Here is a 288,358-nt window from a genome sequence, read left to right on the forward strand (position 1 = left end):
ATTAAGACTTCCATGCAGAGTGAAGACAGGCAAATGGCATATTTTAATCTCATCTAATTTGTTTTGTTAAATTGTTAAATAGTGGAGGAGGAGGATGATTTGGGTGGTTGAGCGGAGGGAAGCATAGTCCCTGATTGCCTTTTAGTAAAAGTCTCCATACGACGCTGGTTTTTAGTATAGATGAGAATCATGACTTTATTTTTTACAAAGCTGTTTCTGTTTTGTCTTAAAGTATCAGCTAATGTTAAATTATTGTTTTGTAAAAGAAAAGGAAAGCAGCTCATGTTGGTCACTTATCACAGTTCTCCTCTGGTTCCCCTCACACCTGAAATTCATTTCTCACTGGTGTCTGTTACTTATTGAGTTAACGATGCTAAAGCTGTGACTGCCATATCCATACTGCTTCAAATTTGTAGTGTCTTCAGAGTCAGAACTACAGATAGCTTATAGCTGACATTTACACAGCTCACTCTGCTCCTCGTGCTCTGTTCTTTTTTTTTTCTTTTTTTGGCAAAAGAAACAACTTTAAATGTTATTTTACTGCATATTTACTTTTTTATTCTGTGGAAATTAATAATGCCTAATTTCACAACACATTCAGTTTTTGCCAACTTGCAAGTCGCTGTCTTGCAGAGAAGCTACAGCAGACTACGACACATGGGACATCTCTCACCGAGTTGGACTATGGTGGAAAAATGTTGGTCTGAGTCTCCCTTTCTCTCAGATTGGCACAAATGTAAAAATCCTGTTTAAGATCAAGTTTTCAAGGCAACTGATGTCAGCAGGACTATGCTAATAAAGAAAGAAGTAAATAAATGATACCACTCTGACTTTTACTAAACTTAACAGAGTTGTGAAGCAAGGTCAAGGAGTAGCCATTAAACTTTTTGTTAACCTGTTTTCATGCTTTCTGGCTTCCTCAAGTACAGTAGCATCAAAATATAAATTATATTTTCTTGCAGAACCAAAGAAAAATGTATATTTATAATGTATATAAAAAGGTTTGCATAATAAGCTGAAAATGTGTAGCAGTGGCATAAACCTTTACAGTCAAAGCTGGAGTGGACTGCAATGTCTGAGTCAGTGAGCGTGGAGCACAGATTGGATGTAAAAGATGGTTGTAGTTTCACAAGTGAAAGTGCTTTGAAACAACCTTCTTTCATTAAGCCACTAGGGTGCATCTCCCCATGCTTATACAAAAGCAAAGCAGTTCAACAAATTTATCATCCTCTGCATCTTACAGTTTTTAAATTACAAAACATAGCCTATGGTGCTGTAGACTAGAAGGAAAAGGAATGACAGCTGTGGTAAAACCTACATGTAGGTCATATATATATATATATATATATATATATATATATATATATATATATATATATATATATATATACATACATACATGAACAAACATAAAAATATATAACATACTATGCCCACTGCCCACCATGATTTAAAATCAAAACCAAATAGTTGCATACATTTTTGAGCCACTATGTAAACAAATGCTTACTGTGATAATAATGCATGTCTATTTGGGGAAAACAAAATACAAGCTTCCTATAGCCGTGTAGAAACTGATGCAGCACTGTTCTTGCTGTGCAACAGTTAGAAAAATGAGTGAGAATACTTCCTTGGAAATATAATTATACATTTATGAATTGAAAACAGCCCTCCGGCACAGTACTGGCGAACTTTAAGCTCTGTTGGAACTGTAGCTCTTGGGGAGAAGAAGGAGGGGGGCAACCCCTGCCTTCGGAGATACAAAACACCTGAGGACTCGCTTCAGAACCAGCTGCAAGTCGTCTCTCTTTCCATTGGCTTAAAACAAAGACAATAACGTGATAACTGAGTTTTGGTTCTACGCAATTTTTAACCAGCAAAGTTTATTTATATATAACAACAGTACAAAGTGAATCCTTGGCTTGCAAAATAGGTGTGCTTCATATTTACATTAGGTACACAATAATATATTATCATAACAAAATCAAAGCAAATAAAAAACAAGAGAACAACCTTTTTAAATATTTTAAGTTTCTTACAATTTTTCACAACACTTTTATAAAACAAGAACAGACAGCCATTATTATTATTATAATCATCATCATCGCCAGTAATTACTATTTTACAGAACTCCAGTGTCTACAAAGGGTTTGTTTACAATGTGTTTATAATGGAAGGATACTCATTTAATACGTGGTGAGCAATACACTGATCTGGATTTTTCAGTTCCTGTCTGATGCCAAAAAGCAAACACAAGAAATGCTAATTTAATTCTTTGTTTTGTATAAGGAATGGCATACGCCAGTCGAAGCCACGACACCATCTCTTCACCAGGAGCCAAAAAGAGCACAAAGCATCTTCAATTAGTAATCAACTTCATCTGAAAAGAGGTTGTGTTCATGAGCATCTCTCCATATCACACAACTGGCAGTCAAATGGGATTCTGCACTGCAGAAAGAGTAAACAAACTTCTTTTCTTCTCAGTTCAAACTGAATTAAAAAGGTTTCTAGAAATGAGCATACAGCATGGAAACAAGCTATTATTTAGTAACAAAAAAAAAAACTCTTTCACAAAAAAAAGGTGCATTCAGCTGTGATTTAAGACATCTGCAAATGGAAGAATTGCCATTAGGCTGACGATGGTGCAGATCGATATGGAATACCAGGCATGACTAAAACATAAATTGTAATGCATGCAAAAAAAATCACACACAAAGACAAAATAAAAAAAACAATCAAAGCCATTCTTCACCAACTTGTGTGCCTGATTTTGTTCATCACTATTCTGTATAGGGCGAGCTCATCTAAGAGTTGGAAGGACTGTAATAAACATACATTTTATTCCTTGGAGAAGGAAAAGGCATTTAGGTCCTGTTAAAATGATAAAAAGCATTACTTACATAAAAGCAATGTGAGGTATGAGGAGGATACAATTCTATTCGCTGAAATTGGGAAGACACCTTAATCAAAAGGAAGAAGATTTCTGCTTTGAGTCTGTACTGTGTGTGTAATTGTGTACCTGTAGATGTTGAGCAGAGGATTAAGTAGCAAGAAGGTACAGAAGTGTATTGCGTTCACAACACACAGAAAAAACTAAATAACTTATGGCAAAACTTTAACATTATCAATAGTTACTAGATCTGGGCATTACAATTTAAACGTTATGGATCTCCCAAGTTCAAGAATATGATCTTATGATCATGAACAGATTTCATTACTAAAAGATCAGTTCTCGTACTTTGTGAAATAAGTTATTGCAAACAACATACAAAGTTTTCGAATCAATGTCATGTTCACTGCAAAGAAAAAGAAACCAAAAAACTTAAGTTTAAGAATCAAACTCGGCTAAGGCAGTTATGTTATAAGTTATCTAATATCTTCTCTTTTGTGTTGGCAAAGCTCTTCTGTAAGAAGCTGCTTTTTCAGATGAATAAACAGATGAAATGGTCTTTCGTAGTTCTGCCCCCACTGGTCGGGTACAGTCATAGCACTCAGTCGTCACCTCAGCCTGCATTTCTCCTTGCCTGTTAGTTTGATGTTTTTTTTTTTTTCTTTACATCTCCTGATCACACTGTGAACACAACTGACTCAGATCAAAGAGAAGCTTCAAAGCTGGAGTAGGAAACTAGAGCTAAAGGGGTTTTCACTCTTTCTACCTCTCCATTGCTCCTCATTTCTCAAGACTTCTCTTCAAACAGCTCAGGATGCCGAGTACTGCACGAGGCAACGTCTACCTAAGCAAGGCCACAGCCTCTTCACCTTTCCTTTTACTGCATCTCACTAAGACAGTTCTCAGCCGAGTGCCAGGGCCAGGTAGCAGTACCAAAAAAAAAGAAGAAAGAAAAAAAGAGAAGAGAGAGAAAACAAACCTAACGGGCTCTGAAGCACTGAAAGGACGGTGCCCTAGATGAGAAGTAATAGGTATGGGAACACTAAGCAGGTGGGTATCTAAGGCCACGGAGAAAAGAAGCACCTTTCACCCACCTTTATCATGCTCTCAACACACACAATTGCAGTACACTGTACAACTCTTTACTACTACCTTTTTTTCAAGTACTTGATGTAAACAACAAGCAAATATATATTTTGGAAGAAATGAAATAACCTATCCAGAGGATGAAATCTACAGTTTGTTGTCATCCAGCTAAAGTCTGGAGAGTTACATAAGCTTCTAAGCTTGTTAATGTTTGGTTCAAGTCAGGAGATGCATCACATGACACAAAACACACTTTAACTCTGTTTTTCTTCTTATTCTCAGTTCTCTCGCCCCCCGCTTATGTTTCGTACCTTTAGTGAGTTTGAAAACTCACCATTCCAGTTTTTAAGTCTTCTGTTTTAACTGAATATACACTCAAATATGCGAGTGTTGCTTCCTCTGTAAAGCATAAACCGATTGTGATACATTTGTGAACTACTTGAAATACCGGGATCTTTTGGCACTTTGTCAAACTAGGCCCACGCAGACTTCTTATTATCTGTGCGAAGACATGTGGTGGTTAGGTAAGATCTTCCATCAGCTAACATTTCAACTGGCCAACTAGAGTGTGACTCACTGGCACTTGAGAAAAATAAAAGACGGACCCTCAAACACTTTGATGTGTGACACCATGCATGCAAATTACACAAAAGGTTGATCGAGGTCCTGAAAAGATGAAAAAAAGTGGACATAAAATGTGAGCACAGAAACCAGCTGCTTTTACCTGCTCTTTTCAAACTGCCACTGTACCTCTGGATACTGCAGCCTACGCCACAGGCTTTACAGCATTAACAGACACTATAACGATGCACACTCTTCTTTAGAAGGAAAGCAATTTAGGCCAAAAGAAGCAGTTGGATGGAACAGGGTCGGGATGAACAAAATTGAGTTCTTCACACAACAAGCTACAGGAAATATCTATGAAGCTCAATTCAAATGAGCCAATTTTTGTAGTAAAACTTAAAACAGACAGACAAAGATACAAAATGAAAAAACAAAAATTTGTACATTCACATACAATGATTGGCAAGTATCAACTGGTACATACACAGATGAGCTAACTGCTGTAAAGAGCCTTTGATACCAGAGTGATCCTTATCTGAGGTCACCTCCTAATTACACTACAGATTTCATCATCTTCAGTTTAGGTGCAAGCATGCTGGCTTAACTTGTGATGACCACCACATGTAGAGTTCTGTTAACTTTTATGTGATGGCCACATATTTTATGATTTCCTATACATATCTGATTAAATAAAGACCAGAGGCTTTGTCCATGTTGCGTGAAGCTTCAGTCCAAAGAGAGGAGTGAGAGAAGACACGAGTCATGGCCCATTTTATTATCACGCTAATCTAAAGTGGTGTTACGCGCTTTGCATCTTTACATAGCAACACTTTTGGGATCCGAGGTGGATATTTTGGAACCGCAACTGATAATATTCAAATGTACAAAGTACAAAAATAAAATCTGAGAACTCTGAATGCAATCTCAGCTGTCCAACATGAGATCTGCTCTTCTATTTCTCGCCTTTTTTCTCTCCGCCTCACACTTAGCCGCGAGTTGCTAGAGAATAAATCTGTTTCTCCATTTCTTGTAGGAGTCTTCCTCAGTATGACACAAACACACACTCATGCACACCCACACTTTTATGCACACACACACTCACGGAACATACAATTCCCTGTCAAACAGAGAAGATGTCCTTTGTGGAAAATTAAAGGAAAAAAATAAATACAAGCCATGTGGTTCCCTTCTCTGGTATAGTCTCTCATGCCAAAAGCTCCAGTTGCAGGGAGGCCTCCGTTTCAGTCTTCGGGCCCTGCGTTGGCACCGTCATGGAAGGAGGTGGGAGAATTACAAACTCAAGCAGTTGTATGTTTGTCCAGCTGTAGATACAGAGGTCCCAGGTCTGGTTCATGGTTTCAGCTCCCATCATGAGAGGTAAGTAATGCAAGACCTTTTTTGGTAGGTCACGTAAAGACTGTGGTCCTCTCTCTCTCTCACTTTCTCTCAGTAGTAGTCACTCTCAGCTTTCAAAGGACATGGCAGAGATGAGCTGCTCCACTTTGTAGGCCAACCTCTGCTTCCTTGCCTGTTCATCCTGATCCAGGGCTGCTGTGATCTGTGCATGACAAACCCCGCCCAAAAAACATCATCAATAAAAATATACTGTGAAACACTTGCTTGTTAGGATTTGTTCACAAATTCAGATCTAGTTACATTTAAAAGAAAATAATACCAATGCGCTTTTTAAATTTCTTTTCCTTTTCTTTTCCCAGATTTCTATATGGACATCAGATAAAAGAAAAAATAATAATTCCATCACTCCCTTTGACTTTGACAGCTTCGAGAAATATTTGTGCACAAGTCTTTCGCGTTTTATCTTCTGAGCCCCATCTTTTAAATTTGGCATTTGTCAAGTTGGGTTCAAAAGACATTCAGACAGGCTCTCCTTTTCATTCTCTCATCTAGTGTCAGCCTTGTCATAATAAATCTGTGTAAGAGTGATGCCAAAATACATAGCGAGAGCCCTTCATATGCATTACCTTTGATATGAATCCCTGTATCCAGATGCTGCAGCCATTTGAATACATGCTTTCTGGTGGCACTGTGCATCTATTTGCTACTCTTGGCTACACTTGAATGCTGTGCTTTACTTAATTATTAATATTTTAAACAAAATAATTCATCGACCCATCTTATGCAATATGCATTTTAAAAAGTTCTGAGGTAAGGGATGAATAAAAAATGAAAAAAGCAACAAAAAAAAGTGTCATCTTCAATGTACCATTTATCCCTGTCGAGTGACATTTCAGCTCACTCATTTATCGTCTTTGGTTTTATATGCAGGCTCAATGAGTTATTTTGTTCTAAAATACACCAAAATATCTGGTATTTTAGACACTGTGTTATTTAAAAATATTTTCTCAATGTCCAAAGAATGTAATTATCATAGCAAGAGCTTCTTTTTGATTGGCTTATTAACCCTTTCTGTAAATTTGACTTGGAAATCATATCAAGAACTGCTTTTTTTCCTTTTTTTTAGCATACCATGGCAAACCTTTATTTGCTGCCTGTCCAGATGCATAACACAGAGTCTGACTTGCCCACCTACCATCATCCACTCATCTGCGTAAGTGCTCTTAAAGGCTGGCAGCTACGTAACAGAACGTTTCCTCCTCCACTTTGGGCCCGACAGCAATCTATAATTAATCTGCAGCTCTGTACGCAGGTGTAGCTCCCACTGCAAACTCCCAAATCCATTTAAGCAAGCTGAAGCTCTGGTCTGGTTAGCCTGACACACAACCTTTGTGAAGGGCTGAGTAAGAATGAACAACTGTTAATGGTGCTAGATGAGGTTTTTACGCACTGCACTCTGCTAGATACTGCAGGAGCAATGGTGCACGTATGTGTGCGAAGTGAGTGCGTTTGCGTCCCTGTGCATGTGTGAATCAGACAATGGCAACTGCAGCAAAAGCGAGCATATGAGATTTATGGCGAGCAAAGGGGAAGCTGACTGGATAATGGGTAAAAAGAGAAGGAATGCACAGGGAGGAGGTAGAGAATAAGAGAAAAAGAGAGAGGTACTATGGTCCAACATAAAGGTCAAGTTAAAGCTTCCCAGAGGATGTGCTGACATTAGAAGCCGAATGTCTCTATAAATGCTCTCTCTTTCTTTCTCATCGTCTTCCCTCCTTTTTTATGCTTCCTGCGATCTGAGAGGATGTGTGTGTATTGCCCATGATTCTGCTCATGAGAACCCTATATGACAGATTGTCTACTCTAACTCGGCACCAGCAAAAGGACAGAGCAACATGCTGAGAGCTTGTAGACATTCACTTTCTTCTCTACAGATCAAGCGTGCTGCCTTGTTAAGCCCAGGTCTCGCTAGACCTCTGGGCTTTGGGGAAGTCTACTGAAGACTCTTAGCTGACCTCGCCAACCTTTTCCAGTTATGAATAGTCTGGAAGCACCAAGGGCAAAATATAAGAACATTAAAGTGCGGGGCAAATTTGTGGCACGCCTCTCGTTCAAATTACGCTCACAATCTGCCAATAATTAGCAGCTGATTGAGTAAGGCGGCAGCTCATTACGCAATCAGTGCCTGGGACTGCCCTCAAGGTAAATTCTGTAAATGAACGAGCTCAGAATGTAGTTCATAGGAAGGATTTATCACAGAGTAACAAAAGTTTAACAAGACTGAGATTCAACCTCACCTGAGAAACACGCCAGTATAATAGATCATATTGTATAAAACTTATTTTCAGGAATTTACGCAACACATGCAGTTTGACATATTACAAAAGAGAGTGAAAATTAGAGACAGTAGAGCAGGTTGAGGAATATGTTGTTAATATGGGCAGTGTTTAACTAGGACAGAGGTACTTTAATTAGCAAATACCCACATTCCTCATCCCTCTTTCTAAAATGCCAAAATAGTCATAACTAGCTGGAATTGATAAGTACGTTATTCATTATTTGTGCTTTTTTATTGTCTGCAATCAAACACACATCCCTTTACATTCCTTCTGTTATTCTCACACAAATCCCTGTATACTACAGATAGAGGTGCTATTCACTGCTGAAACACTGGCTGCTCTTCAGTTGTTATGCAAAATAAGTGTAATCAAAACAACAAAAACAAACACCTAAAACAAGAAAAAAAAAGGAGCACAATGCCAGACACACAATGCATCTGAATGACAGGTTTGAGACCACTAATATCGCTTACCTCTTCACTGTATTTGCTGACGTAATAATAGATTTCGTTGAGAGCACTGAGCATGTTGAACTCTGTGGAGTGGAGTCTGGCTTGTTCTGCCAAATAGGCATTCATGTCCTGGTCACTAATGGCTGGCAGCCGGTTGATGTCGGCATAGTACCTGGGGATACAGACGAGGGGAAACGTCACAGACTCGCTGAGTCAATGCGATAGTTCAACTGAGGCTTAAATTCTTTTATACAGTATTTCAAATTTGGATCCATTATATCACTTTCACTAACAATGAATGCCTGCTAACAGTCACTGACAAAGCTTTTACTGAATCTGGCTGAAAAATGAATACATGAAAAAAGAGCATTATGAATCAGTTTCCCCAAAGATCCAACTCTCATTGTATGAGGATACAAAAAAAATAAAAAATAAAAAAAGATGTGGGGGGTGTTAGCATGGTGTATTAAGTGAATGTAACGGCCCCTACCTCTCTACCCAGCTCTTGTAATTGGGGATATCTTTAGCATAGAGCAGCTTATTTGATGGAGAGTCTTTGCCCAGGCGGTGCTCTGAGGTGGAGCAAGAATCCATGAAGGTTTGCGCTACTACAGACAGACAGGCGTCCGTGATGCTGCTCTTATGGATGTCAAAGACAAACTGCGGGTTCTTGATCACATTTACCCAGAAACGCAAAGGAAGGCTGGCAGACAGAAATAAAAATAAGGGAAATACAGAAAGGCGTTAATAGATAGTCACATGCAATCTTACTTTTACTGTCTTTAGTAGAAAACCCCTTACCAATTGCTTTTCCATGTGTGACGTACGTCTGTGTCGTGAATGCCGTGTTTGTCTGCCTGCTCATCCAGGAAGTCAAACATGTATTTGATGGCCAGGGGAAGGGTGCTCCCTCGGTGGACTGTACTGAACAACGTCTCAAACAAGTCATCAACAAATTTTTGTAGTGTACCCTAGTAGAAGAACGAGAGTAAAGAGATTAACAATGCATGAGCAACAAGAAACAACGATTATAACAGAAGAAAAATCCACTGTGAACGCAGCATTATCATAAAAAGTGACAAACTTTTCCGTGGCCACAGAAATGTATGAGAGAATACTGACGTACCTTGGTTGCTAGCAGTCGGGTCAGATAAATCTCAGAGACCATCTTGCTGCCACGATCTCCTTCCTTCTGATCTCCATGCTCGTGGTTTTTCACCAGATGCCAAACCTTTACACCACTTTCTAGATCGGGGGTAATCATGGGAGCACGTGATCGGAGGCTGTCTGGACTCCCGGTGTAGCGGAATGAAGAGTCTGTCCAGGACAGGAAAGAAAAAAGGAGAGGAGGAAAAAAAAAAGCGATAGAGAATTATTAGCAAGCCTAAATGACTGTGATTAAAAAAAGCTTCCCTTAGGTGTAGCATCATCATGTAAATTTAGCATGCACTCACACCTACTGTACATAGAACACCCACAAACAAACCCACACAAGAACACACATACACAGCCCCTTTCTCATTTCCATCTCTGCTTTGTAACTCATTACACAGCCGAATCCTCTGCGCTCCTCCTCCTCTAAGCCATGCTATAAAGGAAATTGCAATAATGGATAATTTCTAAGAACAACAAAGTAATGAAAGGGAGGAGGAGTTGTGGTGTCTAGCATTGCACGGATTAGTAATAGCCATCTTGAGACTTGAATCTTAAATGACACAGAAAATGGATGAAAACAAGACTTTGACCTCTGTCCTTCACATGCAAAACCAAATTATTATTGTGCAGGACTAAAAATACTAAATATGTATTACTCTGCTTATTGACTCTACTTTTTCTTCTCTCTGTATGCCATTATTTATCTGATGAGTATTTGCTTTTCATCTTATTCATTCTCTGTCTCTTATATAATCCCCGTCTCACCGACTGAGACACTGTTGTGCCGAGTTCCACTTAAAGCACTCATAATTGGTTCTTCCTCGCCACATTGTGCCAATGCCAAATGTCCCTGTCATCCTCTAATCAATACATCAAAAGATTCCTGCAGCAACTTGTTAAGCACTGTAGCCACCATCCTTCATCCATACATCCCTACCTTTGTGTACCTCTCCTTTTCATTCTCTCAGAATGATACTGCTTTCACTTTCTTTAATTAGTTGTCATCATGGCAGGTGGCTCTCTAGAGATTCAGGATCTGAGCATCCCAATGAGGATTTCTCTCACATATCTTCAAATGCTGAGCTGAACAACTAAGCTTTTGCTGCCAATAAAACCACATACCTTTCAAATAAGACCAAACTGCAGCTCTGGAACGGGCACTAGGGACACTAAGGGATGATGTATGCACTTGTGTGCAGGGTGGATTGAGGACCCAAATCCCATCCTAATCCAGTCACTGTTTTTTTTTTCTTTTGCTATTCTACTTTTTTGTGGGCAGGGCTATTCTTTTGTCTGCACCGCAGTCTTTTCCTAACTCCCCGAAACACTAAGCAGTGACCTGCAACCCTTTCCTGCTTGGCTGCAATTCGCAGCTCCCGGACAGAGCCAGTCAGTAGGGGAGTGTGTTCAAGCTGATTTTAAAGCTAATAGGGTGTTCTGGGGGTGTAAATTGAGTCAAGATGCTAAGCACCGAACGTGAAATTGGTATGAATCGATCAGCAGGTGTCGAGGTGCAGCTGTGCCCGCTGTGCCAACCCATGATTGATGAGAGCCAGGAGCATGCCAGCAGAGGCTTTGCTCTTTATGCCGTGCACAACCAGCTCCAATGCCTGAATAGAATATATGGGTATAAAACTCCAAAGAGAACAAATTAAGCTTGACAAGAAACAACCTACATAATGCAGAGAAAGTGACTTTCCTTTTGTAGTTGTACTCTTTTTTTTTTTTACATTAGTTTGGTCATCCGTCATCTTGCCATCTCTCCCAACAACCTTTACGGTGTTTTGTTCAAAAGAAAGTGATGACTCAGTACGCTGCAATCTTCTAAAGGTCATCATTGAAAATATCGTTACACTTTATTTGTCACAGCACATAAACTGAAGATGATGGCCCATTTTGGAGTGTCCATAGGTGTCCACTGTTAACATTTGTAAATAAGCATAATTGGTTGGAAAGATAAGGACGCTGTTAGCTCTTTTTCTGAGTTAGATAGTTTAAAGGCAGCGTTCACCTAGTGCCGATCCTGATAATTGGCTATGCTCACTTATCTTTTTCTGTTTGTGTGAAGTATCATTCACAGAGAATAATTAGCAATCACAAGTTGTGTGCTGCTGCTGTGTGTTTGGCATAGGACCAAATGTTGGCACCCGGCAGCACAAACAACAAGCACATCTAAAGCATGTGAGCGCCTGCGTGCATAGGCACTGCATGTACTGTGTGCATGCCCACGTGGGCACAAGTATGTGTGCAAATAGCAGCCCAAAATGTCCCGCAGAGAACGGATCTTCATTATAAAAAATATTATAGCCTCAAAACTAAACAATGGCTTTCTCTGTCATTCTCTCTCAGTGTTCTTTCCATACCATCCAACAGAGGTTGGGCCTGAACTGTGAGGCAAACTGCAGCATTCACACAGTTGGAAGGGGGGGGGGGGGGGGGGGGGAGAAAGCAGCTAGAACCTCTCTAAAGAGAAAAAAAAGAGTAGACCATTGCTTTGGGGAGAGAAGATTTCCCTTTGTTCTTATCTGAAACAACTAATGTAAAAGTACTTTGATGTATCTATCAAAAGCAGCAATAGCACTACATCAACATGGATTTAACTGATGGCTAACCCTCACAATCCACCTGTAATTACCTAATATATATGCTACATCAATCAATACAATCAATGCCAGCCAAAACAAAGGCATATAAAGAGCAATCATGTCTAGTGACTCACCGTATCTGCTGATGGAGGTGCGCGATATGCTGGCTGAGGAAGGGATGTTGTATGATGAGGTCTGCTTTGGCACTAAAGCCACCACACAGCGGTCCGACACCTGTGTGATGAGACAGATTTCACAAAAATCAATCTTTTAAATAGAAAAGAAGCATTCCATGTTCATACATGTGTTAAATATCTCTCTATTCCTAAAATAAAGTCCCACTATTCCTTGTTTAAAACCCATTCTCCAGAGAGTTTTGTGGGCCACCATCACATACCGCGTGTGTGTAATTTATTTATGTATCACATGTTCTCACAAATGTTTCATACCAAAGAGAAGACTACAAATGGGAATGTAGGGGACTGAGTGAACAGTCCCATGAGCAAAACACATCTCAAACCCGTACATCCTTCCCTGTCATATCTGCACTCCCTGCTGTTCTCTACCACAGCCCTGTGGCTTTTTTCGGCAGAGCAGAGTGCTGTGACTGCATGATGGCTGTACTCAACATGACTGTCATTGTCATCACCCTTCACAAACCTTAGAAACATGATGTAAGCTTTGGAACTGGGATAAGATGCTGAGAGAAAGAGAGAGGAAAATGGAAAAAGAGAGTGTCAGATGGAGAGAGACAGAGACTAGAATGCTGAATGTCTCATCTTGTGTACACTTGACACCACTGGAGAAAAAAAAATGGGGTATGCAGGTATAATAATAGCAATAGAGGAGCAGCGAGTCAGAGTCAAAGAGAAAGACGAAGAAAAAAGGCTGTGTAAAAGATGTTGTGTCATGAATAAGACACAGACACTGGGGTTTATCCCCACCACCCCACCCCTGTGGTGTGGTAGCCTGAGAAAACCTGACATAACTTACATTTGAAAGGACATCCTCAAAACTCTTTTTAGAGATCTTTCATCAATCTAGTATTATAATTAATGGGTCAAAAAATGACAGTTTAGTTACAGTTATGTGCTACTAGTGCAGCTACAGCAAAGGAATTTAGTCTGGAAAATGCAAAACACAGCAAACAAAACCGGTGGTTCTTTTCTGAAAACCAAAACAACAAACAGCTTGTTGGCTGGCATTTACAGCTCACCCTAAGGAGGGATTTCTGCTTCAAACCCAGTGAAGAAAAACTGATGAGCCTCTAGTGGAGAAATAAACAAAAGGAAAATGCCAGGCTCCAAAAGGAATACCTCAAAGAATCTATAGAAAAACAGGAAATTAGGCTTTTCATTTTCTTTAGCGAGAATGGACCCTTTTGGGCTCTCGTTGGGAAATGAACCACTGGTTACTGGGATGGGCATTTATGGTGCTTTTCCCCGTTCTGGAAAGCCACCTTCTCTCGTTCATGTCTTCACCCGTTATTTCCACTTTCATAAACTAATCTCAGCTCTGCTTTTAGCTGGAGTTGCCATCTGGTCTCTACTGAACAGACACTCGAAAATGGGGATAAAGTCTGGAAGAATCCTCTTAAAGAAGCAGCTCAGGCACCAAGGCCTATTGAAGGGAAATGAAAAATCTGCTTCCTAACCCCCACTCACGACTAGCATCTTCAACTGTCTCTCTCCCTTTTCACCTCTTGTGCATTTTGCTTTCCTAAGCTTAATTTCTATGGCCTCTCCGTTTTATAGCCACCTCTTGGCTGACAATCCACGGACCAACTCTAATATACTGACAGCGTGGACTTCCGTAAAGTTTGCACCGCTATTCCTGTGATACATTTTCTCCTGGGAGCATGAAATAGCTTCTCTGCACCCCCTCCTTCCACTCCCTCCATTTCTCTCTCTTTCTCTCTGCTTTTTATGGCTGACATAGAGGCTAGAGCAGAGATGGGTCCTTGTGATAGTAGTAAATGATTGAAGGCGTGCAGATTCGCCCTTCAGGGATAATCCAGTGTGGGGCTGATAGTGGGCAGGTGTGATAAGGGCTGTGGGCCCTGCCTGTGATAAGACCTTCCATTAGACAGTACAGAGTGGACCAGACAGCAGAGAGTGGTCATCCTAGATGTTTTTTTTCCCCTCCCCCCCCCCCCCTTCAGCCCTCCCCACACAAACCCACTGTTCTGGTCCAAGCCTGTTACCCCTTGGTATCCCATCTCGTCTGGACTGATGCCCTCAGATCATGATGCTTATCACACCTACGGACTCTGCCCACTAGCTTGGAAACACATCATCTGTGCATGTTTGTTGTCAGAACTGAAAAAATATGAAAGGGGCTATTATACGCAAACATTTCTTTCTTGGATGGCAACAGGAAAAAAACTAATGCAAATTTCCATTACTTTATAATGGGATATTAGTTCTTACAAATATTTCGGCTATAAATAGACAATAGTTTTCCTCCTAACCAACTTTTATATTCCAACTTGACAGTCACAGCATTAGATTAATGAACAGACAGAAAAATGAGCAGTATCTGTTGTGTCTGGGGTTGTTGAAAATAGCCTAAATGCCCCAAGTCTGCAATCTGGGTAACCGGACTCTACTGGTGTGGTTATCAGTCTCTCCTCTTCCTACTCCTTCACCACAGAGGAGGAGGACACACAGAGGTCACCACTCAGGCTACAAAAACTTTTAAACAGCCCTTATTTTAGCATTTTGCATTTTTAGGAAGAAGTATGAAAAATACGTCCACTATATTCAAGGGAAAAAAACAGTCTATGCATTTGCCCCACAATTGGATGTGGAATAATATCATCTACTAAATAACCTTGTTGTCAAACATAATCAAAGTAATTGAGTGCACCGTGCACTGGGAACAACATGCTTGGCCTGTCTGCAATTTGAATCATGGGGAAAAACAACTCTGGCTACAGCTCACGATAATGCCCACTTTAGGAATTGTCAGTGCTGCCTTCAAGTGATCTCAGTAATTCTGTAACTCTGTAATTCTGTTTACTAACTATCCAGTAGCTCCCCCACCCCCATCTTTGTCTTAAAATGACAAAAAGGGAGGGTGGAGGAGGAGGAGAATGGAGAATGAGAAGAAAGTGCCAGAAGAGCTTGTCTCTGACAACGAGGAAGATTAAGTAGCAAAGCAAAACTGAAATCAACAATCAGTCAACCCCCCCCCCCCCCCAAAAAAAAAAACAAAAACAAAAACAAAAAACAAATTCAAACCCAAAAAAACAAAAACACATTATCCAAATTATTATTATCCAAAGGATAATATTTCATCTTCAGTTTGGATGAGTACAACCAAGTGAAATGAGAATATATACTGTTGTATATACAGTGTTACAGTGTGCTTCTATACTTTTTAAACCATGCAAGAAAGAGTAAATAAAATAAAATAAAATAAAATAAAATAAAATAAAATAAAATACAGAAATATTGGAAAGGTTGGAAGAAGGGGTTTGAGTTCCCTCCCTATGAATCCAAAGGTGATGAACAAGGAGTCTGAACTCCTTTTCAGTGTGTACATTTATGTTTTTAATTTTAGAGTGGTTGGGAAATGAGGGGGAGAGCAGGGAGGGTGCAATTCCACATTCTGGTTGTGTAAACCATTATTTCCCATGTGGCAGAGTAAATAGCCAATGGGGTTTCTTGGGTTGCTGTGAGCCCTATGAATTTTAATGCCTCTGTCTAGTCCCTGTGTCTCTACTATGAGAGAATTAGCAAATACTTGAGCTGATGTTCAGACTCACTTTGCATATTTCAGACCCCCTTTCACTATTTCCTGCTTACCTCTTCCCATTTTTTCTTCAAACATTTCCCGTCAGTCTGGGGCCTAATGAGCTGAGCTTCCTTCTTTTCATATGTAGCCAGATGTGTTGTCACAGCTGCCAATGCAGTGCCATGGTGTGTGACACAAACACACACAAACTCATACATAGGGGACTATTGCCAGCTCATCAAAACAGCAATGAAGTTTCAAAGTCGTTCCATCCTACTTTGATCCCTTCCACCACTGACTGCCTAATGTTGCAATGCCCCGTCTCCTCCTCTCCTTCCACGCTGTGTTGCCCTGCACTCTACATGGCGTACACTACTGGGCCTTCCATTCTAGGCACGTTCTTACATCCATAATCAATAGCAGTCAGAACTGCTATTGAGCGAGTAAATAAGTTAAATGGCCACACACATGTTGCTGTGTGTCCTGTTGCATCCCTTGGCTAACGATGGCAACCAAACTGTGACAGAAAGAACTTGGAAAAACAACAACAACCACAACACAGGCACATTTTTGGTGTGGAAGCAAACATACTGAACTGCTTTATCAAGGATGAAAGCACTGCAGTGACCAAGAGGTAGGCAGAGCTTGAGAGGAAGGCAGAACAAAAGTGAGTGGGGAAAAAAATCAAGGGAAGAGGAGATCTTATTGCTTGTTAGCGAACTAGAAAAAATAGAAAAGGGAAATGGCTAAGGGCAAAATGTACACAAAGCAAATATGTAAGTAAATAAATACATAAATAAAACGTGGCAAAGGGGAGATAAAGGTGAGAACAAAATGGAGGGTGACAAGCAAGGAAAGACAAAGGGGAAAGAAGCTGCATGGTGCCAAGTCCTGTGTGAAGGACACTGTGATGTGTCCCATCTTCTAATGACTCCTACATCTGTTAAATTATTCTGCTTGTTCTTCTGGGGCAAGAGTTCAGATTGACCCCCTACTGCGAGGGCTTGAGCTTCACCACCTCGTAGCCATTTTCTGCTTCTAGATGCACATGTGTCTCCTTTCCCCATGGTCCCAATTTTCAAATCCAGCCAAAGCTGCATCCCAGCTCTTAAGCAGGTAACCCAGAATCAAACTCCATGCAGCCTTTAAACAGACTGTCCCCCTTGACTGGCTAATGAGAGCTGACTTAGGATGCAAGATTCATGACCTGCGGAGATAGTTCTGAATTGCCTGTTTATTTCTTTATTCCTTTTGTTCTTGTTTTATTATCTTATCTGTGGCTTCCACTAACCCCGTCTTGTTCCCCCCCCCCTCTTTGTTTACGATGTCAAAAGCCTTAAATTTCCCAGAAAAAAAAAAAGCAGAACTCTCCTTATCAGAAAGCCACGTCTTTAGCGGCCTCCGTTTCTCTTTGTTAAACAGAGGGCAACAGGTTCGCCCATGGGCTCTCAAATTGTGGGGTGTGAAAGGAGGTTCCAGAACTGAAGAGACAGAAGCAGGCAGTCACAGCGGGACTAATTGTTGCCAGCATAGAAGTCAGAGAACGACAGAGAGAGGGGAAAGAAAGAGAGGGAAAATGAAAGAAGGAGAGCTGCTTTTCCTCCCCACTGGAGCAGCTTCATCTCTCCAGGGAGGGGGGAGAAGTGTCAACTGAGATGCTGAGAGTTCATCTCTCCTGCCACCTGTACAGTAATTGTCCTCTATTCGGAGTCACTTGGATTACACCAGGCATGGGCATGCAAATGAGGGGTGGAAAATTGGCTGCCTAAAAGTCAAGAGCAGGAAACATCAAAGTTTGCCAAAGTGTGCGGCACAATTTGAATGGTAAAATCCACATCAGGAACTAAAATGAGACGGGGGTGTTTTAAGATGTAAAAAGCAAAGTTTGAGAGTGATTAGGAGGAATGTTGCTCTAAAGCATTTGTGTGTGTTTACCTGGTAGTGCATGAGAGTGTTGAGTCTCTTCCAGTCATTTTCAATCTTAGTTGTGATGTCTTCATCTTGCAACACCACACGAGCCATTCGTCCCTGGCGCCATTCTGAAAGCGCAAAAACACAAATACTGAATTATGAACAACCGCATAGTGCAAATTATACATCATAGTGAGCCATAATTTAAAACCATATGTGGAGGATGCTGTGAAGTTACATAATATTGGTTTATGCAGTGTTTCCAGAGATGGCTCCCGTGCAGGGCAACTGTGAATTCCTATGACGCTAAACCAAACTCTCACCTTCCAGTTGGTGAAATGTAACCTGCTTAGAATAAAAGCACTCTACAACCACACACACACTCACACACAAAAGAGCAGATATAAGTAGCCTGTATTCTTGTACGGCTCTGGCATGTGCGCTCCTCTCACAGACTTGGATTGACACGCATCTTAATTAAACATTACACACGAACAATTGCAAGATGTATATTCAGTCAGGCTGCACACTTTAATTGGTACTTGTGTCACTTACGCAGCAGTTGGCCCATCGGGGTCAGAAAAAAAAAAGAAGAAGAGGAGAGCAGACAAGACAGGATGAAAAAAAATGAGCAATGAGAAAATCACCTCCTTTCAAAGGAAAAAAATAGGAGGTAGGGGTAACAGGTAGAGATTATAAGCACTGTGGGAGGGCAGCAGCTCTGACAGGTCATTGTGGGGTAATGAAATGATAAGTATGCTAAAAGTGGAAAGCGGATAGCCACTGTGGGCCTCATACTGGTAGCGATCATCAAATTGCTTCTCATTCACTAAGTTCTATGACTTTGTGCATCCGCCAGATGACCATATGATATTCCTGTTTGACATAACACACTCCTCACACCCTCTAACCTACACTCAAATCTCCAGATAAAGCTGAAGAACAAAAGACGCTCTTATAGAGATGCAATTATTTTTGAGAAGGAGGCAATAGATGCACTGAGAGCGATACTGTGGAGTGATGGATGGTATGCAGCAAGCTGTGTTTTTTTCTCCTCTTCATGCATATGAAGAGAAAACGAGAGACAGAGAGAAGGCAAGGGATGGAAATGGCAGTGCCGCTGGTTTGCCATTCTGCCAGCTCTTACTTGTGTTGGCCACTCACACACCCACATCATAAACGCAAACACGCACACACAAAGACGAGCCCACTTCTCTATCTCGATCTACTTTGTCTTATTGGCGCTACCAAACAGTAAAAGCTGCCAGACGGAGGGATGCGCCGCATACTGTCAGTCAGTTTGATAGAAAGCCTGGCAGCAGTACACTGAAGCTGGTTACCTGGCTGGGCTGCTAGAACACAGCTTTTATCACACTAATGCACCAATAATCTGTACACATGGCTAGGTTTTCTCTGACTGATACATTAATCTGTGGGTGTGAAGGACTTTACACCTGCCAGCTGCATCTGTGAGTGTTGTGTGTGTTTGTGTATTTATTTGTGCTCGGGTGTGTGTGTTTGCGCCCTACCGAGGTCCATGTCGACAGCACGTGGCCGCTGAGAATAGGGCATGTTCTTGTAAACAGCATCCAGTATCTTCTCCTTCACTTGGGTGATGGTGTCACAGTTCAGCACCTTTACTGGAATCTCTGGACTGTTTTCATTGTCTGGGTTCACACAGTTTAGGATCTGGAGTGCAAATAAGGGAAAAGAGAAGAGTGGGTGAGGGGACGAAATATCAAAGAAAGGGAAAACGTGAGAGCAGAGCAAAAAGCTTGAGGTGTCCTGTTACTGGCTGGACTTTGGTCCAGCTTGAAGCTTTGCCCTCATTAGAGTCTCCTCGGAGCATGGCAGGAGCTTTGAAAAACCATTTCCGCTCTTGCTGGCATCCAGAAATCTAATTTCACACCTTCGGCGGGACACCAATTTCCAGCTCTGCCGGGGTGTTAGCACGTAATGAGCCAAATTCCCAGTCAGAGCAATCAGAGCATTGTCATGTCACATGCTGACTCTGTGAGTGCTTTTTTTCTCTGTGCATTTGTCTGTGTATATAGAGGGCTATGTTTGGTGTGTTCCAGTCTCCACAGCCACCCACTCTGATGTTGGGCCAACACTGGAGGTAGTGGGATAATTAGTTAATTTTCTTCCTGCACTAGAATGAAGAACTCCAACATAGCAAACATGGCTATGACATCTTAAAATCTGATTTATTGTTTGGTATATTGGAGTCTGTGTGTCTGTGCATCTTGTGAGCAGCATTTTAGCCACAATGTTACTTAGACGTTTCTTAGTGAAGCACAACCTGTACTTCAGTATGCCTTTGAGCCAGTGTGCACAGTTCCTGTGAGGCTGGTGAAGTGTGACTTACCAGGGTTTTGTACTCGATCTGTTGGCGGATGAGCTTGTCTTCACTTAGGGAGTAACGGGCCTCTCCAGTGATAGCGTCGATGGGCCCCTTTTCCATCTGCTGCTTGATGGCGCAATACAGCATGAACAGAGGCTCCCCAGCACACTCCTGCACACACACAAACAAATCCACAGATTCGCACATGAGAACAGCATGTAACATCAGATTTTTCAAGATATCAAAATAAACAAAACAAACTATCACTGTATTGGACTAACCTTGAGAAACTTGTGAAGGAGGAAAGCGAACCAGTTTGTCAGCATCTTCTCTGCAACCGATTCTGTCCTGAAAATGCATTAAAAAAGTCTAAATGTTACTTTTTAAAATCTTATTTCAAAACATTTAGTATGAAAGAGTTTAATATTTCAGGAGGTTATAAGGTTATAAACTACAGGGAGGGTATCTTGACATCACTGACCACAGACAGACATCATGGATGTCAGTCTGTGGTCACAGTGAGTGAACAGAGCAGATCAGAGAGCGGGCATTTGTGCATGTACGTGTATGGCCTGTGTGTATGTGTGCGTGATTGAGTATGCATGAGTGTGAGCCAATGTGTGCGAGCTTGATTATTCACGTGTGGTTCAACACAGTGGGACATCAGCAGCTGTGACAAGCCTCAGCTGTTGAGAGAGACGAGTGCTGTCACTGCCAGGTAACGCCTGATCACAGCCAAAACGTTCTCCTCTCCTCTCATTTCCTCTCTTCTTCCTCCTCCGTACCTCCTCTCCCTTCCCAGTCAATCACACAGGGGGTACAGCGCACTGCCGGGCTTGATTGGGCATGAAAAAACACAAGTGTGCAATGACCCCTCGACTATTTCTATCACAGAGAACATGAGAGGACAGTGTATGACTCCTTTATAATTTCGACTCATATCTTTCTCTGAATGCCAGACAAACATCCTCCCACTGCCTCATTAGCACCATTATGGGACACTAGAGAAGCAGAAGCTGCACTTAAATAAAAAACAGAATCCAGCCAGGTGGGAATGGTTAACGAGCATGAAGCATAGATGAAAGGGTTAGTTCTGGGTGGACAAGCACCTGAGATGAATAACAACAAGTAGCTTCCACCTCATCTAGTAAAAGCGCTTCTACCTTACTCTGTTGTTATTTGACGACTGCACAAGGCTTCCTGCAAAGAGATTTAAAAATGCTACCTGGAACACACCAATACCAAGCTGTTTTGGAACACAAACTGTTTTTTTAACAGCTAGCTTTGGCCTGTATTATCGTCAGTGTCATTCCTCCTGCTAGCTCTAACATAGCTACTATCAACACTAATCACAAGTTAACATGCCATGGTAAAGCGCCCCATAGGACTGCACTGCTGTTTGAAGCCTGCGATTGTCACCTGGCCGTGAATGATCACTGCCAGTCAGTCTGTCCATGAGCATTGCCAATTTAAATGACAGTGCAGTGGAAAAAATGACCCTCTTAATGTAGCAGGAAATTACTGTGATTACTCTGGTGGATATGATGGAAGGTCTTTATAGCATACTGTGCTGAACTGGGGATTAGCTGGAATCGGAGCAGCCAGGTATTAAAGACAAGTTAGAAGGCTTCCGTCTCCTCAATAGTGCTAGGCATGATTATACCTATTCAGGCTCTGAATGGACCTGAAGGGAGATTATGACTATTGTGGAGATAATTGCGTTAAGTCGTGTTTGAAGGCTATGAGCAAGAGTCTGGGACCAACGCAGAAGTCCCAGCAGGATTGTGTGAACCAGCGAGGTTACAAGAGCCAACAATTTAGTCAGTGAGACGAGATAAAGCGTCAGTCATTCTTTCTCTCTCATTAAATTGAGATTGAATGAGGTATTGGTCTATTTTTTACTTGCAAATACAAAACTTTCCTTCAGCTCCAGGACAGAGGAGCAGAGGTTATATTTTGTTTTGAATGATGTGCGGTCGAATTGTGATGTTGTCTTCCACGCCTGGAGGCTATTCCCCTGCCAACGAGAGTGCTGGCCAGTCTATTGGCAGCTTGTTGAGAGGATGGAGACTTGTGTGACAGCTTATTTGAAGTGCGATGTGCCAGCGGGGGGAGCGTGTACATTAGTTCACCCAGTTTCAGGTACAGGATGAGGGAGTAAACAATGCTGAGGAGCTGAAAGATTGCACGCTTCTGTGCATGTATGTCTGTGTGTGTGACAATGCATTCTCTTTGGGGGAAAACATACAAGCTCTATTGTTCTGTCCTCTTTGTCATTCCATATACGTACAGTACTGTGCAAAAGTCTCGCACCACTTATTTTATTTATGGAAAATAGGTCCACCGATTTACTGAAATATGTAGATATAAATGGAAATAAAATATATAAGGCAAAAATAGACATTGTACAACTCTACCAAGCTTGAAAGTGTTATGACCACTTTTATTCTTCAGCACAGCCTGAATTTTTACGCAACCTTTCTCATAATTTCTTTAAGTAGTTCTCTAGGCTTTTTGAGGACATTCCAAAGGACATGCATTGGACATAAACACATTCCTTTGAAAATGGAGAACTTTGAAAGACCTGCAGAAAGCCTGAGGAACTGTTGCTTAAGACCGTTTAAAACTATAAGAAAAATCTGGCTCTTTGGAAGCAAAATACCAAGAAATAAGGGGTGGCTCAAGACTTTTGCACAGCACTATATCTACACAACAGAGAGAATACATACATAGAGAAACACACAAAGTATTTCTCCAAGGTTTCAAAAAAGTAATTTGAAAACATAATAAGGATCCATAAGAGCCTGAGGCTGTGTTTTCATGCTGAATAAACTTGAAGGTATTGTGGAGTTTTTTGGACAATACTCCAAATCCCTGAGTAATTGCCCTCCTTCCTCTACAAGAATTCACCCCTCTTTATACCCCCCACCTCATGCTTACCATGTGCCCCTCCCTGCCTGTATGAGACTTGAGTGTGTTAGAAGTTAATGGAACCTATTAAGTATTTTAATAAGCTCAGCAAGTCTCGAAGAAGGAAGTCAAATAAAGCCTTTGTGAGGGGGCTGTGCTGACTCCCCTTTAATATCTCTTCACTTGGATGTCGGGCGGGGGGGAGCCCTTTGTTCTCCTCCTTCTCCTTCTCTTCTTGTCCTCCTTCTCATCTGCCTCCACTTCCTTCTTTCTATTAATTGAGTTTCATTAATGAACATCAGGATTTCATTATCCCACATAGTGCTTAAGACAGGCCCCATCTCTGGTCTCCTAATGGCAGCTAGGGTGGACTGGGGGGGCTATTTTAGCAGCCAGTTGAATGTCTTTCAGTGAAACTAATGCCAAACACAATACTCACTCTCTTAATAATGCTGTACTCCATTGCTCTGCATGGGCGGAAATCTCATTACAAAAACGCGTAGGAGAAAAATAATACAAGATTGAAAAGTCTCAAGGTGATAGAAGCAATGTTCAGTGATTCCATTAAAAGAGCATTATAAAGAAGAGAAAGTGAAACTGGGTAAATCAAGAGGCTTTGAGAAAACTTATAGATGGAGACAATGGAGAAGAGACTTTAATGCATAAAAAAGCATGTTTTGATAGGGGTCATTTAATCTGTAAAAGTCTGAGAAACTGGAGGGGCAGAAAGATGGCCAGAGGACAAGGTACATATAGAGAATGGGAGAACTGGAACGATAGGACACAGAGAGAACGTGAACACAAGAGCACTAATGGTGGTAAATACAATCCAAACAATATGGGGTGCTTCATCAACTCCACTTAGCGCACTGAAGAGTGTTAAAATCAAACACAAAGCTTAGATATCACTTTCAAAAAGCTTTTAGGAGAATGAAAGTGACTGTGAGCCAAAATCATTCCTTATCAAGGCAAAGACAACAGAAGGTATTTGAAATCTTTAAATACCAAACAGACAGGAGTTTCTCTGAAAAACAACCCTCAAAAGAGCACGAGTGCACCCTTCAAATATGATTCCAGGAACTTAACTGACTGGGGATGATATATGCTGCATAAATGCAAGATAATGTACAATGTGCTATAATTTGTTTTCACTAGTCTGATATGATTGATGGTAAAATGGGGCCTGGCACTCTGCTGAGCTTAAGAGTAAAAACTGCGTATATGTCGCATTGCAACTGGTGTATAAGATTTCCAAATTCCCCCCTGGCTTTCAGAGACATTCAACCTACCATCAAACTTTCTCAGTGACAAGAGCTGTGTTGTATTCCTTTCAGCTACAATGAGGTTAACTACTTCCTCAAATACTGCAGATGGCAATGGTTTACTTTTTATGCTTACTCTGCCAAGAGGCATGTCACACGGATTCATTTTAAGTCGGTGACATAATTCTTTAACCCGTTCCGTGTCAAAGATCAGAAATATTTTTTTTAAATTGCTAGCTGCATATTTATTAAAGTTATATACATATTAGTCCATATATCCTCACGTCTACAGTTAGTAAATGCACCATCAGATCTGTGCAGACACCTTACACGTTTTAAGGAAGAGGGCTGTTTCTTTAACATGCTGTTCCATTTAACCCACCTTTAAACCTGCACACTTAGCAAGAAAGCTGCATACCTTGAAACTGCACAAGGATATTAATTAATTGACATTATCATTCCCAATGTAGTGTAGATAGTGCATCAGCAACTAAATACTCAAATATAGAAAACATGCTATCTGGAGATAATCTCCCCGTGTGAGAGACAGAATATTTGAGAGGACTAGAGAAATTAGCTGTAATGGAGGCAGAGGTGGTGAGAAGTAAGAGGCGGTGCGGTGTCAATGCTAATCAGAGCCTGCTTTTACAATCAGCATCTTGAACGTGCTGCAAACTTAACTTGGAAATTTATCTGTGGAAAGACTTGCAAACCTCGGTATAATCTGCTCAATTAATAGGCTTATTAGTTGTTTAATTAGAATTCCACACCCGACACCCCTCCTCCCCTTTTTTCTGTGCAAAAGCTAGTAACAGCATGGTGCTCCAGCTTCCCACACAAACTTACTGCACAGATAACAGCTCAGTTCGATGACAAAGCTGTGCATATATATGTACCTGCTGTGTTTTGTAGTATAACGCTATATACACTACAGTATATAGCGTTCATACTCTGAACACATCTCACTGTAAAGCTTTAAATGTTCCCTGTAGAATTTTCACAGACGTCTTTTATTAAAATACCTGTACATGCGCACATAAACACACATACACTTTTGATGTCAGAGATGTGCATATACGAGCAACTGCAATCTTTAATAAACAACAATTTGAGGTCATTGCATATTAAACTCTGGTTACCATTAAATTGTGGGATCGTGATGAGCCGCTTAAACCCATCACAGATGAAACCAGTTCTCAGTATTTGTAGCTCTTGTCTTTATTGTTTTCTCCTGTAGAGCCTGCTAGTTTGAAAACTTGGTTTGAATTGAACTGAATGAATAAAGTGATTTGGTTGCCTTGGATGTCCTTGATGTATGTTGCTGAACTATTGTAGTTGTGTGAATTTTGCATAAGTGTAAGCTCACTAATTATGCATTAGAAATTCATATCACCGGAATCCAATATAGTCAGCACAGATTTATATCTGTGTGTTCTAACAAGGATGATATCTACAGAAATACGCACTGTACCCCAAAAGATACATGGTACAAAAGCACAAGCATCTGTCCAAATACAGCTATTTTATTAAAGCAACAAAACAAAGGGCATCTTAGCTGGAATAATAGCAGGTGTTTCACTACCTTGTTATATGTAATAAAAAACAAACTGAGGAGACGTGACAGAAAAAACAGCTGAACGGGAAAATGGCAACAAAGCACAGCCCAGCAGCCTCACTCTACGGCCTGCACAAACACAATTACTGCTTAGAGAAATGTTCAATTTGACTATCATCACAGATGTGCGAGCGTGTTTGAACGTGTGTGTGAGTCAGCTGGCTGGCTTCACGTCGGCTTTTCTCCAAATAGGCAACGAGGAAGACAACAACAGCAAAGAGCCATGTCAAATCACTAATCCCTTAAATTTTTCATAAAAATGGGGACTGAAATGTAAAAACTATAGGACATTTAGCCCTCCAGGCTACAAAGGCGGGACCCGAGGATTATGTACCACTGTGTTCCTAATAAGAACATAATGAAACGGATAATGAAAACTTAGAGGTGACATGGAGCCCTATTGTCATGTAAAATAACAGCTTAATCCAGGTCCATTTGATGCTGTGATGCTTTAGTCAATTCCTCTGTCAATATGCAGGGTTTTTTCTATCTGGCAGTAATTTAAGCTCGACTATTAACGTGACTTAAAAACAAAATAAAAAATAGAAACATTTCTTAAATGTATCTGAAATAAGGAGCATTAACAGCAGAAAAGAATGTTTGGAAACAAAGCAGCTGCCTGGTCTCACGGTCTCATCTTATTAAGTAAAGTAAACATAGTCAAAATCATGCACAGAGCAGCCAGGCTTTACGAAGGACTGTGACGGACTTTGCATATATTTTTTAAGCTACTTTGTTTGCCAAAAGCAGCTGCGGAAACCTGAGCAGGAACTTAGTAGGTGTTTAAAGTTTTAACACGTCATTCTAACTTCCCAGAGAAACAATGTACATTTGATACACAGGGAAAAAAGTTCAGCTGAACCACTTAAATGTTTTATAAAGAGCCTGAGCTCGGAGGATAAGTTAGAGTGACACTGGTATTTAGAGAGAGCGGTGGGAAAGAGGGAAGCTAGAGGGAATGTGGAATTATGCAGAGAACTCAGATGTTGCTCCTCGTGCAAATATTGCATGTTGTTTATCTCATTGTGCTGCAGATGTACAAGTTCCATAACACTAATTACAAGTGTGATTCTGTGAAGTGTCTACATGGAAACATGGGGAAATAGGAATGCACAAGAAACATGAGAAAAAGGTTATAGAACATATGATTCTAAATCAAAACCTATCCATCTGTCTAAAAACGTTATATGATGCTGCACCTCTTCTTTTGCTAATGACCGTTCTGTTTTTGTTATCTACATAGCTATCAAAGAACAGCATCGCATATGAGGGGATAAACAGTAATGCTGTGTGTTTTTATCCTTTCTGGCTCAATATTATAAAGCTATGCCAAACAAACAGCATTCTCATTACAATTGTGCACAATAGAGAGGCCTTTGTTTATCTTATTTAGTGTTCATTCATTTCTTCGTTTAACTATTTGAAGCTTTATAATAAGATGGAACAAACAAGTAAGGTTTAAGTTCAGTTGGGCACGATTCAAGTCTTTATATCATGAAGGAACATTATTGCCGTGTTACCTGCGCAGCAGCAGTTTGGGATGGTTCTTGCTCTCCAGGTTGCGGTCAATCAGGTCTGACAGCAGGTGTTTAAGGACATCGGTGGCATACTCCAGTCGTCCTTGAAGGGCAGTCATGATAAGTGAGGCCACATTGCCGCGGTCCCTCATGGAGAAAGAGCGCTGCATTTCCAGTGTTCGGATGAAGGTGAGCAGGAACACTTTGTTGTTGATGAGCTGGCCAAACAGCTTCAGGGCCTTCTCCACGTTCTGCTGGCCATTACCTGACACCTGCACCGAAAAAAAGAGGCAACAACAGTGCATGAGTTAAGGCTAATGAGTATCAAGCAGGAATTTGTTTAGTAACACCTTTAATGATACATTGCTGAAATATTGGTTGAAAAGGTTTGTTGCTCTTTAACTTTCTTTGTGACCTTGCCTCACAAAAAATAAAGATTTTTTACAAAGGCACCAAAATCTTTACTCATGTTTCACCTCAGGCAGAAAGAAGCTCTGGCTCATGATGAGTAACTGAGAAGATCTTAATCAATTATTGACCGGGTCCCAGTAAAAAAAAAAGCATTGTACACCGAGTTAGCTGTCACTTCACTTTCAAATTAAATGTTAAACAAGCTTTCAGGGTAAAACAATCTAAGTAATATTCGCTTTGTACTTGTTTGAGCACCCATGACTGTTTTTCTGAAGTTTGCATAAAAATATGGGTCCTCTGGCAGGCAATGCCAAATTTATGTGACTCACCAAATGCCACTGCTCTAAGATGTGACATTACATTTCCTTTGATCTCTTGCAAACACGGCTAGCCTTACCTGAGCAACTATCCACTTAACTAACTACACCTGGCTAGTTAGCCTGACTCACACTGCTGACTTTAATCTCTACTATGATTAATCTTCTTATACCTGATAGTTTCATCCTCTGGACACCAGTCTCAACAACATAAAATAAAGTCATTTCCTAGCACTACTCTGGCCCCTCGAAGAGGAGGAAAAAGTGTTAACCAGCCAGTTTTTCCCCCCCTTGGAAGAACCCAAAGTTCTGCTTGAGGATTGGGAATTACTCACTTCATTACCCCTCATACTGCAGCCACTGGTGGATGAAATAGCCATGTGCTGAGACCCTGTTTTCCATGAGGGAGCTTGCATGTGAGGTGTATATATATATATATATATATGTGTGTATGTGTATGCTGCCCAGCCTGACTGACTGTGTGTGTGCGTGTGAGATCAGAGTGTAGAAAGGATAGATGGCACACTGGTATCCTTTCCCCCCTTCAGCAATTTCCCACTTACGGTTAGCCTATGGGAGAAGTGGTCAGGGCAGACATGCCGTTTGGCTCTCTCTCTTTTGTCCACTTTGTATATTTATGTATTTATTTCAGCTCAAACTGAAGTTCCCTCGTCCTTCCTCTCTTTTATAAAAATGTATCTCTCTCTTGCACTCTGGTCATAGTTACCTCCAGTTCTCTGAGGACAGGATGATCCTCTATGCCGGGGAAGAGGACCCTCATGGCATAGGTTCTGTAATCCAGATAGGGGATACCAGCTCTGTCGAGATCGCTGGTGAGCTCATTGATGTCTGTCTGTAACTCGGCAAAGGCTAGAAGAGAAGGAAGGCAGAGAAACGAGACAAGTTGAAGGGAGCGCTTGGGAAAGGCATCCTGAAAATAAAACTGTTATTTAATCCCCAAGGACCATATATGTGAATCCTTCTTATCTTCATGGGGCTTACTGCTGCTATGATGAAGATGACAGAACGCTCAAGATAGTCTTCATGTCAGAGGAACTCAATATTTTACATCTCTCTTCTAAAAAAATAGATCTCTCTCCCTCCCTCTTTTACATTCACTTTTCACACACATATACACACAAACCTCCTTTTCTTACTCATTTTTATCTACCACCCAGTAAATTGGCTGAAGCAAAGGCCCCAAAGAGTGTGGCATCTCAGTGTGAAGCTGCAGGTGAGCACTAGTTAATTGGCTCCATCCTGACTGACTCTGGTTCAAGCCCACGGCTCTGTTGCCTTGCTTTGCCGCCCTTGGGGAGGCTCCCTGCCTGCAGCCTATCACAGGAGCAGCAGTCGTCTCCTAAAACCCTCCTCAAAACCCCACCATCTCTAACCAGTCTTAGCCCTCACCTCCTGGTACCAAAGTCCCCTGTGACACATTGGTTTACACACCAACACATGGACTCACAGTGTATATATACACTCATAAGGAGGAACTCTGGTAGCTATCTAAATCCACCCTGCGGGGAAGTACTCGCCAGGCCAATGCTAATGGTTAAAACATTAATCTTCTTCTGTCCTAAGGCTACCTGTGTATGATTCCCTCTGTTTGCCTACTCTATGTGCCCGTCTGTCTGTATCTGTCATTGGACCATTGTGTTCTATTACTACATAATAACATTGGGGCAGCTGATCAGGGGTAGCTGGAGGGGATAAGTAATAAGGTCCCCTCTGGCTGATGAAATCGCCTCAACACTGTCAGACCTAAACCTCACTTTTGCCACAGACTAGCTAAAATAACCCCAATGATAACAGTAGGAGTAATCAACGGTGTTTATTTCAATGTAGCGATGTGGAAATGATGTGACGCTCACATCTAAAATAAAACTAGAGCAATCAGTGCTCACTTTTGTTTTAACATATCATGGTTACAAAAATATATACAGACATACAAAGCGTGAACACAAACACCTGCTATGAAGACATGACTGTAGAATTACAGCAGAATTTAAAATACAGTTTGAACGTTTGTGCGTCTCATATCTAATGTGTGTTCGGTTCCTGTATGTTTAGAGTTCATGTTAGCTGTATGAAAAATCGCTTCCAGCATGCAAACTACTCCATGATGAAAAAGGTCACATAGAGGACTAAATAAGTTAATCTTTTGTGATAAAAAACAAGGATGATCCAGATTTGACGTAATGTTGATAATTACTTAAAACATGCAGACAGCTCTGATTGATTTGAGTAACACATACACATATTTATGCTTTTTATTTGTTTTGAGTGATAAAGAAGCCTATTGGTTAAGCAAAGCACTTAACAAACATTTAAGTCTGTATCTACTATTCTACACTAACACTAACCTTCTTTGCACTCTAGGGCAACTCGTGACTCCAGGTTGTCCATTTGCATCTGCAAGCGCTTAAGGGTCAGATCATTTTCACGCGATTTTCGTTTGTAGGCGATCAGGACGAGGATGACGATGATAAGGAGAAGACCGCCACCTGCAGCGATGCTAACAATGGCCGGTAGGGTCAGCAGGCTGTCAGACATGATGTGCACGGCACCTGGAGATACGTGAAGACCACCTACTTGAACCTGTCAAGAAAGGCAAGAGTCACAATGAGACTGTTAAAACTAAAAGAGCGATTGAAAACATGCAGTTGAGCTGTATGTTACATGATTGTTGTTTTACAGAAATGACTAAGCCAACCAAATATTGAAAATTAGACCAAAACCTTTTCAAATATTGTCTGCTGAAACTGCCTGCAAATACATGACCATTATCACGTTGAGAGGGAAATAGTACGAACATTGCATTCAATAAGCAAGTGGGTAAATAAGAATAATTGCGGTGGATTGTGGCAGAACCTTCTGACATGTAGAGCACAACCATGCTGCTCTCGCTTCGACCCCTTTTCTTCAGCTGAATTAACAATGATGAGAACACAAATAATAGAGCTTAGAGGTTGACTATTATAAAGAAGAAATTGCAAATACAGGGATAGATGGAAAGTAAGTTGGAAAGAAAGTTAGGTCCATAACAAAACACCAGAACAGACCAGTACTGACCATGACTTTGTATTGCCCAGTGAGGTTGGGAGGCTCGCACAGCAGCTGGCTCTCAGACACAGTGACAGAACAGGGAGTCTCTCCTATTAGTACTGTGTAGTTAAGCTTCACCCCTCCTGATGCTGGAGGAACCAGGTTTCTGCCCTGTGGGCATAGAGCAATGAACAGAGGGGTGTAAAATTTAAAGATAAACTCAGACACACACACACATAAACAAAAATCAAACATTATTTTTAATGCACCACACTGATATGTCACCTGAATACAGTACAAATTAAATCCCTAGGTTTGGGCACAGCTGCCACTCAATAGGATTCCATACCAAGATCAGACAGGCTGATATATTTTACAGTGGGAGCAGCTGGTAATCAGGAAAAAGGATTGAAATATATATTTTGACAAATTCCTTGCTCTCCATCTATCAGGTAAAAAATACCAGTAAAAACCCCCAAAACATACAACTAACTATAATTACTATACAAACACAATAATGACTGAGTGAAAAAGGAATTAAAATCTTTCCCAAGGATATTATTTCATCATATCTTTTATTTTTAATTGAGTTGAAAAATGTATTTTCCAACAGTGACCTGGCCAAGAATGGAGCAGAGATTGTACCAATTACAAATGCAGGCAAACAGGGAGATGCAACAAAAGGGTGAACACAATCTCCAGAGGGGTTCACTACAAGGGAAGTTCAACAAAGCTTCAAAGCATCTATGAAAGCGAATGCCATACAGATTTTGATTTTTTACACATGGAAGCATCCAGATAATAGGACTTGTATATAAAAATGAACTAGAGAAAAACGTATGAGTATATGGAAATGACCACTTAGCAGCAGAATACGAATGATAAATATTATGATAGGTCTATATTGGGGCTTTAATCCGCGAATCAAGTGAATCCATCCTGCATTTCCTTTACCTTGAGAATGATGGGTGAGCCTGGTTTTTGCTCAAGGATGCCTGTGGTGCTGAGCGGTTCAAAGTAGGGGTTGGGGTAGTAGAGTAGGTTAGTGTTGTTGTAGACCAGCAGCGCTTGGACGTTGTTGAAGATGAATCCAAACTCGTCCGCATGCTTCACGGTGTCCAAACCTGGATGGTATTCTGCCATCAAAGAAGGAGCAAAGCAGCTCATGCTGGTGGTGTTCAATACTTTACACACCTGGAGAGAGTGAACGAAGAGAAGAGAAAAAATGTTATGAAGAAACTTTCTGTGATGCTACTGGGATGTGTTGCACTGAAACAATCAACGCATCACGAAATGATAGCCTGTGGCCCTTTAAATGAAAGAAGAGTTGCAATTCAGTCATCCAGAATAAACTTGAACAGCTCAGAAAAGCTATGATTTCTCTTTTTCTTCTGGTCCTATAATCTGCTCCATCCTCTGTGTTCTGTAACCTAAAGTGCGATCCTAACTGAAACACATTGGTTTCAACATGAACCCTGCGGCGTGCTCACCAGCCTTATAATTGACCTATAAAGGCCAAATACTTTTCAGAAAAATAGGATTTATTTTCTGTCATTAAATCCATCTTTATTGTAGAGGAAGCCTCTATAAAATTGAAAATAAATTGCTCCAACAGCCTCACTAAAAAACACTGCAGGCCAACAACCACAAAAGGATGGAGGCATTTCTCCTCTGTCTCCTCTGGAAGAGGTTGAGCTATGGGTCTTTTATTACTTCTCTCAAGTTTGCCCAGATGAGAGGCCTGCTTTCCATCCATCCTCCCCGTCTCAGCTCTAGAGGGAAGGGGAGAGAGGATTGATTGCTGCACAGCACTCTGCTCCGAGAGGTTTTTATCTCCTTTCACTCCCTCCCAGCTCTCTCTCTGGGGAAGAAACTTAATTAGAGGTAAATATCATCAAAGGTGGTGAACGCTAGCGAGTACCACGCCTCCTACCTGTTGTCTCGTGCTCCAGAGAAAGCCAGAAAGATCGATGCAAACTCATTCTGTGTAGGGTACACCAATTGGATTTTGCCAGCATGGTGCAAGCTAAGTTGCAGGAGTGTGATCGCAGAGGTGGAAGAAGGGACTGGCATCTTTATTTAGTTTGCCCTCGGAAATAGACTGAAGATTGTGTTCACTATGTAGCCTTGAATCTCATTCTTAAAATAAATTCAGATACAACTTGGACACACCGTCCCTAAAAATGCAACTACGGATTCAAATAATTGATTATCTCTTTTTATCATTTAGCCTATCTAAAGTCAGAAAATGATACAAGTGACTGTCAGTAGTTGAGCGCATTGAAAAGGGACATTTTCTGGGGTCTGATGAATAGTTTAAACCAAATATCTTTGGTTTGCAGCAATAACGATACAATAATAGAAAGTGAAAGCGGCAAAAACTCTCACATTTTAAAAAGTTAATGTTTGCTGCTTTTAATTGAAAAGGGACTTGATATTTGGTGATGCATTTTAAATCAGTTATGCGAATGTATAATTGACTGACTAGCTGCCTGGAAATCTGCATTTGCTGCAAAACCTGGGTGATGATGCAATAGTCTTAGCAACATATCTGGAATATAGCTCTGTGTGCATGTGTGTGTGTGTGAAACTGTTCTTAAGTTTTGTCAATTTTCTTTTAATTTCTATATTTTACAAAGCACAGTAGCAGTGCATTAGCTTTGCAGAAAGATAAGCTCATGAAAATAGATAGCACATGACATACTTTCACATCTTTAGGTTCTGTGAAATCCCATTAACAACTAAAAAGTTACAGCATAAAAAAAGAAATCAGAATAAATTTTTTTTTCAGATGTTTTATCATGCAGAAATGTCACTTCAAAGTGAGCTTGAATTAACTATTAAAATCTGCACAGCATAGTTCCACATCCACAAATACAAGCCAGCAGGAAGAAAACTGTGTGAATGGTACCACTCAGAGACTCAAAAGATTCTGAGTGATTACAGAGCAAATATAGTGCTATATGAATAGATCAAGTTAATTAATTTTATCCACTCATATTTGTACTGCTGAGCCATCGAGCTTTCATTGTGGTCATCCTGGCTGTTTAACGTGTAAGCCCATATGATCACAGAGTGAAATAGGTCAAATTAACCAATGAAAACAGTATGTTCTGTTTTTAAATCAGGGTTAAAGGTTGATTGGACAGAAGACTTCCAGTTTAGTTGATATAGACTGCTTTCTTAATGTTAGCATAATGACACATTACACAGTATAGACAGGTCCATATGGGCCAACACGATCCTTGTGACTCCTGGGATGGAACAGTAAGGCATTTGCAAGTCAACTAAAGCTCTGACTACCATCTGCTCTGCCGTGGATGGATACTGTGGGCTTTTTTTGCACTGTCCTCACTTTCCTATTATGCTCTCTCGCTCTCTTTCTTAAATCTTTTCTTTCACCAAATCCTGCCAGGAAACTGCTCCTATAATGTCAGATATTTTTCAGTGAGCGTAACATCCAAATCCAAAGTGATGGGTGAGTACTGTAGCGATGGGTAAATGGGGCAATGCGAGATTATTTTAAAAAATGATACTTTGGTTCCCCTCTGCGTAGGGCAACATGACACCTTTGCAGTATTTCTTCCTTTTAGCAGATCTGGATATTAGATATGTCCCAAATTCTGAATTACAAGCTTGTTTTCCTACACTCCATCTACGTCTCATCAATGATTGCTTCAGTCATAACAGTAAAGCAGTAAAACTTTACAATTAATTGTCAAATACAAATGGTACATCTCTTCCTGTAGGCCATGTGGCAAAAGAAGCTACAAGATTTACAGCATTGATAAAGTGAATTGAGGTCAACAGAAAGAGAAAATAATTGGAATCTCGGTCTCATTTGTCTTCTTTCTCTACTGTTGGATAGAGCCAGGGTGTTTTAAGGCAGTAACACTCCAACCCCTCTGGCTGAATATATTACCATGATCTACTGTGTGGATACAGCCCACTCAATCATTCAAAGGTCTCTGGCCAGGGTAGTGGTAAGAGAGAGAGTCAGAGCCAGCGAAGATACGACTGGCTGACTGTAGAGATGGAAAAAATACGATGGCTTCACAGAGTCAAAGGTCATCTGAAGGCTAACGTTTGATAGCTAGTCACTGGTTATTCTGCTGTTCCTATACTTGGTTACTCCTACACTATGTCTATTTTCCTGCCTGCCTGCTGTTCCAACCAACTGCTAATACTGGCATTAAGTCTAACTTCAGCTCTAATCAATCTATCCAAGATCTGTGTGGCTGTTAGCTAGTGGAGCCAGAAACCAATTTATCCCATAAGCACTGTTTCATATGGTGAAAGGTTTTCGTTTTGTTTGAAGCTAGTTACAGAAGTACACAGAAGAAATGCCACCATGGAAGCAGTGCTAGCCTTTGAGACTTTGGACATTTATAATGCCATAAATATCGATCAATAATCAGCTCATGATGCTAATACTGTTAAAATCACGTATAGCATTATAGGATACATAATTTCTATAGCTTAATATGCAAAATAATTCTAAAAATGTGAATCTAATTATGCAGTGATCTGCAGCCTCCTCTCGCAATCAGGCAGAGCAATCAGTACACTCATGCTGAACACCTTTTATGTTCAGTAGTAACCGTAAATGTACCTGACATGCCAAAGCCCGACACTCAGTCCAGGCATCTAAAGTATGGGACAGGGAAATATGCTAGAGCTGGGAAATAACCCTTTTAGCTTTAATCAAGATCATGATAAATGTTTCAATTGCGAATCCAGTGACAGATACAGAGCATTTCACAAAGAAAATTGTCTTTTTTCCTCTTTCCTGGTTTCTTTGTGAATCTATGCAGGTGACACAAGGGAGGGAGAGAAGAGAAGCAATTTAGTGGAAGACAGGTGATCATTTGAAGGCTGGCTGACAGACAGCAGCTCTTATTGCTATAGGCTTCTGTGCTGTTTGCCTTCCTCCCGTGACAAAAAGGGAAAGGGGTAGAAGGGCCTGGGAGGGTGGGATGAAGGATGGGTAATTGTAACCTTAGCATTTAATAGAAATTCATTCTCTGTGGCTGTGGGGGCAGTCAAGACGGTGACGTCTTTTGCGAGGCACTAGGTGGGGAGTTGGATGAGACGAGGCAGGGTGGAGATGAACAACTCGCTTTCAAAGATTTGGAAACTGACATATCAGACACTACGGCACCCACACACAAGTCAAATTCCATTTCACCAGATTTTCTCTGTCTCACTCATCAAGTGTTTTTCTCTCCTCCAAATATAAAAACAGTGTCTTATGTGTCTTTTACTTCACATAAGGTCTGCATGTCAGTATCTCGCACGAGGATCCTGGAGCTCAGAAACCTCGGAACAGAATGATGGTTTTCATTCCAGAAATGTTCATTAAACAAGAGAGACACTTAAGGCCAATTTTAGACAGCTAATTTAGAGACAGTAAGTTGGAAATGCAATGAGAGTAAAACTATAGGGAATTGTGTATGTGAAGGATAGCTTTGAGGATGGTTTTGTGCATCCCTGCATCAATGTGAAATTCTATTTTATGATGTTTTTAAACATTGTATATATTGAAAATTTAAGGTGTGAGACTGAAATATTTCCAAACTAGTGTGTTTTTTCCATATATCAGAAAATGTATAGTGTGTATTTGTCAAGTCTTCTGATGTTGTCTTGCAAAGCAGAACTCACGCCACATATTCTGGCAATTATCCACAGTTAGATGTTAGTTTTTGAGAATCTTAGGCCATGTTGCATTAGCACAGAGTGAGTACAGATTGTGTTTTCACTGGCGGCATCAGGAAATGTCTTGAGATCAAGAAATCTTGTGCGGTGAAGCAAGCAAATGCTAACCACTGAGCTACCATGCTGCCACGGGATGATGCCAATCTAGAGGCAGGATACATGATGCCCACTCACTCACTGTGAATTCTCAAAAATTGACTGCTCTATTTTTACACCAGAATTAGCCATTACATGGACCTAATTACCCCAAATGATTTCAGCTTCAGTTCTTACTTACATCCCTGCTCGGTAATGTGCAGCGTGGGTCAGGGCCATAGTGCATGTGTGAAAATTGATTTTACAAAAGACGCACAGAAACTAAACAGATACACAATAATGGGCTCACCACTCTCTGTTCCTCAAACTCCCCTTTATCGTATTCATCTGCCCTCTCCACCTTATAGCAGACCACAGAGAGGAAATCCCATCCTCTTAATTAAACAAGGACCCCCAGGACAGGGGCTCAAATGCAATTTGTAACGATTTCCTTCAGACAAGTCTTTGATTATACAAGCGGTCTTTATGCTGACCAAAGACTTCTGACTGCAGTTAATCTTCCATTGAAAGTCATTATGAGCCTTCTTGCCTCCAACCATGCACACCTCTAACATTTTCCCCACTGAACCTTTTATAGTCTTGGTCAACTTCTACTGTCCTCCAGCTGCCTCTTTATCTTTTCTCAAACAAGTGAAAATGGTATTCGGGAGTCAGGAGAGCAGTGTAAATAAAACACCAAGTAGGTGGGAGGTGAGATGGTCAAAAAAAATTTAAGTAAACTCTATATTAAATAGTGCATGTGGATCACTCTCACCAACAGCTGCAATATTTATATGCTCTGGGGTCAAGAAGACTGGGATCAAGCATAAATCAGAGAGCGTAGAGGGCTAGAGGGCCTGTTAAGGACCATTTTACCTGAAGTAAATGTCACTTAGCTGCTTATATAGCATGGCAAGCTGGAAGTAGTACAGTAGAAGATTTCTACTACACATACAGGAGAGACTTTGTGGTTGAAAACAGATTAATAGTGAGTGATTCTTACATTGACAGACTCTCGGCCAGCATATTTCACTCTGATCCGGGGCTCTTGAACCACATCCAGATTAGTTCCCGTCACCATCAGGGGTGTGTGACCGCTGAATAAATGGAAGAAGTTAGACAAAATTTATTACAGGAGTTTTTATAATCATGTTTGTCAGATCCGAATTTCATTTTGTGCAGACTAAGAAAGAGAATATCTGAGAAAAAGACCCGCAGCAGTCCAAAGCCTATTGTAAACTTTCTAACTCTGATCTGTTTCTTCAAAGTGTTCCCCATCACTTGGGGAACAAAAAGCTTCATATCAAAAGCCATTTAAAGGTTAATTTGGGACAAAACAGCCCATGGAAGATGGTGATTAGAGATGCATTTTTTATGTTTTTACTATTCACAATCAAGTAGCGCAAAAAAATAAATAAAAAACAGACAGCTCAAATATATTAATATGCATAAACAGAGGAGGTGGAAAATTGCTGAATTCCCAGCCCTCCTGTAGCTGGTTGGATTTGTTAAAAATGGTTTTTCTGTTGCACTTGTCAATGTGGTTTGCTGAATAAAGGTTTAGGGTAAAGATCACTGTACCAGTAGTGAGTTACTGTGGACAGACTGTGTGCTGTCCGTGGCGTCCATAGATTATACACTCAGCAACTATGCAAAATAACTGCTCCGTGCTCGCTTTTCTTTCTGTCTTTCTACACAATTTGAGCTCCAATTTTTGAGACATTGAAAATCAGTTCACACTGTGTAATTTAAAATGGAATTAGATGGAAATTTAATTTATTTTCTCTTCCGAAACACAAAGAAAGCAAAACAGATATGTGGTTCCTATCAGTTTCTCCCTTCGTTATTCCTCCTATTCCCTTTGTGTTGTCACGATTTTGCTGCAGTGTGCCATACTCTCCATCTCTAAGCTCACGCCATCTGTTGTGGACTCACACCTCTGATAGCACATTGTTCTGTTATGCCATTGTTTCATCTTCATCCCTCTCCTCCTTTTAATTAGTAGTCTTCTATGTCTGTGTATCTATCTGCCAAAGACGTTCAACACATGGATCGACACTGCATTCAGTAGGAGAATCTCAGTCTCAAAAGTGCCCATCCTCTCCAATCAGTGAGCTTCACTTCTTCTATCAATTCCAGACTAATTGGAAAAGAACCGAACAGTAATTGAAAATGCAATATTGACTCGTCTGTTTATTGTTGCTGGCTTGGAGCTGAGGACACGAATAAAACTCTCATACATACAATCTGAGGAATGTGCATACCTTGCAATGCTCCAGTCTGGTTCAATGCGCTGTACAGTAGGGTCCTCTGTGTACTCAAAGGTGAGGCTCTCTCTGATTTGGGCACGATCCACGCTGACGCTGATCTGAACTGGGCCGACTCCAGACAGAGAAGGGGCAGAGTAGCACACTATCTCTGTCTTTGTCCTTCTACACAAAAAAATAAGAACACCTATATAAATCTGTAGCAAAACGAATGAATATGAGAAGACACAAACTTGATTTATATGAGCAAAAAAAACATACTATTTTTTTCTGTGAGACCTGTTCTGTAATTATCCCACTCAAAACATGACGAACAGGTGCACTCAGTGCACATTAACATGCAGTCAGTACTTTCAGCTCTCATACATCCTTCTAAAACATGCTTTCTCCTCCCTGTACAAGACTTTGTGATCTACACACAAACCCTCAGAATTTGTCCAAATTCATTAGTAGAGTGCTTGTAGTAGAACAGGCCCACATCTACCTCTTTCTCCCATGACAGGAATACAGTGAAGAAGCTGTAATTAGCCCCATATCTCATTAAAGTTTACTTGACTCCTCAACCTTACAACATTACAGTCAGAACACTGTGGCAGGGCTTAAAATAGGTGCCTCCAGGAGTGGAAATCAGAAAGAGGGCATGTATGAGTAACTAAAAGACGGCAGGAGGGATGGGTGTAGAGAAATGGAAGCAACTTGCGAGACTGAGAATTAAAAAATTTGAGGGATGGGAGAGAACAGATAAACTAATTAGGAATGGGAGAATGAAGAGAATGAGAAGGATGGGGCTAGATAAAAAAAGGAAGATATTATTACAAGGTTTGATGCAGTAGGTCATCAAAACCTTATTAGAATTTACACAAGTTTTAACAAAGGTATAAAGAGGTTCCCCTTGGGGGGTATTCGCAGTATAATATCAAAGGAAAAAAAACCCCAAAACAAAAGAATAAAGACATAGAAATGCTGCTTATTTAATGTGAATAAATCACTATCTTGACAACACAAGCTGTTGTTTTATTTATTTATTTACTCTTAAAAATTGCTAATAGCATGCCATATAGCCAACATTTTCTGACAGTTATGCTGGAGGGCAAAAACTTAGCTAAACTAATTCAAATCATTTTTATACTATGAGAAACTGCTATTTGTGCTATGTATGGAAATTCATGGCATTTATGGTGACTGGATTAGTTTAACTCCACAATATCAACATAAACGTTTCGTGTTTCCACCATGATGTGCATTTCCTCATTCTGCAGACTCTGTAGCAGCACATATGCAGGACAATTATGTTGGAGATTAAGATCTCACCCAAAGAACTCGCATGTCTGGTTTCCAAACTTAACGTTGACACTGCTGCCGGCACCGAGGTTTTCTCCCATTATAGTTACTTTAGTGCCCCCAGACTCTGGACCTCTTCTAGGAGACAGGCCTGTGACAGTTGGAGTCTAAAAAAACAAAACAAAAAACCACAGATGCAGAAAGAGAGACATTAAGACAGACTGTCAGAGTCATTTAAAATGAGGGAAAGGAACAGGAAGAAATGACACGAGACCAGCAGACAGATTAAAAGATATATGCATTTTACAGTAAGCAGGGAAGCATCTCTGTTGTAACACTCAGTGTTATCACTAATTTCCAGCAAATTACAGTTATTCGTATTGTCAGAGTGATGGCAGTGAACTGCAGTACAATAAAGCCTTAGTGTCCTCTTATAGATTCCACTACTGGGTGCCCTGCATTGCTGGGTTGCATCTGAGTGGAGCTTTTTTAAAGACAATCTGAAAATAACGAATGCTTTCAGCGGCGTGCAGCCAGGATGCTGTCACACAGACAGATGGAGTAATATTCAAGTAGACAGCACACATACACAGGAACACACGTACACACATAAAAGCATCTGTGTGCACACACCTGTATCTGAACAAACATAAAACAACCATTTTAAAAGCGACTAAATGCACACTGTCATTTACAATGTCCCTTTGTCTACAAGGTCACGTAGGGAATATGTCTTGTCTGAAGAATGCTCCTGTGATGATGCAGTCTTTTTTAGGTGCACTGCAATAGAAGGGAATTGTAAGCGTTGCCAATTCTAAGCTCTGTGAAGTAATCTCAGAGGAATTCCACTGCTTCCCAGAGTAGCAGCCGTATCACTGGTGAGAAAAAGTGGCCAAGCCTGTGTTACAGAGCCAAGAGCATCATGCTGACAAAACTCAAAACTGACAGCGACGTGTGACATCCAGCATGCAGGATAGTGCAGGTACTCTGAAAACAACAGCAGTAATTACTGACTGCTGTTAATAGTTAAAAGAGTGCTAATTGTGAAGGTGTGAGAGAGTGATAATGAGAAAGCAGATTAACTGTTAGGTGCAGGTCAGGTAGACAGCAGATATCTGAGAAAAGGAAATGTGTGCGAGTGTGTGAGGATGGCAAGTACACACAGACTGTACATAAAAGCTGGAAATAGCCATATACTAAGTATATGGCTATTTATATAATTATATAATATATAATTATATATATATATAGTTATATAATATATTTAGTTAGTTGTACATAGATTCTTTTTAGCCATATACTGGCTAGATCACAAGTGTTATTTCAGAATACAATACAAATGGAGTTTAATTACACTCATACCACAAAGGAGTAGAGTTGTGAGGAACGAGCCCGGAGTTCTGGTTTGCACTCTCCGACACAGAGCTGTACTGGACCCGGCATACTGTCCGCATGGGCCATATCCATCTCACATACGATCCTGCAAAAGACAGTTAAAATGGGTTTCCAATTAAAATGACTTCAGGAACAGAAGTATACTCCCATACTTGAAGCGGGAATTCAATTTTTAAAAAAAAAAGTAACATTAAACTTAAACATGGTCTTCATGATTTAATGCTTAAGCAACGTTGTAGAAAAGAATATTCAAAGCACTTCGCTGCTTGATATTGATATATCTTCTGCTCTAATTACAATATTTTTTGTAGTTTCATTCATTTCATTACATGACACAGTCAGACATCGATGACAATCTTTAAATGAGACCATGTCTGCTCCTCTTTTGGCACTCCAGCATGCTGCACCTGAATGTAGTAAATTTCCCACTAACAGCTAGCCCTCCCCAACAGTGGTGGTGCTGTGCCAGTACAGCAAGACTAATGTTAATCATGCAGCAAGATCAATACCGTTCCATCATATCATGTGATCAGGTATCTCCCAGCACTGCAGGTGACTAGATCGAATGACATAATAAAATGAGAGCGTCTATTGATCGCTGGTGCCAGGGAGTAATAAAGTACAAGAAGCAATCACAGTGTGGAAAGAGAGATGGAATATGTGGGGGAGCAGATGGCAGGGGCAGGTAGGAGCGGAGCTGATGAAGCAGAGCAGATGTATTGTTTCTCCAGCACTGATCATCTGAATTACAACAAATGACTTTGAGAGCTTTGTTGGATGAGCTATGTGGACGAGTGTAGCTAAAGGAGGATTTACTTGCTGACAAACCTAATAATATCCTCTTACTGCACCTCACAAAAACAGAGACTCGCTTGCTTCCTACCTGAAAGCAAAACTGTACTGGCCATTTGCAAAGTTACAGATTTATGATAATAAGTTGGGTTTTTTGTGGGGTTTTTTTTTTTTTTTAATTTATCATTCATTTTCTCTGTGGATCTTCGCAATTAAGTCTGCTAAAAAAAACAAACAAACTTGCAGGTTACTTTTAAAATTCATTCATACAAATAAGGTTTCAGTTTGGAATCTACAACAAAAAATGCTGCAGAATAGTCTCAGTCCTTAAAAAAGTACTTTTTGACAGCTGGAAAAAAGGAACAAACAAAAGTTCAGACTTTTTCTTCAAAGCAGGAGTAGCTTTCACACACACCTCTGAAGTAGTAACATAAAAGACACATAAATATGTATGTTTTTTTGTACAGTCCAGTCCATCATAGGGTGGCTGATGACTGAATTAAGACTCAAAACAAACACCAACAGTCAGCTAAGGACATGCGCATAATGAACCTAGAGGCAAAATACAATCCAAAGGTGCTGAATAAAAGTCCAGCTCAGTATATCATCTGGACGACTTCATCTCCTTCAAAGTTGGACTTAAAAGGTTATAGGTTAGTTTTTTAATTTTGCACAGTCAATTTTTTTTTCTTTACCCGCCATATAAATGAATTCCCCAGCTTGTCCCCAATCGCATTAAAGTGCTGTCAGATCAGTGTGCTGCACACAAAGTGTCTCCTACAGCCAAGTGGATTTTAATTACAGCTATACAGCTACTCAATGCAGGGCAAGGAACCACAGAAATACTCTATGCCATGTGAGCTGTTATAGCTTTACTACTTTATTACCGCATCACAGTAAACAGTAGTAGCAAGTGTGCACATGTGACTGCGAGATATGTCTTTGTAACACCATGCAGAAGTTAAACTATGCGACTTATAGCAATGGCATCACGCTTCGCTGTTCTCTTTCTGAGGGCACAAGTAGGTCAAAGAAAAAATTAGGGTTAAAGGCTCCTCTGAGAACCATGCCAGTGATAGGCTGCATGGGTGTTGGTGTGTGGGTTCATTCACATGTGGGTTCATGCCTGTCATCTTTTTTAGTGAATTGCTAAACATTTCATTCTTAACACCATTTTCTTACAGATTTAAAGTCAGTAGAGAGAGAATTTCACTTTAACTGAAAGAAAAGCCAATTATTTCTGAGTACTTGTCTCTCCTAAAGAAAACTATAAATATTATAATAAAATTTCTAGAGAGCTGTGGTGGCTGAAGGGTCCAATAATAAAGGTTACAATAGCAATGTTGTACTATTTTAATAGACTATTCCTCATATCCTATTGATTTTCCGTGGTACAATTATCTAACCTGTAATTGCTCCATAATGTGTATTTTTGTTCCTTCTGCATAAAATGCTTAAAAATCATAATAGAATAGTTTTTTTTATAATGAATCATTGCCTTTCCCTCAACAATGAAGCTCAATTCCCAAAGGCAACTCAACCTAACCCTAGTCTAAATATGTACATATATATTTTTAGGGTAAACTAACACACTATCTATACATACATCTATCTTGGGAGGGCTAACACAACCTGAGATTAAACAACCATGAGGCGCTGGGTCTTTAAGTCTACACACGTTTGTGTGTCTAGCCAAGGGGGTGGTGGGCAAGTTGGGAAGCATGGGCCACGTTTCATTAGTTCAGGGTGAACGGGACAGACTTTACCATGATGTACACACAGCATGGGACAATTAAGGAGGTAAACACAAGTAAACACACACAGCTGTTATGGGATTGTTGCTGACTAGATGAGCTACACAGAGAGAACTGGGCTACTGTGCTGCAGGGAGGGAAAACAGCAATGTCAAGACCAGACTGTTTGGACCTGCTCCAGTCTTCATTAAAGCGGGAGATTGTGCAACACACATATATAGTTTAGAGCTTACTAGCTGTTACAGCACATAAATAATGTATCAAAACCTAAGGCTAGATGCATGCTATTATGAGAGTTAATAACGGATTGAATGCATCCCTATGTTCAATATTAATTAAATAAAAGAACATGAAATAAATTATAATTTTTTTTTTTTAAAGTTACTGAATAATTACTTAAAACCTCGGTCACTCTGTCATTTTGTTTTTTCCTACTTTTATACACTTGTAGGAACAGCAAATATAGTCCATTTAGAATATTTTGCTACTGTTAGCAAGTGAGAGGGCATATGGCCACACCGTGTGCAGCAATTCCTATAAATAACTGTTATTACATACAATGTACATATACACTTTCTGCAAATGAGATCTGCTTATAAACTGGGAGGGTTGGTTGGAAGAAACGTCATGTTTTCACTTAACTTGAAGGAATAATTGTGTTTGTAATTAAATGTTGTGTAGTTATCCATCAATAATAAGTATTAGCAATAGTTTTGAAATGATCATTCCTGTTTGGATCACTTACTGTTCAGCAATGATGTAGCCATCCTCTACAGGGGTACACCTCACTCCTGCCACCTCTACATTGCCGACCATATCTGAGAAAGCCAGACCAAGGTTTGTGCCATGGATGGTCACCCGGGTGCCTCCCTCTGGGGGTCCAGCCACTGGTGTTACCTATAATGTTGGAGAGAAACTAGACATCAAATGATGTTTTTGTCTTCAGGGATGCGGCGGGTTTATAGAAACACATAAATGCGTACAGGTTTCTGTATGTGCTCAAGGGTAAATATGCTCTTTTGGTCCAGGTGGCTGTAAAAGCAATTAAGTGTACTCCCCAGTCCTACATCCACAAAATGTCAGAACATGCCATGAGTCACTGTGCCAAGAGCAACTTCTAATCACAACAGCACCTAATGACACTTGTTTTGCAGCTCTTCTTGTTAAAATGTGGCATTATACCCATCCACACACCATGCATACATAATCACCAGTGAATACAAAGGTTTTTTTTCTTTTGCAATTTCGTTCTCCTGCAACAGCAAATCTTTAAAAAAAAAAAAGGAACTTTGGGATAAAGACGAAGCTGTTTTTAACACTCAGCAAAGCCACCTGCTCAGAATCTACCCTGCTTAACATGGATGTTAAATCTAACAAGGGGGGATACTAATGATTAGCGAAGACCACCTACTCATAAAATGCAATATGGCTGCCCAGCATGACCTTGGCACAGGGTGGCACAGTGCCTTCTGTGCTGCAGAGTCCTGTTGAGGCACCAACCTGGCCATCACACAGCCATTTAAACACAAGAGGACAAGATAAGGAGGAGGAGTAAAAACAAAAACGAGAACACAGAATGAAATGGAAAAAAGGTTAGAAAAAAAAAGACCAAAAGAGTAGGCAATACTGTGCAGTCACCAAAGGAATACAGAAAAACCAAGAGAGGAGGGCAGCAGGGAGGATAGACTGTCACTTTGCTGTGTGGGGCTGCTATGCAAACAATCAATACGCTATTACTGACCATGCAAGCAGAAGGGAAAAAACAAGAGTCAGTTGTACCCGCTCACTGAACTGCAAACCCCCACGTGATGGCAACCCTTTAAGACTTGCTGTACACCCTCTATCCCCACCCCCAACACCCACTAGGGCATTGCGGCTTCCGTGTGGGATGCTGGCATTGTAATCTAGATTCAGTGGACATTAATTGCTCTGGATGTAAAGTAAGTGTGTCACTGCAACGCCTGAGGGGCCTGAATACATGAATCTTTTAGCACTGCTTGGGCATGCAGGGTATAGAAGGGGGGAACATAATGGCTAAATATATCCATGTCAGGCGATGGCAGCAGCTATTCGAGTAGACTTAGTGATGGTTACATAAGCAACGTGAGGGCCTGTGAGAAAACAAGGGAGGGGAAAAAAAGAAAGGAAAAGCACGAAGAGGAAGGGAATGGAAGAAAGAAGAGTGAAAATGGGGTGAGCAGCGGGGGGAAGTGGACGCAGTTTCGGTCCCATCAGACAAGACGGGTGACAGGTGAGGCAGGGACGGTGACAGGACAGCAGTGCTGTATCACAGACGGGCATGCTAAAAGCTTGGGAGTCCTCCTCCTTCTACTTAGAGACTGAAATGGACACTTCCCATGGTGGACCAAGGACATGATGATAGTCCAGTTCACGCAGAAAACCCATTTTCCTGAGTTCCCCACTGACAGACAGAGCCTTGATTCATCTGGATCATGGAAAAAAACTATCACTTCAAAGATGCACCAGGCTGTGAGGCATAAGAGAACTTCTGCTCTTTGTCTTTGTGTCTGCATTTCTAACACATACAAAGGAACCAGATCTATAAAGAATTTTTTTTTGTTTACAAGACTGATTTGATTGCCAATCACATTAGTTCTAATGGTCCGGGGATGGGCGTCCAGGTACACACCGGCTCACTCCTTGGCGGCCGCTTATCGGGGCCTGGAGCCTGGGGCTCGCTCGGGCCACTTCGGAGGTGGGGTGCCCCCGGCCTCTCGGCCTGGGGCTCGGTCACTCAGGCGCAGCTGGCTGCCGGCGGAGCTCACGGGCGCGTCACTGCAACTCCCCCTGGCTTCTGCTCCGCGGCTGCTGAGTGAGCCCTCATCTGGGACTCTCCTCAGCTCTTTCCGGGACAGTGGCGCAGCTGCCCCTCTGTTGGTCTTCCTTGGTCTCTTGTGTTCTGGGGGCCTCTGGATGTCTGGAGTTTTGATCTCCTCCATACCTGCTTCAAGCCCTGGAGGACGGGGCTGTGGCCCCCCCACACCCTCTAGCAGATTATTACATGAAGGAACCTTTTAAAAAAACAAAAAACAAGCGCGTCCATGCTCACAGGTGTACACACGGGTGATCACACCCACAAACTACACCCTTTTTGGCTCCTACCTCAAAGCACACTGTGTTCTGTTGATCTTATGTGCTGCACAATAATGTTTAACATTTAGTATTTACTGTCATATTCCCATATATCATTGTGATGTTGTTTATTCTATTACTCTTGTTCTCTTCTGCTTGCTTTCTTTTTTCTTTCCCAGCAGGTGATCCAGGTGATTGATATATGCATTTTTTTTTTCTCTGCCCGTTCTGTTGGTTTTTGTCTTTTGCCCTTCTCCCCCGTCCCTCTTCTCAGCTGTTTCTCTTTCCCTCTTTCTTTCTCCCCTTCTTTCCCCCAGTCAAGTCTGTCCCATATTCAGTAAGTGAAAATAAAATCAACAATAAAAGGTGAATCAAATGGACCATTACGGCAAGGCTGGGATGGTCAGTTTGGTAAAGTAAATCTGTTGGGCATCTTTCTTTGCCTTTAGACAACAATTCTGATGCAAAAGAGCCAAACGGGACAGGCAAAAAAAAAAAAAAAAAAAAAAAAAAAGTTCTAATGGTCTTTATAGACAAATAAAAGTAGTCATATATACTATCATCTGGTAGCATAGGTTTGTGTTTATATTTCACTGCAAAATTATCTTGTTTGCATCACTCTCTTTGTTTTCTTCCCATCCATCATCTTATCTCCCCAGGCCATGTGACACATCTTCCTCTTCCTCTAGTTTGCTTGTTTTGCTTTACCAAACTGTATTTCAGAAGGGAAAAGGAAGCGTTGCTGGTCATGCACACACACGCCCTTCTGCCCCAGCTCCCTTTTCCCACCCAGTGCTGCCATGCCATGCTCCCTATGTAATCCTTTTAGCAGCAGTGCTGCTGCCCGCCTGGCATTGTCACACTGTCAATAGAGGGTAATTCCCAGCAAACAGGCAGTCAGCTTGCAAGCCACTCTCCCTGCTCCTACTCATGCAGTCGCTCTGGCATAATGTATCTCTCTCTGGCCAAAAGGCCATGAAAAGAATAAATGAAAAAACACTAGAATCATTAGAGATAAAAATGCATGGCTTAAGTAAAAAAAAAAAAAAAAAAAAGACATTCTGATGTACAAGAAATCAATTTCCAGAAAAAAAAAAAATGCTGGCTAGTTTTGAGAAGACACCTTGTTATTCTGAGAAATAACAAAAACTATGGCGACAGAGAGAAATGGGCTTCAATGTGAATAACCTGGGGCTGTCTGTCAGCGTGGTGCTGACATATTCAGCTGAAGTAATGGCGGGGAAAGATGTGCTGATGCAGCCAATGCTAAACTCAATACATAGAGCAGAGTGCAATACACCAACCGAGCTGCCTTCGGGCTATGCAAGCCAAGCATGTCACTGTAACTACGGCAGCTGACCGAGCCCGGTGGAATTCAGCAATAATAATATTCCTCATTTACTATTAAAATCTATAATACGAAAAAAATCTACTGTATGTTCATTATTATCTACTTTCAATAAAGCTTAGATATACAGGGAGTGCAGAATTATTAGGCAAATGAGTATTTTGTCCACGTCATCCTCCTCATGCATGTTGTCCTACTCCAAGCTGTATAGGCTCGAAAGCCTACTACCAATTAAGCATATTAGGTGATGTGCATCTCTGTAATGAGAAGGGGTGTGGTCTAATGACATCAACACCCTATATCAGGTGTGCATAATTATTAGGCAACTTCCTTTCCTTTATTTGTTTTTTGTTAAGTTGCCTAATAATTATGCACAGTAATAGTCACCTGCACACACAGATATCCCCCTAAAATAGCTAAAACTAAAAACAAACTAAAAACTACTTCCAAAAACATTCAGCTTTGATATTAATGAGTTTTTTGGGTTCGTTGAGAACATGGTTGTTGTTCAATAATAAAATTATTCCTCAAAAATACAACTTGCCTAATAATTCTGCACTCCCTGTATAGGATACGATCTTTTTATGCCCTTAAAAACACCACAGTGGGAGATTTCTGTTTTTCCCAAAGCTCTATGTTTGGCTTTTGAAATTAAACAACCTTTGATATCATTTAGAAGCTTGCAGATAATCTCTTTGTCTTGCCACTCAGACTAATTCTTAGCTCAGACTAATTCTAGCATGTCACATTTAATTGTGAGAAGCATTTAATGGGCTTCATAAAACCCCACTGATCGCTTGTTCCAGAACAAACTGCATCCTAAATACTTTATAGAGTCTTGAATGTCTTGTAATAGGCTAAGACATATTGGTCACAATGAAAATGAGCTGAAAACAAGTAAAAAACAAAAGAAGACTATGTAAAAAAAAACAAAAAACAAGACCTGTGATTTGAATGGGGAATTGTAACCTATCATCTGGTTTGCATGTGAATCTGTGGGGTGCTGAGCAATATTTTATTCTTCAGCTGGCAGATTTAATAAAGGTCAGCATCCATACAGTACAGAAGCACTCTCGGGGTTACAGCAGTAAGCAGAGTTCAGTTGTAGTCTGATAACAGCTGACAGGCCTGCTATCCCCGTGGAGTTCAAAATATCAACAAAAAGCATGCATTCACTTGCATGTTTGAGGAAGAAAGAGAAAAAAGGAATCCCATATTTTTTCTTTCCTAAGGCTATAGCTAGATGTTTATATTTACTGTCACTAGAGGCAGGGGAGCTTCTTTGCTATACAGTTAACTCATACAGAAACCACGGCCGAAGCGTATTGAGGAAACGCCTTTCATATGCCCATCTAACTCCCAGCTTCATTTGATGTTGTTCCCTCTGCTGTTAGCAGGGGCTTACATCTCTTCAATATTAATGGCCCGTGGTGGGAGGCACCGTGGCACTTAATAGAAACATTAATTATTCAAAAGGCCTATCTTGTGGAAGGCACATCTACTAATGTGTTAGTATGTATACAAATCAGCTCTTGATGGGGGCTTTGGTGCATACAATCAAAACCAAATTTATTAATAAATTCAGCCCAACAGGGGGATGTCGGCTTCTTAAAGAAACTGTAATCACTGAGAGACGGGAGGGGGGTGGGGGCGGGGGGGTGCTAGGACGACGCACGAATGATGAGCGCCGGCTTCACTACCAATGATGAGTAGAAAATAGGTGTGTCTGTCTGAAGTACATGCTCACGCAGAGTTGATTTTGCCACCTACAGCCATAAACAGATCTGATTTTAGATTGGCCTCAGGAGCCCCCACGCCCAAACTTCCCCCCTACTCCCCGGCTCCTTTGTTCTTCCCACCTTTGATGACTTTACATCTCCCCCTCAGTCTTTTGTTGTCTTGCTTGAATCGTTTCACCTCACCCAAACCATTCATACTTTCACAAGTGTAGTTTTTTATTTTTCTTCCACTTAAATGGAACCGTGTAGCTCTGCTTCTGTAATATATTGTCAATCACTGGTTTTTGATAGAAGTGCTAATTGAAGAATAATATAAAAATAATAATTATGCCAGTCATTTCCCCTGTGAGCTTTTTCCTTTGGCTTGCCATGTCATTTCAAAACCGGTTTGTTACATTCTGTAGTTTTCAGATTTGCTTTTGACATCATTGCTTAAACATTGGACAACTGATGGATGCAGTATAGATATAGTAATGCAAGGTTCTCAATGTTTAAGCTTACTTTTGGTTACATGTTTTATTTATTGCTTCTTTTGTGCTCTTCACTATTGCAAGTCCCATTGCATGATGTGTCAAAGTCTCAAACTCATCATAATGGATGTAATTTGGCAAAAAGAGTCAGAAACAGTTAAACACAGAGACACAAGAACAAAAAACATGGAGGTATAAGACAGCAGGGAAAAGAAAAAAGAAGATCGGTCGGACTTCATCAGCTTGCCTATTTTTCGTGATTATTTGCGTGTAGTATAGCAAATCAATTACCCAAGTTGTTAGCTTCAGTTTTTAATTGGCTAGAGTTACATGTGGGTATGTAGTGGAGGAAAAAGAAGCTAAATGAATAAATGTGGAGGCAGATAGGTCTGGTAGGTTAACCACAATGCACTGGTGTGTTACCAAGCTAATTAAATAGTCGGCCCCTCCTGGCCTGACTCCTCTGTGACAGCAGACCGACAGTGGGGGCTTTGAGTAAGCAAAGGTCTGCTTGTGGAAAACAAATAAGCACTTCCAGGTCATGATCCCGATCTTGCTGATGTGGAGGACATCCAGCTATTGGGTTCTAGTCATGTCTGTGAAAATTCAGCATGACAGAAAAAACAAGAAGGAGCACCGCTCATTCACTTGGTTATGGATGCAAAGATAATTTAAAAAAAACTACGATTACTTGCTTGTGAAATTCCCTTTTTAACAGTTATTGGTGCCAAAGAAACTTTCAAAGGGCTGGAATAACCTTGTGTGAGGACAAAAGACATTAAAATCTATGAGCAGGGAGCTGTGCCTATGCACAAAGAGAAAGCAGATGTCAAAGAGACAGCCCTTTAAAACTACAAATCTCAAGCTCTATTTCTGTGGGTGCATGTATTTGTGTGTCCTTGCCCTTGGATAAGTCCTGAAGATGAAAAGAACTCTCATAAGAATAAGCACCTGCGAGTATAACACATATAGCCGCACAGGTACATAAACAGCCATACATATAATTTTTGTTTTTAAGCAAATAAAGATAGATAAACACAGAAAAAGAAAAGGCAAGATAAAAGGACAGACAGAAAGGCAACAAACATTTAAGGATGTGCAGGCATTTGATGGGCCAAGCACAGTAGGGAGCCTATTGAAGGTTTATTCTCATTCTTTCTGAGTCCACACAAAACCAAAGTAGAGTAGAACAGCTGCTTCTCATGCAACACCTTGTTCTATCTTGTACAAGATAAAAATTTTAATTTATCAGAGGTCCTATCCATCTCTTTAAAGAATCCCGCTATTACCGCTTCAACTTAAATGTTAAAAAACAGCATGCCAGAGTCAAGTGTATTCTTATTCTGCTGCAATTTAGTGATCATGATGTGCTTTGGAGAATACCGAACAGGTTTTTCACTTTGTAACTGCCTTGCCACTGGCACAGATGACAATGTCTTATTAAGCCGTTTTAAGCTGTCTGAGCTGTTAACTTTGAATTTTAAGTATACTTCTACAGTCTCAGCTGAGCGCCTCATGACCCTCTGTGAAAGAACTGTGACAAGATGCAAGACACACCTTGCAACGGAAGCTGATAATTACATATCGATTGACCGCTGGATCTGTGTGGGCAGGTAGGAAGGACAGACGAGGGATTATAGGTACTGACCTCAGTGATGCGTGGGTTGGTACACTTCACATTCTTGCTGGACAGGTTCAGCCAGCGGGTTGTGTAAGGGTTGATGGGGGGGCAGTGGTGCCTCAGTGTACACCTTCCCTCACCACTGCACCAGCCACACTGGAATTTCCTCTCTGCCTTTAGACACATGCCGCAGCTGTCCCGCTGGGCTGCACACTTGTACAAGTGCACTGTGGGATGACATGGGCAATACAGTGAACATACCAATAAGTATTGCTGTTATTGTTAAAAGGAAAACTGGTAGATAGTCTGCTATGAGTAAAATATTTTTCAAATTTCTTAAATACTCTACAAATGATTTGACATGAATACATACAAATGCTTTTGTGACCTCTCACAAAAAAATGGAATATTTGCACCAACAAAAATATCCCAAAAATGACAGCGTCCATCCTATTTTCTAGCAGATATTGACATCAGCATCTTTTGTTCTTACCTTTAATATTTTCTGGGTTGTCAATAATAAAGTTGCCGTTCCACACCACTGAGAAATCCACAGGAAGCTCACTGATTTTCATTCCTTCATACAGATACTAGAGGCCACAGAGTGATGAAGAGGGAGAAAGAGATAGAGATTGGGATAGAAGCAGAAAAGAGAGGAGGATTTCAATGGGAAGTCTGGGAATTTGAATCCCCGTGAACCCAAGTGGAGACAGTACTGTGTCCTTCCAATATTACCCCATACTTACATCATCTCAGTATCTGAGGAGCAGACAAAGTGAAAAGCCACAAGATATGGGACAGCTGGGCAGGAGCTTGAGCTTCCCTCTGGCCTTTATTGATGCTGTGCTTAACTGCCTCCCATGCGCTTAACTCTAGCCTGACTTTCATTGCCCAAGTGTGTTTTTGTGTTTGTGTTTGTGTGTGTGCAGGAGAGAGCGAAAGACTGGAAAGTAAAACATGCATGCCTGTGGTACCTCTGGGAATATACTACAGAAGTCAGCAGTATATTGACTTCTGAAGGCAGACTCGTGCTACAGTCTTCTTCTGTATAATTATCTATGATGATGGCTACTATTTCTCCACTAACTAAATAACATACACACACACACAAGCATACACATGGTATGGGATTCAGGCCATTATCTGTTTTTGTATACAGTATTTAAAATGTGTGCGTAATTATATAATGGAGAATTACAGACAAATCAAATTACACATCATCAATTTCACTCATATTGTCTCAATGTGAAAAGGCACCGCACAACCTACCGAACTGTTCTGGCACTGTACACTGGAGCTGTTGAAGCGGAGGGCAGTGACTCGGTGGCTGACCCCCTGGATGTGCAGGACGCACTCATAGCCCCGCTGGCCAGACTGGGGCTGTGGCAGATTCTTGGCCTTCAGGGTTATAGGCTTCACCTCGCCTGCTGGGATCAGAATTTCCTCAGAGCGCACTAGCTGGGGACAGTCCTGGAAGGATAAAGCAGAGAGGGTCCACGAAAAAGAAAAACGTTCCACTTTCATGTTTAGCAAGACAAGGAGAACAAAAGAACTTTGCAATAATGGTGAAAAAGGAGGATGATTATAAGTAGGAAACACAATATGTGGAATTAATGTGGAAATTAATTCTAAGTTAGAATTTATAACTGATTTCTGTGACCTTGGAAAGCTATGAGCTGCGTTGAAATACACATTCTCAAGAGAGGAATTATGAAACTGCTCAATTCATCAAAACTGAGAATGGTATCAGTAGTCAGTGGTTTAAAGTATTCAGTAATAATGGAGGTCGTTGCTATTTGAAATACTCTGAGAAAACTGCCTTTATGGCTTTACACAATGAAGCTTCACTCTTAATGGCCTTTAGCTTTGTGAATCTTTACATCTCAAGTCAATTAAAGTATAGATACAATATCATAAGGCGATATTCAAATATACCTTTAGATTGTAGGGTTGCTAAAATAAAATAGCTGTTCCTGATGTCATAGAGAAAGGCTGGTCTTAATTCATAATTGTGAGTACTGCATCTAATCTTACCACTGAAGCTCTGTGTGCCATGCACAGCAAATACATATGAACTGAGGCAATGCAAGCGGGCTACTCATATATGTACAGAAGAGGGATTATTAACAAGTTTTTTTAATACAAGTGAATGGGTTTAAATGAATAAAGGCAAACACTTAAAATCCCAGTAGTGTAAATGTGCATAGCTAGTGACATAGTGATCATTATTGATGTGGTCAAAATGATCTTGTGTCATTGTTAAGACATGTTAAGCTCAGTAACTCCAAGGATAATAGACTGTTAATTGCTATTGCAGAGAACAAGAGCTCTGAATGAGTAGCACCACTTCAGAAATAGAAAAGCTTAGATGGCTGTCTTTCTGAAGACATGCCCCGAGGCTGACACAGAGCTGAAACGCAGTGCAGGAGGCAGGTAGAAAGAAACCAAGTGCAAATATGCAAAAGGAAGGGTGAAAGAGAGAGAGGAAAAGATGGATTAGGTTATAAGTCCGTGTGTCTGTGCATGTGTGTTCCACCAACCTCAGAAGCGTTGACCCGTCCCTCCTGGAAGGAACAGCTGGAGGGGTCATGGGTGCACAAGTTGCGGTATTTGCACCAGTGGCACCGGAAGGCACTGTTCACACATGACAGACACCTGCAGGAACACACAAACACACACATGCGCACACACTGAGTGAAAGGGGGGAAAAAAAAAGAACAGTGCAGTCAAGGAGGGACAACGAGTTTGCCAAAGTAGGGGGAAGTGCCACATAGGAAATGAGTTCATGTCCCAAGTGGGCACCTGCTGTTGTTGTGCCCTTGTGGTTGGCACAGTACCTAATAGCTGCTAGGCCAAATTCTCCCTGCATACATTTTCCTCTACCATATATTAATACGTGTGACATGTGTGAATAGGACACCACAATCACAATAAGAAAGAGAGAGATGGAGAGGTGGAGTGTTATACTAGTAAGATAGCAGTAATGAGGATAAACGTGCACTTTCCAACACTGTATATAGAAACTATATAGATGAACAGAAGGTGAGATGAGTCAAAACAAGAATGGCCAAAGAAAACCAGTTGATGGGAAAATACTAGGTACAAGACATGCTATTCTGCATGTTACTAAAGCAAACCAAGGCAAGCACAGCACTCACTTTTAATAGACTGTGATGAGATTTTACTGTGCTATGTATTTTTGAGCAGTTGTTCAAAAGGGGTGGGCTGGGGGGGTTGTCACAACTGGTTCTCTCTTTCGTTGTCTCCTTTTTGCACATATGCTCATTGTGAAATATTATCACTGAGGCAAAAATCATCAGAGTGATCTCTGTCAAGAAGCCTAATTTGAATGAATCGGGCTGATTCACTATCAGGAATATACAGGGAACGATATGTGCAATAAGAGGGAAGTAACAGGAGGTGGCATTACTGAAAGGATGGTGTATGCCCTTTTCAAATGTATGCATATTTCTTCGCGTGTGTGGCTGTGTGCACTCTGTTTGTCATCAGTGATTAACTGAGCTGATGTGAGAGTTGGTAATTGCATTCTGTGCTACTCAGGCAAGGTTCTCAAATAGCAATATGAAGAGAAAGGAGACAAAACACGAAGAGAGAGATGCAGAGTAACACTGCCTGCTTTTATCTAGCAAAGGAGACAATGGCTAAAACATTTTGTTTTAATGTCAAGGGGAGAGTCAAAGGATAATTTGACATGGTAGGATTCCTGAACCCCTGTGATACCCTTTCTCAACTACTCTCAATTCAGTGATACTCCCACGTCAATGAGGCCTTTGAATCTCACACAAACAGAATCTGCCACACTGGAATGAAGCAAGCAATTGCAAAGGTACCGCAGACACTAAGATCTCCAATCCAGGGATTCAATTCAACATCACTCAATCAGGGACAGACATGGCATGAAAATGGGCATGAAATCCCCACAGAAGGCCTGTTAGGCAGAAAGCAGAGTGTTTTGTAGTTGAGCATGTTTGAAAAGAATGCTTCATTAACAACACAACACAGATTCTTCCTGTGTGGACCGCGGGGAACAGCAAGCGATCAGATTACATTAATTTTTACAGGGGATATTTTTAGGGGACTGGGGCAGGCTAACGTTAAAGACAAATAGTGATTAAAGTCCCACAGCACTGATTCGGTGGTTTCGGGCAGCAGCTCTGGGCATTGTTCTTGTCAAAAAAAGAAAATGAATGGACTCAGAGAGCGATACTCACAGTTGGTGGACACTGCAGTTGTAAAATTTGACCTCTGTGCTGATAAGCATCTGACCGGTCTCCTTAGAATTCAACCTCAGTTCAACGCCTGACCAATCTGAAAGAGAGGAGACACGACATCAACCTTTATTTAATCTTTTACTGTTACAGAGCAGTGAATATGTTCGCACTGTTTGCGTAGTTGTGAACAGCAGACTGATTTTAGTTTTAGGCTTATTAATATTTTTGAAACGAAGGTTGTTAGCACACATACACACATCACTTAGAAAGGTATTTCTTGTGTAGTATTGCATATATTTAAATATGTAACATGAAGGAATACTGCTTGCATTGAGCCTGTGAAAATTAAATACCTGAATTTCAATCTCATACAGAACCATTTAATCAGATCCAAATTTATTTACCTTCACTTTGCTGAACAGAGCTCTGACTGTGTTTTGTGAAAAAAAAAAGCCACATTATCTCTCTCTATCAGAACACCAGCTCCATAAATATGTGCAAGTGTCTGTTTGTATGTGTCGAGCAGCCTGAATTTCAGATGACATTCAGTGAGTAGGAGGGCTGACTGACCCTTAGTGCTCTGTTCTCTCCACAGCACCTGTTGGGAATCAGGATTTGTTTCACACAAGTCTCTATAGCAGGCACATAACAGACTTCTACTAGTACATATTTGTCTCACAGGATCTGATAAAGTCATATAGAGGTCATATCTGCACAAAACTTCATCTAAGACCATTTTATTTAGTGGACAAGGGTGCCAGCTATTTTCTTTAACGAGTTCAGTGTCTTCACAGTTTATCCTGACCTCTTCTCCTGCCCCTTCACATAATTGTATTTTAATTTGGCCTCTCTCCTGTATTTTCCATCAGTCTCCACCTTCCAAGTCTTGATCTCCCCTCCCCCTCTTCCTTTCTCCTTTCTTTCCTCTGTTCTCCTCAGATCAAGTCACCACGGCACAATCAGTGTTGATGTGCAACAGACAGAAGACTTGCTAGGGGGACAGGTGACGGAGGTCAGGAGGAGGTGGCCTCAGGGGAAAGCATGTGAAGTAAAAACAAAGGTATAAACAGCTGGATGGATAGCTTGATGGATGGAGGAAGGTCTTACAGGGGGGATTGGCTGACATTTACCTGGGGGAGAACATTCATATTAGTGCCTGATGCACTTGTCCCCATGGGAGTTCTGGGCAAACAGGTCTGTCATTTACTCACAGGAAAGAGGATTACCAACCCCCCAAAACACACATTGACTTCCATACACTGCATATTATATATTATTCAGGCAGTTTAGTTTTGTTATCCTGCAGCCATCTTTCCTTGCAAACAAGAGGCATTTATTGTCAAACAACAGATGTTAATATTCACAATGATATACACATTTGCAAATAAATGAATGCCTGAGCCAGAGTGATATATTTGTGCCCTGTATTTACAATAGAAGTTCATGAGATTTCCAACAATCATATAAGAGAGGTTATTGGCATACCTTTACACAAGATCTAAAAGCAGTCTTCCTTGTTTATTCCAAAGAAGGTGTCATGTGACATGCTTGTTTTGTGGAGTTCAATAAAATTAGCCAATTTCAAACTTTCAAATTCATCAGGTACCAGTGGAGGTAAAGAGCAAACACACTGTCTATGCCTTGGCTATGCAAAGACTGGAATCCATCAAATCAACTTACTCCCTCTAATTGATCCCTGACTGAAGAGTAGACCATAGGGAATGGTCTACGGTTAGACCATGGACTAGTGTTAGTCCATCCCCTATTAGGCAAATCTAAGGCCAGACATTAAGTGCAACGTAGCTGGACCACAGGCCAGGGGATCTAATTTGGATCCTCAAGCAGATTTAAAGTAGCCGGGGTCATGTGTTAGCACAGTTCACAGCAAAACAACCTGAATCCTGTGGGTGCTTGTTATTTAGACAGCCCCTGAATAAACTGGGAGTGCTGGATCACTAAATATGTTTCAGAGTTTGTACACGTGCAGCTGAACAGTTAGCCCAGAGATTTGTAAATGAGAGGGAGGGACATATCAGAATCCAGCAAAGGCTGTGTTTTGATGAGCGTATTGTTGACTGCACAGGAAAATAAGCATTTTCACAACTAAGCCATTCATCAGCTGGCATTGCATACATGGTAATATATGTGTGTCTGTTTTCTGTATCTACCTTGGTCAGTGGGGATGAGGGGGACATCTTTAGCAGCAGGAGATTTGCAGAGTATCTGGTTGCCATTGACCTGGCCCTCTACTTCTGTCAAGTTGCCAAACGAGCAGGTGATGCCGGCAGAAAGGTCTGGTACGTCGCTCACCTTCACTAGCAGCTGCAGATGGTGTGAGACATGACAATGTTCTTAGTAATGAAGTTTGTTGTACACATTTTTTTGAGAATGGATCAAAATGGACACTAACACTAATGAAAACAGATAAAAAAATTGGTAAAAATTTCCTAAAACTTCCCCATACCTGGAGCTGATTTAGAAGACTAATGCGTGATACATCAGATAGGGGAAAACACATAACCAACATTAACAGTTGCATCTTTGATAAACAAGACATGAAAATCTGAGATGAAATTATAAAAGGAGACAGTGGCTTAAATTCAGCAGCTCTAGTCAGGATGAGAAAAGAAAACACTGCTGTTGGCAAAGCTGTCCGTCCACTTTGCCAAGAACTGTTTCTGCATCTTAAAAACAGCATAATAAGGGAAAAAAGGTTTATTTAGAAGCTAATCTTATTTGTTTCTAGAAGGCATCATTCCAGAGGTAAATATCATGACCCACTCAGAAGCAGTAGAAGCTACATGGAGGAAAAAATGGGGAAAAAATATCACATGGCAAATTCTACTTTTTCTTTTACCTTTCTTTAGTATTTAGAAGGTGAGACAGATACAGGAAAAAATACACACAGAGACACTCACATATGAGATGCACTACACAAGTGCCGATGCACATAAAGGCGATTGAAGTCATTCTCTGGAGAGCAGTGACACTGTGGCTGGAGCATTCAGCTGCTGTTCCTATAAATAAATGTATTCTGTGCAGGGTATGTGATCTGGCTCTCTAGCCAAGAGAGGCAGTCTGGATAATTATCACCATGGCATTTCACAGCCTTGTTCCATTAGCTGTTATTTTTGGGCCATACCGTTTGAAGTTTCTCTTTGTTTTATCTGCCTCTCACTAAACACCGCAGGGCTACTGGGACAGGCAAGGCAGCTGAGCAGCTTAACTGTAGGTCTTTTAAGAGATGCTGACTGTCTCAGTGGCTGACTACACTGCCTCCCTCGTTAGCTGGCTTGTTCTGTTACCCATCAAGAGGATGGATGATTTCTTTTATTTTTTTTCTGCTGAGGACCTCTTGTCTTTCCCTGTTTTACTTTCACCATGTTTGTGTTGCTTCACTCTGAGGTGTCAGAGAGATCCTTGATTACAGCAATCACAGCAATCAATGTCTTTTGTTCAATGCAGAATTCCCTGAGTAACCTCTCTACAATAATTAGCTCTCATCGTCCTCAGACACACATATACAGATAAACACTCAAAAATTGCTTATGCAGAAATTGTCTCACACACAAAAACACAGACACAGTAAGCTATTGCACAAAATAAGCTTGTTTCTGAGAGTTAAGATTTTGCTCTTTTCGTTTGCTGGCTTCCTTTCACCACGATGGTGGTGGGGGTTTTTGCTGCTTGGCAGTCACCATAATTGGTTGCAGATTTCAGCAAAGGTAATTTCATTGTTTTCACTGCCTTTTCCATCTGTCCTGGTGCCCACTTCAAGAAGCTGCGTTGTCATGGTGATAGCAGTCTACCCCTGTGGAATTTGTGAACTGTGTGAATTTGAGTGTTTTGTGGTTGGTCAGATGACCCCGTTTCTGATATGACAGCAAAACGGGGGGGTTGGTGAAACTGTTAAAATGTAATAAACTGCTGTTTGCAAAGTGGACAACGGGGGCCAGGTATGCTGAGCATTGGCTTGAGGGTGAGATATAATGTGGTGCAGGGTGAGTCAGTGCAAGAGCCAACTGCATGTTAACAAGATTTTTATTTTTTTTATGTTTAACCACATAAATTAAAAGGTCAGCTCACCAAAATACATGGAAGAAAATGTGTTGTCAATTAATCTATAAAGATGTCTGGAGAGGAGTGCTAAAGAGATCTTCTTGGTTCTTGGTTTTTTACTTGCAATAAAATCCCAAGAAATCATTTAAAAATCTGTAATGCAGCTACTCTCAGCTTAAAGATTCACATTTCAGTCCACTTAAATTGTTCTGAACAGCACAAAAGTATTTCATGTATCCTAATACATCTATAAGTCAGTGTCTTACATCTCATACCATTTCAAACCAAAGACATTTTTCTGAACAGGATGTGCATAAAATGACCCATTAATAGTGTGGATTGTGCATAGATGTACAACAATCTCCAGAATCTGGACAGGCAGATCCTTTCACTGTTGATCTTTGCGTGCTTTTACTGAATCCGTGTAGAAATACTGTACTGTACTCAACTGCACTCGGACAACTTTAACGCCTACACACCCACCCACACAAACATGTCTTGGCACACATATTGACTGCTCTGTAAAAAGTGAGCATATGTATGCTGAAACGCCCACGTAAAGCCCTTATGAACCTTCCCATCTAATGTTTATGCATCAACCAAACTCAAGACTAGATGAACAGCTATGTGGGATCGTTTAAAAACTTCTGCTTTTGTTGCGTGGGTTGGAAATACGTAGATAGCAGCTAATTTTTCATTTTTGACTTTGCAAGCAGTGGTTGATATTGCAGGTATGTTGTATACTGTGTGTAGGATTATGCATATGTGTGAGCGAGTGCTTGTTTGTTTGTGTGCAGACTTACATGTACGCTAGGTTCTGAGACTGCAATGCTGTCTGGATACACGGTTGCCTTCACACACTGATTGAGCGAAGCAGCAAAACGGTACGGCTCATCTGCACGTTCACATCGATTCCTTTGAGAGCATCTGAACAGAGAGGAGAAAGGACCGAGATAGAAAGAAGTTACTGATATTTGCTTTTCAATGCCATCAGTGATATTATACAGCACTGAAAAAAATATGCGCGTTGGATATGATAGGAAATAGAGGAAAAACAACTTATTCCATGAATAAAAAGTTACAAGAAAAAAAAAGTGCCGCCAAAGGGATGTGCAATGAAAATATGTGAAAATGAAACTTACAATTATAATGTAACAATTATGACTGGAGGGCAAATGAGAAATTGTGACAATTTTAAACTCCTTCCAAAAACAGACGGAAGAAAGGAAGCATGAGGATTGTCAAAGATGGTGAAGACTGTGTAGGGAAAGGAATATTAAACAATGCTGTAACAGAAATAAAACAAATATCCCGCAGCAGTGCTGTAGGGAGATGTGACACTGTCACTGTCTCAACACATTAATAGCCAACTTTTGTCACCAGCCACTATATGGGCACTTACGAGTCCATAATCATCCACCTTTCGATGTTTCCCATGCTTGTTTTAGGACATCTGAACAGATCAGTAATAACCTACAAAAAAAAATAAAAATCACACCAAACCCTTGGGGCTTCTTTGCTCACTTTTCCTTGTTTTGTGCTTTTCTGTGTTAGTCATCCAGATTTGTTTATTTTGTGATGATCAAGGCTGTAAATGTGACATGCTCTACATTCTGGCTACAAGTTATGTTGCTGTTAACAGACTGTGTTTCTCTCTTGTTCCGCTAAACAGATGGCAGGCTGAAAAATTATTTTAAACATTTTTGCTGTCTTATTGGATTGGTTAAAAAAAAACCAGTTACAAAATAGCTCATTCTCAAAGATATCTTATGAAACTCACATCATTAATAACAGCTGATCTCTATTATAAACATGTAGGTGACTGGCTATGCATTCCCAATAAACTGCAGCGACAAGTGGTGGCACAGAAGTGGATGCACAACACAGCTAGATTGCTTCCTTCAATCTCAGCATAACTCTGTAGATGTAACTAGTACAAATTACAAGGCGTTCTCTCATAAGAGATCTTAATGGTCAGACTGCGTATCAAGTATCACAAGAAACTGCCACATCTCTCATTAAAACTGTGCCACCTCCCACCACTTATTAAAACTGTGCGGTCTCTCCATCCCATTACACCAAAGCCTCTCTATCCTTATCCAACCCAGTTATAGTGTCTGGCTAACTGGCTGACTGGTCACAGTAGCTCTAATTGGACTCTAAAGGGTCAGCTGCTGTCCATGGTGCTGATGTGCCACTACAAGCTCTGCTATTCTCTCCTGGTTGCTCTGTGCGTGTGTGTGTTGTGTGTTGCACTGTGTGCTCCGCACCGTGTGCTCTGCGCCGTATCATGCTTCTTAACCACATACTCTCACATATACTGACTCTAAGCTACATCTTCATCCACAGCCTCTGTGTGCAATTATGTTGTCAGAAGTCCACACTACTAGGCACACCAAGACACACACACACACTAATATTCCAAGCACTCCCTAGGGAATTTAGAGAGCAGAAAAGTGTGGAATTATTATAGTAGTGAGAAATCTCCCACTGGGAAAGGAGGGTCACTGCAGCACTTTTTGATGATGATCACCTGCTTTTCCCCTTCACTACTTTGGTAACTATACTTTTTAATATTGATGGTTTTTTTCTTACTTTACCTTTTCATTTTACACATTTGACCGCACCGCTGGTTCATTTGCCTCGGTCTTTCTCTTCCCCTCCGTCTCTCTCGCTATTATCGGCCCAAGACACTCCTTTTTGTCTTATTCTAATACAAGTTGAAATTAGTACACCTTTCTTAGGCAAGGTATTACTCTGCCTGCAATTTGGTGATTCTTTTACATTCACAATGGCAGGAGAAAATGATACTTAATGTGCTTTCAGGTGTGGGCTGCGGCACGATGTTTTATGCATGTCTCCAAGCTGTATGGGTACAGATGCAAAAACCTGGGCAGTCATTAACTGACAAAAAGCTCTGCATTGATTTTCCTCAATGTGAATCTGTCTCTCTCTTTTTTTTTTTTAAATAAAATTAATTTCAGTGGGGTGAAGTAAGATGAGAGCGCAGCAAGGGGGTGAGGCAGCGGGGGTGGAAGGCGTGCAGGATGGCAGCTGTTGCCATGGTTTCAGGAGATGGCCATTATCTCTGTGTAGTTAGAAGCTGACCCCTTGCCTCTCTCATTAGCTGAAGTGCATGCCACTGAGTGTTGACTACAATCCTGCCTTCCTCATATTCCCCCTTCTGACCTCCTGCCTTGTAGATCTCCCTTTTTCTCCTGTCAGTCAGTAGTTTCACTCATGCTTAGTGTCCCATCACTTCATACAACAAGTGTTCTCTAATGCACATCTTCCATATGCAAAGATGGACAAATATGTTTATCTTTTTCAATTTCCTGTAATAAGCAACTGAAAACTATTTTATTCCAGCCAGAGCTAGCGGCGTCAGATTTTGGTTAGGCTCCTTAAGCCCTGTCCAGGGTGCTGAAGTAGCTGCATGCACCATCATTAGCTCTCTCTGGTATCAACAAGTCTTCTGCAGAATACAAAAGAAGTTGTGAGTGGCAGTCCCATTTTGTGCAACCATGGGAGGTGAGTTGCTAAAATGCACCCTAAAATTGAGTGGAGAATATTGTTTACTACTGTAGCAGTGTGTTCGGGCTACACCGTTGTTCAGGGTGTAAATCTGACATAGTATATGCAATCTAATTCACTTTTAGAAACTTATATCTAATGTACAGTGTAAGGTGTAGTGTTGGCCGAGGAAGCAATTTCTATAGTTGGTAGGGGTTAGGATAGCAGACGCCAGAAATTGGGGTCCATTCCACCAATGTCTGCATCTTATTCTGTTGCCTTGGAGAGGAAATTACACCGTCATCTCTTCTCCACCTTGTCTTGACAGACACACAGACGCACGACTGGTAGAGAGCATCATCCCTGCATACAAACTAAAACAGACACATACGAGGGCATGGCCACATACAAATCATGTATACTCAAACCCTCTGGAAATTACATGTGCATAATAGCATACAGTGCCTTGCACTTAATCTTTCACACATTTAATAGACAGCATCGAATAATAACATAAACACACGTATGCACACACACTATGGTCTTGACAGCAGAGAGGAGGAGAGCCAGGCCACCGGGAAAGATTGCCGTCCTTCCTTAAAAGCACAACAGGCATGCTTTGGTGGCAGGGCAGGGGGATTGGGGAAAGGAGTACAGCGGGAAGCTATAAAGGATGTACAGAGAGACTTAACTGGATGTATATTGAATATTTGATGAGCTTAACAAAGCTTTACTAGTTTTAAGAGGCAACCCATAATGTTAGAGAATTGCTGGCAGGATTTGCTTTGAATGGGAACCTAGACTGGGGACTGTGTGCTTCATCAAATAAACTTGTTAATGTAAATGTGCATAAAGGCTGACTGCACTGGGTCTTTGGCTTCTTAATATGAAAAGCAGACTCAGTAGGTGAGCAGGGATATGTCAGGCTGTGCTGTACTGTGCTGGGTTGCTCTCTGTGTGACACACACATAGCTGCACACCCCTTCTTCAGTGTTTTATCCTCACTTGAACTTATCCAGTCCATTTGTTTCTTACTGGTCCATTTTTAAAGTATAGGAATACATTTAAACTTCAAGAAGTACTAAAGGAAGTGAAAAGGGAAATAGTAAACTCCTCAGGGCTTTGGCTGACATGTACTTTGAAACCCAGAGTTCATGTCAGGGGTCAAACCAACCACTGTAGCTCTTAGCCTGTCTCCAGTGGTGACTGATAATGTCACAGCAGGGCACTGCCCAAAGGACCCAGAACACATCAAGACCACATCTCATTCAGTGTATCTTGAAGATCTTGAAACTACTGTGGTGTAAATTCAGTGTGTTTATACAAAACAAGAACAGTAGAGCACCCATGGTCAGATGAACAAACATGTCAAGGTTTATGCAAACCCAGAGAATTTATAAAGAGACCATTCCTCAGTGCTCAGCTCAAGCTATAGCTTTTCTTGTGTGGGCTGAGCAGAGAGCAAAAGAGAAAAAGGGAAAAAGTCAGTGGAAGCATTGCAGAGACGGAAGCATCTCAAAAAGAAAATCAATGAGCAAGCAAGAGATACACAGTAGGTTGTTAGGATCATTAACTGTATAATATGTTGCCTGCCTACATATACTGTACACACTGGTGCAGTATTTCTGCATGTTGCCAACCTGTATTAGCTCTAGTTGCTAGGAATCTATGGAAATATCGATAGATCTGCATGTTTGTGATCGATATCTCATTAGGCACAATTGGGAAGATGGATGCAGCTTCCCCCTGACTGCTAACTGAGGCTTTGGCTGATGAGTTGGCCATTAGACACACAATCTGACATTCACAATGGACTGAGGCAGCCATTTTCATTGCTAGTCTAATTGGTGTTGCCACTGTGAAATTAGAGGAAATTTTATGGTCGTTGGGTGACACAATTTGCAGCGAAGTAATAAACATGCCACATAAACTAGGGAACAATAATTTAAGAAATAAGTTTGTGGGGTTTTGTGTGTGTGTCTGTGTGTGTGTTTTAGCAAACATGCATGCAACGCCAAATATGACTATTTTCTAGGTTGATGTTTCCTGCTTCAATATATGCTGAACACCCACAACTTTAAAACCAATGACAGAAAAGTAAATAATACTAATCCTCTTGTTACACTGTACCGCCCAGCTGGAAAGCCTTTGGTATTGATATTTGCATGGGTGTTACCTACTGTTGCAGGCCATTCACAACCCCCCAAAGGCAATAATATTCCCAAGGAAGATTATATGGACTACTACATCATAAAAACAGCTTAAAAAGTCAAATTTGATTCCCGAGCATGACCGCCAACCAAACGTCCGAGGTCACGATTCAAATGAGCAACAACAGGATGCAAAGGAACAAGCCCAGTCCAGAGAGGTCCCATTCCCTGAGCCACAGGACCCAATAGATCCACTGCTAGACAGGTAGACAGGCAGGTACCTGACCCAAACTGTTTTGTGGTTTACTGAAACAGATTTGGGTGGATTAGTCACATACAGTCAGACACTAATGCCGTGTAGTAGTGACATATTATTCTACTCAGAATAAAACGCTGACTCATTCTCTGCTGGAGTCTACTATACTTCTACCCTTTAAGCTGTCACCCTCACAACAAACACTCATTTTGACACAGAGAACGGAATTCCTTATGCTTATAATACATTACCGCAACCAGTCACTGATTACAACATTAGTAATACTGCAAACATTATTTAATACTATAATGGTAAAAAATTTAACCTTGAACCTGGTACCCTTTTGGACATAACTCAAACTTGTTACTAATCCTGACAAATCTCAACAAAACCATTCAGCCTCTCCCGGAATGTTGGAGTGAGTTGAGAGGATGGAAAGAGACGGAGTGATATGGGACATTTTGAGATGGAAAAGCCTCTTTTGGGCATGATTAGAGAGCTAATCTAACAGCAGCGAGATGCAGGCTAAGGGAGGGAGAGGGAAGGGGGCGGGAGGGGAGCATCACCATAACGCCATGTTTTTGGATTGTGGTCAGACGAAGGCTGAACTACCCATTCACAGGACAGCGACTGAAGAGCGCTCGAGATGATGAGCTCCCTTTGAGCAGCAATCAAAATGCTGCTCCGTTTTGTCGGCCGATGAGTGTACGAGAGCATCAAACACTCTCTCCCTCTTTCATTCTTCCCTGCTCATTCTTATCCTCACTCTTTTTTTCCCTTTTTGGTCTTCGTGCATTCAGTGAATGCCTAGCAGCTGCTGGTAATTAAAGGACTTTAGAGTCTCACACCACATTGGATCAGAGGTAGAAGAAAGAGAGTAGAAAGACAGGGAAGACAGAAATGCCACTTCTGGTCATCTCAGTGCCTCCCTCTCCCTCTGCAACATTCTCTCCTCCTCATCATTGCTAGCCAAACTAATGTCTCTCCGTGTTCCTAATTAGCCACCTTAGAATGCCGCACTTCAATGAGCATGCACATGCAAACATAAAGGAAATAGTAGTGGGTTGCGGGGCAGGAGTTGGAGAAGAAAAGAGGATGGATATCGTGGATGACAGCTGTAGAAGGAAGGAGGAGGGTGATCAAAGCAAGGGGTGTTTATATGTGGCAAGCCAACCATCTCTGGAGTGTGGAAGGGCTGATTCCAGAGGGGAGAGTGTCTAAATAGGAGACAGCAGTGAGCCACACTGGGCTGAGGAGATCAGTAGAGTTGAATAGTTTAGAGACTAGCTTTGCTATTTGGGTAGTGGGGAAGATGCAAACATGGAAAGAGGGAAAGATAATTTCACAAAATCAACAATGGCTTAGACATGGATGACAGAGAATTGGAAAAATTGAGGGAAACGGGGGATGATGGAAGAGGAATCACAGCTGAGGAAAGAAAGAAGGCTGGCAAGAAATTTAATTTCTGGGTGTCTGGGATGAGGGGGGTGCTTCACCAGAAGGGTGCAGCTGCTTTTCCTTAGTGGTATTTGACAAATATCTTCTTTAATTGTCAGTTATATTGTGCATTCATGTCACCACGCTAACTACACTAAAGCCACAAACTGGTTTATAGATAATTGTTATCCTTTTTATGCTGTGCAATTATGTATGTTTCATTTAAAATCCTGTACAAATTTCTTGGCTTTCAGTTAATAAGTGGGTGTTTTGATGAAGTAGTCGAAGTGGACAAGATTACATCATCTCCTAAGCACTCAAGCAACACTCATAATTCATTGCAGCTAACAACACGAGATGACATTTTTCTGCTTTTTCTGAGGTTTCCCTGTCTGATGACGTATATATATGAGCTGCTGTGTTGACAGAGGTGTGTAATTGTGAGTGGTGGCACGTCGGCTTTGTGCATGAAAGAACAGGCTGAATAAGGCAATGCTATGTCAAGACATATTCAAAAAATACTTGCTTCAGTGTTTGTTGCATCTTCTTTTTGTGCCACCTTTGCCAAAAGGTGGACAAATTGTAAACTTTGTAGAATCTTTTTTGTAACCATCTGTCTTTTTTTTCACCAGGTATTTATGCTGTGTTTATCATGCAGAAGCTGGATATAAGCACCAAAACCGATATTTCACGTTAGAACTGTTGCAGAAATCGTAGCTCTTTCAATACATTTGTAGGCAGAACCATATGGAGGCCTGAAAATGCAACAGAGAGAAAAGCTAACCATTCTCCAAGTAACTTTTTTCCTCTCTGCAGCAGCATAGCTAAAGCTGACAGGGGTCCTGCGATACTCTTTGCAGGGTCAGGCTAGAAAAAGGGGGATTAGGATCAGAGACAGGTGGCAAAACCGTTCGCTGTATTGAGAGGACAGATGGCTGATCTTACGCAAATCAGGGTGCTGACCTTTTCTCCCAACAGTACAGTACAGTGATCCACATGAGTGTTTGTGCATGTACATAAAAATCGACCCCATGTGCACTGACACATGCATGAACCCACTCAAACGTAAGCCCTCACATATTTTCTTGAGAAGCAATTTAAACACCAAACAGCTGTTCCCTCATCACAGCTGGCTTCCAAAAGCCATTCACCTTTAAGGACCAACACCTTTTACATGCAGTGGACTCAGATTCCTATCAACGTGAATTATTCTATCCCCTACCACACCTACACAAAAGCATATGATTAGCAGTCTAGCATGGAGGCTTATGTTGTGTTAAATGATCCCTGTGTGAAGGCACGCAGACTGCACAGAATACAGAGCTTTCGTCAGCCCCTCCTGCTCTTTGCAAGCACATGCTGAATTACCTTGTCGCTAGGCAATTATTTGTCCTGTCCCAGCTTTGGAGTGATGTAAATTACTTTAAGTGCACTTTGCAGGGGCTGCCATCATGATAATGATGATTGCAGCAGTGCTTTGACACACACACAAATATCCAGCTATACCTTTACAGAGTGGGTCTGTATTTAGGGGGGCTTCAAATGGGGACACAGTAACTAAGAAAAAACTCCAATAAAATCTGTGTACTTAAGAAACAAAGCAGGAGAGGGAGTCAGAGCTGAACATCTTTCAGCTTTTTTTTACTGTTCAGTATTGTCTGTATTCCACTCTTTTACATTGTTTCATCTAAATATTCACATATCAGTTGCTTTTTCAGATGAATACATGCACACGCATATTTTTCCCGCATCCGTTTCTCCCTTCTTCCTGTCATTTTGAAGGTTAATTTTGTTGCAGTAATTATTGAGCTCCAGCAGGTGTCACTCATGCTTTCTATGCGTATTCTCTGATCTTTAAACTTTCTGATTGATCTCTTTGGTCTGTTGTTGCCTGTCTTTTTAAATTCCATTCAAACATATATAACATGAATGGCATCATTTCCTGTAAATATCAAGTCATGTCAGAATAAAGCTGCAATGACAATGCCAGCAACAAGAAGCTCTGAACCATCTCTGAGGCACAATTATCCATTTTCAGTCAGATGCTGTCTCCTTTCCTTAAACTGTATCCCATCAGAGACAAACATTAGGAAAATAACCTGTCTGCCTTTGCGTGGGCAAAGTGAGGGCCATTTTGAGAGACATCTAACAAAATCTGTCTGAACTGAAAAAAAATGAACAAACACAACAAACCACTAAATATGGAGCGGTGCATGGTAAACAGCAGACAACTGCCCTCATGTTCTGGATACATATAACTGGTAGAAAATGGGCATATGGATGCAAATAGACATGACAGCTAATCAGGGATACTCACATATTATGAAGAACACACCAACCACAGTGTGGATCCCCAGAGCTCAGGCACTCTCCACATGTCCCGTACTGCTCACATGACTCGATGGGAACTTGGGTAACCTGCAAACACATTAAAACATCATTGTCTCAGTGCAGCCAGAAAAGCGTTACAAAATGTACAACAAAGATCTCTGAGTATGCATGTGTTTGTGTGTGAGCATGCTCAGTCCCACACAGACAGACGCCAGTGAAACTATTAATTAATGTGCAATGTTTTGACACAGTTAATCTATGTTATGAAATGTAATAATGTGACACGCACCATTACCCCTCCATCCCTATTAAACAGTGTTATTGTTTGTTGTGGACCTGTTGCAGAGAATGATGTGCCTCAAAATGTTTGGCTACACTACGCCTCTGTATACTGATGTGTGAGATGCCAACTGCCCAAGCAACTGTTGCCTTTATCTTAAAGCCATAAAAACTACTGAACAGCTGGGATCAGTTGGCAAGACAAATCTGTTTTTCTGCCATCAATGGGTTTTTGTCTGCACCAGGGCATCTGTCCACCTAGGTATGGCCTGTGCAAACACACCAACACATGGACGAGTGACAGACGTTTTTCTCAAGAGAGCGTTCAAAGTACAACTTGATGACACAAGTGTAAAATGTGTTAGGAAGAGAGTTAGAGTCAAGTGTATTGAAGAGTATAACTATAACTATATCTAAAATAAACAAAGAAAAGATAAACTTTTGAAATTATCAATGTTATTAAAAAAAAAGTAGAGGCCTGCGGCATGACTGTTAAAACTGGAAAGTAACAATTAAAGCTGTACTGTAAATGTTTTTTTTAAAAATATGACAAGGGAATAAAATTGGTATTTCAGTATTACATGTTGAAAGTGTCAGCAACAATAGATATGATTAAGCGCTTCCAGTGGAAACCAAACACACCCCCATACCACACTAACCCACACACACTAACCCACACAGTGCTATTTGAGTAGAGTCGCATAAAAAATAAAATAAAAAAATATCCTAGTGCTCACTGTACGAACTTGATTTGACTGATATTGTTTTACTCAGGGTTGAGATGTTCCATAACCTATGTAAACACAACACACTAGAGAAGAACAAACTTCACAGCTTGTTTGCCAAAGTGTGCACCACAATCTGGGCCTACGTAACACACACTTATCTCCAGGTAGGTTTTATATACACAAGAGCATGAGTGTTTATGCATCTGAATCTAGTTGTCTGTCTGATGTGGTGCTGCCGTCTCGAACGACCTTCCTTCTTTCTGTCTAGCTTGGAGGGCTTCAGAGTCAAAGGTTTCTGTGCGCTGGTGTGTGTGTGTGGGTGTCCGCCTGTAAATGTACATCTACTGTAACATGAAGCCAGAAAACCTCAATACTGCTCAGCAGATGAAAATGGCATAAGAAAAGCGGGGGCTGAATCAGTTCATTTTAGAGTCTGACACAGATTCATTTCCAGTTTTGTATGTCTTTCAGTCTCTTGGCAAGTGGCGTGTTGGATGATAAGTGCTAGCTCTGACAGTGTTTGCCCTGTTCAGATGCAAACCTCAGGATCACACCAATGCCTAATAAGTGACTCCTCTGTAAAATGTGATGGATCGAATTAAGGGTGCAAATAGCACCTTTTAAGTGTTTTTTGACCCTGTGCATATCACTCACAACTGGGTGATAATAATTGCTGTTAGCAACCATGGACTGGAATTAACTGTCAGTTAGAAATAACAGCTGGGTGTTCATCAAAATCCTGTCTTTTATGGTACACAGTGTTGAAAATTTACAAAGAGCTGACAGTAAAATTTGAAACATGCATCTGTTATTGCATGGATTCTGAAAAGTTATAGTCAGCAAACCTGTCAGATGCTGTAAAACCTGTGAGCTACACCTGTTCCAGTGTGTATTTTTCTTTCTTTGTTTAGTGCTTGCTACTCAGAAGCTCATCATAGTGTCTGCCTGGTCCTACAGAAAGACAAGCCCAGAGGACAAAGAAAGCCACTGACACGGTGGGAAGTTGACAGTTTGTGTGGCAGTTCCACCATGGACACTCCAGTTAGATTAACCCCCTGTCAATTCAACAAACTCTATTATTGTGTGTGTCTGTGTGTGTGTCTTTCTTAGCTTCGGGACAAACAGGTGGCATGCTGTAATGAGCTGCAGACGAGGTCACATCAGCAGCAGAAGCTGCAACCGATGACAAACAAGCCCACCAGGAACTAGACTTGGCTGAGGAAGCAGCAACTCAGTCTGTGTGTGTATATATCGCAAAGCCTCTGAATCTCTCTTAACCACAGAAAGTCGTCAGATCCTTCTCAAAACATGCATGAGGCTGCTGAAACTTTATACTATTACTTTCACAGAGGCCCAGACCCATGAAAGGGTTACACTGTAGAGACAGCTGTCAGTGGGGGAAAGTCAGAGAATAGTGAGGGGAGCTTAGGGTGTCCCTTATGGAGCAGTGTTTAAAGACTGACAGACACAGAAGGCTGTCAGCTGATACAGTACAGACTGAAGAACAAAAAGGCCAGAGAATAATAAGAAAAGAAGGGGAGGGAGGTAAAGAGAAAACAAAAAGATGAGAAGTGAAAAAAAAAAAAAAACGCACACAAAATAAGAGACTACTCATGTGCACTGTAAATGTGTGTTGTAAATAAATATTGCGCGTCTATGTCGCTGCGAGGGTATTGATGTTTTAGACCAGCATGGGCCAGTAGCACAGAGTGTAGGTGAGGGGAATGTGGTGTGGGAGGGTAGTGGGGGATCACAGCAGCTGTTGCCCAGCACACACTACAGTCACTCAAAACAGCAGGGCTGCACAATGAAGCCCCTTCTCCAACTGTGAGTCTGTGCGTGTGTGTGTGTGCGCGCGCATTTGAATGCACACGTGCACAACGCTGCAACGGATGTGCAGATTGTTGTTGTGTTTTCAAAGAAGACCAAGAGTCCTGCATGTGATCTAATAATGCCTTAAACTTTCTCTTCCTCTAGGTTCCCAGAACACATTCATAGCCACAGCTGACCCATAAGGTAAACTGAACATTGTCAGTAAAGATGCACTGTGCGCTACTCAAATGAATGCTAATAAAATTCCAGCTTAAGATGACCCTAGCAGGGGGTTATTCAACCAAAGCGGCTACAGCAGGGCTGCATACTGGAGCGACCTGGGTGACTGACAGTCACAGTCTAAGGTTAAAACAGCTTCTTCTCTTTCAAAGCCTCACGCTGAAAAAAAAGACTTCAGCTTTCATTATTATAATAGAAGAGCGCTTTTGTTTACAGGAAAGTATAGCTACAGATTTGGCTAGCATTATTAATGGCCACCCTTAACATCAGGATATCCTTTTATGTATAAATACTAAATTTTTATTAACCCATCAAATTATACAACTGCAGCGGACTGAGAAGGGCATTATTTGTTAACGTCACCGAACATCTTTTTTGTGAACTGTACTGGGCAACTCTTGCTGCCATTAGAGGCCACTAACATTGTGAACTTTTGTTATGTATGATTATAAAATATAAAATTCAACTATTTTTGCTGCAGTGGCACTCAAGACAAAAAACCTCCTAAAAAACAGACAGTTGATAGTCTGGTGGCAGTGAAACAGAAGTAGTGGTATTCAGTAAAAGAGGCATTGCTTTTAGGATTACTAAAAAAAACCCAAACCAATGTGTTTTGCCAGGCTGTTTGGAGTATAACAGGGGACAGAAACATTTGGATGTGGCACCCAAGTGGGGCTTACAGTGTTTGCTGATTAGAGAGCAGCAGGAACAGTCTCATCTGTTCCAAACAATCCGTGACTAAGAATGAATGGTGACTCCATTTCTGCTCTGCTGTCCTGGGAGCAAGTCATGCACTGCACTTCCGTGATGGATAGGGAGGCAGTACAGGAGCAGAGTTTGAAGAGAAGATGGAAAAGAAGAGTTTTTTGGGAGGGGGGGGGTTTAAGATAAACGAAGACAAAGTAAAGTAGAAACAGCCCATTGCCCTGTGCTCTGATGGGACCAAGTCTCTGTATTGCCAGATGTGCCTCACAAGGCTGAGCAAAAAAGAGAAAGCAACACAAAGAGAAAAATCCCACCATCACCAGTAATGGAGAGGAAGCTATTTTGCAATTGTTACCAAGGTAACAGCCCTGGCTCTGACCTCAGGACCCCCCCCTTCATCTACCACCACCAATAATCCCTCCAACCTTCGAAACCTTGAGCAGTGCACGGTAAACAGCTGGCACCTCTGGGACTTCCTGCCACCTACACCTCCTTTTAAACATGTAGACACACACACACTGGCGGCTCCTCTACACCCTATCCATTTTTAATGAGAGTTAGCCAGGCTGCCACGTCACTGGAATGAGGCACATCGATCATGAACACAATACCCATTCCAGTAGAGCGAATGAGGGTAAGCATGGGAGGAGTGTATCTGAGAGTGTGTGTCTGCTTGTGTGTGTGTTTATGTGTGTAATTGTATGTGTGTGAGTGAGACAGAGAAACAGTTTGAGCCAGCTTAATGACTAAAGCTCAAAAGCAGAGCAAATACTTGTAGCTGAAATAGATGAAAACATATGAAAAATACAGGCTTATGGGTCTTTTACTCTCACAGTGACCCCGCAGCCAGTTTTTCTTGTATTCAGGCTACCTACAAGGACATCTCAGCCGTTTTTGCCTGACAGGCCACCCTTTAATGTGCTTTAGTAATCCTGCCGAGACTCTTCCTTAGGACAGCAGCTATATCTCCTTGCTTCTGTTTCACCCTGTCCTCCTCCCACTGGTCTTCTTGTCCTCAACTCAGGAAAATCTGCCCACTGTACTCTCTAGGCAGAGCCATCTCCTCTAGCTCACTGACATCCACCCACGAGGATTCACATTCTCTCAAGTTTGCATATGAAAAAAAAAAAGGTTCACCCATCCCCTCTGACTTCAACTTGTTTTATAGAAGTTTTTAAGACTGAATATGAGAATAATTCACTTCTTCTGCAGTCTTACACCGAGGTCGGTCAATGGTTCATGTTAATCATCAACATCCATCCTATATATGGCTGGACCTGATAATGGAGGTGAGGGGTTATGCATTATGGCTGTTCCAAGGATAATCAGGCATCAAGACCCTCACCAATTACACCCAGCGTGATTAAGGACAAAATGAGGGCATGCTCTTGGATGCTGGGGGTGGACAAGATCTGATCCTTTGGTGGCCTTGAGCTGAGTTGTGCAACGATACCACAACAGCTGGAAGCTTTGATGACAGCTTAAACCCAGCATTCCAAGAGCAGATGTGTTAAAGCTATTAGTTACAGCTACAGCTACATATGAATATAATAACGATGCATAATAATACTCCACATCTTGTGCATTAAAAAACAAATGAAACAAAAAAAAACCACTAAGAAGATACACTGTAGCTACACACGTGCTGTTCAGTTCTGAAAGGAACTGCTTTTAGAATGCTTGTTTGTTGGTTTTATTGTTACAAATGCTAGAGGGCTTTGTTACAATTCATTTGAGAGACACACATTTTGTGTAGGAATCCAGAACATTGATTTTTTTCCCCACTGTATAACATCTATTAAAAAGCCATCTACAGGATTAATGCAGAGAAGGTTCTGGATACAGGCATAAAAACAGGAAGGATTCAGTGGAAGATGTGGTACTATTTTGTATTAGTGTTTTTATGAAGGTCAGACCCTTTTATACTGGGTGGCTTTCAAACTAACTGGTTTTGAAGTAAACGCAATAACATTCAGAGTAGGTATTAGTCATTGATTTTAAAAAGCTAACCACAGTAGAAAAGACTCCAACAAAATGAAATGATACAGCATGCCTCATCTACAAGCAGCCATCTTCCATACTCCAGAAATGATTGGGTGTGAAATTGGTAGCTTTGAACCTTTTTTGTCACAGCCAGCGCTCTCAGTGAATCCACTTCCTTATTTATGTGTGTGTATTCACCTACTCAGAAAGAAAATGCTTGCACATACACATGCACTTATTTAACTATTGGAATTTGCCCATGCTCAGAGATTTGAGTGAACTAAAAACTCAAGACATTGCAGCACTACAAAGCTGGATTTAATAATAATAAAAAGATGGATAAAAAAAAGAGGGACTGGAATCCATACACAACAACAAAGATGGCCATGCTAACTTATTCTGAACTTAAACTAAGCCAAGGTGGATATCAAGACAATACTGTTACCTTTTTATATCAAACAGCATCAATATCTACCCCACATTAGGTCTTTAGCCCTCTCATGCCCCTCGGTCCTGGGGAGGCGTGGCCCTTGGCAGCTCATAAGTAGTAACAGATTGGCAGGAGACAAACTGCCAGGCAGGAAAAAAGGGAAGGAGCAGGTCAAGCGTGTGCCTACTGACCGCAGTTTGAACTCTGATGCTGAACGTCTATTATGTGTCAATGCTAACCCAGGAACAATAAGTACATAAGTAAAGTGGTAATAATACAGTTTAATGCTTTCCACCTAGCATCTCTTAACTTAGAATAACTGTTTGGGTGTTTGTTGTTTAGGAATACATCCGGATAATTCTCTTACCCAATTTAAATGCCATAAAAAAGGGACCCTTTTGGGTTCCTTTTTTGACTTAGACCATCCGAGGGTTAAATGATTAAATCCCTTTGGGAGGAGACTTATGGGGCGATCGTGGCTCAAGAGTTGGGAGTTCGCCTTGTAATCGGAAGGTTGCCGGTTTGAGCCCCGGCTCCAACAGTCTCGGTCGTTGTGTCCTTGGGCAAGACACTTCACCCGTTGCCTACTAGTGGTGGTCAGATGGCCCGGTGGCGCCAGTGTCCGGCAGCCTCGCCTCTGTCAGTGCGCCCCAGGGTGGCTGTGGCTACAATGTAGCTTGCCATCCCCAGTGTGTGAATGTGTGTGTGAATGGGTGGATGACTGGTTGTGTAAAGTGCTTTGGGGTCCTTAGGGACTAGGAAAAGCGCTATACAAATACAGGCCATTTACCATTTAGTGACAATAAGCATATACAGGTTGGTCTAATTATTCTAAAAAACATAATCCACCCCCTAAAAAACATGGACTTAGTATTAATTCAGCATTCAACAGACCACATACATAATACAGCTGTGCACGCATTGCATTGGATTTCTGCAGGCATCCCCTGGACTGACCGACAACTGTGTGTCTCAAAAGCAAAATGGGGCATTGGGCAATCGGACAGTGGAGGAGGGAGATGGGACTGCCTCCTTATCTTTGTTTATGTGTGTTTGTGAGTGTGTGTTTAGGTATTACAGGCTGGAGGACTAGAGGGAGGAGTCATAGGGGCCTGTGAGGCAGCGGAGAGAGAGCAAGTGTAGAAATAATGGAGTGAGGGAATCGACCAGTGAGGAGGACGAAAAATACAACCAGTCAATACAGCTGGGAGTGTATCAATTATGTATGGCTTCAATTCTCTTTTGGGGTAAAAAGAGGTGGGGAATTGGCTCGTTCCAAAAGCCTGTGTATTTTTCTACTGTTTATTTGTACCTCAACTGTGGCTTTGCATATATTGTAGATCACTGAAGCTCTCAATGTTAACAGCTTTCATGCCCTCAGCACTGTTAACTTGCACTGAAAAACTAAAAGCATTGACAGAAATCTGATTTTGTGCCTGTTAATAATCTTAGCAAAACACTAGCAAGGGAAAAATATGTTTATTTACTTGTGCATGACTTAACAACTTCACTTGATCACTTGAATCTTAAGCATTGCAAATGATACCAGCATGGCTGTTACTTCTTTCCACGTATCATTTGCACCTTTTTACACAAGATAAAGATGTTAGGACTGATATTGGTGATATTATGTTAAAGTCCCTTGCTCTTTTCCTGACCCTTTACTGTCTTTTTTCACTTATCTTCTCATCTCCTCCCTTATGTTTTTCCCTGCCTTGAACACACTCTTCCACGCTCCAGTGTTCCCTCTCCTTTGCAGCTCCCAGTCGAGGTGGCCTCTTTGCTCAGTAATTCAGTCAGGAGGCTAAAAGGAGGAAATTACATCCATGCTGCCTGACCACTTTGAACTCTCAGCCCCCCTCTACTATGCTTGCTCACTGGCAACTGGTTTAAAGGCCCACACTGACATTTAAGAAATGGGCACAGGGAGCTGTGAAAGCGCCAAAGAATATTTTTGAGTGTGCATGTGTGAGCGTGTGTACTCATGCAAAGACAGATATGACACTGAGAGTGATGACATGAGGAATTAAGTTTTTCTGCATTATATTGTAAATGAAGCCTGTTAATTAGAGGGTTTGCACTTAGAAAGCACATTTTTGACAAACTGTATTCATAAATGGCAACACTAAGCCACTAACCACTAAGAAACAGTGAGTCTTCACTGATACTAACAGTATAGGTTATCTGGAACAGCAGTCAAGTGAAGTAATAATATGATATGAAATTACCAGTGTATTAGAAAAACTTTAGTTAATTCAGGTAAAAAGGCTGATGTGAAAGATTCAGATCAAGTGTACTTAACCTGCAGCTGAGAGGAAAGTAATGCATATATAATAAACGTCTTTCTATGAGTGATACTTACATCAACATTAACAAATGTTTTTTTGTGAATCCTACATTTAATCCTACACTTGCATCTTTCCAGGTCAGCCTTAATGATTAAAAGTCACAATGTCTTTTTGCAAAGCTTCAGCCATTATTAATGCAATTTCTTGCCTTTCACTCTACCTGCTTTGCGTTATTTTTACCCACCTGTCTGGACTGCTCATCTATGTCACATTTATTTTATATTGGTCGCTTCACTGTACCTCTTTGTCTTTCGATCCATCTCTGGCCTGTCTGTCCAAGTCCAACTTGTGTGAGTGCCTCTCAGTAGGGTGCCAGATTGTCAATGCAGCCAGTAATGAGGTGTATGCTTCAGTCAGCATGTGAGGAGTTAATAAGGAAGCAGCAGAGGCCATCACACATCAACAACCATGAGTGTGTCTGTGTATGTGTGTGTGTGCATGTGTGCGCATATGGGGAGGGTGTGAAGGCAACAGAGCCTCCTTGGCACACTTACGGCTGTCTGTCGACCGACGGGGGTATTGATTTGGAGGGGAAAAAGCAGACAGAAATGAATTCTGATCCACAGAGGTACTCCACAGTGCATGTCTGAGTGTGTTAGATTTTGTGTGCGTGTGTGCCTCTGTGTGCAAGAGTGTGTGTGTGTCTATGCGTGCATGCATGTGAGCATGTTTGTTCTCTTTGTCTCAGCATTTCTCCCAGTGTACATGATGTACATACAAATGAAGGGTTTGGTTACACCCCACTGCTCTCTGGGCTGTTGCTTGTGCACAAGGGTAAGCTTCTGTGCATGTGGGTCTGTGTGCGTTTGTACCCAAATTAGGGTGGGAGGCATTGATAACTAGGCTCAGGTGGTAAAGAATAGCAACCCCAGCCAATGTTTGTGTATGCGTGTGTGTGTATAGCTTTGTCGTATAGGTATCTTTATCTAGATGCATGCATGCACATATGGATTGTGTATTTATTTGCATTTGTAAAACGCACGCTAAAACACTCCTCAGCTGGAGTTCATATGTTGAAGTATTATTGAGGCTGGAAGACTTTCTTAGGACCTGTAATAGTGCTTGTGATTGAATTCAATTTGAGTCTATAAGGAAAATACAGACACAAAGGTTTCGGGCGAAAGACGCGTCTGCAGTTGAGTGAAAATCATCAGCTTTGCTTATAAAGAAACTCTGGTGCGAAGGAGAAAGAAAGCAGTGAGTGATCTTCGTTGGTGCCTGGGTGTTTTTGTTTGGCAGAAGAGGAAAGAAAGAAAAAAAAAATCAACATAATGAGACCAAACTGCTTTTGTGTCTCACTCTCTTCGTCTTTCTTCTCTCTCTACCCTCTGTCTCCTTCTCCCTCCCATCCCTCGATTCTTAGACAGCTGCTTCTGTGCAACCAAAATTAACTGCTCCCCAGCTGCTTTTGGAAAGTGTGAAATAAATAAACGTTTTGCCTCCGAGGTATAGTGTTTTTGGTTACACATATAAAGTTTAAACAGCTCAGGGTGCCGCCTAAATTCAGTGTGTAAGTAACAAAATTTGCGATTCAATTTAGTTACCAATTTTAGTTGTAGTACTTTTTTTTCCCCTACTCAAAATCCCCTACGACTGCCACTATATGATCTTATCTTTTACCAATATGTGATCTTTGTGGCTACAAATATCCGATTTACAAGTCACCAAAAAGAGTAATATTTCAACAGGCTGTCAGCAGGCATACTGTTTAAATCACTAGTCTTATCTTGCCTGTTCTCTTTCTAATATTTCTCCTCAAATATTGCCTTACAGATAGGGAACCCTTCCCTGCACATTCATCTACTTTCTTTAACAAAATGTATGTCTGCACATGTCTGAGCAGTCAGAGAAATAGTCATCTGTTTTTGTGTATATTAAGATGTGCGTGTTACAGAAAGTTATTTCTTTAATATTTGCTACATAAGTTCCTCTGTGAGGGGTATAATTTACAATTCCCATTTCCAGGCCCACCCATCTAAAGTTCTTCAAGGTGGATTTAAAGATGAATACGAGTAAATAAAAATAGTACACATTTGTAAGTTTTATGTTATATTTACTGATTTTCATGCATATAATGCTGTTCTTCTGTCCAATAATAGTCTGAAATAGGGTACCAGTCTTCTTTTAACATCACAAAACACCCTAACTGTCACACATAAATACACATATCCCAACGTAAACCCACACTGTACAATACTACATCCATCACTGGTGCTCAGGCTGACAGTTTTGTCAAAGTGAGCCGCAGGGGTTAGGAGAATGGCAGTGTGGGATTGAGTTCTCCCATCGGACGCTGTTCTGACAGGAGAGGGGGAAAAAGGAGAAGAGAAAAGGATGAATGAAGGAGGAAAAATTTGAGAATGTGTTACACAACCTTAGCAAACAGAAGGAAAGAAAGAGAAGAAAGGGTTGAGCTGCCATGGCTAACCCATCAAAAAAAAAGACACTCTCCTGCTGTAGCCTGTTTACTAAGACTGGCCTTGTGAAGGACAGACAAAGAGCATATTGCAGGCCTGGCAGCATGGCCACATCACTCAGTAAAAGACACACACACAAAGGACCTCCTGAGCTACTACGCCAAACTGTGGTAAATTAACTTAACCCAAACAGCAACACATGTACTCATTGACAAATGAATGTAAATGCATTCACATGTGTGCACATACACACTTCTTCACCCCTTACAAAGCAGCTGGCAGTGTTGAAAAAAAAAAGGGAAAAAAAAAAAAAGAGTATCTCCCTTCCTCAAGTAATAAAGCTCAGTCTACAGAGTCAGCCGGAGACCTCTATATAAGCACCTTTAAAACAGTGCAGGGGACAGCCTGCTGTTATCCAGTCATGTGTGGGCTCACTTTCAAAAACCATGTACAATACACTACACTTTGAGAATACTAAGAAAAAAGGCAACCAAGAGATGTTAAAAAAAACCAAACAAAAAATGCGAAAAAGCGGGAGTACGCAAGACTTCCAGACATTGCCTTCCCCAATTATAGACCAAACAATGCAACCACATTCACTTTACTCTTTGCCTGGTTCCTGACAAACCCTGTTGTGATTCCTTCAACTGGCACTCCTGTTTCTCCCTGACACTCTCTAGGCTCTAATTAGGCTTGTAAATAATTATTGCAATTAAAGCCTACAATTAGGAGGACTGAAGCACTGCCATTAGTTTCACAATAAATGTCATGAGCATTCTGCATAGGCGCAGGGAGGAAACAGACAAATGCTGTGCCATTATAGAGGCAGTCAGACAGTGAGAGTGAAAGAGACAGAAAGGGTGGGGGGGGGGGGGGGGGGGGGGTGTATGAAGACAGTTGACATACTCACAGCTCTTAATTACAGAGCTGATTATTCTGGCAGGATTGGTGCTGGACTGTTACTTTAGCTCACATTCTCCAAAGTGACAAAGTGTGCAGGCACATATGCACTCATGAGTTAAAAAACAAAAATCCCCAGACACAAATTCAAAAAGGTGGATCCTCTGAAATGGAAGCACAGTGAGACAAAAATAAACAGAAACAACAAAGAAACAGAAGCAACTTAGGACTGAAATAGGAGGTTAATCAGAGATAAACAGTATTTTTATAAATGATAAGGGGCTTTCAACAAGCTCAAGAATAAGTGTGCTACTCAAGGTTACCTTTAGTGAGGACTTTCTGCCTTCGACTGGCCTCATCTTTTGAATGTTTATTTCTAAATATTTGTAATTAGCTTCCTTTGTAAAACACTAATTTACTCTCCTCCTCAAATATGTGTTTGTCTGTTTGAAAAAATTTGCAAGATTTCCTCACAATCAGCACCAAAGTGTAAGTACAGATTCTACACATAGAGAACAGGTTCAACTGATTTTTTTAAAAAACGTTTTGGTCTGGGCTATTATGGAAGCAGCAGTTGACTGCAGAGAAGCAGAAGCAGAGATGTCAGAGTCTCTAAGGATGAGGTACCCTTATTACCTCATATTATGTTACAGGGCCAGTGAATGTCGCCAGCAGAGGAGTTGGGGTGGGAGACAGCCACGAGGTTTAAACTGGCACAGAGATGTGCAGACATGCATGATCACAAAGCAATACACAGCCCTGACATAGGTATGCACATGTGTCTAGAAATGTACTCATTTGCAGAGCATTTCGCCTATTTCACCTTAGACAGAGATCAAGCTACACGGTACTGTATATTTCTTTATACTGACCTCCACTGACACAGCAGGAGCTAAGATGTGAGGGTGGGAGAGGGGAAAATGAGAGGGAGTGCAGGCTGGGGTGCACTGGTGTGCTTCTATTAATTAACAGCTTGATGGGGGCTGACAGGACGTGTGCTGCTATCAAATAATGAGGTTAGGATTGGCCAATGGTTCCAGGGCACAAAACCTGATTAACACTAATCCTAGCTTAAGTCAATTAACAATGCCTGCTCAGGGACTAATGCAAATGAGGGGCCTTTGTTAGGTGAGCTAGTGCAAACGGAGAAAGCATGGCTTGACATTCAGACGTGTAAAACATCTCTAGATCATAGTAAAAAGGGTGACAAACATAAAAAGTCATAATGAGAAAGAAATAGCTGACTTATGTAACGGTGTCTCTAGAGCAGGGTGATATGATCAAAAATATTTATCACGATATACATTAGAAAATTTGCGATAACGACATAACTGACTATATAACTGACACTAGACAAAATACTTTACAACTCCACAACTTTATTAGTGCAAAAAAAACCCCAAAAACCATCAATGTATTTTCACTTAAACAAGCAGCTGTTTTTTATGTGCATTAAAGTTATATAAAAATTTTACGGTGCAAATGCAAATTCCTTGCTGACAGTTTAACCAAAAGGCATTTCCAGTGGAAATTGGCCGACATATCCTCAGCATAACCATGTATAATACCCACAAAACTTAAAAACAGGTTATACACACACAATGCGGAAATATTAATCAAGTGGTGCGGCTTCGTAGCTTAGTAAAGTCGTACTAAACCATTTGACAGATTTTCGAGCGCCGTGTACGACATAAAATCGTTTCGAGGTCAGTAAACACAACCAGAATTCATACATAAGGCGCACGGGATTATAAGGGGCACTGTCGATTTTCAGAAAAATCAGAGGACTGATTTTAAGTGTGCCTTATTCTCCAAAAAACACGATGATAATAACGACGGCCCGCTAGCATGCTCTACCAAAAATAGTGCTTTGTTGTGTAGCTGACGGACGAAAGCTAAACCAGTTCCACACCACTGAAGTTGCAGCATTTTTACAAACCAATTCTGGTTCATCCGTTTCATTCAACGATCCGCTTTCGCCCTTCTCATTCTCTGTCGCCGCCATGCTTTTTCTGCCATGTTTGCATGAAAACAAAGGCACTGCGCGTGCGCGTTTTACCCATATTCTATTGCGATATTTCATTTTCTTATCGTTGCCCAACATTATACCGGTATTACCGTGAACGGTGTGATATGGCCCAGCCCTAGACGTCTCTTCAGTCTGATGCAGTCAGTCAACCCTTAGACCTCATGCAAGCTTTGACCAAAAAATTTAATAACATTGCATACAGATTAAACAATAAAAGAAACGTCTATTAAACCAAACATGTGAATGTGTGTCAACACGCATGCATGTAACGTTTAGAAAAGGGGAAATGAAATAAGGGAACATCAAATATTGTTTGAAAAGGTAGTTTAAGCCAAAACACCTTCTTTTTACTTGCAGTGTCATGAAGATAACAAATCATCACATGTACTTATCTATTTCAATAGTAGCTTAAATTAAAATTTCCACTTGACTCAGCACTGTCTGGTCAACCATCATGCCTGGTCTGTTCTATGTGCTGCAGGCACTGCTGAAACTATGTCTAAATTGGTCCCAAGTATCTTTTTCTCCATTAGGTTCTGTAATATTAAAGTTCACATCAGTCAACATATAGGCAGATCCCAATATAGAGCCCAATACAGCTATGTGCCAGTCAGGCTCCAATTAAATGACTTAATTGGTTTTTACAGTCTCGATCACAGGATAGCAGGTGAAAATCAGCCTGGTTTACAGTGACACTCAGTAATTATGATTAATGTGCAAACTAATGCACATGATAAATAATAAACGTGCAAGAAAGGTAGCGAAAGTGCTAATTTAAGGCAGCTATAACTAAATCTAATAACTTGTGGTCAGATTATTTTAAAAGGAAATGAAATCAACACATGCATGCAACAGACACATATATGGATACACAACAAAGCTTCTGATCAAGGGAGTTTGACAAGTGGAGAGACAGTGTTGAAACTAGTTTCTTCAGAATGAAAAGCTAAATGGCATCATCAATAATATTGGATGTCTGTATTGACAGGGGAATTTATCCTAATTTGTCCAGGTGTCAATATCAAGTGAAGCTGTCAGGGAAGCAGCTAAGAATCTAAGCTCAAGCTTCTAAGCTACAGCTCCAGGCCCCTGTTCAAACCATGGAGCACCTGGGTAAGTAAGCAGTCATGCAATTAATTTGCTGGCCCTCACTCCAATGGCTGCCAAACTGACCCCGCTGTTGTGCTTACATCCCAGATAAAACATGGTGGCCAATCCATCAAGGCCAGTGTCTGTTGTCTAACTGACAGCACGACGTCCCAGAGATGTCTGGTGAAAAACAGACACCTGTAAGCTAAATCCTCCCTCATCATCCTTAAGGGTGTGATCAAATGTAGATATGTAGTCTATATGAAGGCCCATGAGATGACAGTTTACAAACCATTTGTTCATGCCCATCTTCTTCATTGTTGTCAAACATATAAAGGACCTGTTGTTTTTTGTCAGTTGTTTATAGAAAACAGTCCTCATTTAATCTCAGTTGAAGTCAAGTTAGGTACAATAGATCCTAAAAAAAACCAACTTATATTCATGCAGCTCAATAGCCAGTTACATACAACTTGGGAATTAGGCAACATTCAGGAACATTTGAGGGAAATCTATTCTTACAGTCTGTGGGATTTGGAAATGAGTTGCACATTCAGGGGTAGCAGAGGAAAATATTCAGCATTCTGCTTTCTGAAAGTGAACTGTGTTCAAATGGGACTGAGGAAAGACTCGGGGAGTGAGATGGCTGCAGAACTTTATAGCAATGATAACTGAATTCAGCATAACAGCAGATTTATATTCCCAAAAGCAACTTCATCATTTTCCTCTGTGCTGTAATGGTATACGGTTAAGTTATTGGGACTCTTTATCTGAAAGTCATAGATAGACAGATTGGTGAGGGGAAAAAAAACAATTTAAGGTCAAGAGTCAAACGCCTGAATCATCTTCGTGCAGCTGTGTGCTAGCTAGACTGCCCTGGGGCAAACACGGGGTCAAGGGACCATGTGCAAGGCAGCACTTGCTGAGGTAGATGCCAGAATCCCTTTTTGTTACCCCCTCCTGACAAAATGAGAAGGGAGAAAGATGGTGTGGAAAGAAGCTCAGTAAAGTGCTAATATCTCATGTTGCTTTTGGTCTGTATTAATTTTTTGGTTTGAACTTTTGCTTCCTGACGAGAACATTTGGGGAAACATACAAACACACACCCACTCACTCTCACCAAGTCACGAAAAACAAAAAAACCCAACAGGAAAGTCCAGATATGTACCTAAATGATAATGCTGGTTTATTTCAAGCTTTATTATCGAATGCGCTCTTTGTACTCACCACCTGTGTTGTAGAGACTTAGGGAAACAAAGAGCGTGTTGAGCTGGGCTAGAAGCATTCGCTGCCGTGTTTCATAATTTTTTTTTTCATGAATAATTTTTAATATATGTGTTTGAGTCTGCAAAAAGCGAGACACAACAAATCTAGGAAACAAAAGGCTTTCTGGCAAAATCGCTGCTAGTCGCTTTCTCTAAATTTGCAGAAGCTAGATCTATAGTAGAGCAAACGCAGATTGCTTGTTATTAGCTACAATGTGTTCCATGTCACACGTGTGTGCTACATGCACCGAAGTCTTCTTTAATAATGAGCCAGTAGCATGTCAGCTAATCTCAGCTTGGATGAGAAGTGAATGAATCCTATTTACTCCTGTCGTTATAACCACTGAACCCATTTCCACCTAATCTAACCACACCAGCCAAACAAAGGTTCAAGGGAAGTAGGGGAAACAGAAAAATCTAGGGGGGAGGAAATGGGGGAGGTTGGTGTTAGAACAGGTTGCGAGCACACCTCCTACAAAAAAAAAGGTTTAAAAAAAGAAAGAATTCATGCATGGATTTCAAATTTCACAGCTGAGTACCTGGAGGAAATTGCCAGGCCTGGAAAAGAGGTCTTCTTTTCTTTTTGATAATCTGTGAGCTGTAATGTTGCTGTTCCATATATGAAGCTGGCTAAGGGAGGAAGGATGGAATACAAGGATTGGAGGCTGAGGGGGTTTAATGTTTGCTAAAGAGCCAAGAGTGTATTGGAGAGTGACAGCAGCACATGGCTGAACGCCTCTATAGGGGGAGGACTGTGTGTCTGTCCATGAAAGACGAGTCTGTTTTACAAGCCAGCTCAGTATCCCTCAGTTGGTCATGCTAGCAGGAATTTCACACTTATCCTTATAAAGAGCTAGCAATTAGAGGGACACTATTTCACTGGAAACACTAAGTCTTTTAAGGTCTATTATGCACCATTGTACACCATAGCCATAAAACATTACAAAAACCATTGAGCTCCATTACAAAGTCAACACCTGCCTCCTTTCTTGGGATTAATTACAGCAAGATAAAAAAGTAACCACTTCAGTTTTTTGTGTGAGGATTTCTCTGAGTTTCCTTTTTTTTTTAAAAAAAACGGTATTTTCAAAAACCTTTTTTCAGACAGAACTAAAGCCACGCCACAGGTATCACTTCAAAACCCTTTCAGATGATAAATCTTGATTATTCCCCATGAATAATACATTATAGCCTGGCTGCTGACCAAAGCAACTGAAATAATACAGTCACTGATTCTCAACCATGTGTGATGAGTGCTTGCCCCGAGTGCCAACAGACAGAGCAGCACAAAACACCACAAAAGACATGAAAGGGAGTCATACAAATGTTGATAATCTAGGCCCTATAAGACCCCATCAGTACTGGAGTAGCTGTCACCATTTATCCCAGTATGCTGCATTCTGTTGATAAACTAACAACAAAAAGAAACAAAGGCTGCTTCGGGTCTTCTGTGGGCCACAGTGGCATGTGTGCTTGAATGTTCTCCCATATGTCTAAACTCCTCAAAAGCAGCACACTACACAAAAACTACACACGTACATACTCAAACACAAACCTGCCCTCTGTGGTTAAAAAAAAAAGAAAAAAAAGAAAGGGGTGTGTTTGCATTCTCAAGAAAACAAAGCCTGATAAAAGAAACTCTGGAAGTATACTGGAAAAAAGGAGACGTTAGTAATGACAGAAAGACAGAAAAGCTCTTTCCACACATATACTGAAGCCTTGAACCTTTCTAGACATCACCCACAGGAGGTGCACGTTAGAATGCAAATGAATCAGTTGAATCAGGCATAAAAGGGTCTTTACCCTGTCGGCTCCCCAGTACAAAGTCCATATGATATCTGGCTGAACCATGTGAGAACTCCAGAGAGTATTTAACTTTCTGGAGATTCTCTCATGTGCCCTGCTACCTGCATGCTTTGCCCAGGTGCCACCCCTGATGAAAACCAGGCAGAATGTCTGCAGTAATGAAAATGCATCTTACATGAAGCGCTACATGCGATGCTGAATGGCAGCCAAATCTCTTGATAATGTCCACAGTTTGTCTATCATCAAAAATCCATAAGTAATTTTTTTTTTTACTTAAAAGCCAACAAAGTGACCACCTTACACATGTTTAAGTCTCTATACACTGGCTTCCAATATGTTTAATAATTCATTTAAGATTTTAATAAGCCACCATATATTGTACTGCATGCTAGCCATAGAATCCTAGGCAGAGGATCTTTTATCTGTTGTAAAGGTGAAAACAAGAGGGGACAGTGTTTCATGGTCTGAGCTCCATTGCAGCTCTTCTGGAATGAAGATATTAGGTCAGCTAAGCCATTGTGCTGCCTCATTAAATAATAATAAAAATATGAATAATAATAACAATAACAACAACTATGAGGATTAGCCAGATGGCAGATACTGAATTTCCAAAACCAGTGGCTTAGCTCTACTGCAGCTGCCATTCATACTGTACATGAATACTTTATCAATCTAATTGCAGAATCTGGAGAGACTGTTATAATACTGGAGTATTTTTTGATGCATGTAAAGTGGCTGCTAGTATTAATATTAAAGAATAACCTTTGAAGATAATACGTGGTGCATAACCATGTGTGCTTTGTAAATGTAGAGGAAGATGTGGTACTCACTTCGAAGCCTAACGCTTTTGATACAATTTATGCAGAGGTGCTGCAGGAATGTAAGACATATGACGCATCGAGACAGAAAAGACTGTCTAGGCAGCAGCTCACTCGAATCTCCCAAAACAGCAATGACAGCAGAAACCCCAAATTTTTGGATTATTGGTATAAATATAGAAACAGTTGCGCAGACAATTCGCATAACATGACTCAAACATGTGATCTGGCAGAAATCCATACAACGGATCTGCCGAATCACGGGATACACAAATGCACAAACTTCAAAGTCAGTCCTAATAAAATTAAACGATTTTATTTGATTAAACCAGCATGTCTTGTGATTATTCAAAAGAGGCACCATAGTGCATATACACAGATAAATCTTGAGATGAAAACCTGCTGTTATGTATTTCAGGACTGTCAGTAATGATACAATACCCCTACAGGAGGGCAAACACACACACACACACACACACACACACACACACACACACACACACTGCTCAGGGAGTAGAGAAAGCCAGTGAGCCAGGTCTTTTCATCAGTTCCACTGCACTGCCTCGCATTGGGCCAATCTCACCACATCATTAATATGGTGAATGCTATTGTCATTGCATCTACAAAACAAAAGCACAGTTTAACATGGCAGGATGATGGATCAAATATGAAAAAGGGAGTTATTAAATATGTTTGGAGGTGAGTCAGTGATGGTGTCTTGTGTGAGAATGTGAGAAAGAAACAAATGAAACAAGAGAAAAGAAAAAGTTTGCTAAAATATTACACGAGGAAGGTTGTGTGCAAGTCAGACTGAAGATTCACATGCAATAGGCTATAGGTAATGAAGTCTCCATCAGCCTTATGGACTTGCCATTACAATATTGAGAGATTGGTGTTTTCATGTATGTGCAGTTCCAGTGTTTTTATAACAGTGTACACATGATAAGGAGAACCAGTGCATTGTGACTAAATGTATGTAAATGAATACTAAGGGAAGCATGTGTTTTGTTTGTGTGACTGTGTGTGCATCCCCGTGGGTGCCTGTCTGCATGTTTGTATTCACAGAGGCGTTGCACATCCCACAATTCTTAGCCACAACACAGAGTGTTGTGTGTGAGGGTGTGAGGACAGGAGAGAGAGAGAATTCTGGAGCATGGCCTTGCTGAGCAAATTTTACTCTTGCTCTCCCAATTTCTGTCCGTCTCCCCCTTAATGTCTGTCTCTCTCTTGCTCTCTCTGTTCCCTCTATTTCCCACTGTGCCAAACACAGAGGACTTCTTTGTTATTCAGAGTAGGAAATGCAACTGGAGCCAAATCTGCCTTGGTTTCCGTTTGATATCATCCCTCCTTTGTTCCTGCCGTCTCCCATCGCCATGTGCTTGGCCTTAGATGGCATTAGTCAGACACATGGGAACAAGTAGAGCTTAGACAAGATATAGCTCGTGATGTCCTGGATGTGTGACTACAAGTGTAGCTCGAGGTGATATTTAAGCTTATGATGAGATAAAGGTCAAACTGGGCAAGACAAAATACATGCAAATTTGAATTCCAGGCATACTCCGGAAAACTCAAAAATATATTTGGATCACAGCTTTGCAAGAAAGGTCTTCATACGAAAAAATATGTTGTTTTACCTAACATACCAAAAAAATGAGGATAATTTTGAGCACAGTACACTGCTGTGAAAAATGAGCTCATGGCTAAGCTGATACCAGTCTATGCATTCAGCTGGTATTTCCCATATAAGACATGCCACTCAAGCTGCTTTAGCCTGTCCAGAGTTGCTGCACACCTGCAAGCTGCTTTGCAACCCACTTTCAAAAAAACTCCTTTACATGGTATATGACTTAATGGTCATATTTATTGTCATTGGTATCAGCTCTGTTCTTGTTGCTGATCTCAGTGTTTTTTTACTTTCCATATATGCACAAGGATGAGTGGGGATGTCCTAGAACAAGCAAATACCAAAATGCAACCAAATATATATTACTGCAGATGAACATAACGTTCCTTTGCCACTGATTGAACTGTTTCCAACTGAAAGGGCCATATGGGTCACATGCACAACCTCTCTACAGACACTGTCAGATATGGTAAATGGCCTGTATTTGTATAGCGCTTTACTAGTCCCTAAGGACCCCAAAGCGCTTTACACATCCAGTCATCCACACATTCACACACTGGTGATGGCAAGTTACATTGTAGCCACAGCCACCCTGGGGCGCACTGACAGAGGCGAGGCTGCCGGACACTGGCGCCACCGGGCCCGTGGGCCACCACCAGTGGGCAACGGGTGAAGTGTCTTACCCAAGGACACAATGACTGAGACTGTCCAAGCCGGAGCTCGGCAACCTTCTGATTACAAGGCGAACTCCCAACTCTTGAGCCACGATATGACTATCAGGAGGTGTCTTTCAACATGCATGCCAACATCCCTGAAGCAATTGAGCATGTTTCAGTATGTGTGTGCGTGTCTGTCTCCTTCGATCCTCCCTAACCCCTAGAGAGGAAGACAGAAGAATCCCTACACTGAATACTAATAATATTCACCACGATCACCTCTCATTCAGATGACTAGCAGTTATGAGCTCAACATCAAAAGCTTCTTTCATCTGCAGAATAAGTGAGAATAAAGGATTTAGTAAATATGGGAAAGAGACTTTAGAATCAGTGCAAACTCTTCTTTACTTGCTCAGTCCATTGCTTCAGAGTCATCAGTTCATTGTCCAATACCTGCATCTTATGTTTATGCATGAAATTTTTATATTTCATTTAATATCAATATACATGTTTTGTTTATATATACATATCTATGCAAACCTCCTCCAAACATAGAGATGTACAGTTATATCTTTTGATTAATATACTATATAAATACTTATAAAGAGGCTTGATAAACTGTATTATTGTGGGGTCTTTACCTAAGAATATAAAGCGCTTTTGAGGCGACTGCTGCTGTGATGTAGCGCTATATAAATAAAACTGAATTGAACTGAACTTAAATAGTATAATTTGGCCTTCAATGTACATTTAGATCCATAATTATTTTGACAATAATTGTAATTTTCACTCTGGATTTTAAATCAAACTGCCAATATTGGACTGAACTGAAGACTTGAAGCTTTAATTCAAGGGGTTTAACATGAGGACTGCATTAACCTTTAGTAATTATCAAAAATTTTATATATGGTCCTAATTTTCAGAGGCCTGCATATAATTGGACATGATTGGCCGTTTCCCTTAATATATCATGAGAAATTAACCAGATAAAAGACCTGGAGTCCTAAACACTGAACTTGCATTTGGTAGCTCTTCACAAGAAATCTCAGCACAAGCTGTCAATTCAACTGTACAACATCACCATTAGTATGAAAAAACAAAAGAAACCCTAAAGAAATAGCACAAACTTTAGGAAGGGCCAAATCAACACACTGGTACATTCTGAAAAAGAGAGAAGGCAGAGCAACACCAAAAAAAGCATGTAAAATGACTAAAGTTTTCCCTTTAAATACATGAAATAAAGACAAACTTGTACCAGGATGATGGTAGGAGAGTATTTAAAAAAGGTTAAAATTAAAGAACAGCTCACGATCCATAACGTAGTCTGTCAAACATAGTGGAGGCAGTGTTATGGCATGGGCATGTACGGCTGCCAGTGGAACCAGGAGACTAGTGTTTACTGATGATGTGACTGCTGATAGAAGTAGCAGGATAAATCCTGAAGTGTACAGGGCTATATTCTGAGCTCATATTCAGCTTAATACCGCAAAACTGATCAGACAGTGCAAATGGATGATGAGCCAAAGCATATTGCAAAAGCTACCCAAGAGTTTATCAAGGGAAAGAAACTGGATATTCTTCAGTGAAGGCATAACAGCACAACATTTGATGATCTGCATGGCTTCTAGAATTTAGGCAGCCACTGATTGCAAAAGATTTTCATTCAAAATATTTCTATTTAAAATAATGTTAGCTGTCTAATTAAATTTGGGGCTCTTAAATTGAGGGACTATGTATTGTTGTAATTCCTAAATAGTTATTGCAGTACTTGTTAAACTCCTTAACTCCTTAAATTAAAGCTTAAAGCCGGCACTCCAGTCACATCTTGATTGCTTTTAGAATCCAGAATGGTAGTGTGCAGAGGCAAAATTGTGAAAACTGTGTAAATGTCTGAATATTTGTGGCGATGACTTTAGCAAGCTTTAGCAAAAAAAGATAAACTAGAATTATAATCTTGGAATATTTTTTGCTCAAAGTACTGAGCTGTTACTGGTGAAGTGATCCGACTTTGGCTTTATTGTTATTCTCACATCAGGTAGGCAGCTAGAACTGTGCAACTTTTCAAGTGTTTGTTTTTATATATATAAAAAAAAAAAAGAAAGTGTAAGTCATGTGCTGAAGGATAAAAAAATAACGTAGTACTACATTTACGGCTCCGTTTTCCCGTCTCTGAATTGGACATCATTTCAAAATTACTCTTTTACACGTTATCCATCCACCATGGATTCAACCCATAAGCTAAAGCTGGGTGTGTTAAAAGAAGAGATAAGAGGAGAGGATGGCAATCTATCACCTCACACTGACAGCCTTGCACGTTGTCTCTCTCTAGGGCTGCTACGCTGCCACGCTCCCCTGCAGCTGCTCCTCTCCTCTTCTCCTCCTGTTGTCATCTCTTTTCCAAGACACCATGTTTTCCCCTCCTTTGCATCTCCTCCCTTCTACTCTGCCCTTGTGTCCCCTTTTACCCTTGTGTCCTCGCACTTCTTCTACCTGTTTAGTATGTCAGTTGCATTGATGGTTATCAGCTGCTGCCCACCCAGACTGCAGTGCTGTGTCACTTCATTAGAAGTGTGAAAAGATGACCTTGCACTCTGTCTCCATTTTTTTTTCCTTTACTCCTAAGTCGTACACTCCTCCAGCTGTCCCTTTTCCATCACCACTTTTTCTCCCATGCTTCAAGCAGCCAGTCAACCTGCCAGTCTCTGCCCTTCTTCTCCTTCATCCACTCTCATTGTACCTTATCTTTTCCTCGTCTGTCTATTTCGTTTTCCCTGCCCTCATTGTTCTCCTTCATTATCAAATGCTGTCACAATGTCCCCTGCTGTGCCACCCTGGTTATTTATAGCTAACAGTAGGTGGTGGATTGCTGATGTTGAGAGGTGGGCCATCTTGCGCCCTGCTGGAGCTCACACATTCGCACAATATTCCTGACATTTCGAACATATGCATACAGAGACAAAGGCACATTAAAACCATCTCTTCTTATGTATGGACACTTGCGTCACATATTTTCAAGCATGCAGCTTTCAAATACCTACCTGTCTCTCAGACATGACGTAGAGGTAGTTGCGGTCAAGAGAGAAGGCCATATCCCTGAGGACAGGGCTCCCATCCTTGATAACCGAGATCGTTTCATACTGAACACCACCGTGAGGAGGCCCATCAACACGAATCTGACAAAAAACAGAACACAAACAGGTCAGATTTAGCTATTTATACCTCAGTGACAGCAGGAATAGTAAAACCAGATAAAAATGATTGACAGGAATGACAAACATGATTCATTTTTTTTGTTTTTGTTTTGAAAAACACTGAAATTATTTAGCTACTTGAAGTTTCAGTTGGAGGTGGAGATTCTCCTTGAGGATCGCTTCCACTAGAAAGAATGAATATGAATATGACATAAAAGCTTTTTTATAATTGCCAACAACTGTGCAACAAACCATAATATTTTCATAGTATGAGGTAATGTAAGTCCTCTATAAGTTCCTTGTAAGACGGGGTTATAAAAACTGTGCGGAATTATTTGTGGATATTATTAGACCTTTGTGAAACTTGAGCTGTGTTTTGGTTTTCTCTTTCCCTCAGTGAATGATGTATTTGCTCAGGAAAGCTTTGAACTTGAAGCCAAGACCACCTTACTGCAAAAGCAATGGAAAAGAATTTAAATGACTTATATTAGGCATCTGACCCAAATGGGCCAGTGCTAGCCTTCGTCATTCATTAGATCCCCTTGGCCAGACATAAACAGAACAGCAAATCTTGAGGAGCAGCATGGGTTGTCTAAACTTGAGTGGGGGTTTTCTGACGTTTCTGTGATGTCACATGTCACTAGGCCCTCCTCCAACCATGAAAGCTGATGGCTTTATCATCTGTCCATCCTTGCATGCCTCCATCCACCCAAATATTCATCTGTTTATTCAAACAATGACAGCACCAAAGAGCTGTCAGGCTCACAGAGGGGAAAGTCAAGGTCATATGTCTGTCAAAACAAGATCTACAGCGAAAGTGGGGGGGGGGGTGAGAAAACGAGTGCACGCACAAACTGTTGTGTACGAATGTGTGAGCAAGACCATGTGTCAAACTGCTGGATGATCAAGTAAGAGAAATGTGATTTAAGTTCACACAAAATCCCTGTAGCTCTGCCTTCAAAGCTTGAGGGTTAGTTGGGTACACGACAGCAGGCACCACAGTTAAGGAACAAAGCTCAAAGTGGTTAAGCCTTCCATGGCTGACCTACATCTGACCTTGGCAGACTAATCCAAACATTGACAACAGGACATATGTGAAAACCATATGTAGGAGGAGAAAGGCAGGATGTGGGGGCCGTGCCAGTCTTCATCTGGTTACTGACACTGCAGTGTGGAGGGAGACCTCAGCAAATATGCTCATCCATAAAGCATGTCGGCACTGTTCTGTTCACTACTGTGTCAGTGTGGGTGTTGTGAGTGCATTTTTGTGTGTGCACCCGTAGGAGCAGTCTGTCATGCTGTGATATGTGTCCTAGCAGGCTGCCACTAGGGATCACAAGATAACCCGACCTTCCCACTGCAGGCCTGCAGTTCATCTGAATCAGATCGCTATCACACAGTCTCTCACCACTGTCCAGGGGCTTTTAAATTAACATTTGGCCAGAAAGAGACTCACATACAGAGATGTCTATGAGTGTGTGAGGAACAAAACCTCTACTCTCCAGACACTTTGTTAAAAGAAGAACAAACATACTAGGCCTACCAGCAACAAGACAGTAGAGCTGCTCTATTAAGGCAAAAATAGTTTTTTGTGTTTGCTTTTGTGTTTTTGTTCAATATAAAAACTACAACCATTTTACACGATCATTTTATAAGGTTGGGTGACTGGTCAAATATGTCAGGAAATGGATACATCTATTGTAGGTTGTTGTTTTCTATATTTTCTTTTCAATTGTATTTTGATTATTTAGCCTACATATTTAGTGCACTTTAAAATAAACTTGATTATTAGTGATTAGCGTATTAGGCTCAGTTGCTGAATGTGCACCTAGTCCCCCTGCTACATTCGGCACTGACAGAGAATGTGCAACTTTTTTATTTTTATTTATTTATTTAACATATTACACAGCATAATTAACACAAACAGAATGAGGTACACTGATTTTAATCAATAATAATTTTCAGCTTATCTTGTTTTTATTGTAGCTGTTGGAGCCAACATTAAAATTGAAAATAAAATTAGATTAGTTGCCCAGTCCTGTTTTAAAAAACAAAAATAATAATAATGCAAGTGCAAGACTGTTTACAGAGACATTGTATTAGTGACTGGGTACGAGGGAAGAAGATTCACTAATACTCTCTTTCTCACTCTTTGCTTCTATGTATGCTTTTCCCAAAGGCTTATAGCTCACAAAGAAAACCGAATAAACATTATTGACAAATGACACTCTCACCATCCCACTATGTAAACACAAACACATTCACATCCAGATTTTTTTTTTCCCTTTTCTACAGCAACTGTAAATCTTGCAAAGACTATTATATTAACACATATGTAGACACGCTGTTAGAAAGTATAAAAAAATATGAACGTTTGTGTGAATTGGGTCAGTTAAATACAAGTACTTTCCAGAGCAGACTCACCTCTGGGTGGGCGAATGAGAGAGAAAAAAGAGAAAATGAAAACCCAGAGCAAGTAAATGGAGGCACCAGTGCTTAGTGGACCAAAAATAATTCTGTCAAAGACTCCCTCTCTTTACCACACTCCCACACTACTATTCCACCAGTCAACAAAATGTACCACCTGAGTAAGCGACTCTCATGCTCAAAACATCTTTTTCTCAGCATCGCTTTACTTCAACATTTAGCCTGCTCTCTCAGGTACTTAAATCTATCCCATCTTTGCGCTGTACGACCTTGCATTATTTATCAGGCCGGGTGAAAAAGCTGCAAACAAGTTGGTTTCATACCCTCAACTGCCTCACAATATTACTGCCCCTCTATTTTAAGACTGCCCATCCATGGAAACAACCCCTGATACCCCAGAGAGCTCTCCTTTGGTCTGTCCTGGCCTGACATGGTTCCCTTTTCAACACCACAGCCATTAGCTAGCCTCTCTCTATCACCAGCATTGGAGAGCTGCAACTGAGTATAGTTGAGTAAGAGGGGAAAAAGTGAAGATGGATGAGATTGTTGAAAAACAGTCTACATTCTCCCCCGGGGCCACCACGGGCAGCTTTATGTTGAAGAGAAAAAACAGCGCTGTCATGAATGATGAAAAAAATATGATCACGGTGAAAAGATGAAAACAGGCATCATAAAAACTTGAAGCACACAGATAGCTGCGATACTTGGTTTTAAAAATCCAAGCCCCTTAAAACTATCATGAGGCAATAGTTTAATTATAAAGGTGGTGGTGTATTTGGCTTGAAAACTTCAATATGCACATCTGGACTCCGCAGGTAACCAGCATCTTTTGCCATGCTGCCAGAACCTAGCAAAAACAACAGATTAAAAAACAACAACTTTTGCTTTTATTTACAGGCTTTCTGTCACAGCACCTAGTCAGCATTAAATGGGTAGCTGTTGGGGGTGGAGAGTGGGGCTGGGGTGGTTGGCCAGCAGGGAAGCCATGGCAGAGGCATCAGAGGCCTCCCCTTGTGGCTACAAGGCCCTGTGCCAGTGGGGTGCTTTTGATCAGACCATGTAAGCACCCTGAAAAAACGTTTGAAGATTGACCAAACTCCAATTCAAATTGCCCTTCTCCTTTTTTCCCTGTCCTGTTCTCTCTCTCCCTCTCTTTCTCTCTTTCCCTTCCTGGTCTCTCTGGTTTTGAACACTGTGCCAGACACTGAATCCCCAACTGCGAGAGTCCGTGTGAAGCAATTTGCTTGAGTGCGGAATAAATCCTGCGTAAAAAGTGCATCAAATGTGTGTTTGCAGTGTGTTGTGGATGCTGCTGTTCTACAGTAAAAGGAATTGGAAAGAACATAAAAAACAAACAAATTGCAGTTTCATCAAAAAGAAAAAATCAATATTAAATGTAATATATGCAAAATGCCAAAATGGTTTTGATTTGGTCTCAAAATACAACCGTGAAGTAACATGAGATGTAACAGTATGTTCATGTCTATAGATTGATGTCTGTTTCACAGCTTGCCCTGTTCCAAGTGTTTGTTCAACAGTAGATGCTCAATTTCTAAAGAATTTTTCTTCTTTAATGGTCCAGCTGCTAACTATTACCTGAGAACTGTTTTCTCTTTAAATATGTGTGGAAATCTTATTTTCAAAACTTAGCCTTGAGGGAGGTTAGTGTTCTGAAACAAGACAAGCATGTGTACAGCTCGTTGCCAAGACCAATACAGATCCAGAGAGTGCACATTATTTTACCACCAGATTTCAGCTAGCAGAGCAGAATGTAACCCACATATGAGAACCTTTACCAAACCACAGAGTACAACACACTAACACCTTGCATTGGGATAGAATTAAGTCATACTGTAGGTCTTCCACCTACATGTTGTACCAAAATAGTAAAACAAGAGTTGATTTCTAGGAGATTATGCTCTTATGGCTGAATCTCAAAGAGAGAGAAAGAGAGTCCCTGAATAACCTATCTGGCAGCTATCTTCTGCATCTGCGCTAATCCAGTTCAGTAGTCTTGAGTGTTGAAGTGATAGGCATTGCCTTTATCTGCTTGATCCCACACACTGGATTAGATTCTGCTAAAGTACACCACCGCACACTTTCACACGCTGTCTCAATACACAGAGATACCACAGAGGCAGCTATGTTTAGGTAAATGGCACTTGTATTCAGTTAAGGTCAAATACAGTTTAAAGTCAACCAGGAGACCTGACATAGACCACGATGGACTTTCACTAATAAAGCCCAGTTTCTCTGATAGAACCATTCTCAGTCTTGCCAAATAGCCTTGAACGTGGTGTTGAGACTACCACCTCACACCTTGGATCATATGACAATTGATAAACTGCTGAAAGCATTTTAAGCACCAGTGATGCTTCTCATGATTTCAAAAGCTTTTGTGATAGCCAAAGGTGCTCTTATGCCATCAGGTTTTGCATTGCAAGCACACCTTTAAGAAAGAAAAAGACCTTTTCCACAAGCTCAGAATTTGTCTTTTACCTTAAAACCCCTCCAATGCATGAGAATATCAAGGAAACAGCCTTGAACTAGAAACACCAGAAAGCTACACTAAGCTCACATAAATATTTTTAGATCTGTTACACAGAAGTGGGAAAAATGGTGAGGTGTGCTGATAAGACTAACCTTCTGGGGATGGCCCACCATCCACCAGTCCAGAGTATTGAATACGGCAGTATATTTTAAAGATGCTAGAGTCCAGAAAATTATAGACAAGCTGTCCTTTTGCATCTGTGGTGTGACACACTAGGTTTAACTAACAATGTGATTGATCTCAGTCTTCCAACTCCCAAAAGCATGCTTAATGTACAAACAGCCCCTTGCCATCAAATTGAATATCACTACATATTTATTTATTGTTTTTCAACATGCATGGTTACTTAAGGAGGCTTTTTTTTTTAACCTAAACTACAATATTTTCCAAAACATAATCAATGTAATTTGGTGCATAAACCTAACCAAGTATGTTTTAGTGCCTCAACTTAGCTACTGACTAGTAAAATGTTGGTGCAAATGAAACGAATCAGAAAGTGTAAGTCATGGAAACAAAGTGAACAATCAAAGCCAAACAAGACACGAACCATGGCTGACAAACGTCTGATTTACTACACCACCATCTCCCAACCTCCCAACGCAGACTTTTTCCACTCTTCAAAGGAAGACTGTTATCTCCAAATCCAATACTGCCAGGTCTGGTGGTATAGATCTGATATGCCAGTAGCTTCTGACAGAACGGCAGAGTTTGACGCCCTGGGATATGTTGATATGGACACATACTAGATGAAGTCAGATGCTTTAGGCGTGAGATTGGGAATGTATCACTAAGAGTGGACTGGTGGTATGAGTAACATTCGGGAAAAAATTAATTGCCAACACACTAGGAATAAAATACCAGTAAGACACCAATTCATTCTGATTTTGAGGACATCAGTAAAACAGAGCAGCATCTTCATGATTGCAACACCTTGAGTAGTCCTTCAAGGAACACAGTCAATGAGCAGTTTTACAGCCAGACAGACACACAGCTGGTTATGTTCCACACCTTGCAGAACCCTGTGTACCAACGAGGCTCACTATGTCTATTTTCATGTTTGTCCTGGAAACCCAGCTTGAAATGTAGCAGGCTGCTATTGTATTTCTCTACTTCAGGTGGAATAGGTTCAGGCTATTCAGCTGCCTGTGTGCGAGTCTCCCCCACCCCTTTTCATCCCTCTCCTTATTCTGCACACTGGGAGAAAACATGGAGCCTCTCTCCGCCTTGATAACGCATCTAATCCATCACCAGTGTCAGGCTGAAGAATTCTGGTGTCAGTAGCGAGCGGCGTGTAGAAATGTCCTGTGTATATGTGTGAGAAGACTCCCAACAGCCCAGTATGCCATCTCTTTTGTTCCTGTTGTACAATATAAGCTCCCATAAGGCTTATGTTAGCTTGTGTCAGTTCCCATCGGAAAGACTGAGGCTGGAGAGACTACATGTTGGTGAGGAGGAAAACACAAGAAAAGGCAGGAAGAGGGTGAAGAGGAAAAGGAAAGAAAAATTATAAACAATTACAGAGTTTGGAAAAAATGTAAGCAATAAAGCAATTTTTAAAGAGGTTACATATTAGTGGAGCGGGAAGAAAATGAAAATAGACATTGGAATTAGGATAATCACAAGAGACATCACTCTTTTTGTAAGTGGGATTCCTTTCCCCTCACCTGGCTCATACAGTGGCAGTATATCAGCTAAAGTGACCCGAGCCTACAAGGGGCAATTACTTCACATTTTTGGCAGGGCACCATAAAGCCTATTGATTTGGCTCTACGCCCCATGAACAAAGCAGTTAACCCTCTCCTCGACAGCACCTTTTCTCATCTGTTTGAAAAGGAAAACAAAAGCCTGCCCAGACGCCACAACAAATCACACATGCTGACCATTCAAATGGCCATTTTTTTGCTCCCACTAAATATCAGTGAGTATCACTAGCAAACATTCTATTAAACTGACTTCCAGAGACCAATGGTGCAATTTGCCGTCTGGATAATAGCTATATCCAACACTCGTTCAATAAAGTTTTAGCTCTGCAATATTACCATCTCTCTCGGTCACATAATTCACAACCCAAAACATGATTATATCAGCACTTTCTTCTGTTTGCCCCCGAGTAAAAAAGAAACCAGAGACCACGGCATGCATTAAGGGGTCTGTGGTGGGATGAGATCAGGCCTCAACTCTAATCAGCCCAAACACATATTAAGCACAGCAGCACAATGTCAGGCCTATATTTAGCTCCACATTAAAACACTGAACAGAGACCAGCATGCTGCTGCTGATGGACACAGTCCAGAAAGGTTCACAGAGAGCAAAAACAGAGGGATGTGGTGGGAGGGATTTTCTGCTTAGCCCTTAAAAATCTGGGTTTGCTAGTATGATGAAGCTATTGTTCCTATTTGCACATAGAAACTGTTTTTTCTAAAAACTGCATTCTGGCGATGCGAACAACTTTAAGTTGAATATATATGCAAAACATTACACGTTTACATAGCTACACATAAGCCCACACACAATTCCAAGTTACGAGCACAAAATAACAGCTACCTCTGCGCGAAACCTCATCTTCTAATAAGGAAACGTTCTCTCCAGAGATTTTTTTCTTTTAAAGATGGAGCATTGACTGATGCGATGTACGTGTCGAAAGAACAAAGAAAAGCTATACCTATTTTATGTGAGTAAATAAGCAAGGGACAAAACAATCACGAAACTATTAGATGCAGCAAACACAGCTACTGATGGTTAGACAAAAGTTATTAGAGGAATGTCAAACATACTGAACCAGAAGAAAATATCACTCTACTGCTTTCTCCCTCGGTGTACTTCAAAGTAGATCACAAAGATATTTGAATCAAGAAGTAGCTCAGAAGAGGTTCAGGTGAGGGGCAAATTAGCTGAAATCATTCCAATTTCTCCCACCGGATTTGTGAGATTTAAATGTGGGACAAGACTGCCAGGTAGATGTGATACTAGGAAATTATAGCCAGTGGGATCCGTACAACAAATGAGAATATAAAAGCACTTCAACCAAGACTATATTTTATACTTGTAATGTGTTTGAACTTGAATAATCTCCCTACATGTTTCATGGGGTGGTTTATATTACTGAGATGTACTTGGTAGTGGTAAGTGAACATGCTTTTGACGAATGCATTGTGCTGTGATAAGGCCTTGACACTCAATGCCGTCTTCATTAAGGCCATAATATTACAGGCGTTCTTTGACACATGATAGAATATTATAGATAGGCATGTAAATGAGACGAGAAGAACAGAAAAGGAAAAAGGATAAGACATAAGATTACACCTACTAACTGGATGTTATAGAAATAGTAATCTGAAATAATCATAGTTTTTGTTTATTTCTGGCACCATCCTTGATCATTATTGCACTGTGATTGCACGCAGTGTGTACTGAGAGCATTTTCCCCTCAGGCAATCTATTAAAAAATGATGTGTTTTTCTACAAGTTATTGATGATATAGTTCTCATGCCACATAAATACAACATATGATCCACAGGTTTTTTTTCCCTACATTCCCAGTTGTATACTGCACAAAAAAATAATAAAATAAGAATTACCATCATTATATTGTTGTCTTGGTATTTTTTACTGCCACTGGCTTTAAATAATCAGACATAATTTCAAAGTTTCAAAGGTGACTGTGTGGCTAAACCAGAGGTCCATCACCTTCACAGCCCATTACACCCTTCCACCCTAAATTTCAAACCATACCGCATGTAACTCTATGGAGACAGACATCACAACCTTTAACCTCTCATCTACCAACTTCCCAGCAACTCTTGAATAATTAGAGCTCCCCCTGTAAGTGGAGAGGGTAAGGACAGGGGTAAGATGAACACCACTCTGGGGACCTTTGACCTCTGCTGGCCAACAGAAACAATGCAGAAGGGGGAAGGGATAAGAACATGGGGTGGACTATGAGGGGTAAGGGTTATCCAATCAGTCCTTTTCAGCAACACAGTGATGCTACTGATGGGTTGAGGAGGGGTTGGGTGTCTGACCCTATTCAAACTATTAACAAGAAAACCAGGCCAAAACCCCTGTGCTGGACAAGGGTTGCCATAGTAACCTCTCTCCCCTTGGGCACAAGATCAGCAGGGAATCAGCCAAAACTGTGGTCTGTCTACGTAAATACAGTGGGGCAAAAAAGTATTTAGTCAGCCACCGATTGTGCAAGTTCCCCCACCTAAAATGATGACAGAGGTCAGTAATTTGCACCAGAGGTACACTTCAACTGTGAGAGACAGAATGTGAAAAAAAAAATCCATGAATTCACATGGTAGGATTTGTAAAGAATTTATTCATAAATCAGGGTGGAAAATAAGTATTTGGTCAATAACAAAAATACAACTCAATACTTTGTAACATAACCTTCGTTGGCAATAACAGAGGTCAAACGTTTACTATAGGTCTTTACCAGGTTTGCACACACAGTAGCTGGTATTTTGGCCCATTCCTCCATGCAGATCTTCTCGAGAGCAGTGATGTTTTGGGGCTGTCGCCGAGCAACACGGACTTTCAACTCCCACCACAGATTTTCTATGGGGTTGAGGTCTGGAGACTGGCTAGGCCACTCCAGGACTTTCAAATGCTTCTTACGGAGCCACTCCTTTGTTGCCCGGGCGGTGTGTTTTGGATCATTGTCATGTTGGAAGACCCAGCCTCGTTTCATCTTCAAAGTTCTCACTGATGGAAGGAGGTTTTGGCTCAAAATCTCACGATACATGGCCCCATTCATTCTGTCCTTAACACGGATCAGTCGTCCTGTCCCCTTGGCAGAAAAACAGCCCCATAGCATGATGTTTCCACCCCCATGCTTCACAGTAGGTATGGTGTTCTTGGGATGCAACTCAGTATTCTTCGTCCTCCAAACACGACGAGTTGAGTTTATACCAAAACGTTCTACTTTGGTTTCATCTGACCACATGACATTCTCCCAATCCTCTGCTGTATCATCCATGTGCTCTCTGGCAAACTTCAGACGGGCCTGGACATGCACTGGCTTCAGCAGCGGAACACGTCTGGCACTGCGGGATTTGATTCCCTGCCGTTGTAGTGTGTTACTGATGGTGACCTTTGTTACTTTGGTCCCAGCTCTCTGCAGGTCATTCACCAGGTCCCCCCGTGTGGTTCTGGGATCTTTGCTCACCGTTCTCATGATCATTTTGACCCCACGGGATGAGATCTTGCGTGGAGCCCCAGATCGAGGGAGATTATCAGTGGCCTTGTATGTCTTCCATTTTCTGATGATTGCTCCCACAGTTGATTTTTTCACACCAAGCTGCTTGCCTATTGTAGATTCACTCTTCCCAGTCTGGTGCAGGTCTACAATACTTTTCCTGGTGTCCTTCGAAAGCTCTTTGGTCTTGGCCATGGCGGAGTTTGGAGTCTGACTGTTTGAGGCTGTGGACAGGTGTCTTTTATACAGATGATGAGTTCAAACAGGTGCCATTCGTACAGGTAACGAGTGGGGACAGAAAAGCTTCTTACAGAAGACGTTACAGGTCTGTGAGAGCCAGAGATTTTCCTTGTTTGAGGTGACCAAATACTTATTTTCCACCCTGATTTACAAATAAATTCTTTACAAATCCTACCATGTGAATTCATGGATTTTTTTTTCACATTCTGTCTCTCACAGTTGAAGTGTACCTCTGGTGCAAATTACTGACCTCTGTCATCATTTTAAGTGGGGGAACTTGCACAATCGGTGGCTGACTAAATACTTTTTTGCCCCACTGTACATGTATATGTCCACAGATATTCTTGGATATTTTAAAAAAAGCCGTTATGTCATTAATATTGTTTCAGTCATGAGGCTCAAGTTGAACTGATTAAGAGAGTGCGGTGCTCATTTTTAGTCTCCGTCCTTCAGAGGCCTTTTGATTGTTCCCCCGCTCCCAATTAGAACATGTGGTAAGATCAGCTTTCCAGGAAATTATAGCATTCCATCAGAAACAGCCTCGAGACTGAAAACAGGATACACTGGGCAATAATTGCAGTTAATGTTAATTAGTGTTAGTAACAACAACATACTTGGAACTGGTGACACAAACATACCTTTATAGTAAAAGAAAAAATGTACATGTCCCCTCTCTAAAATATGTTCCAACAGGCATGTCTAATGCTATCTGCACATAAAACAAGATAAAGACTGTCAGGCATATTTCTTCTGTGTGAGAACAGCAGCAAACAGGGCCTTGATTCATTAGTCTGCTAATTAGAAAACACTGTAAAAAATGACTTATGGTACTGTGTTCTCAGCAATTCTATGCACATTTAAGAGATTTACAGGGAGGAACACAAACACAGCGTCAGACAGCCACAGGCTTAAAAAGACTACTGAATGCAGCTGTGTGTCTTTATTTGTATATTATACATGCAAAACAGCAACAGGCCTGAGTCTTCCTGTAGACCAAGAGATCAGAGATGCTCATCAGTAGAGACATGTGTCTGTGACAGAGGATTCCTCCTTTATCCCCCAAACACTCAGACTCAAACAAAACATCCACACACTCCTGAGTCCTCTCTTATTCCCTCGTAACTCATACACATGTTCTGAAGTGGCAGAAGAGGAAAACTGCTGTGTATGCAGAATAGGAAAGCAGCATATTCTCAGGTCAGAGTTTCTTTAAAAAAAAATGACAGAGAAAGAGAAAATGTGTATATAAGCGTGAGTTTCTGTGTGATGCCAGCACATTTTGTAGTCTATGAATCTTCACTAAAGCTCTTTAAAAATGCCCACCAATCTTGCGTCTGGATTTAATGCCTGCTTCACTCCAGAAGGAATAGAGCAGCCAGTTAAAGTATGCTAATTCAGTGGCACTAAATATACTGCTTTAAATGTCAACCTTCAATTATTACACACATACAGTGCCTCCCTTAAAACGACCACAGAATCATAAACATGCACACAAACAGCACACAAATCACTCTTGCACATGAACCTAGGGAATATAAATACTTGTACATCACAGCCACTTTATTTTATCAGTATCTGAATGAATAAAGGACATTTGTGAAAGAAGAGTATAAAAAGTAGCGGCATCAAAAAGGATTTCATTCATTTTACGGAAGATTTTGCAAGGATTAGACAGATGTACAGGAAAAGGGTGAGAAGAAAAAAGAGAGACAAAATTGCATAGTGGGAGAAGGCAGCAATGGAGCAACTCAGAGCACCAGTATAGCCACAAAAGCAGCTAGCAAACAGCCAGCACAAACCCTGACACTCCTCCGCAAACAAGGGTGACAGCACCATTAATTCTATTAACCCTATTAGTATTCCATCCTCATAGTTTCTCTGGGTCAATACACACCTCCATCACACTGCAAAGCTTTTGCTTCTCTTCAAAATGTAAAGGGAGTAGGGTTGGGTAATGGAGGGTTCAGGGATTGATGTATAAATGGGAAATGAGACAATGACACATCCTCTGCTTAGGGTGCAGTAACCACTGTGGTAACCATCCAACTCTGTTAGACCATCACTATATGGCACGATGAAGGACCTACATGTGACAGGTAAGGACTGAGGAAGAGTGAAAACTGGTACAAGGCTCTCAATTTGTCTACGTGTCACATTTTTAAAGAGTAAAGTGAAAAGGTTTTTTTCAGTTGACTCAGAGGTCACCACATTACATTTAGATACAGTGCAGCATAGATTTTCTACACTAAAAGAGTGAAATCCAACCAGTACAGAGAGGAGGAATGATAACTGCCATTCATAACTATTTCACCGTGTAACAGAAACCTAAAAATATCTTTTCAAGTGTCTTTCTTGGTAAGCATGCCAGAGAAAATCAATACTGTACCGTAGCATAATTTGAAAAAATTGAACTGATTAAAACAGAAAAAAAAACCTGACAGTCAAGACAACTGTTTCCTTTTTAGTCTGACTGACTCTTATTTTTGAGTGATTTGGAAAAGGTGGCTCATTGCCTGCCCACATTCATATACCATACAAACGATGGCGGTTTGCTGCTGCAGCCGTTAGCAGGTTGATGAGTATAAAATTATATGAATCACATGCTATGGCAATTTGAGTCATAAAATCACAACCCAGTTTAAACCTAGGAGAGATTTTGTTCGACAGCACTCTCCGCCTCCAGCATCAAAACACTAAATGAGGAATTATCCTTTGAAAGAATGGTGTTTAACACCCCCTTCCCCTCCCCCTCTTCGTTACAGTTCAACAGATTTGTGAAAAATAATTCGTAACACAATGAAAGCTGTCCTGGCAGCATGTGGAGGCCAAACACCTAACTAAGACATATATAATGGTTTTTCACTTTTACCAACCCAACTTACGCCAGCTTTCTCTAGACCTTTATGATAAAAGAAAGATGAAATATAATTATATGAACCTATTCTTTTTGAAAACACAATAGCATTTAAGTAGCTTCTACTACAAATGCAACACAAGGTAAATGAGTTGAGGTGTTAAGAGCTTAAAAGCAAACCTCTCCTTCCATCTTATTCCCCTGTCCTCCCCATCTGCCTCCAGCCTAGGGTAGGTCATGAAGTTACCAACAGACACTAGTGTACCAAGTATGTAGGGCAGCACCATTAGGGCATTAGTGCCGGTCAGCAGCCAGCCAGTTTATGTGTGTGTGCATGTAAGAAATTAAGGATGTGCAATAACACCCTGAGGAAGGAGATACATTATGACTCTGTGCTGGATTGGTATATATGCTAACGATCTCAAAATTCCACAGAAATGAGCTAGGTGCCCACACAGTGTAAGGCTGTGGAGCACATGAATGTGCATATTCAAACAAACATGTGTACTTATTTTTAATCTATATTTTAAAACAGATTTTTTTTTTAAAGAAATTAAGCAAAACGCCCTAAAATAGCCCCCTGCTGAAACAACACTGCTACCATGCTCAAGCACATACACCAATATGTGCTCTAGCCTTAAGCTAGAGTAAGAGTTACAATATAAAGGGTTGTGACAGCTCTCTTGCTTTCCTCCACATACACTACACAGAATAGCTACAGCAGTACGGGGCTATCTCTGGTGTTTCTGGAGCTGAGTGAAGAAGCAAGCATGAGCTTCCTTGCTGTCTGGCTTGACTGATTCATGCCAATATTACCTGAGGGATTAGCCATTTCCTCTGTATAAATCCACTTTTGTGAGGTAATGTCTAGTATTAGCAGCAGGGGCCGCAGAGGGTTTTGTTACATTAAAAATCATCTGCCAAAAAGCATGCAACACTGGCGTGAAATCCAAAAAGGAAGCATGCTACAGTATATTAGCGTTTTTCTCGTACTCTCTCTCAGCTCAGTCAGATTAGGCATGAGATCGTTTTCTGATGAAAGGTTTCTCTAACAGTGACACTATTAAATTCAAATTCCAAGGCACAGTAATTGATATCTTGATTTGAATGTGCCTCTCAAATGTGAGCTAACCTGGCATATCAGGGAAAAATCTCCTTATTGTTTTTAGCAAGCTAGAGAGAGGGAGCTGGAAAAACTAGGTTTGAAAGCCCACATCAAACAATACCCTTCTCTTTTTTCTCTTTTTCATAAGTTGACCACAGACTCCGGCCAGACGGCTCTATGTTTGGCTACCTCAGTCCAGATCCCCCAAAACCCTGGCTTCATTTTATTCCATAACTGGGCTTTATGGAAAAATACATGTTTTCTGGTTCTCTTTCTCTCCATGTCCTTTTCCTTGTTCTTGCTGCAAAAACCACATAAATGTTTGGGTCAACACAAACCTAAAAGCTCGTTTTTCCAGGGGGGACAGGGGAAGAGTGGAGGCTGTGTGGGAAGGATTCATAGCACAATGATATAATGCGTCTGCAATTCTCCCGCCTGACCACTGCTCTTTGTTTCTCTAAAACAAGAGACTACATAACTGTGGCCTTAAAGAAGAGGAGGAAAGAGGAGGAGGAGGAAGAGGAGAAGGAGGAGGCGAAAAACTGGGTGTTTAGTTGGTTAACGGTTTTTGGCAGGCTGAGGGAGGTATTTTCTGTGTCACGGAGTGAGCAGACAGTGGATACTCCTTTAGACACACACACCCAGAAATATGCACGTATCTGCGCATGCATACAAACACACACATACACCCAAAGGAATTGTTAAAAGGTCATAGTTCATTCAAAGCCAGCCACAACGACAACTTGATTCACTTTCCATCCACACATACTGCTCGGAGAGAGAGAAAGAGAGTGGGAGAGAGCCAGAAAGAGAAACAGGAAAAGAAGCTGAAAGAAAGACATAAACTGGTATGGAATAGTGTACCTATCACTCAGTGTTTTTGTACGACATACAGGCTAGAACACACAGAATTAGAATAACTTTCAACAGAGAATGTCCTACTGCACCTAGGGGAGTATGAAAACAACGACTGAACAAATTAACCAAAGAAAAAATGAAAATGTAGTCTTCCAGTTTGATGAATTTACACAAAAAAACAAACAAAAATGATTAAAGCTTTGCTAATATAATTTGAAAAGTTAGGTGCTGCTCCAGCACAGCCATTTGTCTATATGGAAAGCGTTGGGTGTTCATGCAGTTCTACAGTTGTCGCATGTTATTTCATGCATGTTTAAATTCACCAGGGATGAAGCCTGTCACTCAAGGCCAAAGGTCACAAAATCTCTTTATAAGCCATCTCATGTGAAAAATGAATGTGTTTGTTGAGGGTCAAGAGGAAACATAATGGGGCATGCAGGGTATCATGAACCATTTCCTGGAGGATATAAAGCTAATCCCTCATCTTTAGCCGACAGCGCGTCTTTAACCAGATTACCCCAATAATCACCTAAACATCAGTGGAAAGAACTAATTTGGGTGTCTAGTCATAACAGTTTCATGACATCAACCAATCCTGTGATACTTTATAAATTACAATGTCTAATCTACCGCGCTGTATATACGTAGGTCCCAGACATCAGCAAAGCTAGGATCACCTAGTGTAATCCTATGGGTGTAGCACAATAGGGAGTCATAATATCCATTCCTTACATGGCATGGAGCTAGTGCTGAGCAGACAACAACTATGTGTGTGTGTGTGTGTGTGTGTGTGTGTGTGTGTGTGTGTGTGTGTGTGTGTATGTATGTGCACTGACATGAGTCTAAGTCTGTGTGAGAGCAAGAGAGTGCATGCACACTCGTGTGTTAACGTTCATACATGCATAAATAGTTTTCTGTCTCTCGGGTGTCTTTTGGTCTGTGCCTCTCCACTGAACACACGTATGGGAGTTGAGGCTAAGGGGTGTTAAGGCCAGACAACAGCAGGGGGATGGGGTTAGGGATGGATGTGAGGAATGCAGAGACCTAAGGGCAATGACAGGGATGGACTGGGGTGAACAGACAGGCAGCGATATGGAAACACAGGAACCCCCTACCCACAGCTCCTCTCAAATGATCTCCTCGATACACCTCATCTGTCTGCCTCACACTTTCCATTTATTTATAGTTCCATTCTCTTGATGCTTTGGTAATGCCAGCCAAAAGGCAAATGACTATAAATGGTGCATTCCTTTTGACATCTGAAGGTGTGCGCCTGCATGAGGCTGCACTTTTGACTGTGTATATGCATATGCACATGTAAGGGATCCAGATGGCGTGTATACTAAAAGGAGCTGGCTGAAGCTATGAGGCTACATTAGAATTGGAGGAAGAGGGCATAAGGAGTAAAGTGGGTGGGAAAGAGGGTCACACATCAGCAGTTGCATGAAAGCCTGGGGTTCCCACTTCCTGCCAGAGATTTGTCTAACGGGAGGCCCTCCATAATTCAATAACAATAATCCCCAATGAAGGCCCAATAAAGAAGGCTGCTGTGGGGTGGAACTAACTGGCTGCACGCCGCCTCCTTCTCCAAACCATCCGTCCATCACTTATTGGGAGAGAGAGACTGGAAAGGCAAAATGGGGTAGTAGGGTGGGGGTCTGGGGAACAAGCCCAGCTGACATGCTGCCCGTAGCCAGCAGCCAGTCGGACACACAGACAGATACAGATCCCGTCTATCCCTCCCTCCTCTCCAACCTGCACGCCCTCCCTGCAGTCGATCCCCAGGCTGCCTCATCCTAGTGGAACCCCCCTCCCCGCTGAGCAGGAGACAGAGCAAAGAAGTGCAGCTGCCTCCTATAGTTCCCTAGATGACTGAGCAGCCATGACGGCAAACAACACAAAGACAAAAAAAATTATGCAAATGTGAGACCTACACAACCAGTATCCCCAGCTGGGGTAATCTATTGATCATGTTTTGGTCTGATAAATCACCATTCTTTTAGTGTGTTGCGATAGCTGAATGACTGGAATCCATAACATAACATTATTGTTTATGATAACCATTTTCCAAACAACGCATGACCCTTCCCCGAGCCCTACAGTACATTGAACTCTGAGTGGAAAGAAGAAACAGGACACTTAGAATCATTGTAGAATAACTGTTATGAAACAAAATGTTATTGTGGTTAAAAAATGAAGTGCATTTTAGGCTACATGCATGGATATGTTTCGGTTACAGTAAATCTGTGTCTGTGCCTGTGAATCATAATGACTTCATTAAAAGCTTATCTTGCTTTATAGCTGCATTAAGATCATTAGAAGTATTTCAGTGTGTGATGCATTATATTGTTTGGCTACTTGGTCAACTAGTGTCTGTGCAAACCCATTACAGTTACTCAATTGTAATGACACAAACAATAAAGTAAATGGCTTGGTTAAGACCAAATTGCCTCCTATGCCTTTATTGGACCCAGAGATACAATATACCAGAGAACAAAAGGTAACTAAGGTGTAACTAATTAAAGTAGATTAAAGAATACTACTTTCTCATCTGCACTGTGACTCTCATTTTTCCACAGAAATGAAATTTGTTATTTCAATGTACAGTGTGTTTAGTTAACTTATCTGTGGAATCATAATGAAATGCTTTTCAGTAAAAAGTGCTGTTCTGCTGGAAATTACCAAAATCTCTTATACCCACTATTCAGGAAAAGGACTGTTTATGTGTTGCAAAAGTTTCAGAGGAAAAAAAATGGTCAGTTGAGTTTACCCAATGCCTTCACATGTGGATAAGGCATGCTGAATGAATTCATTAAATGCAAAAGTTTCTCACAAGTTTCTTGTTAGAATCAGTCTACAACCACGGACAGCTGTGTTTAATAAATTAAACAAGAACTTTGGTATTTCCATCTGACAGAGTGTGGTTTACTCTTAGCTAGTCATCAGAGGAAATGAGGCCATCCTTTTTAATGGCCCACATTTCAGAAAATCATGAGATACAAACAGAAAAGCTCAGCTACAATCACTGAAGCCACACTGACTAATGTGTATATACTGTATGAGAATAGTTGTAAGATTTTTATGTATTTGTGCATATAATGCCTGTGTTCTGCAGTGATATTGTACAGAGTTAATCTTAACTCAGCACATACAAATAAATTGTTCAGGACAACATTTAAATATTTTTTCAATAGCAGATTAATTTCACAGAACGCCAAATAAGTCCCTGAAATTCTGAAAGAAATGACATGAAGCATTCCTAAGGTGTAAGATTATTTAAAACTTTTTTTTTTATTTAAACAAAAAGCATTAAGTTCTCATATCCTTAAGCATTTTACAGCCTAAACTCAAACTCTAACATCTGCAAAGTCTCGTCTTCTCAGTAGAAGTCCACTGACTTATGACAATTCCACCCCTCCAGACATCTGCTGGGGACGTTTGTTGTATAATGGTATTCTGGTGCAGTACACCTGCACATCAGGAAAGAAATAGAATAAGTAGGAGATTCTGTGCATTAAAATGTGATAATGTGAGTGAGAATATTTTGTTGGACACAAGCAGATATGTCCGTTTGGAAATGCCAGTTGACTGATCAGACTGAGAAGGGCGTTCAAAATGCCTGACAAATTTGTAACAGAGGAGTAAGGCCTCCATGCTAATCCATTCTTAGAAAAGTTAACTACAGTAGAATAGTCCCATGCTGACCCTGCTTTAAACACACTGAAACACGAAACTTTCACAAAATCCCCAAAACAAGGTTGTAAGAGGAAAAACAGACACTGCCATTCCACAAAGCCATAAAATTTGCAAACACGTATGTGCATGCAAGCCAACAATACACACATCACAATTACTCACACAGTAGAAGTCAAAGCAAAGATGTCATTAAGCAGGAGACTGAAAATATAAGCACATAATATAAGCCAGCAAAGCATTTGGGAAAACGAAGACAGCTTATTTAGGCTGCCTGAAATAAGCAGCTGCTTTAATAATGGGAAGGTCGGAAGTTAGTGCTATGAGGGGAAAGGAAAAAAAAGAGTGCTGTCACTTTGTTTTTATTTTGACATAAAAGATTGCGAAAAGTACTACTGTTTGGGCTGGCACTGATCCAGAGACCAATGCCAGTTTGAGGAGAATATAGTTTCTGTAAATGGAGACAGCTATGGGGGGAGCTCTGTGACTGGTCACAGCTGGCATATTTGCTTGCCGAGGACACTTCCCCTCTTTTTGGGATAAAGTAGAGAATGGAGTCAAATGTTAGGTACCAGCCAAATAGGCAGCAGGTTTGGCACCAAAATCAACTCCATTTAAACGTCGAATTGTGCCAGAAGTTAAAAGGGAGTTAAAACATCTTCATTCAACCCAATACCTGAGCAGGTTTTTAATCCATCTTTATTACTTAAGTGTTGCTTCATAAATATTAAGAAGAGCTAAGCCAACAATAATTCAGCTGTGCAAAGTTAAAAGAGCAACACAGAATGAAATACTTCTAAAACAAAACTGACAGCACATGAGATGTTACAGCACAGCCACCTAAGGTGTTTCATATTCCCAGTGTTCCTCAACAAAGCCTGAACCCAAGCACACCGGACTAATGTTGACATGGATAGAAAAGAAAGGTGCGTTTACTTTGAGGAGCCAAGTATGTGCTGTCTAATCCATTTCTTGTGGGAACCTGTAATGCTGTCTGATACCTGTTAAGAGTGCAGACACATAGAGGCCTCTGTGCTTTGCCCGCGGTCATATCTCTGAATGGGTCTTATTGGAGTGTTGCAATAACTCATTATGAGTCACAGACAGTCCAACATCTACCCAACGACATTAATGCTGTAAACACAGGATATGGTAGTTGTGGTGAAGAAATACAAACACACAGACATGAATAAACGCTCACACACACACACTAAATTAGTGAAAGGTATATAAAGGGAGTTCAGACTTCATGAACAGGCCTTGGGCTGTTTTTAGTCAGGCAGGGAGTGCATACCTACACTAGAGACACGAGATAATTCACTGAATAAATAACTGCATGACCAAAAACAAGAGGGCAGTGCACAGATGGTCGTGCAATAAAAGCTGTGTGTGAGCTTTGTGTGTAGTTTTGAAATGTAGTCTAGTGTGGTTAAGAATGAGCCAATCACTTCTTGTAGGGTTTTTTTTAAATTTTTTTTAATTGTCACTCCCACCAGACCTTATCAATAAGAAAACATCACCAGAACAAAAGCCTCACGATGCGCCTGAGCCTGGGGCATTCCACAAGCCAAGGCAAAACTGTGCTCTTCCTTTGCACATGTGTGGTTACTGTTTTGAACAAGTGTGTATGCATGTGTGTGCATAGATCACTGTAAAGACACTGTACTCACACACCTACTAAACAAACTTATCTCTATGTGACATGCCAGTCATCAGGAGAGACTGACTAGAATGAGGTAACCAGACTAAAGGCGCCCAGACTTGTAGATTAGATGTTGTTATTATATCTTTGTTATTTGAATATCATTTCATTGCTATTACAAACTGGATTGCATTCAGTTTTTATTCACAATTTGTTTAGTGTCCCAACTTTTTTGGAATCCGGTTTGGACTTTTGTGCCTCTCTCCTTCACCTTTTCTGTCCCTAATGAACAACAAAGCAATGTCAGGCAGCTAGAGAGGAGAGGAAGGATTATACTGAGCACACATTAACATCACACAACACTCCAATCAACCGAAAAAGTAGCATATTAAAGATGTGCACACCATTACACAAACTCACAAGTGTGTGCACAGGTGAGTGCAAGGGCCTGTGCTGCTGTGTGTGAATACAAATGTGTATTTGTCTATTTAGGGGAAATAAAAGGAAGATTTCAATAGCCTATACACTGAACAATAGGGCCAATCAGTCTGCTGGATCACGGCTGATTTACAGATGAGCTCACTCTAGGTGAGCATGTAACACTGATATCTCGGCAAGAGTGCAATAACAAAACCAATCATAAAAAGATTCAAAACTATCATCGGTTGTTTCTTCAAAGACACACTGAGTGAACCCTCGTGCTAAAACAGCATAGAAAGCAGGAGAACAAGAATCCATTTCCCAAAACAATCTGAGTGTTCCATCTCGATGGCCTTGAAGGGCATGAGCAGAATAACAACTGGCACTGTAAAACAGTGCTATTCTCATTACCCTCTGTGGAGTGAATAGAGAGACAGACTGTGAAGAAGGCTAATGAGCTAGTTAAGGTGGCAGTAAATGTCATTCCTCCTCTGGCAGGCCCCAGTACTGCTACAGGCCATTACCTGGACAGGGATGCTTAAAGCTTGCATCAGCACTTACTGCACTGCCTAGAATTCTCTCTCACACACACACACACACACACACACACGAGTAACGTGTATACACCATAACACTACAACCTTGCAATATAACATGCATTACATTAAAAGCCTAAGCGGATCACGTTGAAGAAAAGTGTGTGACATGAGGCGACACAGTCCTTAGTCGCTTTAATCTTCTTTCCATTGACAGAAACTGTAATGAGTAAAGAGCTTTTCTGGCTGCTTTCCACGCAGGTGTTGACTGTGGTCTGCTGGCTTGTTAGCTGCTTGGCCAGTTAGTTTGACCTTTAGTAATTTATTCTCATATCCAACTAGAAATATAAGATTTCCAAATTGGATCAGTCAGAGTTTATTCTGAAAAGAACAAGGACACAGTGTGACTGGTCTACATTTTGACATGAATGTGCAGGAGTATGCAGACTAAATCAAGGATCTGCAAACAAAAACAACAACAACAACAACATAAACCAACAACTTTTAAAAAGACACAGAAATTTGAATTTAAACTAACAGCCAAGCAAACTAATGGACAAGGAACATAAAAGAATACTCTGCTCTAAACAAAAATGTATGCCTGATCAGATTTTTAAATGAAAAACTCTACCTGGTTGAGTCTGGTTCTTTCTGTTCATTCCTATTAGTCTCACAGTTAAAGCATAAACTGTATCTACTTCTGTATTTACTTGAGCCACATTCTCTTGAAGCACCTTGTCCAAACAGACAGCAGCTCTCAAACCTATAACACAGACGCTTTCCTTTTTGGGGCAGGATGGATGCGTGAATATAAACATAATGTTCAAAACTAAACCCTTGCAGGTTTCAATGTGACAACACTGTCAGTGTGTCAAATGCAGTGTTTATTTTCCTCTGTTGAAGTTTCAAATCAACAAAGTCCCCCTAACATGGATAACAGACAACCACGCTGGTGGTCTCAACGGTATTTTAAAAGACACAATCAGCAAGTTCCATACAAATTTTTAATGACACTGAGTCACAAGAAAGTGTAAACTGGATTCACTAATGTACACGTTTAAACCTTGAAATTTACAGAACAATAAACAAGTTCTTGTAAAACCAAGAGAGCGACTACTCTCGCCGCACTCTCCGAGGTCCTCTAACAAATAAACTCTCTTTGGGTTTAAATAAAGCTCTGAGCTCCACTACATTTAAATACACTCTGGCTCAGCTTCCCCATCGGCTTCAATACGCCTCTGGGTCCAATGTATGGAGTCAGCCTGCTGCCCATATGGTCCCCACTGGATTAGGCTAAAAAGCCCAGTCACATAATAGTGAGGCCCAAGGAACCATTAAAAACCCATTAATTGTAAAGTTTGAAGCTTCTTATGGCAATGATATGCTAATATTTCTTAGCACTGGAGATGGGCTGAAGAATAAGAAGCAGCCAGATGCAATAGAAGAGAAATGTGCTGAGTGAAGGGAAAGGGTGTGTGTGTGTGTGTGTGTGTGTGTGTGTGTGTGTGTGTGTGTGTGTGTGTGTGTGTGGGGGGGGGAGATAAAATGATGTTAAAATGGTGAAAAGAGATTCTACAAATAGTTCCAGGTCATGGTAACTCCTTAAGATCCACTTGTCTGCCAGAAACAAGCACGCTCCCTCTCCCTTTCTCTCTCACTCACCCACACACACTTTCTCACACTGGGTGAGAGGGAGTACTGGGGAATAAGAAGAAGAAATGAAGAGTAGACGACACTGAAACTGCAGGCAGCAGAAGACAAAGAGGTCAGTATTGCGGAAAACATGGAGTCTGACATTAAAGTGAGGCAGCTCAACTTCCATGCTCTATAGCGCCAGAAATGCATTGTCAAGAGATATGTAAGGGGAATAAAATATAAAGGAGTGACTGAGTAGGACAGATGGGTGGAGAAAGAAAAAACAAAGAACAAAGTTACCGTATATCCTGAAAATTTAACAAAGATTGATAGCCTGCATCTCTGTCCATCTGTTTTCATAATAAGACAACTTACGGAATTTACTTTTTGGCCAGGTGTCATAGTGTGGGGAAATTTTCTGCTTATCTCAGCAATCCCCTGTGTTGTGGGGTGGATGGAAGGAACATTAGAAAGGCTAAGTCCCCACCAAGCAGATTAACCAGAGCCAGCCATGGGACAAGAACACAGATTTAGGAAGCATTGCCCAAATAAGATTTAGGCTTTTCACTGGCAATAACTTGGGAGTATACATTTCAATGCGTAACCCACAATGTAACTGATGCTTTCCTGGCTCTGAAAAGGACTTGGGTTAATCTGAGAACTGCCACTGTACCGAAAGCTTACAGCCTCTTCCAGCTGAATAGAGCTGCTGTGTGTAAGTGCTGGAGCTTTTCTCCTGTGTCGTTCAAATTCAACACTCAGATTTCCTTTAAAGCGAGAGGCAGTGCTACTTGTTATTTGTTTGTTGCAAAGCCTCTTGTATATAATGTGGATCTCATCATTTCAGTGTGGTATACAGATCCCATTACAGTGCAGCTGACATGACAATACATAAAATGTCAGAATCAATGACGGTTGTAGCCACAAAAGAGGAAGTGCTGCAGGAGTACAAAGGTCAGGGAGTCCTGAATGTGTCATTCTTCTGTGTAATGAGTCCTTTCCCTATGTGTGTTTAGGATGCCAATGAAGGTAAAGCACACTGGACTTGTCTTTTCCCTGTTCGGCTCTTGGGAGCCAGGTGTCTCTCTTTAATGGAGCCATGTGGAGACTAACGTAGGTTAATGAGCCATACAAGCCCCAGTGGAGATGAGCATCATAGGCTATATGAGATCCCCTCTCATCCCTATATCCCTCCATTTGTGTCAGACCCAGAGAGAGAACTGAGGAACAAAGGAATCTGTGGTGGAATGGAAGCAGAGATCCAAGAGAGAATGGAGAGCCAAAGAGAAAAGCGGGTCTGCCAGCCTTTTAAAACAATTAAGGTCTGGATGAGATTCACTAAAAGTTCCACTGCCAAGCAAGGCCCAAATGTGGCAGTAAAGGGAAGGCTTAGTGAGAGCCGGCCTAATCAGAAACAGACTCACTACGACAACAAACCAAACCACACACACACACACAGGAAAGTCGACACTTTACATATTAAAGCTCGGCAGGGAGGGGAAGAAAGCCTGTGGTAACATCAAATTGTAATGAGGAACAGGCTCGGAGAGTGCATAAAGCATAGAAAGAGACATAAAAACAGAGAGTTGTAATGATGATTTTGAAGGAAAGAGAGCTTTTAACCACAGATGCTATGAGTCTGTTTTAAGAATGTTTGTTGTGGTGTTGTTCTGTTTGGCTTTACTGCATTCCTCTTTTTGTCTTGGTCTCAGATGTGGCTTAGTCTCTCGTTTAGCCGTCTGCGGCTCCATTTTAGCGTAAGCTATAAACTTAGAGCAAGCAAACATTTGAGCATGCTGTGTTTCTGTCCCCAAATGTGAATGTGTGCTTTGCTAAGATGCTGCCGAGACAAGAGAAGCATGAGTAAGCGTTTGGTGATAGCGTGGTTGGAAATGGAGGATACTGGCAGATGAGAGGTGTAGCTGGGAAGAAAAACAGACAGGAAAGAAGAAACACAAGGAAAAGCAGAAAGGAGAGATTTAGGAAGACGAGCTTGGTGAAATGTGGGTAAAATAGAGGCTAGAGAAGCTGCAAGAAGAGCAGAGGGAGCGAGGGAAGAAGAGGAGGCTTGACCAGGTTTGTGCTTCGGAGCAGAGAGCATAGCGGGGTTTGTGGCATAGCCGTCGGAGAGGCAGCCTCACATTCCAGGCTTGATCCTGTATAAATCCTGTCTGTTACTACAGATCTGATAGGGAAATAAGAGGCCAGATGGGGCTTCCCTTGGCCTTATAAGGGATTGTGACTTGGTCTGGATGGATAAAGGGTGAAAAGCCACGGAGAATGAAAAATACAGATAGAAGAGGGCAGAGACAGGAATGAGGACTGGACTTTGAGGAAAAAAATAAAAGTGGATAGCAGTACACAGCAGCAGAATATGAAAAAAATAAATCGAAAAGAAATGGAGAGTGAAACTAAGATGCTGCCTATTGTGTGATATTCTTTGTTTGCTGCTCCTCTGATGTTGTTTCAATGATTTTCAGTCTTTGAAGAGAGATGCATCAGGTCTCCAAAACAGAAACAATTTCCTCCTTGTAACAAGAGCACAGTTAACAATACAGCCCAGCACAAGTGGAACGGTAAAATTCATCCTACTACCATTGTTTCAGCCCGAGTCCCATAGATCATTGTAGAATTTTTCTCTAATGTCAGAAAGAGTATTTTTGCCCTTGAGAAAATTGCATGTGGAAAAAAAACAAAAAAAAAAAACCTTGAACAAATAGATGTTAACCGCTAGAGCTCTACTGATCGCACACGAATTTGCAACACAACAGCAAAAATTCTTGCTATATCCCTTTAATCTACTCTCTTTGTTCTTCATTGTGTTTAGAATTAACAACATTTCTTACTCAAGATGTTCAGACAGTGGGAGCCAACAACCTGCTGAGAAGCCTGATCAGCCACACTAATCTGATCAGCTGTACTTTGTTCAAGTGTGTCTTATTCAAAGAGGACATCACTACCAGCATGGTGTAACCCAAACACCGTCCTATTCCCTTTCAGCTGATGATCCTGGGGAGAACGACACAGTCATCTGATCTAACACACCTTCCAACCCAACAGTCGCCTCCCTCCCTCCCTCCTCTCCCCTCTCCTCTAATCCAGCTTGCAGCCCAAACACAGCATACCTGCAACCAAATGTTCACCCAGCTGCAACAATCTGGACTTATTAGGGTGAAAACTCATGACACAAGTGTTTCTCGTTTCCTAATCAGTTAGAGGGCAACCCCCTCCTCTTTCCCCACTGTGTGTGTCTGCGTGTGTGTGTGTGTGTGTCTGCATTCGTTTTCATGTGATGAAACACTCTTGAAATAGAGTGAAACCAAGTGTCTTTGAATGTATGATCAAGGGAGTTTTCGCACACCTCCCACATACAAATAACTGCGTAAAACCTCTATGTGCACCTGACTAAATAATATTATCAACATGTGTACACCTTATAAAACACACAGTAAACAAACTTGGAACCACTTATGTTATGGCACGTATTAAAATTAAACAGTTTGTAGACTAAAAGGCACAATACCTCAGAGACGCAACATGCAAATGATGCTGACAAAATGCTTGCCCTACAACGCCCAAACATGACACAAACCGAACTGATTCATTGCCACAGCCAACTAATACAGCTCAAACGCACAAGCACACAAACACGAGACACACCACCTCTATCCACGCACCCCACTGAGCAAACAGCTGCTTGTGGCAGCACCACACTGTGGCTACCAATTACACCAAAACAGAAATATTTAACTGCCCTTTTAAACAGAGTGAAAATTAGGAACGTCAGTAGTTTGAGGCTGTGTTGTGATTCCATCAAATTATCATGTCTGTGCCTCGACCAATAATACAGTCTGACACAGTGGGCCCATGTCACCACACATTGGGATGCCTCACCCCTGGCTCCGACCCTGACCCTTTGCATTAGTCAAGTTACCAGAGGCCCAGATAATGTTTTCCCAACCGCTAACCATTAGTGTTTAATGAATAACAGCAGTAGCTGAGCTGACCTATGGCTGGCTGAGGCCTCTAGCTCCTGCTAAGTTCTTTGATATCGTGACCTTGTTCATGCTCTCTCAGTGGCCTGCCATGGGTTTTCTGGAAGTACAGGTGCTTTTCAAAAACCACATATATGCCCTCGTATTCAGTTTTGTCTGGGTCACAGTTATTATGTGCAGCTCTGCACCTTTTCTCCATTCCTTCCATTGTACAATGAACCTGTCAAGCAATCTAACCACAGACGCATTCTGACATTTCACACATTTCACATAGCTTAGAGTTTCTCTTCATTTCTCTTCATTCTAAAGTACATTCTCAATTAATGTTTCTAGCATCTAATACTCTATATGATCTTTATGTGACTATAAAGCATTGTGCTCATGTGGTCTGCTCTCTGAAATTAAAATATTAAAAGTGTTGTACATTGTACACTCATTAATATTTAGGGACATAAATTAGTAATTCATCTATGATTTTTGAGTGGAAAAATGTATGATATAATGGAGTAATATAAAAATAGATACATGGATAACAGGGTCTTTAAAACAGAAGAAAAAGACGTTTGAATGGACGCTCTGGTACAAAGTGTTACAAGCTATGCAGAAAGAAATGTCCGCTTGCATTAAGACTGTACTTTTCTTTGCTGGACAGCTGGACTATTAAGAGGGAGTCTCGGCTGACAGCTCTTTTTCATGACAGCATGAGGCCAAGATCTGACATACAGTTGTCAAGAAAAGAGATGCCCTGTGTGAGTGCGTGTATAGGTGTGAGTGTGTGTCTCAGAAGTGATGAGCAGGCTGAGTGAGCGGAGATTACCAGTGGCTTGAAATATTATCACATGCTATTAGTACTGTATCACTGTTCATTAGGCTGATGGCTAGGTGCAGTTACTTGACAGCCTTGTTGTAAGGAAGAGAGATGAAAAGTGTGAGGGCAAGAGTGAGTAAAGACAGAGAACTCTGGGAGTTACACCGTGCACAGAAAATAAAATGTAAAAAGGAAATCATTGCGAAAGGAAAATAAGGGTGAACGATAAGGGTCTGCTTGCCTCAATCCTTCACTGTCAGACATTTAACCAAGAGGCAAAACCTCAATGGGAAACCGGACAGCTGTGGTATTTAATGTCACAACAAGAAAGAATGAGGCACATTACTACAATCCCCAATTTTTATTGTCATAACATCCATAATGTATGATAAGCAGATGACTATTCAATGACTAAAAGCATGTATCAAAGAAATGATTTGTGTAGCGCCCATTAAAGCTTCCTGTAAACATTGTGTGATCACAGAAATGCATTAAACAATGCTGTCACCAGGACAAGCCTAACTCTAAAGGAACTGATAGCTGCTGCTGTCTTGTATGAAGTAGAAGCAGTAAAGCTGTCTCACTATCAGACAGAAACATTAGTAGCTGTCACACTCAGTTTGTCTCAGCATAGACAACGGTTTAGTATATCATCAAAACCCAAACAATTCTCATTTATAAGATCTATTGGCACTATAAGCTTATTGAAATGGAAGTACACATTTGCAAAATAGATGAGAGGAATGTTGTTTTCATTGCTTGTGTAATCTGGAATGATTATGCATGATATCAAACACATAAACAAGGCATGGCTTTCTTTTCTTTTTTAAATTTTCTAACTGCTTCTAATGAGGACGATCATTAAGATGCATGTAAAATATGGAAAATTCACCACGAACTTCAAAAAGATTCCCTCTATAGTGGGTCACTGCTGGAGTTTCTGTTCAAGTTTACAAAGTACAAGTTTGCTCTTATCCCCCTCTGTCCTTCCTATTCCTCCTTTTATCTAATTTTGGACCACTCTAATCACAGTTATCTGGCCCATTCAAGTGCTTTGTAAAGCAAATCAATAAAGCCTGGCACTGAGCCAGTCATCCACTTTGACAGATGTTGCTTGCTAATCTATTTTCTCTATTTTTTTTCGCCATTCTGTCCTAAAGATGTTTACTCTTTAGCTAGCCGTCCTTTTCTGCCTGTCTATTTCAGCAAGGTCAGTGGAGAAAATGAAGAAGAAAACAGAACTGTGTTCCATTTCACACTTGCTGCAGAAGGGACACAAGTCAAGTGCTGAATACTTAAAGTTCATTCAGCTGAGAGAAATTTTTCCTCTTTGATTGGTGGATTGGAAGACATTTCATCTCAGAAATTCATACCTCAGGCAAAAAGAAAATAAATAAATAAGGCTTACACCCATACTATACCATTTCCAGAGTAACAGATCAATAGCAAAAACTGATAACTATTTCTATGAATTTCAAATGTTCTCCCTGTGGTGCCTACACTAGCAGCAGACTAAACAGCTAAAACTGATAGGCTGGGATAAGCTGCCTCCCAACGCGCCCTCATGTTCTGAACATACAGTATTTTTGTGCGTTTTATATTACAAATTCAATTGGCTGGAAATTTTGGAAAATACAATATTCATTAGAAATGAAGAGAACATTCAGCTTTTTCCCAACTTGTTTACCTTTCTGTGTATCCTGGAAGACACGGATCTGCGTTTGATGTGGCTTCTTAATCCTAACACCACAATGGCTTCACACATTAATAAAAGTCACACAAAGCAATGACACAGACTTCACTTACAGCTCTCCATGCAAACAAAAGTTTAAAAGTGAGAGTTTTTAAACATAACAAAAAGTTCAAGCTACATAACTCCGCCATTAACACAATTTGAAGCCTAATCAATAGGAAAACATGCTGAAGAAGCTAGATTACTGCAAGGCTTTTTCTTTAGACAATCTCCAGTGAAAAGTGGCTCTAATCAACAATGGGTTAATTAATCTCACTTGTGAAGTTAGTCCAATTATGGGACACACTCTACGGGGAATATTTGTCTCCTAAATAATAGTAATAAAATGCATTGCTAATGAAAGGTCTCACAAAAAAAAAAGTTCTGTTCAGACAAAGGTAAATGAATAAATAAGTAGTGCACAACACATTTAGGGACATGTGTGAATCAGACTTTGTCTCTTTCGGGATTCGGATGACATTTTGGCATAGGTGAATGAATACCTTTAGGCTAAATAAAGCCTACATGTATAAAATTCATCTGTTGTAAAATGTATGCACTGCATGAGTATTTGTCTCCTGTTGTTAGATAATGAAAAACACTTCCTTCGAAACACTGGCAGAGAAAAGAGCAGGCAATTAGAGGAAGTGAAAGGAGAGGGAGACACATGGAAGGAGAGAAAGCAACATAGAGCTGTTTGAATGTGATTAATGAGATCACTGCAGGGTAGGCTGTGTCATTGTAAAAGTCTGAGCAGCAAAAAGGAGGAAAAATAGAGTGGCAGAAAGAGTTAGAGACTGAGACAGAGAATGGGGTAGAAAGCGAGACATGAGAGGGAAGAGAAAAAAACTGAGCAGAAACCAAGCTGACTGACCTGGCTACATTTAACTCACTGCTATGAAAAGACAGGGGGAATGAGACGGAACGACTGACAGAAAGTGAGTAAATCAGGCAGACAAAGAAAAAAAGAGATATAAAGCTCAGATGAATGGAACAGCAGGGGCTCTTGGTCTTCTGCTGGCCTTTTAACAGTGAAGTGTTTAGGGAAGCCTCGACCAGGTCTGGCAGATAGAGAAGCTTGTGCTCTAAAGAGAGCCATGAAAGGCACAGCCTGCTCCTGCTGGCTGGGGATGCCGCTGGCCACCTCTTTATCTGGCTCAGGGTAACAGACTGGGCAGGAGCAAGTAGAGGCCAGGATCGAAAAGGTCACACAGGCATCCTGCCAGTCCAAAAATCCATAAACAAGCTGGGGTTGAGCTGGACTAGAGAGATGGTTGTGGTAATTAAACATTTATGGCAACCATCTTTACACCCAAAGATACAAAGCCTCTACACAAATATATAATTTAAAATAAACAGAATACAAAAAATATGATTCTTCCAGATTTAACATGCCAATGAAAGTAGTTTTATAGTCTCAATAACCACCCAACAGAGGACTTCTTCAGTCCTGGCTGAAGTTCCTTCCCCCCCATATCCTGCTGTTGATCAGACAGTTTAATTCCACAAGACAGAGCTTTACTGTACTTTTTTTCTTTTTTTTGAAATTGTAAAAAAAGATAGTCTCTCAGGTACCACACACAAAAGCTACACAAATTAAATTTGCCTCTGTTCGCAGTTTTGGATATTGTGTTGGTTTGATCCAGCCTCTCTGTGGATGTGCTGGAAATTGTGCTGGGAGGAAAAAAATTATTTGACCAGCAACAGTGATTTCTAGAGGGTATGCCAAGCGCTCAGCTGTTTCTAGTAGGGAAACTGAGGCTGTATTGATAGTGATCAAAAAGATTGCCAGCAATCAAGGAGAGAGAGACCCACAAAGATGGTTGTAATAGGTGCATAACACAGCTGTAATATCAGTTAAAGAATCCCTCATACATGCCACTTTTTATCTAAAATGTCAGTTGCTCCATAAATAGGTGTATTTCGTGTGATGTTTTTCCATTTAATTTTAACCACACAAGGCAAAACAAACAATAATTTAACAATGGAATGCAATTATTTGTTCAGTCTGGGATTAAGTAGAACACACTATTCAATCTAAGTGATGCAATTGTTATTATATAAAGCATTCAGTGAGAAATAGCAATTACTGACTATGATGACTGGAAATAAGTTCTACCTGGTGGCGATTGTGACAGTTCTTTTCACTTGTAATTGGTTCGAATCCACTTAACGGCTACCCTGAGGTACCCCTGAGCAAGGTACCGTCCCTACACACTGCTCCCCGGGCGCCTGCTTAGTGGGCTGCCCACTGCTTCACTGAGTGAATGGGTCAAATGCAGAGAAAAACAAGTAATTTCCCCATGGGGATCAATAAAGTATCCATTATTATTATTATTATTATTATTATTATTATTATTATTATTATTATTATTATTATTTCTTTGTATTGTATTGTATTGTGAGGTTAATTTATGTTGTGTAGGGACTACAAAGATCTTTAATAAAGCCGTTAAAAATATTAATTTTCTGTGTTTTTAGGTTTTTGGAATTCGTTTTTGCAATTATGAACAACAACTGAACATTTTCCATAAAAAGAGGTTAGGTTTCATATTTCCACATAGTCACTCTGTGTTAGCGCGTTTTAAGGGATGCAGGTGACAGGATGGCTCACTTCTGTTTTCAAAATAATTTGTACCCCTGGGGGAACAGGATGGGCCTCCTTTCAGCTGTTGCTATGGACATCATCCTCAATGATATTTAGTGCTTCTCTCCCTCTTTTACTCTAGATGTTCATCTTTGTGTCTATTATTATTTCACCGACTCAGTTTTTCCACCTGTTCTACTTTCTTTCTCTCCTTCATTACTGCCCCAGTATCCTTGTGCATTACTATTTAGACAACATAGCCGGGCTACAGTGAAAACAAAAGTCAAGGGTTGGAAAGCAGTGAGTAAATTTGCTGAGCTAATCCATCAATTTCACATAAAAATCCATGCCAGGCAAAGCCAGGCCACACAAAGACAGGTGAGCAACCTCTTGGCTGACAGGCCAGACACCCAAGTTGCTCTGATCGTATTCTTTCTCAGAGCAACAAATCCAAGAAATAATTCACAGAGGTTCATTGAAAAATCACCCTCTCTGTTCGGGGTAACCACAGCATAGAAGGGCGAGAGTGGGGTTGGAGGGAGGATGGTCACTTGTCCACCAGGACCCTGTAGTAGCAGCTGCTTGCATTTACAAGCCTTTTAAGTCTGGAATACTTTATGCCCTGTGATCAGCTGTTCCCCTCAGTGACCCCCCCCCAACATCACTGTCTACACAACACACACAACCCTGCTGTTCTTCAGGCTACTGTGGGAGCCATGTGAGTAAGCTGCGCACACTCTGCTACGTTAACCAGATCTACAGGACATTTGTCCAGTTAAACACCTGAACCACCCTTTTAAGTTGCCTCTTTTAGCTACAAAACATATTATCCAAACCAATTACCCCATTATTCATCAGGGCATGACAGAAAAAAAAACAACAACAAACTTTTCCATTTTTGGTTTTTGTTCGCCTAATCCAAACCAAAACACTGAAGGGTAAACTAGCCGACATTTACTAAGATAATTGCTGTTTGTAAAGTGTACAGTACAATAGCTATACAGATTATGCCAATCCTTCATGACTCAGTTACCTTTTCATAATGTAATCACAAAGCCTGTTTGGATCTTAATAGTTTTGCAGGATTTAGAATACATGGGAGCCTACCATTTGGGAATGTATCCCTATGGTCCCAGGTTCAACAACTCTGTTGAGCTTGTGAGAAAAACAGGGATAGAGGATGTTTCTTCTCATTGTCTGTGAACTGATTCCAATTAAGATGGGAATCGTGAATGCCCCTCTGCCGAACATGCTTTAACTTTCCCATTCATTTTTTGTTCTGGCTTCTTTCAACATCTAATTTTACATGTGCAGCAGTGCCCTCCATCCCCATCTATATCAAAGGCAATGCTTTCCGCAGCTCCTCTGCTCCACAATGCCATCGTTGATTCCCACCAATCCCAGTCCCCATATGGGATATGCCTCCTCCCCAGCAAAAAGTGAACCACACACAGTCAGTTTTAACTTGGATGATGCAATTCTTGGGTAATGTGTGTCCAATTGCATAGCAGATTGCCTATCTTTATAAAGTTCACCCACAGAGCCATCTTTGGTTTCTGCGTGATAACATAGATGATAGAGGCTGATGTGGATAATATGCAGTCTGGACACAATTACTTTACATCTTGCTCTAGAATTTAAATAATACATTAACTTAAGAGCAGGACTACCACCTCACTAGAAGATCTGTAATGATAGCTTTGACTGGGATAAATAATGTTTTTCCAATCGCTAAAACACATTCATAAGGGTTGGTGTACTGGGCGTCTTCTACAGCTTTCTGCTGAGGTGAACACCTACTGGCCTCCACCATCAATCACTGCCTTCAAGAACACCACCCAGAAGTCCACACCCAATTTATGGAAGTCTCACAACACATTCAACCACACAGCTTATGCATGTGTTAGTCTATGCTTGCAGTGAAATTCTCTAAGTTCATAAAGTATATGAGATGCCCATTTGTTCCCACATCTCTCAGCAAAATGCAATGACTTCACACTCTGTTAACATCACGACAGAATATTTTTTGCTGCAGCACTGTATGAGACTCCTGTGTAGTGTTATTGTTTCCTGCAGTGTGCCACACTATATATGCATTTTTCTTACTTTGGTGTCTGCTTACTCCCCCACCCTCTTAACCCCTCTTCCTCAATCAATCCCCTACAAAAGCCTGCCACGGGCAGCGATATCCACCAACATCATCCCTCATGCTTTGCCATGTTCCCGCAAAGCCAAGGAAACAGCAGCATATACGGGAGCTGATCTGCAGGGAAAGCAGGAGGGAAATGGAGGGAGGGAAGGAGGAGTGGGATTGAATGGGGAAGCATTGAGTGGAAGGATGGGGAGGGGGTATTCTTTGGGAAGGGAGCCAATCCAATTACAAGCAGTGGTGCAGCCCTGGTTTCTTTGGCGGCACAAAATTCACATTTCGACGGTCTCTTCCTCCCTCCCCTAGTACCTTCTTGCTTCTTCTTCTAAAGATGCCTATTCCTGCTACTCTGTTTCCTATTTTTTGCTCATCGTGGCTCACACTCACATCCTGTAATCGTGCATCCCTATGCACCACACCCCTCCCTTTCCCCATCTGTCTGTCTTTCTTGGATGCATGAAAGAGCTGGAGGTATAGCACTGTATCACCAGCAAAGCAACAAATCTTGTCACCCTAGCTGTGTCATGCTCAGATCTGCAGGAAGCCTCCAGCATCCTACTCCATGTAGGTGTCTCATGCAACTCTGTAGGAGCTTATCATCCCTCTGCAGAGGAAACTGTAGCTCATACTCTTTAGGTCACCCAATCCCTCTGCCCTCCCTGTGCCACGGCATGGCAGGGCAGGCTGGGAGAAGGGTGGGGTGGAGGGGATAGCCAGGGTGTTGAATAACATTCAGTGTAAACAATGCATACTTCGGACAGACTGATTATTCTTAATTACTAATTAGTCAGTATACATGAAAACAGCTTTTTTTAAGCTGCTGCAAATTGCTACAGGGGAATCCCAATTCTCTGTCATTCTCCCAGCAGTCAGAGCTTGTACATTGTTGATCATTTGCGTTCATGCAAATCATCACGTTTCACTATCCAACAGCACATCTGCTTGCAAATTTCTGCACAGCCGAAGAGTGCATATATTCTCACGCGATCAAAAGCAAATTAGGTTCAATTAAAGTCCTCCAAACTTACTTTGACAGCAAGACCACACTAAAACACAACCTTTTATTTAGCAGTAAAAACCTGAGTTAACAACGCAAAATGCAATTTAAGTTTTGGGAATGTCACAGAAATATACAATTAATATTTCATTATGGCAGACATTTTGATTTCTACACTTGATATAATCTCGTGCTGAGTTCATTCACATTACTGAGAATATTTTAACAGAGTTAAACTTTTTCCACTATTTTCTCACTTCAGCCACCTCATAGTAAGAAGATTATTATAATCATAAATATTAAGACAACACATCATTTGAACTTTCTAATGTGCTCTGTTAGTGAAACCATATTCTGTGTGTCATGGGATCATTCTCTGTGGGTGACTGCTTGCTTTTTTTATATTCTGACCACTGGACCGTGGTACCTTTTGTCTAGGTGCGCTTCTCATATCCTGATTAATTCCTGCCCCACCTTAGCGTTACTGTGGTTACAGTCACGCCTCTGTATGTAGTCACACAGATGCACAGAAGGCTATTTTGCATGGATTTTGAAACAGACTAAGGACATAGCAGAGGGAAATGGGTGATTGCGAGCGGCAGGTACAGACAAGAGTGTGGAAAGAAACAGGCAAACACACACCATATGCAAGCAACAGAGTGGGGAAAACACTCCTCTGTTGCAAATAATTGAAACAGATGAAAAGGTTAAAAAAAAGTTGACATTATTTAAAGCTCAAACTGGTGGTTAAGTCAAATTAATATTCTCTACACAACAGCCTGATTAGTAAATTGATTTAATAATGGAAAAATGAAGACCAAAATAACCCACGACACTGACATTTATGTTCCACTCCTGACATTTGTGATCTCGGAATGACACTGAGACAGTCAGCCCAATGAGAGAAGCAAGGTCAATAAATCTATCAATATCCTTCAACTAGCTGTCTAATTGCAGTCTGGACACAAGACAAAGGACAACTATGATAGGCCTACCCGAAAACTCAAATTTCAACCAAAGCCATGCATACATATAGTAGGCTATATCACACAATATTACCAGACAGGTAACTACATTTTGGCGCCTGAGAATGGGGGACTGTGTATAGCAACACTTACAATTGTTTAGTGGTTAGTAGTACACTATTTATGTTTAAGTTAAAGCTGAGAGTCTGTATATTAAACCTATATGCATTACATTGGTGTAACATATACTTTTTATAAAAATATATATAGCTAATCAGCTGTTTGGGGGAATGTCAGTGTCACACAACAGTGCAAGAGCTGTTTGAAAACAATCAATAAATCATAGATGTGTCTGACTGACAATCAAACCCAGAGCGGCACTTAACAGCACTTCTCCTCTGCACTATTTATTCCAGCTAGTCAAAAGTTTAATCTCATGCCTGATTTAGACTTCTGAGCCGGTAATGTAACCTACATAAGTGGCCAACATCATTGCTGACATTTATACTAATGCATGTGACATTACACGTTAATTACCACACAGTTGTCTCCCAGTGTTTTACATGTGGTGCCAACCAGCAGAAACAATTAAAATTTCTTTCTTCTGACACATTTCTATGGAGATGCACCGTAAGTTACAATGTAAGGTCTCAGAGGGATTTGCCATTACGGTGTAGCTGTGGTGTAGATTTCCCAGTGAAATATAAATCCACAGTAATACCATGTTTCTTGCAGCTAGGGTGTGAAATCTATTATTATTAACTGGCCAGGAGCCCTTAACCCTCTGTAGCCTTTGTATTCTCTCACCAAGACTAGGAATTTCAGTGCATGGGCTGGCTCTTTCCCTTGGCTCTCAGTGGGCCAAAGCAGAAAGGTGCCTATTAAAATTAATGGTTCAGTGCAGGATACTTAAGATAAGATAAGATAAGATAGAACTTTATTAATCCCTCGGGTGGGTTCCTCTGGGAAATAACAGTGCAACACTAGAGCTCATTTAACAAGGAACTGGTAATGACCACTACAGTGAGCTAGCTGTTGCCATTACACCTCCCTGACACTTTGACAGCTGGGATTAAATATTAAGCAGCTATGTTTCCTTGTGACCAACATCCATCTACACAGAAATAGGACCACTTCACAGTGTCAGTCCCCTCTGGACTATTGAGCAGTATAACTCCCTATGTATCACAGTAATAACACAAGCAGAGAACTTATACATGAGACCTTTAACTGCTGGATGAGAAGAGGAAGGGAGTTGGTACTCACCTTCTTCAGGCGTCCACTCTTGGTACCCACAAAAGCTACACAGTAGCCATTGTAGACATAAGAGGTCACAGAAGTCATACGGTCCCGAGTCTCAGTGTAGAGAGTGTGGCCAGTCACTAGTTGAGAGCCGCCAAGTGGCTGGTTGATGTCCAGACCACAGAAGGAGTCATCAATGGGCACGGGCTAAAGACAGAAGAAAAAAAGGTTATGAATTACAAATTAATAACAAGAATGTTTAAAAAATGGTGATCATGATTATCAGGGTAATATGTGACATTAAGCAAAGAATTCCTTAAAATTAAACATACTGTAAGTGCCTTGAGGCAACTATTGTTGTGATTTGGCCCTATATAAATAAAATGTAATTAAAGTGAATTGAATTGTAGGAATAGGAAGTGAAAAAAAATACACCAGAGAAAGACAGACTTACAGGATGAGGCAACAGCAGTAAAGAGAGGCTGAGATACAGAGCATTATAAAACAAGACAGCTCAGTAAGGACCAAAGATGAAGGTGACAGACTGAAACACGAGGGTGATGGCCAAAGTTGTGGAAATAGTGGCAGTGTTAGAGAGTGTTTGAGATGGGCAGATGAGAGAGGTGAGCCTGAGGGAAAGAGGAAGGTCAGAGTGAGGAGGAATTGCTCACGTGAGTCTCTTAGCCAGACAAACGTTTTTCTTTCGGGCACACCAGAAAGAATCAGCTCCACCCGACTGAGCTCCACCTTGCTCTCACTGTGGCTCATTACCCTGGCCTATCACAACATCACAGCAGAAATACACATATTGCACGATAACAGTGGGCATTAGTGAGCACAATGCGTGATAACTATGCAACATAGAAATGTGCATGTAACCAAAGAAGCACTAATAACATTTACTTATTCACTAGAAAACAACTGCTATAGTGAATTCTCAGTGAATTTAAATTCAGCTCTTAAGGAAAATTTGGGCCTTAAGACAGCTGCTTAGAATGAAAACTTCTTGTTCTTTCAAGATATGAAAATACAGGCAATGAGGAGGAGGTGAATAAGAAGTAAGACAGTGATCTGTCTGGTGTTGAATCAGGTCAGCTGACAGTCACCAAGTATCATTGGCCTCAATGTGCCATGCAGGCTAAAGTGAAATGGCCAGGCAAGCATTACATGTGTATATCCCATAGTCCCTTGCTCACAAACTCTATCTTATTCAAATTCTAAATATATATCCCCTTTTTACAGCCCCTACTCATTAGTTTTCTTACTCTCACATTTCTCATCCGTCTCCTTTCTATCCCTGCTTCTGTCTTTTTCACTGTCAGAATGGTCTAAGCAGACTGTGTTGAGAATGTGTGGAAGGCAGCTCTGTCTCTCACACAGTGGCTGTACAACCTTTCTACATATATTTTCATGAACAGAGCAATAACGCTGAAGGGGAATAATCGCCTCCGCTTGTATCCTCACGCCCCTCACTTTGTGGCATTTCCTTTTATTCCCTTTGCCCAAAATAGCACAGAGTGCTATGGAGTACTACTGCGGTATTTAAAAAGAAAAAAAACAATCTGGTGAGTTAACATTTTCATGTCTCATGTGGTGATAACATCAAATGTACTGTATGCAATTGTTCTAGGCTTCTCTTAAACACAAGTTGATGACACAGACGGTATGAATCAGATGGGAAAGCTAGCAGCTATCTTGAGGAACAGCCGTGAGTTCCAGACATCGGCTTATCAATATATACTCCCTGAAAATCATGCAGCTATTCCACATATGGTCTGTTGGGCTCCTAACCATTTGGTTCTGATTATATCTAGATTGTTCAGATGATGTATGCTTAGTAGACTTGGCAGACAGCTCAAATCCCCCTGGAGTCCATGTGGTTGAGCTTTCTTGTTCACCTTCTTGCAGATTTTTTTGTTTCATTGTGTTTTTACTGCTGACTTACAACAAATCTCACGAGTAGTGCAGAAATGTAGTTTTCTATACCACTGTTTCAAGAGACAAATTATATGAGACCTAAATTAAACATATGCGATTAATCCTTATTGAACATCTCACAACATGAAATCATATTAATTTTCTGCTGAGAAAATAGCTGCTACCCTGTTTAGATGTGACAGGATATGTGCTCTCAGAGATTTTTCCTCTCAGAGTATATCAAATTTATCAACTCCAGTCCCACTTCGCTTTCACAAGTGGTTAATTAGTTCTAAGGGCATGAGCAAAAAAAGCAAGACTGGAGGATAGTGTGACACATGGACACACAAACACACACACAGTGTGATACAGAAAGAATCCCATCATGGCTCTACTCCATGGGATTGACTACAGAGATGGTGTGAATCTCCAGATGGCAGAAGGCTGGATGGCTGGGTGATAAATCTTTGATTGGCTGCTGTATCTGAATCCCCTGGCTCAGCCTCAGTTCCATTCCCAGCCTCAGCCTTGGCCTGCATGTAACTGAACACAGTAAAATGTCTGCAAGAATGAGAGCTGGGGGTATAATTAAAGTTCTCTGCTTTGAGCTCGCTGGCTACCTGCTGTTTACAACAGACCAGACGAGAGGTACTGAAGCTGCATGTGTAATTTACTCAGAAACCAAGAAAGGTACAGTTAACAGTTAGCTAAAATACACTTGGGTTGGTCTAACCTTGAAGAACCTCACATTGTGATGGATGTCAAACACTAAAAAATACCACACAGAGTCACATAGGAACATACTTAAGAAAAAAAAAAAAAGAAAGATGTGAAGCATACAGTATGTGTACTTGAAAGTAGTCACACTACTTAAGTTGAGGATTTAACATCAAGCACACAATGTCAGCATGTTTGACATATCTGGGTGTTAAATGTATTTGGGACAGGTTATATGAGTTCCACATGCACTGACATCTGTCTTTATAATCCACATTGTACTATGGATTTAGTAGCCAGTCTTGGTCTTAAGGACTGCGTTTTATATGTGACTGCGGCTAAATATACAATGCTTGGTGCAGTGTAATGCATTACTGGAAATAAATGCCTAAAGAATGAAGGGGGGGTGCAGCTTTGCAGATAAAAACTAGCAACTATAAACATGCACATACATGATTGGGCAATCTTCTGGGAAACTAGAAAAATATTCCAAATGGAGCTCCAACAGTTTAAAAGGCTCCCAGTGTCATCAGTTTATACCACTATTTCCCCTTCTTCTGCCAACTCTGCATCTTACAACATCTTATTCCGCCTTCTCAGCAGAGCTAATAAAGTCCAACAGCTAGTTTGAGATAATGTCTCCCTCCTCCTGACAATCACCTCTGACATTGTGCTAATGGGGAATTTACTGATTTTAATAGCAGTGGTCAACTGAGTTCCCCGGGGGGGTTAGCAACAAAAGAAGCTGATCAGTGCGGTTCTCATCATAGTGAAGGATAGGGATATCATTAAACCCCACACTTCACATACTGCTTGTACACCCAGTATTAAAAGTGTCTCCTATGCACACACAGATATACAGCACACATGCACACTTAGCCAGTCATTAATTCTTAATATTCTTAAAGTCCTATTTGCAATTAAAGAATGAAAGCACAGAGGACTGTGGCCTCCTGGGAACGAGCGAAACCTTAATTGTACGTGACAACATGTAACGGATACATGGCCTTGTATTATAGCATAATTGGGGATTTCAGAAGGAATAGTCTGCTGTGTGATCTACATTATGCCAACATCAGAAGCAGAGTAACTTGAGCGACACCCCCCACCACACACACACACACTTTATTTTTCTAGAAGGGGAGTGTGTTTACTTGTGTTGTGCTCGAGGAGAATGTTATCACTTTGATGGTTGCCAAGAAAAATAAATCCTCTCTAATTTATGAATATCTCTTATTGAAATGTACTTGAAAGTGGATATTTTCTGATATCAAAGCTACAAAACAATTTGAAATAATTGAGTGCAGTAGAAGAGTCATTTGTAAAATAGTATGCAATACTAGGCATTCAAAAGCATTTCTGGGTGATTGCCTTTAAAAATATATATATAAATAAATAAACCAGCATACGCTTGCACAACTTGCTGTGTTTTTCTGGTTCACTGAGAGGACTTAGTAATTCCCTTCACTGTTTACCAGCATATTTCAGAAAGAATCTAAATGTAGAAGTTGCTCAATTTATAAAAATTTCAGACCTTATTATATAAATGAATAGCTCTTTTTTGGTTTTCAGCTACTTGAAGCTCAAAGAATTTAAAAGGAAAAAAAAGTATAAATTGATTCATCTAAACACGAATGTGCAAAACAGAAATGTGCAAGTAATTATTCGCCAATTTATCAGTGTCCTTACATTATTTCCTATACTATCCCAATAATATTTCCCAATGACAAGCGTTTCAAGTTTTTCAAATCCTCTTTCACATTGTTACCATATGGAAGAGGGTTATTTCAATTGTTCTCCCTTTCACACTCTGGATGATCTGGAGATCTGTGGATGGGTGCATGTAAAGCATGAAGTGTTTGTCATCCATTTAGTATAACTCACCGCTTTGGTGCACTGCACATCCTTCCCAAGCAGCCAATTAAGTTCCAGGTTTCCTTCTCCCTGGTAGCAGGACTGCAGGCGCTCCTTAATTCGTGCATTGATGTCACGAATGGTGAAGACGCAGAGCGCTGAGTCATCTGGTGGGCGATGGAACTGCTTCTGGCCCTTAGAGAAGATGGTGAAGAGCACATCATCGTGGGCACTGATATTGAGTGATGCAGCGAGAACACGTCCTGGCTTGCCAAGGTAGGCAGCCTGCAGTAGCCGGTACTCAACACCGCTCTTCACACAGCCAATAGGCAGGGAAACATAGGAGTGGAACTTGGGGTCATCTTTGCAGAGGCGAACAATGCGAGAAGTGTAGAACAGGTCACTGCCGGATCCGCTTGACGACATGCTGTTTTCTGGTGTCTCGGGCTGAACAGTCAGGAAGTAAACAAAGCTGCCGCTGGCAAAGCCGTAAACATAGTAGATGTCAAAGTGAGAGACCAGTGCCAGTGTGTCTGATGGTATCTTTATGAGGGAGGACACAAAATCTGTGTGCAATTCATAGTCAAGCATAGCAGAGGATTCTGGGTCACGGGGCAACTTTCGACTGGAGATTGTAGGAAAGTAGTCCTGTTTGCCATCTACCGCCGTGCCAATAAACAGGGTCCCATCCTGGCCCTGCGAAGGCACAATGACCCCATACATAGTCCCAGTCTGGTTTACACTAGAGAGGTAGTGTTCTTTCTTGTGGGAAGGCTCCACTAAGATAAAGAGGTCATCCAATCTGAGGAGTTTACAAACTCCCTGGTACAGGCTGCCACAGGCCAGCAACCGGTTTTGGGAATAATCAATTAAGAGAAGCTTGTTGACATTGTTGGTTGAGACAAGGGGCTCAGAACAAGGCTGGACAATCAGAGGAGGGTAGCACGCCTTGTTGTCATCCTCTGGGCCTGTGTCATGGGAGACTAGAAGAGTCAGGTTGCCTGAGAGCTTGTACACACGGTTGACTGCTCCAATATACAAAGCGCCTGTGGTTTGGTGAACTGTCAGGTGGTTGAATACCCAGTCCCGACGTTCAGGGTGGAAACTAGTAAAAGTCTGCCCATTGGATAAAGCAGGTATTACTATGAGCCAGAAGCCTAGTAGAGCAGCCATTGGTCCCACTTTAGGGTTAAGTGATAAAGTTCTGCGAAATGCTTGCTGGCCCTCCATGTTTAACAGGCCTGGAAGGAAATCGCTAAGGGAGTTGAGAGAATGGATGTAATGAATACGTGGAGGAGACCTTTGCCTTTGTGTTGCTGAAGGCTATCTTGCAGGTCAAGCTTCACAAGGTTTTTCACATGTTTCTGTAAAAGAAAACAAGAAACAAAGAGAAAAGTTGTAAATTGTCACAGCTGAGTTACATGTCACACGAAGAAGATGCATTTAAGAGTGTTTCAAAGTGAAAAGGAATAAGAGGCTCAAATTTAATAAAGCAATGAGCTGTGGAGAATAGACAATTGGTGGAAACCATTATGGTGCACATTCCAAAGGACAGGGCAGGTTACAGCAACGGAAATTAGCCTGACCTGACTCATGCTAGCGCTGCTGCTGTCACCACACACTGAGTAAGAGGTTTCCAAGAACAGAAAAAAGGCCAAAACAGGCATTGCTCGCTAAAAGCAAGGTCACTGTGTTGTGAGACTGACTGTCTTTTTCTTCCAAAACAATGTGACACTTCAGTGAAGCTAACCTTTTACACATGTATTATATTCACTTATTTTATTAGAAAGGGTTTAGAATATTGTCATAATTAGAATCTGTATTTCTGAGTTATTGTCCATAACCCTTTATGAGGATTTTAGTAGCTGAAACTTTGGCCATGGCAGATCTAGGCAGTTTATCTTTAAATCAAAGTGAATAATTGTGTCCAATTTGGACAAAATTCCAAATACCTTTCCAAAGATATTCCATTCACAAATGGGATGGGCATAACATCACAGTGGCCTTGACTACTGACCACCAAGATCTAATCAGTTCATCCCTGAGTGCAAGTGAATATTTGGGGCAGATTTAAGGAATATTTCATTCAGAAAATACATTAATCTGTAGCGACCTAATGTTTGATCTTTGACCATCAACGTCTAATGACGCCATCTCGATGATAGGGCTTACCTACAAAGGAAAACCTAAAACACATCTTCAATATTAGAGATCATGCCATACCAGAAACATTAGCACACAGCTTAACGTTGTGTGCTTCGTTATCCTTAAAACATCATTCTCTTCTTTTTATTATTATACTGACCCCATCCTCACGATTTCTTTAAACACATCCCCTATCAGTTGCCCATTTTGATATACTATATTAGTCAAAATGTATCACGCTACAATTAATGCAACCATGCTCTGCCTGGGCTGTAAAGATCTCTCTCCATGTGCTATAAAACCAAGCAGTCTGTCCCCAGGAGTTAATTATCTCATCCATTGGAAAAGACGGCCTGGATCTCATTACTGAAACAAACTGAGAACAAATTGGAAGCCACTTGCACACACCCCTACTCTTGCTCTTTAAGGGGCTCATTTTTATAGACTCTGAATCTATTAATTATTCTTTTATACAATTTATTTATTTATTTATTCATTGTTTATAAATCAAGTTCCTCTAATACTGGTGTGCTCAGATCACAACTGATTAATTTAAAGGTGATTTTTGTGCTGCCTATAATTAATCCCTCCACTGTAATAGATATATACAAAACATCCTCATGCAAAGATTAACTAATAGAACATCTGATGTATGTATGAGTGTGTCTCATTCCCCAAGTATTATCGGTGTACTCTATCAGAACCAAGTAGTGTGAGGGGCTAACAAGTGGAGAGAATGGCAGTGCATCCTAAAATCAAGTACGATTAGGCGTAGCGATCCAACAAGGGTAATTACTATGGCGCTGGAGGTGGTAAGCTGGGGAGTGACATGGGGACGCCGGGGGCTTGAATGTGTCAGAGACGGCCCTACGTCGTTTGTCACGCTCCAGATTTGCATTTCCAGCAGCGAGGGCACAGAGAATCAAGGGTGAAAAGATGTGGCCGGAATAATCAGTAACTGCACCTTGAATTAACAAGCGACTGAAAAGGGGAGGGAACATTGTATGGGAAGATACTGAATAGCCAGCTTACATTGTGACGTGTTCAAGGCAGGTTTGATTTGCAGCAGTAATTTAGGGGTCCCTTTGAGCCGTGTCAGCCCTTTCATAGACCTCAATCCAAATTTTGTGTGTGTGTGTGTGTGTGTGTGTGTGTGTGTGTGTGTGTGTGTGTGTGTGTGTGTGTGTATATATATAACAGTTCTGTAACTGTAACTTTGGTCGTTGCTGTGCTTTTTTTGGAAGTCGAATTTCCCAGAGGAACCCACCCGAGGGATTAATAAAGTTCTATCTTATCTTATCTTATCTCTTAAATCCGTTAATGGCCATCTTAGGGTCCCTCCCTACTCCTTGTGATCGAGTATACTACACAGCACCATCTTAAATATAACCCTAAGGAAGCATATTGATCTATGTGTCCAGAAACACAGGTCCTAAAGCCCAGTCAACCTGTTCTTGGTGTGTGTGCACAGGCAGAGGCGTGGGAGGTGCGCTGTCCCAAAAGCACTTTATTAGCATGGTCATAAAAGTGCCAGTGACTCTAAAAAACAGCAAGGGTCAGACCCCCACCCTCACTTTCAGTTGCCTGCATGCTGCCATGCTCCTTTGTTTGAGTTTGTACATGGTAGATTTGCAAAGTGGATCCCTTTGGTGGCATAATCAGTTTCCTGCTGAGCTAGCTTTTCGCTCAAGCCCCAAAGCCTTTTGCCCTTTAGATCTTACGCTCCACCTCCACGCTTTAATCGTATGTATATACAATGTTTTAAGGCCATCCATCTTTTCTCCTTCTACTTTTTATTTTTCCTACGTTTCCTCAGTTGTCAGGAGTAAAATTATGCATCAGTCTCTTATGTTGTGGCAACAGCTGCCCATGCAAAGAAAAAGAGTGACTGAATGGTGTAAATAAAAACCTCCACAAAAAGGTTATCCCCTCATATTGCTTTCAATAACACAGGGAATGAAGTCTTTGTTCAAGCTGATTGCATGACCACCTCTTTGTTGCACTTGACATAGCACTCCACAGTAGTATGCAGCTGAAGACTTTAAAAGAATACGAACAAAACTCGATCCCCCAGCGTGCTCTTTAGTTCAAAGCCATATCTTTCTTTTGTTTGTGAGAAGTCAGAATTAAGTAAAAGAAAATTAACATATAAATGCAACCAGAAATTATTCATACTTAAACATAGTTAACTAGTGACCTGGAAAAAGAAGAGGGCATGACTATGTTGACATTGAATTACAGGTAAACTAGAATATAGGCACATTTGCAGCTAGTAGTTCTGAATAAAAATTCAGACTTTCACTACATGAGATTTTTGCCATTAATGCTGAGGCACGGATGACAATCGACTTTTTATTTGTCTTTTAAACATAGGGTGAGCGGATGAACCAAAAAAGTCTTGTTCCTGAAATAAATTCAGTGTGCAGATGTTTCACAATTGTGGCCGTGGCACAGAAAGAATGATAGACTGCCATGATGACAAAACTGTCAGCGTCAAATAAGAATATAAAATGGAAAAAAATTATATAACAAAACAAAATTCTTTATGGTCATTCTCAGTAGATTTCCATTTTAAGACTCACACTCATATGACAGTCTCTTTGGCAGACGTAGAAGGCAAAGAAAGAAAATCTTCATGTCAAGAGAGACGGAAGAGAACTCACGTTCCCGCACAAACGCAAGCTGTGATCATGGCTTGGAGAAAAGACAGTTTTTGCAAAACTTCCCATTCATAATGAATAGTCAGGCACACAAAACACTGTGTTGGCACACTCAGCCAGGCTGCTTCAGAGTGCTTGTTAAACAAACTGGTCCCACTGGCTGCATGTGCACTGTCACTGTGACTGGTTGTGGGTCTCTTGCTGAAATGCTGGTGATTTCCCCAGCCACTGGGCATGATGCTGTGACAATGCCAACTGTGGCCAAAAGAGCTGGATTGTAGCACTTTAAAAAGATGCAAAAGAGCGACATTAGGTACAGGACAAGGATAAAGGAGTGGCGAAATGCAAAACGAGAGCTAAGTAAACCCTCAATGATGGTTGGGAAGAAACAGCCTGAGGGTAGTCCAGCAACTAGCAAAATGGCACAGGAGAGAAGGAATTTGTCTTTGAAGCAGGAGCAGCCCTAAAGCTCCATCACCCTCAAATAGGCAGCAGGTCTTCTGCTTTTGTGCTTTCCCCCAGTTTATTCTCTCTACATCCTAAGCTTCTTAACACTCTAGCCAAATTTGCTTCATCTGTTAAATTCATATTTACAGCAATTGTACTGCAGAAGATAAAGAATGTAAACCAAATCCATTTATGGTGCTGAATCCATTGTTGTTGAATTAAAAAAAAAAAAAAAAAAAAAAAGGAAATGGGAGATTGTAATTTCATGCCTTGGATTAATGTGTTATTCCCTCAACGATTAATGTAAAGCATGAAATTTGAAAGCTTAAGTGAAAGTGATATGCTTCGAATCAAAGAGACAATTTGGAACAAACCTTCCTCAACTTTCTAGTTAGGAAAAGTACAGTTAAGGGTTTAAAAATATGTTGGATTTTTTTATTCATTTCCTGGTAAACTTTTCAGTGGATGTGGCAATTTGGACAGTAAAAATAAAAAGTTTTATATTCCCCAAAGGGAAATCTCCTTCTATAGGAACCGATAAAAAGTATTAGCAGTAGAGGTTTGTCTATTAGTCTTCTCTCTTTTCTGCTATCAGGAAAAGAAATAATGAGAGGCCTCGTTAGTATCTTATGTTGTTGAGCTGGAGTTATATTCATACATTCTTCTGTGACAATAGGAAATGAATTCCTCTGTTCCAGTGCCATTACGATCTGTCAGCTTCCAGGAAAACTATTCTCCAGTCATCCATCCTTCCAGCCACTGCAAGGAAACATAGCATTTTCTCCTGCTACGACCCAATAGCAACAGAAAGGGAAAACACCCTCAGAAACCACAAGCCCTCCAGTAACTATCATTTAATTCTGTCTGGTTTCCTGTGCTGTGATGTTGGACGTGGTTGGTTATTCCCAATATTTTCTTGTGTAACGATTCAAAATTCCACCATAAAGATAAACCCTAATAACCAGGAGGAAATTACTGTCATTAAAGCCTTCCTCATAACATAAAAAATAGTCCAGAGCTGCTAAATTAAAACCATCACTGTGTAAATGTTTTAATTTGACCTTTTTATAAGCCATTTAGTTGTTGTTTGTCTTTTGACATGATATGTGTGAGGCTCTGAGCTATGGCTGAAAGAGCTGCAATTTAGCGATGCATAGTAAATTAATGCACAGTTGCTCACAATTAAGCATGAGCTCTCTGGGCACTCTGACAGAGCACTTTGCATCCAGTATTTAATAGCACTATCTTTGTTAGTGACCCATATCAGTGCACTTGCTCATGAGCATCTGAGTTTAGAGGCGTACAGAGAGGCCTTGAACTGCTTGTCAATGAGCTGCATTTGTTGAAAGCAGTCACAGTCGTGCCCCAGCTTTAGCATTATTTTAATGAAAACACATAAAAATGATTAGAACAACCCACCACAAACTTACATAAAAACATTTTTCATCAGGTATAGTCAAGACTTAGCATAGACGCTTATTCCCCAGTGCAAACAAGGGCATGTGTACCTAATCCTTCCCTTTAACCCTGTCTCTACACAGTTCCACTCCCACTTCACAAACTTAACACACTGGTATTGCAGCTAAAACCAGTAACATTTACTAAAGACATTACAGTGTCACTGCTACTCTAATTATATTTTTCCGCTCCCACAGCCGCTACATTCTCCTAACACACAGGCATGCACACATTTAAACTTGTACTTTCATGCAAGCTTAGACACGTACGTATCCACAGCTACAATGAAAGATACACAAATACATAGTGGCAGCTTCAATGTAAATGAATTACTCCTTTTCCCTCTCAATTCTGCTCTGACTGACAAAACTAACAAAGCTCTACATGCTTTTGTTCATTTGAAGGATGAATCCTGAGACATGATCTTCTCAATCAATCCCAGCATAGTCATATGTGGTGTACGTCTCATCATTGCTGTCTGTCATCCGATGAGAGCAGATTTCTATTAGGAGGCATTTCCATAAATCTAAATTGTAAAGGGCCTTAGTGAGAGCAGAGCAAATCCTCAGTGGGCAAAGAAAACAAACAAAGCAGGATGTCAGGGGAGACCACAGGATCAGATATCTACCTCAGCTCATACACAGATTGAAATTGAATCAGGCTTTTTTTGATTGACATCATACACATTTTATCAAACCGAAGGACCTTAACTACTTTTGACGCACGTGGTGGATGCTGCGCTGTCCTCGCACTTTGAAAGTCTGTATAATAGTATAATGGAAGCTAGATGTGGAGAGATCCATTTAAGTTAAAGTAGATGGGGTGTGTTTCAGTGGTTTGCGTATCTGAAATTGAATCACTTTCCTATGAATTACTGAAGAAAGGAAATTTGCAAACACACAGCTCACAATATTTTGAACACCTGTAAAAACAGTAGCATTTTGTCCTTTCAAGAGGTTATCGTGAACTGAGCAGAGAAAGAAGCATTTGAATAAAATCAATTCATCTGATCTCTTACATGACATTATGAATTTAGGCAGTTCAGCAAAGCGAATATTTTGAAACTCGTAACTACCAATAGCTCTTCTCATATCTAAGGCAACTTCATAGTGGCCAAATCTCAATGCAAATTTAAGAGTCGGTGAAGCAGACAAATGAACTTGGCAAAATGTAGAACTTGGCTGGTGCGCCAGGTAGCAGGTGCAAAGGACAGCTAAAGGGGCATTGGTCTGAACGAGTGGGCAATTGCGCGTCTTGTGAGTAGAAATGAAATGCATGAAAGGCTCAGTTCGTCTTGCCTTGGTGAAATCAGATTGCATAAACTCTGTGCTGTAGCACCAAACATAAGAGAGGTAAAGGCAGCCGAACCAAAAAAGACACAGATGACATTAAACCAAGCAATACCACACTCCAGCGCAAACTGCGTGTGTGGATGCAAGCAGCTGCATCATCATAGCATGTGTCTATGTGTACTGGTTTGCGTTGATTTACTTAAAAAAGAAAAAAAGAAAAAAAAAATCAGCAGACTTTCCCCGCAGAGGCGTTATCTGCCTGTAGCTGCAGTCTGCTAAACAAAGCATGGACTCTGACCTTTGGTGTGCAGCTGCCAAGTCAGAATAAGGCACCGATGGACTGAACCTTCTGTCAAAAAAATATCATGCCAAATCCACAGTAAAACACCAGCAAACTGATCTGCAAGTGGGGAGATGTGTGTGAATTTAAGTACTTCTTCCATACATGTTCCATATGTGTGTGAAACACTGCAGGAAGACCTTCCATATAATGTGTAGTAATATGAATTTTCTCCATCCACAGCTTCATCATTTGTTCAACTGGGATCATAGTCCTAAGGCATGGCTCAGTGGTCAAGGTGACTAATGCTGAAAGGGTCTAAGAAAGAAGGAGACAGAGGGAAACCGAAACCCAAAAGAGGGATAGAATCAATGATGGTGTATGAAAAAGAGAAAGAATGTCAAGTACTGCTGCTAGTTGACAAGGCTGTTAGAGACTACGGCAGCCATAACTCTAGAAGTTGGCATGGTCTCTCCATTATCTGGAGAACATTGGCACAACATGGCTGGCACACTCAGGCTACAGGAAGATCAATCAAAAAGTGAAAGGAATGAGGAGGTCAAAGACGGTCAAAGATGAGTGAAATCTACACAGGACTATTCTTTGGTCTAAATGTATAATAGATCTACTCATTACATGACGAGACCTGTTATTTCATTCAGGAAATGCAGAGGGGGAGAAGGAATGGTTATACAAGAGATTTTGGAGGAGAGGAAAAAATGATGTGCATCCTGTCAGTCAAAGTAATCCCTTCATTTTCTACTGCTACCGTTTCATCTAAGGACTGTATGATATAGCCTGGAGCTCTGTAATCACACGCTGGTTGAAAGGATGAGGCTACTCTGGGTTGGCTAACAACCAGGCACTATAAACTCAGCAGGAAACACACTTTTCTGTTGAACTGCTCTACAAACATGATCACTATGGATCCCTGCATGGTTTACAGAGGATAGGCTATAGATAAGGTAGTATGTGGGTTTAATTTTGATTATAGCGACAAGTATTGCCCAACAACCAGGGCTGTGGTGTAACTTAGAACAGTGAGAATGTGATCTGTGATGTAAGAGAAATTTATACTGCTGTGCCAGATATAGCTCTATCAATGCTAAAAATCAATAATATCCCAGTGCAATTAAAATAACAGTTGAGCATGTGACCTCAGTTTCTGTGAATGCTCTGAATGCCAGAAGAGTTGGCTGGCAGGATGCACATTGAAGGACAAAAATGGGGGGGGAGGGAACTAACTACATTATGCAAAAAAATCATATAAACACCCATCGCTCTTCCATGAACTTTATGAGTCATGTTTTTTTTGTCTGATAATAAACACAAGAGTCACTCAGTTGCTCATTTCCGCAGTGTGTACATGCTGCGTTTATACGAGTTGTTGTTCTGTCTGTGTCAGTGCGCATGCGGCTGATTTAATTCCTTGTGCTTATCCAGGACAGCAGACAGCTTTCTTTGGGACTATTCTGTTTACAGCTAGCCACACTCCTCCATGGAAATTTTAACAAACACAGCAAGACTGTATAAACAAATGCTTCTTCTTACAAAAGTGAAATGTTTTTTGCTGTCACACTGAAAGCATGAACCTACAGCTGTCACACTGGGTCTATGATTTTTTTTTTCCTTCCATTCTAAGCTTCAGCACAGATCTCAGTTCTCTCAAACCCCAACTCTTAAAAGGGTCAGCCGCAGTTCTGTACAAACACACTGGACTGTCTTATCGCAAACGTAAGGCTGCTACCTTGCAATGGCAGCACTTGTGAGAAGTTAAACCGCCTAACCCTAATGACCCACTCTTCTTTCCTGCCACAGTGAGTGCAGAAGTATAACAGTCATGCTTTGTCCTCACAAAGTCCAATCCTTTTTGCAATAAAACCTGAATAAACACTGAAGTTTGACCAAAGGCAAACAGTGTCTCTGTTTACAGTGGCAAAGATAATGAGACTTTAAAACCTGTGACCTTAATATGGAAACATATGAAAAAACCTATAAACATATGTAACTCATTTTTTGTCTGGTAATCTAATTAACATTTGACCAGTAAAGTATCAAAGCAAACTTAAGTTAATGTTGTGGTATTTTTTGTGAACCCCTACAGGATGAAAAGAAACTTTTACCCATTGTATTCACAATCGGCTTTGACCACAAGCATAATGTTGTGTGCCTCTCGAATACACACTACTGTCTAAGGACCATTAAAGCCTATTTTCGAGAGCTCTTTGCTTGGACACATAAAACAGATGCATTATCACACAGCTGAGCAGGGTTCAACCTCTCTCCTGTTCTCTCAGTCTGTTTCTCTCTCTACCTCAGCCTGGTCAAGGCCCTTCTAATTTCATCAGGGGTGATAAAACACCACAAAATCAGTCTGTGGTTAGTTACTTAGCCCAATCTCCCTTTGGACGAGAGGCAATAACAGCATGTGGTGAGGAAATTGGGTGCTTATTCACACAGAAGGATACATGCCGAGCAAGCAGAATGGCCTGGTTACTGTCAAGACTGTGCACAACAGACCACAAACAAAAACAAAGGTAGTGACTGTCTGTCTGTACACTGAAAATAATCATCAGGTATAAAGCGAGCAGAAAGGAGATGAATTGGACCCAAATGTGCCACAGTTCCCACAACAAAACTGCAACCACCTGCAAACTTTGCTCCACTAGGAGATCTTTACTTTTAAATCAATTAAGAAATGCTTAATTTCAAAGGCTGATTTGAAAGCTTTCCAAACATTTCTCAAATGGGTAAAGTGCAGTACAAAGCAAAGCAAAGTTACACTGCTACTACAGACCACAGCTCGCAGGAAAGCTTACACTACATTTGCATTCAAGTCCAACTAGGGTTTGCAATGAATATGAATAATAAAGCAGTAGTGAGTGCTGCAGTAAGCATTAACTCAGTCTTGCGCATGGTGGGCGTATAACAATCCACCTGATCGTCCTCAGGGGTGCAGCAGCTGCTGCCAGGCTATGCCAGGACAGGACTGAATATGATGGGACAGAGCACAGAGAGCAAGCCAGATGACTGACTGAGTGAATTGCTGGATCAGTGCTGAAGCACACACGCATGCCTTCCGGCCTGTTCCATGTGAGCCCCGTACAGGATGCAGTTCTGGCTGGGATACGGTGGAAAATCAGCACTTGCTGGTTTCCTGTCAGATAGTGTCCTGAGAATCTAGCAGGCATATCACCAAGGCAAACACTTTTCAAATAAACACACACAGAACAAAGATTGTTATAAACTTTGCTAAACATATGAGATGTTTATTTAGAAAAACTCTAGTACACAAATAAAACATGATGCAGCTGAAGTACAAGCAAATCTGATAAGAATGCTGCCTGCACAACAATCAGCGTTGACTAACGATACTGGCTGATCACAGATGTATAATCTAACAGATATAAGCCAAAACACTTTTTTAGTAGAGCATACTGCAGATTTGTGCTGCAGTTTAGAAATGGTGAAAATATTGGTTTCTGGTATCTGCTGCTATTTGTCTTGTTAACTGCTATTGGCAATATTAACTAGTGGCTGTATGTTCCATTGATTCTGTAGTCCTTATACCTGCGATGCAGATACATAAACTTAGATTATTAATATTCTGCTCATTCAGCCCACTTTCATGGTGTCTGTCAAAACTGATGGCGAAACGTCCTTACACACAAGATGCCACTTACTGTATGTGATAACCTTGTCTGTCTACTTTGATGGACAAGGTATCACATACCTGATACTGAGGGGTCACTTCCAACTTGTCATTTGTCAACAAGAAGGGTTACTTTCGAAGGAGTGTGTTTGAACCGGTACCATGAATGTTTCCTAATCCTAATGTTAGTAAGGTTTTCTTTTAAAAAGCAAGGCAAGGGAGAAAAAAAAAATAGTGCAAAACAAAACGGACCAAATGTGAAATGAACCAGGGTCTCTTGAAAATATCCTGCCCCACCCATGCCAACCTCCTTATGAGGACTTTGCTTTAATATGGGAATGTTATCTTTTAGTGTCTCATACAGCCACAGCTGAAGCATACGAGTGGAGCTAAAAGACAATTTCCATATACTGGAGAGATAAAGGAAGAGTCCTACAAGCTGCGTTACACAGAGTGTTGGGATGTAAAAAGCTCCATTTACTCATGTGTTGACTGGCTGAAGCACTTTCAAACAATTATATTTTCTTTCAATAATTATTTTTTGTTTCGCTGCCACAAAAAGACTAATTAACCATTTTCTTTCAAAAGTCATCAGGCTATTGACCAAGTTCTTATTTTGATCACTGAAAAGCATTTCATAATCTGTGTATTAGGCATATAGTACACATCTTCCAGGCCGCTTAGATCAATTTTTCCAAGCATCAGCATACGCACTGTGATGAAGTACAGGGATCAGTAAAGAGATCCAATACTCGCCAGGTTGAAAGCGGCGCCACGGACACAAACGACCAGGGAATAGTAAAGATCTAGAGACTTCACTTGGCTAGCTTGCTTGTTGCTTGGTCCACTCTGCTGCTGCGTCAGCTCTGGGCTGGGTATTGCTCTTTTTGATGAACTACGGAAATGTAAACAGCCTAAATGTCAATATAATTGACTGATGTAACCACAATAACTACACACCAATATTATTTACAAGCAAAGCATGTGTGTGAAATGCCTATAATGTACACGATCTGTGACTACAGAGCTGCTCTGAGTGTGTCAGAGCTGTATGAAGAGCTACTATAGCCATTCTGGGAATAAGTGCTTCACACTCATTTTCACAGGCCAGAGACTCCCGAGTCTCTCTCCCTGCTCTTGCTGCAGATATAACATGTAGACAGGCAGGCCATCTGTATTCTTCAGGCAGACACCAGAGACCATATTTTATATGTGGCCACCCAGCCTTATATAACCGTCTGTCAGTAGTGTTCTTGTACGACATCTTGATATAGTCACCCAAAGAGCAAAGAGGCTTGGATCTCTGGAAGGCATAGCGTAGAAGTAATCGCATATACTTGCATGTACAGAAGTAGGTCTCAACGGGGTATTACAACAAACAAAAATACAAAAAAAAAAAAAAAATCAGAACGAATTTCCCAAATCCAGCTGAAGTATTAACTAGACTGTAATTCTAACAACACTTTGACTGCATGTAAAATGTTGGGCATGAGAAATACTTGGATAGAGGACTTATCTTGGAGTATTCTGCCTTTCCTTAGTCACCAAATCACTTTTACAAGCCCAGCCTCCCCCTTTCTCAAGCTAAATGTAGCGGTTGTATTCTGAGCATTAAAATTGATCAAAGACTAATCTCTGCTAGAACGATGATTAAAATTACCATCTGTCTCCTTGTTAAGGGCGTAAAGTAAGCAGGGACCGGATCCCAGATTGCAAGATGCAGAGACATAAAGACAGAAAGTCAAAAAAGAAAAGTGCAATAAACAGAGGAGAGCGTGAAAGGAAAGACCGAGAGAAACAAAGACACGACTCAAAAACAGACAGAGGAATAATAAATGAACATAAATCAAAGAAACGAGCTTTCCTAACTTGGTCACTATGACCAATGCCAAACCAAGACTCTGAATTCCTCTGTGGCAGCTTCTCCCTCAGTAACTCTTTCTTTAGGCCGCACACATAGATGATGAAGCTCAGGGAGAAATGCTGTGGCTTCACTACTTTAAATGTGATCATAGTCTGCAGGTTTAGTAGAGCAGTAAAATGAAGTTTCAACAAGTAGGCCAGCTCGCTGCATTCAACAGATAAATCTCACTGAACTCTTTCAATGATTAGTGTGCTATTGCAGAATATATGATGAAACTAAAGCCCACAATGGAGTCACCATAAACACAGCAGTGGGCAAACAGAGTATTTCTCTCTATCACCAGATTCTGTCATTTCTTAGTTGGGGGATATGGGGAGGCAAAACACTGGATTGAGTACTTAGCAGCCACCCTTTTTAGCCAAACAAAACAGCCCTGCTGGTGCTGCTTCCCATAAACTACATCAGCAGTAGAGAAAACATATAATCATACTCCAGCAAAAAACTGCAATAACAGGAAAGAGAAAAACGATAAAAATCGACTATTTGCTACCCTCGAGAAAATGTAACCAAGGGGGGGGGGGAAAAAGCCCCATTCAGCATTTCATCAGTAACATAAATAGGAGCAGCTGGGGCAGAATAACATGCTGAAGTGGGCTAATTAGGACACTTGGTGGTTGGTTCACTGCTGTTTCAGTCTGCCTAGGACCCACTAAGAAAGAGTGTGTTTTCCCATTAGTCTGGAGTATTACACTTCAACACACACCTACATCATCTACAAGGACGTAGATGCAGATCCGGTGAGATCACCAAAGCATGGTTAGTCAGCTGATCCCAGGTCTTCAGTTTTCCTTAACTAGCCCAGTGCAAATGTTCTCAGTGGGTTTGTTTTTTTTATACCTCTCTCTGGCAAATGGTGCCCTTCACTCCTACGAAAACAGCCTTGTCTTCCGGTTCCGTCACTCCCTTCCAGCTTCCTCTTCTCTTCCTGTCTGACTCGGTATCACAAGCAAAAATCCCAGACCTCCCCGTTTCTTCCTTTGTTTTATAAAAGAGGCTGGGAATGCTGCATTTCACTGGTACTGGGAACCCTTTGAGAATTAAGTGTGACCCTGTGACCTTGATGAGTCACGATCAAGGTGCTGACAAACAGGAGCAATACGCCAGTTTTTCAATTAAGAAGCTCTGATTCTGTGTTTATAGAGGTTGATCACATGCATCCAAGACACAAATCTAAAATCATGATCCGAGTCAGAAAATCTCAACAAGATGAAGTCTTAGTAACAGCATCAAGTGCAGAGCAAACTCATAAATGACATCTCACTGTTGGTTATGTTCAGTATAGCTGCATTTACATTCTGCAACCACTTTCTCTTCCTGGGAAACACCCTTTATTGTCAAACATTACAAGAAGACGCATGATGTTTGAAGCACATTTTTTTAGCTTGTGTTTTAAAGGCTTTGCACTAAATTAACATAACAATATCTCCTGCAGCGAAATCATTCTGGCTAGTCTTCAGCCTGCAGTTTCATTCTGCTTCCTTTGCTTTCCCTTTTCTAACTGGTTGTTTCAAGTAATAGTATGCAAACACAGGTGGAGTTGTTTACATTGACACAGAGCTACTGTACATTTTCTGCACCACAGGGAGCCAAGCAAGCAGAGACACCCCATTTTAGCTTTTTTTAAGCCATTGAAGCTACTAATGCTTTGTTGAACACAACCCCAAAACACTGTGCCTCAACAAAATAAACAAAGCAAAGGGGTCCTTTATCAGGCAAGTCCATGTCTGTGCACACTGCAGCGAAATAAGCGTGTCTGTGCGCCCTGAAATGATGGAAAGTATACGTATGCACATTCTCACTCTATTCAACAGTAACATAATGCCCAGTAGCCCGTTCCTGTTTTCCATTTTGTAATTTTCCTTTTGGTTTGACGATGCAAAGCAGAATGCAGGCCATGGTCCCAAAACACAGGTGAATGCAAAAATGCGCTACGATTTCCCAGCCATATGCCAGTACCCTCTGGCATGCCTCCACCCACCTTTGCAGCTTCTCCCTTTCACAGGAAAGGAAGGTGAAGAGAAGAGGCAGACAGATGAGTGGAGAGTGGACACAGAGGATATGATACTGCATTATGTAAATCCCCAGAACAAATAAAACATGGACACTTTCAGTGTGTAGCTAAAAAATAAATTACTCTACTTCTGTTTAAAAAAAAAAAAAAAAAATGCTGAATAAGGACACTCTTTGGGGGACTTAAAGTCATGCAAAAGCAAATTATTTTTCATTCAACAGTACGTGCACAAAAATATGCCTGAAACATTGTGCATACTTTGTAAATAAATGCAAATCCACCTCACCTATTCACCCCTGTCAGGTTGAACATGTTTTCTGAGAAATGTGGGGGAGGACTTGCGGCAGCAAAGGCAACGCGGCTTGTGTAAAGTACTTAACGGTAAACATTGTACTTACACGCTCAGAGATGCCTTCTGCAGAGAGAAAAATATTTCTAATTCCCAGCTTTACTCTAGCTCTTACTGCAAGATGAATGAGGAAATAAAGATGTGTCTAGTAAAACTGGGCCTGTAGTGGCAATAACGTGTCAAATATCCTTTGAATGCACCTTCTGTGTGGATAATGTATTAACTTCTATAGCATAATTCCCTAACTGGAGCAGATTAAGACAAGAAAGGATGCTCATTCATTGCTTTCAAGTACAAACCTGCCCAGTCAATCCTCAGTTTTCTCACTCTCTCTGCTTACTCACCTCCCTTCTTCCACTTTGCCTCCCTTAGGCAGTAAGATGTTTCAGAGCAGTCATGTTTAATCAACATCTTCATGGACAACACAGGGATTTCAAATGGTCCACGGCAAAAGGTTTGGTTGTCACAATCTGAATAATTGTCTCATATCTTGTTTCATTCTCCTTAAACATTACATTCTTGCCCTGCACAAAAAAAAAAAAAAAGTAATGTATGCAAAATTACTGTTGAATTTTTGAAACATATGCACAGGTTTATTTTGTTGTTACCACAATAAATATGCCAGTAACTTTTTCTATCCCAGCAGGCTTGGGCAATCTGCATACAGCTGAGCCCGCTTCACTCCAAGTGAAGCAGAGAAAGTGGTGATGATGTTGTAGGAGACAAGCCTGCACCACTAAGGCATGACAAACTCTGATGGAAACAATAGTGTCCGAGGAGGAAGCCAGAAAAGGCGCGCCTCTCCAAGTGTTTCCACCAGAGTGATGAAAATCTTGTTGAAAGTGAAATAAGTTTCAGAATATCCCCTGACACATTCACTGTGGCTCAAAACAAAGAAAACTATTTGGATGTCAAAATGAATATATATATATATATTTTTTTTAAAACTATGAGGCTAAAAACAGTTCATCTACAAGGCTACGAGAAAAACAGGTGGAGGAAAAGGAATACGCGATCTGTCAGCTCGAAATGAGAAACTCTTGAGCTGAGAGACTTAACTTAAAAAAAATCCAGATACTTCAGTATCAGTGGAAACGTGCCAAGAATTTAGACTCAGTGATCGTATTAGAAAAGACAGAAGTCGTTTTTAATTAAAGATGAGATAGTTTAAGCTAAGATGAGACATAGAACACTGAAATATTTTTAAATAAAAAAGGTTAAAGCTAAACCTTTCCATGAAGTATTTTGTTTTCTTAACAGGCTATGTAAGGCCAGTTTGTGGCCTGTGTTGTTTTGGAAAACTGTAAATGTCCAAAAGGCAACAACAACAGCAATAGTAGCAGTAGTGGTAGAGGTAATTATAAACTGCTAGTAAATGAGGCCAAACGCCCACAACTTGTGTTGCAGCTGATGGTCGAAAATGTGATGAATTTTGATTATGTGTTTAGCATGGCATCACATCACATGATAATAATTTTCTTTGTAGGTAACAAGAAGATATTGCTGTCATCTTTCATATATCATTGGTTATGACAGAGGAAGAAAAACATGCCTGTCTGGGTGAGCTCCTGCTGAGTTCATGCAGCGTTCCTCTTTGATAGCAAAGGGCACTAGGAAGTAAGGGTGGTGGAACAACAACATCCAACATTCCCATTATAGATTCACCTTGTTAATATAAACACTGTACAGTGTGATTCACAGTGATAACTTTTGCTGATTCTTTTTGACACGACACATTCCCCTAAAAGTCACTGCTAAAAAAAAAAAAAAGAAAAAGGAAGAGGTTTTTGCTTCCTCAGTATCCCACACATTTCACAAAGCCCTATGCTTATGGTGTGCTGAGCTGTAATCTAAAAGGTTGGGCAGAGGTGAAAAATCAACAACAAAAGCAATTACATTCATAAAGTGTTATTAATGGTTTGGGTCACAGCAAGTTGGGAAAGTAACGACATGTCCTCACAGACTTTGTGTGGGCTTCATGACAAGCTGCCTCCCTTTTTTAAGTACCTTTCATCCCTTTTCTCCTGCTGGTTTCAGTGTGTGGATCAGAGTCACGGATTCATGCATAAACATAAATGTTATCCCAGAGGAGTATTCATTTCCTCTGGCGTGGACACTATAAATCACCTTGGGCCAAAGTAAAGAGTCTGCAGTCTACAGACTGGCGGCACAAACTCTAGTCCAGACTGTTTTTTTTTCATCATGCATCCAGGATCTTTCTTCCTGTACCTTCAGAAACTGATCAAGCATTCAAGTAAGAAAGAAAAGAAAAAAAAATTTAAATTACATGTGAAGTTTTGCAAGTAGAAGCCAACTCATTAATTGTTTTCCTTTTTGCCTCTATCAAAATTGCAAGGAAATAAGAAGCCACAGTGGGGCAGATTCTGTGTTTTGAAGTTGTGGGAGTTTCAAGGTCTTTCATCATCAATTTAGCACAATTTACTTTGGTCGACGACAGTGGAAAAAGCTAATCAGGAAGATGTGTGTGCACGCAACAGAAGGAACAAGATAGCAGAGGAAGGGGGAGGACTTTTCCAGACAGTTTCTGTTTGCGATCTAACTCAGGAACAACTTTAGAAGGCCTTATTTCCCCTTTTTTCTTCTGTTTTCTTTCTATTGAAGGATGAGGATGACTCAAAGATCCTGCCTCATACTGAGAGAAGATATCAACCCAGATAAGGCCACAGCTGAGTGCAAAATAGTAACAAGACAGCACAAGTGCAAGCACCAACATGTCACTGAGTGTTGGAGCCCAATGAGGGAATTTTAGCTTTTGTTCGATGCTAACATTTTTTCAGTCAATACACTAACTACAGAGAAAATTAAGTGCACGTAAATTCACAGATTTTCTTCATTTTACAATTCCAGAGCAAATACTTACATTGCTTGACAGTTGTAAGGGGTAATGGCCATAACAGCCCCTTTGAGTTGAAAGCGGTTCTAGTTGTAATTGGCCTCAGTTTATATGGGAGGGACAAAGCTGCCATTGGCCGGACTCCCCTATAGCACATGAGCAGACTAGACAAGTAATGTCTGCACCCCTTTTCCTGCAGTAACCATGGTAACAGTGGCAGGCAGGGGCATCCTCATCACCAGGGGGCAGTGTGGGCAGCGCAGCATGTTGTTACCCTTACTGCCTACCCTGGTATATCGTCTTGAACATGCACACACACACACACACACACACACACACACACACACACACACAACACACAAAGTGCCACACAGTCAAACTAAAATAAATTAAAATGGACACAAACACATGGATCTGTGAACATATGACACACACACACACACACAGTCATCTGCTCCTGACAGCTGCCCCTTGGCGCCTAACAGAAGCCCCCTCCCACCCTGCCTCTCCTTTTGTTGCTCACTTATTGTTGAGTTTTCCACCAAACAAAAACGCACATCCTCCCTTGACACCAGCTAATTGATTATTGATGGTGCCAGGCTAAACTGACTTATATTCAAATACATGTGAAAGGAGAAAATGGTAGAGACAATGCATTCAGTGCCTTTCATGAAAATGAAGTCAGTCAAGGTATTTGGATGTAAAGCTTGAGGTCTCTCTTGTCTCTTGTTTTGTAGCTGCTGTAGCTTCATAGGCAACCTTGGAAGCACTTTGAGGACTAAAGCGAACGAGGAGGAAGAATATAGTTAGTGATCTGGAAAACGGTGGTTGGAGAAATAAAAATCATAAAAGCCTTGATGGCTTGCTGGGGTGACAGTCTGACTTCCAGCCGGTGAGAAGATCAGTGACAAACAAACAGCCAGACTTGTTATTCTGCGGGTACCTATGCCATGATTCCTGCCCTTATCACTGGCATCGCGTAATTTTGTTACACGTGGTAAATATAGGATGGTTTGTGACAGCAGAGATCAGATAAAGTGAGAGTGCCTGGGCAGGGGAATGTGGAAATGGGGCTGAATGCCTAAACAGGCTGTTGTGTGAAGGAGAGAGACTGATGATTGTGGCAGGCAGATTGAGGCACTAAAGAATGGCAGAAGCAAGGGATCCTGTCCCATGGAAATGTGTCATGAAGTCAGTTCTATTAACATCTTAATAAAGGCTTCCCAGGCCCTGGAGAGCATTCGTGAGCAGACTGCCTTCTCCTCTCACATAGAGGCCCAAAGCTGCTGCTGCTGCAGCATATCAAGGAGAGAACAGTTAAGTTCTGCCAGTATTGCATTGTAAGAGTGTTAGGCTTCCCAAAGGAGCAGCCTAAATGCCTACCCACAAACATGCTCCACTAAATTCCTTTATTCCCCTTTCCCTCTACTTTCATTTACTGTCCATTTCTCCATCTGTTGGATTTAGTGGCCCTACAAAAGGCTTTGTTTCAGCAAGCTGGCAAGCTTTGGGACAGCAGAGTGTGCATTGGGGTTCACTGCTAAACTTGCCACCATCAATAGGGAGAGCAGGATCTGGACTGGCCACGGCTGCACGGCAGAGGGATGACTGTTAACCATTCCCTCTTGGTCCTCTGATGAGACCGGCTGGAGCCTGTCTGGAAGCTGGAGACACACACACACAGCCTATATCTTGTTGGGGGAAAAAAAAGCCTACAGCTTGACAGATATGGGGAAACAAACTCTCTCAACAGGCTTATCACAGAGTTACAGAGAATAAAAGTCCCAGCACGGTAACTGCTACAGCAGAAAAGGTGGCTTTTTTCTTTCAAGTACTCACTGTATATGATGAAAAATGAAATGCAAAGTGGCATTGATTTTTGCACTCTGTGCTATGTGTTGTTCATACTGAGCAAGCTGCTACTTAACAATGTAGTGGCCTGTAGTCATCAATTTAAAATGGTTTCAACGATTCAATAAGTCACTGAATAGGCAACAAGCACAACTACTCAAGATGATGAAAACGGCTACAGCAGCATGACTAGACCATTAAATGTAGCCCTGTGGTGTTTTCAAACATCTGCCATTGTGTGGAAATTATCAAAGAGTAATTCTGTCCTGTATCTTCCCTGGCATCTATAGGTTCAAAATATCAGGGGAACTTCTTTAAATGAGGATATAAAAACACAGAAAGCAGAACAACGGATTGAGTATTGGATAACAGGTTTTTTTTAATGGGTACAGAGTGTTGAATAGCTCTTTCTGCACTAAGAAATTGAAAAAACACTTCATAATGATGCCTCACCAATATCTGAGAATCAAAAGTTTCTTGTGGTGTAATCCACAAGCAGAGCTCCAGACTTTCACTCCTAATTTAACATATAAGCCGTTGTACAAACGTTTGATAGGATAATCATCACCTAAAGAAACTCTCTCTACTTGGAATCTGATGCAAGACTCATCAGAGATCAGTTTTAAAAGAAACTTTTTACAATCAGTATCCAGAGGGGAGAGAGCAAGCACGGAAGATATAAATTGAGCAGAGTAGTGGTTGTGATCTTCTGCTTTTCACTGAAGCCAACCAAACTCATCACAGACTAAATGTTCTCCCTGGCTCCACTTGATCATTATCACCAAAGATCCAGATCTCTCTTATGTCAATTCTGTTTCTCTCGCTCACAGACACAGACACACACACTCAACATAAATACAGATTCCAGACACAAGCATGTGCATAGCAAGGCTGAGTGAGCGGAGCGTGTGTGGGTCAAGTAGATTGAGATCTCTGTTGTGACAGCTGGACAGTTGAGAGGTTCAGATAAACAGCCCACAGTGAGGGAAGACAGGAGGCCAATTGCATTAAAACAAACACTCAGTATTTGTACACTCTATCAGATAGGAAAGAGAGGACCTATATCTATAAGAGAATGAGTCGGTGAACCCACAAAAGCACCGTTATCAGCATGTGTTCAAGTGTTTATGTATGTGTGAAACCAAAAGACAGTTGGGATAGTGGGGGTTGTTGTAAGCTTGGGGTGGGGGGGGGGGGGGGGGGGGGGGGGGTGGTTCGGAATACACAGCCGCTGAGCACATTTGCAGTATTCACTCATTAAGAAATAGGTCAAGGATTCTGCCTGCATGCGTAGCGACTTGTCAAAATCTCTCAAGCTAAATTGTGGCGAGTCTGGCTGCCTTAAGGGGGGAATCCAAAGAGGAGCAAGCGGCATGCTGTGTGAATGCTGGTGGTGAGAAAAGCAGCAACAACTCATTCAGCAGCAAATTGTGCTTTTAAAAAACTGCTCTGAGTATCAGCACGGCTGCTAAAGAGTCCAAGTAAAAGGACTCGACCGGAGAGGGGTTGTGTGTTCACATTATAGCCAAATAATTAACTCAGCTCCTTGTTTAGACTCTTTGCTCTTCATCAACAGAGGACGCTCTTGAGCCAGCAAGAGTTTGTCGCAGATACTGATGGATGCTGATGGTGGCAGCGGTAGCTGTAGCGACAGGCAGCCTTGTCCAGGAGATTATGATGCCTTAGACTCTCTTCAAACAAGGCAGAGCACATTAGAGGACCAGCTTCTCTTAAGAAACTGATATAGGTCATTCATTTAAACAAAGCAAATGAAATTCCAAAATATGTTTGGCATGAAGACAATATCCAGAATAATTCAAACAAAAATGCATCTATGCTGTACGCTGCTCAGACTACACTATTAAAGAATGAGAGATTGAAACATTCCCTGGGGAAATCTAGAGGTAAAGTACAGACCTATGCAAATCATTCCAGAATGCACTGCTGATGACACAGCGACACTAAATATCTAATCAAAATAGCCCCTTATAAAGAGGTAAAGTGGGGAAGCAGCGGCAGAGAAGCATCAACAAAGCTTGATCTAACTTTGTCCAGTCAAAGCAATTTCTCTCCAGCTTGGTGAGGTTAACCTTATTGATTGGATGGATGTGTGATGTTTTGGTTCTCAAAAGGCGTTCTTGAACGGCATGAGTTCAAAGACTTCACTTGAAAGCAATTCATTGAGCAGAATTCTTAACATTTCTGCTTATATCCTCCATTATTTGAAAGGGGAACAAATGAACTGAAATTCTATGCTCTCAGAAATATTTCACATGATGAACAGCAGAAATGTTTTTAACGAACAGTAATACAGACATGGGTTACAGAAGATTCATAAATGATAAAAAATAAAGTTGAACTAAAATAGAAAATAGCATAGTCATATAGCAGCTGCTGGCTGGTCAATCGGATAATGAAAGCACCACAATATTACAGAATGTCTCCTTTTTCTTCATTAGATTGGAGTTAATTGGGTGAATATAATCAGAATGTGATAATCAAACCAATGCTGAGTGCTGGTTTGTTCTTCCAAAGGCAGCAATTTCCACCCTGGTGGTTGCTTTGGGGTCAAACTACTGTTTCATTTTGAGATGGATATTAAAATAATTATCTGAATGGGTCACGCTTCAGATGCAAAAAAAACCTGATTGCACCAAGAAGGAAGGGGTTTTGATTGCACAAGCCGAGGGATTAATATGCTACCCATCAGCCGTAGCAGATGTAAGTCATTTTCATGCAAATGTAAGGCAATTTTCTACTTAAGACAACATTTATTTTCTTTAGAGTCATTGTCATGGGTGCTTGCTGGTGAACTGGCAGTCAGACAGGGAAGGAAGATTTGTAGGTGCATCTGCTGATCTGGACAGACGAGGTCTGAAGTCAACCTGGAATACTAAATTGTTGCCAGCTGGCACTATTACATTACGTTGTTGTTGTTTTCAGTGTTATAGTTTAGGTTTTTGATTTTGCCACTTGAGAATGAGGCAACAAAAGTGGCAAAATTTGCATAATGTCACGTTGTGAGACCAAGTCATTTTGAAGTGAGATATTTAACAATCTCCAAGTCATTCTGACTTTAAATTCATAGATCACTTGTTGCAGAAAGGCAAGGATCCAGATCTGTAACCTGTTACCTGCCAGTATATCAAAAGTAATAACTATGTGTAGTCAAAAGCAAATTTTGATTCTTTGTTAACACACAAAGGCTATTTCCTGAGGATACTGTGTGGAAGACCATGCATGTGTAATTGTGAGACGCCAACAAGGTCAACAAATCAAAATTATTAGAAAGCCAAGCTCTGTGATGACTGCAAGCAACGCATTATAAGCACTCTAAAAATAACTCCTCTGGTCAAGTAAGTTCATTATATACTTACACAATCAGAAGAAACTAACAAGCAAGAATGATGCTAACCTTATGATGTATCACCTCAGTAAAACCTACTGTAATCCAGTAATTCTTATGTACTGTGAGGCAACCAAATTCTAATGAATAGGGGAAAGAAGGAGAGTAAATGGCATTAATGTAAAAGATTACAGACCAACGACTGTGCGTAAAGCCTTTTGTTGATCTAACTGCAGTGCTTTTAAATGCATAAACCCCGCACGGTATTTACAATGCCACCTTGTCATTCTAGTGGGAGCAGTGGCAACGATACAATGTACCCCAGCACTGCACACAGCCTGCAGCCTGAGATGAAAAATGCCTCTCCACAGTTGACTCTCCGCAGTGTCGGATATTAGCTCTTTGAGGAACAGAGTGGCTGACAGTCATAGGGGATTTACGCAAATATTTGTGCCCGGTAAGGCTGATTTAGCCTTAACGAGCGTGCTGATCATCACTCACCTCTTCATTTAAAGTGAATCTCCCGGTTATCCCTATCCTGTTCCCTCCAATGCTGCTGCTGTCTTCTGGGCTTTAACTGATGCGCTGGACTCGCTTCAGTTCCAAAGCGGGTAAGAAATGTTTCCAAATGCTCGAGCAGGTCAAACTGTCCCTTTCAGGATAGTTTTAATAGTCAGTAGCCTACTTCTTCCAATTTATAAATACTGCCTGTACGCATACGGAACCTGTGAAGGGACGGCGTCATTCATTGAAGTTGAAACCTTCGTCGTCGCCGGTAATTCCGAATTCAGCGCGTAAACTTCGTGGCAGAGCCTTCACCATCTGAACTGACCTGTTACTTTACCAGACCATGTCACAGAAACGGCACATTCCTTCAGTTTGGCATTCACCGTCCTCCGAGCTGCTCTGTAGGACATGAAGGTTATGTACAAGCCGTGGCCAGAGTTGCCATCATCTGGCGTTGTGATTTCGCAGCATCGGTTCAGACCCGCAGCGTGGCTTTCTCACAGGGCTCTGCCGGACTCATAGAAATCGGCTCCATCAATGTACAGTAGTCTGTGTATGCTGCCTGTAGCTGGCACACTGCGCTTTTAGACCCAGCCCCCTCACACTCCTCACGCTCATTATGGTGTTAACTGTTTCCGCCCAAACATTAATCATACATAAAAGAAATAAACATTTACGTCGACTACCATTTAATAATTCACCAGTTTTAGTACAAAACGTGGAGTTATAAAAAGTAAAAGATTTTAAACGTTAATATTTAATCACACACACATACAAACACAAACACGGCGGGTTAGAGAAATGTGCAGAGCACCATCTACCCACCTGCCAAATTACATTTTTACCAAAAATAACAACAATAAAAATAATATGCTTCAGTAAATATACACTAAAGTTCTGTAGCGTATTAAGCATGATTAAGAGTTTGGAAAATTCTTTTAACAAATGTCTAGTTGTAGTTTTCTTTTTAGGAATCGCCTATATAACTATAAGATATTTGTATCACAATTATGAAAAAGAAAAAAATCTTACCTATGACAGCATTTTGTCCTTGCAGAGCACACTGAAGCCGGTGTCGGTGGCATGTGCTCGTCCAGCTCTGTTTCTGTTAGAGTACTGCCATCTATGGATTAAACTGTGAACATACTTCTCGCTCCATCTCTCTCGCTATCTCTCTCTCGCTCTCACTCGCTCTCACTATCTCTTATATTTTTGGCATTTTACATTTATGACATTTTACAAAAAGAATCATTATTTCTTTTTGGGTTTATTTTCTCTTCATCTGTGTATTTATTGCCCCACTCAACAGCTGATCTGAGCAGTTATGGAGTGTTCCAAGTTTGGAAATGATACTCACAAAAAACAAAGCGTTTTCTAATCCTTAAATCTTTTCCTAAAATGCGTGATATTAGTGACAAATCGCCTTGAAGTTATGGTATGTTGCCAGATGCCCATGCTTTGTCTCCTCTTTCTGCTGCAGTGTCTGTTTTGATTAGTTTGGTTGTGTGCGTGTGTGTGGTTTTTAGCTCTAGAAAAAATGTTTCTAGTGTTTTAGACTTCAGTATCAGCTATGTTCTATTTAGTTTGAAGACATTCAAGAATCTTTGACATGACATATTAGCATTTTCCCCTAAATGCTTTGATCAGTGATACTTTTAATGCTCTTTGCATGTGGCACTGAGTGGGTCACTGGGCAATGCTGTAGTTACCAGTAGAAAAGCTACTGTATTTGAGTTTATTAAGCTAAAAAACACAAAGCTAATGCCATTCAGCCCATGGATTTTGCACTTCAGACCTGTGATTGTTTGTCCACTTCCTGTCCAGCAGGGATTCTTGAGTCAGTAACCAAGCAGTGTTGGCTTTTAACACTGAACAGCCATTGCTTTCAGATACATAAACAGTAACATTGTTTAGTTATGAAGAAGTTCAATATATTTAATTTTGTTACTAGTATATTTTTCATTCATATCCTGCAATTTGATCAAACCTTTCTGCCTGGTACTTTTGTACCCATATGGTCCGTGGTAGGAGCTTCTTTTTTTTTGTACATGCAGAGAGCAAAGCGAGAGTCAAATTCTTTTTTTGTGTGCACAAACTTGGTCAAATAAAGATGATTCAGATTCAGATTTCTTCTATTTTTAACCTCACTTCAAGGTAACATCATGTGAAGTTGGCTGTAAATGTTTGCATTTTGAGGAGATTTTGACTTTTCCAACCAGAGACACTGATGTTTATCTGTGCATGAAACAGACATGAGGTACTAAAAAAAATAAAGGTGGACTGCATGTATCCACACACATATCTGCAAGTGTACATAAAATAAAAACATAAAATAAAAATGAAACTGCTGCAACCGGTTTATATTTTGAAGATATGCTAAATTTCAGAGCAGCCTCAAAAATGTTGAGCAGTTGGTATTGGTATCGCATTAACTGGATCAGCTTGTACAATGCAATGTGTATATTTATTATATATTTGTGTATCATATTGTGTTCTGTTGCAGTAACTCACAGTAATTACTTTGAACTAGTTATACCACAACCCCCTCACCTTCTCTTGCATTTGTACGCTCAGTGGCTTATGACAAAAAGTAGGCTATCCACATCTTCTGACGCATCAATAATGCAGTGTAGTGAAAAACTAGCCCGGATCTGCCATCAAAACTATTGCAAAACTGCCAGGAGGGAGAAGATGTGGAACAACCAGCGTAAGTACACTAAAAGCACAGCGCCCACTTAAAGACAGGGTCAATAGCTGGAGGGTGTCCATATTGGAATTCCACCGCACTGCCTCTCAAATGGATCTTAGTCAACCCTGGGCAGCAGGGGTAATCAAATACAGACTTTTTCAATCCATTACTCATGGCCCTGTTTGGAACAAGCTGTGATTTGTTTGATTGGAGCATAACTCAATTCATATTGAAAGAACAGGTTGCACAAAACTGTCTGGAAGACATTTTGCCTGTTTTATGTAGAGAAAGATGATAGATTAACCCATTTTGTACAGTGAAGCTTGGTTATTACATACAGTACAATTCTATCAGTCATGTTTCACTTTAGGACACATATTGACTGACTAAGCCTGGCTCCTGATTCTGTAACAGAAAAAAACAAAAAGAAAATAGAAAGAGTTTGTAGCTCCGATTATAAATATTTAGAAAGTAAATGAGAATTGCAAGGACTGTAAATATACGTAGCCCAATTCATCATGTATGATATTAATTTCTTGAACTTTGAAAACTTTGTAGAAAATTTAATTACTTTTTTATTGTCTGTCAAAAGCACAAATATGTGTAGTAGGAAAATATTGATACTTGCTTGGTTATGTTTCATACTTAGCTCAGTTCCTCCAAGCTGTTTAATTCAATAAAAAGATACAGTGCTTATCAAAATGCTCATAACTCAGAAATAGTCTAAGAACTAAAACTTAAAAATTAAAACAACAGAATTCAAATTCTGGATCTTATATAGCATAAAGCTGTGTGAAACTGCTCCAACTTTTCAGTGGTATCAGTCCGGGCACTTTTCCACCCCGTATGAGAAATCAAAGCACATATTCAATTCAGTTCAATTTTATTTACACGGCGCCAAATCACAACAATAGTTGCCTTGATGCACTTTATATTGTAAGGTAGACCTACAATAACACATAAAGAGAAAAACCCAACAATCATATGACCCCCTATGAGCAAGCACTTTGGTGACAGTGGGAAGGAAAAACTTGCTTTTAACAGGAAGAAACCTCCAGCAGAACCAGGCTCAGGGAGCGGCGGCCATCTGCCATGACCGATATCATTGGTATCAATGGTCTTTAGGGTGTGGCTACTAAAGGCAAACCACAAGTCAATTTACATTAATTTTTACATTTGGTTTGGTTTATAAATAAGAAACCAAGTAGATTCAAAGCCCAAAATGGATAAAGAAGTTAATAACTGAAACCATGATTGTGTGATATATAATGTCTGCTTTTAATCAATGCATCTACATGGAGGCTGGGTAGATACAAACATGCTTTAAAGCATGGCTGATTAGAAATAGAGGGCAGTAATTTGTGAAATAGCACAAAGCTTAACTGTTATAAGATCAGTTCAGTGAGCAAATCAAATAGTGGTCAGGTGGACGAGTGTTCACATTGCTGGGGAAGAGACGCCCAATGAGGGGGGATGGCTGACTGCAGGGCTGCTGCTTGACCGTTTGCTGATCAAAGTGCTCACATGCCACGATTTCATACCAAGTTGGAAGGTTTCAAAGGGCCCTCTTGTGATGCCTTTAATTCTTTCACCCTCTAGCAATATTTGAAATATCACGAGGGAACGTGGCATCATGTCAACTCTACTGAAACTGAAACATTCTGCCTTCTCTCTTGCTCGCACATGCAATCAGCTTAACTGGAGAGTCAAAAATGTAACAGGAAACAACCGGATTAAAAAATTTAACTGTCAGTCATATGCATGTGGTGCCAAATAATTCTGTTCCATGGTAAAGTCTTAGGTTTTTTGTTGCAGAATTTAATATTCATAACATAAAAAATAATTCTTCTATTGTCAAGAAGGCAATAGATCAGTGTGAAGGTGACATTAAAACTCATAATGGTCTAATTCAAGCTCAAATGATTGCATTCTGTGTTCCCATTTTAGCTTCCAGGTGTATATTTAGTTTTACTCTTAATTGCAGAGCGGCAAGAAGGAATCCTCAAACTTGGATTTGTGTGTCAGTTGAACTATGTCCATTATGTCCATCTATCCTGCTGCTTACTTTTCACCATCCACTTGTTACTGGGTACCAGATACATACTCAAAAGGCTCTGGGGAATATTGCAATGCAATCAGCAAATGCACACATTCACACTCTTACACACAGAAACCACATTCGCACAAGTGGCCGATTACATCAGTAATAGCTCACTGATGGAGCCTCAGCTACCATGTTGTGATGAAGGGCTCGCTTTTTTACTCTATGCTGAGGAGAAATATTTCACACAGGAAGTGAGCAGAAGAGAAAAAGAAGCAAAATGAAAATTAAATCTGACACTATCATGCCCTGTTTGGGTTTTAGCCAACAAATTGCAGCTATTTGGAGGCAGTGAGAGTGAGCTCTCAGTGAGTTTAGTTTGAAGAGGTTTCATATTTGTTATGTTTTCTGTCTCCTCTCCATGAAAAACAACCAATCCAGAGGTTCAGTAGAAGATAATGGGTCCGATCTTCGGCACAAACGTATGTCTGTCACTGGAGGACTTTTCTGAACTTGTCGGTATTTGTCAGCAGATATCAAAATGCAATTAATTTCCACAGATATGCACTCGCAGGAGACATGGTAATTGCAAGCTCCTCTAATATGCTTGCCGAGTGAAGCATTGTATGAAAATATTTAGCGTTATTGTCATTATTTTGTCCTTGCTTGGAGGCATTCCATGAGATTCAGCTTTGTGCTGTAATCTAAAGCATCACATGGCAACAAATCATGGACATGTCATCCATCAGTATGGAACACGGCTCTCCAAAAGGAGCATAAGCGAGAAAGTGACAAAAGTACAGATGGTCCATCTTTCAACACATCAGTGCCACAACTGAGCTGTCAGACAAGATGAATAATGATGATATGAAAAACAATTAAGTAATGTGTGCCTACAGCAGTAATTTACATTCCTGCTTAGCTGCAAGGTGAGCAAAATCCAAAACGCCTAACAAAATAGGCAGGCTTCCAATCTGTTGCAGTATGGTTTTCTCGTGTACACACCTAGCTGCCAACATGTACATGAATCCTCAAAGACACGCACATGCAACATGGAGGCTGGGTGAGAGAGAAAAAGAGCACAAGAGAGAGGAAGAATTATCCCCTTACAATAGAAAGCATTTCCATTAGATGGTGGACTGTTTTAATAAGATGCTTATCAGAATTTGAATCTCAGGAAATTGCTGGCTATTTATTTTACTGGGGCTGCTCACTTCGCCTCAGCTCTTGATAAACCATTTTGTTTTAATTAGACACATTTCCACACTCCACCAGGGATGACCTCTTATTATTGTGAAGTGGGTCTGCTTAGCAGTGTAAGCAGTCAGGAACAAGCTCCTCCATGCATCTCAATCATTCCTCATCCATGCTCATCTCAGGGGCCCGGGACCAAATCAAAGGAGTCACTATTAAGCAGAACCAAATTGTTTAATGCAGTAATCTCCTGCATATTTTTCATTCCTCCATTTGCAATTGGAAATGAGACATGGTGAAAAATATGATGCGTTGTTTTGCATACTAACGAGGGACCTTGAATATTCTTATCCTTCACGGTTATGGGGGATAGGATATGTTCTGCAACAACGAGAAACACATTTTCTGACTCATGAGTGTGAGACAATCTCTTTATCTGTTGTATCTCTAAAGGAGAGGAAGAAAATCCTGACAACTGGCTGCGCTGGGTTGGATTACTGTTCCACCTTAGCTCACTGTTTGATACTGGCGATTTCCAGTCCCGAGGAGCAAGCTTGCAGAAATGAAACACGAGTTGATGTTTTATAAGCCCTGTGAAACAGAGAAAGAACAACATATTCAGACAGCATGCAGTATCTGCTACTTCCTGCTTTGCACCAATATATAAAAGTTGACTTATACTAAGCTACCAGATGTATGTGGGTGAGAAGGAAAACACAGCCAGATATGCTATCAAAATATTGTCGAATAACAGGCAATCTGACATTTTCTTCTGGATTTGAGACAGAAATCACAAGGCTCTTTGACAGAAAGAGTCTGTGCTCTCCTTGTGTATCACCTAATTTCTTTTGGTTACTTCAAACATAACAGACAAGTAAAGGAAAATGGGAGATAGAGGACAAAGCAATTACTGTATATCCACCAGTACATGCCATCATGGCTGATCTCATGACAGGGTGAGAGCCGTGCGATAGAGGATGAGACTGATGAGAGCTTACTAGGGGCTTCAGACCTGCCCTGCTCCAGAAAGGGAATTAGGTCTGCCTGCCTGTCCGTAAGATATCATAGAATCACACAGACACCTTAATCCAACCTGGCCTTTTCACGTGGGACTCTAACCAGTCATCCAGATATGAAATGTAAATGGGGGATTGACGGTGTCAATAGGGAAATGCCAGCTTAAGATCTGACAGTCTTTTACACCTTCATTTTTATTCTGCGTCACACAAGTACAAAGAAAGAAAGAAAGTAAGCCAATAATAACATGTACCTCAGGCAGTTACATACAAATGCACAAGCAAATTTGTATGATGCTAATACTTTTTACTAAGTGGTCCATATGGTACATATTCATCACCAGTAATTACATGATATATTTGCATGAACAATCAATTGTATTTTTGCAGCACAACTTCTTCTGTTGTTGCAGTGTATCCTAAAATCTGTGATGGTGCTGCATTCAATTTCATGTTCACGTGGGCAGAGTAGGAAGACAAACATTAACAGGATGGCATTTAACTGCTTACAGCAGCTCCTGTAATCATTCTCTCCTTTGCTAAATTAAAAGTCATTTTAAATTAATTAATTCAAAGTTTTCATTTTTTTAATCATGAATTATTCACTAAATATCAAATAATTGTCAAAGACTAGTAAATTTATCCCGTGGGAGTTTTGAATTGTCATAAATACAAATGTACATGATTTGCGACAGGCTGGCAACCTGTCCAGGGTGTACCCCATTTGTTGAACTATGGCACCAGGGATAGCTGACTCCCAAATATAAATATGAATCGAGTTCAGAGATACAGTGAGTAAACACATTGCCATGACTCAAATAACTGAAAATTATTTCATTTACAGAAAAAATCATTTTTAAATCAATGTTTTCAAAAATGTAATGTGACACACAAGGGACATATTCAAGTTGAAGATCTTCGCTGACATCCCCTATGTAATTTGTTGTGAACAAAATGTAACAGCGAGATTCAAAAATCACACCAAAAATCAAAGCTTGTTCAAGAATGAAAATTAATCTTTAAAAGGATTGAGTCTCTATATTTGGTTCCTTCAATCTTTATTAGACAATCAAAGATGAAGTCACTGAAATGTCACTTCTAACCCCGGAAATGCAATGCGTGCTGGTTTGTCTGTGAAACCGCATCTCTGATGTGCTTTTGTTCCATCCTTTGCATGGCTTCTGATCGCACCAGGATTGTTTCAGAGGTAGAGTGCTTAGTGTGCAAAAGGTCTTTTATTTTGAAAATTGATTCACTGTGCTATTCCTGTCTGAATTTAGCCTTTTTCATCTTCTTTGTGCAGCTTGACAGCACTGATCCAGCACTATTTTAGCAATGTGGAGTAGAGAGAAGGTGTATTTCTGGGGTAATACAAGCAAATGAAAAATTAAGCCATAAAGGAAGTACCAGAGACTAGAGTTTCCAGAAAAGCCATTTGAGGCTGGTTCCAAACTTCAGACCATATAGTTCTCTATGTGGAAACAGTGTTGCCCAGTTTTCCTGCAGGCATATCACAGCTTGGTATAAAAGGTTTCTGCTTCAGGACAGCTGCAGTAGGGTTGGATTTTAGGATACGTCACTCTCTGAAGGCTTTGTTAAGTCTTATAATTTTGTGTGTTATTAAAGACGTGACTTTTAATGCCAGTAGTCAGTTTCCAGGCAGTTTGTTGTTCATTTTAGCAGGAAGTATATTTTGTTTCAAGTATGTTTTTTTTTTTCATAAAAATACAGCAAGGGTCCCATTTACAATGACTATTATGAATTATACAGTCTTATCATTCTGTTTCCTTTTCTTCCTCGTCTATGCCATGTCCTTTGTTTTTTTTTTCTTTCTGCTTGTGTATGTGTGTGTGCATGTGTGGACGTGTATGATAGTCAGAGAGTGCATCAGGATTTCCTCCCCAGGGACCTGTGACCAGCCAAACCCTCCTAAGATCCTTAGTAATGCTACTATTTTTGTGCAGCCTGCCCAGCATGTGCCCTGTGTTGCACACCAAACATCGCTGATGGCAGAGACTCTAAAGCTTGATTTCCAAAGACAACTCCAGCAGCACAGCTTGCTACTCTTGTTTTGAGGCTTTTCTGTTCTTTTTTTATGAGGAAAATGTGTTGCAAATTGGTATGGTTACAGGAAATGGCAAATGGAAACAAAAGGTAGCTGTCTTACCTACCAAACCACCTAAGAAAGCTTTCTTTTGTGTGTCTTATCTCTAAAGATACAACCAATAGGTTTTTTTTTTAATCTAAATGATACTTTTTTGTTATCTTACAGTAATTTTTTGTTTTGGCAGTCACAGTTTTATCTACTTGTCTTATTATGTGAGCACATCAAATATAGTGCTCAAAAAATTAGGTGAGTGCTTAAATCAAATATAAGATATTGATCAATGAAAAGTTGAAAATCTAGACTACATACACTGTGCAATTTATTGAGGATAAAATTATATTATATATATCAAATATATATAATTATATATTTGGCAGAAACCAAAATCATCAACCATTTGAGGGCTAGAGTCAAAGTCAAATCGAAAAGCTTGTTCAAGTGTTCCTTTAATTTTTTTTTAGGTGTTTATGATCAACACAAAATATAGAGGGGACAGCTTGCTTCAGTTCGTTACTTGGAACACAAAGGGAATGAATGATGCTGTAAAAAAGAGGTAACTGTCCAAAAATTAAGGGCAGTCGTAGCATTTATTGAAGTATATCATTTTACTTCAATATAAGCCTTTTGTTTGAGCCCAAATCTTGTCTGACTGCCAGGTTAGGTATGTGCTTATGGAGGTTAAATTTGAAATTTTAAAGTGTCCTACTTATGTTAAAAGCTAAATAGGCCCCTAAAGAAAGGATGGTCAGTTTTGAGCTTTAGGATCATCATTTCCTAATTTAAATTCAAAATCACTTGACTGTGAGACCTGCAGAGACCTTAATTGTGTCCTAAATAGCAGACTGGATAAGCAGTACATCAAGAAAAATGAATCTTCTCATAACTCCACTTTTTCATCAGTTGTACTCAAAGATTGATTATTTTCTAAAAGACTAAATAATTTTGCCACATGTGCGCTACTGTGGTTATAAAGCAATTGTCTTTTGTGGGCTCATTACTTTAGCTTTAAGACATTGGAGTGGCATTACTATTTCACATTACTGCATCCCTTCAAAACAACAAATGGATTTGAGCCTAAATGGACGGTGCGTCCTCTGTCACTGGGGCTTATTGCATACAAATAATGGATGATGTGGTTAAATGATTTGATTTGATTTGATATACCTTTATTAGTCCCACAAGGGGAAATTTCATAAGGCTGCCGACCTATTGCACGCAATGGCGGTGCGATCTTACCCTCCGACCATACATACATTACACAAAACATCACATGGGGAAGACAGGTCAGAGAGGTTTAACAATGGAAAATGCACCACATGAGGAAAGATAAGGAGAAAAAAAATAACTCCACTCAGACTGAGCTCCAACAGGGAGATCAGTTTGAGAACAGAAAAAAACACCTCTGCACATAGCACATGAAAAAAAAAAACTCTTAAAACACCAAAGAAACACATGACAAGCAACAGGGGTGGGTAAAGGCCGATTTAGACAGTACATCCGGGCCTGCAGCCTGTGTGCTGGTCTCCTTGATCCACCGTCAGCATCGGAAGGGAACAAGCGTCGAAGGCGTTTGGAAAGGGAGAGGGGATGAGTGTGTGCACATCAGTGTATATGTATGTGTGTGCGTGTCCAGAGTTCAGCTGAGACAGTTTCCTTCGCCCTGCTAGGCTAAGTAAACAGTCTTCCAGCCAACCCAGGTGGCCTTGCATGGAATGGGAAGGAACAGTCTAAACACAGTCGTTATCAGGGTGTTTTTGTTAGGCTCCAGCTTGCGACCGCAGCTTGCGACCGCAGCTTGCGACCGCAGCTTGCGACCGCAGCTTGCGACCGCAGCTTGCGACCGCAGCTGGCGCCGAGAGGGTATCCGCATGAAATGATGGTGCTTTTTACTTTAGTGGGAACAGCTCATGTGAATTTCAAAGCAGTTCTACAGTCCAACACTGGTCTCTCAATCTCCTGTTGGAGAGCCGCGAGCTTCGCCATACTTGCGTTCTGTGATGTTGTCATTCTTGTGCTCAAGGAGCCTATTCTGAGAACTCACAACAGTGAGCCTCCCCAAGATGTCATCCAATTTGCGCTCAGAGATGTTATTCCGAGCTAGCCCTTCCGAGATGTAATCCAGTCTGCACTCAGAGATCTTATTCTGAGTATTCACAGCAGCCGTAGCCTTTCCAAGATCTTATCCGTGCTGCACTCAATGAGCCCATTTTGAGAAACTCATGCCTCTTCCCATCGTTTCAATCCCAGCGGGCAGCCTTGTGGAGGTTTGAACAGCCGATTCCGCTTTCTTAATTCTTCGATAAGTCAGGGCCAAGCCAGCTCCGATCAGCCAGAACCCTGTTACCATGGTTCCAAATAGGTAGATATCTTCAGCACTCAGGCTCACCCAAGCCCAAACTTCTCGTTGAGAAAGGGGTGTCAATTGCGTTTAGGGACCAGTTGATCCAATTCATAATTCCTCTTTTAGGTTTTAGAGAACAGACTGTGAAAGAGTGTTCCAGGGAAAAATAATACAAAAAACACGAGACTAGACAAAGACATAAGACGCTAAGCAGGGAAGCTAAGGGAGAGGAGAAGAGGAGGAGAGGAGAAAAGTGCGACCGCCTTCGTCAAGAGCAAGAGCAGTATGATAAATGATAAATGGTTATTTATCATTTTAGTGCTATATTCAGGGGTTAGAGTAGCCCAGAAAGAGTCCAGATGTCGGTAAATTGTGGTCGAAAAAGGCATAAAGGGAACGTGCTGTGGTAATTTAAAATGCAAAGTTTCTAACAGCAAACAAAAAACTGTTTCTATGCACTTGCCATACAGTGTGTCTGCTAGCTAAAGGTATAGATGCTGTATTTCCCAGAATGACAGATAACTTCACTCAGAGATGGAAAATGATATAAGAAAGAGGGGACAGGAGATGATGGAGAGAGGCTATATTTAAAGGCAAGGTCTGCTCAGTGGCATTTGATAAAATGGAAATTTAAGGCTTACATGTAATGTACTCAATTTTCAATCAAATATTGGATCTCTATGTGATGTATTTTGGTAAATTATGTATTTTTACGTTGCAAAATTTCCTGCAAAATAGGATGGAATACTAAGCAGTTTATTGCAGGATAAACAGTTTTTCATACTGTGGTGAATTTACACTAATGCACTATGCTGGACTGACGCAGAGAGCGCCAGTGTTCTTGGTTAATGTTAGGCTAAATCAACGGTAGCAGAGATGAATCTGAATTTAAACTAATGATGCTTAGATTCATTCTCTCAATGCAACAGTATAAACAGGCAACAGACAATGGAGCTGTAGTTTTTAATAATTTTCACAGCTTATTTCTGCATAACATATTCAACCTGAGTACATTTATTAGAACTAGAATTTAAATTGAACACTTGTATTCTCATGTACTTATATTATTTTATTATTGTATTAATATAGCACAAGGTTCAAGGAATTTCTGGATTGCATGACAGTACGTGAGTTTTATTCCAGGATTGACCATTTAGCATTTAATTTATTGTTACATATTAATTAATGCTATTTTTTAGTGTGGTGTACACTAACCTAATCAGACTTTATTCAATCATCAACAACGCAGTGCTATATATTGCTATAAGGCAGATAGAGCAAAACCTCACTGCATGCATTTATGCCATATATGCTGTAATGATGAATTTTCAACATTCGTGAGTGATGAAAGCTTGCGTCCTATTGCTAGTCAACGCCCCCTCTTCCAGCCATGTGTTCATGTGAATGATGGCTGAACCCTGCTATGTTAAATCATAACTGGATTCTGCTACTGCTGTCACCCACCTCTGTGCCCAGAAGGCTAATGAAGTTTGAATAAGTTGTGTGACAGGAGAATTAAATATAATTCCTATTGGTTTGAATGATGTGTACAAAGGTAGTCATCCATGGATCAGAGGACGAAGATTAAGCTACAATCTCAAACATATATGCTAGTGTGAAATTGAACAGCTTTTTCATTTTGGAGCACTGCTGCTTTAGTGTCTTTTTTTTGTAGTGTTTTTTTTTTGTTGTTGATGGTTGTGGCTAATTACCAATTCCATTCACAGTGGTAAATTAGAATGTCAGTAATTTTTTTAAAAAGCGGTTGTTAGAGACACCCGGTGTGTCTCTTTGTGACTTGTTACAGCTCTGTAAAATGGCAGTTAAATTTTTATGGGGCATGTCAACACATGGGCTGGATTGGCAGCAGAGTATGAGACAATGACCAAGTTCAGCTGGATACCAGCTGAAGTCTTCTCAGCCAAACAGCGCCATTACATAAGAGAAACTAAGAGAATGGGCATTTAATTGGTCCTTTTATTGCAGTGTAAATCCGAGCAGTGAACTATGGTTCATCTGATGCACTAGTTAGCTGAAATAATTTTATGTGGAGCAGATGGAGACGCATGTTAGAAGAGATTCTGTGCACTTATTATTTTTTTCAAAAAAAAAACTCGTGTTCAGGTTTCAACAAGATATTGACGGAGACTGTTTTGAATCATACGAGGATCAGTAAAATTGGGATTCATGCATCTGCTCGCCATCATTTCCTTTCACGCTAGCTATAGGGGTGGGTGATGATTCTCTCTCTCTGTCTTTTCAATGGTTAAAACAGCTTTCAAATCATGTTTCCAGCATACTAAGATTTATGTGACTGTTTTTCTGCTATGACAGATACAGGATGAGCTCAAGTTTTCTCAGTGTGGAAACTGATAAATGTGTGCAAATGTGTATTTTTGGTGATGGGGGGGGGATCATTCTGAAAAGTCTTCCGGATAGTTTTTACAGCAGGGCAGTGTTCGATTTCTCTGCAATTCTTTGCTGACAGACAGAATAAGCTGCCAGTCAGCCAGTCCATCCTGTCCACCTGCAGAAGTGTTGATTTGCCTGTAAGCCGCCCAAGGCTGATTGATTCCTGAATGAAAGCTTCAGGTGCATGATTGACACCACATGATTACTGTTCACACATGGCTGATTTTTGCCAGACCTTGCAGGCCTCATCATGTTATGACCATAGATAGGAAAGCAGGATTCATTAAGATAGTGTACACACCTTCCGGATGGGACACAACTACATTATTTACGTACATTTTCAAGAGCCAGAGCAGATGTTTCTTTGTTTGTTACTTTTAGATTCACTAAAGAAAGTCATTGTGAAATCCATAAAACGACATTCCTAATGTAGCATGTAGAGTTAATGGAGCCACGATCCAATGAGACATTTCTGAAAAAAAAGAGAAGAAAACACATTTCTCTACAGCTTGAGATCTAAAGTTGAACCCATATGTTTAGCGTTTTTGTAGTGCACATAAAATCATGTGTGTTTTGTCATGGATAAAAGACTAAGCACTACACATCTCTTGACAGTGAAGTAAATTATCCATTTCTAATGTCCCATTGCACCTTCTGCCCCCTGTGGAGTAGGTAGAACTAGATAATAATTGAATCACTCACAGCAATTACGATGGCATGCCCTTGGCTATGCAGTAGGACAGCATCATGATTATATAGTGTATCACACACTCCCACACGAGTACACTCTATAAGCCACACACACGTGTGCAAAATGCTCTACTTGCTAACACCTCTGTGTCTTGGCTCTAACACACAAGGACACTCTTCACTTTCAAAGTCTAACCTTTAAACCGGTAACAGTATGATTTCAAGATGACTGCTCTTTGCAAGAGCTTTGAGTAAAGCGCTTTTGATGCTTGTTGTTCTTGCCTTTTAGGTTTTGAATTTCATCCCTAAATACAGTAGGTATCTATGGCTCAAAAATGTTGTACCCAACACAGATATCAGGGCAGAAACATGAAAGTCAAAGCTAGTTTTGTCTCAGATTAGTGCAGCCATATTGGCTAAAACTCTCCGTCTCTTCATTCAACCCTACCCGTCAGCCAGTCAGCTAGACTTCCCCAATCACCTAGAGTTTTAAGGTTGCCAAGCAACAACTGCTCATGAATGCTGTACACAGGCCGAACGGCTGTCCCTGTTCTGCTTGTTCACACAGATGTGACCAGCTGGGAAGAGCAGAGGCTGGAGGCAAACACATTTCTAATAGAAGTGAAAGACTGTGTGTGGCCCTAGTCTCACTATGCTCAGAAGAGATGCACAGGGAGAAAAGCTATGATATTTGTAGTTAAAGTAATTTTCTGGTTTAAAATGACCTTTATAGCCCAAGTAGCATAGTGGACAAAATATGTTCTTGCTACAACTATTCTAAAGCACTTCTAGTGCAAAAATACTTGAAAGCACTTTTAAAAAGGACCGTCCAATTTATCTGAGCCTTTTATCTTTAATGAAGAAACCGTTCCCTTTAAATTACCATACGGTTTTATCCATAACAAACACATAATGCATTAAGTAAAGTAAATTAGCATAATTGTTTGGGCAATTACACTAAAAGTGTAGCGTGAGTGTTTTTTCAAGAGCACACGATCTTGTTTTAGAAGATTGAATTTACTAATTCAGTTATGGCCCACTATACTTAGTAGTGGCTTTGACCGTCGCTGAAGAACAAGGGGCAGGACAGGGTGTCACAAACACTCAACCATTATATACCACATTTCCTGACATTCAGAGGACATTAGGCACTGACATGTACCATGCAATAAATAGTATCTTGAGTTAAAAAGCCACTGAATAACCTTTGTTTGAACTGTGCATGGAACACTTAAGACAGTGCTCAGACTGCATGTGGTTTTTTATTTCCTTTTAACAAGGAAGTAGAGGAAGTTTCATAAACACTTTTGTGACACGGTGAGATAGGATTTCTTTGGTTGTTCAGTAATAAATTTGTCGTAAAGTGGTTGCAGCCCTGTGAGAGTCTTCTGGAGTTAAGACACAAAGAGCTGTGAGATGACTTCAGGTTTCTTTTGTTTCCTTGAGTGTGTATGTGTGAGTGGAAATGTGCATGGGTAGGAGAGCAAGCTAATTGTTTGTCTTGGCCTCTAGCTGCAAACTTGGCTTCATCTTTGCTTTATTCAGTGTGAATCCCAAATCCCTTAATCAATCCTTTAGATTGCCCTCGCCTTTTAGACAATTAAAGTGCTTACACGTTCATATTCATCAGACTTTCAAAGTTAAAACTTCATTTATGCTACAGACTTACACTGTTGTTTCAGGCCAAACATATGAAACCAATAATAAAGGAATTAGTCAGAATATACGACACCCCTCCAACTAGAATTGACGACCGTCCCTGTGTAAAGTGAAAATTGCCAAAAAGCTAAAGATCATGTTTGACTTCCAGCCATCCATATTTGATTTCCTTGCAGTAAAATACAGAAGCAGAGGTACTATTAGTTATAACTGAGGCTGGTGTTGAAAAAGCAGACAGTTGGTGCATCCTGAAAATCCATAACAGCAAAAGTATCACAGACTATAAGAAAATCTTTGGCATTTGGCTTTTTAAAGCAATCAATCACAACACAAGTAGCATGCTTTTCCCCAGTGTCCTCTTTATTCTTTTCTGATCACATAATATGTTTTATGTTATATGTTTGACTACCGATACTAAATTGGCTGTACCAAAATAACACATGTAGATTGGTCTTTGCTCCAAACATTTTCACATCACTAGTCACAGATACTGTTTCCCATTTAGCATCTTGCTCTTCTGCATAGGTGGTGTGCAAGTGTGTGACTAACCTCTTCTGACCTCTGCCCTTCACGGTTCATGTGACTTATATCGACTCCGAGGATGACTGCCCCTGCTAACTGCACATCAGTATGTCTGCTCGCACAAAGGCCGGCTTGCTGTTATCAAAAGTCAGATCTAGCTCTGACTACAATCTATTTCCATCCACACTCCGCGTCTCCTTTGCCACCTCATGACAGCAGGTTTTCCAGCTCATTTCACTTGAGATAGCCATATCACGCCAAAGACGGGGACATCTCTGCAGTGACCCGCCCTCAGTCAGCAATGCTTCATTTGATTGAGTTCTGTAGCACCGCAAACAAGGAAGAGCAGGTGACATGATGTATCCTTACAAACATAAGCCGGGGAGATGCTACTTTAAGGCACTGAGGTCTAAAGGGCATGTCAGGGATAAGTGTTTTGCTTGATGAGCTTTTAAAAGTCAGTCTGGGTCCAAATCTCTTGAAAGCCTCATTTAGCTCTGGTCCTCCCTCTAAAATGGCAATTTGATTTGTCCGCTGGTAAATGTGCTATAGAGCGTCCTTAATGTAATTTGAAGGCAGGTGGGGTGTTATTGGAGACACAGGGGTAGAAATGATTTTAAGTAGAACTTCACAACTGATTCAAAAGCTGGAGTAATTCATTGTTCACTCCTTGCTGGCAAAGGAAGAATTGAGGGCATCTTGAGCTGATCAGCGTCACCTCTGATGGGACCAACAAAAAGCAGCAGCCTTTGGCTATATCTGGTCAAACAGAAGGACTTTGTTAGCAGCACCATAATAAACTGAATGCAGTCAGGCTCTGGGCTCTAAATAAATTTCCTGGCTTGGTAACTCAGTTGCTCAACTGCTACTACACCAGAGTCACAGGGGCTGAAAACAAAGAGATCCAAACAAGTGTGATGATGTTTTAAGCCTGCCGGGGCTCAACTTTACATTTTTAGATGCTGTAGTGCCATTTTTTGGAGCATTTCAAGTTGTGTCATTACATCCGTTATATCCCAAATTTTAATAATATATATGTATAAAGTCCATAGTTACTACATACATTTCTAATAAGTGCAGTAATCTACAAAGAAATTGCACTGTTTTTGTTTATTTTGACGCATTTTTCTAGGGGGAGCTAAGCTGCACACATTAACAAAAGACAAAGACTTTCACAATAAGACAGGAAACAAGAATTACTAAACCAGATGCAGACATGACACTGAACAGAAACTGCAACACACATGAGAACCCAAAACCTAACTGATCCCTCACCAAGAATAACAGAGACAGATCTATAATGATAATAATAAACAAAGCACCAGAACATCAGAAAACAATCCATAATGCAAAAATAAACCAAAACATAATAAACTCAAAATACTGGGTCCAATGGACCCAAAACCGTGACACAACTGCTTCTAACTGTTTCTAACTGCAGGAAATTTATTTTGAGTGTCTTCATAATTTCATTTTTGAGATCTGCTAATTTTTCTAAACTGCAGCAAAAACAAAGATAGATATTATTGTGCACAATTTGCAAAAAAAAGAAAAAAAAGAAAAAAGCATGTGCATGAAAATAAACTATTTCCAACTGTGCAGTCAAAGTTCTAAATATCCCAGAAACCCTACAAATTACAAATGTAGCAGAGTTGGAAAAAGTACAAACATTCTGTACTTTATCGGAAGTACAAATACTGCTACTAAAAAATACTTTAGTAAAAGTTGATGTACTGATTCAACTTCTTTACTCAAGTAAAAGCTAAAAAGAACACGCTCTGAAATGTACTCAAAGTAAAAAAAAAAAAAGTAGCTCTTTGGAGGGGGTTTCTATTTTTATGCAAAGCTAACTGAACTGTGTGCTATATTAATGTAATGATAAAATAATATCAGTAGATGGGAATACAAACTCTACTTTTTTAACATTCTAATTTTATTCTGCTTGAATCTAAAGAAAAAGAAGGAAAAAAAACACTCTTTATTTTCTGTTGCCTACATTGTAGAGGGGGGCTCTCAGGAAAATATGTACAGTCAAAGGTGTTAATTTGGGATTCAGAATGTGGGGAAACCTTAAAATTGGTTGTAAATGTTCAGTGTGGGGAAAAGAATCAGAATAATTTCTTTTGAGAGCTCCAGTAAACTTTCTTAGTATGCAGGTTCTGATCAGCTGACCTGCAGCTCTTTGTGGATGTGCACAACTTGATTCAACCAGATGTCAGCAGATGTTTCATGAGTTTCCACTACACTGACAGTACACTGTTTATGCTATCTTTTTTCTAACTGGTATAAAGTTGGTATGAAGGTGGAATTCACTCAATGAATCTCAGCATCATCAACTAAAATTCACATGAATCTCTGGTACATTAGATGTAACCTAACTGACCATGAAACCACAGCCACTGTTTACTTTAAATTCATCACACTACAGCAAACTAACCTGTTTATCCTGCACTAACCTGCAGAGGATTTTTATGCAGACTTTAAATAGCAGAGTTAGTCTGCCTCAGTATGATTTGCATGTTTCACAATATGAACAAAAACATGATGTCACATGTACAGCTCCACTATCTCACTTAAAAACATGAGGACTTACATGTAAGCTTTAAATAAGGAGTCCTTACCTTTTAATCCAACTTCTCTTCTTCCTCTCCTGTCCTCTTTCTTATCTTTCTCCATCTCTCTAACACACTTCTAGTCTTCACTGACCAGATTTCTGGTTTGCTCAAGTAGAGATCTCCATAGACCACAAGTGGAAGTTCATCAGATGTAGTTGAGTGTGTGTTCCTCAACGGTTAAACATGGCTTAGAGATACTTGCACTAACCTTAGCCAGCCATTTTTAAAGACTGGGAAACAACAACTGGTGGAGTAATGACCACATTGATTGAGAAACAACCTAGTGCTTCATGGTGTCATTATCTTAATGATTCACATGCATTTTGCCAATCTAGTGTATTATTCGTATATTTAGTGTGATGCAGTGAAGAAAGAAGGAACCTAATACTAACACTAACACTAATTACATAGTGTTTAACATTTCTGGTTCTTCTTTAAAGCTTTTATAATGACTTTAAAAAGATACATAGATACTTAGAAATTACTGGGGACATTGAAGGCCATCATTTCGGACAGTTAAAATAAAAAAAGCTTAGTGATAAAAAAAAAGGCTTAGTGATAGTGATGTTTAAGTGATGTAATAATGGTGTGGCTTGTTAATAGCTTACTGTACAATTACAGTAAGAATTACATTAGATGCTTTAGATTTGAGTAAATTAGATTTAGGCTTCAGGCATGAAGTAAGTCATTTTGTGGAGATCATGTTGCAGAATGCAAAACATGCCAGAACCATAGATAGATCTATCTCTCTATCTCTCTATATCTCTCTCTATATCTCTCTATCTCTCTATCTATCTATCTATCTATCTATCCATCTATCCATCTATCCATCCATCCATCCATCCATCCATCCATCCATCCATCCATACATACATACATACATACATACATAAGTAAAAACTCTTGTGAAGAACACTTGACCTTCAAGGAACCAAGGTTATAATCCAGAGCACAGCTGGTGAAAGAGGCTGACAGTTTATTCACTGAATTAATGACACAAGTCAAGGTCAAGTGCCAACTGATTATGTGCTCCATATGCAGCCAGGGAGAAAAAACAGGCACAAATTCCTTTACACCTGGAGATGCGATTATGCACAAATTCTTAAGTCACATTTGGTTGTCTTTCCTCCTGCAGACTAAAAGAGCAACAGTGGGAACGGTGCAAAAGGTATAGGCACGTGTGCTGCCACTGCATGGTCCTCTAACCTTAGCTTTCCGTTGGCAGTTTGGAGCCCAGCAGAGTGTGAGAAGATTGGTCACAGAGGCAAAGCAACATCCTGAAAACATGTAATCAGTATCTGGCTGCTGTTAATTGAGGATGTTAGTGCAGTGGAGTGGGAAATGACACAGTAACCTTCTTGCTCTGCCACAGATGGACTCGAGCACTCTAACCACAACCATCTCGCTTTCATTCTTTTCTCCAGCTTTCACCAAAAGATACCATAGCAAGGGTGCACTACTTCAGAGTGCCGCAATCTCAAAATGCTGCGATGTGCTAATGAGTATTCATACCAACAGAGACAAAGGCAATATGTCTAATTAACATTTTAAAGACAAACTTGTCGTTTGAAAATATCCTTATCACAAACAAATTTATTAAAGTTTTTGAAATCTACCCATGCAGGATCTGTTCTTCCATTGTCTTAAGCTAGATGAAAGGGTGTATTTCATGCAGTTACAAAATTAGCAATCCTATCTGTCAAACACCTCTAAAAAATCAGACTCCCACACTGCCACCTACAGACATGTATAAGTATTTGGAGCATGAGAGGTGAAGACACAAGAGGCTCTGCAACAATAATCAGGTCCTGTTTAAATGAATAAATAAAGGTTTTCAGCTACCTGAACTTGTATATATCAAGTAGTACCTTTTTTGATTTTTAGAAATGGTATCCTTGTACTTTATCCCCTTTGACAATTTTCCCAAAATATATTCCTGCTGTTCAAATCTCCAACATTGGTATGTCAGTTATAAATTATCTTGCAAAGAGCCTCAGTAGCCTTCACTCAGAACTAGTGACTTGTCAAAGACTCTTCTGAACTACTCTGCTCTGTGAAAAAGTTAATTCTGATGATGAAAACTTTTCAAAAGGAGAATATGAAGCAACTATGACTCATACGGTAACTCAAAAGAAAATCACTTGATGAAAGCTGTAATTCAATCAGCAGCTATGCTTCATCTCTGTTACCTCTGGCGGCAGCAACAGCCTCCCGCCACGCATGGCGTGCATGGTGTTTATATGGCAGGGATACGGTGCTAAGGATTCCAGCAAACAAACCTGCCTGATCCTCATCTGAATAGAGGCTGATTATCTCTACATGCAGACGCAGCATGTCATCAATACACAGCCAGTGGAAGTCTACCAGTGCCCCGAAGCTTTACAGCAAAACAGACATCACCACAACTCCACCACTGCCACCAAATTCACCATGGGCTCTAATTAGAAACATCCCTCATTCTCTCTCCTGCTCCTCCTCTTGGCTGATTTTCTTGGATCTCTTACAGGCAGGTGACTTTTATTTCCACTGATAACAGCTCAGAGATTCTTGTGAGAGCACTGAAATAGCTCCATCTCCCAAATAAGAGACACAAAAACATGCGCATGCCACATGACACCATCTTGTCTGCTTTGCTGCGCTGGGTGTCCTCTCACAGGAGTGGGGGGAGGAGAGAGAGGGGAAATACTAATGTGCAGCCGTCAATGGTGATGACAGCCCATCTTTAGGCTGTAATGAAGCGAGAAAGAGAGTAATGAACTCTGCACATAGGCCAAAACTACAACAGATGCAAATAGGATGCACAGACACACAAAGACAACGAAACAGAGATAGAAAGAGAGGGAGGTAGTAGATAACAAGGTTGAGGTGTGTTAACCATGAGGCTGATGACGGAGACTTTTTCCAAAGAGTGACAGACAGAGTAGCACACCTCTTGTTAATGCACTCTCAACAATAGCCTCTTTCCTATTTCAGGCCATTCTGCTTACTTTCCTCTGAGACACGGATTTATAATGTTTGAGTGCAAGCCTAAGTGAAGCTGACTGAAGTAAGCTCTAATATGAGCGTTTGAAGGATAAATAGCTGCCACCAAGCCATCTCATTAAAAAACAAAAGCAAAAAAAAACAAAAAAACCCCCCAATGTACAGAGATGCATGAATGTCAAACACAAGTGCTTGTTTCTGGCTTACTTAGAAAACAGGAAATACTTTGCATCAATAGGTAACTTCACATCTGCGCAGACAAGTATCACATGTGGAGTTCCCCAAGGTTCCATCTTGGGACCCCCTCTGTTTAACATTTACATGCTCCCACTGGCACAGATTATAAAGAACAACAAAATAAACTATCATAGCTATGCAGATGACACACAAGTATATATCACAATGTTACCAGGAGACCGAGGCCCTGTACAGGCTGTTGGTAAATGCATTGAGGAAATTAATGACTGGTTGTGCCACAATTTTCTCCAGCTAAACAAAAACAAAACTGAGGTAATAGTCTTTGGCGCCAAAGAAAAATGATTACAGGTCACCAGAGAACTTCAATCTATACACCTAAAAACCACAAACCAGGCGAGAAATTTGGGTGTAGTGATGGATGCAGACCTAAACTTAGAAAAACACATTAAGACAATAACAAAATCAGCTTACTATCACCTCAAGAATATATCAAGGATAAAAGATCTGATGTCTCAACAGGACCTGGAAAAACTAGTCCATGCATTCATCTTTAGTAGGCTTGATTACTGTAACAGCATCTTTACAGGTCTACCTAAAAAATCAGTCAGACAACTACAGCTCATTCAGAACTCTGCTGCTCAAGTCCTCACTAAGACCAAAAAAGTGGACCACATCAGTCCAGCTCTGAGGTCTTTACACTGGCTGCCTGTCCGTCAGAAGATAGACTTTAAAGTTCTGATGCTGGTCTATAAAGCTCTGAATGGTTTAGGACCAAAATACATCAGTGACCTCCTGACCCAGTATGAACCTTCCAGATCCCTCAGCTCATCTGGATCCGGTCTTTTATCAGTTCCCAGAGCCAGAACCAGACACGGAGAAGCTGCATTCAGCTTTTATGCTCCTTATATCTGGAACAAACTCCCAGAAAGCCTCAGATCAGCTGAAACACTCAGTTTATTTAAATCCAGGTCGAAGACTCACCTGTTCTCAGCTGCATTTGAATAAAGCACCAAATCCACACTTTTAAGCTTAAATTTCAAAACTAACATTTTAACTACTGATTTTATCTATTGTTCTGATTTTATCTGTTTTGATTTTATATACTGTTTTGTTTGTTTGTTTGTTAATTAGTTAACAAACAAACAAACAAAACAATTTTAATCAATTTTAATCAATTTTAATCAATTTTAAATCATGCTTTTTATTTGTTTTTGTTTCTAATGTCTCTGTAAAGCACTTTGAATCACCTTGTTGTTGAATTGTGCTATACAAATAAACTTGCCTTGCCTTGCCTTACTGGTTGGGCAGACTGCATGGAAAGCAGGAGGATGTGAACGTGCGGCTACAGCAGCAGCTTAATGTTCTCGGTGTACGCAGGCAGGCACATAGTGGCACGAGAGGAAATTACTCTATCACAAGACTTTCCCCCCCCCCTCCAGCGGATTTTCATTCTTAATCAAAAAGCTCATTACAGCACACACAGGTTGACTTGTCCTTTATATCCTGCAGAAATGTGATATGGCCACATCCAGAAGCTGATGCAATTATTGACAAGCAAGACAAAAAATAAAAAAATGGCTTCAACACATTTCCATCAGTTGTATAACCTTGAACATTTACTTCCGTTTTGTGTAGTTTTCTCTTCTATTTGATTTCCTCATCACTCCAAGAGTAACGGAATGAGAGCCACAGATGATAATGAAGCCTCTTTGTTCTGGCCTGCAGCTCTGATGGCCATTGTCTGCAGCTCCTAAAGAAAGTCATTCCATATTGGGTTCCATTTGGCAAAATGGCCCATCATCTTGATGCAATGCATAACCCTGCCCCAAATTTCTCTTTTAGTCCCCTAGAAACCTGGATGCTATGTTTTGTGATCAAAAAGCCCCTGGAGGCAGCGATAATGCACCTAATGTATAGCATTGTTGCAGCTGAACCACTGTGGAAAGCGGGAAAAATAGACCGGGAAGCTGAACAATGATGTATGTAGAAAATTACTTTCTAATTGAGGCATATGCCACGGACATGACAGATAAATTAGCCATTGTCAAGGCATTCAGCTGTGGCGCGTCACTTTTGGGTTGTGTGTCTCAGCATTCCAGCTTAACGTTTTGTTTGTGGTTGGTCTGTCTTTTTTGTTGATGCTTATCCTGCATTCACTTCAGACTCACAAACAATGACTAATAGTAACAGATTATTTTTTTCAGTATACAACTTGTAGAAAAGGTCACTTGCATTTATTTTAGCATTTCTGTTGACAAGATATCTTCTAACTGCTGGGTTTTGGCAACAAATGTGACTGTGGTTTGTTTTTGTTCTTTTATTCTTACAAATCACCTTTAAAATAATTACTGAAGAAGAATATACAGAGTTTGGCATCTAGGCTCCAAACTCACAAAAATGATACAAATAAATTTGGAAAGTGACAAGTAAACATCTCCTCAGAGCCTATAAGCTGATGCCTTGGTGGTACAGTGGTTGAAAGAGCAGACAACAATGCAGGGCAACAATGGTCATGAGGGAAAGATGGCTTAAACAGAACACCAAATTGAAACAGGATGCTCGGTCTATGGCATATGAGGATAATGGTAATTATTTTCCTTTAATATAAGCACCAAAAAACATAGAAGATCCCATTCAAATACACAGTTCTTTTTGTAGCATCTTTTCTAAAGTAACTATTTAAAAATGTAGTAAGGAAAAGATAACATCCCCAGAACCATCTGTAGCATCTAGAAACAGCTGGAAAACAAGCGATATTATACCATTATGCTGATGTGTACAGTTTTTTGTTCCACTCATTAAGGAAAGAGAAAACAAACTTGTGTACAGGAGTGTTTAATGTTTCCTTCTCTAAACAGATGGTGACACAGCTTATTGTGTCATGACTCTACCCAGCTAACTTCTAAACAACTAGGCTCGGTTTAGACAAAAAGCACAAAAATCCTTTGGCGGAACTTACACAACAAACAAAACTGTGCACAACAGACGCTTTGTGAAATTAAGCCAAACTTGTGAACTATTGCAGCTGTTAGGATGGACCCACTGTGGTCTCTCGGGGCGTTGTTTGAAAAATGTGAGCATTATTATCGTGTGTGCTGGAGGTGCTGTTGTTTTGCTGGATCCTGTTGGGCAGTTTTGGATTTATGTTTAAAAGAATCTCAAAGCTGTAGTCCTACATAGATAGACAGTACTGTTTGAATGATTCTGGAACAGAAATGCACAATGTGAAGATTTAACTTGGCATAAGAAGACAAATGTGTTAACAAGATATTGTGATTGTGATTACTATAGAATCAGTCGTTTATCCTTAAATAAAAACAGAGGCAGCACAAGAAGACCTCATCTGGTACCTCATCTACTAGCTGTGTCCTTTATGATACCCAGCCCATAGTCTTTCAGTGGGAGCTGTCAGGTTCCAGTCAGAGCTGCTAGGCATGTGTTTCTAAATGGAAGTAAGTATAATTACAGGATGATGCAGGCAGGTAGCAGCCAGGCAGGCAATCATTTTCCCTGATTGAGACAGAAAGTTAAGGTCTGAAAGGCCATCGGTGTGTATGCCCACAGCAGGTGCAATCTGACGCCTCAATAAACCTGGCTGAAATTAGAAACTTCTCAATCTGTTCTGCATAGGTGTTGGACGTGGGAGTGACGCCAGCATTGATAGGCTGAGTCTGAGTTTGTATGATGATATCTGCTTTAATGTCAGGAACGCTCTCCCATGTTTCTGTTACTGCTCCCCATTGTAACATTAGTCACTTTGAAACAGGCACAGCTGAGCCAAGTTATTCGATGCATAGGACATAATTGAATTTATTTATTTATCCAAAGCAATAACAGAATGTATTTCCCAGGTGAGTTGTGAGGGTTGCGTTTCACCGAACAGAATGGGAGATTTACTGTGCAAGAGCACAATTACAAGCGCACCAGAAAAATTCATACATCAGACGGAACAGATATTCCAAATTAAATTTGTTTTTTCTTCACCTTATGCGTCACTGCAATATTGCAATGTTTTGCAACTAATTAATCATGACTTGTCTTTGTCTCAAAAGAACAAGTACACCCTAGGCATTATAAATCATTTCTGCCGGAGATTGACGCTGATCGTACTAATCCCTTTATGTATTCTGTATCTAATCCAATCCATACACCACAGATATGGTGGAATACATTGCAGTAATGTTATAATAACAAAAACATACATTATACATTACAAAGATGGGGTTAAATCTAATGCTTTTCACTGTAGGAGGAATTTATTAAGCATAAAAAGTGTTTTAGTCTATCTAATCTACTCCAGTAGGAAACAACATGAAGCATTTTCACAGAGATTGAACAACTGCACAGACATATCTCACATGCTTGACTTTAGAAGGGTCAGCTCTCCACTGTCAGTTCCAAATCCACATAATCTGGAGCCCTAAAGACAAAGGCTGAAAGCTTCTATCATTTTAAAAATCTCCAGACCTTTAGGCCTGATCCACACAAAATAAGATACATGAGCCACAAACCTGACCAGGGTTTATTCCAGAAAAAAGGCCAAATGTTCTGTAAGTAGATTAGGCATTATAGACAGCAGGTTCCCTAGGCGAAGTTAACCTTGTGCTGTGAAAAGCGCTACTGATGCCGAGTGTGAAATGAATAAAGAGTAATCCACAACTTATATGTTATGTTGCAAAAACTCTGAGCTTCTGTCAGAATAATGATTATTTGTTAGACTGAATGTAATCTGATCTAACATGTTCTTAATAATTTCAATTTGAAATGGGTGCAAACTTTCATATAAAGGAATCTGTTCATGTATGTAATTTTCACAATCTGCTAAACTATATGACTATAACCCCATATTTGTTTAGAAGGGTGGTCATTTTTTCAAAAATTTGACTTGCTTGATTAATAATTTTAAAATTGGACATTGTTTCCTTGTTTGAATAATAACTTGTTATGAGTAAATAAAGTTCAAATAATTAGGAATCATTTTTCAAAGCATTTAAAGAATGGTATATTGTTCTTCAAGGCTTACAACCTCCCAGTATGAGCAGACAAGTTACTGTTTTACTAATAGTTATCTTTCCAAATCATGCGAATCTTTTCTTGTTATAGTGACTTCTTGAGTTTGCCAAACAGCTCCAGGTCTCACACAAATATTATTTCAGAACTACAATCACTGGGCCTTAATCTGCTGAGAAACAGACAGCTTGTCCACTTGCATCTTATTGCAGTTTCAGGTTCTCGTGTGGGAGCAGCAGTCACCCAATATCAGTATATAATATAGAGTGTCGATATAATATGACATAAAGTGATGCAGTGAGTTAATATTCGCAAGCTGTAAAGAAAAAAAAAAAACATCAAACCTCTTTGACACGGAAAATTACAAATTAAGAGGATGAAAGCAATGGAGTTTTTAAAAACATAGATGAAATGGGAATAAGGCAAACCTCCTGGCAAGATTCTCCAAAATAGCTGTCATTCCAAATGGCAGAAAGGCCTCATGAGCCATGATGATAATGGGCTATAGAGGACTATGATGTTTTAAAGTACCGACTAGATTTAGAAGAGCCCCTCTTTCATAAAATCAATGTAGCCTGAGGAGGAGAGAGGAAATGGGTGCCAAGCGCTGGAATGTCTTGATTGCTGTCTGGAGAGTAGAACACATCCGTTGATTCTACAGATCAATACTGCTGATTTATCAAGAAAGAGCAGTCAAATGCATTTCATCCTATTTTGTAATAAAGAAAAATAGCCATGGAAAGAGATCAATTAATTGGGAGAATTACATATCCTTTTTCTATGTTTGTATGATTTACCACCATTAGTGCATTCAGTACACTAAAGTAGGTCCTAACCTCTAGAATATTAATTCTCTAGATGAATAAATGAATGCATTTCTCCAAATGATCACCTGTTATTACACACCTCATTTTGAAATTGACAAGCTTTATCTTCTTTGAAACCAACACCACCAGTATTTTACTGGTGGTTTCCCAGGGGACAGCACTAGCACTAGGAATCAGAATCAGAATCAGAAACTTTATTGTCATTGTCATGAGAACAACGAAATTAAGAATGGTCCCCGATCATTGCATCTTCCCTAGCAATATCAAAATATAAATAAAACAATAAAATTCAATAAATAAAATAGATAGAATACTTAAAATACTAATAAGATATAACAGTAAAACATTCACATACATTCCCACACACATGCTTCAGACCGTGCATAGATTAACACAAGAGTGGCGTGATGGACATTTTTTTGTAGTATTCAGATGTGTTATTGCAGTTGGATAACAGCTGTGTTTGAGTCTATTAGTCCTTGCTCTGATTGCCCTGTACCGTCTGCCTGAGGGCAACAGTTCGAACAGGGAGTGGCCAGGAATTGCAGCATGTTAAAGATTGGTCAAGCTGTATATGAGTCAAGGTTAAAAGGGCTAAAAAAAACCATCATTATTCACAGCTTAAGTTGCAGAGGCATGCTATCAAAGAGCAATGGGTTGAGTGCAGCCATGTGAAAAGTAAGGACTTGATGGTCTTTCATTTTTACCTCCCTCTTTTCCAGCGCCAAAGAGAAATTCATGCCCTGTAAGCAATTGAACATATCTATACAAATGTGAAGAGACAGATTTGCTATGCACTACTAGCAAGGTTATGTTAAAAAAAAAAAATGGAGGGTGGGCGATGCCGACACAATTTGTCACTGGTGTGCCACATTTCTGAGCAAAACACTTTTCAAGTCAAGATAATGAAGAAGGCCCCCACCCGCACCCCCAACTACACGCACATGCACACTTTGTCTAATACAGTACATCAACTTTCCTCGAGCTGTCACGATTGTAGACACCCAGGCAGTGGCATCTATTCAAAATCAATTCAAAATGGTCCCTGCCACGTTTATTGAATTTCACATCAACAGAAGGGACAATTAAGATGATGAGTTTTGGTGGGCGGACAGTTGAAGAAAACAATGCCCACCAAGCAAACTGTCCCTCCACAGCTTACTTTTCCTGATGGGAACAATTGTGTGGGGTTGGAAATGTTGGTGGGTTATACAGCTGGAATGCTCTTATTGTGGGTAGGTACTAGGTCATGGTCTGTCAAAGCCTGCAGTGATTATTTTGAAATTGATTGTTCCTGTGTGATAAAGACATTACACTCAGTTTGGGGAACAATTTTTTAGAAGGAAACAGAGTGTAAATGCTCTCTTTTTTCTTTTACACCATCCTGCAAATAATGAAAAGTGAGAGGTAAATTCACCAGTGAGTTTGGAAACTGACACATCTGTGAATGAAATTCCATCAGAAGGACTAACACTGCTCAAAGAAACTAGAAAAAAATTATATTGTTATGTAAGCTGAAGAGAAATTCTTAACATACTGTACATGTAAGAGACAATTAACAGTACAGAGAGCAAATTTAAAAAAGTGAACTTAAGTGATTATTTTGCGTAAACACAGCATAACTACACCTAGCTGAAAATGAGTTACTATCATCTAAGTCCACAAAATGCTCCAAATTCTCACTGCGTAGGAGATCCATTAAAGTTTTGAAAATATAAAAAGGTGGCTACAAAATGAATAATAACATATTGTATTTATGACTTACAGTATGGGGCATTTCTATTGCAGCATCACAGTGGTATCATGTTAAAAAGGATTCTTATGTGAATGACAGAAATGCAGGACAGCCATAAATGCAGTGACACAGATGTAGAGAGGGCCTTGCTTTAATGGTATGCCCATGAATGGCCAGAGAAAAAGGCAATGCAAAAGGCATTTAAGTGACATCTCTCATTGCAAGCCTGGAGCAGAGGCACAGTTTTTGTCCCGAAACATGGGTGTTTGTGTCCACGGGACAACTCCTGGCCTTGGGGTCTCCATTTTACTCCATTGGGTGAAGTGACCTAGACGAGATCAGGGCAAACATGGTGAAAGAATGCACTGAGAAATATAATGATGAAAAAAGAATCGCTGTGCAGAGAACATCAGTCCCTACATAATGGCTGCTGTCTGATGGGCTCGACTTAGGGGAAAACTTTTGTATGTGTGTATTATGCACAAGTGTCTGTGATTATTTCTTCTCTTTATGTCTGCGTGCATGTCTGAGTATGTGCATGTTGTTGTTTTACAGCATCATTCTCTGGAGGGTAGCTCTTTGAGATGTGAGACACAGCTTTCATTGTCACCCAGAAGCAAAAGCAATGTTAAACATGACAAACAGAGATGAAAAACTCCCAGAGGAACAACAACCTCAGCACTCCTGCACATATCAGTGATCAATGTTATTGTTCACATACCACACTTAATATTGCTGTGTTGCTGTGTTATTATGCCATGGATTGCATGCCTGTGTGTGAGTCTAAATAAATTCAAATTATTTTTGCATTGTTTTGCGCTCTGTGGTTGAGTAACTCAGAGTGACAGACACAGCTGCAAGGGTGTCAGTGGGTGTCTGAGATTGTGGGAGGCAGGAGGAGAAGGCTGCTAAAGGGCCCTGCTTGAAATACAGCACTGGTCTGATACTCACCAGCCCCCTCCACTTCTCTCTTGGTATCCAAGCCTCTAGTCTTTTCAACCCATCCTGATTAATGGGTCTCGTCAGGTACCGTCCGTTGCCACTCACACCAATTAAGACATTAGGCCTTTCCACACGGCTTCCTGCTCTTAAACAAACAGCAGGACCACTGAGTCCTTCCTCTCTCTCTCTCACTCTTGCCAGGCGCTGAATCTCTCACCCAATCAGTGTCCTGCTGTGGGAGCGCTATGCTTGGTGTCATTGCGGAGGACAGACAGAAAGACGGTCTTGAACTGAGCCCGTTAGCCTCCTACAGTGAAACCCAGCGCAGAAAAATAGAGCAATCAAAGTAGAGTGTCAAACAATCCCCGTGCAACAGACAGCTCTCCGCAGAGATCTTTTCCTGCTCTGTGCGTCTCTACCTGCAGGGTGTCACTGCAAGGGGAAACGGGGCCAGTTTTGAACCAAAGTCTTAATTGTATCGACCACTAACTGGCTTTAGCAGTGCAACAAGGGAGACAGCAAATTACTTGCCTGACTTGATTGGATGCTTTTAACCCTGATTCACCAGACCCTTGAAAGTTAATTGTCTTTGACCCTCTGCTACCCATGTCAAGAAACTCTCCAAACCCTGATTGAATATATTATCCTACCTCTGAAGTGGACAATAAAACATCCTCAACCATGATGGAGAGTCTTGTGTTTGTGTAATCAGCAGTAATACCCAATTCGTGCAGCTTCAATAGCAACCTGTCCCCTCCTCTGTGACATACCCAAATGAGATTAACCATGGATATAAGCTACTCACACTATTCAGTCCAGGAGAGCGAGTGAAAGATGAGCTCTTAATGTGCAGTGATTTGTTCTGTGTGTCCAAGCATGTTTCTGTGTATCAAGGATGTGGCTTGTTGCCTGTGGTCTTTATGTTTCCGTGCATGTGGTGTTTGTAGCCTTCGCGTCATGTTAGTATGCCAGTCAATCAAGTGGCAGGGGCCTGTCTCTCATCAAGGTGCTGTGCGTGATTGCCAATGCTTCGATGCGCAGAAATTTGCACCTCCCCGGAGAGAGTGCCTGCTGAGGGGGAAGGACTCATCTGTCATACAGACCACTGTACCGATGCACAATGACAGATGCGCAGTCTGACTCAAATGGATGACAGCCCTGTACAAGGGGCTGAACAGTAAATACATGCGGGGACCCTGACATACATCTTAATTAAACTATTGGTCTACATTTATGGCGATGATCTATAATGAGCATTGAGGTATTACTTTCTATATTTGTACACTAAATAACCTAAGGTGAACTCTTAATTTAGGTTAAAAAACATAAAAAGGAATAGTAATTTAAAACGTGAGGTGCAAAGAACATAAACAAAACTCTGACAAATGATAATGGAAAGACAAGACTATTTATACTGTTTTGTATACTATTTGTTAACAGTATAAAAAGTAGTGTAAAAAGCCAATGTCTTTCCATTGTACTATTTATAGTATACTATTTATACACTGAGGGTGGACAGGAATCTAAAACTCTTTAAAATTAAACAGGAACAACAAATCAAATATAATCAAACATTACTAGTTGAAGTCATTAGAGGATGAATCCAAAACTCAACCTGCTGAATATTAAGATAATAACTTTGAACATTAGAGTAAAGAAAATTAAAAACTTACTTACTTAGACAGGGCCAAACAAACCAAAAAAAACCTAAAAAATATCCTAAAATATACTCAACATCTCTCAAATTGGTGACTAGTAATGTGTTTTTTAAAACTTTATTTTAGAAACTTTGATATTTATGACTGAGTTTTACATACAGAATTTTCTGAAAACATCGTACTGTTCTGGCATTGTGTGTCTTTTCTGTCAGTAATCATTTTTCTTTGTTGAACCCAGTCACATTTTCATCCATTTTGCTCCCTGGTGCAGTGCCACCAGGCTTTTGGAACTTAGTCAAGTCTTCTGACCTGTAACAGAATGAAAAGGCGGAAGGCAGTTACTGCAGCACTCAGGATCAGGGAAATTAGCAGAGAAAGGAAAGCAAAGAGAAAAGTAGGAAAGGATAGAGAGATGGAAAAAAGAAGAGGGGCCATAGAAATGCAGTGTAGAGGAGGAGGGGGGTGTTTTCTATGTCACTGCAGTCCCATATTGTCCCCAGAAAATGTCACTCTGCCCTTGGGAGGCAGCGCTCCGAGGCGAGACTCATCTGTCTGACCGCATTTACCGAGATGTTCTGTGGCCAGATCCCGAGGAGCCTGGGAGGTGTCCCACGGCACTTTGTCTGCTCACCAACACCCCTCACACTCATTGTTTCCCACATAAGCTACAATGGACTTGATCTTTCATCCACACAATAATACCTCCATTGAAAAGTCAGTATTTCATTCATATTCATATTCCATATAGAAACCCGCACATACAATAGTTGCAGAAGTCTAAAAAGTGAAGTTAAAAGCCAATCAGTATTAATCAACCTGTGACGATAATAACACTGAAAAATTTGAAACAAGTGATTGAACAGAAAAATCACTTGTTTAAAATCTTAATATTTTTGAATAAATATCTAAACTGATCACATTCATTTTCTGTATCTATATCAAGATCTATGCCAGTATCCAAAATTACCTGAAATATGCAACATTAATTGTCCATTTCATAAAATTTTATGGAGGGAAAAGTGTTATAGCCTACTTCCTAACATCTAATCAAACAAAAATATGTATTTTTTTTTAACATTAGGCTCTATACTTAGCTAATTATAGTACAATAATGTTGTTAGAGAGAAATTAGATGGCATCTTAACTTTTTATTATAAAATGCAATATTTTGGTTGTTTGTAGTAGCCACTGAAAAATGACACTATTAAATGTTGGGCCAATGGCAAGAACTAGTTTCAGAAGCCAATACCACAGCAAGTTTTGGCAGTTTCTTGCTATACAAGAATACAGTTTGACATTTTTGTCCCCAACCTTTTTTGCGCCACGGACCGGTTTGTGCCTGACAATATTTTCACCGACCGGCCTTTAAGGTGTTGTGGATAAATACAACAAAATAAAACTAGTACCGGTACCGAAAAAAATTAGCTTTATTCATAACACACGTGAAAAGACCCAGGAAAACAGAGTTAACGAAAAAAACGATAACAAAATAATGCTGAAAACCGATAAAAACCCTGAAAACCATACATTTCACACCCGAGTCTCACTCTCGCGGCCCGGTACCAAACAATTCACGGACAGGTGTGGGGACTGCTGCTCCAGTCTGTGGGGACTGCTGCTCCAGATAATTGCTTGAGTGTAAATGTACCCATCTAGCAGTTAGCTGCTAATCGTTTGCCACTGTTAGATTGCTAGAGCCTTTAACCTGCATCACTTAACCATGAGTCTGCTAGCATCCGTCATCAAGAAAGCCCAGCAGAGGATGTACTTCCTGAGGCAGCTGAAGAAATTCAACCTGCCAACACGGACGATGATGCAGTTCTACACTGCAATCATCGAGTCCATCCTCACCTCCTCCATCACCGTGTGGTACGCTGGAGCCACTATCAGGGACAAACAGAGACTGCAGCGTGTTGTGCGCTCTGCTGAGAAGGTGATTGGCTGCAGACTCCCATCTTTGCAGGACCTGTACACCTCCAGGACATTGCGGCGTGCAGCTCGGATCTCAGCTGACCCTTCTCACCCTGGACACAGTCTGTTTGACCTGCTCCCCTCAGGCAGGAGGCTCCGGTCCATTCGCACCAGAACCTCTCGCCATAAGAACAGTTTCTTCCCCTCTGCTGTTGGACACATGAACAATAACCATATGACTGTACCCGCCACTAACACATGACCCTACGCTGTGTCACTGCATCATTCTATGTTTGGCACTGATCACCACCTGCACTCATGTATATATCTTTCAACGTAGCACTCTTAATTCTTATTCTCATGTATATATCTCATGTATATCTCATGCACATATCTTTCCACGTAGCACTTTTAATTCTTATCCCTACTTTTATTTTTTTCCATGTCTATTTAAGTGCTATTTATGACAGCATGTTTGCACTGAAGCACCGCAGCAATTTCCTAATGTTGTAAACCTGCTCAACATTTGGCAATAAACCCCATTCTGATTCTGATTCTGATTCTGATTAGATTTTTATCTTGAGATATCTTTAGTTAGCTGGTATAGTGGAAATATAAGCACTTTTGGAAATGCAAGCAAAGAAGGCAAAGAGGGAAATTGATAGAGTTGGTTAACAGTTAGCCTGGGACAATCATTTACATGACGGCGACAGCTTCAGGACTTAAAAGGCTTCAAAACAAATACTCCAGCTAGCATTTTTTCTACTTGTCATTAAGCTATGTTTGACTGCTCCCTTAGTCACAAAGGGTCACCATAGTTGGTAACTCTGCGTGTTAGCATTTTTTATACTAGACACCCATCCTAGTGCAAGAGTGTGAGGAATTTCTGTCTCCAAGAATGTCTGTCTCCAGCTGGAATTCAACCAGGAGCTTTGCACTTACGAGGTAACTGTGTAAACCACTACACCATGGAGCGACTAATTATTATCATCAGTAAGTAACAGATCCAACTCAGTATTTTCATGTGACCTTTGCCTGTTGTGGCTACCACTTTTTTCATGCTACTGAAATGTGTCATTAGACACAAATAAACACTGGCCTGTGAATTTGGTTTATGCAAAAAAAAAACCAAAACATTTGTCTGTTATTATGCATGTCAATGAATGGAAATATAAGATTAGCTTGCAAAACATGTAGGGACTCTTGAGAGATTGCTAATACAAACAAAGAACTCATTCCTTCTGTTTTCTTTGTAAAAACAGGAGCGTCAGAATGCAGTATGTTAAAAAAAGGAGTACATACGGCAACAAAATATTGACATTTTTATGCCTCTGAGCAGTGAACATAGGTTTTCATCTCTATTCTTCGTTCCATGAGCTGTGTTGATGGCAGTTGCTAGATCACAAGTAAAAAAGAAACAGCGTGGGTAACATTTGTGTCTTTCCAACTGTTCCTATTAACTGATTTCAAAGCAGTAATCCTCCTCTTCAATAACTATAACAGTTTTTTTTTTCAAACTAATACGACAAACATGAAAACCTATCTATGTAGGTAAATGAAAAAAAAATAACCTAACCCATATCAGTAAGGCCAGTTTGTGCAACACAAGCTTTTCAGATGAACACTGATACAGACCTACTCTCATTATAGTTATTAATTTGCAAGGGATTCCTAGAATTGCTTGTGTTCATAAATTAGCACATGGATTCAAAAATGTGAGTAATCCTCTAATCTTGTACATTTTTGTCATGCTGGCTAGGCATGCTGCGTTCATTGCTAAGGATTAAAGTAGCTCATTAAAGGGAGGCACCCATGATTGAAATAGGCCAAGAGCTCTTTTCTCTGAAACAAATGGAAAACAAAGGAGCTCAAGGAAATGAATGGTTTATCAGGCCCGGGCAGAACCCTCATCTTGTCTACTATAAGCCCTGGACACGACATCGGCTGCATCGACTCGGCTCAGCACCAAGATTAAATGGCTTATTGACTGCGACAGGACAGAGGCATCAAAAATGTAGACTTGTAGAGGAAGTCACCTTCAGATGTCATTCAACCAGTGAACTCTTGGAGACACAAAAGGGATGCATCAGAGGCAATTGTGTGCCAACATTTGATTTTGTTTAGTGAGACAGAGAGTTCAAATGGAGCTGCCACAAGTCTCATTATGCGCTTTGATTTGCCATCTTCTTCATCGTATTCAGAAAGCAAAAGAGGCCTTATTTAAAATGTCAGTCTACATCATAACATATAGAACCATCGTTACACACAAGGAAGGACACTTTATTAAATGTTGAAATGCCATCTTTTCCTTCGTCTCCCCTGAAACATTCATAAAGGCCAGTTAGACTGTGTCACCTTTCAGAACAGATGGTTTTAGCTAAAAATGTGACGCGGGAATAGCAGTTTGTCTGTGTAACAACAGATCACTCATGCCACCTATGAAATGACTGACATTAGCTCCTTAACTATAAGTTTTTTTCCATACTTTTTTGGTGGACAAGCTTTAATAATTTATAGGGACTCAGGGGCATCCATGAACGCAAGATTGAATTTTTCAAATGCAGTTTATCTGGCACTTGCAGCTGGGGGCCTCTTGAAGCTGCATTCGGCAGCTTGTCAATATGCTTTGCTCGTATAGGCTGTGACATTAAATTAAATAGGATATTGACTGGCAGGTGAGTTGGCAATGGGGCTGCTCACTAGCTCACTGACCCAGGCCTCTATGAACCACAGGTCCAAAAATCAGAGCATAATAGATCCAGTTTGTTTTCTTTGTCTTCTGTTTCTCTAATCATCCTTTATTCGCTTTAATTTGAACAGATAGTAATCCCAAATCTCTGCTCAGATTTAAAGAAGCAATAACAACGGAAATACCAGTACATCTCCCAGGATGGTTGTCATCTGTTTTTACAATTATTGTGAAGTGGACCCTTTAGTGGTCAACGCCTTAGCTTGTAATACATTTTTTCTTCATAAACTCTGCCCGATATATGACTTCATTGTCAACTCCTTTTCCAGTTAAGAGACATGTTGCCTCCAAATTCCTCCAGATTCGATTTTCTCTTTGCAATACATAAGCCTGAATCTACTGTAATTTTAAGTCCACACTTTTGCATAGCTGTTCTAACATACTTATTCTGCTGGATTTCTAAGAGTTAGTGGTTTAATGTCTCTTAGTGGTTTAATGACCATGCATTAGGATTGCTGAAAACAAGTCAGCACTGGCCATTTAAAATAATGTGAGGGCACACAGCTGGATAGTATTTGATAAAATTTGCCAATGGTGTTAATCCACCCAGGGCAATAACTGGCTAATTTTTAGTGTTCCTGCAGCACTGATTGTGGAACCAGTGGAATCATTTTCTTTTATATCCTGATGCTAGATGTCACGATGATCAGTCAGCTCAACTGAGAGTGCAGATTAATTCTGGCCCCAAGATAATTTATTAAACCAATCACATATAGAGATAAGATACACAACCACAAATGAATAAGTCTTCATGAATCTTTGAGAATGTCTATTGGTGGTAAAAAATTCTTTATTGTTATTGTTGACCTACTGGCATTTATCAAGGATTTTTTAGGGCTGGAAACTGAAACACTAAATCGGGGAACTCTATTTTAAGAGACTGCCCTTAAAATTAATTAACCTTAATTAATTAACCTAACTCTTTCATAGCTATTTTCTTTGAAGTCAGAGCACAATTTAACAACTCCTCATAATTTTGTCATACTCATACTCAATACACTAGTACTGATGTGAAGTCAGACTGTATGAGTTACACCATATACTTTATACAGCAAGTAGTGCTGAAGTCGAGTCAGAGATTATATAGAATATTATGGGATTTTGTGAAATACCAGTTTGTAGTCAGGCGTTATTTGTCTTATTCTTTTTTCTGTTATTCTTATATAACAGCCAGTAGATATTTCCCATTTTTCTAGCCAAATAAAAAGATATGACTGGTGGCTCACAACTTTTGTGCAGTGCTGTATATATATCTGAAAATATATTCTTCTAAATGCTAGTTTTTGTTTAACTTTAATCCAGAGGGGATGGTACTTTTTTTTATATTTGCATAAACAGAATATGCAGTTACTCCAGGGTATGTGCCGATTTAGCATTTTTATGTCCATTTTCTGTGTTTTACTGCTGTATCTCTACATTTACACCTGCCCAAGCCATAACTGTAGTGTAGGTGTAAAAATAAACAGTGCATCTTCATTTTTTCAATGCTCCCGACTCCTGTGGATATGTTCAATATCATCAGGCCATTCCTATGGAAATGGAGAACCTTTTGTGAAACAGAATAGTAGGAAGACAAACACAATTACTGTGAGCTGCCATTTTCCTCATTCTGCCGACCAATCTTGGCAGTGTTGTGTCTGATCGATGTAAGGCCACCTGCCATGCCGTGAGGTGTGCTTAGGCACTGGAACATGTTTCCACCCAGATGTAATCTGCTTAATGTTGTGTAGATATTGCTTCTATAATAACAAAATATCATATTGCAGTTTTTCTGTAACACAGCAGAGGAGTTGGGAAAAGATGACAGGAGTGTGTATGGTGAAATGGTTAATGTGAAATGTCCAGTTGGAACAAGAAGGACAATTGTTGCAATAAATCAAGACGAAAAGCTAAAAGCGCAGCATCGTGGCTCATTGCACAGAGGCATAACATGAAAGCAAAGCGTGTAAAAACACACTGTTTCTCCACCACATTGACCACACAGCTGGGACCCCAGTTAAACCAGTCCAGATGACATCACAGTTTTGTGATGACACCAGCTGCTGCATAATAGTAGAAGTAAGTCTGGATTTTTGAAAACAACCTACAGGGAAAATTGTTTTTTTTTAAACTGTACACATTAAATTCACATTCACATTCAATAATTACAAGTATTTCAATTAAAAACCAATGATTGTAAAAAATATTAATGAATAGCCTTTTTTCAGATTTTCTCTTTCTCTCCTCCTCATCTGCTCACACCACTTTAATAAACAATAAATTTTCTTTAAAACCCAGACAAAGCAAATGGACTTTCAAACATGTATCGCCTCCTTTTCATTGCCTCTTTTGTATTTACTTTTAATTTGTATTGATCTTTCACCTGTACCTCAATTTTGCTGATGTCAGAAAGGTGAGAGAGCATTACAATGTACAATGCTTTTCTCTCTTCTCTTATCATAGAGGAAATGAAAAGCAAATGGCACCTTTGTCCAGGACGTGAGATCGTCCAGGCATAAGGGCTTTGAAGCGTAGGGTGAAATTGAAAAGGTTGCAGGTTCACATCCCTGGACAATGACAACCCCTCTGCCTGCACTCCTGCAGCTCACGGGAGATTAGAGAGCGAGAAAGATAAGGAGCAGCATTGGCTAAATGTTTTTTTTTTCTTCCTGAGTTGGACTGATCGAAAAAGCTGAAGTGCTCCAGTTAGCCAGAAGACAGACAAATACACAGAGACAGACTGGCAGGGATAGGACACAAAGTGAATCATTCAGAACTGACCTTGACTTGATTGTGTGTAAACTGGTCTGCTGGTTCAATGATAAAAAGCTGAGTACACAAGATCAATAAGTAAACAACATAGTTTCAAAAAGTTGATTTGAAAATCTGGAACTATGTGGTTTGACGTAACAAAAGCAAAGATGTTTCATGTTGTTACAACATTTCATTTGGAGACCAAATGCTCAAGATTTAACTTTGCGGTGCATTCCTAAGGCATTGTGTACATACAACTTAAACCGCATCATGCACATCGACACACACACACACGCACACAATGCATACTTGCACACAAACTCTCCTGAGCAATGCTACTCCTTTGTGCTTTTCATGACCCATATAAAATATGATAATGTATGCAGTCAGTCTAGAAAATAGGTGAGGCTTTAGGGAAATGATGAAGGACCGCAGTGCAGCGAAGGCCACCACGCACACTGCTGCTTAGCAGACATCCTGCTGTTCCCATGAGATACACACTGTCCCCCTCACTAACTCTGCGGGCCACTCAGACTCCAAATTAAAAACTAAATGAGCCCTCCATCTATTATTTGGTGTATATCCATAGTGTGTCCTTAAGGTTTACTTTTTATTTTCTTTTTGTCTTCCAAAACAGTGCTCAATTCATCAAGACTGAAGACAAGTAAAAAAACAGTAAAAACATAATTAATACTCAAAATATTCTTGAGTTACTTTTTTGATTAAAGAGAAATTCAGCTTTTGGTAGTAGTGTGTTCTATCCACGGGGCATTATTATCGCATGTCCAGTCTCTTCTGTGGGTTTAGACCCACCTGATGTTTGAATTAGTGGGTTTTAAATGACAGGGCCGCCTCAGAGAGATGCCCACAGGCCCTCCTCTCCCCAGGTTTCAAAGGCCCAGCGACCTGGTTGCTGTCGGCTGTCAGGTAGTAGATGGGAATGTGTGCCGGTGAGATAACCTGTATGGGACAGAGCCCAGTGTCGTGTGCCTCTTTGACAGGCTTATTAACGGGAAACCGTCAAGGAAAAAGCCCCTATCGGCAGGGGGATCAGGGGAGAAGAAACCTTCCCTTATCACCAGGACACCAGGGATTAAAGCCTGGCCTGCTGTGATAAATTAATTATTCTCTCTTATCTGTCATGTTTAAAGACTGTCAGACAAACCCACCCAGAGCCACAGTCCTGGACGATGTATGCTAAAATGTAAGAAAAGATCAAGGAGCCCATGTTAGATTTGCTCATTCTGTGTGAATGCAAAGGTGCTGCCAAGACTTCTGTTTTATTAGATGCATTCAACTACTATGTTGAATAACCAATATATAAATAATTTATTGGACTGGATGTCAGAAATTTGAGCATCCTTTGGCTAGTCTGTTGAGTAAGCCATTTGGAAATGTCAGTATTTTGGGACTTCTGGTAAAACCAGTAAAGATCGAGACTTCCTGTTCTGTAGGATATTATTTACAAATGCAGCTTCATTTCAAACGTAATAATAATCAGACAATAGTTAATGGTTTCCAGATTGCATTTCAATGCTCTTTTGCTCTGTAGATGGATTATTTGCAGGAAAGCCTGCTTAGATAGTAAAAAGTAGCCTGTTCTGATTAAAGGTGGACTGTAAACTAAAAACAGAAATTGTCTGGTACCAAAGATTTTGTCTCTTGATTACAGATTCTGTATATCTCCATATGTGATATCTCTTTGCTATCATTGCATTTTGTGATTTAAGACTAAAAATGACTAATGTTGTTCTATTTTCACTGCTGAATGTGGAAATTTGTAACTATTTATCTACAGGTTTGCCAGAAGAAATGTTGTTGTTTTTTACAAATGGTGAATATATGACAATAGAATTAATGCAACAATAAAAATAAAAAAAATTAATAGATGTGTTTTTAGGTGGTACAGCTACTCCCAATAGCCACAGCCAATAGATTAAAAAGAGACACTAACAGCATACTGTCACATTTCAAAGAATTTTCCATTTATTTTAAAGATCTTTACTGGTTTTCACACTAGGGAAAATTTATATTATTGTTTGTCAAAAATGAAAACCTTATTGATCTGCGTTGTGACATTTGAAATACACACAAAGAGTAAACATCAAAGCCAAACAATAATTCTCATTTAGAACACGGTTTACATCAACACTGAGGAGATCTCAAATGCATGCGCCTCCTCTGCAACATTACATGCCCTTTAATGTCCTAGCAGGAGCTGCTTGAAGTCTGTCACTGGTGTTCACCTTCAGCCTGACTGGGTCAGAGCAGCAACAGCATACCTGCAGGTTGATTGACAGCTGTGTGAGGCAGGGGCTTCAATAGCCCCTCTGCAATAATAGCAAAATACGAATGCTGGGAATATTAATGTCCTTCATATTTTATTAATTCTAAATCCACGGGATATCAACTTGGTGCTTTATGAAAAGAAAACATCAATCCTGCTGAAGTAATGAGTGCAGGAGCAATTTGGGGGTAGAGTAGAGGGGGTGGAGTAAACCCCTCTAGTTACATTGGATACAGAGGGAGAACGGGAAAACTAATATTTGGCTGTCCGCTGTTGGGTATTGTTCGTTAAATGACTGCGCTGCAGGGATGAAACACTGCACAGTGGCTACTGCTGATGTGCTTCATCACGATTTTTATTACATACATTTTGTGTCTGCTAATGACTGCAAGCTATCACATATGGCCGTGTGTGGATTTTGTCCTTGTCTTTGTGTGCATGTCTCCTACGTGCGTATTTTATTCCCCTGATTGAAGTGTGGGGGCTTTGTTGTTCTCAAAGCGTGTCACATATTTTAGTGCATCAAACTGACACAGCACGGCACCAACTGCATTAAGAGTGACATGTGGTTTCATAAAAGCATGCATATGGAACAGTAGGAAAATGTCAAGGTCAAGACAAATAAAACAGGGATGCAGCCTGTTAGAGTTTTACAAAGTCACAGACTGGTGCCAAGACATTTCAGACCAGCTGGCTGAAAATATCACATAAGTCAAAGCAAAGGTTCAGTGAAGTACAATGAACCTGTCATTAGTTATTTTCATCTCAATGGAGTCTAATAAAAATGGTTTGGCCCTGTGGAATTAATCATTCGGTAGATTCAAGAAAATAATGGAATGTCTTTCTTCAAGGCAAAATGATAAAACTTTACTTTTGTGTCTCGGCCAACAGATGTCTATAGCATTAGCATGTGAGCAGGTGGTTGTCTGTGCCAAATTGTTAAAGTACCATGTGATTCATGTGATATGTGACGAGAACAGATGGAATAATGACAACTGCCATTTACCACTACCATTTACTGTCATTTTCATGATTTCTGGAAGACTTGATTTTACATATGGTGTGCAGTCCCTCTAATTACGTAATAGATGTTTAGTATTCTCTGGGGCAGTACATTGTTCTCAGATGGCTGAAAATAGACAGTTTAATTGCTCTGGCTGCAGCCGTGGTTGCCTTTTCAAAAAGGACATTATGTCTAATCATAAAACATCTGGAACATATCTGAATCAGTCCCTTTGCTGCTGCCATTAGGTGTTGAATCTGACTTCCTCCTCCGTGCTTATTTGGATGGCTGTAGGCTGAATGGCAAAGGGAATACTTGAGACTAATAAAAGTGATAAATGATTTCTTGGCGATTCAATGAAAGTTTCAGTGCTTTTCCATTGCAATAATAAATCACATTCTGTGATGATGCCACGAGCCCACTCACTGCCTACAGTCTCTACCTCACAATGACATTTTATCCCAGTCAAACACCACACACTTTTCTGACTGTATTTTCATTGTTTTATATATATATATATATATATATATATATATATATATATATAACCACTGCCTACACATGTGATACATTCAGATGCACTGAGAAAACAACTTTACTTTCTTGTAAGTTCTTCTAAGTTAAGGGTGACAGCATCACAGGCTTATACAGGGCTGCAGTGACTGTGATCCTTCATAAGCATCACTTTGATACTAAGGTTTATTGTCCAAATGAAGATTTTAACAGCAGAATGCAGATGTAATACTCTGCCATAATATTGTAAGTGTAAGGAAGTAATACATTTCATTTTAAATAATCTGTATGTTATTAAAAATTACCAAAGAAATGTACTTTGCTACTTTGAAGGAAAAGTTATAGACTGAACTTGGCAGTTCACAACTGGTAGGCCTGATGATGTGTAGGTCCGTTTTGTGTTGCAGACTTTGTTTTTTGACTGGAAACAGTCTGGGACTGGACTGAACTTGACACCGGAGATAAGGCAGAGGTTCACTGCAAGTGCCAGGCTAATTTCCAGCCTAAAACCATGAAATCTTGAAATATTATGGGTCAAGTAGATTTACAGTACAGGCAAATGGTATCTGGGAATTGGCAGGGAGTAGCTGAACAACTGGAAATTTCCATATCTTCAATATATATGAAATAATATGTGTAAAGTGTTTAATATAGACTAATAAATGTTCTGAGTTATCTCATAGTATAACTAATAATTTCTGTCAGCTTAATTACAAAAAAAGTAAAACTAAGGATGTGAAAAATCTTAATAGTGATAGTAAAAAATCAAAAAACACAACAACAATAATAATTCCTATTTCCCCACCTTGAGATCCCTTGGACTTGGCCAGATCCATAATTCTCCATCATATATTTATATGGGAGAGGTATTTCGAGCAGGGACTGGGTCAAATGGGCTAAACTAGATGGTGAATAATTTAGGATTCTATTAACATTTAAATTTGACATTGATTTGTCAAGCCTCTGCTGAGTGACAAGAAATAGCAAGGTTGTGGAGGAAAAAGAAGCTGTGTTTTAATAATTGTCCAGATGGCTTTTTTATCATGCGGTATGTAATTATCCATCTTCCTTTTGTTGAGCAGTGAAATATAAAGGGTAAAAAAGAATTTTTCTGATGTGGCCATAAGTTTGTTAGACCTTTGTTTTTAATGTTTGCCTGCAACCCATACGAGCTGGCCAGAAATAACATTTTAAAAGGCCAAAGCAAGAGTGACACTAAGCCAAACAGAGTAGGTGTGTGTGTTTATATGAGGGATCACAAATCAATAGCTTGGGGCTTCTTCTCTTGATGATTCTAACTTCGCAGATGAAGCAGCACAGGCCAGGCAAAGTCATCGCCTTTTAAAGATCTGTTTACAAAGAGACAAAGACAGGGAGGAAAGACCTTTTAATAGGACAGGCCTGCCACTTGCATTGGGGTCACTGAATTTAAAACTTGTATTTACTGGACAGATGCCTAGATAGTTCAAGGCTGTTCCATTTTTGTTCTTATATGAATCAGCTCAGTTATGTATTGGAATTGTAATGGAAAAAGTAATATTATATGCAAAGTCTTAGTGCCACTTTAGATTGTATACTTGAGGTGTATCACAAACTATTTCAGAAGTTGGGAATGAAATGGTATTTGTCAGGTCACGAGTTGTTACCCATAAAGATTAAGTATTATTTTGCTTATTTTACCACAATACAAAGTAAAGGAACTTACTTGCTACACTGCTTGTAGGGTCTACGGCTCTTAGTTAGAGTAGGTCATCGACTAATAAGTAGGTTGGTTGTTTGATCCCTGGCTTCTCTAGCCTGCATATCAGTATGTCCTTGAGCAAGAAAATGATCTGAAAAATCTCCCCCCAATGGGTTAGCAGTACATGTTTCTGTGTAATATTGAACCAAACCAAGAGTGACAATGAGCCAATAAAAGAACTGTTGAATGTGTGTCTAAATGAGTGAATGTATCTCATAATGTGCTTTGAGTAGTCTATAAAACTAGAAAATGCACTAATAATTATTAGCATTACTTTGTGTTACTCCACAACATCTGCTTGCTTGTTAGATATAAGATTAACCAAATATATGCCCATGTATTATCTTTCCTGCTCCACACAAACTGATAAGGCAGTTATGGAACATAAATGAATCAAAAGGCATTTCTGTTGGAAATCATCAGTTAATTTAACTAAATAAGTATGTCTTAGGAAATGTCCAAAATCAGTAATAACAACTAAAATCACTGTAGCAAAAAACCTAGTTGGATACCTTTTAAGAGTTGGAAGCGCTGTCAAAACCAGATAAAAATTACTTGAATTATGGACAATAAGCAATGTTTGTGTCCTTTGGTTTCCTTTCGGAGCATGGGGACTTCACTAGGATGTCCTCAAGTCAAGTCACCATTTAGAAAAATGAGCAAAAATTATAGAAATTAGTGCTGGCAACAGTATGGCAATCATACGTCTATCTGGAAATATAATCTCATTAATAAAACCTTTGTGGAAAACCAGGATTGAATTTGAATATTCTGATAAATATTTGACTGACCGTGACTGTGGAAAATGAAACCAAAGCGCTTATCCATAGTCACTACAGTTGTAGTATCTCATTCTAACCAGAACATAACACAACACAGTTTTTGAACCGTGCTCCAAATACCGAGCTGCACTTACAGATCTTGAATCCGCCAATGAAAGAATTTAGATCCTACAAGCAAAAGTCTTATCAGCTATAGATCATATCAAAGCTCTCTTTTAAACAGGATTATGATATAATTTATGTATTGAATAATTCTGTGAAATTGCCCAAGCAAAGGCATGAAAGCAGTTGCTGCTGTAAAAAAAAACTTTGTTTTCCTCCATCTCGATCTCAGACTATTTGGCTTTATTAAGCTGTTTGACCAAATCAGGTCAAAATGAAGCTCCACCTCACTCTTTGACAGTAAATTTTAACAGTGCATTGCAGAGGGATGGGTATTGGCACTGGATAACAATAGCTTAGGGCTTAGGCAGCCCCGAGGGTTATTACCTCTTGTTGTGAGCGGGCAACACTTAGATTTACGTCTGTAGAGAAGCACCTAAGAGGCAAATGAAACACTAAACCTTATTTATTGTTTATCTCATGTCACATATATTACTAACAACATATACCTTCTCCATCTCTTTCCTAATTATTCCCTCTTTTATGCTATTACAAGTTGTAGTTCACTTGAAAGTCATCTTAAAGTACCATTAACTGCAGCCATTCACTGTCTATAGAGAAAAATGACACCCACAGCCTTTGTTACTCTTCTTTTGTATATTCCAGAACATATAATGGCTAAAAGAGTAATTGACAAAGAAAATCATTATTAGATGTAAGACCCCGATTCTCTACTGCAGATGGCGCTGACATGTTCCTGTAATTATATTTGATTCTGCAGTAATATCTTGTTAACGTGGTGAGGAGAGTCAACAGACGATCACCTGTCTCTCTGAGGACTTGAGTGGCTAGGCAAACCTCATTACTGTGAATCACAGAGGCTGAAGAAAGACCAAGCAGAAATACCTTTATCCTGCTAAGGTGGATCCCAAGTGAGAGTCAGCAGCTGTCATTTACCATCAACTCCAGCCATGTTAATTCCATATAAATCTCTGACTGCTGCAGACCACAGTGTCTCCTGAGAACCTGGGAAGTGACAACCATCAGTCAGGCCCTAAAATAGAGCATATTACAGGATAGGGTTAATCCACCATAGCCAGAGGAAGTGCCAAAATCCCTTTTGTTACAGATACTGCTGGTCCCTGCAGCACATGTGCTAGTTTCCTCACAATATTAAACCGCACAATAAAAGCCCATTTTAAGAATTCCAATAATCCGGCTTGTTGTAACCCAATTGGTGCAAGCCTCAAAGTCCTTGCATATTCAATCTAATTTCAGGTCGAGGAACAGCTTAGCTGGCTTATCTATATAATGCAATTGTGCTGCAGCAAAAAAAAAAGTGATTCTTTTCATGCATCCATGATCTGCTTTAATGATACAAGATAAATCAATGACAATTCATATAACAGTCCTATAACTGAAGTTGGAGGCTCTTTAAAGTTACCACAGAATGTTTTACAACGGGAAAGCGCTGTGCAACGGTTTCATGCAATGACCTCTTTTGCGGCGGAGTGATAAAATGTCACGGCATCTGTGCATTTAATCCATCAAACGCTCGCCTTTCTTGAAAGGCCTCAATCATGCATTGGCCACCTTAATCATAATTTTTCCTAAAATGAAAATGAGAGTACAAAAGAAATTGCAGATTGAGCCGTCTATATGCATCAGAATGAGATGAAAGTGTTGCCTAGCCAAACATATGTTAACAAGAAAATATGAGCTGCACTGTCAAACTAAACTATGAACACATTATGAGCTGACGGCCAAATAAAATCACACTTTGCCCCTTGTCACATTTATGAGTCATCCAGCAGATGAAAGTAGTTTTATGCATTTATGTCCAGAAATGATGCTGCTTGCAGGTTTCTACTCAAGGCTAAAAATAGTTAGATATACAACATCTTGGGATGCTGTTATGGGCATAGGGAGCACAAGAAGCAAATATAACAGTAAATTTTTATTTTGCCAGCATGGGAGAATACTGTCTCCTGAATTAGATTTGTCAATTCACATATTACAATCACTTAGTCAGAGCAAGCAAGCTGGAGCAAAATAAATAAAAAGATGGATGGCCTGACGCATCGTATAGCTAAGTCTATATAGTAAAAATATCACCGGTGTTATTTAGCTTTTCTGTCTAAGTGAAACTTGGTGTGTTCTTTCACAGTGTCAATGTGTTGTGCATGCTTAGCTACAATGGTACATGTGTGTCAGAATCCTGGTCTAACCACAGTTGACTATTAGACGGGTGACAGGATATCTGTAATCACCACGTCAGCAAAGTTCAGTCCCTACACACACACACGCACGCACGCACACACACACACACACACACACACACACACACACACACACACACACACACACACACACACACACACACACACACACACACACACACACACACACAAAATAGATCTTTTAATAATCAGTGTAGCTGGCCGAGCTATGCTCATCATTACCCAGAGAGACAGGATATAGAAAAATCTCACCAACATCATATTTTTCTGCACTAGTGGATGGTGAACATTTTTTCCATTTTGCACAAGGTTAGTAACCTACATTGCACTCCATCACTGTTAGTTATCCCAGTCACCCCCAACAACCCACCCTGAGGATGAATAATTTTGCATGTGAGGTAGTGGAAATAATCACTGAATGAATCATTTTAAAGTGAATGTCATTTGTCACTGTACAGATACCTGGACTACCCAGTGTGATGAATTAAACACGGGGTCAAGACTGAGATAGAAAATAAAGCAAGAGCAAAATGGAAGGGCATGGAAGGATGGGGGCGTAGAGAAGGGATGGAAGTCTGTGTTAATGATATGGTCATATGTACACAGTTGAGCTCAGATGTGATTAAGGCAATGATATGATGGGTGGTGTCAGTGCCGAGCTTAATGACTAATGCAATGAGATGGAATTTGAAGAGACACTGGTGTCAGGCTGAAGTGGAATAATGCCTGGAGCGTCTGCAGCAGCAGACACATGGAACTGCCACAATGAGCAGCCTCATAAGCACAAATTGTTACGGTAGCTGGAGACTTAGACATGCATAATTAGCCTTACTGCAGAACAATACAAAATTGAAATTCAGTGCTTTTGACATTCTGTCAGGCAAATGATAAATAACCAGAAAAAAATAATGATGATGATTATTTCACTTACTGTATTTGTCACAAATCAGTTTCCAGCGCTCTAAATGGAAGGGGGGGACGTAAAACGTCTCACCAAAAGGACAGTGACTCCATGGAATAATGAGGACCTCAACCACCACATACAAAAATATTCTTAACATTGTGAACTCAAGCCTCTGGTGATGATGAGTAGTCTTAGTTTTAAAAATGTTGGTCTTGCAGATTATGATGGCACTGAGAAACCTGTTAGACTCGAATAAAAAGTGTATATATATCTTTAGATAGCTGCTTCAACTTGTAAGGTGGAGAATATGAACAAGGTGAAAAGAGTACAAAAATTATGTAAAGAGGGAACATCCACCTCCATCAGGATGACCAGGGACACGGCCTCTTTCCACCTTATTGCTGCTTGGCCTTTCAGGCAACAGAACTGCTTGCTATTGCACATCTCCAACAATATCTCGCTGCATACATAAAAAAGGAAGATGGTGAGGCTCACAGGAAAGCCTGGATTGTTTATGGTTGCAATATAGATTTTATACAGCTCCCAGGAAAAGAGAATTACATCTTAAATTACAAAGATGTCTCAGTGAGTTGTCAGCAGCAGGAATTATATGGGCCTGGCAGCTAGTGTGGATGTTTGGCTGCAGGGGACACTGGGGAGCTGATGGTTCCAGAATTGGGACTCAACAGAGACGCCTGACCTACAGTTAGCACAGTCAGCACAAAAATAACAAACTTACACAAACCCCTTGATAAAATAATGGCCCAGATGTGGCTAATCCGTAAGTACAACAAAACAGAAGAACAGAACTGTACAAAAACACTAGACACACGCACGATATAAACACACACGCATATCTTCAAACAAAAAACTGAGGCAAAAAGAATATAATTAACAGTTTGGTGATCATTACGGGATTGTGACATAGAAAAGATCTGCTGCAGTTTTTAAAGAGTAAATAAAATGAAAGAAAGATTTTTATTTCAGATACTGAACAATAAGACTGCCAGAATTTTAAAAAGTACACGAGCTGTTAATCCAAAATATAATTAAGAAAATATCTAAAATGCAAGTCAGCAGAATTTAATCCCTTATATTAAAAATTCATGTCGTGAAATTACCTCATTCGTTCTTTCCAATGAAATATTAGTGTTCTGTAATCACTGTGTTATTACACCATCATTAATTAATCACCTTTAATTTAGCTAATAATGTTCAGTTAATCTTGCAAAAAGAACTTAAGCTACGGGTTGTGGTAGCTAATCTTGTCATTTGGGAAGAAGCAGCCATTGGGCAGAAATGGGTTGATTGCAGATTGTTCAGTCTGAACACAGTCCCAGGGTTATTGTGCAGGTTACTACTAAATGCTCCAGCACTCATAAATTTGGATGAGTTGCATCAATATTTGCAGAATTAAATCTTAAATGGAACTGTTGCCTTTTCTCATTTAAGGAATCACTGGGATAAACCTTCGGGAACTCATGTCTCCAGTCCCTAGACATACTGAAGTAATATTTATGTGCACACACACAGGAGACTGGACTGGAGACACACACAAACACACACTCTCGCACTCTCTCTCTCTCACACACACACACACACACATAAATGGAGATGGCATGTTCCATATTAAAATGGCATTTATAGAAAAATGTGCGTACCTCATGCATTCCTTCCATCCTGGCATGCACACAGCATTCTAGAGCCAGATGCAGGTGAAATGATAAGGAGATTAGATACAGGATTAGAGATGTGATTTTATTAAAACTTTCCCTACACTTCAACTGCTCTTTTTTTCTTTTTTTTCTTTTTTTAAAATTGCTGTTTTCCTCATTGGCAGGTCTATGAAAGGTGGAGATAGAATACAAATCTCCACTATGTCCACTGATAGCTGGAATAGCAAATAAGTCTCCATAAATATTAGGACTGTGCATGTATATCCAGTTCTGTGAAAACAGAGGTTTATTTGTAATAACATAGAGGGTTTTTTTTTAACATCTCGACATTTATTTTTGATAAGACTTTAAAAAGACTTGAACAGACGTGAATCTGCACACAGATGGTAAATGGACTGGATTTTATATATAGCACTTTTTTACTCTACCGGAGCACTCAAAGCACTGCATACGACTTGCTTCATTTACCCATTCATACAAGAGCTTTTTTCCATGCTTCCTTCCTACACGTTCATACTCTAAAGCAGCGGTCCCCAGCCCCCGGGCCTCGGACCGGTACCGGTCCTTGAATTGTTTGGTACCGGGCCGCGAGAGTTGAGGCTCAGGTGTGAAATGTATGGTTTTCAGGGTTTTTATCGGTTTTCAGCGTTATTTTGTTATCGTTTTGATCGTTAACTCGGTTTTCCTGGGTCTTTTCATGTGTGTTATGAATAAATCTTCTTTTTTTCGATACCGGTACTCGTTTTATTTTGTTGTATTTATCCGCGACACATTAAAGGCCGGTCTCTGAAAATATTGTCAGGCATAAACTGGTCCGTGGCGCAAAAAAGGTTGGAGACCGCTGCTCTAAGGGATGCATCACAGAGCAACTTGAGGTTAATACCTTAGATATTTGGCATGCAGACTGTAGTAGCCCGGAATCGAACTACCAACCTTCCAATTAGTAGATTACCTGGTCTTTCTGAGCTACAGCCACCTCCAAATAGATTTAAGCATAAGAAGTAAATATCCTTCTGTAAAAGATGCATGAGTAGAAAGTTTCCTCATTGCTAATGTACTTGTCTCTTTGGGTTTCTCTATGAATAGCCTTATCTCATTGCTTTACAGTGTCAGGGTCATGATCCTAAGACAGGAGAACATTCATCACAGTGGTGGCCCATTTGTAAAATGGCATTTATAACTGGCTTGCTTCCAGCTAGAGGAACCAAACACTGGTGTTACTGAACACTGTGAATAAGGAGGTCTAAGCTGAAATAGAAAGCAGAGGGACAAAAGGTGAGACACATCAGTCTATATCCTTGGGATCCTTGCTTAGAGGTTACAAGAGATTCCACCAGCCTAGTGCACCCTGGGACAAGAGAAAAAAATTCACCAAGCATAATGTCAATAGCATCAAACAACATTGAATTTCCTCCATTCTTCAGTATACAGTAATCGCTCTCTTTTATATTCTTCCTGCAAACGAAGCTGCATCCAAATCAAATGTATAAGTCATTCAAATGTACAAAGTGTGACATTTACAATGTCAATTACAGAGAGAGTAGAAAATCATTATTAATTTAAAACATGTTGAATTATTCAACATAGAGAATGTTATGAGTTTTGAGCGCTGGAAATTGTGAACATTTATGCTTGAATCAGCAAATAAATTAAATCTTTTTCAGCACTTAGAATAGCAAAAAAGGTAGGAAACACTGGTAGGAAGAATGTATATTTATGCAGTGCTTCTTGTTCTCCGGGTGTACTTTTGAACATAAGGAATGAGGAAACCAGATTAGAGTTAAGACTCAAAATATAAGAACTAATTATAGCATCATATTAAATGCATGAATTTGGACTAAGCCTAGTTTAAGCATCTGCTGTCGGCGAGAGAATTAATAACACAAACCCATTTCTGAAAAAGTTAGAAACCTGTGTAAAATGTATATAACAGAATGCAATGATTTGCAAATCTCATACACCCAGATTTTATTCACAATAGGACACAGAAAACATGTAAAATATTTGAAATTAGAATATGTATAATTTTAAGAAAACTATTTGTTCATTTTGAATTTGATGGTAGTGACATCTGTCAAAAAAAATTGAGGAAAGCAACAATGGGCTGGATACCTGTGATCTTTGGGTTCTCAGGTATTAAAAAACAATAATTTTATATCTTCTTTTGCTGTGGAGAGACTCACCTAGCAGTTCCGGTAACATCAGAGCATCATGACCTTCATTACGGTTAATAATTAACACGGCAGTTACGGTGCATGTTAAATATGCTCTGGTTTGTCAGATTGGGTTGCAGGATTTATGTTAAGATAGAAGAGCGCCCACCATTATGATTACCTTCCATGTTCCTCATCCTGGAGGTTGTTAACATGGCAGTGATGTTAGCAAGCGTCGACTGAGGTGGACATGTTGGTGGCCCTTACCAGCTTCTTGTTAAAAGCATTATAGGACATATGGTTCAGATCATAGTTCCAAGAGCCTAATTTTGTATTTGATTTTTGGTAACAGATCTAAACAAGATTCAGGACTAAATACTTTTAATATAGCACAGAAATATATGTGTTTCTAAAACTATGAAATTCACAGATTAAGTTGAGACAACCTGAGACTGACTACACGGGTCATTTACTGAACTGAGATAAAGTGAAAAGTTTTGCTCATTTGGTTAAAACTGCAAAGCAGACAGTTGATGGGATTTTCATTTCTCTCCTTTCTTGTTCTTTCATCTGCAGATATTGATCTCAAAATAGCCTCTCCCTTGAATTGCTACTGGAGCTGTCATCAAGTAATCTGTTCGCACCTCTGGAAATACAGTCTACACTTTCTGCGGCTGCTCTGCGTTGAAAACCTAGCGAGTCTTCGGTTCCTTTGAAAGATAAACTTCTTATAAGAAGATTTGGAGTCTATAGTAATACTAGCAACTCTGTGCATGGGCACAGAGGTGGTTTGACCTAAATGCAAAAATCAACCTTGCATACTGACAGAGATAATGATAAAGCCGACATGCTAATATTTAGACGGTACCATGTTTAGAGAAGTATTCACTGAACTAAAATTCACAAAAAAGAAGTGTAAAATCAAATCATCAGTTATTATGCAAGCATTAGCTTTTTATATTCACTTAGTTAAGTTATTTTTGCAATTATTAATTATTTCAGAACACATTTAAAAATATGAATACAATCCCACACGATACTTCTAGTCAAAAATAATACATTCTAGTTAAATAAAGTAATATTTAAATTACTTTTAAAACTAAATTCACAAGATAAGTGCAGAAAAAATATTGCAGTTGTCTTAAAAGTGTCCAGTTCAAGTTCAGGAACAAAATGCTTTGTAATATAGCTTTAAAGGTACTTTTATTAAAATATCACACACTCTTGCACTTAGGCACACCTTGCAACTAAAAATTAAGTAATTTAAAATAAATTAATGAATAAATAAAACATTGCATGCCCTTTCTGTGGGTACCGATCAAATGCCTAAAGGTGAAAATAAGACCTTTTGTAATTTTTAAAAATATTTTCTGATGGTTGAGTACGACAATGTCCCGTCCTCACCGCTACAGTTAAAAGCACAATTTAGAGCAGAAATAATTCTGGCTTAAACAGGCCTGCAACAATAGAAAGAATGAGGAGAAATGATTATAGAGCTGAAGAGGCCAGAACAGCTCAGTCATCACATCTGTCTTCACCGGTTCCAAATAAAATTACCGTTAACTAGATGGCGTTCTTGGCCCCAGAGTTGCTGCGTTTCGAGCACTCTGAGGGTGGACGGCACACACGAGTGTGTAACTCATATAAACCACCTTACCAAAGTTTGAAAGAAGTATGAAGCACAATCCCACTTAAGCCTCGTGGGTTTTAATCTATTTTCACATTAACCCTTTGCTCTGATACTTGACCTGCAAGGTTTCCAACATAACACCACGTTGTCAACAGACAGATTCATGTGTCAGCTGGCATCAGCGAAGCGAAGCAGGGCAATATTGTGCTGTTTGCCGATGTGATGTAGCTGCATACCGTGACTCCTGTGGCCTGAGGAGATGGCCACGGCCAGGCCACAGAGCCTCTAGTCGGGTAATAAATCACTGAGATGACAGGAATAGTTGCCGTTGCATTATGACACACACTTACACAACACATACAGTGCATGTGCAACAACTCAGTCATACAGTATATTATAAGAACCCAAGTTCTCCTCTAGGACTGCAAGTTATTGTATTGATATTTACATTTTCTTATTGTATATCATATGAGTTCATTTGTTTTGCCAATTAAAAGATAATAGCCTGGAGGTTCATAAGAATTCCATCACCTGGAATGTGGCTGTTGTCACGATTGATATCACACACAAAACAAATCAATAAGTCTAAGCACTGCATTCGTTAAGATACACTATCTAATTTAAACTATCAATCCTACATGTCTAGCCTGGTGTGTAGTCATTACCAGCCTCCAGAGCCCAGAGCTATTAGTGCTGCAGCAAGCTAGTGAGCTGAACAGAGTACCTTGAACATTAGTGTGGTCAAACACTCTCAGCGTAGAAGGATGAATGAATGGCAGTGCTGTGTAGCCAGCAGAGTATGATCTTACTAATGGGCCATGGTAAATGGACCAGCTATGAGTAGTATGGGCTCACTGGCCTGCTCTGTGATCCAGAGCAGTGCCCATTTCACGGTGTCTGCCTGGGACCTAACTATACTTACTCACTGAGATGGAGAGCTCCATGTAGGTTCCAAATTTCAAGAAGGGGTTTGTCTGAGGTCTCCGAACAATCATTGGAGGCAAAAAGGGAGCTGTCTGTTCTTGTTAAGTTGTGAGACAATCTGTCTGAAAATCTGTCTTTGAACACTTTGGCCCATCCCATAGCTTCAGATTTATAGAAAGCTACGTCAATGAAGAGCATAAAGGTAACGTTCAGTTTGTCTGTTTGTTGTTTTACAAATGGATGTGCGATACATTTTTTTATTTATTTATTTTTGTAGAATGCATTAAGTATACAATAAAGTAATGTACTAAATACTGTTGATTTTTCCACTATTTACTTCATTTTGATTCCTGTGTCACCTACCGCCTACTGGTGATGGCCAGAGGGGCCGATGGCGCGATATGGCAGCCTCGCTTCTGTCAGTCTGCCACAGGGCAGCTGTGGCTACAACTGTAGCTGCCTCCACCAGTGTGTGAATGTGAGAGTGAATGAATAGTGGAATTGTACAGTGCTTTGAGGGCCCCAAAAAGCGCTATATAAATGCAATCCATTATTATTCATTATTATTAAATTCTAATCTTAAATTTGATATCTAGTCGTGATGAAATTATGTTGTTTGATGTCAGTGAAAGATGCTATACAGATAAATTATTCTTACAATGCCTTTTAATGCACTGAAAATGCCAAGCTGTGTACTTAGCAACACATATTAGTGGGATAATTTAGTTGTTGAGCTTTATCATTGGAAAGTAAATGACAAAAATGTGAAGAAAGGATTTCATCTGTCAGAAAGAGAATAAAAGAAATGTTCACAAATAGGCTGTAAGCAAGTGACTGAAATGACCTGCACTGTGGTTGTCGATGTAATAAACCCACAAGTTTTGTTTGAACAGCACGCCACTCTCATGACATTTACTCTCCCGTTGTTGTTTTCTTTCTTTTTTTTTTTTTATAAAGTTATACTGCAAAATGTGAGAAAAATAATGGGTGTGCTGTGTATCAAGCACTGTCTCTCTGCTGCCTCCAGCAGTGCCCGGTTCTAACAAACTCATAACACTAACCTTAACTGATGTGAAAAGAAAGCTGAGTGAGCCGTCTTCTACTGTTAATGACCAATAGAACCATTCAGCTAAAAGGGGTAGAGGTCAGACATTAGTAGCTGACAAGAAAAGAGTGGTTTGCAGCAACAGCTCTTTGGTATTTAAAAAAACGGATCATACATCATCTACTTACACAGTAGAGAAAATAGCTGTTTATTATACTAACGACTTCCTTGTGCTAGTGTCAATCCAAGATAAATAAAATCTAATTTGTAACTTATGTACCAAAAAGAAATAAATGGATGAGCTGCATATTAATAAGTAATTGGCTCACTATGTTTTTAATAAAATATTTTTAATGACAACATTTTGTATGATGACTCTTAAATGTGTGTTATACCCGTATGAATTACATGCAATCTTCAGACAATATTAAAAGCAGACCGATAATTTAATCTTAACTGCTCTAATAGAGTTTAGTCTTCATATCTTATCTTGATATTATGAAACAGATTAATAGCATTCTAAGAACATGTGAAACTCTCCTCTGAGCTGATGCCCACTCAGCTTAAAAAACTAAATCTGCATCTTGGAGAAAAATCCTGAAAGTAAAAATTGAAACCATACTCAAATTGTGTGCAAGGACAAATAAAACTTGAATAATACTGTTGCTTAGGCTTGTACCAATTGGTAAACACAATGACTATCACTGTGAAAGAAACAACCACACACTGATTATTTTTTTCCTGCTTTTATTAATGAATGGTGATGATGATAACCGTAAATCAGCAAAAGTGGCTCTGCTCCTTAATCTAAAACAACTGTTATTAATTAACCTTTTCCATCTGCCAGTCCTGACAAGGGCACTGCGCACTCTGCATATCTCCATATGCCCACACAATCATGTTTCGCTCTGCACACCAACATCAGTAATATTCAGCTGAATCGCATTCATGGTTCGGCACAGCTACCACAGATAACCAGCTGTCATGTGGGTCCTTGTAGGTCTACCTGTCCCTCAGGACAAATCACTACCATTACTGTTATTGACATAATTTATTTTGTTGAGTTGTTATTTTTGTAACTCCAGGACTGTCAGGGTTTTTATATTCATAATGTACAACCCCTGGCACCAATGGCATTTTTAAACTTTGCTTTCAGTCAGTGTTCAATTCAAATTTCAGACACTGAAATTTAATTTTTTCAGAACTCTATCGTGAATTCACTTAATATTTTAATATTTTGTTTTTGTTTCAGTTCATTCTTGATTAGTTTAGTTGGAAAAAGTAGTTGGAGTTAAAGGAAAAAATCTTTAGCTAATGAGTCCAGCCAACTATAATATGAATAAAAACAGAAAAACAGACAAAACAAGCATACTGAAAACACAGCAAAATAACTATTTATGTTGCAAAGCACTGTAACCACATTTTGCTGTGAACTTGGCTCAGTATGGAGTCCTATGTTGCTGCAAAAAATATAAGATGAATTGAATTATCGGATTTAAAATTAATTCACTTAAAATTCATTTTTCACAAATCTCACATCTCAAACACGAGAGAATAGAAAAAACACTGAATAGTACACACATATTTATCAGTGAAACCAAAAAAACCCCAGAACATTTGACTTGGTTCACTTATCAATAATTAACCTTTTATCCACTACAGATGTCAGAACGAACCCAACCTATGAGTTGAAACAAAAAGATAGACGGTAAACAATTCAGAAGCTTTTAAATAAGCAGAGCCTAAATCCACGGTCTGTGTAAAAATATATGACATCTGACACTGAAATTCTTAGGGTCTAACCTATTGATTTTTTTAAAGACTTCACCTTAATCTAGCCAATGCAAAACACAAGGCTGAAATCTACTGACTGGCAGATTTTTTTCATATGGGACAGGGAAACCTTTCTATTGATTTGTTGCCTTATGTCTTATTAAAGTGTGTTTACAGCACATGTTGTAGACTCAGCAGTAAAATGTGTGAGAAAGGGGTCTGTAATTCAAGCTGTTATTCAGTTATATTCCAAACATTGATCTACTAACTCTCATGACTTGTCCTTAATATCACATATATATGCTGTTAGATCCAAGACTGTTTTGGAGATAGACACTGGTAGGTCCACATTTCCAGCATCATGGCCCCCGAGAGGTACAATAAAATTGCTAATATAAGGCAATATGTTTACCCCACAGCCCCAACCCTCCTTTTTAACAACAAAACCCTGTTTATCATCTTCACCTAGACCATGCTGGATAACATCTATAACCTCAACCAATGTGCTGCCCTTGCATTCACAGGAGAATGGGCTGAGTGGTTGCTATAAGACATCAATACTACTTTGTACTGCTACCCTTTCACGATTTCTAAATAATAAATAAACATTGAGTGGGCCAATCACTAGCTACAAACCAGGTATGAGAGGAAAGTTTGTTGTCTGGTAATCGGATAATGTAAAAATAATATGGTGAGAACGCATGCTAAAAAGAAATAGCCTCTTCATTTCCAGACACATTAGAGCAGTATGTCCATGGGCCAGTTGAATACCTCCAAATATGAACAAAAGTAGTATATCAACTAACAGTGACGCTGCTGTATTTTAGCAATATGGCTAAAATGCACCATAAATGTACAACAAACAACAGGTGCCGTTTTTCCTAGCTCCTTTTTCTTGTTCCATGATGGTTTATTGATTGTGGGTGGATTATTTTAGCAGGCTGGGTTTATTTTAACAGTTCCCTGTGTTTTAGATTTTGATTTTAGTCCTTAAAGTAATGTGAGTATTATGACTATTAAACATATATCCACTATCTAATTCTAATGTGTTTGCCATGGTCTGGATGAGTGGCAGTCATTTTCCACAATGCTATGGTATCTTCCTCTGGGCGGAGCCATCTTCATTCCAACCAGGATCCTCATGTGGGTTAATTAGGCCGGCTGTATGTAAGATCAGTGCACACAACTAGTGTTCGCCAGGTTGTCTGCTAACCTTACGTTAGTTCTCAGCCTCTCATGTTGTTGGGTCTAAACTCAGACCCCGCTGTATCCAGGACTTATTCCCATGAAAGAAAAGCAAGGCAACAGTGTTCGATCGATTTCTTGCGCAAGGGAGGCCTCTCGTCTGTGACCAGCACGTTGAAATGACCACGCTGGTGGCCTCCTCTCGCCGCCTTTTATTGACAAACTTCAAACAATAGTTTACAAAACACCTCCCCTTGCAACCCCCTTTGGTTACAAAGACAAGGCACTGTATGTAAGTGTGTGTGTGTGGGTGTTATGTGAGAATGTGTGTGTGTGTGTGTGTGTGTGTGTGTGTGTGTGTGTGTGTGTTTGATCAAAGGGTCATAAAACCTAAAAGCAGGAACAACATCCTTGGTCATAAAGAGGGTAGTCTTCCCCCACACCCAATGTATGGTTTACCAAAGATAACACAGTGAAACCATACAAAGGGTAGGAAGCTCTACCAAACATCAAACAGATCTTCAAGTTAGGATGTATCTACAATAAAACCTCCCCCAGCACAGAGTGGCTGGAGAGGTGGTCAGGATCAAAGGAATGGCTTTGATCCTACTGCTTAAACTAAGACTGTACAAATTTAAGAAACACAATGGCAACATTCAACAATTAGACTTAACATTTCCCTCCTTTTTGTCATTGTTCTTAAATTTCAACTTATGCACCCTTTGTTTAGACAGTGTCAGTGTAGATTTCATTCATGCACAGTAAACTACATCCTATACATAAGCAAATCAGTATCAACAGTTCAAAAACAGGAATTAATATCTTCAAAAGAAGATGCCACCAAGGACCAGACAGTAACCAAGCTATCCAGCCTTGTGGCGGATCTACTCCTGTCGTGCAATTCATTATGTATTTCTTCAAGTAAACAACTGAATGTCAAAGGTCAAACAAGAAGAATCATCATTCTCAAAAATCATATGTCACTACAATCCAACTGTATACAGACATAGGTATTTAAACGCATCAGTTGACTTTATTGTTTGTCCATGTGGCTCTCAGCTAACTTCAAAGCTGCAGCCTGGTCAACACCCTTCTTTATGACTCCTATCAACCCCCCAAATCTTCTCACTGTAGGCATCCTGTGGGGGTTAGAGTCAACTTGTGAATTATCTGCATTTACAACTCTTCTCCTGTCCTGTTGTCACCACAGAAAAAGCTTTGTAAAGGAAATTGGATCCAGCTGTTTTGATCTTCTTGGCTCAAAACCTCAAGTGTTCATGATGTAAATGTAGACAAAAGGCTTCTCTGTTTACATCCTTCTTGCAGAAGACAAAAGAATAAGTGATGTTACCATGTTCCATGGTTAATCTCCAACTTGGGCTAATCCATTGTCCTTCGTACACATAGGCAATTGGCCTGTTTCCAGTTCGTTTAACTGTATAATGTCCTGCAACAAGTCATATTCTTTGAGTCAGACGAGCAGGTCTGTCTCACCAGAGCAGTTCACCTTCCCAGCTACTGGTGAATCAACCTTCCATTCAGGTTATGAGGAATTGGAAAGTTGAAAAGTTGGCAGTGTTCCTGGATGTGTTGCTAAAGCAACCAAACAAACTGTCTCGCTCCAAGTGATGCTATCCGGTTGTGTTCTTAAACTGCCACCAGTAGTTGGTTGAAAACCCATGCGGGTACTGGGTGTGATTTGCTCTGTCCCAATGCGCTCCTGTCATCCCACTCAGGGTCCACAGGCACAAGAAGATGCACAGCACATTCCCAGCCATTCTGATGAGTACCTGTGGCTCAGTTGGTTTCTTCACCGGATTGAGACGAGGGGCCCTGGAGGCTTTCCCCCCCTTTGTTCCCGGTCTTCCTGCCACTTACTCCGAGCTGGCCTGGATGTGTGTCACCTTCTTGCAGTGCGCTTGATGTATCCAAGTGTTCCTTCCAGCAATCTTCACTGCTGTGGTCGTCGTCAGCAGCATCCGATATGGACCTTCCCACCATGGACTGGACCAGCACTTCCTCTCCATGGCCTTATCATCATCCAATCTCCAGACTTCAGGCTCTGCTCCTGCGAAGAAACAGAATCATCTGGCAGATCATTTGTTCTCATGACTACTTTACTTTTAAACATTTTCAAGCATCTAATCTGCTAATATGCTCTCTCTTCTGCTTTTCTATCATCACTACAGAAGACTGGAACTCTAAATGCTCTAACATGTGTAATCTCAAAGAGTCAGACCATTCTCTGTTGGAGTAATCCTCATGTACTTATTCTATACAGTCTAACCATGTCCTGCCTGTCTTCCTAAATCTTAACTTTACTGTCTGCAAAAGTTTTTTTTTTAAAGTATTTAATAATCCTAGAGTGAGTATAACGACTGCTCATCTCCCTCCTGTTTGAGACATGGCATAGCCAATGGCTCAAAATAGCAGCAGTCTTATACAAATTATTAGGCAGTACTGGTTTATCACACAGATAAAAAAATCATCCTGCAAGCTTGCTCCCTCTGTAAGTCACAACTATTGTCCTGCAGTAGGTGAGTGGGCCTGCATGTCTGCTAATGCTGTACTGATAAAAGGTTAACACCATGTTTAACTAAAGCTGCCTCTTTTGCGATCTTATCTGCAAAAACTTCCCCTAATGCAACCGGATCTTTCCCTCACATGTGTGCTGCACATTTACAAACGGCAATTCCACTGGTTAATAACGCTGCATCCAGCAGAATTTGCAAGAGTTTGGTGTGTTCTGCAGGTTTCCCTGTAGAGGTTGTCACACCTCGTCTCACTCACTGCACTACAAAGAAATGTACAGTAGCAAATGTATACTACCTATCAGTGTATATTGTCTCTCTACAGCTTTACACGCTTCCGTTAAAGCTAGCATCTCTGCTGCTCAAGCAAACATGAAACATGCTAGTTGTCCTACATAGATAACTCTCTCTCACTGTCAGCTACAGTAAAACGTGTTCTAGTCTGTCCCTCTGCTGTTGTAAAACTCAAATCATCAACAAACCAAACCTTTCCCTCAACGAGTGGCACATCTATTAAGTCATCCCTCAGCTTACACGTCTTCTCCTCGCGCTCTCTACACTCATGAGAAGTGTCCTCCTCCGTTGGCAAAAAGGGTTTGACAGATTCAGAATTCTGCACCACTTTATGGTAATATGTGTGGTTGTGAGAGTAACAGTAACATTAAAGACAAGTGTCTTGTAGGTGACAGAAATGTAAGTTTAGTCTGCAATAGTAAACATCTACCTCGTGTGGAACTAACAATTGCAAAAGGTGAAATAAACTATTGAAACATTGTACAGCTTAAGCTGCTGCACATACTGATCTCACGCATGGAGGTAAAGCACGAGCAACTAGAGCTAATCTTTTAGGATAGTAAGTTACTGGCTTCACTTGTGGAAAAAGTGCTGTTAGTTATTTTACAGTCACCTGGCATTTGTGCTGTTCACAGAACCACAAGTCCATCGCTGGACCTCCTCTGCGCTGTCACTTTTTGGAGCTTGGCACGCTCCCTCAGGTTCCATTTTCCAACGCTGAAAGTCTCCTTGTGACAATCCTTTGGAAGCCCAGTAGCACAGCTCTCTGTGCTGAAGGTGATCTCCGATCCTCCTGAAGACTCCCTCCAGGCCTCAGCTTCCATCTTGTGGACGATCCTCTCAGTCTCTCCTTCTCATCATGGCACCTCACGACATCTACAAATTGAAAAAAATGACACTCCTCTCGCCACACGGCTTTCGCCATGTGTCAACTCCCCAATGAGACATGTACAAGAGTGTTGCACAGTCTCCCTAAAACAATCTCCAGGGTTTGTCCCTTGGAGCAGCTTCACTCCAAGCTGTAACCCTGTGTAAGAACATTAATCAGCACTTAAATGTTCAGCTTGTTTAACTCCCAGCTCCTGTATCACAGAAGACAAAGTCTTAAATTTAAACAACTTCACATTTGCAACCAACTGTAGATCATAAGAGTAATAAAGTATTCAGCATCACAGAGACAAGTATCATTGCAGGTTTATTCTAAACTCATTAATCTCCTACGTTTTCCCATAATTTATTCCAAATTATTTAACATCTCAATGTTATTCCACATTGTAATCAGTGAACTTCACTTATAGGCCATCAAAGCCTCATCTGAACATGGATGCACCACTTGCATAGGTTTAATACTTGTAAATAAACAGCTAATCACACAAATCACTGCAACAATAATAGAAAACATTGTTTAATATTAATTCTGGACCCCACCTCTTGACGCATGGACACTTCTCATGCGTCAACTCACCAAACCTGGATCCCTGTCTTAAAAACTGGCTCCACCAGGAGCCTGCATACTCACCATCATGGCCTGGAAAACAAGATCTGGAAGTAAAATCAAACTTCACACTTATAAACAAGTATATCACAAGGGTAACAAGCATTCAGCATCAGCAAGACAAGTGTCATGTGCAGGTTTTCTCAAATCATTAAATCACTATTGTTACCATAATTCGCCTCAAACATGGATCATCCCATGTGCTCAGTTAACATTAATGTAATCGGTGACTTCTCTTAAGCAAAGTCACTCCACTCATATATTTATTATGGGTCCAAAAGTGGCCAGCAAATGAGCCCATAATAAACTATTCCATAAATATCGTAATCTCTTATTTGTTTTACTCATGTCACTTGTCCGCTTCTGCTGAATGCTACATGCACTCTTAAAGAAAACAAAACCTGTAATAAAGAAACAAACATCCACCAGTTGTTCTGCTAAAAACCACATCATCAAATCACATGAAAAACTGCAATGCTGTAAGAAAAAATGCAAATGTTAGCGCTGCGCAGGTGTGTACACACTTTCTCACAGTAACTTCTGTGAGTACCACAAGCCCATGAATAACACACCTCTGATAGATTCACAAACATAAAAATGGCATTTAAAAGGTTAAACCATCACGCAACCTCAGATGTTGCTATCATCTTTCTGCTCCTGTAACAGAGACACACACAGAGATACATCCACACCTTTGTCAAGTGGGGGTTGACTTCACACAATGGTGTTAAGTCAGTCAGTCAGTTCCCGATTTATTTTAAAATTCTTACTCATTCACTCAGTGATTCCTTCTTTTGCTAATTGTGGAAATTATCGTCGCATTCGTTTCCACGCTCAGCAAAACAACGTCATTTCAAAAAGAAAAATAATTTAGACTGGATTTCCTCGTTGAATCCTTTTGGACAGGAATTTGTTTCCTGATTGTCCCAAATAAGAGCCCATTTTAATTTTGGGGAAGCTCACTTTACAACAGTTTTCTCGACGACGCTTCGATTCTAATCGTGCAGATCTGCTCAACAGAGATCATCAAACAAAACTTTCAGTGCACCATGAAAGTAACAAAATAAAAGAAAGAAAATAAAAGAAATCAAAGAAAATAAAGGAAAGATAGGCCTTGTTTAAATCATGACACGTGTTCTTCATGCCAGGGGGATAAATCGTAACAAAAGACAAATCAAACAGCCAGTTTAATCTCAAACATTCATCCAATCAGCCATACACACAACATACAGCATAACCCTGTTGTCTTAGCACATAATAAGTTTTAGTTCTCATGTAACTAAATGTGTGCCATGGTAAAACTTCTTCACACACCAGAAACTCACAATCAGCTCACTCAACTCACTCATTTAAGACCTCTCATCAGCATTCTGTTTCCTCCTCTATGATGCAACCATCTGTCCTCCTATAATATTCAGTCCACTAGTCTATGTATCACTTTCATCTTACTAGTGACTTGGACAAGATGACAAACAGAATCTCATGCTTAAGATGCTGTCTGGTCTCATGAGTATCATTGTATGTGTATATGCATGTAGGGTTAGTATGGTTAATGCATTTTCAGTATGTTTTTGTGTTCATCTCTCATCACACTTCCATTATTCTCATCACTGCTTAAAACAACACACATCTCTCTGTTTTTTTTCTTTAACTGTACTTTTCTCCAAAACAGAAAATAGCATTACAGCTGTTTCAGACTGAGAAACACCAAACACTCTTCGTGCTATCATTCATCCACACAACTATTTTATTTCTTTTTGTCCACTGGGCAGGTGACATGCAGAATCACGTCTGCCCCAGCTGAATACCTTTCACACACACCATGACGTCAGACACTCTCACACTCATGGAATTGATCAGGAGAAAAACTTTCTTCATCTTCACACTCTGTTACAGAAACACCATATGTTTTGTTTTTTTTTTTTGTTTTTTTTTTTGTGTTGTGTCAGGGATGGATATGTAGTTGTAACGTTTGTGTTCACTAACTTTACTTTCTGTTTCCTACCCTGCCAAGTCTGTCTTGGACTCAATGCTGCTCCTAATATGCCTTTAATCTCTCCTCCACTTCTGCCTCTGCTCTCTCACGCTCTTCTCTGACTCTACTTTCTGCTAACATTCTTGCTCTTTCTAATGCTTTTCTATGGTGTTGTTCTAGAGTAGTTGCAGTGGATTGAGCTGTAGTTTCATCCTCAGGTTTCACAACTACTTCTTGCAATATTGCTCTTTTAACATTCTGTGCTTCTCTCCTCTTCTGAGCCTGCTCCAGCCACAACTTAGCAACTGCTAACTGCAATTCCTTCCTCTGCTTCGCTTTACCTGTTTTACCTGCTACACTTACAGCTATTCTTTCTACCAGCATTTTACACTTAACTTCCACTAATGTCCCTTCAAATCCACATTTCTTATACCAACAACCTACATACTGCGTGCTGCCTGGTAAAACTTTCTGCATAAATTTTACATCTCCTTCTAAGGCAGACTTACACATTTTATTCTCCATTACAAGACAACAATCAGCCACACTCACGCAGACCACGTCTGGCCCGCACACACACAACATAGGCCTATCGCTTGCGTCTGCACGCACAGCTAGCGCTCTCTGTTGAAAACTCTCAAACGCCCCATATGGCGGAGAATTCAACCTTCGGACACTCTCCAACGCCCCAAATGGCGGAGATTCCGGACTCTGAACCTAGGTTCTCTCCACGCCCCAAATGGCGGAGAACTCTCTACGCCCCAAACGGCGGAGAAGCCTGCGTCTCTCTCACGCGGCTAGCGCGCTCCCGGACTCACGTTTAACGCACAGCCCGTAGCCGCTCTCTATTGTTTTGGGTCCACGTGCGCTCTCGTGACCAGCGCTCCCCGGGACTCAAACGTTTCACGCAGAATCACGGTGACGCGTATCTAGGATCCCACATTCATTCACACGGTTATAGAGACGCTCTCTAAGGCCTTCTGTACTCACTGTTTGTTTACGTTCATGGGAAGAGTCTCTGGATCCCGTCAATCGTCATCCATCCCGAGGGGAGGTCAGGCGCAAACTTCCCGGCCTGGTGGCAAGCCAAAAACACCAGGGCTTTACGTCAATCATCCCAGACGTTGCGGTGGCGTCCTCTCCCTCTCCTCGGTGGATGCAATGTGTTAGGCTCCGGCTCCGAAGGACCAAAAAATGTTGGGTCTAAACTCAGACCCCGCTGTATCCAGGACTTATTCCCATGAAAGAAAAGCAAGGCAACAGTGTTCGATCGATTTCTTGCGCAAGGGAGGCCTCTCGTCTGTGACCAGCACGTTGAAATGACCACGCTGGTGGCCTCCTCTCGCCGCCTTTTATTGACAAACTTCAAACAATAGTTTACAAAACACCTCCCCTTGCAACCCCCTTTGGTTACAAAGACAAGGCACTGTATGTAAGTGTGTGTGTGTGGGTGTTATGTGAGAATGTGTGTGTGTGTGTGTGTGTGTGTGTGTGTGTGTGTGTGTGTGTTTGATCAAAGGGTCATAAAACCTAAAAGCAGGAACAACATCCTTGGTCATAAAGAGGGTAGTCTTCCCCCACACCCAATGTATGGTTTACCAAAGATAACACAGTGAAACCATACAAAGGGTAGGAAGCTCTACCAAACATCAAACAGATCTTCAAGTTAGGATGTATCTACAATAAAACCTCCCCCAGCACAGAGTGGCTGGAGAGGTGGTCAGGATCAAAGGAATGGCTTTGATCCTACTGCTTAAACTAAGACTGTACAAATTTAAGAAACACAATGGCAACATTCAACAATTAGACTTAACACATGTCCTTAGCTAATCATTGTTCTCGTTTACTTAGCTAGTTATCTTGGGCTTCTAGTTGTTCCAAAGAAACCCTAGTCCTCCAGTTTATAATAACCACACTCACCTGTATGGGGAGGCAGGCAGGTGAAGCTTGAGAGCATATAGTAAATGGGTCTTCTTCATTCAATCTCAGTCGCGACCCATTCACTATATGCTCTTGAGCTTCGCCTGCCTGCCTCACCATCTGGAATTCCTGTATCACTCCATACTCACGCAGACCTCATCGACCACACTTATCCATCCCTTGTATCTCCACCTGCAAACAATGCCTCTGACTACCGGATCTCGAAGCACTATTTCCTCGTTGAGCTCACGGTCATTCACAACCCATGTTCACAGCCCATAGCCTCGGAAACCCGTAGCTTTCATGTTCACCGTTCCTAATAAGTGTTCGTGTTTGTAAATAAAGTTGTTCACGCCTACTCCGAGCCTCTGCTCTTGGGTCCACCTCACGCTTTGGCTTCCCCGCCATAACAATGTTTCTAAAAAGACAAAAAAAAATAATGAATATGTAAGCAATTCTTACATCGAGCCACTTTAATTTGCTGAAAATAACTGACGTTTTTATGACAGTATTCTACAAATTATTAATTGATTTATGTATTTTCACCTATTTATGTCTACAAATGTTGTTTTTGGTGTACTAACATGGAACAGATATAAACCTATGACAAAGTAAATACCAAGAATATAAAAAACATCTGCTGTCTTCATTACATGGGCCAGAAATTGTGCTGTGGTCTGATCCCTTTTTACGTGCAGTTCAAATGTAAATATGCGTATTTTCAGCGTAAAAATACGCATAATATATAAAATGGTACTACATAGCAAATGATACAGATGTAAGTGTTGGATTTACATATGATGTGAGCTAAATATCACAAAATGTTGCCTGTAAAATAGGGTTAGAGGCTACAGAGTTGAATTATACACATCACCTTTTTACACTATAAAACTGATAAGGCCAATTGGACATCAGCATTGGTTAACTGAAAAAGGAGCTTCCCAGTTACAAACATATACTTTGCAAGTTAATTATGCTGTACCCATGGAGATGACACCAGAGCACTTACACCACTCACAAGCTTGAGGGACCAGGAGACAGTCAACCTGGATGCAACAATTTATGCAGGAGGGAAAAGGCCAGAATTTGAACCCTGCAAAGGATAAATATCAGTGCAGGGGAAATTAATGCACAAGGAAACTCTAAGTTATTGTAAAATGAACTCCATGAATCAATCGGAAAGGTTAGAGGAGCTTTTAGGTGGCATTAATCCCACCAAGAGGCAGATAAGAGTGTAAGACATAGGACGACAGCAAAAAAAAAAAAAAAGCTTTCTCTTCACTTTCCATCTCTATCTCCTGACTGTGGCTTTGAAATGGCACACATGTGTCCTTGTTACTGTTCAAGAACTACTTTTCAGAGGAGTTTCTTTCGCCGGGATGTAACTCTTGCTCTCAGTAAATCAAGGTGTTATTTTTCCATTTTCAGTGTGGGAGCTTTGATTACTTCTGCTCAGTGACTATGTTTCTTGTTTGTGGCTATTTTTGTTGTTTGCCTCCATTTGGATCATAAAAAGTGAAATTTAACTTTTTTTTGTTCTCCATCATATGAAAAAAAATTATCTGGTTTACTGTAGTCCCTTAAATAATTCTATATTACATAGATTCTTGATTAGACACTTGTTGGATCTGAAGATTTTTAGATTTTTTAGATCTACACCTTTTGGTTTTTCAAAAAAAAGTGCAAAGTTGTGCTCTTATATAGACGTGTTAAAAGTCACGGTGATAACAGGAACAAAAGTGTTGAAAATTAAGAACTGGACTGGATTAATGGCAGATATCAAAGCAGTACACTACATAAGTCTCATTTGGAAACCTGCTTCCAGTGCCTTTCTTTAACTTTATTTCATCTCTTTCAAAGAAAAACAAAACTCATAACATGCTGTTTCCTTGGCATATGGCATCTATAATTTCTCAGCTAAACAAATGATACATTGCTTTAGCATTGCTCTTGTTACCTTATGTTTTCCTGGAAGTACTGAGGGGAAAAGGGAGAGCACACGAGCAGCAGACACAACACAAGCAGACACAGAGGCCTAAGCAAAGTCATTGGGTTTCTTCTCGTTTTATAGCATTACAAGCACATTTTGGATTATTGAGTGAACTTAACTATTATGCCATGCTTAATCTTCTTCTACACTGTGTCTTTTATCCTGTCTTCCTCCCCTGATCCCTAACCAGATTGGTGCCCCTCCCAGAGCCTGATTCTGTTTTTAGTGTCTTCCTATTAAAAAGGAGTTTTTCTTTCCCATTGTTGCCAAGTGCTTGTTTATAGTCTGATTGCTGGGATTTTCTCTCTATTATCGTAGGGTCTTCGGCTTACAATACAAAGTGCCTTGAGGCTACTGTTGTAACTTGGTGCTATATAATTTAAATTGAATTGAATTAAATTGAGTTGAATTTTCAGCTGCCACATCCGAAATTACCAATACATGTTGTCACGTTAAAAGTAAAAAAAAAAAAGCTTCTTTCTAGAGGCTGTGAAAGCATATATCTACTAATAACTACACAATGCTACACAATAATTTATGAACTAAGCCTTCATTTTACTTTAGGCGCACAACAGCAATGGCTACTCAGATGTCACGTCTACGGTTGTTCAGTTTCATGTCCACAATCAAGGCATTAATCTCACTAAAGCAACAACAAAAGATCAATAGTTATTTTATTTATTAATTATTTTTTATTAAACCTTACAGATAGTCCCATTGAGACTCAATGTCTCATATACAAAAGACACCTGTTCCGATAAACATATTAAAAATTACATCTTAACAAACATATTACCACAAAAACAGATGTGTTAATATTCTGTTTCTTAGTTTCTAGTTTCGTATAACTTGTAAATGTCTTATTACCCATTAATCACTTCCTTTTCTGAATTGAAAACATTACTAAGATGTTAAACCACTAAGCAGCAAAATGATAAATACATATGATAAATACATTGAACTTGCAAGAGTGCAACCACATTCAAACTTATCACAAGTTTTGCATGCATTGGCCCAGTCCTTTCTCATGGGTTTGACATGAAAAATGCATTAATCAGAAGGCCACAATCTCTGTTTAGCCTGGAGCAAATCCATATCAAAGCCTGCATTTCTATTAATATATATGGGGCCTTACTTGTTACAAAGAGTAGCCTGTCTCATTTATAAATATAAAGTCTGTGTGATGTGTGTTTGCTCTTTATTCCTGCTTTTTAATATTCTTATCAAATTGCTGTTGTGAATAGAACACCTGTTTTGCTGCCACATCTCCTTTTGATACATGAAGACATTAATTAGTTTTTTGATTAAAACACACACGCACACAAACGCACATACATGCATGTTATGCCAAGACAGGAAACTCAGTTATATTTAGCATTGTTTGTGGACATTCATAGAGCCAAACAAAAACCTAATATATACAGGTCTAACCTTTAAAAAAAAAAAAAAAGCTTTCTACTTATCTATTATTTATGCACCTCCTTCACAATCCAGTAGAGAAAAAAAAAGTGAACAGGACAGTCTATAACTAGAATGTTGTTTCTCCTCAGTGTCTAACAGTTATTTGCTGTACCATAGCTAAGTAAGATAAATAATTTAGCATCATTGTGCTGGACATTATAATATAGCTGATCTCTTTATACAGAAGGGATCTGGCTAGCTGTGCAGTTTCTAAGTGAGATGGATGAGGCAAAGCCTAAACTGCTGAGGGGTGAAGTGAATTAGGTTCACATTAGCGCTTACACTTTACCATAACAATCAAAATGGAAGAGAGTAGGCAAGCTATATTCATCTGCTAAAAGAGCCCACACCTTATAGCACAGACTCAACGTAATGAAATGGATTAAAATGGGATGAAACTAAGAGCAATTAAAAATTTAGATAAGACTGTCAAGGGTTATCTAATATATATATATATGCTACCTGAAATGTATGTGTGCGCCTTTGTATGCTCATATTCTGTAGCATCTCTGTGTAATCTTGCATATAACGTAGAAATGACTAATTATAATACGTAATGTGCTTATAGCACATATTTGAAAATTGAGTTATCAACCTTTAGATAAATTAAACATCTGGTGAATATGGGAATTAATTTTCTAGCTTGCTGAAAATTGTATTGTCTGTCCAGGTATGATTATCTCTACAGTCACACAGTCATTTAGATTCATATCTATTAAAAACTTCCCCAATTATGGAAATTAATATATATATACATTTAGAGCAGCAAAAGACAAATAAAGCCTGAATCAACTTTAAAAATCATCTTTCTGTTTATTTAATTAATCTCATACATTTCTCATATTGAAATACTCCAAAATGCTCTGTTGCTTGCAAAATTACTTTTAATTGATTAAACAGCAGGGATCACACTAAGAGACAAATGACAGAAAGCGAGAGAAAGTCTTCTGACAGGCTTTCACCTTGGTATAAAATGTCACAATGTCAAGGCTTTCTACTTGGCACTACTTGCAGGAGCCTCATTTGATACCCAATAAATGTATGACAACATTTCAGTGAAGCAGTCAGGCAAAGACCTGGGTCGCATTTTAAAAACATCTCCTGACCTTTCCACGGTGGCAGTAATTGCTAATGCCAGACAAGGAAAGAATCTAAGTCTCTTATGAGCCGCACTATCATGAACGGACCCGGTGACTTTGAGAGGGGAACGTATAGCAAGACACAATTTCCAGGGGAAAAAGTAACAGCAGCCTTCACCACTCAAGTGCAACCTAATCACCCCCCAACTCTCTCAGTTGATAATAAAAATAAACTCCACATCATATCCTTTTTGAAAAGACACAGTGCTTTCAGGTCTCAGACAGAGCCAGGTTTCATTTTCTTTACCTTACGCTCAGTGTCAAGGGGCTTAAACTTGATGGCACTATGACAACAAATCCACTCCCCCCATTTCATTTCCCCATTACTTGAACCCGTCGCTGCAACGCTGTGGCAGAAGCAGATCAGAGAAGAAATTAGAGAGACATAAAGATGTCTAAAGGAGAACAGAAGAAGCGGCTACACTCCAGAGCACTGTCAAGAAACTTCTTCCACTAGTGAGTGTGTCAGGAGGAATTCATCACTGGGAATAAAAGTAAATCTCCCTTCATATCAAGTTAGTAAGTCAAAGTCTTCCTCCCAGCAGTTATCCATGCTGATAAAATGCAGTGTCTAGTTCATATTATATCTAAATAAGTAAACGTCTAAAACTCTTTTTAAAATAAATCTGTTTTTGTCATAAAACCTCTCAGGCACAGATACACTCTCCCATGCATTCAGTTAAGTGCATTCAGTCAGAGTTTCACCAGCTGTGTCAATAAATTAGTCAGTAACAGATAAATCAGAGGTAAATAATAAATAGCAGTAGGTTTAAATTGAACAAAGAGTACCATGTACTTGCTGAAAGTATAATGGCATTTCCAATTAAGATCCCATCCATGAGTGCATCCAGTCATGGGTTCTCAATATCCCCTTTGGCCAACAAAGCGGGGACTTTAATCTCATCACCTGGGTCCATTGTTGATCACACTAATCACAACCGGAGGAGACATTGGATAGATGAAAATATAGTGTTTATGGGGACTGGAACAGGACTTAGGCAGGTGTTTGGTTTTTGTGCCATCACTAGTGCCAGTGCTCACTCACTGCCCATTCGTATTACAGCCTTCAGCCAAAGAGACAGCTTGCGAGGCGCTGGCCCCTGATCCCAGCACATTAGTTTAATGCCTAGATCTGTGGACTGTTCCTGACTCCCTCTCTACCCAGGCATAGTAGCCTGCCAGATAGACAGACAGACAGACTTACAAGCGCACACACACGCACTTACACACACAGAGCCTGTTGTCATTATACTGTAGTTCGCAAATTAAAGTAGCATCTTCAGAAAGCTGTTTGCTTCCATTTTCTGTAGCTGCTAACTGGCATCAAATGTGAACAACTGTGTCATGTGGCAAAGATGTAATCTTTCCAGCATGTTGTTAAAATAGCCAAAAATTGCTGTCGTGTGTTTGCACAGCACACTTTTTCTCCCCTGATACATAGTGAGCTATGGACTATCAGGATTTAATCATTTGGCTCTTGTTTAAAGCACAGCATGTGGCCATAATTACTGCTGTTTACAAAGAGTAAACAAGATCTATGCAAGTAGATCATTGAGTAAATACACAGCAGTGTTTGAGATGACCAATTGTACCTTAAAAATAATCCCATCCATCCTCATAGACGCCATCAGAAGGAGACCAAGGGGGCAACTAGCAGGCCATCTGTCTATCTGTCAGCACCTAAGTGTCAGTGCTAAGGAGCCACAATCTGTTCAAGATAACCTGCCAGAGGAAGAGATCAAATAAACATCTGCATGTATATTTATACAGTATATCCAAGCCTCCACCCTAATGAGTGTTAGGCACACTGGTTGAGGATCTGGATTTGATTTCTTGCCAACATTAAAGCTTATCATCTGCTGATATCTTCTCATCTGTCTTTTTCCTGGTTTCACCTGGACTTCAAGACATGCCAACAGCTGCATAAGCTCCTGGAGTAGAGATCTAGTGGTGAACATATGGGCTGTCGGTAGAATGGAGAGCCTCTTGTCAGAGATTTTTTCAATTTTCCCGACAGCTGGTGAGGCTTTTTTTCAGAAGGTTGGCTGAAGTGTCTGTCTGTGGCAAAAAGATTAATGTAGTGGGGGGAAAGGAAATATTTATGCAGCATTTTAATAAGCAGGCTTTAAAGAGAACCAAATTGTTGCAAAGTGGCATAGTTGCTTAAAAATGTACTGTTTCATTAAGTGAAAATACACTTTTCATGTGATTACAACGAAATTATTTTGGCAAGGGAAATAAAATCTATGGTGTCTGCATACTTGCAGGAAAATATCCTCATTGAGAAATACATTTTGTGCACTCAGTAGCATTCAGCAGTCAAAGAGACTGCAATCTTAATGAGACTGCCAATTAAAGACTTTGAAAAAATTAAACACTAAGGCAGGTTCACATACGATAGATTTTTGCACCCACCCACACACGAGCACTTGTAAACTAAACCTCGTCAACTCTGGCCTCTACCAGAGCCCCCGTCTGTGAGGTCCAGTGTGGCAAGAACAACAGTGCATTCCCATAAATTAAAAGCTTTAAATGTTTGCACGGTTTAACCTTGTGTGGGTGAGGGCTCACAGAAGAACGCAGAAACATTGAGTGTACTTGTGCACAAGAGGTAAAGATAGCCTCTAAAACACTTCAGCCCTGCAGGTTTTGTCTCTCTTCAATACATTTTTTTTTTCCAGTAGTTTCAGTTCTTGCGCGCTTCCTTCAGTCATCCCAGTCTCTCACCTTTTGATTACTTTGTTTTTGAAAGGAAAGTGAATGAGACTGTCTCGAATCACAGGCTTCTTACCAAAGCCATCATTTACAGAGCTTATATTTACTGGTTGTAAACATATGACAATTTAAACAATGTGCACCGAGTGTGATGTCAAAACATCTTTTTTTTTACTTTAATTTTTACATTTTATTCTGTTTTATGTTTTGTATTGTTGTGTTGTGCATGTAGTGTTGTAACAGCAGCAAAAAAATAAAGAAAAAAAAATCACACAGTGTACCATCTGCTGTTGTGTCAGTTGAGTGATGTTAATACGCTGTCCTGGGAAAACCATCCATGTGTTGAACATATTTAAATTCGTTTTTATATCATGTGTTCACACTAACACTTCATCTATTAGCAGATAGTTAAATCAGCGACTCTCTGAGGAGACGTAACATTCTTAAATACAAAAACATTTTTTTAAAACAATAAAACGCTGGCAATAGAAGTATTGATATCTCTCTTCAGAGTATGAAGTTCAGTTTTCTGCAGCATTTTATGTGTCTGGTTTATTTTTTACAGCTAAACCAAGAATGCTTCTTCCCCTGATCCATCAAGGCACCGATGCTTGTGGTTGAAAAGTTTACAAGACTTCGAGGCTTTTAGTTTTGTTTGAGAAGTTGCCTTTAGGGTCCTCACAAGGACAACTGGCTTCACGCACCACCTGCCAATAATGTTAACAAGGACCCACAGCCCCACACTAATGTGGCCTGTTCCAGTACTAGAGGGATTGCTAGCAGTAATGGCCATATCTTTCCCACATGGTGTCCAGCTCTCAGGAATTTTCCCTGCAGGTTGCAGTGCGGCACGGTCTTCATAAAGCCGCAGGAAACTACACTTAGCAGCAGCAAGTCTCCAGTATTACCCAAGCACCTGCACCTCCACTGAAAACATCTTTCGCATGAACTAATACTGCACAATGCTTTTATACTGCCATGTTCACAGAATACTGAGTTGATTCAGAAAGTCAGCAAAATTAGAGTTTTAAAAAAAAATTTTTTTTTAAATATGAGCCATCTGTGTGTCTGTGACCTTTCTGCCCGATTATACACATTTAGAGATAGATGACAAGAAAAAGACAGAACATGCAATGTGGCTGTACGTAACATTTTTGAACCACAACAACTGACTTCTGCATTAGTTGTATCATTTCATGGTGCTCAGGCGATTCAAGCACATTTCAAGTCATTCAAGTCATTTCTCTTCCCAAGCTGGTATGGCATGCATAATAAAGAGGTGGCGAAATCATTTGTCAGGCTTTGATGGAAGTTGTTTAGTACCCCGGGGATGTGTTTTTCACTTTCACAGGCTGTGATGAGGCAAAGGTTTTGTTTGTTCACTTGACTCAAAAGGCCCCAACATTTAATGCTTTCAATAAAATTATTATCAAACTGTTCTCTGGACATAGGCTTCCTTCACATCAGAGCTTATCGGTTTTAATAGCTATGTGTGCTGTAATCATGGTGCCAACATGGTCCCTAGGCTCAGGGCCTATTACACTCTGTAAAATATTAATGACTCTCCAGTAAAAACCATTTAAAGCAACTCCCATAAGACATGGGAACCCAAAACATCTCCCCCCCCCCAGCTGAGCACACTTAGAGAGCTCAGCTATCTAAATGTGCCATACGCTTTAAACAATAACCTTGGAAAGAGCATGCCATGGTGTTCTAAAAGCACAGGTATTGACAAAAAGCAAAGTTCCTGTGATCATTTTAAGAGGAAGATGCCTACAAAAGATTGGAAAATGTTATGAGTTCTCTTATTTCCAGACTTCTGAATCAGGAGTATTCTGCCCATACTTAAAATTGCATCATTAGGGGATGAATTGGCTTTCACATTGTCTTTGCTGATTTATTCAGTTTGTTTATGCTCCAGCCAACTGTAACGGGTTCTTTGCATGGACAGCTGAGAGAAGCTAGACAGCTCTTCTAGGGCTGGTGCAGAACATTTAGCTCGGGCTATAGTCCAGACATCATGTCAAGATTCTCCTTTTACTAAGGAACTGAGTGTGATATCTTTCCACTGGTGCTGATTATAGATCATCACGGCACAGCAGTCAATCCATTAGCACATTTACAGACTTCCGTCTTATGAAAAACAGCCAGACTGAATGAACAAATAATATATATAATAATATATAATAGATTTGAGAATAATAATAACTCAAAAGCTAAAGGTTGGAATGAAGGAGTCTGAGGGAGATGAGCTGCCGAAAGCTCATTCATAGTGAAAAATAAAACATAGTTAAAAAATCAGAAAACATCTTGTCCTGATTACTTTTACATTGGTTGTAAATGTAAATCCTAAGTCTGCATTAATCAAAATGAGCACAAAACAAGCAGATGATGCTAGCGGAAGCAGATGGCTTGATGTTCTGCAGCCACTTAAATCATAAAACAGTTTCTACCTCGTTTTATCATTAAGAACACTGTAGGCTAGACAGTTATTATACAGACAAGTGTATGTGTGCTGTAATGTGCCATAAACATGTCAGAAGGGTGCAATCTTCAATATGGCAGTGGTAATAACCCATAACATAGGCTAGGTAGCAGGAAAAGAGGACCTGCTAATGGGACTATTATCTGAGAAACATCAGGCTCCTGTAAAGTCCTGCATGGTACAGGGAAACCATACCCGCACACTGTATTCACACAAAGCTGACTACAGAGAATTAGGCCAAACTCTCTGTGCAATCATTCAACTTAGGACCTGTGAGAGCCTTTAAACTGTGTTGTAATTACAAATTATTTGTTCTCATTAATTTGGGCTTTCGTGTTCCATTAGCTTGTTGTTATGCTGGTTGCCGTGAACTGAAAATGTTATTAAGCTAATAATGTTTGCTTTGTCTTGTGTGGGCTGAACTGGGTGCTGCTAGAGTGCATATCATCCCTTCTCTTCCTTTCATTCCCAGGAGCTGTTTGCTTATTGTAATTGGAGATGGGAGAGTTTTTTTCCCCTTCATGGCTACTTCAGTTCCCTAATCCATACTGACGTGTTGTCTTCAGGAGATGGACAGAATGTTAACCTGCAGAGCTGCTGTGCCCCTTCATTACATAGTGGCAGGGACCAAAAGACAGAGGCAGGTGTAGTGACTTCCTCCTCCCACGTAAATAGTCATGTCTTTAAATCATTGTAGCACTCCAGATGAACTAAACCTCATGACACGTTTAGGTGCTGACTGTACTTGCTGAGATATAATGTTTCTGTTATCTTCTTTCAGTGGTATTTACTGACACAAAGTAAACACCAGTCTAGATGTTTTGGTCTAGATCACTTTTTTTGCATTTATTGTTTCAAAGCGACATGATGGTGAGAAATGAATCCTCAAACAAAGTGCAGGATTTTCTTTTGCTTCTGTGTGTCACGCTTTACTGTAATATTGCCATGAAACCATGAACAACATGCCCTCAATCTAATTTTCTACCAATATGACTGTCTAACTTCATCAGATTTCAGCCTGTCGCATGGCAATAATCACTGAGGGTAGGTGTAACCATTAAACTAATCATTTGCACAGCCAGATATTTTTAAATGGTTTGTAATTAAGAAATTGCAAGGTCCAAAATAAAGTATTTGGAGTAAGAGAAAGTCTCACTCTGTGCTACAGTAGAAGCACTTGGTTATAATGTGAAAGCAGTTATTATTAGTTATTATATATTTTTGCACTGTTCTGATTCACCTTTACCAGACCATTTAAAAATCAAAACACGTGCAATGAATCACTTGTTTTCCTGTTCTTTGCTTAGAAAAATATTATTTTATCATTTTTAACTTTGTTTTTTTGAGCTTTTTTTGAGCAGTACATTTGAGTTTCTTTGTGAAAACAGACAAAATAAACACGGACACACGTGTGCTTGTTTGAACTGAATTCTCCTCATTATAAAATACTCAAGCTAATGTCAAAACTTTTGGGCCATGTCAATTTAATTGGTGCTACTAAGCGTCATCTGATTTGCATGACAGAACAATATCCAAGAACCTTGAAGTGGCAAGAAGAAAAACAACAACCACGGTGACTAACATTTGCTAATTTTAGCGGTATAGGAACTCTTGGCATTCTTGCCTTTGTTAGAATGATTATTTTCTCCATTTGACTCCACACAAGACAGCAGCGCCAGCGTCTTGTGAGCAGTGACATGTTAACCGCTTGGTTTGGCTTCACTCTCCTTCACATTGCGATTCTGGAATAATGATTTATTCTCCAACCTTTCCCATCAATGCAAGCGATGCTGCTTTCAGACAGTGAGCATTTGCTATCGTGGATGCTGCCTGGAAGCTTTTCTTTCTGTCTTGAACAGCGGCAGCAGCAGGATGCCGTGCCACAGCAGTGGCATGCAACTAACTTCATCTTAACAGCATGTACACCCCAGGCTGCTGCTTGTCACTGTTCAGACACAGTGAGTTGCTGCTTAAAATCAGGGATATGGTTAGCCATATGACACAATAAACTTATATGGAGCGCCCTATTAACAAATATTATAGAATTTGTTTACTACCCCATATTATAAGCAGATGTTCATTCCATTATGGGCTTTTTCATTGTTCTGTTCATTCTCTGCTGTTGAATAACCTCTTCCTGTATCCTTTCCCACACTGTATTTTCAGTGGATCCTTTGTAAAAAAATATCATGACTTTCTATTGCAGTAGCAACAGTTTTTGCAACTGACAACAGTAGACAGTGGCAGACACTGCAAGTGCAAAAGCACTTAACTGCTTGAAAAATCTACTTTTCTAGACCATATTTCTCATTTCAGGCTTTTGTGGTTTTGGTATCTATGTCCACACCAGTTGATTGATGCAAACCTTTGCTTTTAAATCCCATGTCCGGGCTACTTAACCCATCTCTGTTCTCACCTTGTTCCTGCCTTTTCTACAGTCTCACAGTGGAGTGGAGGGAGCCAATTTCCCATCAGTCTGTTAAAGCTAGATTTGCATTAATGAGGCCTGCAGTGTTAAGCCTGAGGGGTGGCTTTTGGTCAATTCACCAGCTGCTGCAAAGTAAGCCACAAACGTTTACTGACACAAGCATTTAGCCAGACCAAGCACTCAGAAGGAGGATATGAAGTAAAGGGCACAAGAAGGAAAAAATCCTAATGTAAGTAAGTAAGTAAGTAAAACTTTATTTATATAGCACCTTTCAAGATAAAAATCACAAAGTGCTTCACAGAAGCTAAAACCTAAAAATAAAAATCAACTAAAAACAAGTTTAAAAAGATGGGTTTTTAGCTGTTTTTTAAAAGTGACCACTGAGTCCACAGATCTCAGGCTCAAAGGGAGAGAGTTCCACAATCTGGGGGCCACAGTTCCAAAAGCTTTGTCGCCTTTTGTTTTCAGCCTCGTGTCCTGGACAGCAAGCAAGCCCTGGTCACATGACCTCAGGGACCTGCTGGGAATGTATGGATGCAAAAGTTCACTTATATATGTTGGTGCTTGTCCATGCAGGGCCCTGAAAGTCAAGGTCAAAACCTTAAACTGGATCCTGAATTTAACGGGGAGCCAGTGCAGCTGAATCAGCAGGGGTGTGACATGGGAAAACTTGGAGGACTTGGTCAGAAGCTTTGCAGCAGCATTCTGAACAACTTGCAGACGATCCAAAGAGGCTTTACATAAACAAGTAAACAAAGAATTACAGTAGTCCAGACGAGATGAAACAAATGCATGAATGACAATTTCTAATTCGGAGCGCGATACAATGGGACTCAGCTTAGCAATGTTTCTCAAATGATAAAAACAGGAGCGAACCAAAGATTTTACATGGGCATCCAAAGTCAGAGCTGAGTCAATACTAACACCAAGGCTCCTGATAGACGGTTTTGCAAATGTAGCAAGTGGACCCAAGTTTTCCATAACACTAGGTACAAAAGTTTTAGGAGCACAAACAAGAACTTCAGTCTTCTCATTTAGTTGAAGAAAGTTTCCAGCCATCCAACATCTAATGGAGTCTATGCACTTGTGCAAAATTTGTAGCTTGGAAACATCATGGGGCTTAAAGGAGATATATACCTGAATATCATCTGCATAGCAGTGATATGAAATGTCCTTAAAAGTGCTCAATAAGTGTTGAAGAGGAAGTAAATACAGTAAGAACAATAAAGGCCCCAAAACTGAACCTTGTGGCACACCATAGGCAAGAAAAGTAGAAGAGGAACTGTACTTAGAGGTAGCCACAGAAAAGGATCGTTCATGCAAATAGGATTCAAACCAGTCCAAAGCAGCCCCTGATATACCCATCCAGTCTCTCAGCCTATCTAGCAGAATATGATGGTCCACAGTATCAATGTCAGACATTTATACTTTGCAATTTCACTATGAGAAGGAAAGCATGTAGCACATTTTAATTTTTGTGTTGCTTAAGTAAATGCTGTAAGATTTAACTTTTTATATACCCTATTGAAGAAAATATAATCTGATCAAACATTATTCAGCTTTAAATATTGTTCAGCTTTAAAGTTACTGTGCAACTGTGTAATAAAAATGTGCTCACAGCTTTAAAGTTACTGTGCAACTGTGTGCTCACGACTTTGGCCTTGAGAGCGATAAGAAGCGATCGCCTCATCCTGCAGGCGAAAGATATCTGCAAGCGAAGAGACTAGAACACTCAAGGCCGCTTTCCTTTTATGGAGTTGTTTTTCTGCTAATGCAGCACTTTCCTCACAACCCCCTCCTGTAAGTTTTAGAGAATATATACCCATCCTCACAGCAAATATTAGGAATCTCTTGATGTGAGCTGTTTTTGAGAGGTTGTCTCTGTCTCAATAAAAGTTCACTGATTCCCCCATCTGCTGCAGGTGTCCGGTTGTCTTCATTCTCCGCCAGCCTGGTTAAGTCAATTCCTCCTTAACATCTAAAAGAACCTATTTAATGAAGGAAGACGGGTTCACTTTGTGTTTAATATTATTCTATTGCTGTTGTTGTTTTTTTTTTATATCCTTCAATTGGCGTCACGAACAGGATCCGCTCCAGGCCAAACTGGAACGGGGGGGAGGACATCAGCCGTGGTCTGAGTGAACGGAGTTTGGACAAAAGCTGTGTGCACACAAAAACAAGGTAAGCAGACCTTTTATTTCTGCTATATTGAACATTATAAAAATACTTAGTGTCCAAACTCCTAGTAATTCATAACCAAAATTGTCTGGCTTACTTAAGGCTTGCTGAGAATCAGACAAGTGAATAAGAGATAAGTGAATAAGAAATAAGTGAATAAGTGAATAAAGATAAGAGTGAACTGAGGTCTGACCACGGTTGCGGCCGACGGGTCGCTCTCCGGTGTCGGATAAATACCTCAGCAGGTCTGGGACCTTGAAAGGGTTTATTAGTAACGCCTTTCTAAACAAATTAAAAGGTTAAAGGCCTTGAGAATATTTTTTAGTAATATTCTCTAAACTACAGAAGGGTTAGGAAGGCCCAGAGGACTTTATTAGAAAAGATCCTCTAAAACTTAAAAAAGAGAAGTACTGGTTGGAGTCCAAAAGGAGAGGTCCCTTTGATCAATAGGAGAAAACGGATCTCTTCTTAAAACCCCGATGATTTTAGTGTTTTAAATGTTTTGATGTTCTGTTTGATATTGGACACACATAAATACACGCTGAATGCTTGCTGTGGAACACTGGGCAGGACAGTTTGGTTCTCCGTGTTCACAGATTACACAATTAAAGGAACTAGGTTCCTCTTTTGGTTAAAATAATACACCACACATAGAATTTTTTTACACATTTATTACATACATAAGGAGGGTAATGAGTGACTGCAGGTAATGTATGAAGTGTGAATGAGACGTGTGAACAAGGTGACAACCAACTAGCACCCCTATCAGGAAGCTCTAGGCAAGGTTACCCGCCAGACTCCGGTTTGGTAGAAGCTTGGTAACACCTGAAGGGATATTTCAGTGCTGACTCACCTTTAAAGCAGCGCCCCAGCTGATTAGTGCCTAACAGAGGCAGAAACCCAGCTGGCCCAAATTCTCCTTTAAAATCAATAAAAGAACACTCCTCCATTGACAGTAAAATGGATGGAGAATTAGATCGACAAACTAATGATGATGGTTGGGGTCCCGGTGTTATTCTTAGCACATTGGGAGAACAATTAACATGTGTTGAGACAGTCATCAACTCCACACACCAGCCTAAAGAAGCAAAAAAGCAGAAAGAGTCATTGAGGAAAACAGCTGAAAGGTTAATGAAAGAAAAGGGAAAGAATGAGGGGAGTAGTGGTAATTGGGGAATAATTTGGCAGAATAAGGCTATGCAGGCAAAAGAGAAAGAGGAAGAAGCCAACTCAGCAGCAGCAGGTGCAGGTGTGATAAGCGGGGTGAGACACAGAAAGGAAGCAGATAAGCACGCAGGCCGCAAAGCTAAATTTAATCACTGGGTGTGTTTATGGGAAACTGCAAAACCACACATGAAGAAAAATAGGTCTCAGCCACCTCCCTATTCTGCCTCAGTCCAGACTCCTCCCTCGGCAGGCATATATCCGGTACTTAATATCTCTGGTGGAATAATGACTATTGGAGAAGAACCGCCCGTAGCTCCAACTCCCATAGATACCAAGCATTTTTGCCCAGGAAGCTCCTCTCTGTCGGCGACACCCTCAGCTAGTAGTAGAGCCCCCTCTTCCATGTCCCATTGTTCTGGAACCGGATCTGAGGGCCTAACTGACCCATTTGCGAGCGCACCATTTGCGGTTCGAATGAACAGACAGGAACCCACTGAACAACAATTAACTGATCTAGAAGCAGCATTACGCAGCTGCTTAAATGAACGTAGGTCAGTGGTCCAGGTGAATAATCGTGTTGCGTCAGCCCCTCTTTCCCGGTCCAACCCATTTGCCAGCACTCCTGTCGCTGTTAAAGGAGATCTGACCGCTACTGCAAAAACTGAGCCTGGCACTTCACCAAATGTCACAGTTAACATGTCTTTGGTGGGCCGTCAGGATCCGGAAACACAGATGAGTTTAGCCCACGTTTTTGCTGACACTGCTACCCCACCAGGCGGGGGAAAAACTGAGGATACTGATGATGAACTCAGTGACCTTAACAATACACCCCCCTCTACCCCTCACAGTTTAGGATATCAGACTAGATCTAAGGGCCCTGTGCCTCAGCCTCCAGGCATGTTTCCCCTGGTCCAGACTAAAGCGCAACGTAGACCAGTGTATCAACCTTATTCATTCGGAGATGTCCAGGCCCTAGTGGACAAACTCCCTGACATAATGGAGGGAGGGAATGCCTGGTTAGCTGGTTTGGATAAATACACAGCTGGACAGGACCTCGCACTGGGAGATTTTAGAGCTATTATAACTAGGTGCACATCCCGATCTCAGGCAGCGGATCTGGAACAAAATGCGGGTACTACCACGCATGAGAACGAGGTGCCACTAATGCAGGCCTTGAGGTTTATTGGACCGGCCCTGCGCAAACAATTCCCACCCAAAAATCAAGGCACCTTACAGAAATTTAAATGGGAGGAAAAGCAAAATCCCACCCATTATCTAAATCAGGCGGTTGAAGACTGGGTGAACCATACAGGTCATCACCCCAGTAGGACTTGTTCACAGAGCATGTGGTTTAGAAGGGCGGTGCTGAGGGGCATTCCGGAGTCAGTAAGCCAGAAAATGGAGGATAATCCTGATTTGCAGGACTGTGACTTTGCAATCTGGAAGAAACATTTGATTTTTAATCTTAACAAAGTGCAGATTAAGTCTGATGATAAAGCGGAGAGCGTCGAAGATTTACAGTTGCAACTGTTGAAGGTTCAGCTGCAGAAAGCGAAAAACGACCTGGGTGGAAAAGGTGACAAGCCTAAAAAGCAGCTTGTGGCCGCTGCGGCTCCCCCTCCTGGTCCAGTTGCCCCTGATTTGTATCCGAACCCGTGGCCAGCTGATCCACAGCCCCCCCAGTATGGTGCTTATCACTCCCCGGCCCCTTATGGGCAGAGAGGTTCCCCATTTGGAGGAAACAGAGGTGGTTTCAGGGGAAGAGGTCAGATGGGAGGTGGTAGGGGAGGCCAGATGTATGTTTGTTTCCGGTGTGGACAACCTGGACACTGGGCTAAAGCGTGCCCTTTGAACCCGGCTGCTGGAAGAGGCAGGGGAGCCCGTGGTGGGCCCTATCAGCATCCTGGCCACAGAGGTGGACCTCGTGGTGCTTTAGTTGAAGTGCCCCCGGCCCCACAGATGCCTGTGATGGGGTGGGAGTACTACGAGGGTGGTCCCCAGCTATAGGACACCCCACAGACTGCCCAGGACAGTGAAGGGACAACGGCGGACCCTATGCTGTCCATAACTGTAGATAAAAGAAGAAGCAGCTTTTTAGTGGACACTGGAGCTACGTACTCCACCATTAAGGATGTTGCTCGTGAAAGACTTACTGACACAGTGATTACAGTGGTGGGCATATCTGGGGAACCTAAAACTCTGCCTTACACCGTGCCTCTCCCCACAACGGTTGGAGATCAGACTTTGTTACACAGCTATGTTTGTTCAAAACAGGCGCCTGTGAATTTACTGGGAAGAGACTTGTTGATTAAATTAGGAGCCACAATACTCTGCTCTTCACAAGGCCTAACTGTGACTCTCCCTACTGGTGTTGTGCTTCCCTGTTCTGATGGGCCAGAGGGAGGTGGTCAGTTTCTGCTGCAACCCTCCTCCTGTTTAGCGGACTCTGCTGACATCTACTGGGCATTATTGGAAGTTGAAACACCTGCTGAACCAGGAGTTTGGACTGCTTTTCAGCAATGGCGGCCGTGGCTCTCACTCCTGCATCCTTATGTCCCTCCCCCTGACCCACCTCATGTTACACTGTTTTATGACAGGCATGACACCACCTGGTACCAGCACATGTTCCAAGAGCAGTGTGAGGGGCGGGCTTGGTCTTTGAACATGTCATGCATTTTTGCGGCACCGGAGGGAGTGGCAGCAGCGGTTACTTTTACAACAGATCAATTACAGTGGTACATGATGTCTGATGAGGCAGCTCCCCATGTGTCACTGGCCTTACATCCTGGACACCAGGCTAAGGAGCTGGGTGGAATGGTTAAACGTTCCCTTGCGGCCACTGACTGGACACCTACAAAACTCCCACAGGTTTTGTTTTCTCCATCTACCAACACATACCAAATTTTAAATGATTGCTTTAATTCCGCAACACTGCAACATGGAGTAGTCAGCGGGTCACATGGCAGAGAACACACAGACCACTGTGATGCTGCGCCTTTACTCGACTCTCTTCCAGATTGTTTGTGGTCCCTTGGACCCACAGATGTAGGTTTAGTTGATGTGGAGCCAGTCTCTTTTCAACTGTCATCTGCTACCCCTTTGTGGCAGCCTCAGTACCCACACAAACCGGAGGCTGAGGCTGGGATTGCAGAAACAATTTCTGGTTTGGTCACTGCCGGTGTCCTGGAGCCCTCCTGCTCTAAGTGGAACACGCCCATCCTACCCGTTGAGAAAAAAGGCACGGGGAAGTTCAGAATGGCACATGATTTGAGAAGGATTAATGCCTTACTTGGCACTCCTACTTTGCCTGTGCCTAATCCTTATGTTGCCTTGACCAACCTCCCACCATCTCATGCCTGGTTCACCTGTATTGACTTGGCTAATGCCTTCTTCTGCCTCCCACTTCGTGAGTCACTGCGTGACATTTTCTCATTTACATTTAGAGGCCGACAATGGCGTTACACTCGCTTACCACAGGGATTTGCCCTCTCCCCAGGTCTGTTTAATCAGTGTTTGAAAGAACTTTTACAAACCTGCCCACTACCATCTGACTGTATGTTAATACAATATGTGGATGACCTTTTACTGTCTGCTCCCACGGCTGACATCTGTTTGGAGGCCACCAGAGTGGTACTTCAACACCTGGCCAACACAGGTTTTAAAGTGAGCAAAACCAAACTACAGATTGCAAGAAAACAGGTTTCTTTTCTAGGCCGCATGGTCTCACAGTCCGGTATTTCCTTGTCCCCAGAACACAGGAACTCCATTTTGCACCATCCAAAACCTCTAACTGTAAAAGACATGTTGTCATTTTTGGGCCTAACTGGTTACAGCAGGACCTATGTCCCAGACTATGTTGGCCTTACTTCTCCTTTGCGCGCTTTGGTAAATGAACAAGGCATGAGAAACCTCTCTGCTCCCCTCTCATGGACTACAGAAACAGAACAGGCGTTTATAAAGTTAAAACAACAGCTTTCTGTCGCCTCTGACCTTGCTGTGCCAGATTATGCTTTGCCTTTTCATCTTGATGTTTCTGGAACTGGAACCCATATCAATGGTATCCTGTTCCAGAAAAAAGGGGGAGAGAGAAAAGTGTTGACATATGTAAGCGTAATGCTTGACAACACTGAAAAACGCCACCCACCGTGCACACAACACGTTTCTGGACTTGCAAAAATCATTCAGAAAACAGCACACATAGTGATGAACCACCCACTAAAAATTTTGACATCACACAGTGTGGTGGCCTACGTCTCCTCACAGGCCTTCACACTCACTTCACTCAGGCAGAGACGCCTCAGTACCATTTTGGAAGCACCACACATCACCTACTCACATGAAGGCATAAACATGGCTGATCACATGGGATCGGGGGAACCACATATGTGTGAAGAGGTTGTGCAGGTACAGGAGAAAATCAGGCCAGATTTGCAGGCAGAACCTCTAATGGATGCAGAAAAAGATTGGTTCACAGATGGATGTTGTTTCAGAACTGAAAGTGGAATGTTGAAGGCTGCATGGGCAATAGTGGAACAGACAGACATGAGATGGAAAACAGTGAAGGCAGAGCAGTTGACAGGACAACAGTCTGCACAGAGAGCTGAACTGAGAGCGGTGATTGAAGCCTTAAGGATGGGAAAGGGACAGAAAGTGAATATATACAGTGATTCAGCTTATGCTGTGGGAGCAGTGCATGTGGAGCTCAAGCAGTGGCTAAGAGCTGGTTTTTTGACAGCCAGCGGAAAGCCTATTAAACATGAGATGGAAATGAGGGAATTAGCGGAAGCACTGTTGTTACCTGTTAAGGTGGCAGTGGTAAAATGCAAAGGACACAGTGCCGGATTGGATTTAGTGGCATTAGGTAACAAACAGGCCGACTTAGTAGCTAAGCAGACAGCTGGTTACTTACCCTCCCTGATTATGGTAATGGACCCAGAAGCCACACCCCCTCCAGAAAGACCACCCATACAACTAAGCCTAGCCACAATCAGAGAGTTACAAGACAAAGCCAGCCCCCAGGAAAAATCATTATGGGTAACAAGAGGGGCCACAAACACAGACGTCTGGCGTGGCCCAGATGGAAGGCCCATTCTACCGCCAGGGGTCAGACAGACAGCAATGGAAGAGGCACATGGAGTGGGGCATGTGGGACCTGCACAAATGATGAGAAATTTAGCCGTCTGGTGGCACCCTTATCTAAAAGACATGACAAAATACATGGTTAAAACCTGTAAGGAGTGCAACCAATTTGGAATCAAACCCGCCTTCAAGCCAGTAGCAGGGTACTTCCCCATCCCACTTTGCCCAGGGAAAGAAATAATCATTGATTACACAGACATGGTGGACAGAGTGGGTGGTTACAGGTACCTGCTGGTGGCTGTGGATGCATTTTCAGGTTGGCCAGAAGCCTGGCCGACAGCAAGTGAAAACAGTAGAACTGTGGTGAAGTGTCTGATTAATCATTATATACCACAGCATGGGTTTCCCGAGGTCATAAGGTCGGATAATGGTTCACATTTCAGGAACCACGATCTGCAGAGGGTTGAAGCCGCATTAGGTTTGAAACATAAGTTTGGCTCAGTTTACCACCCCCAGTCCCAGGGGAAAGTGGAAAGGATGAATCAAACTCTAAAAACTAAATTGGCTAAAATCTGTGCACAGACCAAATTAGATTGGGTTAAGGCATTGCCTCTTGCATTAATGTCCATAAGATGCTCAGTAAATCAAACCTCTGGTTACACTCCATTTGAGTTGGAGCATGGCAGGCCTTTTCCTGGCCCCTCCTCTCGCCTGGTAATGTCGGATGAAGCTGATTCAGACCTCGATCCGAGGACATATTATAACATGCTCCGCAGTTTTGTTGCCCAGTATTCCTCACAGGTCGCTGAAAGAAACCAGCAAGAGCTGAAAGAGGCGGCTACACCTGGAACGGACTACGTCCTCCTGAAAGTCACAAAGAGAAAGTGGGCTGAGCCTCGCTGGACAGGCCCTTACCGCATAACAGAGCGGACCTCCCACGCTGTCAGGCTCGAAGGAAAAGGTGACACCTGGTTTCATTACACACAGTGCGCTGCTGCCACCGAACCAGGAAGAACCTTGAGAGAGGTGCAGAAGGACCTGTCAGAAGGAGCTGCAACAGCATCACCAACCACTTGAGGGAGCCAAAACTCAACCTACAAGCCGGCTGGTTACAAAAGGGGGTGTTCTTCATACTTAACTAAACATTTTTTATTTTTTTTTTTAACATCTTTTATGACTTTGCTTTTATATTGGCTTGAGTTTTTAATATTTACATTTTACATTGCAATAGTTTTAACCACTGAAAGCTCATTTAAAGTTGTGTCACTGATACTTTTTGTTGCTCTTTAACTCCTAGAACACGCCCTTGGCGAGGTGGGGGGGAACTGGACCACCTTTCTCTGCCCCATCATCCTCTATTAGACGACATCCAAGCTAAGTAAACATGTCTTGGCCCTTTCCCCCTGAAATGACAGGCAGGCAAAGATGTTGCGTCTTTGTTTCCTTCCTGGCCCTGGGTCTCATTCCCATTGGCATAATCCTGATCTGTGAAGGGCCCCCGACACTTCTGACACCTTCAAGTTCAAAAGCTTCGCCCCTTTCTGAAAGTTCCAATCTGACAAATGTAGCCCCTAGGGTCTTGCCCACCACTTCCTCTCCAGTTTTGCCCACGCCCGATCCAGTTAGAAAGAAACGAGACACGGTTACCTCCTGTACCCCAAGCACGACTAGAATGATTACTCTTTGTGTCCCCAACAATAAAAGTTGGGTAGTTGAAATAGATTTCGCTAGCTTCCCAGTCACTCCCGTCACCAAAGACCAAGGGGGGGATCTTTTTAACCTGGCAGTACATCTCTCCTCCTCAGTGTGGTATATAACCCTGGGAGGTTGGCATCAGTGGAAGTGGTCCAGTTTAGTGTCAGAAACGGACCTGGATTGGTCAAAGTACTCTAGGGGTCAGGCTTTGCACTGGAGAAACCAAAATATGCTCAGAATAGCAAAAAAACCGGATCTTTCAGGCTTAATTTTTACCCTAAAGGATCTGGCCTTGACCTCCTGTCAACAATTTATAATTGCCCCTTGGACTGATCGCACCGCCCTGTATTGGCAAATGGAAATATGCCCTAGCGTTGCTGCAGTTCCAAGCTCTGTAGTTAAAGATGATAATCCCACCTTTAATGGCCCTCCGGTGACATATACAAACGGGGGGAGAAACGGCCGAATACGCATTGTAGACACAAATAAAATGTCTAAAGATGACCTCTTCCAAATTCTAACCGGTATTTCTGGAGCAACAAACAACTGGTTACTACTAGCTGAACAAGCTGCTGACACGACGGCTTCCGACTGCATAGTATGTATGGGAGCCCGCCCCACTTTACGAGTTGTACCGGCGCCAGTCAATAGTGCATGCCTCCTGCATCTTATGAACAATACAAAACGAGGTCATTGCTCATATCTGGAAAATCACTTTCCTAAAACTCAACGCTCAGTCTCTAATAAACCACCTTTCTTTTCTTCAGATGTAGCTGTGAACAATTTCACTTGTATTAACCTGACTGGCAATGCAGTAAAACTAGGTAGCTTGAACTCTTCTTGGTGCACTGAGATGACGGTTATGAAACCAAACTTCCGACCTACGGCTAGGGCTGATTTGTGGTGGTGGTGTGGCAATAACAAGTTATATGATGGTTTCCCTCGGGATGCGTCAGGTCTTTGCGCTCTCATAACTCTTATTTTACCTGTTTTAGTCACTCCAGTGGATCTCTCTATAGAAGTACACGAAGTTGGCCTCCCATCCTCCTCTGAACGCCGCTCTAAACGTTCTCTAATCCCAGGTTCAGCTCATAATCCAACCTATATTGATGCTGTAGGTATACCCCGTGGGGTCCCCGATGAATATAAACTGCGAGACCAGGTTAAAGCAGGATGGGCCTCGATACTTTGGATGGTTGAAATAAATGCGAATGTAGACAGAATTAACTACATTCACTTTAATGTGCAACTGTTGGCTAATTACACTCGAGATGGTTTTGAAGCTGTGCATGCACAGTTATCTGCCACTTCCCTAATGGCTTTCCAAAACAGGGTCGCAACGGATTTTCTTCTCGCAGAACAAGGCGGAGTCTGCAGCCTTTTTGGCCAGGAGTGCTGTACCTATATCCCCAATAACACAGCTCCTGATGGTTCCCTCACTAAAGCTATTACTGGTCTCACAGCTCTTACTGTTAAAATGAAGGAACACTCGGGCGTTGATACTGCCATGTGGGACTCTTGGCTTAACATGTTTGGCAAATATAAGGCCCTTGTAGCTTCCATCCTAGTTTCCATCTCAGTTTTTGTTGCTATCCTAGTCACCTGCGGTTGCTGTTGTATTCCATGCATTCGATCCCTCTTCCAGAGACTGATTGTTACAGCTTTCACTCCTGAGGATAAGGATCTCGCCCGGCAGATGCCTTTATTGGCTAGTCAATTTCCCACCTCCTCGCCAACGGATGATGAAAACTCTGATCGTGAGGGTGACGAACATTATCGTCTTTCTCTTGTTTAAATTCTTCTAGAATGGTTGTTTCTCTGTGGTGTTTTGTATTAGGCTTGTTATTAATTGTTTCCCTCACCCACTTCCTCTTGAAGGATATATCTGGTTGAACTGTGTCTGGTCGGGTTGTGAGGGTTAAGCGATGTTCTCAGGGTCTCCGGACTTAAGCCTGAGCGAATGTGTACTCCCACCACTGGATATGAATTGTTTTATTCCACACCCCTTCCTCACGTTTTACCATATTCACTTTTGAATGTCCTTAGCAGTTACCGTTCTGAGTTTATTTCACGGTTGATTTATTCTTTCACATTTTCACGTTTATATCTCTCATTATTATAGTATACTCTGTACTCTCCACATTTTTATCATTACTTATGTTTTTTGGTTGTTGAGTTACAGGAACTGTTAATTTTGTGTCACTACCCTGGTTGCACTAACTCGTTGTATCCGTGTGTGCAGGACAGCTGTTACTGCTTTCATCGGGAACCGAGACTGCTTGCAGCCGACCCCTGGGCAGGGTGGTGCCTGGACTCTTTTCTCCTCATCTGCAATGACAGATAAAGACAAATGATAAGACCCGAGGAGTTTTTCGAGCCAGGCTTCGACACGTCTCTGTGTTCCTTTGAATGTTACTTATTTTTGTGTGTTGACCCATTTAAGATGGGTCAAAAGGGGGATTTGAAGAAAATATAATCTGATCAAACATTATTCAGCTTTAAATATTGTTCAGCTTTAAAGTTACTGTGCAACTGTGTAATAAAAATGTGCTCACAGCTTTAAAGTTACTGTGCAACTGTGTGCTCACGACTTTGGCCTTGAGAGCGATAAGAAGCGATCGCCTCATCCTGCAGGCGAAAGATATCTGCAAGCGAAGAGACTAGAACACTCAAGGCCGCTTTCCTTTTATGGAGTTGTTTTTCTGCTAATGCAGCACTTTCCTCACAACCCCCTCCTGTAAGTTTTAGAGAATATATACCCATCCTCACAGCAAATATTAGGAATCTCTTGATGTGAGCTGTTTTTGAGAGGTTGTCTCTGTCTCAATAAAAGTTCACTGATTCCCCCATCTGCTGCAGGTGTCCGGTTGTCTTCATTCTCCGCCAGCCTGGTTAAGTCAATTCCTCCTTAACATCTAAAAGAACCTATTTAATGAAGGAAGACGGGTTCACTTTGTGTTTAATATTATTCTATTGCTGTTGTTGTTTTTTTTTTATATCCTTCACTATATACCTAATTGGTTGGTCAAAATTTCTTTTTGTCAGCTGGACAGCAATAACAGCAAGGTCACATGTTATGCCACACTTGTGATGTGCCACTAGTAGTGAAAATGCAAGCTTGTTCCTCTATTATTGCCCTAAAATGCAATCAACATGACATTCACTGACCTATTCTGTAGAATGATGTAACACCTGCTTAGTATAGTAGGATTAAACTTATAGACTAGATTCGAGAGGAGTAAAATAAATTTGAGAGAATTGAGTGTTGAACAGCCGGCAGATTTATTACAATGTTACAGTGGTGCAATAACCCAATGTAAACAGCATAGAAAATTAACAGAAAATCAACAGAGAAGAGCGCTCTTTTGAAAATAACAACAAAATAAAATAAAATAAGTAGTCTCTTTAGACCTGACTCCTGATGAGCAGGATATTGGGAGTTCAACTGTTTCCCAGAGAAACAATCCGTATCAAGTAAGCAGTTTTTGTTCTTGCTTATCTGAAATCCTGCGATTCGAAGTAATTCAGACTGTAACTCTACTCCTGCATCCAGAACAGCTGGCCACACTGCTTTTGGATTCGCCAAGAGTTTTCACAGGGTCTGGCTCGCCATCCATATCCAGAACCACTTCAGATCCAGGATCACAAAAAACCAGTCTGCACATACAGTACAGAGCAATAAACAAAATAGTTCTTAACAGTTTTTCTAAATAAAATGAGATCTCATAAAGTTTTCAAAATCAAGTACACTGTTGTTTTAACATTGTTCTGTCTCTATGAATTCCATTTGTATTGCTTTACAGCATTACAATCAATTGTATTTATATACCCCTTTTTAAGGCATATGTAATCACATCATGAAATGTTTGTAACGTAACTAGTTTTAAATAACTTATTTACATGTATTAACCTATAACTGAAATTACAAAGTGCAGGAAAGGCACTGGACAACATTTATGGCTAAAAGAAAAGTGCATCCTGCATTAGTTTTGCGCATTTGTGAAGATGCCCAATCAAATAGACAATAAAAATACGACATTCCATTTCACACACGATTCAAGTACTCCGACTGGTTTTAGCTTTTTTTAGACAATACAGAATTCGCACTGTTGCAGTGTTTACCACATGTACAATTAGCATAAGTTTTCCTGCTAACTTATCATCTCTAGTAACTCACCGGAATTCCCAAGAAACAAATACACGCTCTGCCTGGTTTTGGTCGAGAGTAAAACACATAAAGGCCTCTGAAAAGTACATAACTTTAAGTTAGAGACTGTTGAAAATACTTTATAACACTTATTTTATACCAAAAGACTCACTGTGTAGCTTGTTAATTGCTCTCGGTGTCTTGCTCCGTTTTGCCTAGCTTAATGCAGCAACGTGCTTTTGTTGCATTCACTGAACTACAGAAAATCAAAGTGTGTTCAAGGGGTGTCGGAAATAATATTACCAGGTAAAAACAAGAAAATACTAGTAACCATGTCTATAGGGGTTACAATGAGCTTGAACAACAGATTGAACTCCTCCTGCAGACTATTGTAGTTCACAAATATGGTGCTTTACTTGAACTGGAAAAAACAGTTGCCTCTTAACATAATCAAGCTACTGACTGCATTCCACCTAATCTGAAAAATCATTGCCATGAGACAGGGATTAATTGAAAGCTTGTTGGATATATTTAAACAGTAAGTATTCAACTATCTATTTTACATTTATGTACATGTTAGGACATCCCTCTCAGGTTGTACCGGGGTGATTTGAAGACTGCTGCATTTTGAACAAATTCAGTCATCGAAACCAGGTCTTTGGACTCTGATATCGAGACGGGACTAAATGGCTTGTATCTTGTTTATTTATAACAGACAGCTCCCAAGCCAAATAGGCTATTGGATAACAAGAGTTCATACTTAATGATGAAGGCCCAGATAGCTACCTGCGGTAGTTTCTACTTCTAACAAAAAAATGAGACAAAATAAGTAACTGTGGCTGTCATTTTGCTGTTTCACATTGATGGAAAAACATAATTGATTTTGTACAATTTCAAAAACGATTCTGGATCTTGAATTTGTAGAAAATGCTTTTGTTGAGGGCTATCTGCACGGGGCATCATTATTCCTCACCACATGCATTTCCCTCCAAAACCTTCTAGTGATCAATCCGCAATCATGTTATTATTATGGACCTATTTTCAACAATGGAACTAAGATTGAAGCTCCAGTGACTTGTTGAATGAAACCCTAATGGATAGCTGTGGGAAACTGCCACATAGACTGATTAATTAGTCCATCACTATGAGCTCTAAAGCCTCTCTTTCCATCTCATTAGAACAAAAGCCCCCACATCTTGGCTACAATACTTATTATCCTTTCAGAGTAGTGAAAAGTGATATTCTCTGCATGTACAATTACCTGATGATAAGGTTTAGTGTAGTATGTTGCTGCTATGGATGAAGATGACATTTTGCTCTTCTTCCTGCTGCACATCCCACAGTTATATTTTCACTCAATTTCAGTCCCTCCTGATTATTTGTCATCTCTTATTGTACCAGTGAGAGGGCTGGAAGCTGACCGGGTGTGAAAGGGCAATGGGTCTCAACAGCATGAGGCTATGATGGACTTTCATTTGTGTGAAGTGACCACATAAATGGCCAAACAAAAACAAACACCCTCATATGCTTATAACAGAAGAACTCTCGTGTGCAATTTGTAACATGATAAGAATCCCAATAAGTGCCTTTTATTATCACAGTCTAGCCAATCAAATGACCGTTTTCATTGTGCAAACACAATGTAGTGTAAATGGGTGTTATGTAAAATTTGTTCAATTCACAGAAGCAGAGTTTGAATATATATATAAAGGCATATAAAGAAATGAACGCTTGATTAATAATTTGGCACTGGAGGTTCAAAATCTCCAGTTATGTCTCCAAGTTCACAGTTAAATTGACCCTTTCAGAGAGTACTGGTGGAGCACTCATCTCACTGACATGCTCATGCATAAATAGTACAATTTATCTAACCTATGTGTATGTGTAATTTCTTTCCTTCCACTCTCTTGAGGATCAAAAATAAATAACCTTCTTCCTTTCTGTGTCAATGAGCATTTAATGGGATGCAGATAGGCAGGCTGTGACAGTAAAATACTATGCTGGAGAGCCGGAATGATGCCAGACTGGACCAGAAACATCTGTTCACATTATTAATGAATCAATTATATGTCACACATGTGCCAGGCCTGCAGGGGTAGAGGGGGAGGTGAGAGAAACTGAGTCTGAATATGCAGAGGATTTGGGCTCCCCACAGGGGCATGGGCTTCAGTTAGAGCCTTTACTCATGTTTCTCTCAATGATTCAACTAGTCAGGGCTAAAAGACAGTAAAAATAAAACTAAAGAACTCTTAAGCATACAATGGAAACTGTGCAGAAATTACCATGACTAGAGAGGAAAGATTAAAAACAACAACAACATAAGCACATGCCTAATTTCATTTCAGTACTCAGAGAAGAGTAAAAGAAAAAGTTCCTGAAGTTCTCAGAAAAATAATACATCTGGCCTCACTGTATTACCTGTGTTATCTTCATGTTTGAAAAATATGAGCTGTTACCTCCCCAGTCTGTCATGTCTGCAGGCGCCCACACACATAATTGTACATCAACAGTGAGACAGGTAATACTTACTGTTTACCCGCTCCATGTGATTCATCATGCAAGCTACATGCGGGGATGCTGTCAGTGAGTATTTACATCATTAGAAAAGAGGCGAGGCCACATCCTCAATACTAAACATGGTGGCCACTGACTCTTAATGGGCTCCAGCATGTTTCATACCCCCCTAGAGAAAGAGGCTTGCCAGGGCAAATGAACTGTACATCGCAGTGCTCTCTAGGGCAGCAGCCGGTGAGGTAGATGGAGGGGAAAAAATGTAAGCAAGGACCGCATGTTTCTACTTTTGTGAAAATAGCTGTATTTTTTTTTTCATTTATTGTATGAATATGCATTTTTGAACAATGCAATTATGCATTTATATTGTTCATGATAATTGTGGGAGTGTTTTTTTGTTTGTTTAGATATTGTGTGTATTCAGTTGACTCTGGGTTTGTTTGTCTGCTTGCAGCAGATGTGTTTCTGGGGCAGCTGCGCAAAACTGTCATAAGTGTTAAATAAACTCTGATGGGATTTAGCTTACATCAATGAGATGATGATTTTACACTCTCATATCAACATTTAAGAAACAATACAAAAAAATAGATACAAATCATAGTGAAAAAATATAAAATGTAGAAAGTAAAGAGCCATTTAAAATTCTGATGAGTAGGTGGAAGGCTGCAACGTCACCAGCAAGTAAGGGACAACCCTGTCACGGACTTTGGCTGTCTCCCTGGATTCAGTTTCTATGATTTTGTTCCATTTTAAAATGCTGCTCTTTCACAACTGTCACAAGTAGTTAGGTTCATCGGTGGAAACCCTGGACTGGCCTCATGCTTGTTTGAAAGTGTTCTCAAAAAAAGGAGCTTTTATTTAAATCTAGTGAGTATTTTATATTCATCATAATTAGTATTCCTGTGTTTTTTACATTATCAGGATCATATTGATGGATGGATGGTTTCCTGTCTCTCTATATAATTTATTTCAGGGAATCAGGAGTCTTGACACATGGAACCCATTATACTATCACTTTTATTACATCATTTTAATAAATGGAATTCTACTTACGTGGTATTTGTTGGATTAAATTTAGCAACTTTTACACGTCCCTCCACTTTCAGCAGATTAATGTGGGAACTACTGAGTTTTCTAACTTCTACAATACCTTTGACACTGCAGAACAGAAAAGAAATCAAATCGAACAAAGGTCAGGTCTTTCAAACCGCTTTTACCTCGCCCGAGTTCTGGATCGCTCAGCGCTTTTTCACAAAAGAACTGTCTTTTTACATTAAAATGAGTGACCCTCCTCTGTCATGCAAAGTTCCACACAGACCTATATTTTTGTTGATGCGGTTAGCGGTGCTTTAGGCAAAATGACAACTTGCTTTTTGACCAGAGCCGATGGCTTTTTTTCCCATTTTTGTTGAGACACAGGGGGGAAAAATTACTTCCAATTCAGTACCCATTTGTTGCCCTTCCAGTGATGTGTGACCCTGTTTTATTTGATTTCATTTGTTCACTTTCATCACTGTTATTCATTTTGATTTACTGGAATGGCCATGCAGAGAAGTTAGACATCAATTTGAGATGGCATTGAGAAACCCCAGTCATCATCTACTTATCTAGTTACTTCCTTTTATTCAGAGAAATAAAGACTTAGAGAATCTCTCAGTATTATGGAGAAAAACATGGTTTTGAGTATATTGTTTCGAATTGTTTTTAATCTGAATTGACTATAATTATCTGTTTTGTGGCACTTATGAAGCAATTTTATACACGTGGCTAATAAAGATTGTATTAAAGGGGTCATTATTCCATATATCCATCCCGCTTTAGAATGACTGAAGTGCTGCCAAGTAATCAGTCACTGTGACATTGTGATTAACAGCTGAGGCAGTTTGGGGGCAGAGGGCAGGACAGCTGGCATGGTCCACTGACCATCCAGCTAACAAGCACAGGGAATAATTTGTAATTTAACTTACCTTATAGGTTCTCTCTCTGCCCTTCACACTGCGAGCCCTCTGAAAACAAGGTGGAATTGTAGCTCATGTACTCTTACTCCTCATCAAGCAATTACTGACTGGCTCATCACCAAAGGAAAGGGGATTAGGCATGGAGGTAAAGCAAACCAGAGGGGAAGGGCAAATAGAAACAGTGAATCTCAGTGAATATCAGTGCATCTAATTTCTGCCTTTGAGAAAACGTGGTTCTCTCACTGCAGTCTAATTTCTCATCCCCCCAAATTAATCCTCAGAGAGCTGTCATATAATAATTACAAATCCCACCGATAATTATAATAGCCACACTAATCCCATTAGTTTAAAGAAAGCTGATGTAATGTGGAAGTATTTTGACGATTCTCCACTTGCACATGATCAACCAGTAACCAAAGAGAGCTGCCACTCTTTTCAGCTGCTTTAAGTTTGTTGGAAATGTACTTCTTCTCTCCGCTCCTCTTTTTAGGGTTTGCCATACCAGATCATCTAGCTCAATCTCATCCTATACACCAGTGACCATAAACATACATCAAAGCTTTATCAGGACTGTTTGAAGTCCAGAAAGAAGCAAGGAGCACTGACCTGTGTGGTTTCTACCTACACAATCATGAGACTCTAAATAACTTTGAAAATAGACAAGAAAGTGCCATAAAAGAGTACTGGAACATCTATAAAGTTTTCTTATTTGTAGTCATTATGAACACACACACAAAAAGATTGATTTTCAATAAATACAGTAAATTCTACAACCTTTAGTTAATGAGCAACTAAATCTTATAGGGAGACTGGTGCATATTACTACTGAATGTGTTAATGTTTCATGTCCTCCAGCGTGGTGTTGCTTCCAGTGACAGCATAAATAATGAGATCTCACAGGCACTTACAGCCTCGACACATCCTTTTTTTCTTCTCATCCATGTCATACATTCATGGTGTAGACATAAAGTGGTGGTTGTGGTACTTCAACATCTTAGCTAGTTACAGAAGAGGAAGTATAACCACCTTTTCAAACAGCTCAGCAAATATCACACAAACTATTCCAGTGTATTTTGTTACAAAATGTGTCTGTGAGATGAATATACAGTCGCTGGTTTTTCCTGGGAATGAAAATAGCATTAATGTGTGACCCTGATAAATAAATTTTAAAAAATGTAAGAATGAGATGACAGCAGAGGTAGATGGGATGTTATTTTTACATGTAAGGACTGCTCAGCAAATGGAATTTTGTAGACTGGAAATTTAAACTGTACATGCAGTACACATACACATCTATACTATCTATGTCTTAATGCATGCACAGCAGTCCAGGTAAGGAAATTCCAAAAAGCTTACACTGTTCACTCATGAAATTGAGCTCACAGCCTATTGTTAGTCAGTGATACTTGTTTCATTCATTATTCAACTGTGCCGTTTATAAAACTGGGGAAACCTGCAGTCAGCTGAGACTAAAGACGTCATTGGATGAAAAAGTTCACTGAAAAAAACTTGCATTGAAAATGCTGCATCCAAATGAACAGAATATACTTCTTGGGATTTATACAAGATGTTTTGCTGAATTATGTTTTTGTGGAATAAACTGGAGTATACTAACTTTGTGCTATGTAAAGGATTACTTTGCAGTGTTGCGACGGTTTAAAGTTTATAGTGATATACCATGCTGGACTGATCACATCTATGGTTCATTACATCAAGGATGGCAAGCATCAACTTATATTTTAGGGGTTGATGCCAAGTTTCTTCCATTGAATTCTACTTTTAATTCTTTCTTTAGTGTCTAGGAGTTGGAAATCAGCCACAGACCTCATGTAATATCTGCTTGTATCCTGCTGAATTTGAGTGGCTAAATCAACAAAGAGCAGTGAATATCGCCACATCGATATCTCTTCAAACTACTAACCCCCTCTTAGAGTTCCACCATTCACTACTATTTAGTGAGGGATGATGAATAAAACGTATTTGTAATGGATCTAGAAAGGAAAGAAATGAAAAACAAGCATCCAATCATTTATCCCCAAAAGTGGAATAATGTTTGTGGTTGTGCAAATGCTTAAAAGATGAAAGATAACACATTAAGATAGATCATTAGCTTTATCTAAAAGTACTCCCACTGTTTTTCAGAAACATTGACCAGAAATGTCTTGTGATTAGGACAATAAACAAGCTGTATAATTTAGATCGCAATGAGAACAATTCATACCAGTGCAGGGAACCTTAATGTTTAGTACTTTAAAAGGCAGGGGGCTCAAATGCATTTTAAAGTTATTAAAGAGTTGCTGTGCTGGGATCCATGAGAGTAGAAAACCTAGAACTTTTTCTTCCAGACTCAGTGATAAAATTCAGAATTGAAGTCCCTAAAGTTAGTGGAAAATGTAACTACAGGGAGTGCGGAATTATTAGGCAAATGAGTATTTTGTCCACATCATCCTCTTCATGCATGTTGTCTTACTCCAAGCTGTATAGGCTCGAAAGCCTACTACCAATTAAGCATATTATAGGTGATGTGCATCTCTGTAATGAGAAGGGGTGTGGTCTAATGACATCAACACCCTATATCAGGTGTGCATAATTATTAGGCAACTTCCTTTCCTTTGGCAAAATGGGTCAAAAGAAGGACTTGACAGGCTCAGAAAAGTCAAAAATAGTGAGATATCTTGCAGAGGGATGCAGCAGTCTCAAAATTGCAAAGCTTCTGAAGCGTGATCATCGACCAATCAAGCGTTTCATTCAAAATAGTCAACAGGGTCGCAAGAAGCGTGTGGAAAAACCAAGGCGCAAAATAACTGCCCATGAACTGAGAAAAGTCAAGCGTGCAGCTGCCAAGATGCCACTTGCCACCAGTTTGGCCATATTTCAGAGCTGCAACATCACTGGAGTGCCCAAAAGCACAAGGTGTGCAATACTCAGAGACATGGCCAAGGTAAGAAAGGCTGAAAGACGACCACCACTGAACAAGACACACAAGCTGAAACGTCAAGACTGGGCCAAGAAATATCTCAAGACTGATTTTTCTAAGGTTTTATGGACTGATGAAATGAGAGTGAGTCTTGATGGGCCAGATGGATGGGCCCGTGGCTGGATTGGTAAAGGGCAGAGAGCTCCAGTCCGACTCAGACGCCAGCAAGGTGGAGGTGGAGTACTGGTTTGGGCTGGTATCATCAAAGATGAGCTTGTGGGGCCTTTTCGGGTTGAGGATGGAGTCAAGCTCAACTCCCAGTCCTACTGCCAGTTTCTGGAAGACACCTTCTTCAAGCAGTGGTACAGGAAGAAGTCTGCATCCTTCAAGAAAAACATGATTTTCATGCAGGACAATGCTCCATCACACGCGTCCAAGTACTCCACAGCGTGGCTGGCAAGAAAGGGTATAAAAGAAGAAAAACTAATGACATGGCCACCTTGTTCACCTGATCTGAACCCCATTGAGAACCTGTGGTCCATCATCAAATGTGAGCTTTACAAGGAGGGAAAACAGTACACCTCTCTGAACAGTGTCTGGGTGTCATGATCTGCGGAGGCAGACCGTGCGGTGGTGTGTGTGGTGGACCCAGGTGCGAACACACGAGAGTAGACTGGAGTAAACTTAACTGAAAGTGAGCCTTTATTGTGGCTGGTGACAGGGAGTGCAGACAAGGCAGAAACGCAGTGACAAACTAAACTATGACTAAACTGGGAAAGTAAAACTAGGAAAAACTATGAAGACACAGGAAACCATAACTATGAATACTAAGACTGGCTGTGACAACATGGAGGGTGGGAACACAGACGACGCAACACAGACTACATGAAACACAGAGACTAAATACACATGAGGGATGATCAGGGGAAGTGGCCACACATGGGAGCACAGCTGACACACATGAACCTAACGACAGGACAGGAGAAGTGAAACTAAATACACTGACATTGAATACAGACTTTCAAAGTAAAACAGGAAACATGGAGATTAGACATGACATGAACTAAACATAACCACGCAGACATGACGCATGAACCAGGGAGATTTAGTACAGGGGGAGATGACATAAACAACTAAGGAACAAGACTAAACAGCAATCTAGAAATTAACTAGGTGAGCTAAACTAGGGCACAAATGAATACAAAAGATACATATAAGAACTCAAACACTGGGTCACAGACCCAGCCCATGAAACTGGGAGGCTGTGGTTGCTGCTGCATGCAATGTTGATGGTGAACAGATCAAAACACTGACAGAATCCATGGATGGCAGGCTTTTGAGTGTCCTTGCAAAGAAAGGTGGCTATATTGGTCGCTGATTTGTTTTTGTTTTGTTTTTGAATGTCAGAAATGTATATTTGTGAATGTGGAGATGTTATATTGGTTTCACTGGTAAAAATAAGTAATTGAAATGGGTATATATTTGTTTTTTGTTAAGTTGCCTAATAATTATGCACAGTAATAGTTACCTGCACACACAGATATCCCCCTAAAATAGCTAAAACTAAAAACAAACTAAGAACTACTTCCAAAAACATTCAGCTTTGATATTAATGAGTTTTTTGGGTTCATTGAGAACATGGTTGTTGTTCAATAATAAAATTATTCCTCAAAAATACAACTTGCCTAATAATTTTGCACTCCCTGTATTTAACCTGATAAGGAATTTCTTTATTGTGTTAAAAAAAATACTCACAAAAAAGTAACGCAATTGTCCTATTTCTTTCAAGCGAAGAAAACATTCTTCCCCAGTGGATAGAGTGTCATCACTAGCAGAACAGTCTTGTCACTGATGCAGAGGGACACATGACCCCCACACCCGCATCTCAGACCAAGCTGATCCGACTGTACCAGATGGGAGTGACTTTGCCCCGCCCTTCTCTCTAGGCCTTGTCACACACAGCTGCTGGACAAAGCATCAGAAAGAGCGGGGGCAAGCCGGTGATCCCACAGGATAATCAGACATAGGGAGATAGGCCACCAGAGAGTGAAGTAAGACTCTGACCCCTACTGTTTATCTCCGTCACCCTTCTCTTCCTTGGTCCTTACTCCACGCTCTATAAATGATTTTAATTCTTAGGCACCAGAACTCTGCTGGGAGTGCTGAGGTGTCTGACATCCCTCAGGCTGTTCAAAGGTCGCTTGTGTAGCCTCCTACCCAGCAGCAAGGCTGTGAAAATAATATGTACAAACTTGGAGAAATTTTTATTCTGTTTCACTTTTTTGGTCTCATTTTCTCTCCAAGGTTCAGACTAGCACATGTAGAGTACTAGACAGTGGATAAGGTTGAACTCCTCCTAACTCTAAAGCGAGGGAGTTCATTTGAAGACTCAAGAGTCCTGTGCCCTGCAAGGCAGCAAAAGTAATTTCAGCTCCGAGCTTAATAACATTTCGGCTCCTCAAAGTCATTTTTTATACACCCCCCAATTCTGATAAATATTAACAAATGAATGAGAGTTAATGCTTCAAATTAAGTGTCTGTGACCAGTCATCATTAATAAGTTCTATGAGGTTTCTATCTTGGAAGCTCATTACAGTATTGTTCATAATTTATTACTGTTGACTCCCTAATGGCTTCTTAAAGGACTATTACACAAGCAATTTCTTTTTCTATAATAGCCACAAGTCAATCCACTTAAGAGGCTGGAGTGCCAAGAAAATTTTTAGAAATCCATTCAAGACTCGGTACTATAGAAAAAAAATAAAACAATAAATTATTTTAAAAATTACAGTAATTGAAGTAGACACTATATGCAGCCAGCAAAGAAGAGAAAAGGAAAAATAGGCAGGGAAAGAACACAGAGATTGCTCGTATATCTTGAAAATTAATAGAATTTAGAGATGCCTTGATAAAGCTCATTTTACTTAATATGAGATGGGGTTTTTTTAAAGTAGTACTTTTGCATCAGGTCAGGAAGGGCACCTGGTGTAAAAATGTGCCAAGTCAGACAAGGGCACAGCCAAGGTAGCTTGGACTACTCTGAGTACTGTATAATATCACCAGAAGCACAATGTTTGCCATTTCTGCTGATAGCAATTTAAAAGTTTTTTCTACAAACTAGTACGTCTGGACAGCACAAGTATAATTTATGTCTAAGTGTATTTGAAGAAAAAAGCTGAAAAAGCTTAACAATCCACCAATCAAAACCTGAATTGCAGGTTGGTTCTGAAAACTAACGTCACTCAAATCAGATTGTGATTTAAATATATATTTTTCTATGAACCTGCAGTCTTGTTTTCAAAGAGACAGATCATCCTGGATGTTTCAAAGTAGGATTATAAAGACATGCTGCAGAGAAAATCCAGTCTGTCCTGCTTTAGCCTTTGTCTGTCAACCTAGGAGAACTAGATCAAGTAGGGATGCGAAGGTGAACGTTTGCCCTTGCCTTCCCCATCAGGGAAAGAGAACGCCTTAGATAATGAGAGGGGATAAATGGCTTAGTGGAGCCAACTCCAAACTGAACAAATGACTGTTCAGTTTGTTTGCAGAGAGCTTTTTACATAATAAAGCACAGAGAGGAGCTCTATGCTCCTTTTGTGAAATAGATAGCATTTAAATGATATCATTCATCTGGGGATATCTTTTCAGAATACCCTCAAACTTTATTGAATATTTTTATTTTTATTTTGTTTAATTCTATTCATTATGAAACAGTACATCTCCACATGCTAATTTTCATGTTTTTCATATGAGTGACGTCCAGTGTTGGGGAGTAACGGAATACATGTACCGCCGTTACCTGTTTAAAATACAAAATATGAGTAACTGTATTCCGTTACAGTTACCGTTTAAAAAGGTGATATTCAGAATACAGTTACTTTGCTGAAATAAAGGGATTACACGGCGGTATTCTCCTGTTTCATATGTTCGGCTACACCCTCTCTATTTTTGGTTTCCACACCCCAAACAAAACACGTATTAAGAGGCTCTAATGCCTGTGTCTCAATCTCGCGGCCTATGTCACCCCTACTTGTGACCCGCATAACGACATGAAGAAATATTAAAAAAATTATTCACAAAAATGATTTAATATGAAGGCAATAGGCAGAGTTTTACAGGCATAGCCCTAAAGAATGTAGCCCCATGGGCGGTGTAGTCCGTGCTGCAGGGAGAATGGACTGCCATACTTGTTATGTGTTTGTGAGCGCCAGGGAGGGAAAAAAAGGATAGTTGAAAAGTACAAGTTGTCACCGACCAGAAACGGGAGATGGAAGCATGCAAACATAATAATAACCACTGCAGCCAAAAAGAGTGCCTGAAGTAAGCTATTAAGACTCGCCTGTACACTTTTTTCGTCGGTATTGGTATGGCGAGTAACCTTCAGTAAAAGTAATAATTCACACAGCAATAGAACATTCATGTAGTTGTAAAAAGTATGATAATATAATAGGTAATCCAAAGTATTCAGACTACGTAACGGAATACGTTACAAAATACATTTTGGGGTAATCTGTAATGGAATACATTTTAAAAGTAACCTTACCAACACTGGTGACGCCATCACGATCAGTAGCCATAAAAGCAGTGTGCAGCCATATTACTGGCTTTGTGAGACAGTACTTCTTAGTGCTTTTAGCTAGTTGCCCTATTTGAAATGGCAATGCTCATGCTGGTATTTAGCAAAGACATTTTTATTGTTGCAGCTGTAGAATTAGGATTTTTTTTTTGCCAAATTAAATTCAAAGTCGGATGGTGAATATTTTTGTGGCATGGGTTTGATTATTGACAATTCACATATTCAACAACCCTCAATCAGTCATTTCCATGGATCTCTGTAATGATCACCGGGAGGCAGAAAGAAAAATGTTTGGGCAGAAATAAAAATTGCTGCAGTCAGCACCCATGAAATCCCATAACATATTAGAGACAGCCAATATAGATTACATGTGGCTAAGAGAATTTTCATTTTCACGTGTTTGTCAAAGAACTCCCCCACAGACACAGCGTTGCTGGGTTTCAGAATCTCTTTACATTATCTGGCTCTTGTTATTTATAATTAACAAGGTTTGCCCGTCCCTTTCCACAAGAAACACTAACTGTAAGGTAAACAATGATGTGAGTGGAGGCAACAGTCTTCATAGGTTGCAAGAGATTTCAGGCACAGCTACCTCAGATTCTGACAACATAACTGATGAGCAGCAACCCAGTGCACTCAGACTAGTTTGTGTGACATCTTCATTTTGCCATCAGTTCCTTAACGAATAATGTGCTGTCCTTAACTAAGACATTTGAGGCATTGCTCAAGCATGCCAGCTCAGAGCAGACTCCACTGCTTACTCTATCCTGTAAGCTTCGGGCCTGAATTAGAAAATGACTCCACATGGGCTTCTCAGGGGAGAAGCAGATACTCAGGTCTGTCCTTGTTTAGAGACTTCCCATCCGCATAATGACTTTAGATTATTATTTTCATCTTTTTCACAGCCAGAGAAGGGACTGTGATTGAATCCAAATCAGCCTGTCAGATGGCTAAGCTAGAAAAGCCAATTGTATTTTAGCATCACACAGAGGAGAGCTGCATTCACTTACCAGGCAAATCAGAACCTTCAGGAGATTATAAATTGGAGAGAGCAATTGAGTCTGTAGCAGGATTTCCATTCCAGTTTAATTAGATCTCTAGCCTCTGATTGACTTTCTAATTTTTCAATTAACAATCAACATTAGGTTTTTTTTTTTTCTCCAGGACCACATTGCTTGCATTGTTTGCTAATCTGCTGAAATGAGAAAGGATACAGCCATAGCTGCAATGAGTAAAACAGGAAAACATCTGATAATCTTTCAGTGTCTTTAGGGTAATTATCAGTCACTCTGATTTATTAAATATATATTTTGGAGAGTCATGTGGGCCATGCACCACTAGCCAGCCATACATCAGTCATGAGCTCTTTTCGGCCACCTGAATGCATTGCTTATTGTGGTGTAAACACTGTCTCTCAATTAGCATCTCAGAAGTCATTAACACATGTTAATTAACTCATGACTATGGAACAGAAAGATTTTGATCATTAGTTTTCTGAAACTATAAATATGGGCAATTCTAAAGCATCTGTTGAAGACCCATTAAATTTCATCTTCGAACAACTCCAGTAAGAATCTGTTGGAAATTCTGACACAAAGACAAATTGATCTACTGAGATAAAGTTCGACCTCAGCTGTACAAAAGCCTCCACCTGGGCCAGAAGAGCCTCCTCCAGTTGAGTCAGCTGGAGCAGGGCACCTCCTATGGGACTGGAGGGCCAATTACACCACATAATAATTCATTGCAAGCCGGTAATGAAGTCCCCATCCTCATCAGATCCAATTAGAAAGAATGGATATTTGAAAGGGGAACAAAATGAAGAGGGAGGGGAAGAGAAACAGAGGAAATGGAAGTGGATAAAGAGTGCAAAGATATTTAGGATGACTGTGGAGAGAATTCCTCATCCCTGTCTCAGGATGCTCACATGAGTTTCCTATTAAAAAGACTGTAATTGATGTTTTCTTGAAACATGAACTTCTACTTCAAATTGCTTTGAGTTTGTGACAAAAAATATAGCACGTTAATTACATGAAATACATGTCATCTGTCCAAATGCCACCAAAAAGGAAAAAAATAGAAAGACAGAAAAGAAAGAAACACTGTTTAAGCTAAACCAAAAGTATTTCTTATACTACTTATTAGCTGTGGGAAATGTTGCTGGTTCACAGGGTAATGAAGGCACTGTATAATATTTCTTCTGATGGGGTGTTGCTGTCTCTTTGTGGCAAGCCACCCACAGGGAGTAATACATGCTTAACAACCCCCCACAAAGCTGGTCGGATGGCACTGCGAGGGAAAGGAAGAATAATTCTAATTAGATTGCTGAGCACTTGGGGTGATTTCAGGGCTGTTGACAGAAAAGACTTTACTGTGCTACATTCAAGGACATACAAATGGATTATGATCTCAGTGTGGACAAAACCATGCTAATACAGGGCAGAAGTGGAGCTGGGATGTATGAGTTAAAAGGAGGGAAGAAGATAAATCCCTCATTAGTCTGTTTGCATTTTGCTGGCCTGTGTTTGGTGAAGGTTTCTGCCCCACAGGGATTGAGGCGTTGAGGAGCAGACACAGGTGGTGTGATATCCCCAGGGAGCAGCAAATTCTGAAATAGCCCAATTTAAATATTTTGGCTATAATAGTTATGCCAATAATCATCCCGAAGTCACTAGGTCAGTCTAATCAACCCTTGGGGATAATATGCCTGTGCTCACAAGAAGCTAAAGGCAGTTTTCTCCACACAGATAATGTGCAGAGGCTTTCACATCATTTCGAGATAAGATAAGTTACCTTCATGTATTAAGTTAATAACTAGGAGGAACAGAACAAGGTCTATCTGATGTAAGCTTGGCCCCTGACGACACAAACTTTTTCTAAAACTTAGTTTGACTTCTTTCAGCTTCAGCCAAGTTATTAGTGCATCTCATTTTTCGTATTCTATTTTTTTCTTTGTCCTCCATTCTCCGCTTGACCTGGAAATCAATCTAGACCACCATCATTGAGGACATCCAAGTTTTCTTAATGCTATTCAGAGGAATAAGTAAAGGATGCAAGCAAGGTGTCTGTGAAGGTTCTCAGTCATCCAGCTCATCGTAGTCAAAGGAGCTTGCAAAGAAAAGCGTCTGGACTTCTTTAAGTTGCTTGAAGACATTTCACCTCTCATCCGAGAAGCTTCTTCAGTTCTAAGGTCAAATGGTGGAGAGTCCCAGATATAAACCTAGTGGGAGTTTCCCCCCACAGAGGGACAAAAGGACCCCCTGATGATCCTCTAATCGCCTGAGCCAAGGTGTGAAACTGGGCGTGGGTCCCAATCAGCCAGAGTTTCGGGTGTGTTCATTGTGAAACCTGGCCCCACCTTATCATGCGAATTCCTGAGGTCAGCTAGCCCAGGATGTGAGTGGGCGTTAAGGCGTCTGGGAAGGGATCTGCAAGCAAGGGTACTGTGACGACACTGGCGAAATTAAATACAAAGCAACTATTTTCTCCGAGAGTGAATCATAAACATGACTTGAATAAAAAATGTACTATTTTGTATCTAATGCATTGTATGTTGAACCTTAATCTTAAAAGAAAAATACGCATCATATTATTGATTACTTTAAGTCCTATTTTGTTATTTTACAGTGTTCCCAAGCAGCTTCCAATAGATTACCACACTTGGCCTAGGTTGGTTTGTTGTCAAGTAGTATATACAGAGGAAAACTGGATTTGCAAGTCGAAACAATATAAAACTTAGACCAGTTCATCAAATACTTTCTCAATTTCAACAACTTAGACTTCCTTCAGGGGCCAATTTAAGGCCTGCTTCATTTAGAAAGCGATATTGCACAGCATTATTCATATACAGTAATTATATTGGAGCACTATAACATGACAGTAATTTGGGGAGGAGTGATGGTGATGTGTCCCAGTCATATCATTCTCAACAAACATATTCCCAGTTGGTCTAGTTAGAAGCTGGAAAACTGCCTTGAAGTAGTTACCTCATTGCAAATAACAGTAATAAGGGTGTGGAGATAAATAACTGTAGTGGCACAAAGGGTTCTAACTGTAAACAAAGCTATATATTACAGTAATGTTTCTATGTGGGATTGCCACACAAGCAGTGGGAATGCCCAAGTTGAGGTTATTAAAGGGTGAATATTGATCCTCCACCATGGTCGGTAATCAATGAAAAATTATTTGCAGCATTTGGTTTACATACTGGGCATTATGTGTAATTTTTAATCTTTTGCAGATTATGGGTTAAATGTTTAATACATTCAATCATTTCTCCTTGAGCTCTCTGTTTAAATAAATTATTGCATCACGACTGCTGAAACATGTAGGGAATCTTTGCATAAATCTTACTCATTTCATCTATTTTTCATATGAGTTAATTGGTTGTTATGGATGTGATTTTTTTTAGGTGATGCCTTATAAAAGTATGACAGTAATCCTCTCTGTACTCTTGAGAATCCTGTGATTACTTTCCTGAATTCATGGTTTCAAGGAGTTTTACATTCACTATGACTTTAGTATTTACTACTATTACTTTTGTTTGTAATGTGTCTTGGGAAACTGTGGGGTCATAGGAAGTGCAACAAACGTAACTACCTCTGCAGTGTCCAACTACAGCAGCTTAACTCTTTTGTTGCCTATACGAACTGTTGATGTGCCAAACTGCAACTATCAAACACAAACACTTATGTATCTGTATATCTCTTCTTCTTTGATGACACTTCTGAATTAAATTTAAATGGAAATTATCACCCATTTAGCTATTGTTTTGAACTGAAATTATTTTTTTAAAGTAGAAAATAAGATTAATTCATGTATTTTCATGGAAGAACAACACAAATTAAGAATAATGAAGCATGGATTTGTTATGTAATAAGAAATGTAAAAACAAGAGAGCAAACTAGATCTTAAATCAGGTAACCGCGGTTTTGTTTATATTAACAATATGTGTTCTCTTTTTACAGGAAAAATTTGCCTTGTATAAATCAATCCTACAAAGACTAAAACCTGTGTTAATTTTAATGTGAAAGATTTTGTACATAATTAAGAATAAAAGTGGTGGCTGGAGTCTAAAACATAAGCAAAGCTCTTTGTGTGCTTGTTATGTAAGTGTAGGTAACAACACAGCAGCATGTTGATGGTTCCCCAACAGGAACGTAAAATCCTTCTTTTTTTTTTAATCCATGTTTAAACTGAAATAGACCCAGAAACAGTTTTGAGGTGCAATTAGGAGGTCAGGGGTCAGTTCAGGTAAGACTCAAGTAATGTGTGTGGGTAAGCAATAGTATGTGCATGTAAAGGAGGGCATGTGCACATCTGTGTTGGTGTGTGTGTGTGTTAGGAACATAGATAGGACTACAAAGGGGTGCAGAAAGTACAGGAATTCAATGGTACTCCAAAAGTCAGAAATGTGATGTCCACCTCACATTTACCAGCAACTGCTTCCTGAAGTTCCACACAGAAAGGTTATTAATGACACACCTACACACGCACACACGCACGCACGCACGCACGCACACACACACACACACACAGGTATAAAAGCACTGCTTGTATAAATATGAATATATGAAGTTAATGATTGTTAAAATAAAACAGAACATTTTAATCGATTTCTTGTTTGCTCCCAAATCTACAACATGACCATATACAGAAAAGCTAGACATGGTATGCAAAAGAAAAAAGAAATAAATACACTAACAAAATGTTTCATAATTGTCAGTTTCATCATTTCAAAATTCTCCAAAACAAAATTTTCTTTGATTGATTCATATTAAGTTGATTAGGGTCAGATTTAGTGTGAACCCATCCTTCAACTCAAATGAGCCCGAAATATTTGAAGGGAGCATTTTGGGAAAGCACCACGAGGTAGAGGCTTTCCTTGGAGAAGGGGGCTTTGGTTTGTAACCAAATGTCGTAACACAGAAACCAACCAAGCCGTGGCGATTAAAGTCAACAAGAGCCACCCTGAAATTCTGCAACAGCCAAACTGGAAATTTTCATCCTGGAGCAGCTGCGAAGTTTGGATCCAGATACCTGCAACATTGGTAAATGGAACGGCTTTTTCCTCGACGGGAAAAAATAGAAAAGAGCAAAAAATAGAACAATAGAATAGATGAATGATTGAGGTCAATCCATCAATCGATGCCCACATGGATATAAAACAGAAAACATTATATTCAAATATATTTGGACACCTTGTCAATGGATTAGATTGGAATTATTTTAATGTTCTATGTTTGATCAGTTGTCATGACCTCTGGAATTAAAAATTTACAATTAACGTTATTCTAAATTAATTCAGGAATATATGTATTTGGTTAATTAGCAACCATGGCTAATTGTCTATTTGGTACAATTTTAGCAAGTACTTGGAAAGAGAGCTTTTCATCTACTGTATATCTGGCATTTTGAACAGGTATGTTCTAAATATTATTTGTTAAATATCCTAAATCCTAAATGATGTGGGGTGATTAGCTAACTCTGATATACACACAAATCATACAGGAAGTGTGGCAGTGTGCTTAATTGAAATCAGACCTAGTTTTATTCTTGAGATCATTTTCCTTCAGGTATACACGAAGGTCAACCGCTTCTCCAGCATCATTGCTCTAGTTCAATAACCAAATCTGCATGAGAGAATCTGTATCATCAGAGCATCTTTTTAATTACTAAAGATCAGCTAAATTGAACAAGTGACACATTGCAAGTAAAATATTTACAGCATGGCCATGTTTGCCAGTTCAACACTTCAGGTCCAACACTTGATGTTTCCAGAGACTGTAAAAAAGACCGGAGGTGACAACAAACCCAACAATGACCTGAGTAGTAAAAGGTTAGAGAGGGATGCTGCTGTTTCTGCCAGCTCTGAATAGATCACACCTCGCTCTTAGCCATCTGACCTTTGAAATACTCAGGGAAGTTTCAGTCATGCGATGAGGATGCCTACATCTATTTTATGATCTACCAAAATATTTCTACTGGGTGTCCTGTTGAAGCTCTCATCAAGGTGTGCCTCTAATTTGAATGCTTAACAGGAAACATCTGCCTGGAGTCAGGAAGATTCATCTCGCTGTCATTTTCTATCTCGCACAGCATCCAGTCCTCCCTTCATCCTCTCAAAGTAGGAGGGAGGTGGAGAAAAAAAATTAAAAAAACAACAAATATTAATGAGGTGTTACACTGAGAAATAACGATGTGTGCACTCCCTGATAGCATCTGTACTTCCTTAATGGCTTGCGCAATTATGTGGGCTTCCATTAATATCAAGGCTGGAACTGTCACCACTAAGGGCTTCACTTCAATCACTGCTGTGCCTCTACTGCTTGCCTCTGTAAGTACACAGGAAAGAAGTATATGTGAAATATAGCTGCTGTGCCTGGCTATTAAGTCGTTTAAATAGCTGCTGGGGGACATGGCCAGCAGTGGTACCAACAGATATTCATAATAAAAAAATGAATTAAATATACTGTAATGTTCTGAAACATCTTGGGGCCCATCTATTATTGGATCTGGTGAGTTCTGCACAGCAAAAAACAAGACATACAAAATTCAGGCAGTAATGAGGACCTATGGGAGCATGCAGCTTTAGGTTTTAGATAGTATGAGTGCATTTATTACCTAAAGCTCTTTTTGAAATAAAAAAAAATCAAGGGAAGAGAGACAGACGTAGATATCTTTTATCTTTTATGACAACTAAGTGGCATCACTCTAAAGGTAAACAGTTTATAAAAACAAACTTAAAGCACTAGAGGCCACATGTCACAGAGTGATCGGGACTTTTTTCTGTACATGTTAATTCAAACAACATGATGGTGGCTTGTGCAGTTACATATAATCAGGCTAATAATACTGTTTCCTTTTACTCAGTTTACTCCAGTTTTCACTGCCTTAAGGCATTCTAAAGCTACACTGTTTTTTATCACCTGTGTTAAGCACATTGAGTTTACACATAATGAAATGTGCCAAATAAATGAAATTGCCATTGCTGTTGGGTTACTGACTCAAGCAGCCTTTACATGGAGCAACTTGCTAAAACGTTTTCAAATAAACAAGATCCTTATAGGTTAATTTCCATAAATACAAACAAACAGACAAATAAATAAGCAGTATTTGCAAAAAGGAGGATAAATCAAATAAATGGGCTGGAAGAGTCTGTTGACATATTCATGTGTAGCCCCCAGGAGCAGCTGTTGTACTATCAAGCAGGTTTGGGGCTTTTACTCAGCTGGCACCAACAAAAAAGCCAACCCTTCATCATTCAGGGAGTCAAATACTGCCATTCTGTTAAAGCTGCTTTAGATGCTGAACGCTGTCCTTTGGCATCTGTGCCACTCCTGGTTGAAAGAGCCCCAACATCCACATAGGGAGGCGGGGTGTTTCAATTACTGTTAGGTTTTGCTTCCCTTTGCCTGGTTGACCCCATGATGGCTAAGTCATCAACAGTATTTTTTGTTTGTCTTTTTTAGAATTTATTCTTCCAAGTACTGTTATGGAGTAGACAAAAAGTATAATTGATGGATTTCAAAAGTCATGTTTTGTTTTTCTCTTTGGCTACATCACTGGGGTCATCACAGATTATGACTGGGACCTGCTTGGTTAGGTTTGCTAAAAGAGTTAGAATACTTTAAAAAAAAAAGTGGTTTTTGGCACAATTTCACCTACTTCCATGGTCCATGCAGTAGGGCTGGGCCATATCATACCGTTCACAGTAATACCGGTATAATGTCGGGCAACGATAAGAAAATTAAATATTGCGATAGAATATGGGTAAAACACGCATGCGCAGTACCTTTGTTTTCATACGTACGTGGCGCAAAAATGAGAAGGGCGAAAGCGGATCGTTGAATGAAATGGATGAACCAGAATTGGTTTGTAAAAATGCTGCAACTTTAGTGGTGTGGAAAATACGGCACACTTAAAATAAATCCTTTGATTTTTCTGAAAATCGACAGTGCCGCTTATAATCCCGTGTGCCTTATGTAGGAATTCTGGTTGTTTTAACTGACCTTGAAACAATTTTATGTGGTACACGGCGCTCGAAAATCTGTCAAATGTTTTAGTACAACTTTGCTAAGCTGGCTTTCATCATTATATTATTAAAAATAGGATAGGATAGATTTAGAGTAGAAAAATTACAAAACAACCAATCATATATATCCACATACACATCTACCAGTGAGGCACCAACAATGAGCAGGGCTGATCATGTTATATAGAGTCATTCATTGTCTCTGGTAAGAAGTGTCCACCTGCTTTGAGCAGGAGCTGAAACAGCCGTAAGTTCAGGAAGTGCAACTAAGGCTGTTCTCCCCCACCAAATGTCAAACAAATCTATTTAAGATTTACTTCCAAAGTAATATAAACGATTTGAATAAATGAGTTTAGTTCACTTCACTTTTATCTAAATAGCGCCAAATCACAACAACAGTTGCCTTATGATGCTGTATATTGTAAGGCCAAGACCCAAAATAATACAAAGGAAACAGAAAAAACTCCAACAATCACATGGCCCCCCAGTGAGCAAGCGCACTGGCGACAGTGAGAAGGAAAAACTCCCTTTTAATGGGAAGAAGCCTCCAGCAGAACCAGGCTCAGGGAGGGGCGGTGTGATGGCAAGCCACACAGAGTAAACGCCACACCTCACCATTAGTTGCTTCACTTTAGTTTGCTTTGCAGTCAACTTTAAATATATCTGACTTATTGTCCAATATTATTTCTTTATTAAATTTATTTATTTTTTCATCACACCTTCCAATGTTTATATGGCGTGCACACATATTAACACTACAAGGTTAAAGTTCTGTTTTATGTTATATTAATCAATCTTTCTTTGCTTGAGTTACCTGGGGTTTGGCTTCTCCTTCCTGGTTGGCAAAAGGTGTGGCAAAGGGCTGGGGGAGCTGTAGTACTGCTGACAGCTTCACTGGATGAAACCACATGCTTCATTGCCTGGGGGGTGTTTCAAGTTTCTTTAATTGTTTTGTAGTGGTTGGTTATATGGCAGCCATGCTTTCCCCTTTGTGTGACATTTGGTTTAGCTAAGCCAGTATTTAAGTTCCCTCGTGTGTCATTTCAGCAGGTTAGTTTGTCTTATGGTTGTTTGAGGTTTGGTTAATTGTTATCTTGAGTTTAGTTTATTGAGTTGACCTCTTTTATTGGCTGCCTGTTTAGGTTTTTTGTCTTTGTTAAGTATCTTTTTATATTTTGGGGTCAATAAAACCCCCTTTTTTTTTTTTTAAATTAAACACCTGTGTGCTTTATGCCTTACTGCTTGGTCCCTGACAAATGGCGATCTGCCACATCCGGTTGGGGTGACGGGAGGAAGACAGGACAATATTGTCATAAGATTTTAAATAAAAAAAATAAACATGTTTTTCTTCTTTTCTTGAAAAAGCAAAACGCACGTGCAGTAGAAGGTATAAGTTAAATAAAATACATTAACCAGTACATGTGCTGGGAATGAGAAAAGGACTGTATAGCTGATCTAAGCCAAGTATGAGCTCGAGTTCTTTCATGGTCTGTCCCAGTAAAGAAATCAGATACACCTTTACTATCTTCGACCAACAAATACGTTCTTCCCGTTTTTATGTGGCTGTCAATTCATGTTAGTACAACTTGCCGTCATGTTATAGATGCCTTAACAGGGCCCCACAGCTTTAACTACATTGGCTTTCTCATTTGTCGTAATTGCTTAAAATCTCAATGTGTAGTATGCTAATGGAATTGTCAGCAAAGCGGATTTCACGGGTTTTTCTTGATAGTCCTTTTAAGTGCTTGTGGAAATCTCCAGTTCTTAAAACTCTACCTTAACCATTTCACTCATATGAGCACTACCTTCAAAGATAAATGCAAAGACAAAAAATATTCAAATTAAAAGTACAGCTTTCCTGTTTGTTTGTTTTTGCTGTTGCAAAAAAAAAAAAACACCTGCTTTGGAAAACTATCAGCTGAAAGGTGAAATATGTATGCACTGTACGACAACTGCAAACTACACAAATCATTGCTACAATAATGTTTTGAAAAGTCACCTCACTAATATCTGTTGAGAATGAGAATGCAGTTATTGTTTTATTAAAACAAGTTGCCCACTATTAGGATATATTTTTTATTATTTTATCATCTCAAAGTGTAAAAGTCTTCTTATTACGTAAAGGAAAGAACACCTACATGAATATAAATGTTAGCAAACAGAGCAGTTTCTCTTCATTTACACCAGTGGTTTTGGTGTTATTCTATAAAACCTTCTGTCTACCAAAGGCACTGCTATTAAATCATAGATTCAATTCACCTGAGCAGGAGAACTGAATCTGTGAAAATAATGAAAGCTATTTTTCATTAAAACTAATTTTTAGGTGATAATTGAAAAACTGTTTTCCCACAGATATATCAGATCAGATATGACCGATCACACTGGGATGGAGGTTTTTTTTGTTTTGTTTTTTACTGTTGCTCCAATGTACAATTGGTGATGATTAATTCAATTATTACAATCAAATTACTATTATCTCCAAATAGCACGAAAATCTTAGATAAAAGAAGTGTACGTGTAAACTGCAGTCAAACCGAGGACTGCTGCTCCACACACAATATCTTTATGAGTAGCTAGACAGAACCGCATCCTTCACTATGATCTTAATTAACTTCTAGTCTCCAGTGAGGACACTAGCTGAATAAATCACAAAGACAATAGACAGGATTAATTCATTTATTTACTAAGCAAGTGCAGCTCATCAAATTCTAATATGGGTATATTTCCTTCATGCAAATAGCTTTTATCCAGTGAATACTTCACTTTCCCCGACAACAACACGATCCCCCCAGGGCATCGTGGTTATTTAAAAAGAGCAATGGTGAGTTTTTGAGAATGTATTAAAATCTTTACTTAGGAAAGAATTCCGTTAAACCAAAGTCACACAGTGATATTTTTTTTAATGTAAAGGTATCAAATAATCACCCATTTTTCCATTCATCCATCCATCAAAGTGTATTGTTCCTTTAAAGGAATAGATTGAAAAATATCAATTTTGTACTTTTGCATAAATATACTTGCAATATGCAAGAGGGGAACAATATAGGTGTCCCCATTGTCGGAATTATTAGATCCTAATAGTGCACTAGCAGAGCAGATATGGGGTTAAAAGGTGTCATTTCAATAGCTTTTTTTTCTTTGTTTTTGATTTTTTGTTTGTTTGATACAAGTTTTGCTAACTGGCTAGCCAGCTCATTCAGTGCCCCTACCTGAAGCCTGAAAACCTTTGTTTTAATTCTCTAAATGTCATTAAAGTGCTTCCCAATTGAGTTTGTCATCTATCATGTAGAACTGATAGTTTATGTTCTGGTGGCAAGCTCAAGGGCCACTCTTACAAAGTGGCTGCAAAGCAGAACAAGACTTGGCCAGCTGCAGTCCAAGCCGAAGCAGTTGGATTCTGTCCACAGGACAGAGACTCTCTAAAGAGACAGCTGAATGACATCAAAAACCAGCCTGGAAACAGGAAAATGTGACTTGGGACAGAAAATAGCTGTTTAACATTGAGCAACCTTTCAATATAAATACTTACAGCACCTTTGTGCTTTTCGATGTCAAAAGAATTCAAACAAGTTTTTTCTCAACATGTCAGCTTTATCTGCAGTGGGTCACATTTTACTTTTTACACCTTGCTATTTTTATTTCTCTACAACAAAGTAAAAAGGAAAATGTCTAAAAATAAAATACTCGCGGTGGTTCCACAGCATTTTCTAACCTTCCAAAGCATAGTACAGTATATAACATTTTGTTGTAATCAGACAACCAGTTAAAATGCTTATCTTGGACAACCACAAAGTTTTATGTGAACAAATAAGTCATGATATATGAATATGCTAATAAGCCAATCCAAGGATTTGCTGTGGCTATGATTACATACCCCAGGGGTGTAAACCAAATAAAGAGTTTAAAAAAATGTCAGCCTCCTCAGTAATTTAATACTCCCCCAGTCTGTTCTACTCTCTCTGTAAGCTTCAGCAGAAGTAGAGTCACTGCTGCTCTGTGTGCAGAAAACATCAGAGAAATGTGTTATTTTCCTCTACATAGGAAATAGACATGGGCATGATGGAAATTGCCTCCTTCACAGACCCCTGTGAAGAGCATTTTCATATTTTCATGCCTTCATCATTTCCTTTGAAAACCGTGAAGGGAGGGGGGTATGGATCCTGCATGGCACACAGCGTTTGATGCGCTCACCACTGCGTGTTAAAATGGATCAATAGAACAAGACAAGAAAGCTGTTGGCAGAGCTGTGCTGCTCCCCAGAGTGAGATGACAGTTGGGTAGGCCAATGGGACAGGAGGTGGGTGGAGGTTAACAGCAAGAAAGATTCTGTGGTGGTCCCCTTTATCTCCTCCCTCTCTGTGTTTTTTTTTCTCTGTTTTCTTTGATTTCTGTTGACCAAAATTGACTTGGGGACATTTGCTCATTGATAGAGCTTTTTATTTCCACTTTGCTGTAACATAAGATAATAGGAGTTGCCTTGCAGCTATGGATTAGCTTTGATTATGTGACACAATTTATCACTGCACACAGCTGTCTCAGGGCCAACCTATAGGGTCCAGACTGTGCAAGGAGATAGAGATGTCCTGTATGGAATACTAATACTATCAGCACTATTGTCACATCCATAAAAACTTGCATGTTTAAAAGATAAACTCATGGGTGGAGTGATTAGTGAAATGTTAGGGAGGTGATAAAATCTTTCCAGATTTTATTTTTTTTAAAGAAAAAACCCAGTTAACAAAAAGCAAATAACACAGGTGACAAGAAAACTTTTGTGGTATCACCAAAACAAGTCAACTGAACTCTTGTCTGAACCTACAGACAGGGGGAGGGATGTATGGAAAAAGGACAGAGAGTCTAGAAAGTCTCTGAGGGTGGGAGTGTGATTTAGAGATGGTGTGCACTGTTTACATGGCCTGCCTGGAGGGATGCGCTTCTGTTGGCAGGAGAACATTGTTAGCATGGGAAGCACGTCGCTCTGACCCCACTTTCCTCTCTGTGTCTCACTCTCCCTCTTTCTACAGCTGCTCAGGGGCATATGATGGTCTGGGAAAGATTAATGCATCTTCAACAGCATGCCGTGAAATCAAATTAGTGTACTCTGATCCACAGACATGGAGGTCTTAGGCCAGGGCTGCAGCAGGGACAATTCCTCAGTAACCTACAGCTTTTTCACCCCACCCCCATGAAAGTTACATGTTGATTATTCAAACAGCTTACATGCATTTGTTTTGACTTTGTGCTTTTCGATGTCAAAAGAATTCAATGTGCTATTCATTTACAGACTTGTCCACATAATTATAACCTGTTAGATTATGTTTTTTCTTAAGCACTTTGATTTCTAACTCTGTAGGGGGTCATAGAGAAATGTGGAAAACCAAGCCACTCATCAAATTGTCACTTTGCATTATCTGAGGTATTTATGCCCACATCAAATTTTCCATCAAATTCAGTCAAGGATGAACACCTGATCAGACAATACAGTATTATTGCTACTTTAGTGTTCTGTTTGTGTACACTCTCTTGTGTCTCACTCATGTATGATCGCATAATCAGCCAAAGAATGATGGAGTCATTCACAGAGCTTAAAGAATAACAGTCTCAATATGTTTCTATTGGTGTAATGTATAAGCTGAGTATGTGGAGAGTGTGGAACAGTAGGAAAGTCTGTCCTTGAATATGGAAATTTACAATTATCCCATGTGAGCTGCTAAAGCAAGTTAGGTCACGTTGTTCACCTTTAACCTGTAAACTCTGCAAAGAATAGTTTGCATTTGCTTACACTGGCTCATCTGTATTGGTCATTGCCATTCTGTGTAGCTCCTGCTTACAACTGTATTCAACGTTATTAGCCTTGTGATTAGTATTGCATGACCTGTACTCTCCCACTGAGAAACAGGTGAAACGATGCCATTATTTAGCAAATTACATTTATTCTTGGGGTGCCCAGAAAATGAAATAATATCTGCAGTTCTCTGAACAGGAACAAATGTAAGAGAGTTGAAAAAACAAGGTCGAGTTCTACAGTGAATCATCATACAACACGAACTTTTGACCTGCAGAACGGGATTGGATTATGCCTAATTGATTTTACAGCTCAAAGGATAATCAAGACAAGCTAAGCGATAATGACTATTGACATCCTTATAAAGTTAACAACAAGTCAATACAGAGGTGCTTTTTGTTTAAACAATGAGGGCCAGGTAGTGTATGACTCATTCGGATCTAACTGACTGATTCAGCGTCAACTCTTTTAGAAACATAGCACGGTCTTTGACACATCACATTGGAAAGCTTTATGACTTTAGTTTTTGGTGCATTTTAAAATTCTATAAAATGCTCTAAAATGTTTAAGAATAAAATGTTAACAGCAAATGTAAATGCCAAAAGTAAGCCACTGACTGAAACTTGAAAGAACATTCCAATAAAATTCCAATGTTTTTTTCCCCATGGCATTTCAGTATACTGCCAAGCACCAGTAGCTGGGAAACTACAGCTCGTTAAAGGAAAGAGGGGAAAAAATGAAGAAATGAAAAGGATTCGGTCAGATTAGTGTATTTATACAGCACATTTGAACACAACTGACACTGTGTATATGTTGGACAACAAATTAAACTATCAATAAACAGTTAAAATATTTAAGTAGTTCGAGAGGAATAAAAATAACCACATAATGCATTAAAAAATGTGGGTGTATTAGTGGGAGGTGCTTAGGTAACAAAAGTGCACCAGGTGTGGTAGGCCTTGTCCTGCTCAGGAAACAAGGTTGATTTAATACAGTCCTCTAAGCCATGTGCAGTAAATGTATTATACGTAATATAAGAGATACTTTGAGGTTTAATCAGTGATGAATGCGATGAGTGACTATAGCTGATTAACTTATAACTTGTGGGCTGTATGTTTTTCATAGAGGTATGTCATAAACTTTAAGGATAAAATTAATTAAATAAAAACAAAATAAACTGGTGTTAATGACGTACCTTTTGACTCTTTGTGTTTTCTTTATACAGATCAATGTTAAAGCACTTCCTAAGAAGCCATACAAAAATTGCCATTTTTTGGAGCATTTCAAGTTGCTATACATGAATACAACTATCATATCCCAAATTTTAATAACATGTACGCATTAGGACAATATATATATACATACATACATATATTAGGGGTGCAACGATACTCGTATCGAAATTGAACCGTTCGATACAGTGTATGTATCGAACAATACAAAATTTTTAATTTATTTTATCAACTTTCCTTCTGACGATGCTGTCTGTGTTGAGCGCTCAGTGGATCTGCGCTCGACAGTGCAGCCTCGGCGGAGTAGTCGAACGCAGATTCACTGAGTGCAGGGCAAGCTAGCGAGACAGATGTTAAGCTCTCCTTGCAACATGGCAAATTGAACCTCCTCCACCCTCATTCAGATGTGGCGTTTGGAACTATTTTGGTTTTCATGTGACGAATGACCCTGAAGGTAAGCGAGTCATGGACTAAAGTGAAACAGTGTGTTGGATGTGCCACGCAATGCTCAATTACATGGGGTGGGAACTAGTGTGTTAGCACAGTTAGCTCGTTAACGTGTTAGCCGTCCAGCCCCACGCTCGGGGCGATCCGCGGTGGCTCGTTAATGGAGATTTGCCGTGTTGTGGCATTAACGTCATTTCAACGAGATCAACGCTGACAGCACTAGTGGGAACACAACGAATATGACTGCACATTTACTCTGACATCATCCTAGTGCAAAAGACAAGTGGAAGCAGACAAAAACAACAAGCAGGCATGCTACAAACTTTACCTGAGTCATTTAGACAGCCGTTAGCACATGATTCTCCTTATGGGGACCTAATATGTTTAATATGCTGCTGAGAATAAACCCCAGAAGAAGCGTATAGTATAGCTTTTATTTTGGAAAGAGCCATTTCTCTGTAATAAACTCTCTTTTCCAAAGATGAGTGATTCCTCAATCAGATACAGGGCTCGCAAAATTGCTAGCCCGACGTCCCGGGGCTAGCGATTTTTCCAGTCGGGCTACCAAAATCTGTCTCTGCCCTGCCCGTTGGGCTATCATAGGAAGGAAAAATATATGTCAATGCTTTTGCATTCTTTCGAAAATGTAGCTGGGTAATTATGTCATTGGCATCAGTGAGCCACTGTCAATATGTGACATATTGAAATCGCGTTTGAATTTGCGCTTGTTTTTTGCTTTCACTTTGCAATCGCGCGAACTGTGTATAGAGAGCGTCAACACTGATTGGTGAGTGACGATAATTTGCGCACCAATTCCTCTGACATCGTCTTATCAATCGTTAGCTTACTATGCAAACATGACAAGTGAAATCTCCCGCAGCAAGCTTAAACATGTGAGAGGTTGATTGCACAGAGAATCGCTGAGCGTTATGTGAGTGCGTGTGTAAAAGCAGCAGGATATATATTTTAGTTCTGCTGAGCCAAATAAGACAGGTCAGGGTGAAGAAGTGACCACAAAACAGAAAAGTTATGACAAATCAGACTATAAGGCAAAAAGAAAGTGCAGCTTTATGGTTTCATGGACAAAAGAATTTCTGTGGCTGCAATATGATGAGCTATATAACCAGGGGTGCACATAAGTGGTCCGCAGGTGCGCATTCGCTGTCAAAATAAAAAACGCGCACAAGATAAGAAGTTAATATTATATAATTATACAATATTATACTTTAATGTATAATATTGTAAAGGAAACAAAACAGGAAACAAAACATAAATCAAAAAGTTGCTCTCTTTTTTATTCGGGCTACTTAAATTTATTTTGGGCTACCAAAAACTGAAGAGTCCCAGTCCCGGAGGGCTACCAGGGATTTTGAAATTTTGTGAGCCCTGAGGTTTTTTTATTTTTTTTATTACACTTTTGTTTCAGCAACATAAAATTTAAAAACTGACAAATTAAAAAGGCATGAACTTTTTTTTTTTTGTATCGAAAAAATATCGAACCGTGACACCAAAGTATCGAACCAAACCAAACCGTGAATTTTGTGTATCGTTGCACCCCTAATATATATATATATATATATATATATATATATATATATATATATATATATATTTATTTATTTTTGCTGGTTGCAATTCTATTTAAGAATAGTTACTCAAATGGGATCATGGGTGCTCCTTTGGGCTTAGAAAAGCTGTATTTAAGTGTTGGGTAATTATTGAACATATTTGTTGCATGAATGCAATTCATGTTTGTTAATGCTATGTGTGATTCTAATTGTTCTTTGTTTCTTTGTTGATTATTATCCACTAGAGTTTTTAACTGTTTCTGTTTTTATTTTTTTGTTGTCGCACCTGACTCGTAGACTTACTCTATTTTTCCTTATAAATATTTTTTATGGCTTGTGCTTTTATTATGTTTTTATTTGATATGTATTTTATATTACCCCTGTGTATTAGTGGCATTGACCTGTGAGTATATTTGATACTTTGCTAAGGCCTTATAATACTCGTGTTACTTCTCTGTCTCTTATGTTAAGCACTTTGGTATACCGCTGGTTTTTAAATGTGCTCTATAAATAAAGATTGTTGTTGTTGTTTTGTTTTCTGTGTCATTTAGACATTATGTCAGTGACATTTTAAACCTGGCCCTGCTGTGCCTTGTAGTTTTTCCAGGTAGCAGCCGTTGTGTTTACTAGTCAGGTTTGTGGTGGCACCAAGTGAGGTACCTGAATCGTTTGCAGTGGATTTTGGAGTGTGATCACAGAATTAGTGAATACTAACTGAATAGTGCTCCACACTGTGCTGTGAAGTTTTAGCTAGACCAACATATCTATTTTTAATTAATTGATATTTTTTGCATAGTTAATAAAGCTGCTTTTAACAGCGCTTAAACTGGAGATTGCTGACTGTAGTGTTTGTCTTATTTTAAATGAGGGGTAATTTCTTGGCAGGCCCTGGTTAGTTAACTGATCAGCAGCAAACACGCGTACCTGCCATAGTCTTTCAGTCCTCCTGGTACCCCTCCAAGTTCTTCTCGCTCTCCAACTTGGCTCTCTCTCTCCTCTGTCTTTGTGTGTTTGTGTGTATGTGCCTCTTACAATTCTCTCTTCTGTCCAGGAGCCTGCCCTGTTTTCCTCAAGGGGGATTTGTGCGTGCAAGTTGGAGAGAGAAGTCTATTTCACTATCGAGTGGAATCTATCGGACCATCGGTTTGAATACTGTACATAGAGTCTGTGGAGCAGACAGGTGTGTGTAAACACAATTCCAAGGAGGATAGATGCCAGCAATACTCTTAAATATGCAATAATTCCTTGCCATCAATCTGGTAAAGGCTAAAAGTCTAATTCCAAACAAGCTGGCATCCATCATTCTACTGTGAGAAAGATTATTCACAAGTGAAAACAATCAAGACAGTTACCAGTCTTTTCCAGGAGTAAATAGACTGTGCAATGCTCAGAGGAAATGC

The 288,358-nt window shown here is 40.3% G+C and overlaps 2 protein-coding genes and 2 long non-coding RNA genes across 4 annotated transcripts; 1 reads left to right on the forward strand and 3 right to left on the reverse strand.

Annotated features, from left to right (window-relative positions):
• Positions 1 to 1,850: 1,850 nt before the first annotated feature.
• Positions 1,851 to 162,769, reverse strand: plxna2 (plexin A2). The gene is made up of 32 exons (XM_085261099.1): positions 162,240 to 162,769; positions 137,500 to 138,833; positions 133,006 to 133,188; positions 95,193 to 95,327; positions 71,015 to 71,115; positions 62,145 to 62,268; positions 59,451 to 59,604; positions 57,283 to 57,379; positions 55,591 to 55,705; positions 54,320 to 54,520; positions 53,544 to 53,640; positions 53,078 to 53,277; positions 45,525 to 45,676; positions 42,201 to 42,318; positions 40,869 to 41,005; positions 39,555 to 39,722; positions 38,294 to 38,387; positions 32,455 to 32,694; positions 31,528 to 31,671; positions 30,819 to 31,053; positions 29,180 to 29,322; positions 27,728 to 27,996; positions 20,702 to 20,768; positions 20,445 to 20,591; positions 19,606 to 19,765; positions 18,101 to 18,204; positions 12,562 to 12,661; positions 9,814 to 10,004; positions 9,489 to 9,658; positions 9,178 to 9,390; positions 8,709 to 8,859; positions 1,851 to 6,098 (listed from the first exon to the last, which is right to left on the reverse strand). The coding sequence occupies exons 2-32, from the start codon at positions 138,697 to 138,699 to the stop codon at positions 6,003 to 6,005; spliced, it is 5,706 nt and encodes a 1,901-aa protein (XP_085117225.1). The 5' UTR covers positions 138,700 to 138,833; positions 162,240 to 162,769; the 3' UTR covers positions 1,851 to 6,002.
• A 44,339-nt stretch (positions 162,770 to 207,108) lies between these two features.
• Positions 207,109 to 278,793, reverse strand: LOC146551181 (uncharacterized). Its single transcript, XR_014890101.1, has 3 exons — positions 278,741 to 278,793; positions 209,611 to 209,758; positions 207,109 to 207,428 (listed from the first exon to the last, which is right to left on the reverse strand). It is a non-coding gene; the product is annotated as an uncharacterized LOC146551181 (long non-coding RNA).
• Positions 222,365 to 230,339, reverse strand: LOC146551182 (uncharacterized). The gene is made up of 2 exons (XR_014890110.1): positions 229,520 to 230,339; positions 222,365 to 225,935 (listed from the first exon to the last, which is right to left on the reverse strand). It is a non-coding gene; the product is annotated as an uncharacterized LOC146551182 (long non-coding RNA).
• Positions 244,198 to 248,019, forward strand: LOC146551183 (uncharacterized). Its single transcript, XM_085258746.1, has 2 exons — positions 244,198 to 244,621; positions 244,753 to 248,019. Exon 2 carries the CDS (start codon positions 245,806 to 245,808, stop codon positions 248,017 to 248,019), a length of 2,214 nt encoding a protein of 737 aa, XP_085114872.1. The 5' UTR covers positions 244,198 to 244,621; positions 244,753 to 245,805.
• Positions 278,794 to 288,358: the final 9,565 nt, after the last annotated feature.

This window comes from Mchenga conophoros, linkage group LG20 (assembly GCF_057382185.1).
Source record: "Mchenga conophoros isolate Kocher_MC1m ecotype Shallow Benthic linkage group LG20, M_conophoros_male_GT1.1, whole genome shotgun sequence".
In the NCBI taxonomy this organism is placed as follows: domain Eukaryota; kingdom Metazoa; phylum Chordata; class Actinopteri; order Cichliformes; family Cichlidae; genus Mchenga; species Mchenga conophoros.

Excerpts from the sequence above, each read along its gene's own strand:
- plxna2 (XM_085261099.1), bottom strand. The coding sequence starts at position 138,699 with ATGGAGGGCCAGCAAGCATTTCGCAGAACTTTATCACTTAACCCTAAA. Across the intron at positions 42,319-45,524 it reads GGCTACATCATTGCTGAACA|GATCGTATGTGAGATGGATA; the intron begins GTAAGTGATCCA and ends TGTCTTTTGCAG. Across the intron at positions 29,323-30,818 it reads TGCCCTAGAGTGCAAAGAAG|CCTTTGCCGAGTTACAGACA; the intron begins GTTAGTGTTAGT and ends CTTCTCTTCTAG.
- LOC146551183 (XM_085258746.1), top strand. The coding sequence starts at position 245,806 with ATGGATGGAGAATTAGATCGACAAACTAATGATGATGGTTGGGGTCCC.